Here is a 237922-nt window from a genome sequence, read left to right on the forward strand (position 1 = left end):
AAGAGGAGGCTGAACCGGGCGTTCAAACATAATTCTCGTTCCTTTCTTGTGGTGCGTGTGTGATTGATAAGTAAGAAGTTATTTATATGTGTGTGTGTGTGTGTGGCAGAAGGAGCGAGTGACCAGGGAGGGCATGAGAAGCTGGATGTGCCCCGCAGGAGAGAAAGCATCTGCTGGGAGCATGTGCATCTGTAAATATTTGACGACCTGCAATGACCAATTGTCACAAACTAAACAGCTTTGTGGTCTTTTAGAACATTTTTTTCATCAATATTATAATACCTTATAGTCCAGTATCACTAATACTTCATATTAGCAAGGAAACCCTCGCTACTGAACAGATGAAGAACAGAAAATATCTCTGCCCCAATGAGCTTACAATGTAAAGCACTGGACGAGCAGCAGCAGATGGCGGAGGACAGATGAATGAGTCCCTACTAGGAGACAGTGAGATAGTATCGGCCGACATAATAGGCAGTAGGCTCCGTCCAGCAGCGGAGGAGTGACTCACTGAGCGCCAGTGAGTCATTCCCAAGGCAGCTGGATGTGAATCATTCCCTCGGTGGCCAGTTGCCACTGCATGCACCCTTAACACAGCCTTATAGCTGGTAGGGAAACATGTTCTCCAGTGCTGTGGGTTCACTGGGTTTTATTAACTTGGTGTAAGTTGTTACTACCACAAAAAAAGGTCTTCCTTTCTCAACCATTTATTTCTGCCTGCGTTCTGCCTCCTCCTTTGTGCTACTACAAGCACTTTGTGGCTGTGTAGTGGACTGCATCGGGTTTAATGCTAACTACTTAGTTTTAATCATGGTTAATAGTTTTTAATCGTGATCAGCTTTAACTTGCATCGGTTTCCCAAGCCACTTCACATCCCAGCTACATAAATGCTCGTGTTAGTATAAATAAGAGGTTGTGCTTGGGCATGCACAAGAAATTATGGATAGAGAGTGTAGGACCACTTGTTTCAGTAGCCATGATGGGTTATATTGGCTTAAAGTGCTTATGAAAGTACAGCTGAGAGTTTGTGGTTTCTGCCTGGCCGTATTCCCTGGGGTTTTTTTAATACTAGCTCCTCCATCCTTGTTTCTGGATCTGTAATACCACTTCCTTGTCCTGTCTCCCATTAGTTTAACATTAGTCCCTGGTTTTCAGTCAGGTACTCAATCCTACTTTCTGTTTGCAAGTGATCTGCGTGACATTGCTGCAGCCAAACGTGTCTTTTCCTTGTCCTGGATCGTGTCTTGTACGGAGTCTCTGACTTCCCTGATCTTTGACGGTAGCGTGGTCTCACCCCGTATCTTGGACTGCGTGCACCAAATGCAGACGTTTCCTGAAGTCTGACTGTGCTCTTGTCTGCCCCCTTCAACTAGTGCTTTCTCTGCCTTTCACAATTCAGGACTTCGGTGTCTGCTCACCTGCTACCAGACACTACTCTGAGTAGGCCTAAAGCACGAGCTGTGACTGTTGTCTCTCTTGGTTTTAAGGAACACCAATCGTTCATAAGAATGTTTCTAAGACACTGCAGAGGAGGACAAAATTAAAAAAAAAAAGTAAATTCTTTTTTATTTCTAGGAGGCTTCCCAGTGTGAAGCATAACCTACGAAATGGTGTGAAGTACTTGTTTGAAAGTTTAACAAGGGACAATACAGCCCAGTGTCACCAGCTGACACGAGGAGGGAAATGATCTCAACGCTGAGTGAGATGAAACAGTGAAAGAATTTGAAAACAAAGACAAGTACTTTGTCTGAAGTGATAGAAGAGTAGCAGGGTGATGTAGTATATTTGAAGCCAGGTATGAACACCTAAAAAGAGGTTTATATTAATGCTCAAGGCTGCAGGCCTTCCTTCATGAGAGGCTGGATTGCTGAAAGATACACACAGCACAGGTGGAGGAGACAAAGGAGAGAAACACTGAAAGCTCTTTTTTGAACTTGACTGACAACTAGACATGAACAAAGTATTGTCTGAGAGACAGGCTGAGGTTTCAGGGAGGACAGAAGGAGATTGTTGTGGATTAGAGGGAGGTTCTGTGAGTCATCATTGGGAGATGGTTGCTGAATTCATGTTTACAACAGAGATTACCCAGAGGTAGGTTAAAAATGCCCATTCAAAGGGGTGGCACTAATTTAACAAGAGCAGTTCCTAAAATGATTTAATAGCATTAGTCAAACATTTGAATCTGGAGGAACGAAGGCTCGGGAAGAGGAGAAGGCTCAGATATCATTGTACGATTGTGAGACACAGGGCAAAAAATTGTTTATGGTCTGGTTCTTTTATAGTAATCTGCTGGTGCAACAGGCTGTAACTGGCCAGGTACTTTACCCTGTGCACAGGAGGAACTTGTATGTAGTAAAAAACTGTTCTAACTATATCAATCAACTCTGTTTTGCATTTTTTTATGTTAGGTGTGTAGCCAAGTCCAACAGCCAGAGTGGTTCAGAGTTCCTGCGCACCAAAACAGAGCTTCGGGGCAGCCAGAAACAGGGTGCAAGCCGCTGTGGTGCCGAAGCTGGTCCCCATTTTCGTTGCTAAACCAGCTGCAGAACACAGAGCTCACAGAGTTAGCGTGAAGCAATCTTTGCTCTTACCCATATTCTTGAATAGGGCAAGCTTAGTGTCAACAAATAATCAAGTCCAGAAAGAAGGATGAGGAAGTATGAATGTTTTATTGTACGGAAAGGACAATGATGAATTCTGTATTCTTATCCCATCTCTTTACACTTTCCCAGTAGCACAAAGGGGCTGTAGAGTTCTTGAAATTTCTCTCTCGGGAATACTTGTTGTGTAGAGGTTTCCTCACTTTGAACAGCTATTTTGAGCTGCTGGAATGATCCATAGGGGGCTGTGGCAGCAAAGTAATTTAGAGCTGCCAACTTACATGAGAGGCATTGCCAAGAAAAATGAAGATTCAAATATGGAATAAAGCCGCATTTACCAGCCCTCCACCCAACAGCCAGCAAAGAACCATGCTCACTCTTTGTGAAGAAGAACATTCGTTGTTAATATTTACGTAAAGGTTATGTTACGCTAATTCTATGCAACCTCGCTATGTGACTGTGAGAGCAAAAACTGTAGAGTGCTGTAAGGAGGAGCACTTTTGCTGTCTTCCTCAATTGTTTTGATGGTTGCTAAAAAAAACCAAACAGAAAAGCAAGTTGCTACAGAGCCCGTGTAGGCACAGAGAATGCATGACTTTCAAGGCATTTTTTTCCCTTCTTTTAAAAACAAAAGCACTCATCTCTAATATTGCCAACCTGGCCCTGCTCCTCCATTCCCATTCTGATTTACTTGCGCCACTTCTCAGATTTCTGCTTACGGAGAGGACAGCAACCACAGCCAACTTCACAGCTCAGAGAGTCAGAAGTCACGGAACAGAATTTCTCAGCAAATCTGGGCTGTTCTTCTACATGATAGAAATTCTAAATTGTGTCATTATAGTAACAAGCAGCAATGATCTTTCAGTAACTCAAGCTATTTTTAGCTCAAAATAGTGTTTGCAAGCACCTTGTATGGTTATTCCCTACTGAATAAATAAAACTTATTATGTGCAACCAGCAAATGTCCGTCTGAATTAAACGAGGAAAGTAAATACGAAGAATTGTCCTGTGAAATCCTTGTCAGGATGCCATTATGGTTTCCTCTGCAGTTAGTTCAGATTTGACTGATAGTTGTAAGTGTACTGCTGACAAAAAAAAAAAAAAGGAAGTTTTGACAATTAAATAAGTCTTGTAGAATTCTGTATACATTAAATCATAATAGTAGAAGTAGCAAACATTTAATACTTGGACGGTGTGTATTATGTCTTATTAAAAAGATGAAATTACTGAAGCTTCTCAACGTTTAGCTTACATATCTAGCGGCAAACATTTGGCAAATAGAATAATCACTCAATTACATTTGGAAAAGGTGAATGAAATAAAAAGGCTAGAAATTTCAATTTTGGCCTAAGCTACTAGTTCATGTGTGTTCTGCAGGCCTGGATATCATGGTGATGGGCTATAAAAACACCACTGCTGGAATTAACCACCTTTTTGGTGATTGGTGTGAAAATTTACTCTTCTCCATTCACCTGGCACTAGACCCATGAGCTCCCATGCTATTTCCTTTCAGGAACGGGGTGGAGAAGATGCGGTCTCTTGAACAGGCTGCATTCGTTTTCTTGAGTTCTGCTCTACCTTTGTTCCGAACGGTGCTTTTCCACACGCTCCTGCCGTTATCTAAACTGTCTTTGCTCCCATGATCAGTCATTGCACTCATTAAAAACTGAGGCAAAGTATTTGTTTCAGATCAATCGCAAAGTGCAATTTATCGTTTGCCAAGATTATCTTCTATCTCTCCCCATTTCATATTCCGTAACACTACAGTCCTTTCTTTATTGTCTTTTGTTTATGGGGATGAAGAATCTTTTTTTGTTGTTTGCTTTTCATATCTTTTTGGAAGTCTAACTCAGCTTGGCTTTTGGCAATTCTCACTTTGTCCTTCCTTTTCTTGATCCCTTAGATAACATTTCCTTTGTACTCAATCCTCTTTGCCGTTTTGTAAATGTTTTGGTTTTTGCTTGTGGTTATTTATTCAACTAGCTCTGAAGCTCTTCAGTAGAACTTTCCCTGCTTTCTTGACACAAAATCCACCAACTTTTATCCTTTTCACTTAAAATGATTGCATTATCGTCAATATTTGAATTCCTCAGCCCCTGACTTCACAAGTCAGTCCCCTTGTTTACCAAAGCTTGTCCTTTTCAAATTGAGAATATTGTTTACTTTTGGAGTAGAAGCTCTTACCATCTTTCCCCAAGTCCATTTTGACCTAAGCAAATTGTTTTATATCTGTCGTAGCCCTCTTCTGTCCTTAGTGTCAACTCCTCTTTGTTAGGCAATGGCTATCATGCCTATACACTTTTTTATATGCACTTGATTAATTAATATGATGCACTGGATGCAATAAAGAATGTAATTCATAATGTAAGGTTTACAACACAAATGTTTTGTCTTTATCTATGAAGATTACTTGTAAATACTTTTAGCTCAGTTGTAGTTAGCTTCTACTTCACTTTGTATTTGTACCTGATTTACTAAATATATATTACAAATATAATTTAAACTAGTTACAGGTGATCTTCAAAGAGGGACTGAAAAAAGAGAATTGGGTAATGCTGCTTTTTCCTTATTGATGTTATTTTTTCAGTGTTCTGAAAACTTGTGTCAGTCCTTACATGTGGATAATTAAAAAGTTCATGGAAACTGTTGCTTGAGATGTTTTGCAGTTGTGTTGCCAAAAAAGAAAAGACTCACTTAAGCTTCCCTCATTCTGCCCTGTGGCATCAGTTGTATCTTTGAAGCGATGCTGATTTGCAGTCACCACTACAAAGCAAGAAAATTACCATTTCCAATCCTAAAACCAGCCCAGATTGCCTTACTAAATGAGGCAAACCAACAGCTTTCCTTATGACCCCAGTCTTCCTCTGGCACTTGAAAACAAAGCTGTCGGTCAATAGCAATCTTATATATAAGCAAAATTTGCACTTTCTCCCCTTCCACCATCTCCAAATGCCCCTGGACATATTGGTCATTTTAGTCCAGCCTAAAGAAAGTCAATATGCAAACAAAGGCCTTGCTCCCGCAAACATTTACATGTTTAACTTTTAAACTAATTTGAAGTCAATAGAGGTACACAAATCTATGAAGCCATTCATGTGCAGAAGTATTAGCATGTGTAACAGAACGAGAATCCTAGCTCCTTCGAGAGAGAATTTACAGCATTATCTATTGTTATCTGTCATGGGGATACAGGATAATCAGAACTGACCTTCGGAGAGGGGTTCCAGGGAGGAAAATGGACTGCGTCTTTTGTTCTTATTTATGCCTTTTTTGTCAAAACAAAATTTTGTCCTGCTTATTTTTACAGTAGGAATTCAGGTTGCATCTGCTCTGCCCTCTCCCCTCTATCCACTCATGGTGAGAGAACAAGAGAAACATCAGAAAATATTAGATATTATAGTAAAATTATTTCATTGCATTGGCATGTACTGTAGTTAAATACTAAATGTGAGAGATCTTTATTAAAGTTGACTTGATTGAGGGAAGCCAGGCTGTCTTCTCTTTATATTGGTTGCTTCTGCAGAGACATCTGGTTGTGATTGATTTATAATCAACCTTACGCAGGGAAGATTTCATCACATTTATCACAGAAGTAATGAAAAAATATTTATACAGCTTGTAATTGCTTACGTTGTTTCTAATTGCTCATTTATATAAAGAAGGGATTTACATTGGTTATATTATTATCAATTTTAATAAGCCTAAGCATAAAAAAATCACCAGTTAGGTCTTAAACTAATGAGATTTGTTCAAAAATAATGAGATTTCAGGCATTAATAAATTAGGATTTGACCTCTGGGGTCTTTGTCAATGTGTACATTCAAAATTTTAAAACTCTGAAACTGAACCCAAAAGAAAACACAAGGCTATCACATGAATAGAAATAAAAATCTTAAAATAAGACACTGAGCGATACTGATATGATAAAAACAAAATGTCTCTTTATGTGGCTTTATGGACACTGCTGTATTTAATCCGTAGCTCGAAAAAGCTTTCTTATAACAAAGAGCAGTAGATACCAGATCTAATGCATAATTAGGTGGTTTACAATTGAAATCATTTATTCTACTCTACACGACAGCGTCATTTAAGTCTCTCTGTAGTAGCATTCCCTGTTGACAATACTACAACTAAGCTTGTGTCAGAATTTCAAAAATAAAACCTTTAATCAAAGGTCATGACTCATTTCTGAAAGTTGCTCTAGGATAAATCGTGACAGAGGGCATATTTTTGGATGATACCAAAAAGTAATCTAGCTGTTTTGGAGACTGGAAGGCAAAGCTTTTACATCGAGTTGTACATAAGTGGAGCTGGTAATAATGTCCAACAGGGTGCTGGCAAAAAATGCTAGTTTTTCATGACTGCACTCCTTTTTTGCCACGGATCAGTAGTTCTCGATTAAACCAGAGTGTACTTTGTGCCCTTACTTTTCATAAATATTTCTCTAAATTGCACAACTGTCTTTGATTGCAGCTTTGCATTTGTGCACCAGTTAGGCCAACTGTCGTAGAAGACGCACATTGAACTTTTGCACAGTTATTACTAACGGCAAGTGCAGGAGCCTTTTTTGTCATTTGATCAACAGAGGGTCTCTTACGAGTGATTTAATTCTATGTGCAATTATAGAATATTTGCTGCCTGGTTATGAAAAAGGCACATCTTAAGCAATACGGTCAGTTTAATCATAATAATTTGATTTTTTTTTTTTTTAACTTGGGCCTTGCAACGTATAACATAACTTGATTGTACATTTAAAAGAAATAAGAATCTCTTTTATTCTCCTACCTACCTACCATCTCTCTGGTCTCTTTAATTCATATTTCAGCAAGGCGCTCAAGGCTTTTAATCTGAAGAACTCTTCTGATCTGGATACTCTATAAGCAAACTTGCCCCCAATGAGAAAACTTGCTCCTTGTAGCAAGAGTGATACACATAAGCAATGGTAGGAGGCAGCGCAGATTTTCTTGACTCAGAGTCACGCGACATAGTTGGGGTACAAGAAGTTAATAACTTCAAATTAGTTCTTCAAGTTGTAAAGCACCATGTACAAACATTACTTTAGATTTCTTTTCTGTGATTTAGAGCAAGATGTTAATCCAATCTCTTCAATCTCTGGTTTTATAAGGGAAATGGCAAGATTTAGACAGGCAATCTAAGAATTTATTTATCTTTCTCTGTATCCGGGTCTGTTTATGTCAGGAAAATAATGTAATTCAACACGCTAACACTATGTCATTTGACATGACAGCTAGAGTGATGAAGTTTTACTATTTTCTCAGTTTAATTTTCTAGCCTAGAACAGGATATATTTCAGTTTGAGAAACTTTCCATATTGAATTTTACATAGAAAATTCAAAAATATTATTTATGTAGACCCTCAGTAAATTCTGTCCAGGTTCTACCCATTTTCTCTGCCTCAGATTATCTGCTCTAGGTCTCTGCACCTTTCCCTGTTGGTGTATTCTTCTCGGCGTCTGTGTGCATTTACTTTGAGGACACTTTTAAGACGTTAATCACTCTATGGCAAAAAAGGTTCGTGAAAAGGCTGATCAATACTTTTCTTTGGTCAAAGAACTTTCAAGTCCTTTCATGGCTTTCAAAAAACATGTATTTGAGCTCTTTGGAAGGTGTGGTTTTGCTATGAAATGTCTGAAGCAATTACAGACACCACCAGAGAATCTCATTTAACTTTTACATATGCAATGCAGATGTTGATAACTAAGAGGTACCACCCAGGGTTTCCCTTGGTGGTCAATGTAGAAGAACAGGTGGGTTTGGGGCGTGAATCACCTGACCTATTTTAGACAAGGATTCATTAAATTTTCCAGGTACACCAAAGGGTCTCTACTTGTTCTACTGGAAGAGTCGGCATAAGGGTGACAGTGAAACTGTATGGCCAGTCTGGGAAGAGTAAGCAGAGAACAGAGCTGGCTGTGAAGCAACAGCAACAGAGAATTGAACTGGCTGTGAAGCAGCAGCAACAGTTTTATTACACATTTGCAGGAACACTGCAAACTAAGTTATAATAAATCATAATTTATGGGATAATTTTATTAATATAGTTTATTTAAACTGCTAAGAATTTTGCATGAACGCTGCATGAAACGGCTCCATAAAAGCATGTGTTTCTGTTTCAGGGATCGAAAGATCGATGCATCTTTACTGGAGAGAAAATATGAATCAGTTTCTTAGAAAATCTTTGAAGAATGGCAACAAAGACCCCTGCTGAACATTGATCTGAGAGCATTTGTCTTCCGTCTTTACAGCATCAGCACTGGAATTCGTGTTGTCTGACTTTAGATAGACTATTTAGACTTTAGATCAGTCTGAAGCACTGATGTCTGCATCTGAGCTAGTTCCCTAGACCGAATCAAAGCGGAGTAACTGACAATCCCAAGGTTTAAAGGTATGACTACGCGAGAAAGTATGCTGTCAGCCTGCAACAGCTGACGCTGCAACATCAGAGTACATTTATACATAGCTGCTCAGCCTGACACAACCTGGCTTCACCAAGTGTGGCTGTGCTGGGTGGAGCCACACCAAAATGTGTGGAGGTCTCCCTGTGCTAACTTATACTGCACTCCTGTGCAGAATTTTTCTGGTGTCAAAATATTAGGATCAGTTTCCCACGATTCTCCATTGCACGTTCTAAAATACAGGGTTTTTTTTTCTTTTTCTTTTAAATCCATGCTTTGCAATTTTCTCTCTGCCATCAGCATGAGATCTGTGAAAGGTAATGTACCTTGCATTTCTGGTTTGCATATCTTTCATATATGGGGAACTTAAGCAACTCCTTCTAAAATGGTGATTGGTGATGGGACAAGAATGATGAAATTTTGGGGAGGAGATAAAAATAGCTTTGTACCATGGAATAATGTTTCTGGGCCTAAAAAAAACACGCCAGAAGGTGAAATTGTGTGTTGCAGACTTTGGGTGACTATCAGTGGATGAAGAAATTCAGAGGATGAAGGAGGCCACATAAAAGAAATTGTATGCTGAAGAGGTACTGGCCCAGGCCTTCATCAAAGAGACACCAGTGTGAGAGCCACTCTGATGACAGATAAGTAAATAGCATTCGTGCTCTAGAAGTTAGCAACGCTAGTCTGCTTACCAGATAGTGGGCAATCAATTGGGCTGGAAAGTCCACAGTGAAAACAGTTGTCGTGCAGGTCTGCAAGGTCATCAAGCATCTCCTACTTTCTTGAGATTATGAATCAGGGTGGTGCCTGGGGAAGAGAGGAATCTGAAGCGGGGGATGACGAAGTTGTGGTAGGGAAATAGTTTGGACGCATCCTGAGTCTGCATCCTCTGAATACAAATGGGCATATTTGTCCATGATGTAAACCTTGGCTGATGGAGGCAGATGCGCAGTACTGACAGGGAACATTTTTCTTTGACTGTTTTTTATTGAAGTGTGGGTAATGAAACTTAGCCTTTGCTTCCCAAACGCAGAAACCAAAAAGAAGACATTCAACATTTGTTTCAGCAAATGCAAAGTGACTTTGGATGACTGACTTAAAATTCACAAGTAACACACCCTTTTAAGCCTGAGTGAAATAAGGATGCTGTTGTAACTGTTGCGTACCTTTAATTTGGTTTTTGTAAGGCCTGCTTTAAGCAATAGGGAAAGCACGGCAGTAGATTGAGCAGGTTGAGTAGGCAAACATCAGGTTAGTCACTATGGCATTGTTTGGTTAAGGGAAACATTAGATCCCTTTAGAGTTGTGTTCTCAGGAAGGCTGATCGCTGATAGTCAGCTTTCCCATTATTTACCTTAGAAACACTAATCAGTTTCAAATTAACTATGTTCATTACTGAATTCTCCTCCACTTTAGGTCAGAGTCCAGAAGCTGAGGGAGGGTTTGGAAATATCCAGGGGCACAAGAACACACTTTGGAAGCAAAGAGAACATACAGCACTGATGCAGGGTGCTTCTGGAGGGTCCTCCTCTTGCCGCCGCACACACGATCACGATGCTGATCACAACGCACGCCTCTAGGAATGGAGCTGCACAACAGAAGATCTTCCAAACCAAAATACTAATGTGGATGCACTCTCTATATGGCCAGAACATTCTCCCTGAGGTTCCCTCCCCTTCTCTCCCCCCTCCCAGCAGTTTATCATTTCGGGCCCCGCTTTCCTGGCAAGAACTGCCAGGGGAGCACGGTGCCAGAGCGGCGAGTGGCAGGAACCACGTTGCCGCCAATAAGTCAGGAAGGACAAGTAAAGGGCAGGGCAGATTGGGCTGCCTGGAGTTAGAGAGGAGGTGCATGGGTAGCTGGGGCAGCCAGGAGTGAGGAGGGAGCTGGGAGCCAGAACTGAGGGCTCTAAGGCCTCCGGTGTTGTACAAGGACGTGTGCTCAAGCTTTAAATGCAAGTGTTTTTACAGAAACTTTTGCTGTTCAGTCACCATTGTCATTACAAAGCAAACCCATTCTTATGCTGAAGAAACTGCTGGGGTTTGATTGCTTTTAACATAAGTCTATGAGTACTCAGTGTAGTGGTAATGTACTCCGCAGTTTTCCATTCTCAGGGAGAAAAGCTGAATTGGTACTACAGACAACTTCACAGGAAGTTAATTTTGTCATTTAAATATGCTTATTGAAAACAAACAGACAAAAAAATGGTGATTGAGTATGTACGTGATCAGGAATTGATTAATGCTTTGATGGATTGTTGGATTAATGGGCTAAACCTGTTAATGTACTGCCAAGGCAACTGTGTCTTAGCTAGCCAGTATGGTTTCTGTACAGGTGGTCAAACTTTTGCTGGTTTCCCTGGCTGAGTTGTCAAGCTGCTAAAGAGGCTGGCAATAGGTGCTGTTCGCGGGGCAGACCAGGAATTACAGCTCTGCAGCCATGGACATTTGAGAAATTCCAAGGAGGAATTTGAGCCCGAGGGAAGGCTTGTTTCTTTTGCTCCTAACTCCCAAACTTCTTGTCTAAAGAGCTGATTGATAACAGATGCATCTATCTGCCTTTCTGTTTTTCTTGAAGCATGTTGTTTTTCGGCAACAGAATTTTTCCTGTGATCTCCCCAGGATGTTCTCCCTCTACTGTGTATGCTCCTGGTCAGCATTCTCTGTGAAATAAAGAGGCTTTGGAAGTGTATTATCCCTTGTTTAACCCATTTTCCTCCTTAATCTTCATCATTCCTTCAGCAATTACAGTGGCTGTGTTTTTCTAGGACTCTCTGCCAGAGATTGTTAGACTTGCTCAGTAACAGGAAGGAAAAGGAATTTGGAAATTCCTGAGACTTCTTTCCCTGCAGGAAGGTCTGTCTCCTACCAGACAACTTGCTCTGGGTAAAGGCATTGCTGCAGGGATGCTAAATTGCTGGGGATTGCCTGTGAGTTCTATGAAAGGGGGAACTGATATAGGGGATCTTAAAGTATGAGCGCTGGAACAGTGTGGTCAGTGTTAAACTTAGTACGGGAAGCAAAGTATGGCCACCGTAATGGCCCCAGCAGTGACAGATGCCCAGGTACACACAGTTGCAGGTTACCAGCCGTATGTACTGGGAAGATCCAAGGGCATATCTTCACGGGGTGAAGATAAGAAAAGCATGGGAAGCTAAGAAAATTATGTGGATGGATCAAAAAGGATCTAGGAGGATAAAAAGGCCATTTTTCTATGGGTGAAATGTATATTCTAAGGAAATCAGAATTTTTCCCTCCTCTGAAAGCCAAAGAAAAGCAAGCTACCGTTAAAAGCCTGTTCCTTTGTTATGCTAAGCCAGAGAAGAAAAGAAAAGGCTGTGCCTTTTAAGAGAAAAAAGTCAAGTGCAAGCATTGCCACAAAGGAAAAGTCATACCTTTTAAAGTAAAATGCAGTAGGACATCCTTGAGCTCCTGGCCCCTTTCCTTGCTGTACTCATCTTGACTCCTTGGGAATCAGTCTCTACTCCCACCCTGTTTCAAAGAACCCCTGGCTCTCGACATTGGACGCCTGCCCTGCCTTAACACTCTGCTCTCTGCTTGCTCTTCAGAGATGGGGTTTTTGTTCCACTTCAAGTGTGAGTTGTTTGGGGGAATTACATTATTCAGGCAACACAAAAGCTGAGTTGTCGCATCAGTGTGTCGGTGGAAATATGGATAAATATGACAAAAATTAGCACTTTAATTGTGGTGGAGCACAAACATTCTCATTATAGGTTCAAGAGAATAAATAAAAAGCAACTCGGTGCTATGGCATCACTATGGAGGTAAACCAGCAGAACATACTCTGCAATCTCCTCTCATATGCTCCTCATGATGACATATTGATTAAAAGCAAATATATTTTTGATTGATAGTCAGTCTGTCTGTATGTCATTGAAAAATAAATGGTAGGCCTTTCCGAGACCTGCTGTACCAGAGAAATGAGAGGTACAAAATATTCCTAAACTTGACCAGGGCCTTTGGCTTCTAGAATTACATCCAGCTTCAATAGAAACTGCAGCTATTAATGGGCTCTCATGCAATACAACAGAATTACTTGAGCAGGATTGTTTATTTCCAATCCTACCGAAAGCTCTGGGTGAGCCCAGTTTAGCCAGGTGTTAAATATGATTAACTGCAGCGGCTTTGGGTGGCTTAACATTTTGTTTCCAACACCTAGTTTCTTACAGTGCCACAACACATGAGGCAATCTGAAGATAATACAGCTATTGATTTTTTTAAAAATGAGACAAATGCATTTAATGGAAAACACCAGTATAAAAAACACCAAGAATATGCATGATTATTATTAGTATGTAAGACAATGTAATAAACATAATACAAAAGTAGCATTCTTAGTACAAGACTAAAGTGGTTAATTTTGCCATGTAATTGCAACTGACAATAGGCAGGCTATACAAAGGTTGAAACTGTTCTAAATACGTGTCTACAGACAGCTTACCTGCTACATTGGTTCAAAAACCAATACAGACAACAAATTCCTTATTCTCTGGATTTCATGCTAAAGTTCTGGAAGTCACAACTGGCTCTCATACAACACCTTAAATCTGTCAGTTAAGCAATAGACTACCTTCCTGTCAAACCCTACCTCCAACAGGATGTCTTTCAAGGAATGGGAAAGCTTGTGCGCAAATTTGGTACTCTGACCATTGGGTTTGTTTAGCTCTTCTGTGGCATGTCGCTCCCTGTGCTGATTTAACACAGCATGTGAGACTTTATGCAAACAGCTACAAGGTATTTACGTCTGTCAGGGACACACCTTGGGCCAGCTGCTGAGCGTTCCCGCATTTTCTGCATAAATGCAGTAGGAGATAGGCATCTCACTGAGATAATGGGAAGGCTCAGGGTCTGCGGTCTCTGGTACAGCACAGCCACACGTTGATCTGCTTGGACTCAGGGCAGTGAGAAATGCAGTCAAATGCTCTGTGCCAGGAGCTGAGATCATCTGTTTTGAAAAAAAAGGGATATACCACTCCCTTATTTTCTATCAACAAGGATGATGGTGCAAGGTGGCCCAGACTACGCAAGAGAGGGCAGCGACAATGGGATCTGCTGCAGCCGACCCACCCAGAGTACCAAGTGGTCCAGTTGTTTTTGAGCTGCTGGATGGTAGGGAGTCATGTTTTGTCAAACCTTTTCCGAGACAGGGTGTACGTCAAGTTTTCTTTGTGTCCTGGCTTCTGACAGGAAGCGCTAGTTTTTTTTGCTTCAGGGGTAGTTTGTCTTCAGGGTCCTTCTCATGAGCTTCTGATTCCTGAGCTGGGAAGACGCGTACATTTCCCATCAAACTCTCTCTGTTATGCAAGGTTATTCTAAAGGAAAAACAGGGAAGGGTAGCAGTAATCTCATTCATTCCAGCCGGATTAAATAACTGTTACAACTGTCAGTGTACAGTCCCAGAATTTGCCTCTCCTCTGGGATAGATACCCTTACACAATATACCATCATTATCCGGACATGAGGTCCTGCCACCTTTTTTTAGTACCTGTCTCTCAAAATGTTTTTATTCCAATAAACTGAACCTTGGCTAGAAAAAATAGATAGATTGGTGTCTTAATGTATGATCTTTCTTATGTCTCACCTAAGAATTTTCTAATGCTGTATCTAAATTATTTAAATCAAGAAATTAAGCTTCTTGCCCACATATGCTGGGCTTGCTATTTTTTATATTAGCAGGCTCTTTCTTTTTTTTTAATATTAATTACAGTGAAGCTTTCAGAATGACTTAAGCTTCAAATCCTCTGATTAAGGAAGATATCTGACTTTGCTATTTTCATGCAGAAATTGTCCCACAGGATAAAATGATTGGATTTGGATTTGTTATAAGATTACAAAGAAGGAACCTCCTACCAGGATCAGAGTGCTGCAAAAATATTTGCATTCCTAAGATATGTAGAGTGCCTAGGTGGAGCTTTTACCAAGTATTAAGCCACTTCTGAAGTCTCTAACTCTGACACTGCCTTTGGGAGGACACTCGTTCAGTTCTTGCTCTATTAGGGACTTGGGTGGCTGACAGCCACGGTATGGGATTACTTGCCCACCATGCGGCCAGAGGCACGTGGTGCTCAAATATGCATTACCTGCCTGCAAGTATTGTTTCTCCAGGTCTGTTGTGCATGTATATACCTTTACAACTCACTCTCCTCAGCAGGATGGTAAGTTCTGAGGACTTCATGATTCAGGCGAACGGAAAGGGAGGAGCAGACCCTTACGACTGTATACAAACTCAGAGAAGGCAGGGTGCTGCACCGCAGCTGAAGGTTACACTTCAGGCAAGAATTCACCAGTTGTAAAACTGATAACATGCGATACTGCTATAAAGCACACCCACAAAGTACAGATAGAAGTATCAAAGCAGGTAAGCAGCCTTACCCCTGTTAATGCAATCTTATGATTAGAAAAATATAATAATTGTATATGTTATGTATTTATGCATTCAATATACATTTGCATGTAGTAATGACTTCTGCGTAGGTTTCTCAAGGAAGATATTTTTAAAATAAGCAGGATTCCTTAGAAGTATATTGCATAATAAATACAATGTTTTAATATCAGAAGTTACCCTTTTATTCTGCTGTTTTAGTTGGTTTCGAGTTGTATCCTTTCAAGTGCCGCAAAAGGGCAATCAGGAGACCTGGCTATAGTTGGGGGCCATTAGCACCCCTCAGTGTGGCACACTGCATGCCACATAGCACGGGAACAACATAATAACTTATAGCCCCATGTAATTTACACTCCCAGCTATGTTGCAGCTTCATTTGGCCCTGCTCAGTAGGTTTTTTTTTTGGTGTTCCTTCTGCTGCATTAGGCTAATAAAAGCTTCCTAGAACAACTTAAAAATTGCACTATTTTACATTACAATATAATTAGACAAGATTAAATTAAAATGGTCTTGTGAGATGATAGATAAAGAAAAGATGTAGATAAAGAGAAGATACTCATCTTCCTTTGTGCATACCTATTGGCTCAGGATGCAACACAACTGCATGTTCCTGCTGTAGATAAAATAACTTACTGTATTAGAGATAAACTTATAGGAATATCACATCAGTAAAAAAAAACCCTGTAGAATGCTGTAAGTATGTTTGCACAAGGGGGTTACCAGGTTGGCAGTATTGATTTCCAAACCAATATAGCAAGTATAGCACCCAAGGCTGTGTGCAGTCAAAGGTTTTAGCAGATCAACATCTGGAACAGGCTGAGGTTGTGGAGTCTCTGTCTCTGGAGACATTCCAAACCCGCCTGGACGCATTCCTGTCGAGCCTGCTCTAGGTGACCCTGCCTTTGCAGGGGGGTTGGACTAGATGGTCTCCGAAGGTCCCTTCTGACCCCCACCATTCTGGGATTCTGTGATTTTTAGCATGGGTTAGATCTGTTTATACCGGTTCAGCCATCAGCAAGGCAGCAGACTGCCGTTCCCTTCCCAACATAACTTGAACAGGTGAAGATACAAAGTCTCGTTGCTTGTGGCCATCCAGCAGCAGGGTACTGCTCCCACATCTGTCAGTGGCGGGAATGGCGTGGGTGCTCCTCGGCTCGCCCCTTGGACCCTTCACTGGAGGTTGGTTGCCAGCCTGGCTGGCACCGACAGCCCCATTCTGGAACAGGCTGGCAGAGCTGCGGGTGGAAACGGCCTTTTGCTAAAGGTCAGTGATGGAGGGTTGGGGAGTAGTAACAGCTCTGAATCGAGCAACTGTTTGCAAACTTAATTTGTGCTTATGGTCAAAAGGTATAGTCATAAAACAAGCAGATAAAAATAGTTTTAAGTCAATATGAGAGAAACTGCACACAGAAATTGAACTTGTTCCATTAATGTCGCTGGAATTAAGTCCACAACACAACACTTACGTCTGCTTGTTATGCATGGACCAGATTGAGCTCGGAAATCAAATTCCCCATATTCTGGGGCTTTCCTTCATCTTTTATCTTTATTTTCAATGTTGTTTCTCATATAGATGTGCAGAACTTCTCTATTACCTCCTTTCTCTGTGAAAATGTATTATGTGCCCTGTTGCCTGACTAATACAAGCTAAAATCACTGCATATTGTTTGCTCATCAGTAATTTACCAAATTTACTTCTCTATTTTCAGTTAATCCCGAACTGGTATAACCACCAGGTTGCTTTCAGGCATTGAATTCTTCTTAAACATCTTCTTGACAGTAGATGGCTTTTTCTACCATTTCAGTGACCTGACATGCTTTCAATGAAATCTGAATTACTGACAGACAGAAATAAATTGATTTGTAATGCCACCGAGTTCAGCTCATGTCTTTTGTCTTCTTTCCATCAAAGTCACATCAAGGTAAATTTGATGTTTGGCTTTCTCCCAGTCCCCCCACTTCTAATGTGTTCTGGGAGGGATGAGGATGACATGTGGTATCAATACTTAAGTGATATAAAGGAAAAGAGATTACACACAAAAGAAAGCATGCAATTTTATCAGACTTTAGAACAGGTATCATATTGCCTGCACTGTGCCAAAACCAGCTCTTTTTGTATCTGAATTTAAGTTGGATACAGTCCCAACAGGATGTTGGGAAGGTGAAAAAAGAACGCAGTTAATTAAGGCAGAAAATACAGTCATACATACACAGCATATGATTCTCATCTGTTCAAGTAGGATGTTCAAGTAGAAGATCTTTCATATGCAGGAAGCTCTAAAGACAGTGAAAATCTTTCATTCAGTAGGGTTGTATAATATGGACCTATGAATACTTTTTTCTTTTTTTTTGTTTTTGTTTTTGTTTTTTTTTTAAATTTACAAATAAACCCCCCTAGGTTCTGACAACAAACTACAATTTTATGTTTGTGAAATGATGCTTAACTGCTGGAGCAGAGACATTTAACAGACTCATGTTCTGGTTCCTGAAATGTGATCCCGGGCTCTACTAATTTCTGTATTAATCCTGATAAATCAAAACAACTGTAGTTTTTCTGCCATGATGCACATAAATGGCTTTGGAGATTTCCCTTGAATGTTGTAAATGGTATGGAAACTCCTGAGACCAATATTTTGCATATTGCCTAGACCTTCTGTCCTCAAACCTTATTTATAAACTACTGGGAATTGTATTTATTGTATTGTCAAAGGGTATTTCTCTGTGACTGTAAGCCTCAGGAAACAGGACTTAGGTGATATACTGTTTGCCTACCCATCTTGTCAGGCCCCTTCTAATAACTTTTGAACCCATGAGCTCATTTCAGTTACATTTCATGCAGAAATAGAAAACTTCAGGCTATGAAATTCCTCCAAGTTTCGTGAAACCTAACAGCTCAGTAAAGGAAAGACCACTTCCTTCAAATTATTACCGTGACTGAAAGGCTGTTGCCCGAGCTCAAAGGTTATTTATTATGTTTAGTTTGCTGGCAGCCAGCACATGCCCAGCTCAAAAGCAGCCACATCCCCTTGGTTCTCACCCGGCTGGTAGCTGGGAGGCAGGAGGAAGGAGCTGCGGACACTGGGGGAAGGGAAGATTGATGATGGGCAGGGAGCCCGAGCTGCGGACACTGGGAAAGGACGAAGAATGGGACGCAGATCCAGAGAAGCCAGGGCTTCATTTCTGCCACTTCTTAACAGCACAACTTGACCTCTACCAGGGAATGGCTTGAGTCAAAAGCAACACATAAAAATTAAACGGACTGAAGTGGGCTCGGCACCCAAAATGGATTCTTAGTGTAACCAGCACAATGGTCACCAAACAAACAAGTTTTCTTTATATTACAGTAATAGTAGTATATAGTAATATATATAATAGTTGATCTTATTTTCCATAAGCATCCAGTTCACTACATACAGTGTTCAGGATTTCATTACTGAGAACAATTTGGTAATCTGATGCTGGTCTACTGCTATTGTTTCTGTTACCATTGATGTCACAATTATTTCTATTTCAAGCACGCTTGCTTCTAAAACAAGCATGCTAAAGTTACAGCTCCTTGTGTTTTGTCTTATACCGAAGAATCCATTGCAAGTGATGGACTCAATGGGTTATATGAAGAAAGTTTTGTTTGCACTGACAACTGTCATTTTGCAATATTAAAGTAATAACAATAATGTTTAATACTCAGAGTGTCCAAAGTTACCAATTAGATTTGAGATAGTCCTATTAAGGATGTCTAAATATTATTGTTCCTACTTTATAGACACAAGAACTGAAAGACATATAATGTATTTTTTCCAGTGGCAACAATGAGGTTTGGAACAGACTCTGGTGTAAACATGGCTCCATTAAGTTACTATTGAAGCTCCATTCAATTTAGACAGTGTATGAATTTTACTCCCTAAAGTCTCCTTACTCTGACATATGATATAACAAAAAAAAAAAATCCAAACCTGCATTAGAGGTTTGGAGACACAGCAGGTTTTTTTCAGTTGTTTCACACAACAGGAAATGTTATCAGTTCGTTAATCCTTTTGAGACCCATACTGCCTTCTTGCTGACACCAATAGATGGGAAAGAGAAAATGAACTGCGACTTCTTCCACCCAGTCCTACCAAAAGGGATTTGGTAGTTTCCACATACAGAGTAGAAGATGAGTGCCATGGTGAATCAATTAGCCTAGTAAGATGCATCCCACTTCCATCTCATTCTTTCCTCAGAGCTTTCCGGTGGGTGGTGGGCTGACCCTGGCCAGCAGCTAAACACCCACCCAGCTGCTCCCCCCGTAGTGGGATGGGGCAGAGAATCGAAAGGGCAAAAGTGAGAAAAACACATGGGTCAGGATAAAGACAGTTTCATAAGTCAAGGAAAGAAAAAAAAGAGAAAAAGAAACAAGTGATGGAAAGGCACTCACTCACCACCTCCCACCAGCAGACTGATGCCCAGCCAGTCTGCAAGCAATGGCAACTTTGAAAAAACTTCCCCCCCCCCCCCCCCCCCCCCCAGTTTTATCGCTGAGCATAATGTTACTCGGCATGTGATATCTCTTTGGTCAGCTCGTGTCAGCCTACACGCTGTGGGGGCAGAGTGAGAAACAGAGAAGGCCTTGATGCTGTGGAAGCCCTGCTCAGCAATAGCTAAAACACTGGTGTGTTATCAACACTGTTTTGGTCACAAATCTAAGACACACCACCATACGGGCTGCTATGAAGAAAATTAACCCCACCCCAACCAGACACATTACGCTATCGGAGGCTACAGGGAACCAAGGGCACTTTATCCTTCAAAGAAACATTAGTATGGCAGTTGAAAGTACTTTGGCTTAGGGGCATTAATGTAATACTTTTGAATGCCTTAATTTTGCTGAATGTCTATGTGTAAAATTGGAGTGGGGATAACACAGAAGCTAGCGATAAGAAGACTCACTTGTCAGCAAGGGCATTCATGTTCTACAGTAAGAGCAACTAGTGATTGTCTATGGATGCATCATCTCCATACTTTCCTTGCATCAACTCTTGTTTCTGCATCTTCTGTGAGGCCAAAGTCATAATCACCTCCTGTTTGATACTTTGTCCAGCCAGAAACACCTTAGGGGTTTGACAATAAAATTTTTGAGGTCTGGTGGCAAGGGTTTGAAAAGTATTTTTGCTTCAACAGGCAGTGCTTAGTCTTTTCTGTATAAGGCATTAACAATAAGTATTTTTCTTAGGATAATCTTTTTTTTGGGTTGTAGCGTCATGATCATAGACTGATGTCTAAAAAGACTTTAGTCTGTTGTTTTCAAGCTGACTGGAATTTGGCTGAGTGCAAATTCTTTACTGGTTGATGGACATAGCTAGTAAAGCTAATTGATAGGTTTAGTAATGCTTTAATCCAAAAATTTTCCTAAAGATGGGGAAATATTCTGCCTTGCATTACAGATAGAAAACCTGGTCCATAAAGAAATAAAACCATGCAGGGCAATGGAACTCTTGGTTCCTGCTCTCATTAGACCATCTGGCTCTCTTTTAAAATTCAGAGTTGCTCAACTTCTTCAGCATAGTGAGCCAGCAGCCAATGCTGTCATTTCCTATTTGGCTGTAAATACATTTCTGGAATCTAGATAATTTAGGATTTTGCCACTGAGGCATGGATGGAGTTAGGAAATAACAAAATTAGAGCGGAAATAAGAAAACCAGAACTTCAGTAACATATTGAGGCTCTCAGCATATGAGTTCTTCTCAGGTTTTTCTAAATCTAATTCCACCCTAGTTTCACAAAGCTCAAAATCATTCACAGGCAGGAGGGATCCAGCTCTTGTATCGCTCATTTCTTTTGTTACATCATCTCAGCTTCTAACAAACTGTGTTGTAGTGAATTCCTGAGCTGGAAGTTTCCTCTGGACCATGGCACATAATAGCCAAAACCAACACAGTATTAATAAAGTTTGTCTTTGGAATCAATTGATTTTTTATCATTTATCACCCCCTGATCATTTATTTTCCCAGCTAACAAGTCCAGATTTATTTAGCCTATCCTCATAGGATCATAAGAATGGCTGTAGGAGCCAGAGGCCCATCTAGCACACAATGAAAGGGTATAGGAAAAGGACAGGCAGGTAGCAATAATCTCTTCTGTATGCATTCCCAGCTTCCAGTAATCTCAGTCCTGCAGAGTTGCTAAGACAGAGGCAGTATTTGGTGTTTAATAGCTGCTAATGTATTTGTATCCCATCATTTTGCCATTTCATATTTCTGAGTTTTGGTTATCCAAGCCTGAATGTTACTGTAATCCTACTATATGGATTTTGAGATGGAGTAACTAGAACTGAAAGCAATAGACAAGTCGTGCACCACAGTTATATGCAGTACTATAAATGTCATTTATGTTGTGTTTTCTTATCCCTTTCCTAAAAAAGTTTACCTTTCTAGTCCTATTGACTATTTCTGAGCACTGAACTTCTGTTCAGAGAACTACTCATGGTGACTTCAAGACATTTCCCTGACTGATACTAGCTTTTAGAGTCCATCATCACGTCTGTACATTTTTCCCCCCATGTGCATTATGCTTAACTTTGGAACACTGCTTTTCCACTACTGCTACTCACACAGCGTCCTGGGAGCCTCCTGCAGTACTTTTCAATCAGCTTTAGATCTGAATTATTAGATATGTTCTTCAAATGTTGTCACATCATCACTCATTCCTTTTCCCAGTGAACAGTGAACTTATGAACTGTGAACAGCTCAGCTTTAAGTGCAAACCCTTGTGGGATAACCCTTCCGCCACGAAAACTCGTGGTTTACTTCTGCCTTTTGGGTTTTGTCTTTTAACTGCTTCTTCTTATGTCATATAGAATATCAGAGTCATAGAAAAGTAGGGCTGGAAAGAAAAACAATAAATTTCATTTCTGGCCCTCTCCTCCTCATGTTAATGATACCTTGCCTACAAAATTTGACAGAGATTTATCTAACCTTTTTTTAAAAATATATAGCAATTTTAATTTTAGTCTATTGATTACAGGGTGTCTCCAAACAATTTCAGTATGTAACTGTCTTTATCACTCAAAGGTTTTCCTTTATATAAATCTCACTTGGTACAACTCAAGTTTATTATTTCTTGTCCTATGTCTTCTATCCAAAAGTGATTTATTAAAGCTCTTCTGAACATTTGCTGTTAAAAACAGTTTTAATAGGCCATCATAATCTATTTGTCTAGGAGCAACACTAAAGTATAATAGTTCTATATATATAAATTATATATGTTCTATAGACTTGTCATGAAATACTGTTCTATAGCCATAGCTTGTCTTTAGGATGGATTCTGCCAGTGTACAATGGTATAAAACTTATTACATCCAATGGAAAAAGCTGAAAACATAACAGTAGAACTTGACATGGATCAGATTATCTGTTTAGCATTGTTCTGTTTCTTCTGGGGGAATGGATTTAACCTGAGACAGCTATCAAACAGTGCAGTTTTGCTGTACTGTCTTTTATTGTATACTTCAAGGATAATTAAAGAAACATCTTTCCTTTTTCATTACATGCTACTGTCTTTTCCACTGAATGGAAAAAGATCAGTGGATTCTGCGGCGAAGTTTAGAATTATTTTAACTTCTGAGAACTTGAATGACTGGCAAAGAAATACAGTAGGTGGAATACGGTGGTGCTGGAATGAGGATGCCAACAATGCAGGTAGACTGAAACCATGTATACCGATAAAGCCAAGGAAACTCAGTTACACCAACTATGCAGCTCCAAAGTATGAAATATTGGGCTGCTATATTCAGAATTAGAGTGTATGCTTTCTCCATAATTATGGGCAACTTCTATGTTTTTAGAATTCAAGGCTTTCTCCAAATCTCTGCTTTGGAGGTATTGGCTGGCCCTCTGAACCAGCTGACTCTCAAATGTGAACACAGTGGCATTAGTTAATAGTATCCTCTGGTGTTTTGGTGTTGTTTTTTCTGACAAACTGAAGCAAGCCCAAATGATGTACGCTCATGCATCTTGCTTCACAATTGACAGGAAGTAAGTGGATATGCTAAGAATATGTACATGCGGTTACACTAGTTGATCAGCGATAAGGTTGAGTTGTAGTTGCGCAATGATGGACTGTGGCATAACAGAATTATTTCACTTTTACTTTGCTGTCTCCCACTGTTTTTTGGTTGCTGAACGCTGGACTCCCTTGTTTTGTCAGGTAACTCTTCAATCTTGCCAGTTCGTAAAGAGAAGGTAGGGAATAGCTTTTGTGGTTTTGTGAGGATTTTCTTTTTCTCAGGGAAAAAACATGGTGAAACAAACATGGTACAGCCTATTTTGAGACAAGGTTCTTGGATTATACTCAAGAAAAGCAGCACAAGGTTTCTATTTCAGTACTATTTGGATTATGGTACTATAAAAGTTAATTAAAAAAAAAAAAACAGAGCTAGCCAAATAATTATATCATGAGAACAGAAGTCAGGACTCCCATCTTCCATTCCTAGGATACTCTCTAGGTTTACTGTAAAATCTTGATAGACCTCCTTAGTTACGCGCTTTATTTTTTAAACCTATAAAATAAGGTTAATACTTTTATTACGGGCGTTTAGAAGTTAATTGACATAAAAGATTCAAAAATTCAGAGTTTTATGGGGAATGATAACGTATAAACTTACAGCTGGTCAAAGACTTTCTAATCTATCCCTCCTAGAAATCCTCTGACATGCTGTCCCACACTTCACACTCCCATACTAATATGTTTAAAAATCCCAAGTATATTTCTACATTTATTTTTTTTAATACAAGTGTTATTTTTCTTTGCTTCTGCAGAGATGATAATACAGTTCATGTAAGACCTCTATTCCTTCTGAATTTTCTCTACTCATTCCTCAGATTTCTGAGATGTATCCTTCCACTCTTAAGTGAAACAACATCAGCTTCAATGTGACTGACAGAAGTAAATGCTGTTTGTGTATGTTTACTAATGCCCCACTCAAGATCTACTGGAAAAATGCTGTCTTGATCCCTAAGAAGCCAAAATTTCACACTGGATTAGCATGTAAAAGCTTACAAAGAGGGTAAATTAAGAAAAGGTGCAACTGCTTCCAGATGTGGCCTAGAAAAATTAAAAAAAACACCACATATTTTTTGGTCTCACTAATACACAAAGAGAAAATGGTAAGAGATTGCCTATGATAGAAATTACAATTTTCCAAGCCAAGGAATGATGTTAAGACAAGCTGGAAAGAAAATAAAATGGTGTATTTTATGTGCAAAGTAATTTGCAAAGAAGAAAAATGGTCTGTGTGTGTCACTTTCTTCATGTTGAAGTGCTAACGACCAAATTCTTCCTTTTTATATTAGATATTCATGTCTTATCTGTCTTGGAGAATTGGTGAGAATATTCAATTCCTCAACTTTCAGTCTTGCTTGAAACACCTTTCTAACAGATTGGGCGCTATTTAGCCTCAGTGACTTGAGATTTTTAAGAATCATCATAGAATCATAGGATCATAAAATGGTTCGGGTTGGAAGGGACCTTAAAGATCATCTAGTTCCAACCCCCCTGCCATGGGCAGGGACACCTCCCACTAGACCAGGTAGAAATGGTGATTCTAATGAGCAACAACCCAGCATCTTCAGTTAGGCTGGCAGGCTGAAAAAAATCATGCTTACAATCTGCAAGCTTGTCATTTTCTGTTTTCTTTGGTGGGGCTACTCAGACTTTCTGCATCAGCACAATTAACAAATGATAGGGCATTACATATTAAAAAGGTTACCGTCATTTCTCTTCTGACTAGAGGAGAATGATACAATTCATAAAACCCTTCTAAAAAAACGTGAATGCTATTAAATATGTATTACCAGTATCACAACTGTTCTACTAACATAGAAGAGCAATGGAAATGTCACAGTACTACTCTGCCCCTTTCTCTTGGCCCATTTGCCACTGCTCAAGATCCATCTCTGCCTTGTCAATGGCTGCCTCCGATGCTGCTCCTCCTCTGGGAGCCACCCAGGGAGGAGATGCCAGGCAGCTGTTCTCCAGCGGGTCTGACAGCAGGTGCCTACATAAACAATTTTCTCCATCTTGATGAACCTGAAGTGGAATCCTGCCATGCGCTCCAACCTCAAAAAGAGATGAGTGGGCCCATTTCCATCTTTTAACCATGCATCGATAAAACTTTTGCATCAAATGAGCAGGTAGACTCATTCTTACCTGCCTCTGAGCTGGCCTACACTTGGAGCTGCTTTAAATCTGTGCTTTAAATGGCTTTTATGTGGCCAGCGTAAGGATTCAGAAACTGGAAGCAGGGCTGTGTCACGAGAGAAGGAACCAGGGCACAGATCCCATTCTGCGTTTCCCATAACCAGCTTTGTACCAGTCCAGCTTCCACTGGGTGGGGGGGTCATGAGGGGGATGAGAAGTGCATGGCTTGTTTAGTCCAGCAAAATAAAGGCTGTGTGTGGATGAGATTGATGCCTATAAATACTTTTGGCAGGGGATACACACAGGAGAGTGGGAAAGGCTACTTCAGGACAGTATTTGCACTGGAAGAAAAGATGGATGTGAACTGGTCACAGGGAAATTTAGGTTTGAAATTTTAAAAAGGCTTCCAGCTGTCAGAGAGCTTTCTCTCAGACAGCCTCCCAGTAGCAGCAGTGAGGGCCAAAATGTTTACTGGCAAAGCATGGTCAGTTTACAGTTGAAAGGATAAAATGGCTGCATGCAACACTAGAGGGCTGGGAAGAGTAGAGGGCAGAAGGGAATTAAGCTGCCTTGGCTTACAAATGCCAGCCTAGCCAGGCTTCCATAATGGGGGTGCCATTAGCCCTCTCTCACCGGGGCTGCATACAATGAATTATAGTAAAAGACAGTCTTGTCATTACACGGTGGAATTGAAAGAGTAGAAAACAAAAGCCTTAGTGATGAAAATGGGCAGTAACAGCTATTTTTTTGGTCAAAGAGGGCGACTGTAACTACTTGTAGAGTTTATTATTACCACCTGCAAGGTAGTCCTTATTCCTGGTGACTTTGAGACTGGATGAATACACCTGGGTAGCATAACCTTCTACAGCTACATGCTTGCCTTTTTAAGCCTGTGTCCCTTTCTTCTCAGTGATGGTTTTGATTACTAGGCGACCAAAGATGTGAACGCTTTGCAAAATTTAAATGGTTAGGTCTAATTTCAGCAAAAGTCTTTAGTGTTAACGCTGGAAGATCAATGGTCCTCTCTCTCCTGTGTTTAGGAAATTTGCCAGCTCATGATCGGCCTTGCTTAGGAAGATCCATATCTGCAACTGCAGAGAAAAGCACTTGTAGTTCTCTGGAAAATATTACTTTGGTAAAGGGGTGATGGAATTTTCTGAGAATTTCGGTTGTTAGCTACCTGGCACAAGGGAAATACTGAATCACCAATATGCCTTCTGGAAGAAATAATCACGTCAAAACAGTTACACTCCTTCTGCCATTACTTGAGAAACAAACTCCTGGTTAGGACCTCATGACTTAGCTATGCACTAGTAATCACATATAGTACCTTACCGTATAGCGCCGTTGACCCCTCCCTTTGCTTTGTCAGCAACGACAGCTTCTCATCAGCTCGCCTACCCCTCCCATCCCGCGTGTGCCAGGCAGTGGAAAAACTTAACATAACTAATGCTGGCTGGGCAGGTGATGAACTGAGATGGTTTCTGTATATGGAAGGCCTCCGTTTTCACTCTTCCCATCTCCAATTTCATTCTGTTTCATTCACTTGCTGCTGACTGTTATAAACTAAGGATGAGTACTCAAGGCGGGGATTATTACTTGCTTGTATGACAGGATATAATCTTGCTATTTGGTTAGCTCTGTGTGGTGCTCCCATAATGCAAATATGCTTGCAAAGTGATGTTTTTCACAAAGAAAGCCCTGAATGAGACTAAGACATAATTTTAAAAGGTATAAATATTTCTATGACCTCAAAATAATAACGAAATCTGAAAGCTGAGAGTAGGTAGCCTCGTGTTTGTCTAAAAATCTCTGTGCTCTATTGAATCAGAAACTCTCAGCGATATGACCAGGTTAGTATTTGAATGCAAACACTGTAATCTGCCCCTGTGATCCTTAGTATGAAAAATGAGTTTATTTAGCACCGTCTGGCTACATCTAGCCACTTTCTGAGAATTTGTGTTTCCAAGACGGAACTGCAGCGATATCAAAAGCAGCGTGGCCAGCAGGTCGAGGGAGGTGATTCTGCCCCTCTACTCTGCTCTCGTGAGACCCCAGCTGGAGTACTGCATCCAGCTCTGGGGCCCCCAATGTAAGAGGGACATGGACCTGTTGGAACAGGTCCAGAGGAGGGCCACAAAGATGATCCGAGGGCTGGAGCACCTCTCCTATGAGGACAGGCTGAGAGAGTTGGGGTTGTTCAGCCTGGAGAAGAGGCGGCTTCGGGGAGACCTTATAGTGGCCTTTCAGTACCTAAAGGGGGCCTACAGGAGAGATGGGGGGGGACTCTCTACCAGGGAGTGTAGTGATAGCACAAGGGGTAACAGTTTTAAACTGGAAGGGGGAGATTTAGCTATTGGGAAGAAATTCTTTCCTGTGAGGGTGGTGAGGCACTGGAACAGGTTGCCCAGGGAGGCTGTGGATGCCCCATCCCTGGAAGTGTTCAAGGCCAGGCTGGATGGGGCTTTGAGCAGCCTGGTCTAGTGGGAGGTGTCCCTGCCCATGGCAGGGGGGTTGGAACTGGGTGATCTTTAAGGTCCCTTCCAACCCAAACCATTCTATGATTCCATGAAAGGTGACTCCGGGGCAGGTCCCTTCCACCAATTCTATCCTTCTGCTCCCCCACCTGCCCCCTGCTCGGACCCCAACAGGCGCGGCCCCGAGGCCTCCGCTCCGCTGAGGAGGAGCCGTTTGCTTTGGGCGGGCCAGGGCGCGAGCGGCGCCGGCACCGGCCCCAACGGCCGCTCCCGCGCGCCGCTTGTCACCGGGCCGACCGCCCCAGCAGCCGCTCCCCCGGCCGCGCCCCCGCCCTTCAAGCGAGCCGCAGCTCCTCCCCTACGCCGCAACCCCACCAGCCTCACGCCGCTGCCTCCTCGAAACAGCCGCCAGGCCGGGCCCGGCTCGCTCCGCCCCGCGGCCGCCGTTCGGGCGGGGCGGCTGCCAAGTCCCACCCGCGCCCGCAGCCGCCGGCAGGGACCCGCCACAGAGCTGCCGCGGGGGCGGGGCAAGACCGGCCAATCAGAGGGCAGCATCCAGCGGGGGGGCGGGACCCAGACCTTGAGTGGCAGCTGGCGAGATAAACAACTTGCCGCACTATTCGGCGCCCCGCAACTCGCTGCGCGGTGAGGCGGAGGGTGCCCGTCCTCCGTCCCTTCTTCCCTGCGAGCGAGCGGCGCCGAGCCCGGCCGCTTTTGCCGCTCCCGCCTCTTCCCCGCAATGTGAAGAGTCAGCAAGTTCCCAGCGGCCGCTGAAACGCTCGGTGCCTCCGAGGAGCGGAGTGCGCCGACGCCGCCTGGCCGGGGGCGTCCCGGGGCATGCCGGGAGTTGTAGTCCTGCCGCCACCACCGTCTCGCCCGCGGCGCCGGGGCCGGCGCCCACAGCCGGACTACGACTCCCGGCATCCCCCGCGCCGCGCGCCGAGGAGCCCAGTTGAAGCGGGTGGCGGCGGAGCGCACCCCCCTCCCCCCCGCCAAAAAGCCCCAAACCAAAACAAAAACAAACCGCCCCCCCATCCCACCTCCCCTCCCGCCCGCCCGCTCGTTCGCCGCCCCCCCGCCGAGCCCCGGAAATGGCGGCGCCGGGAGGGGGCTCCGCCAGCCGGGGGTGCTGAATCCGGCCGCCGCGTCCCCCCTGCCCGTCCCTCCCCCGCCCATGGGCGAGACATGGACTACGAGTTCAAGTCGAAGCTGGCGGCCGAGCGCGAGCGGGTAGAGGACCTGTTCGAGTACGAGGGTTGCAAAGTGGGCAGAGGCACCTACGGGCACGTCTACAAGGCCCGCCGCAAGGACGGGTAAGGGCCGCGCCGGGTTGCGCCGCCGGGCCGCGCCGCGCCGCCAACGGCCGCCGGCTCCCCCCCCCGCCCCTTCCTCACACTCCCCCTCCTTCCCTTCCCTCGCCGGTGTCCTCCCCTCCCCTCCCTTCCCAGGAAAGTTTCTGTCCGCCGAGCCCGCCCGGGGCAGCCCCCGCCCCGCCCCGGTAGCGGGCCCCGGTGCCCCGGCCCTGCCGGCGGGGGTGGCCCGCGGCCCTTCGACGGCGGGGTCGGTGGCCGGCTGCCCGGCGAGCCCTGCCTGGCGTCGAGGGAGGGGGAAAGCCATCCATCCCGCCCGCCGCCCTGCTGTCGCCGTCCCGGCGGCCGTGGGGACGCGGTGGCGGCCGAGGCCCCGGCGACGCGTCCCGCTCTGCCCCCGCAGCGGGGGGGGGTGGGGTGGGGTGGGGGGTGCGGTGTCAGCGGGCTGCGCCCCTGGGCTCGGCTGTGGTTTTCGTTACCAGGTTTCAACGTCATCGCTTTCTTTTTTTTTTTTTTTTTTTTTTTTTTTTTGGTGTGTGTGTGACGGCGGCGTTCGTGCTTTGACGTCCTGCGCCGGCAACTTGCAGGGAACCGGAGAAACGAGCGAAGTTTGACGCGAGGAGCACCGGGCTACCTACCGACCGCCCCCTCCCCGGCTTCTCCTGTCCCGGACGGTGCGCCCGGGAAAGCCCCGGGGAGGGTGTCGGTCCCCGGTCCGGCCCCAGCCCCCGGCTGAGCCCGGAGCCGGGCAGACTTGGCTTGGTGGCGTGTCTGGGAGGCTCCTCGCAGTCAGGGCTGGCAGCTTCTGTCAGCATCTAGGCACAGGTGTGTCCCCATCGTCCCCCCTTCCCCATGTGAGAGCGCCATACCTGTCCCTGTCCCCGCGTACCTGGCTGTGGCTAGATCCAGAGAGGTCACTTGGCCATTAAGCCCTCGTATGTTGGCTTAGCAGGGCTTCCTTCTTTTCCTTGGCGAAAAGACAGCTGGCACTGTGGCACAGGTGTCCCGTGGATGCCATTTTTGCCGTGCTGTGGTTAAGAGAGCAATGGAGAACTCGGATTGCGATGTGGGGTTGCTTGACTGGTGCGTGGCCATTGAAGAGGAGCAATCCTGTGGCCTGAGTAAGGCTCTTGTGCAGGTTCTGAATATAACCCTTTTCTTCCAGAAGAGCCATTAAGCGCTTTTTTCACTGTGGGGTGTGAGTAGTGCCCAAATACCGACTGCATTTATAGAAACGTTCTAAGCATACTGTAAAATTTGATTAAAATATGCTTGCAAATTGTTGGCGATACCATTCTAACAGAATAAAGGCAAAGAGCAATAGCCTTCCATTACAGGCAACTGAAACTTTGAAAAATAAAAGACTGAATATGGAAAAATGGCAATTTTTTAAAGTTCTGGAAGTGGTTAATGGAACGCTGCTGCTTTAGATTAATAGAGAAGTCCAGAGATTTTTCTGTAGGAATAAATTGCATTCATGTGTGTCTTGAAAACTTGAACTCTGAGTTAAGAGGATGTAATATCAAAGTGATTAATAACTGAAAGGTAAGCACACTAATTCAGGTGGAGGATTAAATGCTGGGAAATGAGCTCTGATTCTGACTAACTTGCTGTGCAACCTTAAGAGTACTAGAGCATAGCTAACTTGAAAAGGAAACGTTAAAGCTTTTCTGGGTATTACAGCTGCCACTGAGCTGCCACTATATTCTTTGAATATTTGTGGGCTTAGTAGTTGTGTGCTCTTTTTTAAGTATTAATTTATTTACATTATATATATATGAGAGGAAGCAGTAATAAAAACACCCAACATACTGGTTAAATGTTTTTTGATGTTCTTTGATATAATAATCCTAAAATTACTGCTTTTAAGAACCACATTAAAGAGGCAGAGCTTTGGGTTTAGTGTTTTATGAAAAAATGAAATTTCATGTCTATTTCTAATTTATCTGTTTCATTTCCATCATTGGCAATGGAAAGCCATTGCAAGAATTACATTGATCCTACAAAGCACCATAAAGGACACGTCTTCAAAGTCCCTACAATAATAATAGTATTGTAAATGCACATGGGTAGTAAAGTGAAAGTAAACATGATAAAAAGATAGCTAATGTGTCAGAGCTGGGAATAATCAAAGGGAGACCTTGAGCCGTAACAGAACTGACTGGTAAAAGGAAGTGCAAAGTTTCAGTAGGCAGTCAGATAGATTGAAATGCAATATAATATGGCGCAAAAGTAACTGTACTGTATACTCAGAGGTTTTACTTCATGAAGCTTGGAAAGTGGGTTATTCTCCCTTTTTTTTTTTTTGTGTGGTTTTCCTTTTTATGGCATTGGTGAGTTCACTCTCGGTTGCTTTTGTGTAACTGTTTGGGTGAAAGTAAGATGTGAACAAGTTAGGAAAAAAAAATAGAAAACAACCTAAATCATTAAGATAAGGTGATTCTGTATGAAAATATCTATCTAAAATCTCTGCAGAGTGGAGGATATTTAGCACTAGTTCTTATCTTTAAGGGGTGCTTAATGATGGAGAGAAACTTTTTCCCGTGCTGTCAACAGAAACCCAGCAGTGATGCATATTTATAGTGTGCTGATCACTGTGGGATTTTGAGCCTCATGTAAAGGAATTCTTCTTTGGCTGATCATAGAGCCTGTTTCAGTATTTCAAATTTGCAAGGGATTCCTGTATAAAAGAAAAAAGATTCTGGCTACTTGCTTCTTATGGACAATTTACAGTCTCGGGAGACTGAGGGCAATAAGAACCTTGTAGCTCTGCAGAAATTCCACTGAGAGCCTGTCACTTCATGTTTCAAAAACTTGGCATATAAACTTTATGAAATAGTAAAATGTGTTTATACGGAGCTTGGCAAGCTGTTCGATAAAATGCTTGTAAAAAAAAAAGTAGTTGCATTGCTTAGATCTCCATGAATGACGTGGGCATAAAAAACAGTTTTTCAACAAAGTAACAGCTTAGTTTGGCTTTTTCAGCCTAGAGTATCATTTGTGCATGTTTTTAGTGAGTTGATTGATTTCCATGAGAGTTAAAAGATACATATATATATATATATATATGTTTTTAAATAGGCAGTCAGATTTGAATAATGTTGGTGTGACATTTGCATGCACCACATAAGCATATTTTTAAAGATGTTGAGCACCTGCAGCTTCCATTTACTTCAGTAGTGTTTGTGTGCTCTGATGAGGTATTACCTGCATCGTGCATTTAGCTAAATCAGGCACCTGGGTTTACAAAACTTTCATTAATATCTTTGCAGTCCCGAAGGGCTAGAAAATAGGTCTTTATATAAGCTACCTAGTGGTTTATTTCAGTGTACACAAGAACCGGATCGGTGGCTTTGAGGGGGCGGAAATAGTGATATAAGCCTCATGATTGCAATTCAGTTGTCAATGTTAAGTTTTTGGCTCTTTATGCAGCTGGAAAATCTGTTACAATTTTTGTGTGTGTGTGTGTACTACCTTAAAACATCACGTTGACTTTCGCTAACATTTTTTTGGATGCTTGTTCACATTTGTCCATAAAACAAAGAATGCAATTTTTCCAGTCACAGTTAGGAAAGTGAGATTTAGTTTCATGCCTTACCTCTCCTCGTTAGTGTTCCATGCTGCTTCTTTGATCACAGTTTAAGGCACAATGTTGTGCCTAGTTGTTTCACTTCATGTACCTGCTTATCACACAGGAGGCAATTTTTAGGATGAAACGAGGGTTGGAAATTCTGTTTCTTTGTTGTATATGCCTGGGAAAGATCAGTCTATCAGTCCAGGCCACCACAAAGTATTTCTGTTCCTTCACTAGGGTGTCAGCTCACCTGCGGGAGGATGTTTGGGCGAGTCAGCAAGCTGAAAAGATGCCGCCGTTGGTTAGTTAAGAGTGTGCGAGGAATAATGGGATGCACGAGTCAAGTAGAAAATAGGCCACTCTGTTCTTCGTTCTGTAGCCCTGACAGCAGATGTAACGCTTGCAAAAGCTGAAATCTTCGTGTGAATAAAACCTTTCTAGTTATTGCTGCTCCTGCTTACCTTTAAACAAACAATTGAGCTGGCTGCTTTCTCTTATGCTATGTCTGTGTTATTTTTCTTTGACTTACCACCTGGGTTTGGGCAACAGAGGTTATTAAAATAAAATCACAGACCTTTTTTCTTTCTAAGTAACTATGTAGGTAATATTTTTAATCTGTGTGTTTCAAAACACCTTTTAAAAAGCAGGTATGTGCTTTTTGATCTTGATACGGAGGGAATGACAGAAATGCAGAGTGATCAGCTTCCAAGAGGATGGCAGCAGAAGGTCCAGGAGTTGGACCCTGAGCAGCTCCCAGGTTTGCCTGGGCAGGGCAACAGCCTCTGCAGGGCAGTTGCCTCTGCAGACAGAATCACAGAATGGTAGGGGTTGGAAGGGACCTCTGGAGATCATCTAGTCCAACCCTCCTGCCAGAGCAGGGTCACCTAGAGCAGGTTGCACAAGAACACATCCCGGCGGGTTTGGAATGTCTCCAGAGACGGAGACTCCACCACCTCTCCGGGCAGCCTGTGCCAGTGCTCTGCCACCCTCAAAGGAAAGAAGTTCCTCCTCATGTTTAGGTGGAACTTCCTCTGCTCAAGTTTGTGCCCGTTACCTCTTGTCCTGTCGCTGGGCACCACTGAAAAGAGCCTGGCCCCATCCTCCTGACACCCACCCTTTAAGTATTTATAAGTGTTGATAAGATGCCCCCTCGGTCATCTTTTTTCCAGGCTGAAGAGACCCGAATCCCTCAGCCTTTCTTCATAAGAGAGGTGTTCCAGTCCCCTAATCATCTTGGTAGCTCGCTGCTGTACCCTCTCCAGCAGTTCCCTGTCCTTGAACCGGGGAGCCCAGACCCTCCTGCCATGTTATCCTTTGGCAAATGTAAAAGGTTTGGCACTGCCCTGTACTGTTCAATGTTTCAGCTGAATGAAGCATGTAGATTTATATGCTAATATAGTAATATACTTTTTTTTTTTTAAATAAAGTCACTATTTGTAACTTGTCAGATTGCTTTGTTAATGTATCTGTAACTTTCAAACAAGAGAATTTGTATAAAACAGGCTTCACCTTAGCTGCCAAATACGGAATTCCCTTTTGGAAATTGGGCAACAGTGATGCAAGTCCAAAAACATCACTGTGAAGTACAGGCATAGGAAGGGGGAAACAAATGAAATCTTCTCCCCTCTCTCCCCTCCCATTTTTTGAGTACTGTGAGCTTGTAACTGAAGAGGAGAGTCTGTTTTCCACCTTGGACTGATACTGGTGTGCAGAAGCATTAATGTAAAGGTCTTAATGCAAATCTGAAGCGTTCACAGCATCCAAGTCCACACAAGAGTCAAGTGAAAGTCAGGGCACAGGAAGGGAAAGGGAGATAAAGTACATAGCCAAGGCAAGTGTATAATCTAATCTAGGAATGCTGGCTGTGGTCCTGGCCATGTAACCTGTTGTTTGTTTTAGTTGCTTTTTAATTTGATGAATTTTATTTGTTTGAAGCAGAAAAGTGGCAAAATATTAAGAGAGAAAAAATAGCATTCTGTGAGGCATGGCTCTATTGGAAAAATGGGCTTTCTCCTGGAGTGATTTGCTGTGGTTGGGGTTTCTGCTAGTATTGTTGTGTTGTCAAAGGTGTCATCAAAGGTCCCTTCCAACCACTAAGATTCTGTGATTCTGTGATTTGGTCACGCTTATGACTGAGATCACTGTGGTGATAGAAAACTTTTAAGTGTAGAAGAGGCAAAATCTGCTTATTCTCTTAAATCAGTGTTTGTATAGCAATAATTTGTGTACTGTTCTCTCATATGGTTATTCTGCAGAACTTAAGTTACTGAAGTCGTATAGCACAAGTGTGTTGGGAAATGAAACTTGCATCCAAGTTGACTAAATGCTAAAAATCAACAGTGTTAAAATCACAGGGGAATGGGTACATGTGTACTGCAGTTACGTTTGCTATCAAGAGAGAGGCAACTCATTGATGTGGCAAGGTTTATACTCTCTTGAATATGAAACTGGAGTGTTATGTACCCATGCAAGTTCACATTTGTAAGATTTGAGAGTTTATAATAATTTATGTATTTACATCTTCTTATTTCCTCTATTTGACATTGTCCTGAATGTAAGTAATCGGAGTTTTCAGCTGTACTTGTGGATTGCTAACGTAAACCCGTGACAGGCTGAAGCACAGAAATATTGACCCAAGAAAGCAGTGTATTTGATCCTGAACAATTACCTTTCTCTGTAGCAAAATCTCTACCAGTGATGGTATCTGGAAAGCTGTGTTTTGCTCCTCACTTTCTTTTTTTTTTTTTTTCTTGATCAACTTGTTATCTTGAGGAAGGTAGAATGGCTGAAGGTGTTCGTGCCTTGCTATAATCTCTCAATAGCTAAGTAAACCTAAATACTAGATTTACCTGTGAATCCTGAAAATACTTGTTAGCACTGATTGCTCTTAAAATGTATGAGAAAGAGCAGCAGAACTAAACCAAACCTGTCTAACTAGTTGCCTGCAATGCATTCTAATAAAAAACCCCAATCTAGGAAGAGATCGTTAGTATTTCACAACTGTGCTTTACCGAGAGCAAATGTACCGTGGCTTTGCTTCCTGCCCAAGAGGACAGTGCAAGCAGTGATGAGTAATTTTTAGTGCTTCCCGCAGGCTCTTGCATATGGTCTCTCCCATGGCTATTTTGTCCTTTTTTCTCTTACTCTTCCTGAAACCAAGTGCAGAAATGAGCTGTACAGCCCATAGCAAGCAAACAGCATTCAGCTGGTGTTTCGTTTGCTTCTCTGGCAAGCACAAAGGTGTGGTGGTGGTAGGAGCTTGAGGAAGAACGGAGGTGAGTGCAGGTGATGAGATGTAGAAGAGGTTGCATTTGAGAGAGAAACAGATGAAGAGTTTTTTTGTTTTTTTTTTTTTTTTTGGCCAAGGTTGCAGAGGAAGACTTGTGCATAAATTGGCCCATAGTAGGCTGTGAAGGGCAACCTCTCAAGATTTAGTGGTGGTTTCTTTTAAAGAGATTAAGAGGATAAGAAGATTCCTGTTACAGAGTGAGGGGGTTAAGAGTTTTCCAGTAGTGCTACACGAAAAGGAAATAAGAGCTTGAGAGGGAAGAAGAGATTCCTTTCTGCCCTGTACTTCGTAAGAGGGTGCAAAGCAAGGTAGAACAGGGGCTGGGTCAGGAACTAAATACTTCTCATGTGAACTACTTGACATAGAAATTGAATATGTTAGTGTATTTCTGGGTCACCCAATCTAATCTGTTGTATTGTAGCTAGAAGTGCTGTAAACTCTCTTCCATAAATTTACTTTTAAGATAAGTATTTTCGCATCATGCATAATTTAAAAACAAAACAAACCAAAAAAAGAAACCAACCAAAAAACCACAAGCCCCAGAAATTTCCATTATTCAGAAAGCTGCAGATGTGTTTGCACAAGTAACCAGAATTTCTGTGGAATGTTCTAACCAAATTTTACTAGAGATTTGTTAGTAACACTAGATTTTCCCATATCTTTTGAAAATACCTACTGAAAAGGCGTGTTTGCCTCTTCTGTGGCTCTAACCAAGCTCGTGATTTGCATAGATGCCTTCTGACCCAAGTCTTTCTCCTCTATTTTTAACTGCCAAGTTCTACATTGTAAAATAAGATTCTATTTGCATGTGCTCACTGTTGCTTAACGTACAGTTCAGGAGATGATACAGTCCACGTGTGTGGTGGAGCAAGGGATCATTAGAAGAAGTAATTGGCAGCTCTTACAGTCTGCTTCCAAAGTGTTGTTTCTTGAGCTGCTTTGCTGGTATTTGGGTACTGACACAGGCTGCAATTTTTTTTTTTTTTTTTTGTCTCTCCTACTGAAACAAAGTATTAGAATTTAAAAAAATTTATTTGTTTCAATAACAGCATGTTTGCCTGAAGGAATGCTGAAACTGGTCCAGGACAACTGCTTTTAGCATAAATTGGCTAACTTGGCATGTGACTTTAGGAAATGAACAACAATTTCTATTTGTATAGCAAATACAAAAACTTCACTGTTTTGACTTGACTTAAGAGTGTGATATATCTAAATAGTTTAGGTTTATAAAAGGCCTCCCAGCTCTGGGGACTTGGTTTACATGGATCACTTGACTATAACTTAGATGACCGACAGATAAAAATGCTACTTGTGATGATTTTAGAAATTATTATACCTCTTGTGAACTTCAGCTGTCTCAATGGATTCAGGAAGAAAAAAAGCACAGAAACATTTTAAATCAAAATGAGTTGTTATTAACAAAATCCTGTGATAGTCTTTAAATCAACTGATACTTAACTTCTATATTTGAATTTATTAATACGTTCTTAGACTTTTCTTTGGGAACACAATTCTTTGCTTTAGCAGCATTTTCTTTAGAATTTGTGAAATATTAGTGTATCTGATAAGACTGTCTGAAAGAAATGCAGAGATACTGTTAACTGACCTTTGCAAAATTGGTGTCTGTAAGTGTGGGTTGTTTTTTTGGGTGTGGATTTCTTTATTTTTTATTTTTATTGCAAAACGGAACTGACTTTTCTTATGAAAAAGACTGGAGGAACTAAGGTTACTGGAATAGTAGATCTCTGAAGGGCATTATTCGTGTTTGCTTCTGTCTTTTGGGGGATTAATGTTTTTTAAATAGTATTTTCAGATGAGGCTACTGCATAACTGCTTGTTTCTCCCTCAGTTGTCATCTGTCTTCTACAAAGTTCATGATCTTGAAAAATTTTAGGGTCATTCGTCTTGTAGATGAAACCACACTGAGGTCAGGCTTTCCAATAGGCAAAACAACAGCTATAGCTTCCTGTGCGTGCTGGGAGTGTCGGATCACTCAGGTAAAGGTAAGGGTTCTGGGCTAAGCAAGAGCACAGGTAGGAACTGAGTGCAGTCTCAGATGGTATGGCTTTAAACACATGTTCCTATAAACTGGGCCTCACGTGTGGTATGATTATTTTTTTTGTTCATCCCTGCTGACTGAAGTAGAAGACACTATTGATTTCTTTTTACAGTCAAGTGAAAATAAATGTTTTAGGCAATTGACTAGAGGCAGAAGCTAGATCTGCTGGAATGGAAACTACAGCCGGAGGTAAAGTAGGACAGTTTTGCTATTTTGAAGCAATGTACCTGTTTTCCTTGTGCATTAATTGCAGGGAAGAGTCAGTCTTTTTCTATGTGGCCAGAAGCTTTTCTGTCTCTTCTGTCCCTCCTTTCTTTTCCTGTCTTCGCTAGAGCACTTGGAAGCATTCACACAGGTAACGCTGGGACTCTGCTCTGACTGCGATTGTCCTTGACTCTCCCACTCTCTCTGTGGTATGTTGAGAGGTCAGAGCTTGAAGAGATATGATGATACAAAGGCCACTCATGCATGAACTTCTAGCAGCGTGAGATTATCCGTTTGACTCCTAGGGAGATTCTTTCGAGAGAGATGCTTCTTATCTTGTGGCTCTTGAATTCTGAAAATTCAAATGTGTTTAAAGAAAATTTGCACCCGTGTTGATACTTCCATGGATTACCACAGGTTCATGCTAAGATTTATCACCTTGCTTGTTCAAAAATACCATGTTTGTTGCTTTGATTCATTATTGTTATTGCGGCTGACAGTGGGTTTCAGCCTGTGTCTTTGAATGTGTCTGTTCCTGAAACAGAGTTCCTGTATGAGTTGTTCCCATGTTCTCAAGGGCGTTGTAGACTTCAAAGTTAGCTTTATGTTCATACCTTTGATTGAAACCATTCATTGTACAGGATAAGCAGTTGTTCCTTTCCCCAATTCTGTTGTGCTCCAAATGAGAAACAGAGGTAGACAAATTACCAAATTTAATTTGACCTTCAGTTCAGAACAACCAGAAGACCGTTACAAGTTGAATGCCGTTTATGTAGCATGAGTTCAGAGCTGGGAGAAAAAAATGTCAGTGTAAAACTTTGTCCAAATGATGCTGTTGAGCTACAGAAAGAGTGCGAGAGAAGCCTATTCTCACAATGGGACGTGCAGTTTTAAAGTTCTTGGGAATAGATATGATGGTGGCTGACTAAAGACCTTGGTCCTTTTTGGGAAGCAGCAACCACTCTCTTAGTGGTTGGAATAAAGACATCTGTAACTTTGTGAAATCCTAATTGCCTGACGTTGAAGTGAGGGGAAAGATGTAGATGCTCCATGAGCAATAATGTTTTTTTTCCATTTCAGACTGAATGAAATTGCACCCTGTGGTGACTTTGTAGAATTTTGTTCTGGTCCTTATACCTTCTTGTGAGGGTGTTTTTTCTCCTCAGTTATTTTCCAACTATAAAAAATGTGCTCTGTTGTGCAAAAGGTATTTCGGATAAATCTGTGCTTTGTATATGCTTGAGAGGAAACATTTGATTGTGTAATGAGCTAGAAAAGGAAAACTAAATAACTGCAGGTTTTAGGCCATTGTCCTTCTGATAGGTCTTACATTGAGTCAATATTTTTTTCTTCTGTAATAGGTGAACCTAATGCATTATAATGGTTTAGAAAAAAAGTCTGCATTTGGTGTTTCAGACTGAGGCTCTTGCTAAAGAGATCCAGAAGAAATACAGGCTTCCTAATATTTGATGTTTTAATAGTAATTTTCCACCTATTGAAGTTGTAGTATTCAGCTGTATTTAGCCATATTTAGCACTACAGAGAAAGAGTCATGATGCACGTTAAGCTGGACTGTGTAGTTACAGTATGTTTTTACACTATGGCTTAGGACCTATACTTACAAAACTACAAAAAGCCAGACAGCTAGCATTCTTGACATTTATAGTTGGTCACAAACATTCTTCTTATGAGTGGTTTGATGAAACAAAAGGCAAGATTCTCTTTTAGAAAGTCTAAAGGACCCTGTGTCTGTGTCTTGGTAAATAATTCACAGGTAAATGAAAGCTTATTTTCTCTTTATTTCAGGGTATTTTTCTCCTTGCTGCTGCTATTCCTTATTTTAAGGTAACAAATCCTCACATGCAGTATCCTTTCTGGAAGGGAGGTCTTTCCTAAATCTTCATTATTTGTAATCAAGCCTGTCTATAAAGAAATAAGATCAGGTACACCTTTGTCCCCTTCTTTAATACAGCAAATGCTGCAAGAAATTACCTAGAGCAGCAGAATAATTTTACAGCTTTCAAGGTTTAATGTGAACACATCAGTTTTTACCTTTATAAACAGGCTGTCAGGTCTGCTTATGCTGATCTGTTATAAAATATACCTGCTCATATGAAATTCACAGTTCTCAGTTGTTTAAGATATTTTGGAGCCAGTCTAATTTTAGCAATGGCGACAACCGTGTAGCTGGTGGAGGTCTCTGAATCTTCATCAGGTGATTTGGAGTGAGGGTGGCAGTGACCGAAGTTGTGCTGTCTTTCCTTACAAAGTTTTGTTATTACAGTGTAAAGGCTAAATTTTTATAAGATTAAGGTTAATAAGATTTCCAGTGGTCTGTTATTACTGAGATCTTAAAAATCTGTCTGTGGTTGTGACTGTGAAATAGTCTAAAACTGTTGTTAACAATTAGAAGTTATCTATGCTACGAAGATTTGCTTTTAAATTTCTGAATTAGAAACTACTGGAAAAAAGGAAGAGGATATAGTTAAGTTATGTGTAATGATGCTGGAATAGTTCTGATTTCCTCATGTTGATATTAAGAGACCTTTACTCCCCACTCCCAGTCTGATGAAATTACAGCTGGGTAAAGGAATTTTTTTTATTTTTAATAACATAAAAAAGTCTTATTAGTGCTCAGTTTCACTGTTTTGTCTTTTTAATTAGATGTCCTTGCATACATAAATAACACATCAACTATGGCAGGTGAAGATTGTTGTTGGTTTTTTGTTTTTAAAATAGATATTAAGCATCTTTTGTGAGACTCTGTGGAAGCACACAGTGTAGGGGCATTCTGTTTAATGGCAAGTAGCTTAGCATTAATTTAAGAACTTGCCTTGTTGTTTAGCATGCACATTTCCTCCTGAGTTCATAAACTGGTTTACAGAGGAATAAACAAACAGAAGGGTAGCCATGCCAACAGCTGTTTTTAGAGGTACACCTGGGGATATTCTATAGATAATAGAACAAAATCTGGGTATAATTTGATTTCTAATAGGGTACTGTGACAACACTGAGTGTCTGTTCATAAACTGATGCCAGTGGTGCTTTTAATATGATCTCTTTCATGTGGATGGAACATGCCAGATTTTCCAGCAGGCTAAGCTCTGTGTAACTTTTCTCCTGTGTGTATATAATGGAAGTCGGATATTTTTAAAAAAAGGCTAATTGTTGTAATCGGTTGTTCTATATTTGAAAGTCTCTGCCAATTTATAAACATTTACAGTACACTTAATTTCAGCATGCTAATTTCAACAAACAAAATAAAGTTCTCCCTTTTTTTGAAGTTTTTCTTTTTTTAAACCTACCAATCAAAAAAAAAAATCATTGTTTTAAAAAAATCACAGATTGTAGTATAAGTCCTGAGTTAGCCTCCTTCTGGGCATGCCTTTATGCAAGTACCTGACATTGGCAAGTCTATAAAGTTATCGGAAAATGGAGTAGGAAACTGTGCTTAGTGTTCATCAGTTTGGTGTTACTGCATTTTTGAAACGAGTAACATCTAAAATGACACCAACTTCTGCCTTTTATTTCTGCTGTGTTCATAAATTCCAGAAGGGCTTCATGTATGGCCTTCAAGTCTTGGAGGTGGCAGAATATAAAGAGAAGTGCTGCCTTCTGGTGTTATTGTATGTATATGCTGAGGTAGCTGGTGTCATCTGGGACGTTTGGAGGGAGACTTAGCAGAGTTTAGTGGGTATCGTCAGGCAGTGACACCAGTGGGCTGTGTAGCATTCAGGGCACTTCTTGAAAATTGAGATTATAAGGACTTTGTGAGACAAAAGATTCAGAAGTGCAGTTATGACATGCAGCATCTTGTTTCCATTCTGAAAGTGTTTCCTTGTATCCAGATCTGCCTTGGAGAGTCTCTTTTCACCCTAGCTCTTTTTATATGGCATAGTAAAGACTGTCCTGTTTGGTGTAGGTTTGTTGCCTTGCTCCCATTCCCCAAGTTTACTTTTAGGTGGTGTTCCAGACAAGAAGCAAGCTCAGCTTTTAAAGATAGCTTTTAAAGATTGTATAGTCGTTGCCTGCTGGAGAGGTTGGCTTCCCACCCTGCCACTAAGAGAAAAATCCACGCCCAGGTTTGAGCAGATGAGGTGACATACATGTCTGCTCTTTCTGTGTGAGAAGTCCTTTCTTGTGCCCAACACACATGTGCTCTTCTTTTTGAAACACTGAGAAGGTTGCCACCAAACCTCTGAGGGATGTATCTGCAGGCAGGCCAGCTACGCAGTCTGCAAACATTACTGAAATTGTAAACTTTTCACTGTAGCAGAATGAGATAAAAGTCTGCTGGTTCCACCCATTCTTTCCATGGCCAAAACCAGCCAAATGTAACTCAGGTATCCATGTCCTATTGAACTTGTCTGGGAGTGGGCTGTAGGAACAACTGGAAGCTGCTGTGAAGTTTCTTATCAGAGCAGCAGACAGCTATCCTTGAAGGTGAAGAAAGATGGACCTTTTAAAGGACTGGTGTGGTGATAGATTTCTTTTAAATTTCTGCTTACTATCCTTGCTGTTTCACATTTTGAGTTTCTTATGTAGCTCTTAGAATGAACTAATATATATGCATTGAAATTCAGCATGTATACTATTCTCTAGGAATAAATTAAGATCTACCTGTAGATTCCCAGCTTCTGTCATTTGTGGCTGGTTGATGCACGGATGAAAAGGAGCTGGCTGAGCTGCTGACTGGATAAGGCTTGATATGGTTTGAGGATAATCATAAAAGAAAATTACTTTCCTAGTCTGTTGAATAACATGTACCCTAGTGACACCACATGTGGATTTTTTTGATCTTGTAATTCTTTTGGGTTAGTGGCTATTTCTATATGCATAAAAAACACTAAAACATAAGAACTTGTAACTTTTGGGGAATTACTAGGTCCCTTTTTCCAGTCAATCATAGCCACTTTTACTGGTACTGTTACCTTTATAAAAGGCCATATGCTATGTATGCAGTTAAATCTGTCAGCAGCTTGCGTAAGGTAACCAGTGCTGAATGTGATTGACTTCGTGGTTTTGCTGCCATGTTCCAGATCCCACGGAGGGTCTTTCAGTTAACTTCTAGGTGCACTCCAGTGTCATGGTTTTACCTTATCTTAGTGTGGGGGGAAATTTTTGTAACTCTTGTTGGTGATCTTCTGCTGAGTGATTAACTTTGTGCTATATGGCAGCAATTAAACAAAGCGGTTAGAGCGTAACAGGATATCTGTATGACTGTTGTGTTCCAGGCAGTACTGTGTCTGAAGGACACCAAACTCTGTAGTGTTCCCAGGCTTTGTCCTACAAAGTCACAAATGTTTAAATTCCATTAAGTGTTGCTTACAAGGCTGAATTATTGTTGTTTTCTGTTAGGCTTTTCTGGATATGTCTTGGAATGTTTTTATGGTGCACTTCATTTGTTTAAGAAAATGTGTGCTTTAATTATTATTTGTTTATTTTTATTTATGATACTGTGCACTTAATTTAAGGAAGTTATTATTAGTATATACCGTAATGTTAATAAATGTGTTAACCGATCTGATAGTCACAGTAGTAGCTTCAGTGTGATTGTAGTCTTTCAAGCCAGTTCCTTGATGTGAATAATTAATTCTGAAGTTGGGATGTATGTTAAATTATCTGTGAATCCAAGAGGGGCCATCACTAAAACCTTAAAAACTTGAATAAAAGGGATAAGCCACTAGTTTGAACCATGCACTATTTTAAAATCCTCATGTTTTTCTTACAGTCTTGGGCATGTTGTTTCTAGTTTTCCATTTGCTTGTTTGTAAGGTAGTTTCTCATCTGATGGGAGTGCTCTGAAGTATGATTGCAATAGTTAAAACAGCTTAACTCATTTGAAATGTTTTAATTATTCTGAGTCTTCTGAACTGCACCCTTCTATAAAGTGAATTTGTTACTTTTTATTCTTTTCAAAGCCTTTGGAAAATGGAAACTGAAAGTGTTACCCAGAAGTCGTAACTGTATCTTCATTTTCTGCATTGAATACTGCAATTGGACGTAAGCCAGCTGAATAAATTTTTTGGGGGGCTAGAGGACAGAATTTTCCTTTGCACTGTACAAATTAAAATGTTACCATTAACCTAAAGGATTGCAGGATGAGTTATTTACTGGTGAGGGAGAGAAGCTTAATCTCAAAGTCCAAGTTACAGCCTTACACTGGTACAGATTTTTTAACAGAGAGATGTTCTCAATTATTGTTAGTAGGCATGAGGACCCTTGTATTTGGATGCTGCCTATGGCAATCTGAAATACAGAGCCAGGCAGTTTTTGGGATGGGGGTATCTGATATCAGCGGTTTCATTTTTGTAAAAAGTTAGTCCCTCTTAAAATAGCACGAATTGTAATGCTTCTGGAATGAGAAACAATGTTGATTTTAATCTTTACCACTAGTTTTGGATAAGGGAACTTGAAGTGTGGAGAAGCCTGGTTGTGGTGGGATATGGTATGTGCTTTATCAGGCAAATTCTTCTGCATTGATTTTTGGAAAGCTTTAATAAAAATTAAGTCACAGCCTTTTAAGGAATGGAGTTCTCTTTCAATTCTGTTTTGCTATGTTTTTCAGTGGACACATTGCCACCATTAGCTTGGGGTGGCTGTTTAATGGAACCTGCTTGATTAAACCTCGGTCTGTGCCACTTGCTCTCTGCCCTCAGACAAACCCCCACACAGCAGGACCTCAAGGTTAGTTGGCCTGCTCCCAAGCCAGTATTTCTGTGGACCAGATAAAAACTATTACGGACAAAGACTTTGCTTCTGCTTGGTTATCCCTAGCATGGGTACCTTCTGCCTCGTACCAGAGCTGTGTAGTTTGTTGTTGTTTGGGTTTGGTTTTTAAACTTCATCACACTTGCTTCACTCTTTAGTGAGAAAGGTACTGATACAGGATCTGTCAGAAAAGGATTTATGAAAACTTTCCTGCTGTATAATTCTGTACGAGTTCTTGAAATGTGTTCGAAGTTCACTAGAGTTTTTCTGTATATTCAACATGAAGTAGAAGTACTTCCCCTTGCCTCAAGTGTTTTGTAAGAGCATAGGTCTTTAGGGAGTTGAATAGTATACTTACTTATCACACACACCATTTGACATTATTTATTGAATTCTTACAAGTGGGGAACTAGCTAATAAAGTACCTATTTTTTTTTCCTTTGGCCATTTAATACCATTTTATTGAGTAACTAGAATTGTGTATTTCATCAGATTGCCTTGGCTGACTTGGTATTTAAGTTTTAAATATATTTCTTTCTTTCTCAAATTATCTTGAGATTACTATTAAACAGGAAATATTACTAGTTAAAATACCAGTTGGTGGAGATCTTTGTAAAGTGCTTGAAACAGCTGTTATGCTTGCATAATAAGAACAGTTAACTTTGGAAAAGTATTCATATAGACTTGCATTTCTGCCAAAGCAAGTAAATTATATTTATGTATTTAAAGGAGGCTATGTTTATGATTCTGAAGCTGTTGGTAAAAAAAAATATTTTGCGAGATCTAGAATATGGTGTCTTTGGAGTTCTTTATCCCTGATACCCATTTATTTTAGGTAAGTATTTAATTAGCCCCACTTTTGCTCAGTGTTCACAAACCCCAGTGTCCTAGAAGTATCTTGTTTGCCACCTTTTCCCGCATGCTAGAATACCTTAAGTCATTGGGATGTGTATTTTTTTTTTTTAAACATCTTTTGTAATTTCTCATTCGTATCTTAAAATCCTACGTAGAGTGGCTGGCTATTAAGTGATGACAGACTCATAGTGGCAGTGGTGTTAAGCAATGCTGTTGAAGGTGGTGTGTGCCAAACGCCATACCCTGTCTCTGCAGTGACCTTCAGTCTGTGGAGGTCTGAGTAAGCGAATGCAATGCTTGCAAACGCCATGCTTGCATCTGTAGAACTAGTTCAAGGGTAGCCCTACCAGTGGGGTGCTGTGCCCAGTTAAGCAGACGCGCCATAATAAAGGTATACTGCAGTGCTGTAGAGACTACGTTGTTTTGGGATTCAAGTTCATACGTCTGCATGGCCTTGTTTTCTACTGCATAGTTTAAACGTGACCATAGTTTAAAAGCTATGACCAATTTTAAATATCCAGAGTTGGTTTTAGTTCTGTGGACAATCTAATTTTGGCTTCCCAGTCTCAGTAAGCAATCTGAGTTAGGGAGTTACTACTTTGTAGTTTGCATAAATCTGCGTAGATAGCAGAACAATGTATGAGAGGGGGATGCGCATTTAGTATTTACTCTAAATTTGGACTAATTAATGAAATCAAAAGCAATTTCTGTGAGGTCAGGTATGAGCTCATTACCTGTAAAGTTATGCATTTCTTAGTTCTGCATCTTGAGCCAGGTTCTTTCAAATGACTAATTCATGAAAATAAAGGGCTGCTCAGTGGGGAGCAAAGAAGGCATCAGAATTATTGTGTCAGTAGATCCTGGTGAATCCTTCTGCTTAGGAAGCAGACGTATGTACTTCTGAAGTTACTCCTGAAAGTGTACTTGGTGAACAGCTCTTACGAGCTGTTAATGCAGTATTTGGCCTAATTTTAGTAATGGTAACTTCTTAGGCGTTATTCCCTCCCCTCCCCGCCCCCCCCAGTACAGAGCAAGTACAGAGTCTGAAGTTATATGTTTAAAATACTGTAATATGAGACTATTTCATTAGCATAGAGGAATAAAAGTTTGTTTTGGAAGAGAAGGGTCCAATCTGGCTGTGTTTTTTTTTTGTCATGTGTGTTGGCTGTTAAGATTTGCGTCTAAGTATATCTGAATGGGTGAATATTTTGGGGGTAGTTTTAAGGCATGGTGTAAGTTGCTGTCCTTCCCATTCTCCATAGAGAATCTGTGCAGAATGAGAATGTATTTCTCTCTTTGGCAGTTCCAGAATAATTTAAGTCACCTCAAAGTAACCCATTCCTTTAGTTTCAGCTCCAGAAGGATCTTCTGTTACTCCAAACCTATATGGAGAGGGGCCCTTCAAGCCTGTAGCCTAAATGCTTGCTCTTGCTTCCTTAGAGATCAATGTTGCACCAAATCCCAAACTCATTGAAACAAATGCTTGAAATAAAGCAGATTGTAATTCCATTACAACTGTATCTCTCTGTTTTTGTTTTGTTTTTTTTTTTTTTTTTTTAAGTTTGGAGGAAGTATCTTTTAAAAGTTTTCGTGTAAGTGGTTGTTTGAGAGAGAAATGACATCTATTTCTCAGTTAAGGTGCAGCATCGGCACTCAGGTTTCCCACTTGGAACAGCTGATGAGTGACTCCTACTTCAGAGGTGGAGTTACTTTCTGAAAAACTTGCAGCACCCTGAGTTTTCACGTGTAGTCGGAATATGTCTGGAATTTTTCTTGTTGTATTTTTACTTCAAAAAAGGCAGTGCCAAACAGAAGCCAAGCACAATGTTAACTATAGGTATGCATTGTGGGTTTAGCTGCTACTGAAAATTACTGAGAAAAACGATCACCTGTAGTTACCAATAGGAGTAGGCAGTTATAATTTCTGGTCAGTCTCATCCCCTCCCCACATTCCTCCACTCAGCCACTTCTCATCCCACGAACTTCAGAGATGGAGGGTCTGGAGGAGGGTGGGAAAGAGGCTGGAGCTGGGCAGGACATGGGCCTGGCGGAGTTAAAAGCCAGAGAGGCTGAAATGAGTTCCAGTTAATTTTTCAGCGTAGCAGAGCAAAATGATTCAGGACTGGAAGAAGAGGAAACCTAAGTCTACCAGAAATGCCGTAGGGAATTTGGATGGGGGCTTGTGGGTTCTTGAATTGTAACTGGTGAGCCTGCAGAAGTGCATCAGCACTGTGGGTATCAGTGCTGATCAATAGCTATCGATGACAGCCGAATCCTGCGAAACCTCACCGTAGGCAGTAAGCTGGTTATGTTGGACTGCAAGGGCTTTGAGATACTACTTCATTTTCTTGTTCTACTGGGCTTCCCTCTAAATCACTTCAAACTGTGGTTATTTCAAAGGATAATACCGTGTTTGGGCTGAGCACTTTCACATTCTCCGGCTTTGTACTTCAGAGCACACAGTGTCATATGCCACCCAGGGGTCTGTCAGTAGCCAGCACTTGTATAATAAGTATAATTAGTTTAAAATAATAGAATTTCATAAGTAAAAGTGGATTGACAGTGGCTGGTAAAATCAAGTAAGAATGCTGCAGCTCCTAGGTGTTTCTAGGAGAGTTTTCCAGGCATGGGCTACGACTGTGAGGCTTTTTCATGGTAGTACTCCAGTATCCCGGAATTTCAGGAAAAGTGTCCTCTGAATTCTCTGTAGACATATTTGCTGTTATCTGTATGGTTTCAGAGAGAAATGGATATAGGTTAACAGTTTCTTTATGTGGGAGTTTTTGTTTGGAATGTTTGAAGTCTGTGTTAAAAGGAAACTTGCTTTTAATATCTCAGTGTAATTTATGCATAAAAACAGATTAACTTTTAAGCTTCTTGATACAGACCAAATTAAAATAAATCTCGTGTACTTGTGTACTTGTATTGATTGATGTAATATAACTCGGAGCTAAAGATATTCCTCTTTTTCTTTTTTTTATGTGCAGAAAAGATGAAAAGGAGTATGCACTGAAGCAAATTGAAGGTACAGGGATATCCATGTCGGCCTGTAGAGAGATTGCAGTAAGTGTACATAAATGAAAGTATTTTTACTGACATTATTATTCAACAGATATTTTATTTTCTCTGAGTTAAGCAACATAAAGATTATCTGAATGTTTTCTTTATGCAAGAATGAAAGTTATTCAAACATGAACTTTTCTTAAAATGCTTTCAAAATAACACGTTTTTTTTTTTTTTTCTCTCTCAGTGGAAAGAGGTGTTTTTGCTAGGTAATAGTGATGCCTCTTCCTGGTATAATTTTGTTGAGAGGGAAATAATGTGAACCTTTTAATGAAGATTTATTTCAAAAAGGGATGTTTTGAAAATGACTTGAAGGAAAAAGGTTCTGAAAGATAACAGCTGCTTGCTAATAATGTATTTTATTTCAGACTAATGGTAGCTTATTCTTCTTTAATACCTGAGAACTGATTGTTCTCCTCATTCCTTATTTATTTTGCAAAGTACAGAGAAATTTCATAGCAAAATAAAAAAACAGCTTTAATTGTATTTTTATTACATGTGTATTAAGAGGAAAAAATGGATTCCGAAATTGCACACTCTTGAGCACAGTAGTGCCCATCATTCCTGCAAAGTTCGTAGAAATGAGGTGTTTGTATATGAAAGTAGAATTTGATCTTTAAATGTTTATTTTATGACTGAAAATGTGCATTAGTGTCAAAGTGCTGGCTAGCAAGTAAAATTTTGTAATGCAAGAATTCCTTCCATTGCAGAAGAAGTGTGCTTGCTTGATTGAATATTGAGCTTGTTTTAATGCTGTCACTATGCTGAGGGCTGTTGAAATGTATGTTAAGATTGTGCCTAAAGCTTTTTATAATCTATTAGTGATACATTGAAATACAGCAATCAGGTGTGCAATGTGATGTGAGGCATTAGAAACTCATGATGTTCATGAGCTGAACAAGCCACTGCACTGTGTTTAGTGCGGTGTCTGCACTAATTCTGTATGAAGAGAATTAGCAGATAAAATGACTATCCTTTTAAAGTGCTTGTCACTATAAGGTCAAGGTCACTCATGGATTTGAAAGGTGGCTGTATTGCTGTCAGTCACTTTACACAGAATCTACCCAGTGCCCTTTTTGCTAATATTTCTGTCTCTGGAGGAAATAAGAAAGCCTCTTTTAACATCAGTACTAGATTATATTCTTATTACTATAAAGTCAGTTTTGGCAGCATTGAGCGGTTTTCGTTTCTTTGATTCTTGTCCTTTGTCTGTTTTAAGTTGTACTACTATGGGGATGATGTGTGGAATAGTCTGAAGAAGACTTTACTGTTGTCATAATAGCACTGTGGAGTGAAGCTGGTTCTGTCATAGCTGGACACGACATCGTGAGGAAGTAGAGTGTCACATTATTTTTTTCCTCTAATGATACATTACCATTTCAGCCTTGATTTTTTTAAAAACTTTTTTTTTTAATTGATGAAGCTTTGTCCAAAGCTCAGTGCAGCCCGGGATATTTCACTACTGTGTAAGGTGTTTGAATCTTCTTAATGGTTCTTCCTGTAATTCTTCTTCAAATTATATTTTACTCTTCTTCAGACTTTATTGTGAAACTCTATAACCTGAGATGATGTTGCAAATCACTGTTCACCTCAGTGAAATTTCAGGTTGGTCAAATATTAGAAATGTGAAAAAGGTAAAGGTGAAATAGTTGAAAAAGAAATACAGACTTCTTGTCATACAGAAACAAGCAGAATGAAGTGCATTTTCTATAAAGAGAAGCAGACTTATAATTAATGCATTAATAGTTAATCTTGTATTGAAAGGCTTACGTAGGTAACAAATAAAGTAATGTTTACTAATTAAATAAAGATTATCAGCCTGGAAAAAGGACACATTAAAATGTCCTGAGTAGTTCTTTTGACATTTAACCCCCAAAAAATCCCCAAACAAAACCCCACCATATTCTGTGGAAGCTGAGGAACTGAAAGATGCACCAGTGTACGTGGTTCTCTGTGTGTGTTCAGAATATTTTAATAATTCTGTAACCTGAAGACACTTGACAATGTGCTCAAGAAATACATTGCTGAACTAAAAGACATTTGTTTTTTGCAGACCAAGACTATTTTGTGTGTAGTATTGCCTAGACATACGGAATAAGATCTACTGGCTAACTTTCCCTGAGAGAAAAAGGAGGCTACTCCTCTCTTCTGACATAACAAATCAAGTTCGTCTGTCTTTGCTTGGGACTTTGAAAAACATAAGGCCTTTTTTGCCACTATTGATATGAGCTCTTCGTGGAAGAAGGCTTGTATCAGTGAAAACGTCATATAGGCCATGGTTTCTGGGGCAAGTGATGATTACTTTCTTTCAACTGTAGGGTGATGCCTGCTGAATTGAACAGCCAATTCTGTTGTATTGAATATGAAAATACTAGAAGGGATTTTTATATGATGAAGAATTGGGGGGGGGGGGGGAACGGGGGAAGCTAATTTATTTCCTGTTAACTCAAATCTATTCTGAGGGTAACTGAAATGCCAGTTATTTCTGTGTTCTTGTTATGAGGCAGATTAATGCTGGATTTAAGCAACAGCATTTTTGAAGAGTAGAGCTGGAAAATGTGAATGAGAGTTATGAAATACAGAGTTCTTATTTTTACATGATTTAGTTAACGAATGTGATGCCTCTTTCAGCTCAAGACTTGTATTAGCTTATTTTGGAACCAGTGGTGGATGGAATGTTTTCCTTATTGCTTGAACATCAGGGTGGGATTTCTAATTCTTTTTGTAAAGCAGGCAAAAATTATTACTGAATTCCTAGAGCTATTTATAGCAAAATGGCTCTAGGAATGTGTTAATTCAGTTTGCATGGTGGAAGAGAAATAAAATACATTTTTAGACATTAAGGCCTGAAGAAAACTATTTCTTTCCATTCAGAGGTGGGACATCAGAGCATATTCATTGCAGGGTAGTTTAAAGATACATTGGAAGCCTGCACAACAAAAGAGCATGTGATTGTGCTGCTGGGTATTAGGGTGAGGATATAGATTTCTTCATGCAGAAGGAATGTTCCTGTATCTTTTGATTTCAAAGAAGGAAATTAATGAGTTGAACGTAATCAAGCGTGGAGATAGATAAGGATAATAAACTGGATTTATAAATAATCCAATGTGTGTTTTGGGAAAAGTTTTTCTTCATTATGCTGGAAAGGTTACTTAGCTATTTTATGGGGGAATGGAAGACCTTTGTTCATTTCTGCCTCTGTGTTTTATTCTTGCTCCTTACTTCGTCTAAGTAATTTTCTTAGAACGGCAGGTGGAGACAGAAGAAAGAGACCAGAGGGGCATTATTTGTTAGGGCTGGTTTTTTTCCTGAGAAGTATCTTGGCCGTCATCTGTTAAGTACCAATAGCTGTAACTTTAAAAGGCTGCAAACAGCTAACAGTAATGGAATTTTGTATTTGTTTATCAAAAAAGCACCAGGGTATTAGAGCTTTATCTGAGATTTCTTGTCCCAAAGGCTTTATTTCTGCAAAAGGATTGTGCTGGTTACTTCAAGTACTTTGCTTTCCACAGTGTAGAGACTATAAACTTCTAATTGTGGATTTTGGGGGAAAAACTAATTCAGAGAGAAGAAAAATGTAAGCCTGTTTTTAATCAGTGCCTTAATTCAATGGCTACTTTCAAAATATCTGGATATGTATGCTGTCCTTGAGTGTGGAAGAACTCTTTCGATCTATAAGGTTTGCTAACAGTGTGAGAAAAGTACAATCTCATTGTGGGTATTAATAAAAGGAGGGTAGGAGAAAGCAGTAAAATGTCTTTCCTTGGATTTCATTTTTTTTTTTTATTCAGAGAAAGAGATTAATTTGGTGACTGATTTGGACAGTAGATTTTAGGCTTATGGTGCTGGACCCTAGACTGTTCGCAACTATCTCCATTGGAACTTACTTTAGTGGCTAAGTCACTTCCAAAATTTGTGGTTCTCTGTTGCTCTTCACATGAGGAATTGCAGAAACCAAAGGCTGAATGGCAGTAGAGGTTAATCTGGAAATCCTCAGAAAATTTACAGGCTTGAGGAGCTACGATATGATTATTGCTATTGGCTTATTTGGCTGATATGGTGGAGTTTAGCATCCTAAGTGGAGGGAGCATGTCGAAAAGCAAGATCACTACCCTGGACTTTAGGAGAGCAGAGTTTAACCTCTTCAGATATCTGCCTGGAAGAATCCTATGAGATACACCCCTGGAGAGAAGAGGGATCCAGGACACCTAGTTGATATTCAAGGATCACCTTGTCCAAGCTCAAGAAAGTTCCATCCCAACAAGTAGGAAAGCAAACAAGGGCAGTAGGAGTCCTGTATGGATGAATGAGGAGCTCCTGTTGAACTCAAAAAGGAAGCATATGTGAGGTGGAAGCAGGGATTGGTAACACAGCAAGAGGAATATGGAGTTGCTGTCTGATCTTACACGGATAGGGGTTAGGAAAGCCAAGGCTGACCTGGAGTTAAGTTTGGCAAGAGACCTGAAGGGCAACAAGAAAGGATTTAAACAGCAGAAGGAAGACTAAGGAAAATGTGAGCCTGCTGCTGAATGGGAGCAAAGGATATGTAAAAAGCCGAGGTACTCAGTAAATTTTTGCCTCAGTCTTCACTGGTAAGGAATCCCATGCTCCTGAGACGTGAGAGAAAGTCAACCCAGGAAGACTTACCTTTGGTGGAAGACGACCAGGCTATGGAGCACTTAAACAAACTGGACACAACAGAGGTCCGTGGCCCCTGATGGGTTGCATGCACAAGTGCTGAGGGAGCTGCCTGATGTCATTATGTGGCCACTCTCAATTACCTTTGAAAGATCTTGGAGGCTGAGAGAGGTTTCTGAGGAATGGAAGAGAGCGAATTCACTTCTGTCTCCAAGAAGCACAAGAAAGAGGGTTAAGGGAACTTCAGGCTGGTCAGCCTCACCTCAGTTTCTGGGACAGTGATGGAGAAAATCCTCCTAGAATCCGTTTCTAAACACATGAAGGACAAGAAGGTGATTGGGAGTAGTAAGCATGGATTTACAAAGGTGAAATTGTCCTTAACCAACATGATAGCCTTCTACAATGAGAACTTCCCCGCTTCCAGGGATAAATTACCAACCCTAGCCATTTTCTCTCTAAATAGTGACCTTAATTCTAAACTTTGTTGGATTTTTCTGTATCAGGTTTTTTTTTTTTTTTTATAGCTTGGTAGCCTTTTTTTTTTTGGGCGGGGGGGGAGTGGGGGAATTATACTAGGCTGTTACATACGACTTAAATGGGAGAAGTAGAGCCACAGACCAGCAGCATTTCTGTCCTAGCCTTTCTTAAGCGTGTCCTAAACTGATGCAGCTTTGCTGTAGGTGAATGTTGGGTCTGGGACACATAACCATTTTGTTTGCCACATCCTGTGCCTGTGTGTGCTAGTTGTTAGTGAAGCTGCTAGAGGCTGCTCCTTCTGGGAGACCTTGAAATGTTGCCAGTACACTGTGGGACACTAGTGGGAGCATTTGTTGGCCTTTGTGTTCATACTTGCATTTATGGGTACAGGCTGAAATAATGTTAAATGAGTTACTGAAAGCTCATTTGAGCAATTTAGCGTGCACAAATTCTTCTCAGGCCTTTTGCCTATTGATGCAATGTATATTGCAAAGTGCCTAGAGGGTACAAATATTTTGGCATCCTCAGTTCCTGAGAGTGGTCAGAGTTTTAGAAGCCTTACAGGTTAAACAGTAGGTTTTTGTAACCTTTTTGTGTTTCTCAGTTCTCTTGAGGAAGGCTCTGTCTCACTGTATTTATGTTCTTTTTTTCTGCCTCCTTGCTGTCCGTGGCCTTCCTTTGCACGTCGGCAGCTCTTCTGGGGATGCATCTCCCTTCTCTTGGCTTTGGAGGTCTGTGGTGCTGAAGCTGAGTCTGGGAGGTTCAGCTAGACTTAACCGTCTCTGTCTTGAAGCACTTTATGCCTTTGCCGTGTGCTTCTCAGCAGCATGGCACAGAGATGCTCAAGGGGACACGTTGTGCCTTGCTGGTAGAGCTTGTAAAGCTTCTTTGCTTTTACCTCTGTCAGGTGCTGCATGTCACTTACAAGTTGCTCTCACCTCCATGGTTGGAAACCACTTAGTCAAATGAACTGAATGTGAAGCTACTTAATTTGAGACTGTGGACCAGGCTGGCCTTATAACCTGTCTGGCCTGTCTCTGCACCTCTTAGGAATGCAAAAAAGATCAGCAGTACACGAGTAATGGTGATAACTTTTCAGTATTATTCAGTATTATTAAAACACTTTGAAGATTTGTAATGCCATTGACTCTCTTCAAGTACAGTTACATAGAATTTCATAATAGGTACAGCTCCTCTGCTTGGCTATATTGACCTTTTCCTTGACCTTGACTATTGCAGCAGCTTGCAGTATTTGCTGTGATGTAGAAAAGTAGGTTTCTAACTTTGGTCTCTGGCTTTGGTTAAGGCAAGGTTAGGTAAAGCAAGGCTTTAAAAAGGTCTGTGTCCCTGAGTAGATTTGCAGTAGGAGATTCCTTTTGAATGTCAGAACTTCTTTTCCCTTGCCAAGATAATATAAATGTGTAGAATATCTGGCAATGTAAAATCTCCTCATAAATTCTGTACTACCTAATTAGAAGAGATTGTTAGATTTGTTTGGGGAAACTTGGAAACTCCGTTCCCTCTTTCAATAGCTGGAGGTAGTGAAATAAGTATGAGTTTAAAAAAAATTTTTTTGAAGGGTTTTTTATTAGAGAGTTAAGGCATGTGTTGGCTAGAAGTGTCTGTGCATTGTAATTTTTTAAGTATGAATCAGCTGGAAAGAGGTTTTTGGTTCAGCTACATGATAACTCATGTTTTGCATGCCATAGGAAGAATAAGAGCTCTCTGGGTTACATGGCCTAATCTTGTATAATCTGTGTAATTTAAATGCTTTTTTGTGTTAAGGAGTACTTAAATTTCTGCTTTGGTTATTCTTCAAAAGGGTTCTGTGGACATTTTTTGTCTCTTTTTATTTTATTGTATCTGAAAGAACAATTAACTTCATTAAATAAAAAAAAGTTGTAAAAGGTAGTAAATTTGTGGAATAAAAAGATTTTTGTTTTAATCAATTAAGTTGGCTTTTTTCTTATCAGCCCATAAATATGCTGTAATGTTTATGAAAATGTTTTGCAGCTTGAAGTATAATTTTTTTTGTCAAGTAATTATAGCAAAAGCAGAGCATCATCTGAAGCAGCTAGTCAGCTCCATTGTCTTAACTACAGCTGCATCCTTCAGCAATTTAACGACAACAAAAAAGAGCATGCAGAGGAGAAAGGAAAAGGGAAAGGCTGCGTTTAGTACACCATTGCTTTCAAACTACAAAATTTGAAACTTTTTTTTTCATAGAGAGTTTTGTTTTCTTGAACTTTTGTCTCTGCTCAAAGCAAGAGAGCAATAGCAACAAATCTATGGCAAGTATGTTAAAAAGAAGAAAAAGAAAGCTTTTACCCCATTCTAACACAGTGTGAGCCAAAGAAGCTCTCTACGAATTTGGTACTTGGCATTGGTTAGGATATAATCCAAATTCCCAGTGCAACTGACTAGGGAAAATGGGTGTTCGGTGCTGTTCAGGCTCAGTTGTTTTCACTTTAAATTTGCTGTTCCCTTCAGATCCTAAATATTCTCGGAACACACAAATGCAAAACCAACAGACAGTACCTTCAACAGAAATGAGCAAAAAAGCAAAACCAAGCCTCTGCAGGTTAAGCTGTAGGCAGCAATGCGCTGAAAGAAATAGCTGCTTTATCATTCAGGTAAAGCACAACAGAACTGCAGATAATGCAGGAAAAATTTTTAAATACTTATTTGCCAAACTTAAATACTCCCTGCAAGACTCTGTGTGTGTGTGTGCGTGCACATGACCATACATTTATAAGTTTTAAAGTTTTAGTTGGAATGTTTTGTAAATTTTGGGTTCTTTTCTGAATTTGTATCACAAACCTTTCTTTTTCTCTTCTGTTTTTCATTCTGTCTTTCTTATTACATGTTTTCCTTATGTTCTTCCATTTGTACTTTCCCTGTAGTCAAGTAAAATTAGTTCAAACATTTTCAGTTTATTCTGTGTGCAGTTGTAAAATCGTTTGAATGTTAATTGACTTTACATAACTCTAGAACTTGCCTTTCTCTAATTTAACATTACATGTGACACTTTTTGATGCCTTAGACTGAGAGGTGACGGCATGGGTTTTCAGATGATGGATTCTTTTTAAGTTGGGACTCCTGTCTGCAGATACTCTTAGTAAATTGCCCACTCGATTCAGCAACAGGCTTATGTTTTCTTGTTCAGCTTTTCACAGCTAATGTAATAGCAGAAGCTCATTTTGTTGTCCTCAACATTACTTGCAAGTGTCAACTCAAGGTGAGCTTTGGCTTTCCTGACACCATCCCTACATATCTGGGCAATGTTTCTAAACTCCTATGTAGCCTGTCCCTGTTTGCACCCCTCTCTATCTGCCCTTCTTGCATTGGAGCTCTGATAATCTGCTCAGCCAAGCTGGTCCCGATACTTGCATTTATGCGTAGACCTGCCCGCTTTCCTGAGCTCCTTTGCTCTTAAGAGCTGCTTCTGGTGGCCACCGACTAGTTCCTTCAGTAAGCTGAAGTCTGTTCTGAATCTCCAGGTCTGTGCTCTGCTACTTGCCTTCTTCCCTCCACTTGGGATCTTGAACTGTACTAGGTGATGGTTGCTACAGTCAAAGCTGCCTTTCATTGTCATATCTCTAACCAGTTCCTCATTGTTCAAGAACAGCTTTGTGCCACCATTGTTGGCCCAACTAGTATGTATATCAAGAAGTTGTCCCTGGTAAGTTCCAAAAACTACCTGGGTTGCCTGTGCCCTGCTGCGTTGCCCTTACAGTGGGTGTCAGGGAGGTTAAGGCCTCTCATAAGAACCAGGGTTTGTGGTTCAGAGACTTCTTTGAGTTGTAGAGAAGACTTAATCCGATTCCTCATCCTTATCAAGTGGTTCTGTAATGTGCTCCCAACACTATGTCAGCCTTACTGGTCTCCCTGCTGATCCTGACCTGCAAGCTGTCTGGAGCTTCTCTGCGCCCACTGAGTCTGTGAGGCAGAAATAAAATATTATTAGTAGTGCATAAACTGGATAAATTAATACAGAACAGAGACGGCTAGATCGAAAATGGGACATCATTGGAAAAATCTTTAGGCCTTGGTCAAATGTTAATTTAAAAGTTACTTTTTTCAGTACATTGTTTGGCATTGGTTTCAGCCCTGTATATGGCTAAGTGGATAGTGGTCTTAGTCAACAGTCATATTTTACTCTGCAGGTTCTTGTATGTAAGTTGTAGTCAGCTTTGTTATTGAAGGCAAAATGTCATATTACCTTCTACTAAAACTTTATTCATTGAATTTTACGATGTTAAAAGTTCCAGTGTGATGTTTGTTTTCTTGTGAACGTCTGTGTCTGTTTTTGTGGTAAGCTGAAAAATAGCTCTGTTTAAATACAGCTTCCATTGTATCTTACTGAGATTTTTCTTATCTTTATGATGACTTGATAAATTATTGTATGGGGATTTTGAGACACAGGGAGGCTTTCCTGTTTACAAACTGTAATTAACAGTACAATAGTCACTAAATGGACAGCCTGGCTGTCTTTAATTATGTGATGCCTCTTGTATGCAGGCTTACAGTGTGAGATTGTTATTATGTGGAGTTTGCTTAGTTTGCATTTTGATAAGAAAGGTGTGAGCATCATGGTTTTGTTCTCTGCTCCATTTATCATAGAATCATAGTATGGTTTGGGTTGGAAGGGACCTTAAAGATCACCTGGTTCCAACTCTCCTGCCATGGGCAGGGACACCTCCCACTAGACCAGGCTACTCAAGGACATTGTAGAGAGGTTGGTGCTGGTCTCTTCTCACAGGTAATTAGCAATAGAACAAGAGGGAATGGATTCAAGCTGCAGCAGGGTAGGTTTAGGCTGGACATTAGGAAAAAATTCTTCAGAGAAAGAGTGGTTAGACGCTGGAATAGACTGCCCAGGGAGGTGGTGGAGTCACTATCCCTGAATGTGTTTAAGACTCGTTTAGATGTGGTGTTAAGTGATATGGTGTAAGGGAGAACTTCGTAGAGTGGAGTTGATGGTCGGACTTGATGATCCCAAGGGTCTTTTCCAACCTAAATGATTCTATGATTCTACTCAAAGCCCCATCCAACCTGGTCCTGAACACTTCCAGGGATGGGGCATCCACAACCAGCCTTGGCAACCTGTTCCAGTGTCTCACCAAACTCACAGTAAAGAATTTCTTCCTCATATCTAATCTAAATCTCCCCTCTTTCAGTTCAAAACCACTAACCCGCATCCTATCACTCCACTCCCTGATAGAGAGTCCCTGCCTATCTTTTCTGTAGGCCTCCTTTAGGTACTGGAAGGCCGCTATAAGGTCTCCTTCGATCCTTCTCCTCTCCAGGCTGAACAACTTCAACTCTCTCAGCCTGTCCCCGTAGCACAGGTTCTCCAGCCCTCTGATCATCTTCGTGGCCCTCCGCTGGACCTGTTCCAACAGGTCCATGTCCTTCTTGTGCTGAGGATTCCAGAGCTGGATGCAGTACTCCAGGTGGGGTCTCACCAGAGTGGAGTAGAGGGGCAGAATCACCTCCCTTGACCTGCTGGCCATACTTCTTTTGATGCAGTCCAGGATGCGGTTGGCCATCTGACTGGCAAAATGCTCATGCCTTATAGAAAGAGCATCATACTCACCTTTCCTAGCTCATTAGCAGTGTCAGGATGCTTCCTTAAACCTGCTTGTTGCCTGTGTGTAGCACATGTACTAAATTGTGGGTACACATATATGCTCAGTATACTTGACCTTGAGCTTTTGCATATGCAGCCACCTGAGGATGCAGAAGTTAGGGTAGTCCTGACAGGCTGTACTATTGGAAAAAGTCATCAGTTTTTTGAATATGTGAGCAGCATATTGAAAGAAGCTATCAGTAGAATAATTTTGATTACAGACAGTTATGAAATATGAGATCTGCTGCCAGTTCTTGAAGACATTTGAGTAAGCCTCTGCCTTTTCTTTCTGTGCTAACAAACTTACCCCATCCCATGGCCCCTGCAGAGTTTGTTTCTCAGCTCTCATTGTTTTTCCTTATTTTCACTTGTTTATTAGATTACTCTAGCTTCTTTTTTACCTCAGTTGCCTTTTGTGCTATTTTCCTTGCTTTCTTCTCCCTTTATCTCCAGATGCCTTTAATATTTACAAGCAATACAGTGGTTTCCTGTCCCCTAGCTCTGTCTTGGATCCATTTTGGTTTGACTTCTCTAAGCTTCTACTCTAAAAAAGCTTCTTATTACTGTGATTAATGATCTCTCTCTGACCAAACTCCAAGGTTTGTTGTGTATCCTCATCTGCCTTAGTATCTTTGCTCTTCAGACTAATAATGGTTCCTTTTTTTTGACATGTTATTTTTGTTGTGTATTAGTGATTTTGTTCTTGCCTAGGTTTTATCTAGTCTGTTTTATTTTTCTGAGGATGGGTGATCCTTGCAGATTTACAGTCTATCTCTAAGTATTTATTATACTTGTTACGTAAAAAATATTTTACCACTACTAAATTTTCTTTTGTACCATTGCACATCTGAAATCCACTGAACTTGCTCGAAGCCTTGTAGTCTAAATAAGGAATTCTACTGTGATTTTAAGTTTTAATCCTTTTCAGCTATCTCCATTGTTCAGATTCACAGTCTGACGCCAGATGGATTATTTCATTTTTTCTTTCTTCTGGGCATCTCAAATCCAGAGCATTTTCAAGCTCTTATTTCTTTCTTTAGTACTTCCAGAACTCATGGGGATTTTTTTTCAACACAGATGGGCCTGAAAAACAGATCTATATTCCTATCCTACTGGGATTATTTTAAATGTTATCTTTCTCCTATGAAACACTGGTGTATAAGGTGCTGCTATAGAAACCTTCCTTTAAACTATTTCATTTCAGTCTTACCAAATTAAGTGTCCTTGAGGTCCCCTCTAAAAATGCAAAATCTGCAAAACAAATAAAAACCTAAGTTTGTCTTCTATGGTTAAACTTAATACTCCTGGTTACTCTAGTTAATGCTTAAAATGCCATCTACTTGCTTATCAGATATTCATATAATCATTTCTGTGTTGTCCTGCATACTAGTGGAAATACGTGGAAATATAACTTGTCAGAGCATTCCAATAAAAGTACCAGTCACGTGTGCATTAGTAAAGTCCTAAAGTGTTCAGTTCTCTTATGTGGTCTGTGGTGAGCTGGTTGCTTATATTTTGGTTTAATAGCCTTTTCTCCTTTTCTTGCTTTGCATTTTTCTGATGCTGTTGGCTTTTCCTGACTCACTAACTTGAAGCTTTAAGTACATACCCAGGGCATGATTGCTATTGCATGTGTAAAACCAAATGCATAAAAGCTGTAGTTCTCCTACAGAAGTTTCTCCCCCCTCAACAGGGACAGCTACAGCATATGCATTTGAGGATAGACAGTGTTGCTCTCTTGCAGCCAAGAAGAAGGGAAGAAAGTGAAGGAGGTGGGAAAGTGGTTGAGGCTGTTGTCAGAAGGAAGATGAAGTGAGGTGAATTTAGGGTGATAGTTGAGTGGTGGTGATTGTTTTGCAGCTTGTTCTGCCCCATTGAGTTCTCGTTTCCTTTATGAGTGCTTAATCCTTAGGTTTCACACATCATTTGAGCTTCCGTGTTCATTGGTCCTCCATCACATGCAGATGGGGAAAGAAAATAATCCATCCATCTAACTAAAGCACACAGAAGAGATTGTCATCTGGTGCGCTTCATTGTTGTTAATATGTCATCAGTACTTATAAAACTATGGTGAGTTTGCTAAGGCAACAAAAGACATCTTCCAAAGGTTAATCTGCTGCTACTCTTCTTAATTTGGCTGGAGGGCCCTAGTGAGTGCCAGTATGGGACGAGTCTCCGTAGCATGTGAATATCTCCAGTAATCCGGGGGCATGGCTGTGAAGGTGACTGCTTCTGGACCACATTCAAGGGGACGGAGCTGTGATTCTAGATTTGGTAGGACTTGCTCTCAGAGTACTCGTAAACTGCAGCATTTTCAGCTTGACAACTTGGCAGTCGTGATGATGGAAACTGGCCAGATACAAAGCCCCATAGTGACTGTTGCTTGGCCCAAAGACAGTAACACAGCTGTTGCTTTTAATGCATATGAAAGTGGGCCTAAGTTTATATCATCTGATAAATACAGGCTTAATGTTAAAAAGTCACGGCATACGGTTGCATTAATGGCGATAAGGGAGCGGTGGGGAGAACGAATATGAAGTGTGACTTAGGCTGATATTGCCCTTTATAGTGCGTGATGCTCAGAAGGATTCTGTTGTCTAGGTAACAGGGTCTGTACTTCATTTCTTAAGAAAGATGGAACAGATGTTCTTGCAAGAAGCAACCAATTATCACCAGTGAGAATACTGGCAGTATTTAAACTAATTGCTTGGTTGTTGCATGCAGTCCAATTCATATGCTATGAATAGTAAAGAAAATTTAAAGGAAGGAATCTTCTTTGCATGGCTTTTCCTGAATGAGGTTTTTGAAAAATATTTGCGGTTTATAAAATAGCACTCATCAGTGTGTATTTTCACACTTCTGTTTATCATTGTATTTTCTTCAGTATCATTCAGTCTTTTTATTTGGTATTTGTAATGTCTCTTTCATGATCGTTGAGTCCTATTGCTCCATCAAATCTGTGTCATATTGCATTAATTTATTTTGTTCATTTAAAATACCTAAAAATGGGAAGGCAGTGAGGTGAAAGGATGCTCACATTGGAATAAGAGACTGAGGAGCCTTTCTAAGTCGTGTAAATCTGTTCTGAGGATTTTTTTTTTTTTTTGGTGGCAAAATCCAGGCAGAGCTACTCAGTCAAGGACTGCACCATAAAAAGCTGGGGCAAAAGGGAAGCCATATAGACATGTGTATACCTGAAACCTCTCTATGTGCTGCCTGGGTGGGAACATAGCATGTGTGTGGTGGGATAGGCAGGTGATGACAGTGGCAAGAAAGAGAGGAGAGCTGAAAGGGGTCCACAGTGTGGAACAAGGAGTGCCCGAGCTCTCTCACTGCAGCACTTGTCAGCAGTGTGCCTTGTTTTTATGAAAGATTGTGCTAAAGTAACTTCATGTACAAACTGAAGTATTTATTGTGCGTATGGATATAGCTTTGTCTTCCTGGGAGATCATTGTAGTCTTTACAGCATGGGATATGCTCTTGTCTTTTATAAGAGATTTGGGGGTTAGGTGGGTATATGTAAATATGTTTTTATACCTTTGGGATAAAATGTGATGCTGGGTATTAAGAAGAGAGGGCATTGGGACTAGATTCTCAGGACACTGTTTGTGGGTCCTCAGCAAAGCTAAGCTGTACCATTATGCATTTTAACAAAACATTTGGCCCCTTGCCTGAACTTTTCCATGCTTCTTGCCAAATATAAAAGGTCTATTCTACGTTTTTTAGGAAGGGCATTGCAAAAACATGTTTTCTGTCTTGGCAATAATAGGATAAAGGAAGAATCCTTGACCTACTCTTTTATTTATCGCCTCTGATAAAGGACGTGCTGTTTTGACTTTTATCTAACTGTGGAAAATGTCATAATGAGTGGAAACAAAGTGCATGTTGCACTTCTTAGATTATTTGGCTGAGTTATCCTATTGTATAGCAGTGACATGTTGATTGGGACAAAATGTCTTATTACGTTCGGTTATTTCAATAACCGTTGTAAAACATTTGCGGTCTGAGTAGGAAAAAAATATTATTTGTAGGGTTTTTTAACCAGGCTAGTTGCATGTAACTTCTAATCTTTTGCTTGTCATCTTCCTTCTGACTCTCGCTCCTGACTCTCTTTCTGTGAACTCTTCTGTGTTCATCCTCTGGAATTTAATGCAGATGATGCATCTGGTTGCATAGACATATGTAGTAGTTTGCATTTGCCTCTTCAGACAGGGGCAACACTACTTAAAAGTTCATGTTCACTAGCAGAACTGCTTTTTTGTTGTCCTTGTCAAATGCTATTGTCTCTCAAATTCTTATTCTAAACCTTTTCTTTGACATATAGTTTCTTTTTTGTATAGTATCCTTCATATTCGCTTCATTATTCTGGTGTGTAAGTATTCATGACTTCTCTTATCCTTTTGTTCCTGCTTGCTTTTCTTCTATTGATACACTTCTTGATTCTCCTTGTGTTTCCCTATTCTGTCAGAGGATCTGTCAGCAGCAATATTTACTACTTTTGCTGCTTCTTTTGTACACTAGGGTGCTTATAATAAAATCTTACAATCAGCTTCTGCAGATTTTTCACCTGCTTTCATGAGCATTTTCTTTGTTTTTACAGTTTAATTGCATCACATATTGTCAGTCCAGGTTTTTTTTCACCACCCTTGACATACTCTGAGCCTTCTTTTTCTGCCTTCCTTTTTCATACACATCTGACTCACTTTATTCCTGAAGGCCATGCTGAAAGGAAAAAAGAATTTGGAAGGTACTATATATTTTTCCATTTTCTATCCTGAAAATACAAGCTACTTCCTTATGACCCTCTTCTCTGCAATCACTCGGTTCTCTTATGTCCCATTTTCTCTTCTTCTTTCCGACCTTCTGCTTATCACACAGACATTAGCCTGCTGTCTTAAGAAACCTCGCATTGAGGGGAACTAATGCTTAACAGAGAAGAGGAGGGCACGTTTGCCACAGGGTTGGTGAGACTCTGGACTTTGTGCCAAGGTTAGGAGGGGAGTTCACTGTGTTGGACACTTTTCTGCGCGTCTCTTCTCCTTTGGCATTTTCTGTATTTGCCCATTGCTTTCCCTTCCACTAGTCTTTTTGCCTCAGTCTTGTTTTTCCTACCTAGTTCATTCCTTTTTTTCTGCTCTTTGTCCTATTTCCCACTCCTTGCCTCACCAACGCTGTTTTTTGCCTCTTCAGCTTTGCTAGTGCCCTCTGCTTTTTTTTTTTTTTCCCTCTTCCCTTCTGTTTCCACAGCCAGTCACATTCCTCTTCACTGATACACTATTGTAGTCCATGTATCCTTCTCCGTTGGTCCAGCTCTTCTCTAGTGTCCTCCTCCAAGGTCTCGTGTGTCTCCTCACTGCTGATTCCAGCTCCGCTGTTCCTCCCGGTGTTGCTGAGCAGAGCAGCTGGTAAGCTGCCGCCTGTGTCCCTTTCCTTCTGGCTGCCATGCTGGTTTCCTTCTCCCTGGGGTGGTTCTCCTTCCTACCTCTCCTCTTTCTGAAGTCCCTTGTCTCTTCATGTCCCTTGCCCCAGAAGAAGTCGGCCTTCTCCTCAGGGACTGAATTACGCAGGAGAAAAGTGGGAGAAACTTTCTACTTTTGTTTTAGTGCCAGAGCTGTCTCTAACATGCATCATTTAACAGCTCTAAGGGTCTCATAAGTCCGTTTCTACAGAGTATGTGCAAATAACATTTTTTTCCCCCAAGGGAAAGTGAAGCATCAGATGGCAGTTTGATGACATGAAATTGCTTAGCCTTGTTTTGTTCTTTTGCTAACCTGTGCAGAAGTGCAAAACGTCTCACAATACTGAGTAGCTTGTGTGATAAAATTATGTTTGCGTCTATCAGCATTGAATTTTAATGTAGTGGAAATGGGAGAGAAACAACCCCAGGTATTTACAGACAGCGGTGTCTTCTTGAATGATTGTTATTCTGGCACAAGTTGAGGGTAGGAGGAGAATCTCTGAATCTTCATCCCTATTCTTCTGGAAACAGCTTCAAGTCCAGGAGCAGTCAAAAAGACAAATTCAGAGTCACTAGAATTACTTTAAAGTGAATTACCGAAGTCAAGACCTGATAACAAACCAGACTTGATCAATCTCATAAATCCCTGGTGCGTCCAGACTTTGAGTGTCTATGTGCCATCCTGATGCCTTTCCACCTCAGAAAGGATACAGTAGCACTAGGAAAGGTAAAGAGAAGGGAAGTCAAGAGAGTCAGTGATACAAAACTACTTCTGTATGAACAGAGACAAAATAGGCTAGGCATCTGTGAGTGGGAAGGCGGGGAAGCTGAAGGAAGATGCGGGAGGTCTAAAATCACAGACTAATATTGAAAAGTTAATTAGGGAATTGTTATTCAGTGTTTATTGGAACAGAGGAACTAGGGCAATTGAAGGAAAATAGCCAATCTCTTCCCAATACAACTTAATTTTGAAAAATAGCTCCTCACCTTGTAGAGACCAGACATAGGACTAAGTTGGGGAAGAGCAATGTGGCTGGGGGCTAATCGAGCAAATGCACAAAACTGGTGGAGGGCCTTGATTTAAACGGGTTCTTAAGTCCCTGATCTGGTGGCTTGTTGGAAGCAGACTGCGCATACCATGAAAGGCTTGTGCTGTCTGTGCTGCTTTATGTGTTCTTTTCCTTGGCGTTTGCCTCAGGTACATCAGGGACAGGGTAGTAACCAGTCGTAAAATGATTCTTGAGTCTGAATCGAGTACAGCAGCTCTTGCTTCTGGTTGTTCCCATAAACCATGTAGTCATTTACAAGAACACCACTGAGTACAAACCATGTAAGAGCTCCTGTATTTCTTTTTTTTCCCCAAGTAATGTGAAATTGTTATTCTAGAAGGAAGATGCACATAAATGAACTCTGTCATTTTGGTTAGGATTATAAAAATGTTATTTCCTACCGCTAAATGAGATACGCCAGGTCTGGAAGAGTTCTGTTTTAGGTCTTGAGAGTGACTTCCAATTCTCATTTCTGCATAATATCTGGGACAGGATCTGCACTCAGTTCTCAGGAACAAAGTCTAATGTGAGTGTTCGTGGTATGCTGTTTTCAGGGTGATGTGGTTTTTGATGACTTGGGCAAAAAGTCAGTCCAGCACCTACTTGCTTGCAGTAAAAGTTACTTTAAACAAAGATTATATTCAGTGCAAGTTAAATGCAGAATGCCACATGCCTAACCTCTTGTGGCCATTAATATTAACTGGTTTCTACTAGTTACTAGTTTCTTCATCTTATTACCTACTGTTGTTTCAAAACCTCTCTTACAAAACTAATGTTGTTCTGAGTCCTTATAGGTTGCCATAAGAGCATATTTGCTATACTTGTTTATGTTTGCGTCTCTTTGCGCACCAAATTTTGTGAATTATATTAAGCCACCTTTTGAGCCTTCCCAAACTGTATCAGTCTTTACTGGTGGAAATACTGATTTTGCTGCATTCATTGCCTCATTGAAGAACTTTTCATATTTAACTGAAGAATGAGGAAATAGTAGGCTTTAGATTACAAGCTGCCTTTTTTTTTTTCTTTTTTTCAATCCGGTTTCAGTCTGATCATGAGAGTATGAGAGGAATCTTGTGGTAGGCGTTTAATGACTTGGGAGACCGCCAATGAACATCTTGTTTTAGCTTGCTTCACACATTAGGTTTGTCTAATATGTGGCTAAAAAGATTGCAGAAAATTTGGGTAAAAAGTGAAAACCTGTGAGCAAAAGCAGAACAAATTTAATAAGTAGCTGTGTTAATAAATGCTAAGAACGTTCTAGCCTTGTGCTTCCAGAGTGAAATGCTGAATTTGTTGTAATTCGTAGAATCATAGAATATGAGGTTGGAAGGGACCTCAAGGATCATCTGGTCCAACCTTTCTTGTCAAAAGCATGGTGTAGACACCCTGACCCAGCACCTTGTCCAGCCAAATCTTAAAAACCCAACGTTGGGGAATCCATCACTGCTCTGGGGAGATTCTTCCAATGGCTGTTTTTTCTCATTGTGAAAATTTTTCCTGTTGTGTCCAGTTGGAATCTCCTTAGGATTAAGTTCTACCCATTACTCCTAATCTTTTCCCTGTGACTCCTGGTAAAAAGGGAGTCTCCATCTTCTTTGTAGCCCCCCGTTAAATACTGGAATAGGGTGATAAGGTCTCCCCTAAGCCTTCTTTTCTCAAGGCTGAAGACACCCAGTTCTCTCAGCCTTTCCTCATATGGTGGGCTTTCCAGTCCTTTAAACATCATTGTGGGCCCTTCTCTGGACCCTCTCCTGCCTGTCCACATCTTTTTTTTTTTTTTTTTTGTATAGCAGGGACCAAAACTGAACACAGTATTCCGGGTTTGGACTGACAAGTGCTGAGTGGAGTGGGATAATGACTTCTTTATCTCTGCTGGTGGTGCCCTTGTTGATGCAACACAGCATCTCGTTGTCTTGCTTTGCTGCAGCAGCACACTGCTCACTCATATTGAGGTGCTTGTTCCACCAGGACCCCCAGGTCCCTTTCCACAGAGCTACTCCCCAGCCAGGTAGATCCCAGCCTGTGCTGCACTCCTGGATTATGTCTTCCCAGGTGCAGGACCCTACGTTAAATAACTGTTAATAGACTAATTGCTTCTATAATTCTTGAGTAAAAGCTGTGAAAGTGTAATATGCTTAAATTAATCCTATCCTGAAACAGTCTACAAGAAACCTGATTGTAAAATGGATGTAAATCCAATTCTGCAAAACTTTTGCTATTTTAAATGGACCCAAGTTAATGAAATGAAGTTAACCAAAAAATACTCACATTCTCTCCTCCAGTCTGCAGGCATGTTTCTCACTTGAAGCGTGGTATTAGACTCAATTTATACTTGCAACTTTAGGTTTGTCTATTACCTTGTTTAACTAGAGGTAAGACATTAAAGCAGATCAGTTGAAGTACATCAAACTTTAATGGATGCTGTCATTCAGAACTAAAGCAGCTTTAACTTGATTCCCATAAGGAACAGAGGTTTAATGTGCTTAATAAGTTTTGAGTTCATACCTCTGATTTGATTTAATTTTCCATTTAAAGACGACTTGAACTATAAATTATATATCTAAACTCCTGCCTCCCAGTCTGGAGTAAGTAGAGTGAGTACATATGAAGAATAATCATTAGTTTTTCTTTTTTTCTTTTTTTTTTTCCCTCTTCTCTCTTTAGCTGTAAGAAGGTTACTTTTAATCCTGACAGATGAAAATACATACAATTTATGCCACATAGTACTGTCGCTGAAAACTTAGTTCTATGTACAAGATTATATTATTCATTCCTGAAAAATGTACTATTTCTGTGATTAAGCGTCATGGAGACAGGACCTAACAGAATTGTATCCTGACAGGATGTCGCTGTTGTGTTGGTGAATCAACCATCAGTGTTCGATCCATATTGGGGCATAGACACTTGGTTTAATTTCTTCTCGGTTTCTTAGAACATTGGCTTTATGCTGATTGCAGGTTAGCTGGTACCTGATCTATCACAAAACTAGTAGGTGCAAAGTTAAGCCATCATAAGTGTCTTTTCATACAGTTTTGAATCACAGGAGAGTGTTGCATTAATACTTTGTGTTATGAGACGAGTGCCTTTTTAATATGCTATTGGAAATTCTAAATTGTTGTTAGACTACTGCCTAATTATAACACTTAATTTATATACCTGTGCATTTTTGTGTCTGAGAAATAATTGTATGCAAGTTGAGGTCTTGAATGTGACTATACTAAGCAGCAGCATATTCTTCAACCTCAAATAATACACTGAGTCCTTTTCAAAGCAGGGGTAGACTTAAATTCCGGAGTAGGATTCGTAATGTTCAGCATGCACACTTGAGAAGCTGTGTAGGATTTGAGTTACATGATGTATGCAACATTTCTTGGCTCTCCCAGGGCTGAGATGTCATCCTTCAAGCTACAGGGAGTTACCTTTCTTTATTTGGAATATTGTCATGAAGTCTTAAGTGCTTGAGCTGTGTCCTTTCAGACACTGTGCCCCTTCCATCCAGCATGTCAGAGCAGTAGAGAGATGACTACAGCCAGGTTTGCCACTTGGTGGAGGTGCTTTGGTTATTGAGCTGTCAGATTAAGAGTATGTGCTGGCAGTCTCCCAGCCAATTTCTTACAGAGCCGAATCTGTTATCTGTCACCTGAGAGAACCCCTCATGGATTGAATTTTACAGGTGATTTTGGCAGAGATTTTGGCACTTGGGTGTAGGTGTGAGAGGGATGTTGATCAGCTCAACATTGTCACGCTTGATGTGCTCTGGGTCTATATAGAAGCAAAACCAGGAAACTTTCATATCATATGATAGTGAACTTCAGGATCAAAAGCAGAGCACGGAGCCGCCCTTTTCTCTGAGTCCAATAGATGTATTTACCAAGTTGGGAGTCTGGTCATTATCACCAGTAGGATACGAGAAGTTGTTGGATGGAAGTTTTTTCAAGGTCTAGATTTTATTTTCATCGTAACTGTCAAATAACTTGTATTATAATTTGTGTTGTGTAGTTTGTGATGTATAAACTGTGGATAATGGAAGAGTATCACAAAAATGAAAACTTGATTTAATAATAAAAACAATAACCAAAAAGTTGGGTAGCGGAGATAATAAGTAAACTTTAGGAATAAAGAGAAAAATAGGTTGTAAAAACATTTTCTGTGGGGATTCTTTTCAGCATAGCATTGCAGTCACCGCCCAATCCTTTGCATAGCTTAGAAATTTGTTACCTCTTGAGAGATGCATCACTATGGTGCCATAATTAATTATGTTGAGATTGGAAAAACATACTTTTTGGTCATTCTTTTGCTAAAACACTAGTCCTCTTACTCTGGTTCGTATAACATTTACCTTTCTGAAGTCTTTTTGAGGAGGAAAACCTACTTTGAGAAATGGATGATTGATCAGAATTGATGTCTAGTATTGTTATTTGTCCTTCTACAATGGTTTTGGAAAACCTCAGTTGCTGTCACTGTTTATTCTCTGTGAGATACAGTGAAAAAACAAAGTGGTAACCTGTTGCCAGGAAATCAGAAATATGCAGAAACGTTAGAATTAGCATTGCAAAGGGAAACTAGTTGCAGTTTAAAGTTTAAACACCTAGACTGCATGTGTAGGTTTGTGGAATCATGTGATGCTACTTCTGAATTTTAAAGATTTATTAGCGAAGTGGTGTGTCATGTGTGTCCCGCCCCATTGTGAAGACTATTCTAATATAGCTTTAGGTTTAAGAGTCTTTGTTTGTTTGATGGGAAATTTATTTATCTTCTCAGTAACAAAAGAAGCGTCTTTTCTAGTCAATCAAAAAGTTAATTCAGGGTATCTTAAAATCTTCAGAAATTATAGACATTCCACATTGCTTTTTAGCAGGTTAGTTTCTATAGATGTTTTCTATTTAGTTGTTGATGTTATCTGAGTGGATGTATGTTCTTTTATTTTCTTGTAGGTCAAATAAGAAGAAAAATCTCTGTGATAGAGCTTACACTTCTCTATACCTTTCAATTGGGAGGAAAATGGTTATTGTTAAATCTGTCAGAGTGACCAAGTTTGACTACAGAGATGCCTTTAAGAGAATCTGATCGTCCTAAAGGAAACGAGGTTTCCTTTGGGAAGATGCAGAAATTCAATAATAATTCAGATGTATTATAGAGAAAAGATATGAAAATAAATTAAATATTTAATATATGCACGAGAACTAAGCTGATACTGTATGATCTTAATGTCAGCATTTCCTTATATAGTTGTATTAAAAATTAACAATTTTCTTGTTTTGGAAGTAATTTTACAATGGTTCTTTCTTACTGTTTAAAAGTCCATGTCATGATATACCATACTGGTAACTATGAAATTGGAAGAATCACTATACTTCTATTTCTGCCTATGTTCTTCAAGAAAAATGCTAAAGTTACTTAATTTTCTTTTTCTGGGAACCTCAAGAATTAAAAATGCAGCTACTCCAGTTTCTACTCCTTTATTTTAGTTAAAATGTAATACTTTTGAAAAGACTTTTGCCAAGCTTTTGTTTCAGAATAATAATGTTATTTAGCAATGCCAGACCATTTTCAGCTCCCGAAATGAAAATATTTATAGAATAAATGCTTTCTTAATCCTTGTCATAGGAGGAGGGTAGGGCAGGGTTTTGTCCTCTTCCTGTCCTGATGTTTGGCAATTTACTGGCTAGATTCTGTTCAGCGTCTTTTTACTTACTTATTTTTTTAAAACTTATTTTATCATTCTCTTGTTGGAGTTTGGAGCCCTCACAGTTCAGGGTCAGCGTGCTTTAGAGAGATGGAAGTGTGAAGAAAGGAGAAGGTTGAAGAAAGTGTAGAGCAGATTTGGAGGGATGCTTCAATGTGAAGGACTGCTTGGGATAAAAATGATGAAAACTGGGTGCTTGTGTAGGAGAATCAGAGGGAAGAAGAGAGTCTGCTTAACCTCATGCTTTGAAATATTTTAGCTTTTTAATTTTCATTTGGAGCATGCCTTGTAAACTGAGGCAGCACTGCTAGCAGTTCATGTAAGTTAGGCTGGTTGTATTTTTTTTAGGCATTTCAGTCTGCCTCCCCACCTTGGTTTTGCGTGCCAAAGGCTGTCCAAGGACAGGGCTTGACCAGACCAGTATACAAAGAATATGTCCTCTGAAACAGAGCTTAAGCTGCCACTTAAACTATTAGCTTTCTTCCTAAGTTCTTTGGACAGTTGTTTATTTGCTTTTTGTGTGTGTGTCCGTATCCATCTTTATATGTTGCTTACCTCTTTTTATGAGACCTCTTATACATGTGCCTGCCACAGACAGCTTGGAGCTGGAAGGGATGGTAAATGAAGCAACCATACCTGTTTGAAGCTATTACTAAGTAAAGACTTTTTTAAAATTATTTTTTCTAATTTTTATTTTTACTTCAGTTATGTGGTAATTCTGTAAGTGGGATTTCTCCAGCTAAACAATTGGAAAATACCAAACTTGAGAATCAATTGGGTCACTAAACAAAGCTGAATTTTGAGTAGGTTTTTTAATGTAGTACAGAGTTTCCCTCTTTTTCTTCTCTAACTGTAGCACAGTTAACAAAGGACTGTTCCTGTAAGTTTAATAAAATTAATAGCAGCCTGGTTTTATTTTTTTATTTTGAGAGGCCCATATAAACATCCCTAAGGGAAAAGCTGCAGCATGAACTTGGTATGGTAATAGGCATCAGAGGGTCTATGTGGAAAGGATAATGTTAATAACACGGAGGAGAGAATGTAGTCTTGATTAATAACATCTAAATAAGCTGGAATTTTTAAAGAGCTTCTGAAGGAGTAAAATTATGATCTTTACGTTCCTTTGAAAACACCAGCTTCAATTTAAAACCAACTTCAGTGACCTTAGAGCCTTTGAATATATTCATCACACAAGAGATGTCTTTAAAATTCTACAGCGTACAACTGCTTTTATAAGTAATCAGGCTCATGCTTTGGTCTTTCCTATGACTTCTTGTGATCCACCTCTCTGCCAGTTAAAGGTTTTGGTTCTAACCTTGAAAATGGTTAAATGCATTACAAAGTGCATTTCCATCAATGAAACTACCAGGACTGTTGTCGTTCAGTTTAACTACATAGATCAAAAGACTGGGGTAATCTGCACGAAAGGTACAAAAGCTTCTGAAATGAGATTTGTCTCAGAATAAATTTCTGAAGATGATTATGGGTTTTGTCTTTGCTAACCCAGAAATACATGTTTACTGCAAGATTTACTAGTGTAAGTAGTGAGAGCAGTGTTTGTCTTCCTGTTTTCTCTGATTTTTCTTAGGTTTCCTTCACAGCAAGATGAAAGCATCTGTCCTCACCCTGCTTTTGTAGGTCATAGCTAGAAAGCATTATTCATCCTATGGTGAAAAAGTGTTTCTGTGCAAGAGTTGTTTCCTCGAGGAATGCACTGTCTATTTTTAAATGTGCTAAACACCTTCATAATTGATTGTGGTGTTTACCATTAGGAACAGCATAACTCTTCTGTCTCACAGAAGTTGTCTTTTTCTTTGGGAGGAAAAAGGCAGAACTTTCTATACCTCAAAAGAGCAAGAGACTTGCTAGGTGCTAGTCTATTTCACATAAAAGTTACTTGCATTATATGGTGACAGACAATTTGTAGGCTGAGTTTAAACCAAGTTACTGGAGGAGCTGGCTATCAGTCAGTACATGATCTTTTTCATCTGCTGGAAATGATCAATAAAACCTCACCAAACCCACCCTTCATGAAGGCTTCTATAAAAGCATATATTATATGGACATTACATCACTGGATCTAGTGGCTGACTCTTATATCAAGTTAACCAAGTAATTTTTTTTTTTCCAATGGTGATCAAGCTGCAAATGAGATAGGCTGTTTTCCCAGCTATTGAAAAGCTGTTCCTGAACCTTCTTGTTCACAAGATGCCATCTTGCAGGGTAAATTTATCTGTTACCAGTTTTGTCTGTTTGTTCTTGAACCGTCATTGCCATTTAGTGTAATTATGTCTTTCATCTTTAGTGCTCACGCCTTTGTATTTTAGTGGATATCAATCTTATTTCCTTTCAGTATTTGATTTATTACAGTAATTGAGCAAGCTTTTTCTTCCCTGTTGAGGGATAGATTGTTTGCTCCTTTGATCACCCTTTGCCTCTTTCAGGGTGAGTTAATCTCTGTGTTTGTGTGTGGAGGGGGAGGCGTTTGAGCATAGGTAAAGAAAACTATATATAGTCTTTAAAAAAATATATCATAGAAGCCTTTTATGTATTGATATCAATACATCTTTTTCTCTTCTGTAAATACCTCAACTAGTATATCTAATATCAAATTCGCCCTCTTAATTTTCTTTGTTTTATAGTAATCCACTTCTGCCTTTTTGTCACTTGCACCTGATGACTTCTCAGTCTGTCGTAAAAATTCTCGGTTATTTTCTGAGTGCATGAATTCAGACTTTGTGCTGTTAATTTCATCCCATTTCTGTTACCCTTTTCTATTCAGTCATAGAATAAAGTATCATAAAGGGTCAAAAAAAGATGATGTATTATCACACTCCTTTTCTTCATTGGGAATGCTACCTTTATTTAATCAGATGATTTCATTCACACTGATGATTTTGATGCTAAGATGGGTTGTATTAATAATCACAATACCTATTCTTTGGTAACTCTCCAAATAGTTAATATATAGAACTACTTTACCTTGAAATGTTTTCTGTCAGCAGCTACCTTTTTAAGTAGTTTCTTGCTCACCTCAAGCTTCTTCCAGTTGTCATCTTTCCCATCTGACAAAGTACTTAATGCTCTTATAAAGCTGAAATTTACAGACTTACAGATCTTCTGCCTGTTATCAGAGAAGAAAATCAGGATCATTTGTTTTTAACACATCTTTCTTTATATTCATTGTTTCAAACTTTTTTTTTTTTGCATGCTTTGAATTAACAGGTCTGCAAAGGCCTTGTCTCCCTTCCCTGTCCCATTTATAAATGTATGTGCTATATTTGCTAATTGTGTGACACCACCTCTGAGTTCTGCTTGTCTGATTTGTACTAACTTTCACTTATTAAAATGTGAGGCATTTCCATTATGTGTGTGTGTGTTCTCTCCATGGTCAATATTGTAGCTGTCATTAAAACCTGAGGTAAAATATTTTAGATATTTATTCTTGTCTTTAAACTATATGATATCCCACTTTTACTTTCTTATTCTTGTGCTTGCGCGCTCTCTTGTGCTCCTTCTCTGGCTAGACGATCTTTTCTGTTTATGTTGACTTTCCATGCAAAGTCTAACTCGGCTTGACTGCTGACACTTTACATTTCCAACGCTTTGAGCTTCTATACCAATTCTGTCGCCAGCTTAATTTTTTCTCAGGCATCAGAGACTTTCCCATTATGTTCCCCTCCCCTGCTGTAAGAGACATTCACTTGTGAGGGAAATGCTCAGTGTCCCTTGTGAGAAAACTTGCTCATCAGACAGCAGAAGAAATTACTAGCAATTCTCCATCTACTGTGTAGCTGCCTGGAATCCTACAAACTATTTCATGCTATTTAGGCTATCCAAATGCAGCATTTAAAAATTTGACACCGTAGCATCAACCAAGGGCTGTAACAAGCAAAGATGCTTATGAGATTCTCTTGACCAGAAGAATAATTAAAAAAAAAAAATTAAATGTAATATGTTTATAAGAAAGCTATTGTACAGGACAGTCAAAGTTGCACAGATACTGACAATTCAGAATGATGTCCTTCTCAATGGCTTTCTGCCTAACTTGTTTTGTATGCTGTTACCAAGAAAGAAATGTAATGTAGCTCACCTGAGAGACAGGTTTTTATTAGCATTTTACTGCAAGTTGGGTATGATGGAACTTACATTTTAGAGGATCAATAAGCTAAGGTACTATTAAAATATGATGCTGTGTTGACTTTGTAATAAATTCTAGCAGTTGCAAATCCTTTTTATGTTCAGGTTGTTATCTAGTAATAAAATGTTGTCAGGTACGCTGGATCTTTCAATTACTAGGACAGTATATTAATTTCTTCTTTCTAACATTAGACTTGAATTAACCCAGTCTCCAAATGGATTTACTTCTGCGTAAGACTTAAGAAAAATAGTGTTGGTGTTATGTTTCGTTCATCCATTTTAGTTTTCATTCATCTGTTTAAAGTTTATACGGCAATCTGTGGTGCAGAAAAGCTGCAGCCAATGATTTACCGTGTCTCTGTCCCTGGGATTCTAGATATGGCTAAAATGCACATTTGTGAAGTGTGTTTATGGTGATGAACGGACATACAACCATTTCAGAAAAAGGTGCATGAATTAACTGTTAGAAGTATGTGGCATGTGCCAGCTAATAAGGTGAGTAGTGAAAGGGGGAAACTGCAAGGTGAGCCATAAGACTAAGCTAAAGTCTTACCTAAATGTAGTCTTACGACTTGCTCTCTTTTTTCCTCTTCTGCCCTTTATCTCTCCTATTTGGACAATGTATTTAAAAATACATTCTGCTCCCTCATTCGGATAATTTGAAGGCAGGTTTGTTCTCAGCCTGCGCGAAGGCAATAGCAACCCTGAGCTCTTCATAGCAGAAGCTGTCAGAGAAGCAAAAGTGGCAAATCTAAGATTTGCCATCAGTGAGATGAGTTAGGTCTTTGTTTTCAAGATTAGGGTTACCTTTAAAGCAATACATGATTCTGAAGCCATTTAGACAAATATTAATGATAACACAGTTAGGTGGTTGGTGTAGAAGTTAAATATTGACAAAATTCTAGTCAAACATGAAAGTCGTTAGGGTAGGTGGTTGATAAACCATGATGCAAGTAGCTTTAAATACATCACCATGTTTTCACATTATTGGCGTCCACCTGTCTGCTTTAATGAAAATATTGTTTCCGAAGTCTCTGATTTCTTCTTAGCTAAATCTTAGATCGATACTTGTCTTTGAAACACTTGTCTCAAATTTGCTGTCTCTTGATTTCCATAGCTGTGTATTTGGTTCTGCCCTATATTCCTTTCCGACCACATCTTCCCAGTGTTTTTTGAATGACCCTGCTCATCTCTGCTCTTGTTGTACCTGTGAGTTAATATCAGTTTGGTCCCTGTGGTCCCCCTCTCTTCTGCTGTAGTCTGTCTCTAAAGGAGACTATTTTTAGACATAAATGTGACCAGTGTTTCTGTTCGTGACTCATGCTAGTCACTTGTACCCGAAGATATGGTTTCTGATCTAGTCTAGGTGGTGTCTAGCACTGTTGCAAGCCCAGCGTAGCTAGAGCAGAGCTCCTGTTTGTGACCCAGTGCGTTGGACTCTGCAGCCGATGTTTCCTTGGCCTAATAATTCCGGATGCTGCGACGCTGATAGTCTTAAGGACCAGAATGCCACAAAGCCTTTAAAACCGTTCTGGTCTGGATGTGTGCCACTTCTTTCCTCTTGAATCTTTTTATTTTATGTGAAATTTCTTATGGCCTCCTGTTATATTAAGGTTGTGGCTCAGTAGGAGAGGAAGGCGTAAAGGTCCGTTATTTGCTAAAACTACAAAAAGCAGTTTCAAAATGATCCCCTGGTAATTGCAGAGTACTCACTTAAAACACACAAATGAGAATTAACAGAAAAATTGAGTCATCTTCCTCCTTAACAAATTTGTTCATTTGTTGGAGCACAGAATAGATAACACAAAAGCTTATTTAAATGTTCTTAATAATAATTTATCAGTATTTTCTACTACAGACTATTAGGTGGAACGAGATAATTTGAAAAGTTTTCAGTCTAGATTTTGATATTGGTTGGTGTCTAATAAAACTACAGAATGATTTTAAGTCAGGGAATCAAGTCCTTAAATGTTCTGTGTAAATTATGAATGTCCTCTTAAATATAACTATTAGATGTGTTTAGTATTAATGTCTCTGAAATGTTTTGCTTGGTAACTGCTCCTCTTGAGAGAAAAACCCAAACATTGTTATTTATAAGGCTGCTGTAGCCCCTATGGTGGAAGGTATGCAGAACACCTCAGCATCTTCCAGATTGCAACTTTAAAAATAACCTTATTGCTTTTAACATGCTCATTTACAATATGGTTTAGAAAAACTGCTCGGTTTTCTGAGCAGAGCAGAGTTGAGAAGCAGGCGGGTAGAGAGTGGATCTGTAACCTGCGTAAACAGAGTGTGTTAGTTTGGTGGGAGCTCTTGCCATCGGTGGCTGCAGTGATAACTAGTCACCCAGCAGCTGGAAAATACAGTGTCAGAACTTTATTGCAGATACTGTTTGTTGGCCTTGCAGTGCTCTGGTCTTCAGCTACAGACATTCTTTGCTAGAAACTCAACGCATATAGTATAACACTAACATAATGACTTCTTCCTCATGTTCTCGTGTATTTTTACAAAAATCGGTGTTTAAGATTATACCAGTAACGGTTTGATTCCATCAGGTGAAAAATGCTGGGTTTGGGTAAGGATGCTTGTTGTGTCATCTAAGCTGAATCAAAAGACAAGAACAATGCATTAGAAATAACTTACTCATTGTAAATGAGTGTATGTCACTGTTTTGGATAAGTTCACCACTTTCCTTAATATGAAAGTGTCCTTTTTCGCAACTTGCATGAAAAGGAGAGGTTTCAGTTTTCACTTATTAATCAGGCCGTTCTGATCGATGGTGACAACTGCTACATACAGTTTCTCTGTGTGGACTGGTGTGAGCAGTGGTGTTTGAAAGCTGCAGAATGTAAACATTCCTGTCCTGTTTTCTTAGAGCACCTTTCAATTCAATGCACAACACTTCAGGCATCATTTCTGTTCTTATGCTCTACATAATACTTGTGTTGACTTGTTTATTGTATGCTAGCATTTGATATGGAACTATAAACTTTGGCTGTTGCTTATGTGAAGTTTTACTTATTTTGAGAGAACGCTTTATTTAATCTTTCTTTTTTTTATTAAAAAAACAAGTTGGAACGAATTTATATTGCTATTGCTGACGACAGTGTCTTTAAGAACGATCTAATAACAATTAAAAAAAAATGTGCCTACTATAATGTTTTTTTCTGCCCCTGGTTTAAAAATTATCCTAAAATGAAAAGAACTCTGCATTAAAAAAGAAAAGAAAAAAGTCAGAGTCGTCACGTTAAATCCCTACTAGAAAACGTTTTTTTTTTTTTAATATGACTAAAGACAAGGTATGCAGCAACATCTCTCAATGCATGTTGAAGAGCGCCAATTTTAATCTCTAGGGTTTTGTTAATTTATAATTCTGCAAGTTTTTACTTTTTGTTAAGTGTCAAAATGATTTTTGCTGTATTTCCTAAGTGATACCTGGGCATAACTATTGATTGGTCATTAGGGAGGAATTTCTTTCTTTTACAGCTAGAAATGCTTGTGTTAGGGAGAGGAAGAAACAGAAGGAAAACATTTATTGCATGGTAGAAAAAGCATTTAAATGACTTAATTTGCTGGAAAACTGGAATAGATTTAAGCAGTTGTAATATTCTTTAGAAGATTCCTTGTCTTGACAGGTATGTGTATAGCCGAAGGATAATATAATTTAAAATTAATCCTTTTCCTTATTTTCCACTCCCCCCACTCTAAAATAAACATCTTGAATCCCTTTCTGTAAGGTGAAAAAAGGGAAGGTTCATTTCTCTCAAATGTGCCTTCGAACCTGCTCCATTTACTGTTTCGCCATTATAAATTGATTCTTGGCAATTTATATACTAGTGCTGCAGATGCAAGCAATTTTCAGATAAAACAGAAACAATCAATCATTCTTGTGGCTGCAGTATGGAGGGGGGGGGGGGGGGGAAAAGTGATTCCATGGAAATGATATTTTTGGGAGTACTGCTTCCCAGCTCCTCCTGAGGACTGATTTCATCTGGTAGAAGGGTGATTTCAGCAGCGGTGCCTGTTTTAATGTCCTGTCTAATTAGTCATGAGAGCTAGTTTTTGGGTTTTTTTCTGGAAAGCAGAAAATAAGCTTGGGTTTATTATTAGGACAGTTGTTGAAATAACCATTAGAAAAAGGGTTTTGGTAAACTTTTCTCTGAAAGCACCCTTATCTTCTGAGAAGAACCACCCCACAGTCTTCCAGGCAAGCGAGGCAGGGATCTGATGCAAAATAAATTGGTAATACAGTAATTATGTGGTGATCAAGAACTGTACGTCCACACAAAGAATTGGACCAGCTGCATGAGCTTCATTCTGGCATCCTTAAATCCCAATGCTCACCTTTGATGAGAGAAGAGTTACGTTTGTGTGTAATGACATCCTCTAAGCTAGAAGCTGAGGGCGAGTGGGGTGAGTAGGTAGGATGGGCAGCTGGGTGCTGAGTGTGGGACAGAGGGAAAGGTAGCTAGCGATGGTCACCTGTGCTTGCAGAACAGCAACTCATGCTACACAAGCTGCATATATCCTGATTTTGACATTTTGAAAATAATGTGCTGAATCAGTGTCATCTTTTCTTCTAGGGTCTGTTTTAGGATGGCTTGTTTGCTATTTGTGCTAAGACCTGTTTTGTTTTTTTTTGTTGTTGTTGTGTTTGCTTTCCTTAACAAGCACAGAAGTAACAAGAGCTTCTCTGTTTCTCTGCAGCTTTTACGAGAGTTGAAGCACCCTAATGTGATTGCGTTGCAGAAGGTTTTCCTTTCTCACAGTGACAGAAAGGTTTGGCTGCTCTTTGATTATGCTGAACATGATTTGTGGGTAAGTACAGATCCCCCTGAATGTTTGAGGTAGTGTAATATGAGCTTGTTCATACTCAAGTGTGTGTGGCGTACCTTTGTACAGCACAGAGATGCATACATTTCTTGCTCTGTAATTAAGGATCTAACTGACATCCTGTTCTTCGTACACTTTAAAACCTGCAAAAGGCTATGTAGAATTTTTTATAGTCAGATTTCATTTTGAAGGTAGGAGAATTTTCCTACAAGCTTTAATTGGAGTGAAAGAAAGCTTTCTGAAATTGAGACCTTCTGAAATAGAGATTAGAAACGTATTTAATATTTTCTTTTTCCTGCAGTTTTACACACACACACACGAACCGAGGAGAGACTGCTTTATTGAATTCTCTCACTGAGATATAGTGGAAGTGACCAACATTCAATCATCTAATTATAAACAGTGAATTTATGACTGTATGGGTGGAAAGAAAATAAAGAAAAAAAAAAAAGTAAGCACTGCTAATTGGGCCTACTGATGGACTGTCGCTACGTGGAAGAGGAGAAGAGACTCAGATGTCTGTTTTTAAGTTTCCAGCAAAATATGATATGATTTGATTTAATCTAAGATAGAGGTGGACATCAATGACATCATGAGTTGATCTCAAGCACCACGCCTGTTGATATGATGTGAGTTGCTTGGACCTGGATTTGTGTTTAAACTTAAAAAATATCAAACACTTAATAAGAGTAATCAATAAGTTTTTATAATTCCTTTGAAAATACTGGCAAGGAGAGGAAGTGGTAATATTAATTCCAATACTACTTTTTAAGGCTTCAGTAATATAGAAGTTGCTATTACTAATGTTAGTGAAAAATTGTACAATTTTTTTTGTACTTAGCTTTCAAGACCTAATGAATATGTACTTGTAAATGATACAAAAATTGTTATCTGAAAGGAAAGTAAAATTAGACCATGCAAAAAGATACTGTTGTCTCGGAACAAATAAAGTCACGGTATTTCATTGCCCTTCATGTGCTTAAAAAATATTTAATTTTATTTCTTTTATGGGGTAGCAGCTTTGTATTTTAAAAGTTTTCTTCATTGAAGTTCAGTGTACACTGAGAGTTTGTGTATTTCTCACAACTGGTGACAGTGATGATGAGTAGGAATGCAGCAGCTAAAACCCTGTGTGGACAGAATTTATTTGTGCATCAATTGAGTTTACTCATTTTATAGAACAACCGTAACAAACACATTGTACAGCTATGTTGAATAGCATATTTAAAACACCCTTTTTCTAACCTTTTCCATTTGAATTTATTTTGGGCGTGTGGTTTTTACACTACGTGGTGATTTTTTCACAGGATTTAACAGCTTTAGATAAAGAATCACGGCAGTCTAATGTTCTTATCACTCCTCACATGGCTGGGTATTGGTCATAATGTCAGTGAAGTTAATTCTTCTCTATTGTTTGAGACTGAAATGTTTATTGCTCTAGTTATTTGATGTGAACTGATCTCCCACTTCCTAACTCTTACTTTTTTTTCTATGGGACATGCTACACAAATAATTTCTCCTTTCCTGTATAATTGCCCATGTTTCCTTGCTTCTTAAGCCTTTGCCAGGAATTCTTTTTCCTCCCTTGCATAAAGGTAGCCATGTTCCAGGCAGTCTTGGTTCTGGCTTAACCTTGGTCCTCATGTCTTTAACTGTCAGCACTTCCCAAGCATCGCTCTTAATTCCCCTTTTGTCTCTTTTGCTCACTCCCAACTTTGTGTCTTTTTCCACGCTGCCCTCCTACACATGGAACAGCCTCCCAATTAACGTACGTAAAGATCCTTCACTATCCTCCTTCAAAAAAACCTCCTGAAAATCCACTTATTTTGTAACGCATTTCAGTGATAACAATCACTTGTCATTCTGTCTGTGTTGTGTTGTGTTTTGCATTTCCTGTGCTTTACAGCTTGTGCCCTTTCAGCTCTTTCGGGGTAGAAATTGTAGTAGGGGACTTGCACATTTTGTTATTGCTTAGCACCATGTGCTTCCCCAGCACTACATAAAACCAAAATATGTCTATTCATTGTGCGTATCAGTTTAGAAGGATTTAAGTTTTGGAATTGTAGATGTGCTGTCACTAGAGAGATGTAGATTCCCAGAGGCCAACGGTTTCAAAAGTAAGTAGCTTAGAGTTACTTCCCAAAATTTGTCTGTGAGTATGGGAATCGTCCTTCTGTTCAAAGCCGCCCAGCTTTAGTAACTCCTGTTGCCTACAATGAGGAGGGTAAATGCTCATCACTTACAAACATCAGATTAATTAAAATCATTACATTTTCAGCTTCTGTACTGGAAATATTTGGCAAGAGATGAATAAACTATATTAGATGCTATCTTATTATGTTCATTTTGTAATACTGAAAAAAATTGTCCCGTTCCAATGAGGAAAAGTGGTGGTGCCAATTAAGCTTATTAAAAAGTTCTTTTATGATGAGCAAGAACTTCTTTTTTCACTTTGCATTTAATTCCCAAGGATCAGACTGCTCAAATCTGAAATTTGAGTATAGATAGCAGCATACTTTGTAATTTGCTATAACTTCTGGTGATATCGTTACCAAGGGATGAAGAAAGCCATGCTAATATGAACTACTTTTGACAGGTATCGGTAAAGACTTATTATGTTGTCCTTGCCTACAAACATATCCACTATTTAATAACTAAGCCTATCAAAGATTTTTTTCTTCATCGCTTCTCAAGTTACATTATACAAAACAATGCAAAGCCATTCATGAGATCACAATAAAGAATGTCTAAGAAAACAGGAATTCTTTTGACCAGTTGATTTATAACTCATTTGCTTTAATTACCAAAATTCCTAGTGTAGTCCACAAGTTATTTCCTTATGATTTTTCCTGGCTATTAGTCTCAGTCGACTGGTAAAGTTCTTAGGCTGTTGGATGTGCCACATATGTTAATTTACAGTATATTGTCTACACTGTCATCACTGCTTATGCTCATGCTATGAAGTAAATGCAAGATTCCTTAGCTTGTCCCTCAGTGTAAAAGAAGCATCTGATGCAAGGATAAAATTGTATTTGTCCACAGATGCCATTGAATGTCTCATACGTTATCGGCCACATCCTTTCTTAATTCCTGGTAACTTGCTTCAGTCTTACACCTTTACATTCCGATGGTCTGAGACTTTCGGCGTCAGATGTTCATAGCCACAAAACCAACTGTTTCCTCTTTCTTCTCTTGTGAGGGACATTCCTTTTTCAATGTCTACTCCTAAGGTCTCGGATACTTTTAATCCAAATTGTATTCAGTTTTTCTGCCTTGAGTGATTTATGTTGAGATAAAAAATAATGCAATTCCGTTAACACATAGCTGAGTTAATCTTAAGTCCATGAGTGGAACTGATACTGTTTTTAAGTTACCTTTTCCAGCACACAGTTAGAACTTCATAGTCTTACAAATTATGCAGGGGTGAAATCTTTCCAAGAAAGTGTAATTCCTTCAACTAATATGTGTCTTTTTCTGCTGGTTCATTACTGACCTTTTGAAAAAAATGGTTGTTTTAAATGCATGATTTCTTGATGTTTTATCACTAAGGAATAACTTACTTTCCTATTCAACTTTCATGTATGTTCTTATTTTGCTTTAGTCTTAAGTTGTATACTGCTGTCCAGAACTTCCTACGTAAAGCTCATACCTTTTAAAACATTGTTCAAATTTATATTAAATACATTAAATGCATAGTGATTACTCAATTGGAATTTTCTTAAAGTTTGATGCAAGTGAGGTCTGCTCGGGAAGTGAATTCTACTTGTTGTCAGTGTAGTTACTTTTAGCCACTGGAGAGGTTGCAGTGCTTAGAGTTTTTCTTTTGTTCCCAGCTAGTCTCCTATACTTCTACAGCATCAGCTTTCTAGTATTGGAAATATTTTCCAAAGCACACATTTTTGGTGTTAGTACTGCGGATAAGCAGTCTCTAATTCCACAGTCTCTATATTTTTAAATAGGATTTTTGATTCTAAGCAACGTTTTTGTAACCTTTTTTTATGTTCTGAATTGATAGGGTGTCTACTTTCCTAGCTGTGGTACAGAGTTAATTCTCAGAGTCATTTAATATGTGTGTGTAACTTAAAAGCTTAAGATCCACCTATTCTGGAGATCTATGTTGTAATTTAAATCAGAAGCTTCTTAAAAAAAAATTTTTATCTTACTCTGAAAAAGTGACGTTTTTATCACAGTAAAATGTGTTGAATGTGTTTTATAGCCATAAAAACATTGTTGGGTCTTAATAAGTGATTAAATAAATTATTGAATATGATTTTATAATATTGACTGGGATGGTATGTTCACTCTCTAAGACCTGCTAAACCATGATTTTTTTTTTTAGGTTTGGTTGAATGTTTCTCTCTTATGATTAGATTCAAGTGATCTCTAACAACTAACTCCTTAGCAGCAAATACCACTGAGAAACTTGGAGTAAAATTCATCTTGAAACTGTCTTTTATAATAATAAAAATGTATGGACAGACTGTCTCTGTATTATATGAAATACTTGTTATATATATATTTCTGCTTTTTAAAAATGTAGGATACAGATTATAAGCATAGTTGTGCGTACCTAAAAATAATCATCAAGTAATGGACAGGAGAAAATAATCTTCCTACATGTGAATTTCATAATACTAGCTGACTCTCTCAGTATACAAATATACTTAATTTCAGCTAACAGCATTTTGAGTAATGTTCAATGTTCTTATGCTAAATGAAATTGTGAGGGTGTTGCATACTGATTTGTGCAATAAACTTGCACATTTGTTTGATCACATAGATGTTTTCTAATAGGTCTGAGTTTTAAAGTCTTCTGCAAATTTGGTGTAATCATTTGTAATTCTTAGTTTTACTGGGCTTCAGTTTAGCTTCCAGTGGTGAGGATAACTCGGATGCTAGTTGATCACAAATTCTTATATACATGAAAATACCTTTCTCAGTGTATGAGGGTTTTTTCTCTTTTAGTTTTCTATGGTCGTGTATATTTTTGTTTTAATTCAGTCCTGCTCCATTAGGTGATTTTTCATGCAGCCTTGATGATTGATTTTTCATATGTTGTGCACATATTTACCAAAACAGGATTCTACTAGCTGGCAGAAATATTCAAATAAAAGATTTGTTAGGGTAGAAGGGAATGGGCTGGCATAATTTTTGATTACTTTAAAGTTACTATTTTTATCATTAGCCGTTGTTACAGAAAGTCTTTATGGCATGATTTATCACTTCCAAATATAATGGGTAGGATCTTTTTGACACTAAAGTGATGGCTGGATTTCTTGCAGAGAACAGTGCTATTCCTTGTCGGTAGCTGTCTGTCTGCGAATGTGTTTGTCATGTCACAAAACTTGCTTTTTCTGACAAGTTGTAGGGTTTTGAGGGTAGTTCGTAGGTTCATTTTCTGTACCATGAAGCGTGAGAATTGGAGGAGACAACGGGTAGGAACAGGCGTCAAAGACAGAGGCAACGGTGCAAAAGCACAAAGTATGTGAAGAATTAATGTGAATAGAGTGGCGTGAATACTGAGTGTTTCAGATACGTACTGAAAGGGTAGCTGAATTCTGATGGTTTTTATTATCATCGTATAGAGTTATTTTGATATATTTAGATCTGAAAGATCTAGAAGACCTAGAAAGACCCCGGCAAAACCTGGGAAAATTGTACTTAATCTGTTTGTCTGCTCTGTGCTTCAAAGCTTAGCTATTTAAAGCAAGTTGGCATTACCAAAAGTTAGTGTATTAAAGCTTGTCTCACTGTTACTTAAGATGTCGACCTCTTGTCACTTGGAAATGGATTTTTCATTAGGCAGTTTGGATAATGACATTCTAAAGAAGACACTTGATGATAGCGGCGTACTGACATCGTTTAGAGGGAGGCTCTTGAGGCATATTTTTTTTCTCCCCTCCTCTTTTGAAAGACTGTTGTGTATTGATTGCTGTAATGCTCCCAAAACTGGAAACTTAAGTGATCACTGTAGAAATACTTTTACCCACTTTTGTTTTGATTTTATTTTATTTCACTTGTGATATACTCTTGACAAAATTTTTTTAGTGTCTAAAACTTTCATCTCGGAAGTGAGTCCTAGGTGTAGGCTTATGAAGCTGTGATTTATTTTTGGAATAGTCAACAAATGTTACTCAGGTTAGTTGGGTCTGTCTTTGCTTCCTCTTTTTGAAAATTGTGTAAACAATGCGCATTTAGTTCTTGTGCTACCTTTAGATTTTCGTTTATTTTTTCTGTAGCCTTTGAAGTGCTTTACGTTTAGCACTCAGTATTTGTCACCTTTGTTTGAGTATTGATTGCTAAAGAGAGGAGGTGGAAATCATTTTATGTTTAAAATAAAACTTGAGGCCATGTAATTTGAATCCTCCTCTGGACTTTGGCACAGATTTAATGTGTGTCCAAGCTTCCGTTTCTTTAATATTAAAATGTAATTTTACTTTTTACTGGCGCATTGACATAATTCTGTTTTATTCTCAAAGGTAGGATTAGGGATTGGATAGAAAGAAGGTTTTTTTGCTAAAGTGTGGGAGCAAACAGACAATTTACTTAAGCAGGGAGAGGCATCTGTGTTGACATGATTGCATTTCAGTTTGATGGAGATGAATGTAATTTTGAAACAAGCATCGCCTTGAGCAGTAGAACTCAAGAAGTCAGATTTTCTAGGGGGCTGTGTCTTGAGGTCTGTGGATCATCTCATGTCTGTTGAGGTGAGATATCACACTGTAACTTCACTTAGTCAGACATGCATAAAATCTCTCTAGCTGTCTGCTGATTTCCATGAAAAATTTCCAGGTCTGACTCATTTGTTTGTTTTAACAACAAACAAATTAACTAATTAACAAATTTTAACAAATTATCAAACTTTGTCATACCGAACGACAATTCTTGGAATCAAGAATGTGATGACACAAACACAGAGAGAGTATGTTTGCATCAGCTTGACCTTCCTTGGAAGCAGGCTAAAGTTAGGATCTTCTTGAATGCTCATTTAACTGCTGGGTAAATACTAGGGGTTTTCATGGAAAAAACCTAAATGACTTTGCTCTACATGTTCACTTTGTTTATGGTAGAGGATTTAGAAAATGTACATAGTTCCTCATCAGCCTGTGTCCAAACCAATTTCAACACACTAGGTAACATAGAGAACTAGAGAAGCAGATGAACTACTAGACTGAATGCTGTTTCATGAATCACTGTGTTTTCTTTTAGAATGCTTAGCTCTCTTTCACTTCTTTCATATCATTTGTATGGTCTTGGCTTTGCTAAGCTAAAATGCTAAATGCTAAAGCTAAAATGATCTCGCTGAAGCCAGTTCATCCATGCTTCTCCTCAATTTTTACTACATTTTTTGAAGTCGAAAATTTGGAACGTGCAGTTCGTAAATAAAACCAATAGTTCCAGAGGTTGCAAACAGCAAATTATAGCAAATCTCTGGAAGCTTCATTACTTTTCTAAATGTTACTAAATTTATACTCTAATGTTGGTCAATGAAGTACTAATTTAATTTAGAATACAGAATTAAAGCCACTGCCACAAAGTTGATGTCTTGTTTAAATTTAAAACAAAACATGTAAAAGCAATAGAAATATTTTTGCATTATGTTTATTTTCAAAATACCTACTTGGTTCACATTGTTCATGGAATCCAATCAGTGGCAGCATGTTTTTAAGATTTAGGAATCTGAAAATACAGATGCATAGGAAGGGAAAGTGACTTGGCTCTTTTGCTGAATAGATTCAAATATTGCTTGGAGTTTCATTTACCTCATATGACATGCGTTATTCATTCATTTTGAGGCAATTTAGATATATCAGAAGGGGAGCTTGCATCTGCAGTGTTCTAATGAACTAATTAAAATGAAATTATGGCTGGATAACAGTTGTGGATGGGTTTCTGTTCTGTAGCATGCAACGGGTATAGTGTGCGCTGATGATTAAGACTTCCCCAAACTTCTGCTGAGTGTGTCTGTCTATTGTCCAGCTTTTGTGGCGAGGTGTTCTATCAGAATACAGGAATTAAGTAATCTTTAGGGAGTGACAGTGAAAAAAGACATGGAGAATGCTGAAGCTGTTTGACCCTCTGTCTGCTTGTTGTCTTGCTACAAACATGCCTTTCTGACTTAACTGGATTGTGGAAGTCCTCATGTTTTGTTCTTAGTGGTTATCCATTAGGGGTAAGATTCAGCAAAAAAATTGAACATTCCTAAAGGTTAGAAGATTGCAATATCCAAGCACACCTCCTGGTTTCCAGAAAGAGATGCTGAATGTCCTTCATACTTCTCAGGATTTAAATCAATACCCCCAGCTCTTGGGACAGTCTTGATGCTGTGCTATTCTGCAAAAAGATTTACTGAATGAGAGAAAAGAGGAGTGTGGTTTTGAAGCCTAGCGGTTGGGGCAGTCATCTGGGGAATGAGGAATGCGGGTTACAATTCCTAGAATTCCTGTAAATTATTCCATACCTTTATTAGATCTGAGGTTATGGCTGTTGTATGCTGTACTTGAGGCTGCGCCTTGGGACTATTGAGGAGGTGAAGCTAGTAGAGAATGCCTCATCATCTTGCATAATGCAGTTATGTATAAAGAACATCCTAGTTTTTGCTGGTACCTGCACCCACTTCTACACCTGAGGTCTTGGATTTAAACTATTAAATGTTTTGACATGGAAAGAGCACATCTCCCTGCCATAGCTGAAGTCAGCAGAAATGCTTAAGTTAAAAAATTCCATTAGCATACTTGTGTTGGTATGGCATCCGTTGCTTTGGATTTTACTGTACACCTGATCTGCCTGATCTCCAAAATTTTTGTCAAATTGTTATGACCATTCATTTACTTCTGTTCTCATGCTCTTTCTTTTTTTTTTTTTTTTTTAATTTGAGGAATATTTCCCCACAACAGTGGTAAGGCCATATATTTCTGAACTATATTTCTGAAAATATAAAGAAATATGAAAAAGCTTGTGTTTGCTGCCTCCAGGAGAAGAATTGCTGTTTAGTTGTGTGTTGATCTTTCTTCATGCGGCTAGTTGCATACAAGGTATTGGGTGACCTACTTTTTTTCCAAAACTCTTGAGAGCAGGACTTGGTGACAAGTGCTATGGATTAATTCCAATGGCGTGGGGCAAATTCAGCTTTTCAGTTCCCTGTACTGTTTGGCCCTGCGGTATGCTTTTAGTTTAATTTTTGTTCATTTCTCTAATCTAAACTGTGATGGGGTGAAGCTCGCAATTTGACAAATATAAAGTTCTGTAGAGTCAGTTGGCAACAGTAGTTTTTATTTGCTTTTGTAGGAAATGGAATTCTATCTAATGGCGATATTGCTTGCTTAAAGCAAAACTATCAGTTTTAATTAGTTTCTGCAATTCAGTAACTCCTTCAAGAACGGAGCTTGCTTTCTTAGCCTCTTTGACTGGGACAAGCAAGCATCAGAGCAAGATGGTTTAGGATATGTCTAAGTGGTATTTCAGAGGCAGATAAGAGCAAGCTCTGCCATCTTCTGGAGCGTGAGCCAGCTTTGGTAAGTGTGGTGGAGAGCCTCAGCTGGCAGCTCTGACTGGGTCACTTACCTTAGTGATGCACTGATTTAATTATGCTAGCTCTGGTTTAGAGGTAACTTGCATACTGAAAGCTCAGCATAAGGGCAGATTATCTGCCTCAAAAGTTCACCTAAGTGCTCCTGTGGAATGAGAGGAAGAAAGAAGGATCCTGTTGCTTTGAGTCGCTGCAGGAAACTTTCCCCTCCTCTATGCTTGTATAAGATTTGCTTTGCCAATCTAGATTAATAGCGTCTTGTTCATTGCTTTAAATGTCTGCTCCATCCTTTACTTTCTTGTGGGATAAAGCATTCAGCAGGGTTCCCAATGAACTGGGGAACCAGAGGGGAGGGCAGGAGCAGCAACCAGAGGGCATCAGCCTGGTGCCATCATGATCCCTTCCTCGAGAGATGCCAGAGGCAGAGTGTTCCTCCTCTACATATCTGTAGTTAATTGCATCCCATGAGACCCTTTTTTATTTTCTATGTGCCTTTAGTATAAGGAATAATGTTTTGTGTGGATACTAGTCAGTTTTTAAATGGGTATAGAAATCCCTTTTAGTGCTTATATAGTGCTCACACCTTGAAAAAGGGCTGGGCTGGGTTTATGGGTCTTTGTGTTGTGACCTTTGCCTGTTGGTGCTCCTGTGTGGTTTTTTTTTTTTTCATACCATGTATTAATAAAGATATTAATTTGGGGGTTTATGGTATCGTTACTGCTTTATGAATCATATTGTAATTACAGATGAAGGTCATTATCTGGTGAGCACTGTGTGGTACCGGAAGGTAGGGTCTCCCAGTTGAAGTTTTGACACAGTCTTCTTGTGCCAAGACAAGAAAAAGCTTTTCTAAGAAGATGATCCCTTAAAGCCTTCCATTATAGTTTTTTGAGTGATCGCACAGTTAAAAGATGGGGTACTAAGGGCTTGTTTTGTTTACTGATCCTCATTTGTGTATTAAAAACTGATAATCTTGTAGATTTCTTTTATAGTGGTTTGGGTTTTTTTTTTTTTGTTTTAATATACAGCCATTACTGTTGTACCTATTGGGTTTTTTTGCCTTTTTTTTAATTTTTCTTTAAACAATATTGCTTACACCTTTCCTAACCACAGTTTGACAGCAGCTAGAGTACTGGTGACAGCCGGAGGTAGCATTTACCATGAGGAAACATTAACCCATTACCATTTGCATTGGGAACAATAGTGACAAACTTGGCAGGGGGTGGTGGTGGTGGAGGGAGCAGAGGTCTAATGAAAGCACAGCCATTGGCTACCTCTTTAACCTGGGGAGGGGGATGATCTTGAACTAGACAAATCCTATTTAAAGAACTGGGTAATTAGTAGTCTTGTCACTCTACAGATTAGCATTTTGAATCGCTTTCAGTAAAAATGCAAACTGCCTTTATTATTTCTGTCTTTCAAAAAGCACATAATTGAAAACTACTTTGTTATTTGAGGTGCTTCTTTGAATTCCTTTCAAAAAGGAGATTTTTTTTTTTTTAAATCTGAATGAATGGATTTAGTTGTTTGTTGAATGGCAACATGTTAAGATTGGTTTTGTGCCTTGCATAGCCTCACCTTGTCTGAGGATTGAAAAGGTAGAAGGGCCTCACCCCACTTTATTTCTTGTATGGTGTAGCAAAACCAAACCTAACCCATCATCTCCACATTGATCTGACAATAAATATTAATTAGTTTATGAATATTTCATGATCTCTCAGCAATCTTTTCATGATCTTTTTTTCATTCCTTCAACTGACTAATGCTGGAATCCCTTTTTGCATTCCGTGTTTTCAATCGGTGTTTGTCCTCTAGTGGGTATTCTGTAATCCAAGAACCACGAGCTTGTCATCATCAATGAAGTATGCAGCCAAAATTTGGAAGCGAGAATACAACCATTTTTAGATATTTGCGCACGATCTCACCCTAATGTTGTGATGTGGGGTTTTTGGAGTTCCCCTGTCCACCCTTGCTTTAAATATTTATTTAAATATTCATTTAAGTATTTACTTAATCTCTCTCTACCTGGCATTCTAATTTAGAGGGGAGTAGTAAAGCAGTTGCAAGCACTCTGTCCTGGGTGTTTTTGGAGAGGAGGAGGGAAGGTGTGAAAGGATAGAGTGTGGTCCTCTTTCTGGTAGATACTGCTGGTTTAGAAGGTTCTGCTCGAGCAGCTGAGGATAAGAGGATCCCCAATGGGGAGGAGGGAGGGAGGAGAAGGTCTTAAGACACTTTGCTAAAGGTAAGTAGCCAGTCTTTAGATGTTAACAAAAGCTTGACAGCTGTTTTTTAAAGCAACTCGGAGAATAAAAACAATTTAAGACAATTGTGAGCACATCACTATTACTTTTAATTGCAAAGTTCAACAGATTTTGTATTTCATTCCATTATTTAGTGTTAATAGCTTAAAAAAACCAACACGACAGAAAACCTTTCTACTTATCTAACATACTTCGTGTTTCTACTTGTTTTATTTCTAGCACATTATCAAGTTTCACCGTGCCTCAAAAGCAAATAAAAAGCCCATGCAGTTGCCAAGATCTATGGTTAAATCCCTACTCTACCAGATCCTCGATGGAATCCATTACCTCCATGCAAACTGGGTGCTTCACAGAGATCTGGTAAGTGTTGCATGTATTACCTGGTTAAGAAAGTTTCACGTGCGTGTTGTTGGATAGGAGAAGAAAAGTCCCTCTTAGTAATCTTGCGTATCGATCCGTACAGCTCTTCCTGTTATTGTTGCAGGAGACCAATGGAGAAGTTAAACATGAAAACAAACTGTGTTTTCACATTGTTTTTATCTGAGTCATCTGAGCTCAGACAATGATGCTAGATCCGGTAAAAGGATTGCAGATACCAATATCCGAAAACAGTACATGAGCCAGCTGGATATACGTTGGTTGAACATTCTTATAAGTTTGTGCATGACTTTGAAAAGGCATTTAAGTAGGAAAGTGATTGATACCCTTGTACATTGTTTGGCTTACGTGCAAGTTACCATAAAAGCTAGTGAAAGAGTAGTTTTTTCACAGAGTATTTCATTTCCATGTGGTATTTTTTATGACCGTGGGAAGAGAACTTTGAAAGAGTTGTCATCTTGAAATTTCTCATGACCTGAGGTGGCTCTTTGATTGCAGATTACAAGGGCAGCCAGTTGCCTTGTCTTAGTTACTCTTTTCCCCTTAAACTTTCCCACCAGTTAAGTGAAGTGCTACCAAGGGTTGCAAAAAGAAGAATAATGATATGGGTATAGTGCTTGCTGCCACTTGCATTGTAACTAGAATTTTTGGCATGAGACGAGCAATGTGGTGGTTAATATCTGTTCTAATAGTTACGCTATTGTAACATCAGTAGTAGGTGTGGTAGAAAACGTAGTGTAATCTGTGTATAAAGCCACTGCTTTTATTTGGTTATTTTTTGTAGTTGCCCCAGTAGGTCAAAACAGGGATGCGTGTTCTGAAAATTCTAATCACTAATCAAGTTTTGTGAGATAAAGATTGTTCTTGCGTCTTTAATAGTAAATAGGGGCTTGGATTAGTTTTTGGATGTAGAACAAATCTTTTCTTAAAAGATGTGAATAAACCTAAGGCAGGCCTGGAATAGAAGTTACAGACATCTTCTGAAATAAACTTTATTTTATTTATTTTATTTTTGTCATAATACCTAATAACAGTGGCCAGAAGTGGACTTTCAGGTTTTGGTATGGATTTTTTTTTTTACCTTGTTCCTTGGTATTTATTGTCAGTTTTTCTGTTAAATTGCACATGTTAGTATGTTTGTGTGGGGACTTTTTTTTTTCCACCTTTGGAATAGCAACCATGAGCAAAAGTAAGAAGCAAATACAGCCCTGATTTTTATGCTACAATTACTACTTTCCTAAGGAGACAGCTGTTGCTTTGGCAGAGTGCTGAGAAGTAGATACAGCTTGAGAAGGAACACCTGAAAAGTCTATATTCAGCTATGTTTAAGGGAAGCATATATGTTCATGGAATTATTAAATATATATATATATACTCAGATGCCATACATGGACTTGATACCTTAACAGGAAATACAAGATGGTATCTATGATAATAATAACAAATACCTTGGAGAATTTTCTTGCCAGTGTTGCCATTTCCAGCCTGCAGCACCAGGTGTTTTGCGTGACTAGTGCTGCTGCTTTACAAGTCTTATCTGTTGATGTGTTGCAGCAAAGCTGGTGCCCAATGTCTCTGTCTTTTCTCTTGGAACTTGGGAGGTGATGGTTGCTGTTACGAAAAAGACAACTATTTTTTATGGCGCTGGAATGATAGTGCTTGATTGATGTTGGCATAATTGAGAAGGGAGAAGAACAGAAACTTGTGGAGTCTTAATGTGTTCTTGGTATGCGAATAAATTTAAGCTAATGGATTCTGGGATACCTCTGTGAGAGAAAGGAAACCATTTAAAAAATTGCTTTGGTACACTGGTGATTTAAAGGTGTATTCAAATCTTTTGCCTTTTTAAAAATCATTGTGGATTTCTGAAGAATTCAGGTATTTCAAATAGTCATTTTTATCTTGAACACATTAAGAAAAAAAACCAGTTGTTATTCTGGATGTGTCCTGTCTGCTCTTGAAACTAGGAGAGAATGTAATCAGTTAATAACCAATATAAATTCTTAGTTAACCAAAAATTTTATATATCTCTAATTTTTATTCATACGCTCATACTTGTGACTTTCACTTCTAAGAACAGTACCTGAGGAGTGATTTCACTGGGATAAATTTCTTGCACAATATATCAGTACTAAATCTTTAGTGTTGTCTTAAGATGAGGAGCAGTTTGTCTGGTGTTTTTCTCATAGCTGTTTTAGTTTACATCCGCTGGAAAAATATTTTTCTATTTTATGTAAGCCAATATTTTGCATCAAGACACCTTGTACTTTCCTGCTTTAATATAACTGTGTTCTTACTATTTTTAGCATGCATTTGGATGTAGACCAAAGATGGTTACATCCATAAAAGTCATGTTATGCTTATTTCATTGCCTTTTAAAAAAAAATAAAATTAGATTCTTAAAGAATATTTATCATAATACTGTTCAAATTCTCCTGAGCCATGGAAATGACCTTTGGAATTTACTTAACAAATGTTGCAATGAAAAAGCAGAAACATGGGAGGGTAGGTATTTGTGAGAGTACTTGCTTGGAAGTATTTGAAGAACATTGTTTAAACCTTAATTTGGTACTGTCTTAAATCAAAGAGGTTTTTATAGAAACTAGAATACCAAATGTGCTTTTCAAAAAAACCCTGGTTCTCAATGGATCTGTATTTTTAGACACCTTAAAAATATACTTGAGTAACAATTTTAAGAACAGCAATAACTAGCAAAAGCATGACACTGTAATAAAACTGTTGAACAATGTGAACTTGTAGACTTGCAATACGTGTCCTGACCTTGGGCTGACATAATGGATAGTTTCTACCACAAGGAGACAGTCTCTTTTCCCTCTTCGCTACTACTAGGCGTTGCCACCCATTTTAATGGCTGGGCAGGTGACACTCACCTGACTCATGGTGAGCTCATTCGGGGAGTTGAACCATATTCACTCTTCTCCTGCAGAGCTCGTTTTCTGCAGGATTAGCTCCCTGAAGGATCTCACTGGGAGATAACATGCATGCGGGAGCTGGTGCAGAAGTGTGAGGCTGGAGGTGGTGGCAGAAAGCTCAACAGGTTGTTCTAGCATCTGGCATTAGATCAGATTATTTTGTTAAAATGCACCTTTTTAATTCTTAGATGAAAGTGCCAGTGTTTTTAAAAGATTTAATTCAATTGTGGCTCTAAATCGGTGTTTACCTTGAATCTCTTCTAATGTAAGACTTAAGTCAGTTTAAGGTCTCCCAGCGCAAGTTCAGATTTAGGAAAGTGCCTGCTTCTAGAACTATGAAAATAATTTACTTTATCCTTTAATTTCTTGTAATTCTGGGGTTATTTTGTTTCTGGGCTTCTTATCCTGAAGGATATCCTAAAAGGTGCCAAGTGGCTTTTTAGGTATAGGTTTTTTGGCTAATTTAAAAAATATTCATCAGTAACTTTCTTTATGGCAAGATTCAAACCAGTACAGAATATGAAACAGGAGCATTAGAGTTTTGATTTCTCTGAATAGCATTGAGTCAGTTTATACACCTTAGAGCTGACATAAGTCTATAAAAATCCGTACATGTGTTCTCCTATCAAGCCGTTTGGAATTTGGAATGACACTTTGTTGTTGGGTTACACGTTGTTGGGCAACGACAGTTTTACCATTTCAACATAGCAGTACTCCTGAAAGCCTCACGCGAGAGGAGGGGGGGCTTTGCTGGCTGTGCTAGCTGCTGGGCATGCCATTATGAACAAGAGCTTAATATAGATAAATATTAGAGAAAGAACCTTTTGGTATGAAGCTTTTGTTGTTAAAGTGCTCTGTAAACACCGTGGGCTGGCCGCTTGAAGGAGATCTAAAATTGTGCTCTGTACCTTGAGTCAATAGCAAGGTAGAAGATGAACCACGGGGATTACAGTATTTCAGGTTATTATAACATCTTTGTCCCCTCCTCCCCCAAACATTAATTATTTAGATTCTACAGGAATGGTCAGCGAAGGCCTTACTTTGCAGAGAGGCCTGAAAATTGCTATCTTCCATACACTATTCACAGTGCATGTTCATGTTGGCAACAGAAAGGATTTTGGCAGTTTTTTCTTGTGTTAATAACTCTTCTGTAGTTGATGTTAGTTGCTTAAGGACAAAAGCAGGCAGGGACCATTTCCTTTAGAACTCGATAAAAGCAATTTCTATTTGTAATAGGATGTATTTTCCTGGAGGGAAGTATTATCTATGAGATGTTTTAAGTGTACAGAAACCACATTGAGGAATGCATTTAAGATTCCACTTATGTCCTTAAGCATTTCTTTAGAATTCTGCTTAATGTTATTAAAACTACTTGAAAAATGAATGTTGGAAATCAAACTCACCAGAGAAATTAAGATATATCTTATTTTTTCCCCCCTCTCCCTAGGATCGTGTTAAACGGTTGCTTTCGGCATTCTGCAATAGGAAACTTGCTCATTGCAATAGTTGTATAAACTAACTTCGTAAAATGAGACAAGTTCCTAAAGTGTTTTTATTATAATTTTAAATACTTGTTGACTACATGCTTCGCAGTTTCTCTGGTTTTGTCCCTCTAGAATGTCTAAATTGACTGCATATGTTGCCTTACAAATTAAAGAGACTAGCTTACAGCAAAAGCCGTAGATGGAACAGCAGTGATATAGGTGAAAAGACTCAACATTTGACATGCTTGTGGATTTCAATTTTGATTTATGTACAGAGGGCAGAGTTAACATGTTCTGATGGAACAAAAGGTATTCACGAGTCTTAACATTGCAGAGATTTCAGACAAATTCCTTTCCACTGTAATAATTGATTTGTATTATTCTGTTTAGAAAAAGATTTAGGTGTTTAAAGTATAAGTGAGACAGAGGGTAGATTCTAGAGGAGGTGGTTCCCTGAGCAGGCTTGGATGGATAACTTACTGTTGATGCGGAAGGAGGCCATGCTACCTCTACTCCTCACTGTTTTACTGTGTTCCTCCTCCTCCTCCAAGCTAGGGATTGGAAAACTAACATAGGTTAAAATTAGACTCATGAAGAAGAGGTTGATCTGTATGTGAGTTCATTCCCTGATCTGGTTCAGCAATGCAATTACACAAATCCTTATGTAAGGTGGATATATGGGCAAGATAGATGTATGTGTGGGAGCCAAGTGGACAAGGATGGGGACATAAGGGAAGGGGTAGACTTCCATTTTCAGTGGCATTGTCCTATTCTGCGGGCAGTGTTAAGTATAGGATCTGTACTCCTCCTCCTCCATAACCATTTTGGTACCTGTAAATTTGTTGGCGCCTAGCTTTTGGCAAATAAGAATACAATAAGCAGCTGAAATTTCTCAACATAAGAAATCAAATATTTTTGTGTTTTCAGTTGTGTTTTTTGAAGTGTCTAGTTACAGTTGCCAATGACAGAAAGCAGAATGACCTTGTATCTCAGGTCCTCCAGTTTACAGTCTATGATGTCAGCATAAATACACCTTCTTTGGCATTTAAAGCAAGTATGAACAGCGATTGCAAGGAAAGGGTACTTCTGCTCTTGCTGTTAATGTGACAGACTTCTGTGACCAAGTGGCTAAATCCTGAAGCAAATTCTGGGTGTAGGGTCCTTATATACTGCAGAACAGCTTAGGGTAGTATTGTTCAGTGAAGAAAGGTGGCTTTAGTGAAAGCTTAAGGATTGTTTTTGTTGCTTAGACAGCAAACGTTTTAGAATTTTGAAGCTGATCATTGCTGTCTCCACTCCATTGATACAGCTGGGTTTGTGGCTTATATTACTAAGAGATACTGGATAGGAGTAGAGAATGGGGAAGAAAAAACAGGCAAATGGAATCTCAGTGGGAAACTGAAGCAAGGATGGATTTCTCCCTTCTCCCTTCTCCCTTCTCCCTTCTCCCTTCTCCCTTCTCCCTTCTCCCTTCTCCCTTCTCCCTTCTCCCTTCTCCCTTCTCCCTTCTCCCTTCTCCCTTCTCCCTTCTCCCTTCTCCCTTCTCCCTTCTCCCTTCTCCCTTCTTTTTTCTTTTCAGAAGACACAGCTAACAGAGAGCAAGAAGGAGAGCCAACAAAAATCTTCCTTTTCCTGCCATTCTGTCTTTCAGCAATCTGTGTACAGTGCCCTGTGAGCTACAACACTGTGCATCGCTTTCCTCACTGATAGCAAAGACTCACTTTTCTTAGGATTTTTGTGATGTCCCACCCCATTGTAACAGTCAGGCCCAAATCTTACTTGAGCTTGCCTTTCCTTGTCACATCAGCTGCTGAGTGGGCTAAGCTGGTGACGTTTCCATGTCCACGTATGGTTTTCTCAGTGTAACCTTTTCTCTCCAAATCAACCTTCTTGCTCTAATTTCACTAAGAGGGGGAGGGAGGAGGAATCCAGCTGTTGTGAAGACTTTGCCACTGTTTTCCCATCTCCAACTTTTTTATTACCATCCCCTTGTCTCTTAACATGCGAAGAGATCGTGTATGCGTCCCATAGTTGGTTTCACTATGTCATCTGTACTAGCAGAAGCTATTTTCATTGCATGCTCAAGCTAATCAATTTGTGTTTCTTCCCAGAGTGGATTATGAAGTGTCCATGCACTTCTGCCACTTGCAGAATTTATGGAGTGCTAATCTGGGCATTTTGGGTGGAAGGACATAGCAGACAGCTGAGGTTTGATATAATTTTGACTCTGCATGTCTGTTTATATAGCAAATGTCTATAGACAGCCTTTAGGATGATTAGACATGTGAGCTCACAGATTCAGGCTTCTTAACAAGTCCCCTGAATATCCAGCCACTACAGTAACAGTAAACCCAGTACCTTTCCAAGGGTAAATCTTTAGTTAGAGCCACAAGACACCCTTGTGGTGATGGGTGCCAGCTCTGTCTGGCCGTGATTGCTCAAGGCAAACTGTCTTCTCCAGTGTTCCAGCTCCACATCTCTTGTGGAGCAGTGCATAGTGGACAATGCAGTAGTTGTTCACTCTCAGGGCTGTCTGGAAAACGTAGCTGTCTGGAGACTGTGGGTTTTTTCCTGTCAGAAGCAAAGGAGAAAGGGAGAGCCCAAACTGAAGGGGCTAGACAGATGAATTTCTGTGGGAACTGGCAACTTCTGTCTCCCTCAAAGGCACAGCTTATTCAGAAATTATTAAACTACCTAGTGTTTCATCCTCTAACTCTGGTGATTTGTGATTTTTTTTTTAAAAAAATAAATATTTATTACTAATTTATTCAGAACAGGTGTTTTAATTTTAATACACATGATGTGTGTATAGAATACCAACATTTTAGTAAATTTTTAGTAATTCAATTATATTAAATTCAATAACGCTCTAAGAGTTTTCAGATTTTTAGTTTAGGGATTAATTAAAAACCAGTCACTTTCTTAGAGTAATCCTCCTCTGTGTCTGTAAATCTGCAGTCTCTTACCATGGACCTATACCTGGACTCTGCTCTGGAACTTTGCTGCCACATTACACAACTCAATCTGTCTTTGCCTCTGTTTCCCAATCTGTTAGCTATTTGTGAGTCTAATTTGTAGTTTACTGCTTTATGTGCTATGAAATCTTTGAGTGAAAGCAGTATAATATGCATGGTTTTTGTTGTTAACTATTTTTTTTTGTTGCTTGATATTCTTCTTCTAATGAGCTGGAAGCATTAACAAAGACTAAGAATTAAAATAAATGGCATGTTGTATGAAGGCACCAGGAAATTGCTTAAAATTTTAAGTGGATACTGACTTTTTACTTCTGCTTTCATGTCAAAGCCTTTGAGAAATGAGAAAAGGCTCTCAGTTCTTAGTATTACTGGCTTATAGTATTTAACTACTCCCTCTTCTTCCTCCCTGCGCCCTCCCAAGAAGATTTTTCAGGCCAACAAATAATTAGGAAAGCTACCTAAAAAGCAGCAGAACTGAACTGATTTTTAAATGTCCCACTTGCATTTTGCCAAGAAAGCCAACTGTGGGTTTGAAAGAAAAAATGTAAAAATACGAGCATGGGAAACTCCCCTTTTGCCAGCAATTCTAAAAAAGGATTTTTATGTGCTGATATCAAAAGTAAATTTAGATGTAGGTTCGTGCATCCCTCTCTTGACAAGCAGCTGCTGTGTAGGAATGCAGAGCTGTTGGGTCCTGCCTTCTGTCAGTAATTTTGCACTGGCTTGAAAACCTTCTTGGCCCTGTTCACCCATTTGGGTGCGCACATGCCTCCTATAAATAAATAACGAGTCAACCTGTCTGCCGGTTTCTTTAAACTTTTTAAAAACACTGTAATCGTAATCCCCACTATTCTGTGCCTCTGTGTGTGTGTGTGCACGCATGAGAAGGGTACACCTGTGTGTACAGACATGTGCTCGCGACTAACCTTCGTCCCTAGTTGTGTATGAGCTCGGGCCTCAATCCTTTAGTATTCCATCCGCATGATCTCTTTGGGGTGAAGGGGACTTTCCACAGCATCAAAGAACCTTGTTAATGTTCATACTCAGCTTGCAGATTTCCCAAAAGAAAGGAAATGCAAGTTAAGCCTATGTATTTCAAGAGATTAGATTCCATGATGACTTTAGAAAGTGATTTGAATTTATTAGCTGAAAGGTTAACAGGTTTTTTCTCTTTTATATCTGGTTAGAGAGGGGATACACTTTTTTTATTTACTGCTGAGGAAAAACAGTATGTGGGTGCTTATATGTGTGTCTGTATGGATACATGCCTCTAGATAGATAAATGAACCAGAAATTTTACATGCTGTGTACCAATCTGAGTTTTATCAGCATGTACTTTTCTCCTTTTTTTTCTTTTTCTTTTTAGATGTTAGGCATATATTGAGGGGCACCTACTCCAAAATGGTGCATTTCTCATTACTCAGAACTTTGCTTTTCTCTTTCAGTTGTAAAAACTGATCTTCACATATTTTAGAAAGGTTTATGAAGACATGCACAGAGTACTACCTCTATTGAGTACATGGGAACTGCAGTTTTTCTGAGACTGACTAATGCATACCTTTTGGCTTGTGGCAAGGGTATTAAGAAGATGTTTGTAGATTAATTTTTACTAATAAAAATAATTACAGTTGAAGAAAAATGTTTTACCTCAGGTTCTGCAACAAGCTTATGCCCATAAAACCATGGCTGGATATAAATTCAGATGAGTCAGAAGAAACAAAGGGACTGATTTAATGTTCTTTTGGCTGCGTTTTGCTGCTAAAGTCAACAGATGACATATGGCTCCTGCGAGCTTCATATCTTTTTCCTGAGGTGGAAAAAGGGTGAGAAGGAAGCTAAAGTATTAAAGTAATTCTAGAATTTATTTGGGTTTTTTGGTTTTTTTCTTTTTTTTTCCTGATACAGAAAAAAACAGAAGGAAAATGTCATCTTTTCTAATAGCCCCAATTCAGATACCATCTGCTGTATGAAGGTTTCTAGTAAATACATGATGTATTTAGCTTACTGGTGCAGCTGACCATTTGGAGTGAGCAAACTGGGGTTTGTGTTCTAGATAAAAAAAAAAAAAGGCAGAGTTTAGAAGAAGCGTTTAAAAGCTTTTCTTTTATAAAAGACTTACCACTTTTTTTTTTTTTTTCCCTGGTGGAGAAAGTACCCTGGGGGTAATGGGATTTGCTACAAATGTGTCTATCGGATTATTTCTATTTGGACTCATTGCCCCTTCTGAATAAGGCTACAAAGGTTGCCACCACGTTGTTGGCATGTTTGTATTTATAGTAGCAGAAATTAATGAAGCTTAAAAGAAGTGTGTTAAAATCGGTGAAGACAACTAACGTAACAACATATAATCAGGAAAAAATGAAACCACTGCATTTGTTCTTCACTTTGCTTGCCGTCCTGTGCTTTCTCTTCACGTGCAAGCATACTGTAGTTATTGCTGCTCTACTAAGATGTTGCAATAACGTTGCAGATTGTCTTGCATTTAAATTAAGCATCTTTGATAAGCGATCCAGGAAGCTGCAGTGACTAACAAAGGATGTTAGTTTATTCCTCAGTTTCGTTATGTGTGAACATTGTCAAAGAAACTGGCTCTGCTGCAGAAAAGGACTGATCGGCTAGTGTTTCGTTGATGGCTTATCTCAGGGCCTCTTTGTCTTCAGCCTCCATCCTTTCTGCTTTCTGGCTAATGTTTCAGAAATCATCGGCCTTACTGTAGCTGTTAAGACCAAATACCACAGTTGTGTCAGTTAAAGAAAACCAAGGAAATCCTTTGTACAGTCTGTGAGGTGACTCTTTAGGTAGGAGTATGGTAGTCTTATACTTGTTTTTCTGAATTTCGTGTAAAAACATCTTGGAATTAAATTTGCAAGCCATTTTAATAAATACAGGAACAAACATTCAGCATGTCTGGACCGCTGGTAAAAGCATTTATAATATTCTTTCACCTATTAACAGTGAAGCAGTGAAGATTTTGAGACAAGAAAGGTTTGTCATAGTGCAAGTAGTCAGTTTTAAACACATACAGTTTTCTGTGTAGCAAACTTCTGTACTAACAGGATTTTTTTTTTAACTCTTCTTTCTCATCTCTGTTGTTTTCCTGCCCTCTGGAAGCTAAAGCCCATGTGAATATATGACAGACGTTTTGACAGACCCCCATTCCACCTCATCCAGCGCCTCAGTGGTGTTAGGGCATGACTCGCTGTGACCTTCTGGTTTCCTTTCAGTGGCTTTCCCCAGCAGTTCGGTAGACTTCCTGTGCTACTTTGTAAAGTAGTAAAAAAGTGTGGTAATTTCTTTTCTTCTATTTAAGTAAGCTGATGGCATCTGAAATATGGTTTTTATACTGGGATTATGGTTTTGCATTCTGAAACAACCCCTCCCTCCCACCCCTAAGATAGTCCCCCTTTGTGGTGCTTTAGTTCCTACTGGTATAATAAACTTTGAATATAATTTTTTGTTGTTTTTTTATTAGTTTACTTTGTATCTATTTAACCACTTCTGGGTTTGGGTTTTTTTTGTTGTTGTTGAAGAGTTTTACCTAAAACAAAAATAAAATAATCAAAATAGTAATAAAAATGAAGGAAGGTGGTACTAAGACTTCAAACTTGCTTATTCTGCTATCTTAAATATTGAGCCCAAATCCCAAAACTTAGCATGATAATGTTCTATGTAGCTGGTGTTCTCAAATATAACTCATGTCTAAGAAAATAGTTCCGTAGACAATATTTTGCATTCCTGAAATTCCCCTTGGAATGGGGGATTTCAGCTACTCAAGCCATTTTGTCTTATGCTGTAATTGTTGCCAAAGAGTAGGTTTTTCACAAATGTGTCTTGTTCTACATTTTTCTTTAATCCATGAAGCATGCTTGTACATTTTTACTTTGATTTGCCTTTCATATAGTTACTTTTGATGTAACAGTTGTGGATGATGATTGTTAGAAGTATGAATTAAGTGCAAACTCCAGTAGTTTACATTTTAATGAGCTGATATTGACTTCTAATGCTATGAAAATTATTTTTGTGGCTGTTGAGCTGCAAGTATGATTAGCTGTTTGTCAGCTCAGCTGAAACTAAGTCTCTTTAATGGGATGTTAAAGTTGTTTTTACTTCTTGAAATTCAGGATGTGAATTTCAGTCCCAGCCCTAAACCTGATTGCTTAGCAAGTAAATTTGGATTCTTGATAGTTACAACCAATTTGGATTCTTGATAGTTACAACCAAGAGAATTGCAGACCCATTAAGGTTTTGGGTGATGTGTGTGTGCTTGAAATTCTGGTTATCTGGTTAGTGTAACAATTTTGCAGTGGCTTCTTTCTAATTTAACTGTTGGTAAATACATATGGCTGACTGCTGCTGTTTGTAGGATGCAAGATTTACTTGGAAGCTTGTTTCTCTCTGCGTGTGTCCTTGCTCTGGTGGGCAGCTACTGTTCTTTGGTGCCAGCTTCTGTAGTGGGATGGGAAGGGCTTGCAGTAGCAGTGAACCTTTTAGGGGCCCTAAAAATCTTCTTTTCTATGCAACATAAAAATATCTGACTGTATATTGCAAGTGATGTGTTAAGTTTGAAAAAATGTTAAACAAACAGAGCTGTTTTCTATTTTTTCTCATTTGCAAGCTATTTCTCCTCCTGCGATGTGGAAGTTTTGATGCTTATTTTATCCCTCTGTACAGGGATATATATGCCTTTATAACCTGTAGTTTACCGAAGTGCTGATCCCCACAGTTATGCTCACTTATGACTTTTCTTTTTGCTTCACTGGAAAAATACTATATTCTAATCTCTCTCTCTGGGGTAGTGTACGTGGGAACACTCAGGAAAGTCTTCATTAACTGTTGAAATAGATTAAATAAATCGTGTTAGACTTCTTTGTGGCTATTCTGAGTGGTCTGAAAACTGACTCGTGCTCAATTCAGCTGTGCCAGTGCAAGGTGATGCTGTCTCAGACTGCTACACCCTCTGCTGCACCAGAGGCGATGCTGGGTACCACGCAGTCAGTGATGCGAGTGTGCTTCTCCACTACAGCTGTCCCAGCCCTCAGTCCCGGTACTAATTTTTGCCTTGACAAAGGTATATTTATTCCTGTTGAGGTGCTAAAGTGGGCTGGAGGGTCGTGGCGGAGGAGCCTGTTCACTGCAACCATCTGCTGTCTGGGTGATTATCTCCAGTGGAGAGGCAGCATGGACTGCTAAAGGCAGTAACGTTTGAAACTGTACAGCTGTTTTCCTCCTGTACACACGAGTTGGAACCTTTCTTCGGTATTTAGGTAGTTTAAATTAATTTAGTTGAAAAACTTAAACTGAATTGGAGGGTATGGCTACATGAACAAGTTACAGCAAGGCAGTCGAGGGTGTGGATTTACTCTGCATTAGTTGCTGTGTAGTAACTGCTCACCTGCGTGTTTTTATCCTGCAGAAAATGCATAGTCCTTTGATATCTCACTCCTTAATGAGACTGAGATAAAATTGCCTAACACACCATCATTAAAACTGGACAGCTACTGTGTTAATTTCCAAGTGCCTTACATTTTCTGAGGATGATTTCATTAAAATGCTGATAACTAAAATATCGATATAATAATGACTGTATGGTATTTTATTTTTTTTCTGACTAGTACGCATGTGTTGAGCTTGTAGAACAATTCAGCCTTTTGGGTACAGTGCAAGTCTTTAGTATGCTAGAACCACTTCAGTCTTACAAAAAATTGTGTTCAGAATTGGAGGTGTGCATCAGTATCCCTTTTTATCTTGTTAATATTGGATTTCAAGTTGTCAAATGAGTTGATAGCTTTTGGATTTTTAATAGTAGGGACATTACAGCCATTAAATCTGTATTAAAGTTGTTATTGCCTCTACTGAAGCTTCCCTAGACTTTCACCCTGGTCCTAAGTTTCTAACGTGACTGTTTTCAAAGAGGGTGTTGCAACTATAGAGAAGAATTACAGCTGGTGGGCGTAGCATATACAAAACATGGGACAGAGTAACAGAGAGTGGAAAGTACTCTGGTATGTTCTGAAAGTTAGGGGTTTTCTCAAAGGTATTTCCTTGCACAGAAGGCTTTTCAAAAGTCATAATCTGGCTTTGAGGAATAGGAGTTGAGCACCTAGCCTATTTATGCAGTTTGAAAAAAGAAAATAAAAATTCCCACAGGGAGTTTATTTGCATTTTAAGCACTTGATGTTTTGTGAGAATGTCCAAGGACTTGTTGGCAACATCAACGGTGAGGTAAATCATAAGCCTCAAGCACTGAAAACATAGATGTTTTTCTTAGTAAATTGGGGCAAATATGCTATAGCAAGGACAATCATGTCTTTCTTTGAAAGTGTATTATGTGTCTGGAGTTGTTCAATTTAAAAAAAAATACAAAAAAATTAGGACAGCTTGACCTGCCACACTTTAACATGCTCATGTTTTTGGCATGAATCACGGAATGTTTCTCAGAAATTGGCGGCATCTCACAGCCACTGCATGCCTATGCAGGTTGTTTTTCATTTTTAAAAAGGGCATAATTGTTGAATGGAAAAATATTATAATTAGTTCTGAACTATTTCAGATTTTGTTTTCGGCACGTAGAGCCATCTTTACAACTCTTCTTCTCTGTTTTCTTGCTTGATGCAAATCTTTCATTTGCTTCCAACTTCCTGCTCCTCTGCCCACGTTCCCATATCTGTTGATCTGCCTTTTGCCACCTCTTTAACATTACTCATATAACCTTGACTCAGCTTTGACTTTCCTGAAATACTCCTCTTTCTTCATCTTCACAACCTTAATTATTGCTCCTCCCTTTGGCCTTCACAACTTTGAGTTTTGCACTGCCTGGTACAGGTAGAACTATGTTTCATATCTTGACCGACACAGGGGCTCGCTCATTTTAGATGGAGTGACCCTCCTTTATTTTAGTGTCTTGTTAAAAGTACCATACGTTTAAAAAACTTCATAGACTCAGTAAAACTTAAGGGCCTATAGAGTCTGAAGTTGGCAACAGTCCCTGCTGTGGTGGTTCTGCCTCAGAAAAATGATTTTGAGACCGGCTTTCTTAAGGCTTTTGCCTCCCAAAATAGCCTTTCTGTGTACCACATCTTATAGAATCATAGAATGGTTTGAGTTAGAAGGGACCTTACAGATCATCTAGTTCTGACCTCCCTGCCATGGGCAGGGATCTTCTTTCCCTATGCCTTCTAGCTTTTAACTTTCATTAGTAATTTAAGAATGAATAGTGTGATCATGGTCGTGTATTTTTAAGCTATTACAGTCTATAGTTCTCACATGTCTTAGTTTATATATACTTATTGTAAAGCATTTGGAGACTATTGACAAAATCCTTTATGAAATAAAAAGAGGGGTTTTATCTATTTTGGGTTTGGCAGGCGCTTTTTTTTGTGGTTTGTTGTTTTGTTTTGTTTTTTTTAACAGCAGATAAGTTTTTGTCTTTACCCTTTAAAATAAAAAAAAAACAAACCAAAAAATTTAACTTTCTAGAAATGTTTATGTTATGTATATTATTGGAAGTATATGTATTACAGACTACGGGTTTTTTGGAGGTGTCAAGCTGATCCCATATCATGTTTAATTAACTTGCCATTATTTTGCAGGGCCAGTTTGTAAGTGTGTCTGAAAATCTTCACCCACAGACTTCAGTCCAGAATCTGCCTCGATTGGTGATTGATTGAAAAATCTTTTAATAGTTGGTGCTAAAAACTGTCTGCAAGGATTCCAGCTTAATAGCTAATTAGCTCTTCCACACGGTATTACAGCATGGTGGTACAGCAGTATCAGCTCAGTGTGTAAGAGGGATCTTGGTGCTTACTATAGAACTATTATAAAAGCAAATAATTGCAGAGACCTGAACAAGTAAATAAATAAATAAATAATTGATAATGTGTTAGGTTAAATTTTTCTAAGATGACTTAATGGGGTTTTTTTGGGGGTTGTGCTGCGTATGTCATTTGGAAAGCGCCTAATCTTCAAAAGTGGTTAACGATCAGACTCCCACACATTGTCTTAAGTTGGCTACCTAAAATATTTAAGCACCACCTGTTTATAACCTGCCAAGAACTGCTTTTTGGTTTGCATTAATGAGGATAAGTAATGCTAATACCTAGTGTATTTGTTCATGAAAGCGTCTGTTAACATAATTGTCTCTTGATGCATTTTTAGCAGGTAATAAAATAAAAATGAAGATACTAGTAATACAGTAAAGAAACAAACTTTTAGAATCTGAAATGCTATGTTTGTAGCAGTACCTTACACTAAATAAATATATTTAATATTTTAATTTTCAATTTTCCCTCCCAAATTCTTGTACACTTCTGAAGAAGGGAAATGAAGAAATTACTTGCTCCTTGTGTAAATTTTTTCTGGCCTGGTTGCCTTCATTGCTTGTTCCAACATATTTTTTTTCTTCTGTTTGCATTCACAAATAAAGACAGTTGTAGGACAGAAGATTAATGTTTTACTAGCTACTGTATTGCTTTTAACAAGGAATAATTTCTATGAACACTTCAAGTCACTATGTTGAATATGCTCAATACAAACACTCTTTATCTTACCTGGCTTATTTTAAATTTGAGGGCTGGAAAGCTGCCATAAATATTATGGAAGCCTTAATGGAATAATCATGAATTTGACATGTCATTGCCTTAATCTTATGTTGACTTTGTAAACACAGTAAGAAATTAGGGCAGGCGGATAAACTCATTATTAGTCTAGAGAGATTTCTGCTCTGCTACAGCTCAGTTATCATACACGTAGTCTCTAAACTGAGGAACCTCTTCATCTGAGACTTGCAGGTCAGAATATAAGCATGTTTTCTTTATGGAGATAACTTTATTGTGAGTGCAAGTGAGAATATGAACTCAGAACCCTTTAGCTGCTCTACGTGCCTGTGGGCACACTTTTACCAACGGTATCCTGCGGTAAATAAAAGATACCTTTATTCCTTCATGAAAAGGAGCAAGTTGCTTAGTGCTTACTACAAGATACCGCACGATAAGAGTGTGCCCATGGCAGTCACCCGCATGTTAGCAGAGGTGCTGACAACTCACACTTTTACTGAGCCTAATTAATTTGTTCATCTAGCTGCATGAATTTCTAAGGCTACTCCAAACGTGTTACTCTGCACGTGAAAATGCCTGTAGAAAATACTAAGAATGTAACCGTGACTATTTAACGGATGTATGTATAAAACACTTTTTAAGTGGGATCTCACACCTCATTTATGCTGTTGAGAAGCACTAAGCTGTTTGGTTATTCAAAGCAAATGTATGAGGGGTCCAGGCATTTCCCGCCAGCACCAAAGTGCTGTGTGAGCTCTTTGTGGCCAGGGTTTTTAGGTTCAAGAATGCCTAAGCTCTTGCGAAATTTCTATCCTCAAACACTGTTGCTAGTAAGAGATTCATAGATGGAAAGGAGGGAGCAGCATTCACAGCTCTAAAGTGATAGCGTTGTGGAGCTATGAATCTTCCTTAGTTGTGTCCGCCATACTATGTCTTGGTATCTGCAGAATCTTTATTTTGAAATTTTGGAGGTGCTGGTTTAAAATGAATGGCTGCAAAGTATTCTGCAGAAAGAAAGACTCTTCTGGATAAGGAAGTGATGTTTTTCTCCGTGAAAACCTGGAAAACCCTAGAAGCAGTTATGGGTAGGGAAAAATACTTCTCATGCCTAAGACAGCAGGGTACATTACAGTACTTACAGCCTTTCCTTCCAGCTTGTCTTGGGCTGTGACTGGTGATACTAAAACACAAATTACAAACGTCATTCTACAAAGTTAAACAGTTTTATGTAAAAAACAAACAAAAAAAAAACAAAACCAAAAAAAAAACAAAACCAAAAAAAACCAAAAAAGGTAATTATTGAAACTCAATATTTATCAAGTTGTGTAAATACTATGGTATCTGAGAAACGCATATATTTCTCTTTTCCAAGACAAGAAAACTTATCTTGGACTGTACATACAGCAGTTAAGTAACCGGGATAAATGCTTGAGACTCTTAAAAGATAATTTGTGGTCTCCATAACTTTTTAATTGGTGTATTAAATCTTAACTTTAAGTAGTTTTTCTTTTCTTGAACCAAGTTCAGGTTTTCAGTCTCTGTGTTCTGAGACATTTTTTGCTCTGTTGCTCATATCCCTTTCCCAGCCTCCACCAGCTATGCCTGTGGCTGCAGACAGTTTCCTTGGTCTCTGTCCCTTGCTCCTGGTGTTTTATAGGTCGGTCTTTTCTTGAAAGAACCCCTCTGGTTACTGTTCTCCGAGTTCTCTCCCTCCCTGACATCACCCCCCCCAAGCCCTGTCTGTGCAGTTGCTGTTTCTTCCCTACATGAAGTGCGCTGCTCTGCGTTCACTCCTCTGCCCTCTTGCTGTACTGCCCTCTCCAGATCTCCAAAGCACCAGCCGTTTGTTCAGTACTTTACCCATTCTGCCCTTTGTGCATGAGAAGGGTTGCATGAATTAACAATAAAATACTTGAATTGTGTTGTTGTGTAGGTAGTGGTCACTCGTGTTTGGAGTAGCAGTATTCTAGATCTATAACTTTCAGTTGTTTGTGGTTGTTAACGAAAGTATGTTCTGGATTGAAATGGTTTATGCTTGTTCCTACCTGGCCTGTTAGAAAATTATTTTAAATTGGTGGAAAATCAGCTTAAGAACATTTAATTTATCTGAAGAATTGTCTTGGTGAGAAGATTTCAAATTGTTTTGAGAAGCTGGTAATTCTGAATTACTGTTGATTTAAGCATTAGGCCTTCAATTCTTCAGTCAGATCTAGACCATGTAGACCTTTATTGTCAGACTGGGCTTGTGCTGTATTGAAAATTGGTGCTTGTCCTACAGAAGGAATACCATAAAAATTTGAATGCCAGCTGAACATTAGGCTCCTTTCCATAGCGTTTACTTATAAAATGAGCAGAAAGGGAATGCAGTATTCTTCTAAATTTTACAGAGACTATGTACATTAAAATTACTTTGTATTGAGAAACATTATAGTCATCATTAATGTAAACACACGCAGGGGTGCTGCTTAGTATCTCTTAGTCTCATTTGTGTGAGGGAGTATCCAAAACCAGCAGGTAATGAATAAATCTCTTTCAGGCTTCAGAAAGCAGGTAGAAATATTGTAACTTATGAATCTATCACTAAACATGTCCATTGTTACCTCTGCCTGACTTCTTAGGCTATTTTCATGTAGAGCAAAAAGGCTTAAGAGGATCATCATATCGTGTTGGTCTTTTGCAAACTTTATGATACTGAAGTCTGACGCTGAATATTGGTATGGCAGTGTATCAAACGATGTTTCGCTGTGTCTCCTGTTAGGTTCACGGCCTCATAAACATCTCATTACTGATTTTTGATGCAAAGGAATGGTTGGAGCCCTGGCCAGGACAGAGCAGCTTGAGCACAAGAGCGGGCTGTGGCAGAGCACACCGGCTACCCGGGAGCCCTGCTTTAAGGGGCACAGTTGTGCATCTTGAGATGGATGATATGGGCATTCTGCTCTCCAGGTTAATGTTGTGAAACAGTTGCGCTTCTGAATAACAGTGGAAATGGGATCCAGCATTTGTTACCACAGTTGTAACACGCCCCAGGCAGACCCACTTACTGGTTACTTTTAAAACTCCATAGCTGCTTGTTCAGATGGAGACACCTTGGAACAACCCCCAAGGGGAAACTAAGAGAATCAGTTTTCTCCAACTTTATGATACAAAACTGGGTTTGAAATACAACTGTTGCTAAAGAACCTGACCATTGGTGTTCAGCTTCTTAAAAATCAGAGCCTGAACGGACCTGAGGATCCCCCAAAAGTCTGGAAGCTGAGGAGTGAGGAAGTATCTTCAGCGTGAACTGACTGAGAGATGGAGAGAGATTTTTATCTGGGGCGTGGGGTGGACAGAGTAATAGTGATAAGCCAGGGAAAGAGTTTCTGTTAGGATGGATTTTAAAGGGTATGTTTTGCTTAACTTTCTTTGTAATGAAACTGTCAGCTGAGCACTGGTACTCTGTGCATCCACTCACTTTGCGGTCCATAGTTGCTTTTGCCCACTGCAAGCCATGTGAGGTTGTGCTGCCTCAACTGATACATCAGTAAGTCGTCTAGAACGTGGTGGCTGGATGGTGAGTCTGAGACCTTATGGTCCACTGGATGTTAAATCCCGATTAGTATTGGTGTAGGCGTCAAGGCTTGTATTAGGGTGATAAAATTTCCTCCTGAAGCCTCACCACTGGTCTGCTGGACAAATCATGGTGAGAACAGGACATGTAACTTATCCCTGCATATATTGGAAGCCAACAACTTGCTTCAAGAAGATGCTCTGAGAAGGATTATAGAAAGATTGGGGTTACGTTGTAAATTATTTCCACACAAAAGAGGAGTTGATGCTGTAGTATAACAGACACTTAAACTGGTCACATAAAGATTAGATTTTCTAGTCTTTAGGCTCAGCATGAAAGAAGCAGGGAGCAGAGATGGGTCCTCATATTTTTTTCCCTTGAGATTATAAGCATAGGAAAAGAGCATGTATATGAAAAGTGGATAAATAGTGTCGCTTAATGCTGCAAGATAATGTATGTGATAAACTGACAGGAGCTAATTAAACAATATGAAATGTTACTAGATGTAAACCTTTGATTGTTAAAATCCCATAAAGCTTAATGTATTTATTGCTTTTCTAAGTCGTACCAAAAGCTTCTACCCTAAAATAATAATGAAAGAAATGTATTGCATAGTTCTGAGTCCTTTAAGCTATATTCCCGTGCCCAGACCCCTATCCTCTGGGGTCAGACAAAAAGGGACTCTTAAGACCCACTCAACATGGAAGTAACCTCTGTAGGTAACCATGCTATTTTTTTCTTATTCTTTTCCTCCTTTGAAATTTCCATTAAAGGACTTTTATTATTTCAACCTAATTCAGTCAATCTAAGCTATCCAAGCAGAAGCTGGGTTTGTAATGAAAATGGGTTACACTTATAACTATTCATTTGGTACTATATTATTTATTGCAGTCAGAAAAGCTTTGTTAATTCTCTGACTCTAGCAGACTCTCTGGGGAATGGAGGTATTGGAGTTTTATTGCCAAAGATACTTTGTGAAAGGCAATTAACAAAATGTTTTATGGCAGTGTCAGCAGTCTCACTTTCAGTCGCTGGTCCTGTGATTGGATAGAGGCTTCATCCTCCTGCCTTAATAACCCTACTAAACTGGGAGGAGTAGTCAGAATATCGTATAAAACAAATGCAAGGATTTGGCGATGGTGAAATTTAGTGCTGCAACTGAAAGAATTACCAGATAGAGCAATTATGGTATCTAATTTTCATGCTGCTCTAACAGAAACAAAGTAATGCAAATAAGCAAAGAGTTCCAACAGCAGGAACACGTGAGAATCTCATCATCTCATTTCCCCCTCCTCTCGTAGCCTTTCTCATGTAAGTGTTCTGTCAGATGTGCTGTCTCTTAGCTTTTGCCTTTAAAAAGGTGAAGAAAGTGATAGTGTTTGTAATGTTTCACACGTGCAAATATCTTCTCAGTTTACTTGCCTTTGGGTAGTTATTCTGATTAAAGATCATGTGTGAAGAATATCTAATAAGGACTTGAAGGCAGAGATGCATAGATTTGGCTTGACTTGCAGTATCTTGGGGCATTCAGGATGTGTCTTGAAGCCCCAACAGAGGGAGAGTTTGACTGTGCTTTTATGGAGTGAAATTTATTTCTCCATTTCCTCTTTGTGATATATTAAAAAGTAGAAAAAACTTCCAAATTATTTCGGAGGTGAGTCTGTCTTCTGTTCCCATGCATGATGGGCTGCACATCTGCACCGCTCAAAAAAGGGGTAGCAGAGGTTGAGCAATCTGTCTTGTCCTGTGCTCTGCTTGGTGCTCCCAAAGAGCCCAGACGAGGTCTAAAGACAAGGCCCTAGATGATTGCTGAGTAGCTTCATGGAATTTTGCTGGAGTGTGCACTGTAATGTGTTGAAAATCCCAGGGACAATGCGAATTCAGTGTATTAGTTAAACATTTGTTTTGTGACATTTTATTTTGCACTGGTAATTTAAGATCATATTTTTCTCTTTGTTTCCATCTTCTCCCTTCTTTGTCCTTCTCAAGGTTGCATGTAACATTTTAAGTTCAAATATGCTATTGCAGCACTAGCACCAGCAGAATGCTTTGGATAATGTTGCATAGCAACACAAAATTTAATTTCTGTCAAACGTTTTGGCATTCTCCTAATGTGAGGATTTTTTCATTCTTTTCTTTTTCACTTGAACTGCATTGTCATTGATGGGGGTTGAAACCACTGGTACACTAGTACATTGTGAAGATTGTTATAATAGAAGCAATGCCCGACATCCAAAGTTGTCTGGAGTTTTCATTTTTGTCTTGCAGTAATTTAATGCTCTGTCAGCCATAAGAAACTGAAAGAAATGTTGTGTGAAAGAAAGATTGTTTCATTTCTGAACTTTTATATAGCCCAGAATTATATTCTCCTCTTGTGATTACTCTTATTTCATATTCCCCTTGTGTTTGCAGTCCATTTTCCAGTGACATAACTGCAACTATATTATCCATTGATTAACCAGGGAATAGAGTTCGGTGGGTAGTCTTTTCCTCTTTCAGGAATGATCAAACACCTTGAGTTTATAAATTAAATATCTTTTCTAGCAATTGCCTAAGAAGCCATTGTTTCAAATTGATTTTGAAGCAGAGCATTCTTACAAGGAGCATGGATGTTTGGCCATTTTGGGGGAGTGCCTGGGTAGGGCTGAGGGGAGTGAATTTAAAGAATTAATGTCAGTTGAGGTATACGCTTAATTACCTCTCAGGAGAAGAGCCAACCTGTGAAAAATGAAGTAAAACAGAGAAATGAATACTTTACCTGACCACTGATTTCATTATCATAAGGGTAGTTATATATGAGAGTAACTGAAGGCATGGCAACTTGAATTGACTGTACTGTTTAGTTTGTCTGTATGTGATTCTATGATTTGATTAAAATGAAGGGGGGGGTTGAGGAAGTTTGTTCTTTCCCATGGTAAAATACATTTGTAGTGAATGTATTCCAGAGTCTGGACTTCTAGTCTGACTCTGTCATCTCAAATATGTGTTTTCGGTGTTACATTGAGGTGTGTAACTGTTCAGCCAAAGGTGCAATAGGATTATAACAGGGTGACAGAGCGAGCTTTGCGTGCGTCAGCTTTACTGCCACCGCACTCAGCAGTGTGCAGCATTTTCAGCGTGGACTTTAACTGCCTAATGAGAGGTTGTAGAGAAGATGAAGACATTTTAAGAGGTATGCAGAGAAAGGGGCACAGGCACACATTTCCTCAAGAGGCGTTTTGATTAGGTGATGGGAAACAATTTTTTTGTCATGAGAGTTGTCAGACAGTGCAAGGCGTTGTCCACCAGAAAGGCTGAGGAACTGCCATCCTTGGAGAACCGCAGCTCCCAAAGTTACGGCACTCAGCAACCTGATGCAGCTTCAAAGTCAGTTCTGTTTTTGAAGTTGGCACTGTTTTGAGCAGGGTGGTGACCTCCCCGTTTTGAGCACCAGATGACCTCCAGAGGTCCCATTCAGCCCAAAGCATTGTATGATTTTTCCACTGATTCTCCAAAGAGTATCCAGAGTCATGGGCTGGTTTAAATCAGTTTGTAATGTAGCCTGCGTAGTCACATCTTTGCTGTTGTTGTAGGCTAGATAATCTTAAGTTTACTTCAGGGACTTTTTTTTTATCTTCTTTTTAATATGTGCAGATGTATGGTTGCACTGTAGGCATACTTCTAGTATTTCTGCTTTCTTTTGCTTTCTGTGCATAGAGGAGTTTTATAAGAATATAGAAACATGAAAAGATTTCTTTGATAACAAGCTTCGGTATGAAAACAGTACATTTCCCCTCTCAACATCTAATGGACACAGGCAAAGAATGTGTTTAACCAAAGTCTTTAAAAAGGCATTCCAAAGAAATATTTCAGATATCTTCTCTACAGTTTGTTCTTACTTCTAGCTACTTAACATCAGTTCCAGAGCTTAGAGGTAAATTCCATGCTTCTGGTTGCCATTAGAATTTCTGGTATCTGGAATTAATGATTCTTTTGACCATATGAGTTCATCAGCTATGAAATACATAAGTCTCTAACATAATCTGACACCATGGTTTATGATGGAATATCCACTTTCTATCTCTCAGAATTATACAAAAGATTTTTTGCCTCTCAGTCGCACATGCTTCCATGTCTTTATCAATTCTGTATATGTTTCATTTAAAAATTATTTTTAAAAGAAGCAGGAGTGGAGATAAAAATAATTGTTACCATGTGTGTATTATTATCATATTAATAAATATGTTTATATGCATTAAATTTAGTTTCCTACATGCTGTTAATACATTTGAAAATGTTTTTGTTGTCACCGATGTTCCTCTGATGATAATCAAGTACATTTTCAGTTTTAAAGATAACAATCTGGTGACACTTAGCTGTATAATTTTATGTGTCTGCATTTTTTTGTATTTTCATTTTTTATTGCAAAAGGTTTTGGACTGGTTATTTTTCTTAGATTTAGCTATAAAAGCCTTCTGTGGTACGCTTTACTTATTGTGTTGCCGTATATTTGCTTCATGTGTCTGCCTCTATTTGTGTTTTTTTTTCCTCCTTTCTAGATTTAAACAAGTTTTTATTTCGTTTGAATGACATACTATTTCAAAGCATTTTGCATTCCTTGTGATTTACCGCCTTTTAAGATTGTGGTCTGTAGTAATCAGCTTTGTTTTTGGCCTTGTTCAATTTGATAGTATCTGTAGAAACTTTATTGATTTGAATTAAATGATAAATACATTGATGAGATTTGTTAATGATATTGCTTTGCAACGTCAATCATTTTAACAGAGTAGAGAAATAGTAGAAGAAAATTGTATGGATTTACAAACCTAGGCAAAAAATATGAGATAGGTCTTTTTTGTAAAGCTAAGGATAACAGCTGAAAAATAAAACCAAGTTGAAAGTGATGCTGTGTAATCAGAGCAGTGGCTCTTATTAGAGTTCACAGTATGTAAGGCTTGTAAAAAGAAACAGATGTGAAGATATTTTACTCTATATGGTATACTTTTGTCTAGTGCTCAGTATCAGAAAAACAGTGACCAAACAGCTTTCTAAAAAAGGAGAGGGAAGTGATGATAACAAATTTTCTATGCAGTTTTCAATATATGGAGGTAATGTGAATGGAAGTGATAGTGATTTGGAGGTTTGCAGTGCATAATAAAATCTTTTTAGAACCATTTCTTTTTTAAATCCTGCTTTAATTAGATCAATGGTTATCAAAAGTGTTAGACCAATACACTGGCACGCTGGTACTGAAAACGATGTCTGGGTTTGAATAGCATTGACTTAAGGCAGGAAAGTGCCTACGTTTCCTTGTGGATGAGAAGAGCAAAAGCTTTGTTTGCAAATTTCTGTGAAGCATCTGCAGCTCCCTTGTAATCTTGAACTTAAAGGCTCAGTGATCTTTTGGGCAGTGCCCGCGGAGTGGAACACACTCATCTCATTTAGGACCTTTGTCTTTTGTTAAAGCAGTGTGCTAAAAGCTGAGATGAAATCACCGCTACTCTTGGTTTTGGCTTGTGAATTGAAAGCGCATCTATGTATCAACACTATGCTGTTTACAATTGCTTTTTTTTTTTTTTAAATAATTGAGGCTTGAAAAGACTTCGTTGCAAGCCAGTTTCTTTAATTGTGGAGAGAGCTTTTATCTGAAAGACTTGCAATATCTTTTACAATAGAAGCCTCTTAATTTCAGATTATTCTTTGTTCAGTGATACATTCCAAAAGGGAAACACATTTGTTTGGATATAAACAATAAAGAATGGTGTATGGAAAGTGGTATGTCCCTATGGACGTTTTCTCACAGGAATGTAATTCTGCACCAAATCTCTTAAGAATTGTGTCACCACTGTACTTGAGGAGATAACAACAATAACCATTAAAAATAAAGTATTGCCATCTATTGTTAGGCTGTTGTTCCTGTTTTGGCCTGTTATGCTCTTTCAAAAACGTAGATGTTTTATTTTCCTTCAACCTTTATTCTAATCTGCTGTCTAAATATTTAAGTAGGAAGCATATTGATTAAGATAACATGGATGTCCATATGAGTCTCGTTCATGATACTTCTATTATTTATGAAAACATACTTGTTAGCCTAGCAGGTTCATTTCTCTCCCACCAGGATCCCTTAATTGCTTTATTCCCACTCTCTCACTGATGTAGAAAAGTAAATACGTTATCCATGCTCATCTCTTGTAAAGAACCCATCAAATTATTGCCATCTACATCCCCTTTTGCAGATATTTCAGGTTTTTGCCCTAGTTGTTTGTTGCTGTTGACGTTGCTCTTTTTTTGTGAATATTCTTTAGACAGTCAAACCTCAACTACATTTCTCAACGGGGGTTTCTCTGTTCATTTTTATAGTTGATCTTAAATGTGAGACTCCTAACTCTTACTGTTTCTGTTGTTTCTATAGCAACCAGATAGGTGGAGATGAAGCAGCATCGCTTTGCTTCCCAGCTGGTGTTTTGTGTTCTCAGCAAGGGGAGAGTTTGAGGAAAATAGAGAGGGGATTAATTGGGGTGTAACTGGCTCAGAAGGGTAGTCCTTGTTAAGTTACTTTACCTTTTACCTAAGGAGTTAGTTAATAATTTTAAGCAGAGCTTCTCAAACTTTTGTGAATAAAATTCTGTCCTCTCAGGAAGAGACATGATTTACTCTAAGTATGTGTCAGGATTTGATCTCAGCTGCTTGGGCCTTCATGTTTTCTTCCACCTAAACCCCCTTTTTCTTCACCATGTGGGCAGCAGTAAGATTGTTTTCAGAAACTAGACTGGTGTTTAGAACTTGCACGTAGCCTGAACATACATGAGGGTACAGGGCTTTTTAATTTCTCCAATTCCCACTTTTTAATCTGAATTTTGCAGCTGTCCAGTAACTAGACAGTAACTGTCCAGTAACTAGCTGTCATACTAGACTGTAATTCTATAGTAGGCTATTAAGTGACTATCTCAGAGTAAAATGTTTTGATACTTAAATCCTACGTATCCAGAGATTAGATTAACATGTTCTCCCTTCTCCAGAAAGCAGAAGTTGTTTGCGTTCACTTTAGCAGTCCTCTCTCTTACCTCATGATGGAAATGCTCATTACCTACATTCCTGAGGATCTCCGATGCCATGTTAATAACTCTGAAATAACCCAAAGACTTTCCTCCATACCTGAGCACGTGAGGTTCTGTTACTCTGTCTTGGTGCTGTTTATTTAGCCAAGGCCCCGAGGAAGCCCCCCTGCTCCATAAGGGTTGGGTTGCTCTCAGCGTGGCTTGTGTATCATGAAGGCTCTGGGGAGGTGAGGAGTTTTACTTTACGGTGTTTAAGCCATTATTATACAAAACAACCACAAAACACATGACCTATGTTTTAAACTCCTCTGAAGCTTTTTATTTTTATTAAATAAACATTCATGGGCACAGGAGCTGGATATTATTTGTCTCATCTCAGAAAGATGGGTCCTATCAGGTTAGAATTACTCTTCAACTGGTTTAGTGTACATACAGTTGAAAATGCTTTCTGAGCCAGAACAGCTCTGATTAGCAAGAGGAACTAGGAAAGTTCTTATCTTTTTAGTAGCTGGTAACCAAGCAGTAATTTGCTCATGTGGGAAATAAGAAGCAAGTTCAGGTGTGTTCTCCTTCTGACTTAAGGAACAGGTTTGAGTGAAGACTTCTCACCCCACAGGAAGCTGCCGCAATGTGAGCTGTTCTTGAGGGAGTGGTCTGCAGGTCAGTAGGGATCCAGCAGGCATCAGGATGCCATCCGTGATATGCCTGTCATCTCCACATTGGCGGTGGTGCCTCAGGAGAAGCACTTGGTTTTTTGGAAATTAGGCTAAGTTTTTTCTTTTTTTTTTTTTTTTTCCACACTTTATTCCTTCTCTGTTTCTCCTCTCTCCCTGTAGTTGACCCTGCTTTGAGCAGGGGGGTTGTACTCCAGAGGTCCTTTCCAACCTGGACTATGCTGTGAATATTTTGGTTTATGTCAGCAGATAAAATTGTGCTTTTTTTCTATGAAAAAAATTGCTGCTGGAAGAATCTTGTAATACTAAAGGGTAAAATATGAATCTTATGAGATGTTTTGTTTGGAGAATCCTGTTGTATCTACTTCGATTTTAAATTTTATCGTAGTACATCTTCTGGTGTTATGCAGTTTATCTCTCACAACATAATTCTTCTACAGAAAAAACTAACCGAGAAATCGGTGTAGTGACGACACTTTTGTCAGCTCTGTTCATGTGACAAATAAATGCATTTTATAGTGCCTAAAATCCAATCCTGAATGTAAAGGTCTATTGAAGTGTTTTTGATTCAAACTCAACTCTCAATCAAGGTTGCGAGGCAGGATTTTAGGTTAGAATTCTGACAAGGAAACTGGAATTTTGCTGTCTTGGTTGGGACAATTTTAGCTATGTGATTTCTAACAGGGGTAAAGTGTAGTGCGAACTCGCATGCTTCCCTTTTTTGCCTGATTTCTGAATATGAAGAATGGGATTGATCTGTTCTCCAGAATATTCAACTGAGGGTAATACATTAATGTGAAACCAGAGTTTGATCAGTTGCCTTGAAGTGTTGATTTCATTATTATTAAATACTAGCTAAAAGCAAGCACCATCTTTATCTTTCCTGGATCTGCTGGTGAGTGTTTACTCAAGATCAATTAAAATAGCTATTGCATTCTCCAAGAAGGGAGTGCATATACCCTCTTGAAGGATTCAAAAAATACCTTGGGGAATAAGAAGTCAGGGATGTTGTTGAGAATTATCCTGAGGTTAGAAAAGGAGGAGTAAAAGTTGCAATGGCATCTGGAGCAGGGTTGGAAAGAGAGGCTATGGCTGGGGCTAGGGAAAAAGCAATGTCTAGCGATGGGAGTGAGGTGGGAAGGGAGGACAGCTTCTTGAGGGAAAGGAGAAAGAATAGGTGAAGTAATGACTTTTTCTTTGTTGTTGTTGGTTGTTTTTCAAAAGAGCTAAGGATTTCCAATTCCAAAATTCCAATTTTAAGCCAAATTAGTTATCTTAGTTTGAGCGTCTCATTTCAGGTAAATAGTGGCAAGTGTTAGGAACTGAGAAATTAAGTGAGATTCTGATGTTGGCTTTCTGGACATCTCTTTCAGATTTTTGATCAAATCCTGCTCGAGCAGACCTCTTCAGGCATTAGGGATTTTAAATGTAATTATTGTTTGGATGAGGCTTCCAAAACTTCTGCTTTGAAACTTTGTTATGCATCTCTTCATTCAAATCGCTTAATGTTTTCAATCTTGTTTACTTCTTTACAGCTGTTAACACAATAGGGGAAAAGCTTCCAAGGAATGACTATTGATGTCCGAGGGAACCTAGATCCTAATTGCAGAACAATTGCCATGATGTCATGTGCAGATTTTATATGGTGTTCACAAGCGGCTGGTTACGAACAACTGCAGATTGCATAAAATGCCTGTAAAGGTTTTGTTCTATGTGTAAAGCTGCTGTGACACTGTTGAAAGCTTGTGGATGTAGCTGTCTGTGTATACTGTTTTAAGCGAATTCTCGTCACATGAAATGAACTTACTTTGTGGAAAAAAAATGCTTTTGCCAATATGTTTTTCATTATTCATACACTAAAAGCAAGCACAACTATAAAATTGTAGTTATATATGATGATAACAAAAGCAACTCTCATCTATGCATTTGAATACCAGTATTTGGCATAATTTTCAAGAAGTTATACTAGCAAAAGTAGTTCTTGCCAGATTATTGATGTGTAGCGTAAATGTTCGCCTTGCCTTAAAATTTACCTGTAGGAGACAGTCTCGCGGATGAACGTGATCATTCTGGTAAAGATGGAAATGCAAATTTAATTAAAGATTGCATTTCTTACTGTGAAATGTCAAAGTACTTTGCTATCTTTCTGATCGTGAAATTGGTAACTAGGGATAAAACCTAAATGTCAGGAAAGCGTAAAGGTATGCTAATTCTATACTTCTAAGGGTAGTGTTATAGAAATGTTTTCATTATAAAATAAATGTACATATTTTTATTATTCTTGAAGATAATTATCAAGACTGGTCAACTAAATATTCTGCTTTTTGCTTTCCAGAAACCAGCAAACATTCTGGTAATGGGTGAAGGTCCTGAAAGAGGAAGAGTCAAAATAGGTAAATATTTTGAGACAAGTTCATTGCACAGCTAAGGAATTACTTAAAAAATTGCTTCTTCACTGTAAGATAGAAACAAATCTTCATTATTCTTTGAGTGCGTGTATGCACAACATCTAGTTCAATTTTAAATCTCATTCACTGAGTTTATAAGTTTAAGTGATTCCAACCATATTATTAGACATTTATAAAGCTTGCCAAAGATATTTTGTGAGATAAAAGCATCTGTAAGAAACAAGAAAGTAATAAGCACATAGAATAACGTCCATGGCCAAGGCTCTTTTGACTTCTACTATGAGTAGTTAGTATAACATTGTTACTTATAAACTGTATTTGTTCTTAGTTATTTTTATATACATAATATCAATGCATGTGTTTGTAGAGGTCCAAAGGTTTGCTATGCAAAAGGTTATTTGGCATCAAGGTGGGAAACACCTGTAACTGTGATGGTCTTTATCCCAAATCTAATTACCTGTGCAGATCATAAGCCTTAGTCATGTGGATATAAACTTTTTTTTAATAAAGCCATGTGGCATTCATCAGGAAAGAAGTAATATACAGGAACCTCTTTTCTATCCGTTGACTTTTGTTTTGTTTGAAAATGTTCAGCTAGCTGTTTTTGATTCATGTGCTTGTATTACTCTGGGTAACTGCAAGAAAATTATACTTGGTATTTCATAACTTTGGAAGCAGAAAGATTTAGGTGTGTTTGTGTAAAAGATAACTTTCAAACTTGGATTAAAATGTGTGGTTTTGAACATACACCCAAATTTTGTACTTTTCTATCTGGCATTTCTTAATTTTACGTACAAGGTTGTTTCTAGAGAGAGTTTTTGAGTTATACGAAATGAAGGCTTACATTTAAAATACACCTCTGCCGGAGTGCGCACTCCCTGATTTCAGTAATTCCCAGTTAAAAAGTCTTTCCTGATTCTGGAGTTCATTCCTCCAAATGAAGTAGGAAAAATACTTTTCATACTTGGAAAAACAATCTATACTGCAGTCGTTTTGGTTTTGCACTTTGGGTAAATATATAGCAGTCACAAAGGCTCACAGTTTTGTAAACATATTTAAAAATAAAAGAGAAAATGTACATTAGAGACCCACTACTATTGACTTTAGTTAACTAGGTTTCTGTTGCAGTTCTATTTAAATGAATAGGCATCTGTGTTATGTAAAGTTTTACAATACCATAATGAAAAGACTTATAAGTCAAACATCATCCTTCATAGTTTTATAAATGAAGTAAATGCAATTTAGCCTTAGATAAATTTGGCCCAGTATTGTTATGAGTAACTTGTTGCTTTCTTAGAAACTTTGATTTGTAAGTTTTAATGCTTTTGAGCTTTTGATATAATTGCTTTTTGGCAATACTATTAAATTCTCATTTGTTTTTATTAACATTTTAATGTTCTCTTTTTTTTTTTTCTTTTCTTTCTTCTCCTCCCCTAGCTGATATGGGTTTTGCAAGATTGTTCAACTCACCTTTGAAGCCATTGGCAGACTTGGATCCAGTTGTGGTGACATTCTGGTATAGAGCCCCAGAGCTGTTACTTGGAGCCAGACATTACACAAAGGCCATTGGTAAGTTCTGTGTAAGAAGGAGGTTTACCTCTAAGTGTTGTGAAGGAGGGTGGCGTTATAGTAGATATGATGATCAACTGACCAGCTACTTCTGGATTTTTTTCCTGAAGTAGCAGCAGAATGGTGTATGATCCAATCCATACAAGATTAATCCAACTTGAAACTTTGAGGGCTGTGCTTTTATTTTTCAGTATGAGTTAAGGTTAATGTTAGACATTTAAAATATGTTGTTTGTTTTGTTTTTAAAAGAAAAATATTCTTTGCATTGGTTTACATGGTTTTTTTGATATGGGCTCAGAAATCTTGTAATCTTGTAAACCTTTAAAAGGGAAAGAGCTATGATCGTTAAAAGTGGCGTTCTCCTAGGGTGCTTCATGTCTTGATAAGGAGGGGGCAGTCTCCTGCACTGTGTACAATCTGCAAATCATTCACTCCTGATGACTTAGGAAGTTCCATGTTCAGGAAATGGTGGCGGCCAGGGTCTTGTCTTCATTCCCCCTTAGTAAATTCCATAAGCACAATCAGCCTTGGTGCCTAGCTGTTTCAAATAAAAACACTGAGATGCACGGGAGGTATCCTGTCTGCGTGATTAGGTTATATATTGAAGAGAACTGCAAAGGAAATGGCATCCCTCTGTTAAAGGGGTTAAATTGTTCCTATGTGTATAGACGGAGCTTTCTTGGCAGTTGTAGGCATTTTCCTGTTATAGACGTTTTCGGAGATGCTATGTAGGCCTTCATTCAGAAAGTTACAAAGCGCTGTGTTATACTAGCATCTCAGCTGAATGTTCATTTAGGTGGACCAACACTTTTAATTAAGTCTCACAGTCTGGCTTTTTCAAATAACTCCTGTTTATCAAACTATCATATACAGCAAAAGGTTTAAAAAATGAATAAACTGTCACCTGGCTTCTTTGATGTGGATTTGCGCTTTACGTTTCTTTATTGGTCTTCTCTCCCATTTGGAATCCTCCATTGGAGGAGGACCTGAGTTGGGCAAAACGCTGCTTTGCTTATTGATCTTGCTTTGAATGTGCAGAAACTGTTAAGGCCAAAAAGACTTGTACATAGCTCTATGGAGGATACATACGTCCAGTCTTGCAGGAACATAACATGCATTTCTATCCTTGGACAAAGTTTGTCAGCATCAGAAAGCCAAAAAGTTGGTGTTTATATGCTAGTGTCCCTTTTCATCTGCTGAAATGGAAAAGCATAACTCTTCAGCTGGCGATGTCTACATTAGCAAGTAGTGTGGCACAACAGAACTGCATCTCTAAAGCAAAATGGTACTGAAAACCTAGCATCCACATTGTACGTGTTTTGGAGAAAGGGGAGTACTTCAGGCTTTCTCTGGCCTGGTCCAGTGCTCGTTAGTGGCTGATGCACACATTTTGATTTAATTTAATCCCAAAGGAACTCATTTTGTGTACTCTGAGAGAGCTCTGCAATGCAAGCTGAAGTGTCATAAGTATGGACAATCTGATCCGTTTCAAAAGCAAACTCCTTGTCCCAAGTAAAATACTAGTTGCAGATAGATTCGATCAGGTTGAAAGAGACCTCCTAAGGTCTCTTGTCCATCCTCCTGTTTAAAGCAGGGTCCTGGTCTGAATTCAGACCAGGCTGCTGAGGGATTTGTCCAGACAGGTCTGAAAACCACTTAGAACAAAGATTCCACACCCTCTCTGAATGACCTGTTCCAGTCCCAAATCATCCTCATAATGAAATTTTTTTTTCCTTATACCTAGTCAGAACTTCTTGTTTCAGTTTATGCCTGTAATCTGTCATTCTCCTGTTGTATACCCCTGTAAATAGCCTGGCTCCGTTATCTCTGTCACCTCTACATAGGTACTGGGGGTGGCTGCTCATAGGTTCTTCTTCAATCTGAACAAGCTCGTGTCCCTCAGCCTCCTCTCCTAGAGCAGGTTCTCCAGCCTCTGACTGTTCTGGTGACTCTCCACTGAACTTGCTCCAGGTTAGCAAAGTCTGTCTTGTATTCAGGTCCCCAGAGTGGCCCAAATGTGGTCCAACAAGTTCTAAGTAAAGGGGAGTAATCGCTTCTCTCAGTCTACTGGCTGTACTCCTGTTGATACAGGCAATGCGTCCTATTGATGCTATTAGCCTTCATGACTACCAGACTGGCTCATGTTTCACCTGATGTCCACTGGAAACCCCACAACCTTTTTTGCAGAGATATTCTCCAGCCAGTCAGTCCCCCACCTGAAGCATTTCAGGGGGTTAGTCTGTCATGGGTGCTGGAGTTTGTATTTGTCCTTGTTGAATTTCATGAATTTCCTGTGGCCCATTCCTCCTGCCCATCTAGTTCCCTCTGAATGTCAGCTCTACCCTCAAGCATATCAACCCTTTCCCCAGTTTTCCCTCATGCACAACCTGATGGGGGATGTTCCAGCTCCTCCTCCTTGGCATTGGTAAAAATACTAAGTTGGATAGGTCTCATAGGCCTCTGTAGTACTTCACTTGTAATCAGCCTTCAGGTTAAACTGTTAACCACCGTCCTCAGACCCTGATGATCCAGCTAGTTTTTCCTGAAGCCCACGGTTCTGCTACTAGCTGTCGCTACTCCATGGTTTCATGGTTGTTACAGATAAGACTGACATTGATTATCACATCCCCAACCAGTTCCTCCTTATTCCTGAGTTACAGCTCTGAAAGATGACACATGTAGTGTCTGTATGAAGAAATTTACCCCAACATCCTCCAGAAACCTTTGCAAGGTCCCTGAGGTGACCCTGTTCATGTCTTGTTTATTCTCCATGATGCTATGGAGTCTGTTCACCTCCTCCCACAGCTCCTTTTGCTGGTGTCACAGTACCTCAACCAGAATGTCTCCCGCTGCGAGGCCAGTGTCACCCTGCAGCCAGAGTCCTGGGTAGCAGCATCCTCCCTTGAAGCTCTGTCTCAGTTTGAGGCCTCTGATTTCCCAGGGTATCTTCTCCCATGGGTACTGGGGATGGAGCCTTGTAGTGTCCCCCCCATGGTTGTGGCACAATCCCATGTTGTCTGAAGCAGACTCATAGGGCTGGCTTTGCATCTGCGATTGCTGACTCCCAAAGTCTTTGTTTGCTGCACTCTGCAGCGGGTGGAAATAGTTACTAGAAGTGTTTAAAGAAAATGCCAACAGGATTATCTTAAACGGCTGTAAATTAGATGCTTAAACTGCCCTGACTATGTTGATATGTAAAACGTGGGTGTGAGCGGACCAGATCACTGAGTGACCTGCCTGCGTGGTACTGGGAAGTTGCCTTAACTTGACAGTTACCTGTTTTTGATAGATAGCACATTGTTTGCAGATTTATGTGAGTGATATGTACCATTATCTCAGGATATCTCTTTGAAGTACGAATTAGTATAATGCTGTTGTTTTTTTAATTATGTCATAAATTACTTGCCTCTTGCCCTGAGGGATCTGTAGTCTATGCTAAAACATAGACAGGGAGTCCCCATGGAAGTTTAGAGGATGATGCTGCTTCAGAGAGATCTGGTTTTGCTAGCAGTTTATTATTTTGAGGCTTTTATTTCTTGTATCAGACCCGCACCAGTGAATCCCCAGGAGGGGGTGTGAATGGGTCGTGCAGTACCTGGTGCGCAGTGTGAGTGCCGAGGGCACTTGAAAAGGTTTGGGCAGCAAAGTAAAAAATATGGAAATGAAAACAAGGAAAGTTGCAAGGTGAGATTTGTAGGCTGAGTGAAGGATTAGAGGAGCATGTGGCTGAAGAGAAGAGAAAAGAATAAAGGTGCCTGGAGGTGATCTGCGTGCAGCTTTAAGGAAGAAGTGGGTAACGAAAGGATATGGTGTAGGGGAGAACTTTGTAGAGTGGGGTTGATAGTTGGACTCGATGATCCCAAGGGTCTTTTCCAACCTAAATGATTCTGTGATTCTGTGAAATGACAGTGGTGATGTTCATGCAGTTCATGAGTCCAGTCTTGTGTTTTGCTTCTAGAATTATGTGCACTTAAAGGCAATCTTAATGCGCTAAGCACACTATGGAGAGTTTAAGTTGAATGCTAATGTTCTTGGCAAAGGACGCAACTCTTAAAGCTCTCTCTTAAATCTCTGTGCAAGAAATATAATTTTCACATCTCTTAATATTACATAATTCTCAGGAGCCTTAATGTATCACTTTTAGTAATAACTCATAAATTATATAAGATTCTCACTTAACTGCTCTTCAGTTGGAAATAATCATTTAGAAGAAAGGTGATTAGATATAGCAATTTATGAAAAAGGAAATGACAGGCTATTTGGTATAGCTGCTTATTTTCTGTAGCTATTTTCTTAAGCCTATTATATAATATATAATTTTGTATAATTGGTAAATGTCAATAAAGTCAGGCTAAAAGCAATGTCATGCCAGCTTTAGTCTATTCTCTTCCAATTTTGTCATTGTGAGAAATATTTGGGTTTGAATTTACTAGGAATGCATTGTCATCAGTTCTCTACTGCAACACGCTGAACATTGTCCAACAGTTGCTACATAATTCAGATGTTTGCTTAGCTTTTTACTGGCTTAGTCTTGCTTTTATTTTTTTTTAATAATATATTTTCTGTATTCTATATCTAATACTACTGTCCTTATCTTAGCTTCATATATAATGTTAATTATTTGCAGTGTATTCATAATATTTTGGACACTGTCTACTATAGTGTCCGAATTTTTTTTGTTCTTGTAACAAAGCAAGGTTACATTTTGTGGGTTTAACTTTGGGGGAAAACTGTACTAATTACAGTCTGTTTAGAAAGAACTATGTGTTACACAAAACAATACGTAGGCATATTTCATTATTTCAGAAATAGGTTTTTCAGTGATATTTCCCCCCTTATTTAATTTGTTCCTTCATAGTAATGAAATACTCTACTTTTCGTTTACTTGCAGAACAAATAGTTGTTCATCACATATATAACATCATGTTTTAAGGAAATACAGGAGTCAGGAAAATATTGTTGCTGAAAAACAGAAATAGCTTTTGCTTTCTGCATGTTAAAAGGATAGTGAAAAGCCCATGTTAGGGTTTCATGGGGAATAATATTTAGTTTATAATCTAAGCCCTACTTGTTAATAAAGTTTCCTATATAATCTGTTTACCATAGCTACATATGTTACATAGTTACAAGCAACTAACCTATGAGATGAATGCAAATTGGGAAAATGGTGGTGTAGAAGCCAAAGGTCACTTTCTGTTCTGTTACCGCAACAGAAATCTGTACTAAATTTATTGTAGCCTGTGGAAGTTGGTCTGCATTTCTACCACTGTAATTTAAAAGCAGAATCTGTTCCCTTGTGTTCATTGATCCTAATACTCCAGCAAAGAAGTAAAATATGTAAATAAAAGTAACTTGAACAAGCTTCAGGTAAACCCAAGTAACTGCAAACATGTAAAATGCTTGTGAGCATGGAAATGTTAATAAAATTGCTGAATTTATAGAAAGTCTCCAGCACAACAGAAAATACTCAGAATACTAAAGAAAAAAGATTGAAGTAAGTGGCAAGGTACAGTGCTCCTTTTGTTGATGGGCAAAGACTTCTGCACTATAATTTTAAGGAAAGTAAAGGAAATGACTGTGGCAAAATGAAGGAAAAGGTAAGCTGACTTTCAGCTTGAAAGGAGACATCAATCAGATTTTTTTTCACTCTGGGAACATCAAAATAGAAAACAATATTTTAATAAAGTAAGTAGTAAGAACTCTTTTTCATCATAGATTTTTAAGAAAGCATATGATTTATTCTTGGGCATCTGGTAGCATAATATCAAGAAAGTAGCATAATTAACAGAATCACAGAATGGTGAGGGTTGGAAGGGACCTCTGGAGATCATCTAGTCCAACCCCCCTGCCAGAGCAGGGTCACCCAGAGCAGGTTGCACAGGAACGCGTCCAGGCGGGTTTGGAATGCCTCCAGAGACGGAGACTCCACCACCTCTCTGGGCAGCCTGCTCCAGTGCTCTGCCACCCTCAAAGTAAAGAAGTTCCTCCTCATGTTTAGGTGGAAGTTCCTCTGCTCAAGTTTGTGCCCATTACCTATTGTCCTGCTGCTGGGCACCACTGAAAAGAGCCTGGCCCCATCCTCCTGACACCCACCCTTTAAGTATTTATAAGTGTTGATAAGGTCCCCCCTCAGTCATCTTTTTTCCAGACTGAAGAGACCCAAGTCCCTCAGCCTTTCTTCATAAGAGAGGTGTTCCAGTCCCCTAATCATCTTGGTAGCCCTTTGCTGCACCCTCTCCAGCAGTTCCCTGTCGTTGAACCAGGGAGCCCAGAACTGGGGCTTGTTTTTTAACAAGTCTTGTTAAGACTTGTTTTTAATCAAGTTGCAGCTTGTATAGCTATCAGTGCTATCAAATAAGAACGTGTTATCTTACCTCCATTTACCAGTTGCCTTAATTAAAGAAATAGTGTATTTGATAAACGGCATCAGACAGCTTATAGTATTTTAGATGGTTTGGATTTTGTTGGTAAAAGAGTTCTTTATATTAATCATTCAACCACCCCATAAGCAGGGCTAAAACACTGTCCTGCACTGAAAAAAGATGAGATTATTTATTGTAAAAAAAAATAAATCTGAGAACCTGAGAAATCTCTATTGCTTAGTTTCTTCACTTGTCTAGATTATAAATCAGCAGGAATGTCAGAAATGGCCATGTGGCAACCGCGTTTACCAACCCGAACAAGATTTAGGTATAGAGAAACTGTAATTTAAAGCTTGGGCAGTGCACTGTCACCTCATTCTATTTCCAGACTAGCATATGCTTATGGAAGCTGGAAACGTGTGAAAGGTATAAGGAGATATCAAAATGCCTTTGAAAGCAAATGTCACAGGAAAATATTAGGTGTATCAAAGGGAATGAATTTATAATGAATGCTGGGATCCATCAGAGTTTCAACAACTCCATTCGACTTTATGCAGGAAGAAAAGAGGGGGAAGTATCTGGGGTGTATTATGTAGGATTTAGGATGGAAATATGTGCATATGTGTTCCATATTGCCTATGCAGCGAGTCCCACACGTTCCGAGTGCATCAGATGTCCTTACTGTGCGCGCACAGATTGTTGGCACGTTGGCCGGGCTGTGGGGCCTCTGGAAATCTTGGACCGATGCCTAAAGCTCTTCTGGTCTCTTGTTCTGGGAGGGCTGGGGGGAAGGAGGAAAAATAAGACCTATCTGGAAAATCTGCTAAACCAGACTTTACAAATGGGGCCAACCAAAAGATTGAAAAGTCCTTGGGAAAGATGCACAGGGGGGTTCCCCACCTGCGGTCTGTGGAGCCATGGGAGTATGGAGACTGCTTTTAAATATCCGTGAGAGAGTTAAGAAAAGCAAATCTATAGTCAGTCAGCTTCTGTTTGCCGCATAGGGATCCACATTCCTGTTTGTTACAGATTTTGATTTGAGGGGAAGGGGCTGTGAAAAAACTAGAAAAGAAAAGTTAGAGGAGTTGGGAAAATATTCATTTATGCACTCTGAAAAGAAAAACTCAGGCTGCACCAGAAAGGGAGCCTTGTTCATGCCCTGGGCAATGTTATACGACATGGGAAGTAATTGGATTCAGATGATATTTTGTGGTAAACTTCTTTTGGCATGTGGTAAACTTTCTTCATGTTGATTATCACAGTTATTCTCCTGCTTTTTCTGAGAGGCAAAATATTTTAATACCAAAGATTAATTGTTGCTTTCTTATCTAGTTATTGCAGGTGCTGGATGATTTACTGCTGTTTTTTTCCTCTCACTTGACAGTCCTCTCTAAAATACTATACATGCACCTTTTTTGAGAGAAGAAACTTGCTGCACTTCACAAGCTTATCACTGCAATCACCTAAGAAATGTAAAGTTTTATAAAGGATTATTAGGTCGCTTAAATAGAACATTTTAAGACTACATTAATTAGTATTTTGGGAAACCTGAGATGCTGACAGCAACTCAAGGAATATCGTCCACAGCATTGTTATACACTTTAAGACATTAACTGTATTGAGATCTAGCATACTAGTTCCTGCCTTTTTCGAACTCCTGTGTCGTCCTTGCTTCTTAAATCTGTTGATGTCTGGAAATTAGCTAGTGACTGGTGGCCATTTTCAGCTCTGAAGAGTCTGAGGTGTGTTGGAGCGTGTACTAGCTTAATAGTCAGTGGAATGAGAACAGTGCAGCGGGTCAGACCTGTCTGTGCTGTTGTAAAACCATTGGAGGTACTCTAATGTGGGGCAGACAGTAAAGTTTTTACCTCTTAGAACAGTAAGCCGAGTCTCAGGAGATTTGGATTTAAATACTAATTCAGTCTGAAGTGCTGTATGTAGCTTACAGCACGTCATTTAATCCATCCTAGGTGTTGTTTCATTGTCTATAAAGTATTGTCCTGAAGATAAAATCAGTTAATGATAATAGGGAGCTTCAGTACAAGTGTGTTATGAATTATTTTTGTTAACTCAGTGAATGGATTAATTTGTCTGAGAACCTGGAATGTCACTTAGCATCTGCAGTTAGCTCAAGAAATACACACATTCTGGACATTAAAAAAGAAAAGGAGAACAAAACCACCGAATCACCAATCACAACTAGAATCTGCTAATTGTCCTGATTTAGACTGCTCTGTAAATTAACATATAAACTTCCATTCCTGGTCACCCAAAACTTTTTCATATGTTTGTGATTCTCTCCTCGTGCAAAACACATGAAGGGAAGAAGCGGGTGCTTTTGCCTCTTTATTCAGTATTTTGGCACATTTGCTATTGTGTGATGATGACTATGACTTAACTGTATATGGATTATTTTAGATCAGGAAAAAGAACATAAAACTACTCAGAAGGCAGAATATCCTCTATAGTAATACCTTTGTGATTAAAACCCACTTTGAACAAGAGGTGCCTTCAAAAATCTGTCTATGCTTAGCCCCATGTACATCAAAAATCATCAATGATTTGTGGGCTGAAAACCCCTCCCTGCTGGTAATGGTCTTAGTTCCATGTCTTTGTCCTTCTAATTATTTTTCCCTCAGAGTATCAGTTTTGTGTTCTTCCCAACTGTTAATAGCTATAGGGCCTCTTATATGAGAAAGCTTTTCCTTCCCTAGTATCTCGCTGACTTTGCCCTTTACCAGGCAGAAGAGCTTTGCAGCAGCAGGATTGATTCTCTAGCCTCCCTGAGCAACCTACACTGTGAACTCAGTTGAAAAAAAAAAAAAGATTTAGGGAAGTAAGGCAGGAGTTTTTCTTGTAGTGTCTGTTATAGCCCAGAGCAAATAATAGATCCTAATGTGGAAATGGAACAGGAATGATGACATGAGAAAGCAGAACTCGGCATTTGGAGAAGGTTAGGAGATGCATTTTGCCCACTTTCTCTTCATGCTCAATTCCATCCTGTACATGTCAGTTGGGATATATTGTGATTCTTTGCCATATACTACAAATAGGTTGTTCCTTTTATATATGAGCAAGTGAATGGTTTGGTGCGGACTTGAATTTGCATCTTAGAGATGTTTCATTTAGCTTTATTTTTAAGGCTTCCTTTACAAAGCAGTGAACTAAAGGCTGATTTCATTTTCTTAAATGGAACATGAGGTTGATATTTAAAGATCCAAAAGGTGATCTGTTATAAAACCTGCTTCTGTAAACACTTTACCCTAGCTAACTAGTGCAGTAATGAGGAATTTCAGTGTCCTCTATTTACGACCATATCTAAAAATGTTCACTCACAAAAGCTGGTTTTGGTTGAAAACAAAGTACCTACTATCATAATACAGTGCATGCTTCTGGTGCAGAGGAATTTTTTTAGCTAATCCATCAGTTTGATCTTCAGGCACAATTATTTCAGCATTACCAACTGAAGCATTCAACACTACAGCACTGATTCAGTAGAGTGGCTTGTTCTCAGGACAGGTGGGATTTCTTCACAAGTAGACATTGTGGCAATAGCTGTGACTGACAACAGAATTACATTTCACAGCAGTTTATTTTGTTGCCTATCCAATAGATTTCCTTATAGTTACGTAGGGTTTATTCTCAGTGCCTTATTAGAAATAGTTGTAAGGCTGAACCCCTTAGTAACAGAAACGTTAAGATATTGTAAAGCGCTCTGTTTAGGAGACTAATAAGCCTCTCAGTGCTTAAGACGCAGGATTTCTTCATGTGCATTCCTCTCAGACTGAAATAAGGTAGACATCAAAAGCTTTAACTTCCAGAAAAAGACTGTCATGGCTTGTGAGTTGGAACAGGCCAGGAAAGTACTCTTCACACATGTTCCTTGTTATAAGTTAATCTACCAGATCGCAGGCCTTTTGCTCACCTTATGTTAGCTCTGAAGGTGTTGACATGTTGGACCTAGTAAAAAGTTGTAATAGTTAATGACAGAAGCCAAGTGAGAGCACACAACAGATTATAAACTCGTTGTCTCTCTTCATTTAGCGTGGTTTTAACCTCCAAAGAGCTCCATTGTGTACAGAAAAGCTGTTTTGTTAAAATATTCTGCATTTAATTAGGAAAAAAAAATATTTTTCCCTTTCGGAGAATATATACTGCTCACTTCTCATTTGCTATGGTTCAGAAGAGCACAGAAAATGGCAACAATTCTCTAATATGCTGTGCTATTTGTACGATATAGATTGTATGATATTGGACACTTACCTGCACTGATGGAATAAGGAAAATGGAGGAGGAGGGGGAAATTAATGATAAAGCACCATAATTAGTAATCAGGAGTTCCTGGTCCTATGATCATAGGATAATGTCAATCATTTTTTTTTCATATGATAAAGTGAAAATGCAAAGCTGTAATGTTCCTTGAAAACTTTTGCAAATTTTAGCGAGCAGCTGCATACATATCTTGGCTTTTCTTAATTCTTTCATCATTACAGGAGGAAATGGTAGCAACTTCTGTATCAGACCTGCCTAATACTTAGCAGTATAAAAGAGTCTTGTGACCTTTGCGATGAGAAGCTTTCATACTTCCTTTACTTGCTGCAGTTGTTTTGATATTTGGTAGGGGGAAGCAGCCCTGAGGCTACAAAGCTGCCTTTTGTGTCACCCATTACATTCCTTGTGCTTTTGATGAGTTGTCACTGAAAGAACATTTTTCTTTTTACTTTTGTTTCCATGAAAAGCTTTGGCAGCCTGCCAGAGTACCTCTTGGACTTTCTGAGGTATAAGCACTGCTGTTGCTGGAACAAAAGTAGCAGTATGTTCTTTACTACATCTTGGAGATACTGGAGTTGGCATAAAAATACTAGCCCTCTGCCATCTCTGACGCATCTAAAGGCTTAGGATTAGGGAGAAAATGAGGCTGTAACACGCTTTCCTTGCCAGAACTCAGCTCTTGTCCCAGTGACCTAATTCCCTGCCCTGAAACAACATCACCTGAGGCTGGAGCCCACCCCGGTTTCTGGAAGAAGAGCTTAGAGAAGAAAGAAGATGGAACCATCGCTCTATTCTGCATTCATGCAGCCATCACTCTATTCTGTCTCTCAAGGGTGTTAGCCTGCTCTACTGCTAGCTAATGTAGTTAATCTGTAGTTTATACAGTCGTAGTCTCGGAGATACAACTGAAGAGTTGAAGAATTGCTGATGAAAATGTGGTATATAGGATTTGGGGAGGCGAGGGGGAGTGCTTGGGAAGACAGGCACTACAAATCCTTACAAAAGCAGTATAATGTTGGTAAAACTTTAATTCTCATGCTCTATGGTACAATTGTTAAGATTGTATTTGCCCTGCCTTGAGGATTCCTGTCGTCTTTAGTACATAGGCTGCACAAGAGAAATACAAGGTTGCATATAGAACCATAAACCTGGAATTTCCAAGTTCTGTAAATTAAAGATTTAAGTTCTTTAGCAGAGTTTCTTTGTTTACAATCATATTTTTTCTGCATGAGAAGGGCTACTTAGGGCCTCTGGTCCTATTGCCACTCCCTGTATTAAATCTATTCTACCTCTGTTTTCAGGCTTACTACAATAATTTAAGTGTAATATTGCAAGCTAGATAATGTGTCTAGTCCACAGCAGAAGTCTGAAATCATATGATTCAGGATCTTCATTTAATGCTGATATACTGAGGAATATAAATTTAAGTGGGAAAATAAATATTAGACAACCTAAAATAATTCTGTTTAGAGAGAATGAAGAAATCCTGGCCCACTGAAGCCCTGTAGAAAATTACATTTTATTTTGGTGAACTCAGAATTTCAGTCAAATTTCAAAATTTTTAAGGTGTAGTAAATGAAATTAATTAGATTCTTAGTACAAACATGAAAAAAGGGCAGCTTAGTTTAAAAGGCTAGGATGGAGGCATACAGGTAAAAAAAAGTGTGAGGATAATAGATGTCATGACTGATTTGAATTAATGTGGTTTTGCCTTTACAAGTTTTGACTTATCTTGACTCTGCATCATGGCACAGGAGATTACACGGTCTTGAAATAAAACATTGCTCTTAGATGCGCATTTGTCTGACACTGAGTGTTCTTCAGATTAGAGAGGTATTTTTTCTGTCTGCAGAACATTCATTTTGTGGCTCTACAGCATAAACTTCTGTTCTTCGGTCAAGTTCTGTTGCGATGCTGTTTGTTAAAGATCGGTAAACATTGTGTCACTTATCAATGAGTGATAGCAAATTTCTGACCCCTGGCCCACTGACACCACTTCTTGCTTCCCCTTGAAAAGTCTGTCACATGTAAATGTTTGACCCCATTCTCAGTTCTTCATAGAAAGTATCAAATTTAAAAGGCCAGTAACCACTTCTTCCTTGACCTCTGTCTTTCAATAAAAATTGAAACCTTAGTGTATGAAAGGGAAGACCTTTCCCTTGTGTCTGTGTGTGATAGCAACAGGTATGTTCTACTCGCCTTATTGGACCAAAGCAATGAGAAATTCCCCTTTAGAGGGGAATATTACTAATAATAGTAATTAAAATAATATACTTTAAATCTAACTTCTTGGTATTTAAATCTGGTGTAAAAATTATAAACTCTTTTTCTATGGCATCTCTGTGCTCCTAGGTCACTGTGTGTATAGAGATTCCAGATAAGTTTAGAATCTGCTGCTCTACACAGCATGAGACACGGGATTTTCTTATAAGGAGGTTATACCTTTTCATTAGGCCAATTGGTATTTATTTGAAAAAAAAAAAAAAAATTAGATGCATGTTTGCTTGCGCAGCCACCTTTTGGGTTTTGAGTATGTTGGTGTATTTTTTGTCCTTGCCTTGATTTGCACCAGGAGGGGTTTAGATTGGATATTAGGAAAAATTTCTTCACTGAAAGGGTTCTCAAGCATTGGGACAGGCTGCCCAGGGAAGTGGTTGAGTCACCATCCCTGGAGGTATTGAAAAGACGTGTAAATGTGGTACTTAAGGACATGGTTTAGTGGGACTTGGTAATGTTAGGTTTATGATTGGACTCGACGATCTTAAGGATCTTTTCCAGCCGAAATGATTCTATGATTTGAAAGGTGTGGTGAATCTTATATAAACATTGTAGCTCTTTATAGGTAACCTGGATTGCCTTGTTTGGGCTAAGGCCATGCCAACTGGCTTTTAGTTAATCTGGTTGTTGCATTAACCCTTGGTGGACATAGAAAAGCAGTATTCTGGTGTCCATCCACTGTTTGCTTCCTTTACCAGCATTCAGACATGTCCTAGAGTTTAGACTTTGTGTTTAAACCAAAGCAAAAAAAAAAAAAAAGCAGGTTGGTTGAAGCTGCTAGACCAGACCCAGTAATGATGAATTCCACAGATGGATTGCAGCTTTTCCCATTCTTAACTTGCTTTCTTTAACAGAATTTTATTAAAGAATTATATGAGGCTAAGAGCTTGTTTATATATTTCTTTTCTTGGATATAGTTAAGAAGCATAAAGTATTTTGTCTTGGACTATGTCCTGTCTTCAGTGAAGCGTTGTAGTTAATATGCATGGGAAAACATGTTTCATTTTGAGAATCAAGGCTATTGCTCAATAAATTGTCTTATTGTCTTAAACTGTCATAATATTCTTAAAGAATGTTTCCAAAATGTTGGAACAAATACAGAAATGAGATTATCGTGTCATAGAAAGGAAAGAATACATGAGCATTTGTCTGCTTAATCAGCCCTATCATTAAAACAGCTATGTCAGCATCCTTTTGTACTTGCTCCTTGGCTACAGCGCTAAAATAGAGCGGGACACACAGGATTTTCTGAGCTTTAGTAGCTGACCTATAAAGCTATTAGAGTCACAGGTTTTAAAACTGGGACATGGGCAGCCATACAAATATTCTAATAATCTGTGCACCCAGGCATATATATGGAAAGTCTGTTTACCAACCACAAGTAATCATCTTTAAAAGGTTATTTTTCCTTTCTATAAAATTATTATGTAGTATCTGAAAAGTATTGTTACAGTGGAAGGATATTTCACTGGTGAATAGGTTTGAATGGGACCTGAGCAAGCTGTTCGGTGGGGAATCTAGGGAAAGGTGTATGCTACAAGGACCTTCACTCCTACCCCCCTTCCCAGAGCCAGTGAGCAAAACTGGCTTGCATTCAGGTTCAGTGTAAACTTGGGGAAAGTGGGCAGTCTGGAAGTCTTGGAGGGCAAAGTGAAAAAAAAAAAAAAACAAAAACAAAAACAAAAAACCCCATACCACCACCACCAACAAAAAAACCCCAAAACCAAACAATAAAATCCTTTTACTTTGGATTGTTCCTGAAACCTAATGGTAATAGAGGAAACTGTAGGAAACAGAACCAGAACCATCTTTATAGGTAATACACATATACCTATGTAATACACACATCAGTGTGTATTACTCTGGTATATTCACTAGGATCCTCCTAGGACATCAGATGGGAAAACATTTAGTATCCAATGCAACCTTGGAGGACCTATATGGCCCTGTTGTCAGTGCTTCTGGGACATAACAAGTTAAAATGGATACTGTCTATAGGTTGTCTCTTATTTTTGGCTGTTACTTTTAAACAGAAATGTTATTTATAATGAAATTGTTATACAGCATTATAAGTTCCTCTTGTGCTAGTGCCAGATGTATACTAGATTAATAATGCACTGTAGTTGAAAAATAATGCTTATGTGTTTTAAGCTTTGCCTCTATAAATGCCCACTTCCGAGGGGTAGTACTTCATGGTACTATTTGGAATGGATGTATTAATGATTAATCTTTTTAGGGACCACAAACTGAAAACATATGAAATGGCACTGGATAGGGAAATTGCTAATTATTGACACATTTTTCCACAGTTAGAGCTGAAGTTTGTATTTGGTTGACTAATATGAACGTTGTAGGAGATAAATACCTATTAGGAGTGCTTGTATTGATGAAGGTTTTAAACTTGCCAGAATTTAATGAGGCATTCCTGCTAGAAAAATGCCACATGTGGTAAATAATTACTGTAAATTATGAGTGTTATTAAAAAAAAAAGGGACTAGCCAAACTTGGCAGAAAAACTTTAACTGTGAGAATGGTTTCAATATGTGCCAAGGATGTGTTCGAGATCAGGTTACATAAAAGTTAGATTCACGAAGGGAAGACCCTGACCTGCATGAACTGCATGGCTATAAGGCCTTTTCCAGCTGTTTAATCTTCACTTACGGAAATTAAAGCTTCAGGTTTTCTGTACTAAGTATTTTGGGTTACTTTTATATTAGTTCTTTGAAGCTGAAGAGTATCTGGCAAAAGACCTAAAGGGTTGAACCCCAGCACTATGAACTATAATGACTGCTCAGAGCTAAAGTATTCTCATGCTTGACTTGTCCAGTTATGCCAGCCCATAGAAAACACAACAGCAGCTTGGGAGTTACCAGTGTTTATTCAGATGTAACTTCCAGTTGGTACAATGTCTGTCTTTCTGAATTCTCAAAGGGTTTAAAATGTGCTCTCTGTATTAATCACAGAGTCAGGGAGTGGGAATGCGCTGCCGCGGTGCCTCTGCTCTCACGCAGTCCAGCTGATGAAGGAGAAACAGAGTTTTGAAGTTCGCTGTGTTACATCAGGGAGATTTCCCAGTTCAGCTTTGCTCCCAACAAGAATACTAGAGTTTGGGGTTTTTTTTCTTTAAAAGGAAAAGGTCAGTCTGGATAGAGCAGTAATGAATAGGATAATGAGCAGTGGCTCAGCCTCTCCCTCACTGTGTGATGGACAGTGAGTGCTGCAGAAAGCCATGAAAGCCAAGAGGGCTGCAACTCCTTTGGCCTCTAGGTAAACCATCTCCAAAAGGGTTTGCTATCTGGTATGAAAACGAGTGAATAAATACTATTAAGTGGAGATGCTATTCTTAAATAGTAAGTAATATCCATTGTGGAGTAGATAATTTATGCCTACTACCCAGGCAGGAATTGTGATTAATATGCTGCATTAGCTGCTTGAGCAGATAAAATCTCAAGAGCTAAAGATCTTGTTTTCATGCAGATAAGGCTAATAAGAAAATCAAAGGAAGATAAAACCCTGAGAAAGTGATGTAATGCACAGAGCAAGTTATACCCTGTCGAAACTGTAAAGTCTGAATGAAATGCTATCAGACTTTCCTGTAAAGAAAGTGGGGAGAAAGGCTTATAAATTGGGACGCCCTGAGCTCCACACCTATAACATGATTGAAATGGAACTGACCTGTTTCGGTAAACAGAGTGTGATGGCTCTTTTTTCATTCCCTACCTAAAGAGAGCAGTGCTTTTTTCTTTCTTCAGGAGGCCGTGTGTCTCACAGGCAGCACAGGACAAACACCACCACTGACGGCAGGTGGGGTTTTGAGTCTCGGATTAGTTGCAACAAATGAGAGGCTTCTCTTGGTGTTCTCTTTAGACTGACCCTAATAAACCAAACTCCAGTTAGGTAATTTTTAATCTCTTAGACCTATAAAATAGGGTTAAATTGTTTTCTGTATTTATGCTATTAAATTTGATAAAATCCAAAAAGTTTCCCAGGGTCATCTAGTTTAACCTCAGCTACTAAGCAAGTCTCCACACTCCTGTATTCCACAGTCTATACTCATTATTCAGCTGATCTTAACATGTTTTTCCAGAGTTATATCCCAGACACATACTTGTCAATGTCGCAAAGCCATTTCTTTTCTGCTAGTAACCTTCTTCTCACTGACAAATTCACACTTTCATGTTTAGGTGCAGAGTAAAGCATTCAGATCATACAGAACACTAAGATGGGTGGTGGTAGTAGTAACTAGAATGAATACATGTAATCTAGAAATTTCTTCTCCTGTAAATGAAACTAATGTTCACAATAGATTTAATTTTGAAAAACGTATTAATGGGAAATTTATGAAATAGAGGTTGTTATTTTCTTTCATTAAAACATAAGTATATCATGCTGTTGTTTTCTGTATGTACATGAGATGTAGGCGAGATGGTTCCAGTATTGTTCCAGTGGGAGTCAGTTGTCAAGTAGGATTTTTTTTTTCTTTTTTGAGTTTGGTAATCATCCTTCTACTCTGGATTCATATTAGGATCTGGTTTCTCCATTTTTAACTGGTTTGCACTATTTGTCTAAACATGTGAGTCATTAGTCTTTTCCTTCCTTCTAACCTTCTTTCCATTTGGTTAGCAATTATCTGTTTGGAATTGCTTTGAAATACATGATAGAACTTCTATTTCAATTTATCTTTATGGGGGATTTATGGTTTGGTTTTGATGATCAGTTGAATGCCCTTTAAACCATGTAATCAGCAAATATTGTGTAGGTTTCTGCCATAATTTGCCATATGTTAAGTGCTGGACTGCCACTGTACAACTTGAAACAGAATTTGGAGACTCTAATTTTGATTGAAAAGAATATATATATATGCAGATTTTACCCTCTTTTATGTGTTATATTAATGCATTATTTTTAAAGTACTGTAGGTAATTATACTGTGAGGCATTTTATATTACTGTGTTTATACAGGTTGTTAAGAAATTGTGCAGAAACAAAAAGCAGAGTGATGAAGTACAATAAATTTGCATGAATTATCCTCCTTCTTTCTTAGATATTTGGGCAATTGGCTGCATATTTGCTGAACTATTGACTTCGGAACCTATATTTCACTGTCGTCAGGAGGACATCAAAACAAGTAATCCTTTTCATCACGATCAGCTAGACCGCATTTTCAGTGTAATGGGATTCCCTGCAGGTAATTTATTTTCATTAAAGCATCAGATGTAATGCTACTGAGTTGATTTTTATTTTTTTTTACCCCTAAAGGAAATGACTAGTTGTTTGTATAGGTACGAAGAAGCTGTCCGTTTGATGGATTTGGAAATGCTGACAACAATGGAACAATAGCACTGGCCAACAAAGTCAAACAATTGCTGTAGTTATTTCTTGTGTGTTACTTAACCTACACTTTCAGAATTGTAAATGCTTCTCCTTTTTCCCCCCCACCAAAGATAAAGATTGGGAAGACATAAGGAAGATGCCAGAATATCCAACTCTTCAGAAAGATTTTAGGAGAACGACGTAAGTGATGATAACACAACAACAGTTCAATGAATGTAGCAGATAGGCAGAAATTGGCTCCTATCCTCCGGCTTTTTGGGCAGGGGATATTGAAGTGTTTGTGTTCTAATGCTGTGACAGCTGTCCTATTTGAATCAGCTGTTTTGCTTGAATGGTGTTCTCTCTCCCAGCTGCTTGTTAAAAGCACTGACTGAGTGGCCTCCTCATTTCTCTAGAAGGGGTCATCATAAGTGCCATTTAATCTATGGCAGGCACAGACAAATGAGCTTGCTTAAACCACTTGTATTAGCTGTTCAAGACAACTTCATTAATTTTGTGTGAGAAGGAGTAGGGAAGCACCTCCCTGGTCCTTTTGACCAGCAGATATGTGGAGACAGTAACGTAGCAGACAGAAATTTCTATGGAAGGTAACATGTTCAATAGATTGTGATGCAAAGCCTATCCGGGATGTGAGAATTTTCCACTTTTAGTGTTTCCTGGTGCTTTGGCTAAATTAGTCAAGTGGTGGTTATAGATCAGAGGGTGTAAGGAGCAACACAGACTCTGTTGTAAGGCAAAGGACCTGGATTCAGGAGTTTTGGATTCTGTTTCCAGCTCTGATGTGGATTCATTACGCTGGCTTTAGGTGAGATATGAAGCTTATCTGTGCACGAAGCTTCTTTCTTTTGAAAATGGCTATAGATAACCTCTGGATTTGTAGATTAAAGGCAAGGCACAGGTGATACTTATTTGGGGCATTTTTGAGCTTGCGAATTATAAGGACTGTATGGTTTGCAGGTTGGGACTGGGGAGACAGAGTGGTAAACTAACTGCTCTGCCAAATTGCAACTAGAAACAACTTAATAGCTTAGCTGTTGTGCTGTTACGAGCTGCTCTACACTTTCTGTGGCAGAGTTGCTTTAGAAAACCAGAGTATAAACTTCAGGATTAGTTTCTCTGTCATATACCCATGTCAACAGCTTATCCATATACTATAAAAGTTGCATGTTCTATGGAAATAATCTACATAGCTGATACTGCTGCTATTAGTGAAAAGCATGCTTAGTGTCGATTGCTAGATAAGTATTTGACAAGTTTTCTGACAGCAGTTCTTTTTACAGTTTACTTATTAAGGACTGGTAAATGTTTTTATGATTACTTGGTACAGTTCCATATTCTTGATGCTGTATAATTTCAGAAATGTCTTTGTTTAACTGTATTTTTCAGATATGCCAATAGTAGCCTCATAAAATACATGGAGAAACACAAAGTCAAGCCTGACAGCAAAGTTTTTCTTTTGGTAGGTACAACTTGAAAATCACTGTGATGATATGAATGAAAAGCATTTCTAATGGTAACACCTGCGTCTGTTCTTCTATCTCATTTTAATGAGCACCAACGTTAAAGAAAGCTATTTATCACTGACTAGCCATTTTTGAGATGTGTTTTCTTGATATACATTCACGCTGAGCATGTGCTTAAACTGCTGTTATTGAAGATCTGAATGTCTTATCTAATTAAGATCTGCAAGGCGGTCATATACCCAGTCTTACCCTTAGGTCTTCTGTGCAAATAGTATAGTGAGTATTATATATCCCTTGTTTCCATGTTGTTTCAGAGAGCTAAAGAACTCCCAAGAGTTAAATGGTTTTGTGAAGAAAGGGAAAAGGAAAGGAGAAATGTAATTATTTCTTGTAGTAATTTTCTTTTTTCTTTTTTTTTTTTCCTTCTTTTTCTTCCCTCTGATGATAGTCCATCTCCATTCTGTGGGTGATTCCAAACAATATCCCGAAACGTGTATTTGCTGGTTACCTCGTTGAGTCATTCATTGTAGGTGACTACAATGAATTCAACCCTGAGAAAGGGTTGCTCTGATACAGCATCATTTCTGGATGCCTCTGTGATGACTTAGTGCTGTCTAAATTTAGGAATGAAGTTCAAAGACACTTTGCTAGTGCTGTGAACAGGGAGTCTCTGTAATGAGGCTGTTAGTGCAGCATGAGTTCTAGTGGTCTGTTTTCATCATTAGTTACAGACTCAGCCTAGCAGCCTTCTCTCTTGGTCCTGGAAAAGATTTGCTCTTTGACTTGTTAGTAGCTACTGGGTGATGACACAAATAGCTGTAGAAACAGAATAGGTTGGTCCCAAGTGGGTGGAAGGGAAGCATTCACGTAAGTATGAGATTTCAAGAAAAAAATAATTGAAATTTCTTAAACTCAACTTACTAGGCACACATTGGAATGATCTGGAGGAAGAGTCTAAGTGCAAAGATGGCAATTGTAAGAGACATCGTTAGTTAGCACCTGAATTTCGCCGTTTTCCTACTAAAGGTGGAAGCTACCAGAAAGCCTAGTGGAAAGGCAAAGAAGCAAATGGGTTGCTGTCAGCTTATATGGCTAATTCATCAAGGCTATGAGCACTGAGAGTTGTCTTGGGTGGGTAGGCTACTTTTCCTGGGGGAAAAATTAATCAGATCTCTAAAGAACACACAACTAAATATAGGGTGGCAAAATATGTATACATATGCGTTAGGGTATGTATATGTATGTATACATATGTATATTATATGTGGTGTTATATATGTGTGTGTGTGTGTATACACACACACACACACACACACAAAGGAACTTTTCATGATGGAGTAGTAGTGAGACAAGGTTATTACAGGGTGACTGAACAAACAGATAGGTGTCTACCTATTTATTCCCCTATATAATTGTGAGAATAAGAACAGAGATTTGTAAAAGTCCAAGGGCTCTTTCTGAACATCATGAAGAAGGCAGTTCACTTAGCAAGGTATGAGGTTCTCTTAGTCAAATTTTTCTCACTGTTCATAATCTGGGATGAATAAGGGTGGTTTAGTGATCAGTCACAGAGACAGAGGCTGGTCTTGAACAGGTCGGCCTCTCAGAGCTGTGTATAAGAATGTTCAGGAACATGGACAATCTACTTGGCTGCCTGGCAGAAAAGGACCTGGGGGTGTTGGTAGACAGCTGGCTGAATATGAGCCAGCAGTGTGCCCAGGTGGCCAAGAAGGCCAACAGCATCCTGGCTTGTATCAGGAACAGTGTGGTGAGTAGGACTAGGGAAGTGATCGTCCCCCTGTACTCAGCACTGGTGAGGCCACACCTCAAATACTGTGTTCAGTTTTAGGCTTCTCACTACAAGAAAGGCATCGAGGTGCTGGAGTGAGTCCAGAGAAGGGCAACGAAGCTGGTGAGGGGTCTGGAGCACAAGTCATATGAGGAGCGGCTGAGGGAACTAGTGTCTTTTAGCCTGGAGAAAAGGAGGCTGAGGGGAGACCGTATCCTCTCTACAACTACCTGAAAGGAGGTTTTAGCAAGGTGGGGGTCAGTCTCTTTTCCCAAGTAACAACTGATAGGACGAGAGGAAATGGCCTCAAATTGCGCCAAGGGAGGATATTAAGAAAAATTTCTTCACTGAAAGTGTTATCAAGCATTGGAACAGGCTGACCAGGGAAGTGGTTGTCACCATCCCTGGAGGTATTTAAAAGATGTGTAGATGTGTTGCTGAGGGACATGGTTTAGTGGGACTTGGCGGTGTGGTTAATGGTGGGACTCTATGATCCTAAGGGTCTTTTCTGACGTAAATGATTCTATGATTCTTGATGCCTCATTGCTGCACTGAGAGGTCCATATACCTGCTGCAGCAAAGGGGCTCAGTACCTGCCTTATCTTGTGAAAGGTCCTAAAAACCAGCAGATTTTAAAGGAAAGGTATGCATTGCTCTCCCAAATCAAGAGATCAGAAATGTGTCTGCTAATGAACTTGGACGTCCATGTATTCTGAAACAGACTCCTTAAAACTCCTTGTTCATATCTGAAATAGATACGCTAGTTTTTTGAGGTAACCTCCATCTTGTTAGGTGACCTCTGAATACGTCTACTTTGTAACCTTCACTGGTCAAAACTTTGTCCTAATGAGTACAGCAAGTGTGGCGCATGGAGAAAACACGGCACCGAGTAGACCAGTGCGGGATAGCAAGTGACTCTTGACAAAGAGGAGGATATTGTGCCATTCTGATGATTGACATTGAATGTTAATATCTACATGAAGGGCAGAATGTTTTCCATCCAGGAAGAGGCATCTGTTCTTGCTGTCCTGGAAAGGTTACAAGCATAGTATTTATAGCTGTCCTGTCAGGGCAGTAGAGCCTGACAGCAGGCAATCTTGAGAGCTGCTGTGAGAAGTATGAGAGACTTGATGAAGTCCAGTCTCACAGGCTTTTTATATTGTGTTAGCAGCAGCTACCTTGAAAACAAATTGTGTCCAGACATTTTTTATTCACTTTTCTAGGAGCAACAGAAGTTACAGAAAACCATACTTTGTCAAAGAAAGTTGGTTCACAGTAGCATCACTGATAGGCAGGAGATCTCCATTCGAGTGGTGTTATGTGTGTTATCACCTGGAATGGGCAAAATGATTATATTCTCCGGGGTGGAGGGGCATTACTAAGGGAATGAGCAGATCATTCAAAGGTCCAAGATATCTTTAGATCTTCTGCTGTGGTACAATAGCTTTATCTTTGAATGACAAAGAATACAGGTCATGTTTGTGATCACAAACCTGTTCCAGGTTGCCCAGAGAGGTGGTGGAAGCCCGATCCCTGGAGGTGTTCAAGGCCAGGCTGGATGGGGCTCTGAGCAACCTGGTCTAGTGGGAGGTGTCCCTGCCCATGGCAGGGGGGTTGGAACTAGATGATCTTTAAGGTCCCTTCCAACCCTAACAATTCTATGATTCTGTCTTTCTTGATGAGGACGAGTGCTTTTACTGAGGCTGTTTACTGTACCATATATATAGAATACAGAATTGTGTGTCAGACTTCTAATTTATTAGAACAAAAAGCCCCAAATACGCATGCCAAAATGGCATTCTGTTGCTGAATATCCAGGGAATTTTTGTTGGAGGCCTGGAAGATAGAGTTTGAGCTAAGATGCCCTTTGCAGAAGGAGTTTTGTTTTCACTGTTGACTTGAATTAAGAGAGTATTGTGTGAGAGCAGGGTACTGGGTGATGTAATTTGAGCATCCAAATTTCCTACTGAGAGTTTTTCAGAATGTGGTAAATAAATAACTAGAAATGGTATGTTATCCCTGTAATTCCTGTTTTATACTACTAATATATTATAATCCTCTTTTATAGCCTGCTGCAGTCAACGGCATTCTAGCTAATAAATTTATTATTGCTTTCCTCGTAGCAAGGAAGAAAGGTTACTAGGGAAGGGTCTGCTCCTCCTCTTTCTCATTTCAATACCAATACCAATTAGTGTGGGATTGGGAGCTGCGTGAGTGACAGAGTGCTCTGACTGTGGAATGTTGCCAGTGCGAGAGATGAAGATTTATTGTTTCTGTCCCTAAAGCGATATGGCGAGTCCTGGTCATGTTCAGTCTCTTCTGACGCTTTTTTTCATGTTGTGTCAGCAATACAGAACAGTATAAAAGCTATACATGTGCCACAGCAAAACACCATTATTTAGAAACGATGCTTTGTGAATCTGTAATAGCTGAATTTAGTGTTGTTATAGCACAGTGGTTCAACTTTAGCAATTAATATTGCCTGTTACGCTTAACTCTATTTCTTACATGAGAAATGCTTCACAGCCATAGTGCTTTGATGGATATGCGTTCTAGTTCTTGGGAACTTTACTAAACAAGCAATGCAAATTTAGGCTCGTCTGGATAAGCCACAAATAATTTAAGAATCCACAATCCAAGATAAATAAATCATAGTTTGAATAATGACAGTTTGATAAGCTTTTTGCTATTTTTAATGTTATACTTTGCAGCTTCAGAAACTTCTTACTATGGACCCTACAAAGAGAATTACCTCAGAGCAGGCTTTGCAGGACCCCTACTTTCAAGAGGATCCTCTGCCTACATCAGAGTATGTATTCCCTCTTCTGTGCTCCTCAATGGTGTCTTCTTTCTGCTAAATGCTAATCCCTGAAATGAGATGACAGCTGAAAAATTCACAGATCTCTACCTATATCCACAAGAAGTAGTAGCTCAGGCATGCTCAGTAGAAACTCTTAGTGTAGTATTGAAGTGTCTGTATCTACTAGTGCCGGAACTGAGGGGTTGTGGACAATCATAACGCAGTACCGCACTAGTGTTGGAATTCTGAATGTACTACCGCAGCTAGTGTTACAATATTATTGCAGTATTTGGAGAATTAATCTGTGCCTTGTTCTGCCTTACACAGCCTCACAGAGCCCTGTTCTCTATCGCCTGGTTTCATTGTGCCTCTCCCTAGGACAATTCTCTGACCTGATGCCCTCTTGCACAGGGTACCAGTATGAGGAGAGAAAAATGAAGAGATCAATGACTACTTAAAATCCCACAGGTCCCTTGTTCAGAAGGCTTGAGAGTACAGATTTTATATCTTCATATATATTATTGTCATGAAAAATTCAAATGATGTATTCAGTTCCTACTGGCAGACTTTCCTCTTCCAGTTTCTCTTCCTGGTTTTTGTAAACGTGGTGGTTTGTAGCATTATGATCCGTAGGAGCTGGCTGCAGAGGGACTTCCACCTCTGCTTTCACTGCTTCCTCAGCTAGCAGGCAACACTGAAAGCAGGGTACAGCCACTGGACTGCCAAAGGAGTCTAGCTGAGACTAATTGAGATTTTTTTTTTTTTCCCTTTCTTCTTCTGTTTGGATAAGCCAAACACTCCATAGCAGCTCAATTGGGAACCGGTTACATACTTTAAAAAAAAATCACATCATGTTGCTTGTATTCTGAATGCTGTCACAGAAATCTAAAAAATTGATACTGGTCAAGATCTACCAGTAATTTTCTATTTAGTGTTTACCTGATACTATTCTGTGTAGAGCTGTAGCTCCCCATGGATTACAGGATAACATTATGATAAAGTCTCTGCCATAAATGTTAAGGAACATTCCAAATCCCATTAGCCATATGAATTTAAAAGGTTTTTTTTTTTTTTCTCTAAACAAGACCTGAGAAGCTAATTGAAAGTAACTCTGCAGTTGTGATTGACAAATACATTTAAGCCTGTTGTAAGCCAAAGCGGGCTTATAAGACATTAATACTCTTTGGATCAGGCCCTTTATTCAGTGAGCTGTGCATGTTCCAACTAGGTGTTGCGGAACCTCTGAGACTGTTATTTGTTCATTTTGCCACCTGGATCAACAAGTGGTTTCTGGCATTCAGGCATGCTCAACCATGCCATGATTTCTAAATGATGGCCTCATGCCAACAGCAAAGAGATCTGACTTCTGATCAGCATCTAGCTGCCAGTATCTGCTGCTATCTTGGGTGCTCACAGTGCCACTCACTTATGGAAACAGGACTCATGAAATACAAGAAATTAAATTGTGTTATATTCACTTGTTTTTAATATAGCATTAAGTGAATGTATGTCATATGTACATATTTGTGGAGTGTTTACTGTTTACTGTGTTTCAGTGTATTTGCTGGCTGCCAGATTCCATATCCTAAAAGAGAATTCCTCAATGAAGATGAACCTGAAGAGAAAGGGGATAAGGTATAATAAACTCTTTTTTTTTTTTTTTTTTTTTTCTTTTAAGTATGCAATAAGAAAGTCATAGTGGTACCAAATGAAAACTAATGAAACATGAAGAGTTAATCAAAAATATGTTTTCCAGGCAAGGCTCTCTTAAAACTGCTTCCCAGGCAGATTAAAAGTATCAGATGACTTTGGGGTGTCTCAGGTCGTATCACCGGCACAGTTTGCCCTGACCTGTGGGGAATGAGCTGGACGGGGTTATTCTGTCAGCGGTAGCTTGTTTTCAGCTGCCATCATTCCAAGAGGACCTTGCTGCCTCCTCCTGCATTGCATGATGAAAATACATTGTGATCACATGAAAAGAATGGCATTTCCATTGTATGACTGGCATACATCCAGCCATTTGAAAGTAGATGGCTGTCGGGGTCTCAAATAAATAGTGGCAGCCTGCTTCTGGCACTACATCAGAACATTTCATCCATCTGCACACAGTTTCCTGATCGTGTTTTAAGGGCCCTCAGACAAAGGAGTAATAAGGACTGCGAACTGTTCTGGTAGCGACAATCTGCTCTTAATACTCTGTTTCCCATAGCCCCATAGACATGGGCAAGAACTTGTTTGTGTACATAGTCAATTTTGGTGTGTTTGCAACATAATCTGACCTGCTTTGTGCATGTAGCTCAGCTGTGCTACGTGACTGCAGTGATTGTCCCATCATGCTGTGAAGGCTGGACGATTCTGCTATAGTGTATGAAACAGCTTGTTATTTTCCCTTAAAAGCATACAGTGAGACACCAACAATAATGTATAGCTAGCAAAATATGACGAAAACAGCCTTAAACTGTAATTATCTGAGGACTACATGAGAAGGACTGTTAATCTTTTGGAGAAACTATTTGACTGCATGCATCTTCTGTTTTCAGATTTTCTGCATAACACGAGAAACTAGCCAAGTTTAAAAGCATGCCCATCACAATACATTTCAGACAGTAGATTTTGGGTTTGGAACAGATATTGTAGATTCTCCTGTACTGAGAACGTACTTCTGTACTGGTAACATCCTGGATTTTTGTGTCCAGATAGTTTTTTCAAAAAGAGGAAATAGACACCTAAGCAAAAATACAAAGTCATTATACTGATTTGATTGTAATTTAGTTACTAGCTTCTCTTCGTCTCTCACAGCTTCAAAAACAAGAACAAACTTTATGAATTAAAATTACTCTGGCTTTTGTTAGGTCACTGTATTTAAGAATAAATATCTTTTTCCTGGGAGTGTTGGGGGGGGAAAACAATGGCATGTTTATATTCAAAACAGTGATTATAAAAATGGTCTTTGAGATTGTTGGCGACAGTCACGTATTTACGCACACTCCAAATTAAACTTTTTTTCAGACCATTTAGGTAATTTAAGTCACGCATTACCCATTGAATGTGTTCTCACAGTGTAGAAAATATGAAAGTAAAGGATATTTTGAAAGTTGGATCTGTGCCATGTTTTGTTTCTTTGTGATGTTGTTGCAAGTGAAAGGATTGTTATTTTTTTTAAAATAATAGTGTTAGTTGCTGGTTTGTTTTCAAAACCATAAATGTCCGTATAGTCTTTTGGAAACCTAGAGGAGTTCTCTGTGTTTGTTTATTTGGAACTTGCACCTGAACTGAATAACCTTTAACATAAGCATCTGTTCTTCGAAGTGGTTAATTGTTAGTCAGTGTGTTTGTAAAACAAAGTGAAAAGATTCTTTTCTCATTCAAATTCTATTAGGCAAGTTTGTGCTCGGTTCGTTTCTAGGCACGACTGGAATTTCATTTTGGTAATTTGTGCCTGAGAAGTGACAAGTGATAAGAAGTTGCCAGCTTCAGACATTTTATAAGTTTACACATTTAGGAGCCACCATGAACTAGACTGACCTGAGGACAATGATTTTGCTGGCATAAGCTGTTTTTGTGCGCTAAGGTGGTGCAGCAAGACCCCAGCCAGAGTCTGACAGAGCAGATCTCAGTCTCTACCCAGGCAGTAGCTGTAGTACCTGCACAGAAAAGCAAGCTCAGACTAGTTGTTTAAATTTTGTGCTAATATCCAAAGCACAAAACATGGGAGCTACGACAAACTGTTGTCTTTACTTGTGAGAGTTCCTGCTATGTTTATTTATAGGTACCAAAGTTGCAGTTTGTCAGCTCTCACAGTAGCAACCACCTCACTTGCGTCCAAACACCCCTATGAAAATACAAATTTCAGAATACCAGAACAAATACTGCATTAGTTGTTGGTGCTTGTTTGTTTAAGAGAAGCTCACCTGGAGTAGTACTGCATCCAGCTCTGGAGCCCCTACTACAAGAAAGATATGGACGTGCTGGAACATGTCCAGAGAAGGGCCACGAGGATGATCAGAGGGCTGGAGAACCTGTCCTATGAGGACAGACTGAAAGAGTTGGGGTTGTTCGGTCTGGAGAAAAGAAGGCTCCGAGGAGACATTATAGTGGCCTACCAGTATCTTAAGGGGGCCTACAGGAAAGCTGGTGAGGGACTTTTTAGGATGTTGGGTCATGGTAGGGCTAGAGGGAATGGATTAAAACTAGAGATGGGACGATTCAGACTGGACATTAGTAAGAAGTTCTTCACTATGAGGGTGGTGAGGCACTGGAACAGGTTGCCCAGAGAGGTGGTGGAAAACTTCCATCCCTGGAAGTGTTCAAGGCCAGGCTGGATGGGGCTTTGAGCAGCCTGGTCTAGTGGGAGGTGTCCCTGCCCATGGCAGGGGGGTTGGAATGAGATGATCTTTAAGGTTCCTTCCAACCCTAACAATTCTATGATTCTATGATTATTAAAAGGTAAATTGCTTCTTAACGGTTTGGGGTTTTTTACATGCTAGCTTGATTAACTTTTAACATTATTAAAGTTTAAATCTCCCAGGAAACAGAATCTGACTGAGATGGGATTTAAGGACTACGAGCAGGAGGATACATTATTGGTTTTGCTAAACGTGAAATGAAAATGCAATCCGCCTCTAAGTCCTTGAAGATGGAATGCTTCTTTGTAATCTTAAATGAATACATCACTGCAAATTTCATCTGAGTGTATCTTGGGAGACTTGTGATGAATGGCATAGGTACAGATTTTTATGTCATTTATCTGAGGTAACTAAATGCCTTTTGGTGATTGGGGGCATCAAGAATTTTCTGCTAGTGGCAACTGGTTGTCATGATTTCTGAGAAGCTAATGATGTGAGGTTTTTATAAAAGGCTGCCATACCAGAGCTTCAATAATTACATAAGCGGATATCCTAGGAAAAAAATACTATCCTGAAACATTCCATACAGTATATTGGAGGGAGGGTGGTAAAGCTTTTTAATTCAAGCCATGGCAATTGTAGGGTTTTTCCACGATGAACAAGTGACATCTCACATTTGGAGTGAAATTGCTTTTCTTTGCAATTCTATTACGTGCTTCAGTGCTCTGATGGAGCAGCCAGCCCTGGTGCTTGAAAGCAGGCAACCGGGTGGTCTTGCCTTGTGACTGTCTAACCACGGAGGGCAGAGTTGCACTCTGCTGCTTTTCCAACCTTCCCTCCAGTTCCTTAATACTTTTCTACAGTCTGTAGCCCTCTGAAGCCAGAGGAATACAATGTCTCTTGCTCTCATGTTCCCCATCTTAACTTTTTCCTCCCTTTTGTGGCACCTTTATCTTTGTCTCTCTTCCTGCCAGGTACTGTTGTCATTTTCATTGCCGGTCTTCTCTTCCTTTGCTAGTCCTCTCTTTCCCTTGCCAGATTCCTCCCTTGGTTGTTTCCTCCTCTTTTGTCTTCAGCTATTTGTCTCTGATCAATTTTCACTTTTTTGCTATTTCAGTAAGATTTTTCTGACCCTATATGTAGCACACCATGTATTCCCAGCATACCACCCTTTACAAGGTACTTGAAAGCACAGGAGAGCAAAACAGTAATGAAACCCATTTCTGGTTCTGCCACAGAACCTGATTCTTCCTCACAACCTGGAAGAAATTATATCATTTCTCTGGTCTCAATTTACTTACCTTTCTGGCAGTAATGCTGCCAACCTCCTTCGCATTACTGTAACATGTCATTTGTGAAAGTTTGAAAAGTGGTTTTGATCCTGAGTGAACAAGGCTGTTGAAGAGCTTAGAATAATTCACTGTGGTTCACCACATCTGCTGTTGAGCACTAGTGAAATCTGGGGGGGGGCTGATTCAGTTCATTACACCATTACTGCTTTATAAATGGTTCCTTTCCATCCTCCTCTCCGAGTGCTTGGCTAGCTGTAGGCGTAGCTAGACTGCTCTTTCAGTTTTAGTCTAGCTCGCTTTGTTAAAAAAACAAAACAAAACAACCACAAATAAAATAATTTTAAAATAATAATAAAAGTGAACCACAAATGGGATACCCCTATAGAGCGTGCAAGAGCCTAACGAGGACACCTTTCTCTGAACACGCAGCCTTGCTGTGATTTCCCATCGAGCAGATGCGTCCTGCCACCTTCTCCACAGGCACGGTGGCCACCGGGGTTGGTGACTCCCTAAAGCTCACAAACCGTTCAGAGCAAGCAATGACCATGTCGTCGTTGTCTCTCCTTCTCCTAGAATCAGCAGCAGCAGAACCAACATCAGCAGCAAACAGCACCTCAGCAGCAGCCGCAGGCAGCGCCGCAGCAGCCGCAGCCGCAGCAGCAGAACAGCAGCCAGACCAACGGGACGGCTGGGGGAGCCGGCGCAGGAGGAGGGGGCACGGGCGCCGGGCTCCAGCACAGCCAGGACTCCAGCCTCAACCAGGTGCCTCCCAACAAGAAACCACGCATAGGGCCTTCAGGCGCTAACTCAGGCGGGCCTGTCATGCCTTCAGATTATCAGGTACCTCTTGGATTTTTGATGCTTTGGATACTGTAGGGCCAAAATGTCGTTTTCCCCCCTTCCCCGCTGCAAGAACAGATCATGTTTTAATGAATTTCTCATGTAACCTGAGCTGGCATGCTCTGATGTATTAGATAAAAATGTGGGTTTAAAGGTTTAAAAAGGTTTTGTTCTGCTGTTAGTAATTTTCAATAGAATACCAGTATGAGTCGTACCTGCTGCACCCTGTGAAGTGTTGATGACTAGTCCGCTCCAAGAAAGTGCTTAAATTATCTGCTTAACTTTGAGATTATTCTTACTGAAGCCAGCGTAACTATTTCACACATGTAAATGCTGCATTAGATCAAGTTCAGGATACTCGACTCTTGGCAATATTAAATCCTGCGTGAGAAGCAGATCCTGAGAAGCAGAAGCAAAGTGAAAACTAGATGCTCTCATTTGATTATGGCTTCATTCTACCTCACATCATCACATGTATGGAGTGGTTCTGTAGTTTATTCTGGTGTCTTTCTAGTATCTTGCTAAGTCTACTTCTAATGTTAAAGAAAAAATGCATGTTAGCACAGAAATGGTGTTTTGGTTCATCAGTATGGTTCGTGCCGAAGCGGGGTACAAAGGCACGCATTGTTTCTAATGTGACCCAAGTTGAATAGATTTCACGTTTTCCAGGACAGTAGCATTCATAAGTAAAAGCAGTATCACTGAATTATTTTTGGATTTACATACTTGTCTTTGCTTACTAGAATTATATTTTTCACTGAAAAAGTGACTTACGCTAAATATAGAAAGCATTGAACTTACCAGGATCCTCAATACTTGTGAGTTTTTACTTGCTGGGACAGTAATGAGTTGAAAGCAGAATAAGAGAAAGGTAGATATTAAGGGTAGATTTTAAAATAGGTTAGGGATTCTGCCTGCTGCTAGCCTTTGAGAGGATCCCACCTTGGAGAAAGGTCTTTTCAAGTTGCTTCAAACTTAAAATAAAAAGCTTTTAAAAACCCCAGCTCTGGAATTGCCTTGTGTTAGCCCTCCAGACCTTCTCCAGAGACAATTGATTTCTCAGTGCCAGACATTTTTCTCCCATTTCTGTTTTACTCTTTTAATTACAAATTATCATGAAGGCATTGAGGGCAATTTAAGGGTAAAGACAACTAGGTTTCTTTTTTGAAAAGTTCCAGACAGGCTTGAGGTCTGGACGGATCACTCCAGCTGTCTGACTACACAGTATTTATGGCTGGCCTGTTTTGGTCTGTATTTTGAGGACTGGTGTGCTGCATTTGATGATATCCATTATAGAATCCTTATACAGCTCTCTGAATTGTTGGCAAACTTCCCCCCTACAAGTTGCTAGCAGTCTAAATCTTTTTTTTCAGATAGTTAGATTTATTTTTTTTACCCCCTATGGCTTCTTCCTTCTAAACTTTGACAGCACAGGCATCAAAATGACGATCTGTATGTTTCCTTTACGTCACTGGCTAAATTGTATGGTCTGATTATCCATTTTTACACTTGCGTTTGGCTATCTGCCCTTAAATTCTAGCTGACTGTCTTCTGTTCCAGAAAGGAATGTCTGCAATTTGTCCAAGTCTGACTTCGTTAAAAACAAATTCTCTTCTCTGGAACAAAAATAAGCATGGGCAAGTTAATGCATTCTTGTAGTCTTATGGCATTAATTTTACCCCATTATATCTTCTTCAGAAGTAGGAAGAAGAATCCCTTTGCTCTGATTTTCATTTAGCTTGTGATCTGAAGTCTGTGTTGAAATTTTTTTGTAGTTCACCAACCCTGATACATGTTGCTTCCACAAATGACAGTGCAAATTCCTTGTTGAATTTTACTTAGCATTCCTTAGGTGACCTTGAGTTTTTTGCTTGGCATGATAAACTGGTGCTTTTCATCCAGAATGAGTTCCTATAAAGTCATAGCAATTATCACAATTCTTTGTTGTTGAAGTTGCAAAAGCTTCCAGAATTTTGTGACACTCTATTAGCATATAACCATGCAGGCCAAGAATCATCTGCTTATTAACAGCGTACGTGTTGTTGGGAGACATCTCTTCCAAAGCCAGTCTCTGTTATTTCCCAAACTGACCCTTACAAACAAGTGAAGTTACTCTGCACAACTATTAGTTATATTATTATATTGAGACACAGGGATCTGCAAGATTGGACTGTTATCTCTCTCTCTAGCCTCACTGTGCTTCACCTTGAAAGCACCCTTCATATTCCTACATTGGACATAACGCAGAAAAAGTAATGTGATATTTTTAGGGTTTAGTATGTTTTGCAATTTGTGTAAAAATAAAGGTATAAGCAATGTACAGCAACTAAGGGCAGAAGTGTTTTACACTGCCTGACCTGTAGGTTCCTGCTGTTCATAATCCAGCTGAAAAGCTGTCAGGAGGCTTTCCCAACTCTCCTGGTTGGGATCTGATGGTTAGATGAGACCACCGATCAGCACGTTGCCTTCACTGAGCAGATGCTTGGTCTGTGGAGGATGTTGTTATTCTTACAGACCCACTGTCTCCGTGGGACTTCCATTCAGAACTCAGACTTCTCCAGGGGCTTTCCGTAACTCATAATCCTGTTATTTAATCAGAGTGTAGGTTCTTAACACTTTTCCTGTATGATTGCTGTTGATCACAGTCTTGCTGATGACCTTTGGACGTAGCCAGGTAGAACCATCCACTAGACAGTGAACAGAAAACTCTGTTGAATGGCTGCCTGACCCTGAACTTAACTTGGCTGGAAACAAACTGTTTGCTGACAGCAAATAGTTTGGGGATTTTGTGTAGATGCTCCTTTCTTGTGGATTGGGGTGGATTTTACCTTTCTGGAGAGTCTCCTATCTGTTGAGCAGTACTTTTCATGCAAAGTGATTTTGCAGCTTGCATGATTTTGCAGCTCATTATTAATTCTGGACAGGCGATGGATATGGTAACAAAAGGACGAATTCAGCAAATTCATGAATTTGGCTTGCTGCGATTGGGGTCCACTGAGGGAACATCCCAAACAGTGGAGGGGAAAAAAAACATTTTGGAAAATGAACGTTAAGTTATTGCACATATACGTGCACATCTTTAAGCAGTTGTCCTTGCTTCCAGTAGGTAAGGCAGCAGGTTCAAAGACTAACCTAAAATTGTATTATTTGATCCTACTGGACGTTTTTTCGTTTCGATACGTTGAATAACTCTTAGGTCATAGTTGTCTCTTTCCCAGGAACAGAATAGTTTCTCTGTAACCTTTACTGTTACCGATCTTGAAAAGGGCGTTTGTGGCTTAGCAGTTTGTTTTTGCATTACTAGTGCTTGCAATAATGATAGGCATAAGTTTAAGAAAAAGCTGAATTTTGAAATGAAGTCTGCTCTCTCTTGAGTCTTGTGTATTTTTCCTTCAAAAAAATGGGTGTGTACATGCTGTAATTCTAGGTGTCTGCTGGTGACCTTGTGTATTTTGTGTGCTGTCTTAAGGCTGACTGCAGATCACGTTGATTACTTGTTTTATGGGACCTTAAACAGTAACACCGTTTAGTCCCCTTCTCCGACAGTCATATTTTAATGAGCCTCTGAGAGGTTAGAATTTTCCTGAGCTGCGTAGTCCTAACAGCAGGCTTGTTTTCATTCCCCTGATCCCACTCTCTTTTCCTGCAGCACTCCAGCTCACGCCTGAGTTACCAAAGCAACATTCAGGGATCTTCTCAGTCCCAGAGTACAATGGGCTATTCCACGTCGTCTCAGCAGAGCTCCCAGTATCACCAATCTCATCAGTCTCACAGGTACTGAGAGCGCTAACGGACTGCACTCAGAAAGGAATGGACTAAAAGCCAGAAGACTCCAGCAATATGAAGTTCATAACGATGAGAAGAACCAAAAATACAAACTATGATGCAGAATTAAAATTCACCATGACAAAAGGAAAACTTCACTCACTGAAGACTTCCCTCCCCTCCCCGCCCCCCCGTCCCTTTATTGCCATAAAGGAGATTCTCGTGAAGTTTTCCTTCCTCCCTGCCCCTTGCATGTGCTCCATTGTGGTTACTCTAATGAACCCTTCTGATCTGAACCCAGCACTTAACTTCTTTAACCTTTGGAATTTTGAAGGATTCCTGGTGCACCTTCCTTATGCTGTAGTGATTGCCATAAATCTGTCTTTTCAATCTCTTTGATGGGATTTTAAAGTTTTAAAATCTTGAACTCCCAGGCTTTCAAGCTTGTATATAGTTAGTTTTATACTAGGCAAACCAGTTTAGCTATACAGGTATATTGCACCTTTTTAAAGCACTATGTTATTTTCACAGGATATTACTGTTTTGCTCATGGATGTCAAGAACAGCAAAATTTTACTGTTCCAGAGTATTTTACTATTCTGTTTTTATTAGTCTAGTTTTCAGGCGAGGTCTTAAAAATAAAAAAACTAAAAAAATAAAATAAAATAAAAAAAAGGAAAAGGAAAAAAGAAAAAAACCCACCCAAGCCTCTGCAGCGACAAATATGCTTCATGCTACCGGACTGAACGTCAAACAGAAGATTGCTGATATTTCTTAACTCATTCACATTGAATTCTTGAAATCACAGTGATCATGCTCTGACTAGTTTTAAATTAAGCATTATTTTAAATGAAACCAGGACAGTCACATAAAAAGGAGATGCTTTCAGGATCTGTTGGAACAGAAGAATGGAATGTCTTCCCAGGCTGGACACCAAAATAGTCAGGAAAATGTATTTACTGCCCTCAAGTCTCAGTAGGAATGTGGACGATGGGCTTGTTTTTCTGTTAAGCAGCTGATTAACGTATGTGAGAGTTCTGTAAATGTAGCTTTCTTTCACATTCCTGAGTCAATTTTCTAAACATAAAGGTGACAGAAATACTAAGACTTGCGAAAACAAATGCATTTAATCGTTTTATGTTAGAATTAATAACGAAGAGAAATTATTGTGCAGTTTGAAAAGCATGTTGAAAATCGTTCCTTTTTCATGTTTATAATGCATATTCTGTGTCCCTCACATTGCTGTGATTAACCCAGATTAGTTACACCAGATGCGCTTGATTGCACTGAAATGTTTCTTTTTCCCTAGAGCAAACATGTTTTGATTGTGCCTAAGGACTGTAAGTGGATGGGTAGCTGGCAGAGAATCCCCAGTAAATAAGCAAGAGTTCAGAAGCGTAATCAGAGGATCATTGTCCAACTTCTGCAACCACAGTTACTCGGAGAGACATAGCATGTAATTTGGGACAGCCTCGTTTTTCCTTCAGCCGTCAGAAGTAAGGCTGGGTCTTGTTGCAGGAAACCTGGAAAATGCATTTAGAAAGCTACCAGCAATGAAGCAGCTTCTACAACTGGTGTAGAGGAGGGGGTGAAGTGAGGAGAGTTCATACGTAAATGGTTAATGTTACAGGCTTCTATACCGCAGTGTGTTCTCTTCTGTCCTGCGTCCATACAAAAAAATTGTATATACCCGGCACATATTCACACTGAAGTTGTGAGCAGATCTAGCAAAGATGAGTAAATCCGTTTGCTCTGAGGAGAACACTTTTCATCGCAGCTAGGTGCATACATGTTTCTACTGGATTTGATCTCCCGGTCACCTTTAGTGTTCCCTTCCTCCTCAAACACGTGTTGGTTTTGTACCTTTTATGAGCAGTTGGCTTGCTTTGGCCATATCTACCATCATGTGGTTTTGACAACGCCCAGCTTCTCTGTAAAAGCAACTAAAACTTACGTTTGTCATCAAACGGGTAAGAAGGTGGTGAAAATTAAATGAAGCAATTTGAAGGAAGAAATTGTTTCTGGGGAAAAATAATCTCCCAAAGGATACTTGCAGTATGTAGCCCTTGAAATGCTACATATTATCTGTACCCTAGTAGCCTGTTTGAAAGAACAGATTTCAATTGTTCATTTATTTTATTGCAAAGAGTCTGGGGTTACGTTCTTTCCATAACTGGAATGTCTCGCCTCTTACTGATGTTAGGATGAGGTACCTTTGAATTGACGGATATTTGGCCGATGCCATAAAGTAACATTTATTTTATGTTTTTGTGACTTGAATGTCACATTTCTGGAAATTAACCTTTGGCGGAGTAATTTTTGTCCCCTCCTGTTCTTTTCACCCTTCTGTTCTGCCAAAATCCTTTTGTCTTTTCCACTCTAGTTATCTAACATTTCTTCTCCTTACTGTGACCTGCAGCTGATCATCAAAATTCACACAGCGTCAGGAGGTGGCGAGGAGACGTGTTACTGTACGGTTAATTAAGGTGGGCTCTTGTGCCAATAAGGCAAAATCATGGTGTAGATTAATCTGTATGTAGAGTGTGAAACTTCACAGCAATGTAAGGTGTTTTAATTGAGTGAGCTTCCAGCTTCTAGAGCGACTGCCGCGACCTCTCTCTGAGCTGAACTGGCCTTTCTGCCTTGGGTAGGTCCGATAGACGACCACACGCCGCTTCTCTCTAGCTTTCGTGTGCGCACCTGAAGCCGAGCTGACTCCCTCCATTGCCTTCAAACTCACAACTGGGAGGAGAGTGAATAAAAGCCAAAAGCGTTTGCTGCAAAATGTGCTGCAAAATGTAGGCTGTGCACGCTCATCTACTTCCTTCCTGGTGGTGAAATAATTCGCCTTTTCTTGGGAGCTTGACACGTGTTTCTGGGGTGGGTGGCAGTCACAGTGGAAGAAGCCTTGTTTTCCAGGGGTCATCCCCTCAGGTTGAAAACGCTCCGCTTTCAGAAGTGAATCGTGCAGTGTGTCGTGGGAAGCCAGGACCATGTCATTTTTATGTTATTTTTTGCCTGTGCAGTTTCAGTAGTTCTCATAGCTCTGTCTCTGCCTGTAACCTTTACGTCCCCACCAAAGTGTTTGACAGCGGTGCCGAGAGGCAGGTGACCCCAGCAGAGCTGTCTTCTCCATCCCGGTCGCCTGGTGGTGGTCGTGGCCCCCGCGTACGGCTTTTCCCATCCTGGCTCAGAGGAAACAAACGCGTGGGGAATGAACAGGATGAGCAGCCTGGTCCGCGTTGGTGAAGTTTATGTAGCACAAACTGCACAATGAAGGAAAAATATAGGGAAAGCTGCGAGTCCTGCACTGTATCTGTGACACTGTATCTGGGGAGGGGGAGGGAAGAGCATTCGTAGCGGGGAGGGGTGGTGGGAAGCTAGAAGTGTTCAAATATGTATAATATTTTATATAAACATAATAAGCTTAGTTCCCCTTCATAATCTTCAGGAATGGTACTTTAACACCATTAAGCAAAGAATTGTTTTAGGATTAAATAAATGTATTGTACATAAGGCCATACGTAATCTTCTAAAAATGTCGCCAGACAGGAGCGATGTCTATGACTATATGAAAAAAAAAAAGTCCTTAATGCACTGTTATCTCCTAAATATTTAGTAGTAAATTAATACTATTTAATTTTTTTAAAAATTTGTCTTGTGTAGACACTAAAAAGTATTACACAAAATCTGGACAGAACATGTCCTTTTTAACAGCAATTTAAAGAACTTTTTATATATGTAAGGTAGTACCTTTTCGAATTGTTCTAGTTGTATTTTCCCACGTTTACTATTTGTGGAAGTGTGCCTGTCTCTATTCAGTTATTTTTTTTTCTAATAATTTCATGCACGCATCTTTTCATTTTTGTAGTTTTCATTAGAAATTATTGTGTATGCGCCTCATGCTGCCACAAAACTTTTGCCGCTCTAGATCCGTGGTGGCCACATTCGGCAGTGCCCGTGCCAATGGGCTAGCAAAACCACAAAGCAAAATACTCGTTTCTCATTCTAGAGTTGAGAGTTTACTGCTTTTAAGTTGTCCCGATGTCACTCTTGAAATGACTGTTAAAACTAAACTATGAGTTCATTGCATTTATTTTATATTCTTGGTTGTAATGAAATGGAATTGACTTTGCTTCAGTGTGAATTTTTTTAATAAAATAATATACATTTGTAATAATAATAAAAAGTTCAAATCGAATAAGCGTGCTGAAAAGTTTTTGTAAACATTGGCTTTGGGCTACCAAGAGGGAAAATATAGCCCGCAAAATTGCAGTTGTAATTATATTCAGGATGTTTATGATATCATACACCACACAAACCAAAGCTTGCGAAACCTCAGAGCTGAAATTACAGCTTTTAAAAGGCCCACGAGGATATTCATGGGTATGTGTCTATCAAAATAGAATGAAGCCTTATGGAAAACGGAATCGATGGAATGATTCTCTTAGGTTTTGCCCTCTTCTCAAAAGCGTTCTGGCGTGCCACGCTGATGCCACTTGTTGAGATTCATTATTACTTGCGTGACAGTCCTATAGATGTGTCTTCTGAGGAAAAAAAAAAAAAAAAAAAGCTGGTTTTACTGCATTCTAAAGCTGAATGCCCTCTTGCTTCTTCCTCCTGCTGGACCTCGGGGGATTTTGAGTATTTCAGGTGACACCATGGAAAGCCCAAGTTAGTGCACATTGGTGGGTTTTCAAAGTGGGGTTTTGTGCACTTTGCTACTCTGTGTGTTTGTGTTCCATCTAACCGTTGTTTCACAGAGGGGTAGCTAACGTCTTCCAAAAATCCCACCTGTCTTCTCCATAACGGTTGCATGCATGAGAATGGTTGGGATTTACTTGCGCTACCAGTCGGGTTCAGAAAGGCTTGGGTTTCTGATGTGCCTTTTGCACGAGGGTGAGAATAGAAGTAAGTAGCCTTTTGCCAAGAAGCTTAGTCTGCATCTCTGACACCCCGTGGGTAAAGAGCTGTTGCTTCAGCCTCAACACAACTGAGCATCCCCAGCTCTGTAGCTCTTTTCTGCTTCTGCTGTCGTGTTTGTTGTCCTTAAGACCTCCTATGTTGGTTCTGTCCCGATCTTTGTTCTACAGCATCTCTCACTGTTTTCCTACCCGGTCATGCAATTTACAGTCAAATCCAGCCTCATCATATTGATCTGAATTATGGTGTCATCTCTTTTTCTGTCCTTGACAGCTAGACACTTAGATGTGTCCAGCCACATCCATTCAGAAAGTTGCAGAGTGAGTTGTTTATTAGTCTCTTGCTTTGACTTGTTGCTTCTTGCTTTGCGTTACTGCCCTGGCTCTGCCATCTCTGTTGCATTAGATGTAAAGCTGCTCTCCTCGCTTGCACATCACTGCCAAACCCTGCTGTTACCCAAATCCCTCTTACTCGAATTGAGACATTACCTAAGTTATCTCCTGGTCTGATCGTCCCACCAGGTCTACCTCTACACCCCCCATTTCAGATTTCCAAATAAGCATTTTTATGCTATGTTTCCAATTGCCCATTGTTCCTGAAGACCCGATGCGTGATTTTCTGAAAAATTCCCTCTTGGGTGTCTTCTGCATCCCACTTTAAAACCCTTTAGGTTGGATGTCTACAGAAGTTTTAATATTTTAAGCTACTGGTGTGCTATGAGTTGTACGTGTTGTGTTAATGTAAATTGTCCCAGCATTTTGTTACACCCTGCAGTCTATCTGTCACCTCCCTGTACACCCCTTGTAAGCTCCCTGAGACAGGAACAGTCGTTTTGTCCTGATAGAGTAGCTTCATGACTGCCGCTTACAGGTACTCTCTAAGGCAAATAATAATCACTGTAATATCATGGGGTTTTACTACTGGGCAATAGGCAATAGTAGTGTGAGGTGTAATTTCCATGTGCTGTTTGAACATAAAAAGCATCGTATTGGTGCCCAGTATCAATTTGATCTGGCTAAACATGGAACTTGAGCAAGCATTGTTCCAATAGCCAGCGAAGGTTAACAATGGTTTACCTGTAATGTTTTTTTAACAGGTAGGTACCGCTCTTTTTTTTTTATGTTCTGCAGAACTTCATGCCCTTGTTTAAGATCACAGAAAAAACCAGAAGCTTTGGTTTATTTTGGTATTTTTATAGCAATGTAGAAAAATATTATTGCATGATTACTACACTGATTTTTTTTTTTTTGTTTGCAGGAAATATTTATTAGAACAATAATTGTTTGAGGTAGATTAAAACCACCACCAAGGTTATGAAAGATGTGTGTACAGTCATAGCTGAGCTGCTGAAATTGCTGTGGGAGTACCGCAGCTGTTATGGAACAGATATCCAAGATAATCCAGAGTGGCTGTTTAGCAAAATAATGATTATTATTATTTGAAGCCTGAAAGCAATGCCAACCTACTTAATAATTTTTATATAACATGCTTGCCTTGGAACACTGCTGTAGGATCAGTTTTTCTAGCTTTGTATACCAGCGTACTGGTAAGTGTGTTGTATGGACTGTAACAGGCCACTTTTGTCATTATTTTGTATTTTGTTCTTCGAAGTATCTGGAAGAGGACAGAGAACTTGAGAGTATGTAACTTTTACGTGTACATTGCATGCGTTGAACACACGGCTGAACGAAATATTCAGCAATACATTCCTGTAGCTAAGATGCCTTTTGATGATGTTTAGTGAGAAGTTATGTGAAATCTCCAACTGGTGTTTGAAGTCATTGCAGAAAGGGTACCTTTGCCCCATTCCATTCTCAGGGTGGAGTTTTGCTTTGCTTATGTTATTGCTAAATGTCATAAATTACTAAATGAGAATCTGCATTATTTTTTTAAAAATTACTTTTAAAAATAAGGGACAAAAAAAAATCAGATATTTGTTACTGAGTCTTGGGTGTGACGTGGTAGCCAGCACTAATGCCTTTTATGCAGTCTTCATCCTACAAGAGTAATTGTGTGCCTTAAGTAATAAAAAACCCAATATGCAAAGCACTGAAGAAAGGAATTCTTCATACCTGTCATCCACAGGTGAAGCTTTAATTATGGCCCAGGTCCTGGTAAATGATGTATGGCTCAGACTTCTTTTCCACAGCCTGAATTTGAACCTACATTGGTAAGATTCTTCCCTACATCCACAAGCAGGGATTCCTTGGGATGTTACAGGGGAAAAAAGAAAAAAAACAAGGAGTAGAGGTGTGCAGCCTTTGTCTAAAGTTCTCCAGAAAATGATGACCTTTTAAATACATTTAAATGTGTGTTTTTAACATTTACGTTGTTAAAAATACTTTCTACCCTTATCTGGGCGCGGTGGCGCAGCCCTGCTCTGGAAAGATGACCTCTAACTCTGCACGCCTGACCTGCGCAGGGGCACGGTTGTCAATTCGGAGTCTTGCAGACAATTTATACAAGCGGACACTGAACTTTAACCTATAAGCTTAGGTCACGCAGGTCTGGGGAAAAGCAATCAGCTTTTGAAGAAAACGTAATTCCTTGGCTGAAAGGTGAGCCAGAGAACTGCAAAATTAAAGGCTTAAAGTCTCACCCCAAAAGGCTCCTGTAGTCCTCCAGTTTGACAGCTAGTGCTACGAGATGGTTGTAAATTGTCAGATCGTATTGTTATTGCTAGGCCGTACAGTTCAAAAGCGTCTGTTGCTGGTCTTGCCATTATCTAATATAATGTAGAATGAGTAGTTTGCGAAATTGTAATTCTGATTTTCTGTTTCCAACCTATTTTAGTTGTATGACTCGTTCTTGCAGTGGTACAGAAGAAAGAAGGACAGTTTCCAATAATGTGGGTTTGGCAGTAAAACTCAGAACATTAACTTGCTAATAAAGAGGAACCAAAGGACATCAGGCTCCTCCCTTGCTGGTGTCCTCCTTTCGCTGCAGCAGAGGAGATTCAAGCAGGCAGATCATATCGTGGCGTTGTGTAGTAACTGCGGCTCTTGGGAAACGTGTGAGTTTGAAAGAGAAACATTTATCTCGCAAGTATAGCATCGCAACTGTTGAAGGTATATCTGGCGAAGTTGACAGGAGTGAGTCACCGTCACAAAATTCCCTGCGCATAGCAAGCAGACTGACTCAATCATGTCAAGAAGTTTACAGACTTTGGTCTCACCCACCCATAAATGCATGAAAATGTGAATGGTTTATGGTTTCAGAATATTCCTCCTGGTAATAATGGAGCTTTTGTTTAAATGCTTAAAAGTTTCATGTAGCTTGCAGTATCCCACAAGCATAGAAATAAATCCCTACCCACTTAAGAAACAATGGGGACATCTACCAACATGCCCCGGTGGGTATGTCCCAATGGGGATTATCAAGAGTTGCTTCTACATCGTGCTGCTGCTGGATGAAAGTGGGAAGTCCCCTGTGACTTTGAGATGGTTGGTTCTGGGAAGCAGGAATGAAGTAACTTCTGTTATCATCCAGAGCGATATTAGAGCTGTTTAAGTGTATTTGAGTCATCTGAGATTGTGACGTGTCTCTCGTTTGCACAGTGGCTGTACGCTTTCATCTCCGAGAACTCAATCTTGCATGATAACATTTACATATATTGTCTGTGGAGAAATGCTCAACCGTGGCTTGTTAATGTAAATCTTATAAAATACTTGTCAGTGGATGGTGTGTGCTGGAGGACGTAAGAAACGACCTGCCAGCTAGATCAGAAGCAGGCGTGTTCTTTCCCACCTAACGTGCCAAACTCATACATCAGTCGTAGTGCGTCATGCTTTTATTAATACACAGTGGTTGTGCTATTCCAAGACTGCGTTATCGCTGCGCCTTCTCGTGTGTCAGAGCTGAGGTAATCCGTTTGTATTCCACCTAGCTCCTTCGTGATGTTTTGAGTGTGACTGTGGGGAGACCAGCAATTCACTTGTCTGTGACTCTGGGTAGTCTATATGCTGCTTTGAAAATGAAATCAAAAAGAGCACCGTAGTAGTAATCAGTCTTGCCCTCATATGGACAAAGACCGCGGTGCATGTGACATGGTATGTTGGGAGGGGGTGGGGGAAGGGAGTGGGAAGGATCCCTACTTCTGGGGGATCAGGGATGGTGTCTGGATGTGCTACATGTGGATGTCAAAACAAAACGCACTTTTGCATTTCAGGATCTTGCCAGACAGGTGAACTCCAGCAGTGTGCTCATTTAAACTATTAGGTTGTGTCCTAAGTTTGTTTAGGCCAGCATGGCTAATAAAACCACGTTGACATTGTCAGTCATCTGTCACCTCTTAAATTTAAAAAAAAAAAAAAAAAAAAAAAAAGACTAGGCAAGTTTCCTCTGCCTTGCTCCTCTCACGCACACATCCAAACGTGGAGCTGAGGATTCATTCATTTCCCAAAAATGCAGTGAGAAAACAGGATACCCTGTGTAGCCGGAATAGCTACGCATACTAAATATAACCGTGCTGAGCATTCATAGAGAAGGTTTCAGGTTTAAACCATGTACTGCAGCTTAGGATGCTCAGGGACAGACATCCCCACCACGTAACAGGATCGGGAACGCAGCTCTCCCACAGCTGCTGGTGGGGAACGCACTTCGCTGGCCCAGACCCACCTCCTCCCAGCCAGACCCATCCCTCCTGCCAGAGCAGGTGATGTGTGCCGTGGGCAGGTTTCTCAGCCCCTGCACGGGCCACGGCACCCGGCTGGTGTGGTGATTTGCTACTGTGGATGTTTGCAAACTATCGCGTGAGTTGGTCCCCTGGAAGTGGTGAGAGGAGAGGTCCCCTCTTGGGTGGCAGGTGCAGTGGTGGATGCAAGGTGCCATCACCAGGCAGCTCCAACTGTGAGACCCGCGTGTGGAGATGGGAAGGGAGATTATCCGTCCCCCAGGAGCAATGGGGCCACCTCACACAAGCTGTCAGCACACGTTGCAGGCAGTGGGCGTCTCGGAAAGGTGCCAGAAGTGCCTGGGGCGGGCAGGGAGAGGGTATCGCTGCTGCTGTGCTGCTCTCCTGTCTGGGACAGAGAGGCTCCGGTGGTGGGGGTCTGCTTTCTCGGACACTTTACAAAATCAGGCAAACTCTCTGGACCCCCTGGATCCCGATTGCAATTCCCACCCTTGAAAATTAGAGCACAAGCAGCTGAAAGTGTGAAAAAGCCTGGAGCCAGAAGTGAGGTGCCAGCCAGCGCAGCGACGGGCATGTTGCACGCCGCCTCTCCTCCCCACGCACGCCACTCCCGAGGGCCTCCGGGCAGGAGAGGCAGAGGTGGAAGGTGCCACGTGAGGACCCAGCTCGCTCCTGAGTGCGTAAAGATGATGCACTGAGTTGCCGCAGCTCCGTGGCCGCGTGCCTCTATGGAGTGGGTCTGTGGTACCCATCTTCCAACATGTTTTAGGCCCTGACATTTCTTGGAGGGTCTGACGAGTCCTGGGTGTGGGTGAGGGTAGGGCTTTTGGAAGTGTTTTGAAGCATGTCCTTCTGCTTCTCTGCAGTGCCTCAGATCCAGACCTCGCTTTGCTGTGTTTAAGGTCTGTCCTGCAGGAGGGTCACATGGTAACTGGCAGTTCAACGGCTTTGGGTGGATTTGAGGGAGGTCTGATCCTCTCCAATCTCTTCTTCCCCACTCTGTTCTCATCTGCTAGGGCTGCCGTAAGCTTTGGCTAAAATGCTCCTCTTCATATTGTGGCTCAGCTTTACCCAGTCCTACACAGACCCTCTCTTCTCCAGATGCCTGGCAGCCTGCACCTGAGGATACCATTTTATGGCTTATGGTAGATGCATTAAAAAATGTCTGACAGCTCTGCTGTTTGTCCAGCAGAACATCTGATGTTACAGCACATGTTTCAGAGCACGGCCTGAGCCCTCTTGGGATTGTTGTCTTCAAACTTTCTTACACGTTATACCGTTGTGGATGGAAGCACCATGCACCTTGTGGGAGATTACTGAGGAAGCTAGAAAGAAAAGAAAAATCCTACATGGGAGAGAGCCAGCCAGTTCAGCAGCATGGCAGGCATCATCTGCCACGAAGCTGGATCTTCTGCTTGGAGAACGCACATCTCATTGACCTGCAAGTCCAACAAAAAGGGCTGATGGAAACTCGGATTCCTTGACCGTGACAGGCGAAAGAAAATCTGCAAATGTCGTGCTTGTCCGGAGCTCCTGCTGGCCCCTCTGGATTAGATGAGGCATGGTTCATGCAAGCCCTCCACCAGCAGGAAGCTGCTGCCTCCGTAAATCATCTGCTGGGCCGGTAACCTCATCCTGCCGAGGGAGGGAGGGGAGGCAGCAGAGGCGCTGGAGCAAGAAGGGTGTCTCTGGCGACATGTTGCAGGGCTGCAGGATGACTTGCTGCCTTAGACAGAGGGATCTGGACAGGCTTGATCGAAGGGCCGAGGCCAATGATAGGAGGTTCAACAAGGCCAAGTGCCGGGTCCTGCATTTCGGTCACAGCAACCCCATGCAGCGCTACAGGCTTGGGGAAGAGTGGCGGGAGAGCTGCCCACCAGAAAAGGAACAGGGGGTGTTGGTCGATTGGGGACCTCTCTACAAGAGGGAGCTGGAGTTTTTTAGCCTGGAGAAAAGGGGGCTGAGGGGAGACCTTATTGCTCTCAACAACTATCCAAAAGGAGGTTGTAGTGAGGTGGGGGTCGGTCTCTTTTCCCAAGGAACAGGCGATAGGACAAGAGGAAATGGCCTCAAGTTGCACCAGGGGAGGTTTAGATTGGATATTAGAAAAAATTTCTTCACTGAAAGGGTTGTCAAGCATTGGAACAGGCTGCCCAGGGAAGTGGCTGAGTTGCCATCCCTGGAGGTATTTAAAAGGTGTGTAGATGTGGTTGCTGAGGGACATGGTTTAGTGGTAACTTAGTGTTAGGTTAATGGTTGGACTTGATGATCCTAAAGGTCTCTTCCAACCAAAACGATTCTGTGATTCTAAACAGCAAGGAGAGGCCTGGCTGCCCCCTGTGCTCTGCAGAGAGGGACCCTTAGCACCCTGCCAGCATCACCTTTTTTGCCTTCTCCCTCTGCACCCCCATCTGCCTGCCCCGAAGTCCCAGGTGGCAGCTGTTTTGGGGGAAGACTACCAGCAAAACACCTACACTGACTCGAATGACTTTCCCACTCCAGAAGAAGAGGGCAAGAGCTGGACCTTTCCGGGAAAGCCCTTGAAAATGAACACTTTTGCTTCCCTTTGCAGGTGCTGGCAGGGAACGAGCACGGGGTTATTTAGGGAGGGTGTGAACAAACCCTTCTAGAACCCATTAGAGGGACTGGCATCCTGGGAGGGGGAGAGAGGTGGGGGAGGCTGCCAGGCCTCAGGGGGTGCTCTTTTATATTTCATTTATGATCTGTTGATTTGCATCTGGCTGGGGTTTGAGCCCACATGATTCACGTTCACACGGGCAGGTGGGAGCGGCTCCATTATTTTCTTTTGAATCACCCCACATTTCTCTGTCACCAGAACGTGCTTTAACAGCCACGTGTGCGTGTGCATGTGTGTATGTGTGCGTGCGTGCGTGCGAGACCCAGCGAGCCTGGTGGGAACAGGCCAGGTTGACTTTGTCTCAGCTTGGTGGACTTGGCAGTGTTAGGTTTACAGTTGGACTCGATGATCTTAAAGGTCTTTTCCAACTTAAAGGATTCTGTGATTCTGTGATAGAACCATGAGCAAGTGCCATTCTGCGGGATTTTCTCACAGCTTCTTTTTTTTAACATGAGATTCTCTGGCGAGGAGCCAGGACCCCCTTTTTGACTCCTCTGCAGGTCTCTTGGAACGCCGGCATGCTTATTCTCCTTGCTGCGTAGCTGGGCAGCGTGAGCCTGCAGCAGTCACTGCTGTTGGACCTCAGCGGTGGTGGGGTCATCACAGACCCATGGTTCCCACCACTGTCCAGAGACATGTAGACTAAAATTTTCTTGCCTGTTGTATTATGAAGCATAAAGGGATAAGTCAGTTCTGACTTGTTTAATATAAAGAGTCTAACTAAATCCAGCTACGTGTGAGCAGGGCTGTGTCAGGCAGCAAACTCTTGGGAGGGAGGATTTGGAGTCAGAAGATGGGATTATCATCTCACGCTGCTGCGTTTAGGGGAGCACAACTCCGAGGCAGCAACCTCATTTGGGGGCATACCCAGGCCAAGAGAGATGTTTGTGGCGTGGCTCATAGCAGCAATATCCCTGTGTTCGCCAGAAGCTGCTCTGTGAAGCTGCTCATCGCCAAGTGCAAACCTCCCTCTCAGGAGGGTTGGTAAAAGCTCCAGAAGTAGCCAGAGGGCCTGGAATCTCTCTGAGCCACTGCTGGCCTGAAGGTGTAGGACCATCCGGTGGAGAGGAGGTGTAGGGCTGCCCAGGGCTGGGCTGCAGCGGGTTCAGGCATCGGGACAGTAGAGCTGTCACTGTCCCAAACCCCAGCTCTGCTGGGAGGAGGAGCACCCAGTGGGCTCCGCTGCAGGGGGGTGGCTGTCCTGGCTCAGAGGAGCCGGTGCAGCCCTTGGAGGAACATGTGTAGAAGATGAGAGGTGTGGGGTAGCATGCACCCTGTGGCCCTCAAGGGCTGTGCTGTAGCTCCCGTCATGCCTGGAGAGGAGAGCAGCCCTACACCTGTGCTGGGAGCACCCCAGCCTGCCTGTTGTGTGTGCGCGGACAGGGTGGAGGTGGCCAGGCTGGTGGATGCTGTGGTCAGCAGCTCTCGCTGCACGCCAGCCGGCTGCTGGCAGTGCCAATGGGAGTGCGAAACCCCACTGGTCACACTGATTACCACCCAAAACCTGGGAGAGATGTTTAACTCCTCTGAGCTGCTACGCGTGCATCTGCGAGGGGAGAGCCGCAGTGAGAAACACCGGGGGCTGTGAGCGCCCAAGGCCCTGCACATCCCAGGTGCCAGGGCATGAATAACATCCAGGCTACGCACGACGCCCTTTGGCAGCTGGTGAGAGTATGTGCGAGCTGGAGGAGGGGGAAGAGCCGAGCAGCCGTGTTGCCCAGCCCAACAGCCTGCAGAGCTGCAGCAGCTCAGCTGAGCCGAAACGGCCACGGAGACAGAGGTGTCCCACCCGCACCGGCCGTGGTGCCCCATGGGGCCGGGAGCACCGGGGTTTGCAGCCCTGCCAACAGAGGAGCTGCTCTTTAGGAAGCTGGTGCTGGTTATCAGTTAGGGGTTTTTTTTTGTGGGTTTCCCCACCTTAATAGACAGCTACATACAAACGTCGACATTCACATTTCTGGGCAGGAGTTTGTCTAAATGCTCTCTGTCACATAAACCGCAAACAATTTGAGCGCGGCTCTGAGACAATTCCTTTCCCAGAGCCTTTCGGAGAAGGCTTGTCACTGGTTTCACTGGGAGGCTTCAGCGCAAAGCTGTTGCAGTCCGACTTTGCTTTTGCAAACAGCTTCTTGAGGCTTGAAAATGAGATGTCTGTCCCTAGACGTTGCTGTTTTCTGCTTGGCAAGTCTCTGTGCCAGCAGCCTCCATGGTGTTATGATGGGGTTTGTAAATGTGGGGTTTTGTTTGCCTGTGTTCTGGGCAATGCCCAGCCAGGGTGAGTAGGTACAAGGGCCCCGAATCTGGAGTCTGCGGTACAGTATCTCTTTGCTCCTTGGTGTTGACACGGTGTCTTTGATAATGGGCCTCTTTTTCTCCTTATATAAAAAAAAAAAAAAAAATTCAATATCAAAGGTTGCTCTGAACAGATAATGCCGCATGGGGCCAGAGGCTTACTCTTTCTTTCTTCTAAATTTTAATGTAAAAGTGTTTCTCTGGGATAAATGTCTGTTAGGTAGCTGAGTGCGACTCTCTTCTCTGCACTGCTGGTATTGGAACCAAACACCTCCACGCAGCCTTAGCTGAACAACCGCTCTTCTTTGTCCACCTCCTTACAGGCTGCAAACCCCCGCAGAGTGTTACCGCAGCCGCCCGTCTGGGTGCTTTGGCTCAGTGCTGCATCTGGTGCAGGAACTCCAGTGGGGATGACCTGGGAAGGGGCAGGAGAGCTGGGAGGACACCTTTCTGCTGTTTGGATGGGACCGAGGAGCTCAATAGCCAAGCGCTGCTGGCCAGGACCTCTGTGGCTGGCGAAGACCTCTGCCAGGGGTTGCCTGCCATCTGCTGGCAAATCCCACGGGATGGATGGAGCCCAGGAGGGAGCTGGAAAAGGAAAGCTGTGGTGCTTTGGTGGTATCGCTCTGGCAAGAGACAATACTGCGTTTTTCTGGTAGGACTGGGGCTGGGGGCCTATCAGAGTGATGCTTCCATCTGGCGAGGCTGAAGGCTGCGTTACAATCCAACCTGTTTCCATAACCCCATCGCTCTGGTTGGGCTGCAGAGGGATGTGGCCCTGGCCAAGCAAAGCCCTGAAATGCCAGATCTGCTGTTGGCTGGCATCCACGTACATCCTGATGCCGACATCTCACCTCTGTGTCCAACATTTGCCCACGTCCAACAGGGCCCGCAGTGACCACCACTTGAGGGTCAGACTGTTCGCTGCAGACCTTTGTAGCCCTGACCTGTGCTGGCCCCAGGGCTATCTTGCCAAAGCAGGCGTCATCAGTGCCTTTCCTCTGGGGCGGGAAGAGGCTGAGATGAAGACAATCACACAGCAGAGCGCTGACTGTGGGGCCAACGGGGCAAGACCATGAAGGGAAGCAGCCCCTGGGATGAACCTCAGCTGGGACCATGCTGGGACCAACACCAGCGCCAAGGCTGATCTCCCGCAGGCTGGGAAGGAGCTGCTGAGCTGCCTGGCAGGAGCAGGGGGAGCAGTGAGGTCTGTCTGGGCGAGGGGAGAGCGGGCAGCCTGGCACTTCAGCAGTGCAGTGGGGCAGGCGTGAGTGAGCTCAGACTGGCCGGCTGGGAGTTTTGCTCCTCTGGGCAGCAGTGCCCAAGTCTGTCTACATACCAGAGTGCTCTTGTGGTCTGGGGCCCGGGCAACCAGGCAAAGAGGCTCAGTACGTGTTCCCAGTGCAGGAAGAACGAAGCTGTGATTTACAGCAAGTGCCTCCCTCCCCCTATCTCTGCCAGGGAGATAAGCACTGTTTTGCCTGAGTCTTGCTGCTTGCACAGAGAACCTGTTTCCCAGATTACTGCTCACGTATTTTGGCTTTTTCATGTCTGAGTTGTCAGATAACACTGGAGACTAAGTTAATGTGCAAGAGCAAAGGCACCCCAAGAGCCCAGCCTGCTGGGCCAAGCACCGTTAGCACCACCAATAGGCAGATGTGGACAGATTTGCCCACGTCCCACAGGACTGGTATAGTGTATGTATATATATATATATATATAGCTGGGATGCTCCGTGCTCCCCGCCAACAGCTGGGGCTTCCCTTCTTAGCTGCCACGCTCACCTCCTCCACTGCGGAGGCTCATCAGAGAAAGATGGCAACCAGGACACCGGGCAGCCCCAGGCAGCACAGCGGGGGGGTCTTCAGCAGGAGAGCAAGAACCAGCCCCTGCCCTAGAAAGTACTGCTGGTCGTGCTGTTGGCTCAGTCTTGCTTTTCTCTGCTCGCAGTTTCTTCCCCCTCTTTGAAAAGCTGGTCTGGAATAAACTGCTCGGCACTGCTCACTACGGCCATGGTTCTGATTTTTATATCTTGTTCCTTTCCTTTTTTTCCCCACTAAGACTAGGTTCGGCTGAGTTTTGTGGCCAGGCAGTCTGGAGTAGTGCCAGACCCTGGTCGCGAGCAGCGGCAGTTGTGCGAGACAGATTTTGGCGAGTTTTCCTGGAAGTTTGGGACATTCCAGCACATCCATCCATGCAAAACCAGGCAGTGTATCTGCTCTGGCCCTTCTGTAAATTTTGAACCATCTCTGAATTAAAGCTATGTGTGGGCAGGTCAGAAATGAATCGGGGAGTAGTTCTAGTACTGGGAGACAGGCGTCCTTGGATTTCAACTCTGGCTGCTGCAACAGTGACGTCTTTGGCCCTGAGAGTTACAGGAGCCAGTAACTGCAATGCTTTTTGCTACATCTTAACTTTGATTTTTTTTTTTATCCACACATTGTGCCAGTCTGACTCTCTTGTCTCGCTCAGGTGTGCTGGCTATGCCTCTTTTGCGATAAACTTTTGAACACTTGCAAACATGATTGCATCCCTAATCTGGGGAGGGGATTATTGCCAGACACGTGGAGTTCCCATGAGGCAGCAGCAAACCCCATGGCAATCGCTTCGTGCGATTGCACCTGGAGGCAGACACATGGCCTTAATGTAAGGCAGGTATTTGTAAGGGCGATTGGTACTGTGACTGTAAAAAGAAGGAAGACCCTGCTTAATGAGACGGCCTGTGCTATATGTATGTGTGTGACATTTGCTGTAAAGCTGTAAAAACTGTCCATCTTTCTCTCCCGGTGACTTTCTGGCTGTGTTTCTGTCTCCCCCGTGATTCGGAGCTGTTGAAATAGTTCTGAACACTAGGGGTATTTCACAACTTGAGATAACGCTACCAGTCTTGCTCAATGGCAGAGGGATAATAATGGCAGGCTCTTACAAAAAATACCTGCAGGGAGAGGTCCTGGTTTCATTTGCTTGTTTGTTTTAAGCTGAACTGCTGTATTTGCATTTGTTGGTGCCAAATTCTTTCGCTCCCTCTGCGATATAACCAAATGCTGGGTTTAGTTACCTTCAAATATAGCCTGAAACAATTCCTGTGCATCATCAACTGCTGGAAATCATGCGGCTAAGGAGAAGAGAATTCAAGTGTTTTCAGGAGATGCTTCAGGAGCGAAAAGGGAAGATGATGCTCAGGGGGTTGGCAGCTCACATGCAGCTCTCCAAGGAAACTCAGTGCAGGGGGGGAAAGGAGTAGCAGCACTGATTTGCTTCTCCTGCAGAGTTGGAGCCTTTTACTCTACTTTCCCTGAGCCTCCTCTCCGCCTACCTGTCATTAGCATTAAAAACCGTACCCTATTAACCGCAGTCATTAAAAATAGAGGGGTTTCTGTCCTGTGCTAACAGAGAGGGTGTCTCTGCCCGGGAGCAGAGCCCCTGAGCCCTTTGGCAGTGGCACGAGGGCTCCCGTCGACTCCGGCGTTTGCTGGATCCTAGCCCAGGACAGCCGTCGCTGCCAAGAGCCGTGCTGCCGCCTGCTCTCCAAGCGAGAACCTGATACCAGGGTAAAACCCGGGACAGCTGCAGCAGTCACACACCAGCGCGCCATTTGGAGACTTACACAGGGGCACAAAAATGAGCTGTGCCTTAATATAACTTATTACAGCCAGCTAAGCCACGCTTGGCAGAAGAAAATTACGTCCTCCACCATATACCCTGAAGCTGTCGCTGCATCCAGGTGTTCTGGAGGCACAATAAGATCTTACAAATGCATCAGACAAAATGAAATGGTTTCCTTATAGTGTCACAGTAATCCCTATTAGGGCTATAATGCACGAATGTGTGAGATACATGGTTTCTTAAACAGGGGCTGTTTATGCAAGCGTTTCCTTGCTGTGCCTGCTGGGAATACAGCCTCGACAGGAAAACGACATTTGCAAACAAATGAGCAGAGAGACACCAGCAAGTTCTCATCTCAGAGGGAAATTAGCATTTTAATATTCTGTGCGGGGCTTTGCTAGACAGCCAGGGCTCGTAGGTGCTGTGTAATAATGACACCGATAATTAATAATAAATCTGATGCTGAAATGCCACGGAGTCGGGGCTGTTGGCATCCCTGGCATGTGGTGAGGCTTCAGGGTGGGAGCTGCTCTCATGATAGATACCTCCCTGAGAGTATTTTACAAATGGAGCTAGGAGACTCTTGTCTAAAATTAAGGGATAAAAGGGGTGCCTGGTAAGAGAGCTGAGCAACATGGAAGTCATGAAAAAACTTTGGTGCTGAGAGAGGGGAAGACGAAGGTACTACAGGCCTGATGCTGCTCCTGATGTTGCACTGGGACGAAGCATCCTTGGCAGCGCTGGCACAGGCTTCCCAGACCTTGCAAACAGCTGGTCCCCCCCCAAGCAGAGACAGAGGGGACGTGGGGCTTGCGGGATGGGGACTGGGATGAGCGAGGATGGAGGCAGGGGTAATGGGGTCCCTGTGGTTCACTGATGAGGGACTCGGTGGGACAGGGGGAAGACAGAGGGGATGGAGCCTGACAGCTCTGAGGCTTCGCCCAACAGAAGCATGGGCTGAGCCCCCGCTGATGACAGGCTGGGGAGCAGCATGAAGGGAAGGTAGGAGCCACTGTCTGGCAGGGGGAACCCCCTTCTGCCTGCAGGGAAGTGGATGCAGCTGGTCTGTGTCCGAGCGCCTGGTCTGGGGACTCACATTTCTCTTCCACAGCCTTGCACTGAGCTGGGAGGAGATGCTGCCTCAGCTCCCAGCTGTCCCAGCCCTACCATCCATCACAGCATTGTGTGATGCACCTTGTAAAGAAGGGGTGGCAGAAATTATCAAAACCGTGTGGAGCAGTTTGCATGGGGAACATCTCCCACAAGCAGCTCCTCCTGTGCCTGGGTTGAGACCACTGATTTAAGATGACGAAGGTTTGAAGCCTCCTTGGCACAGGCAGCTGAACCCCCACCTGCCCCAGTCCCGTCCCGGGACTGTGGGATCCGGGCTAACTGGAAGCGTTTATCCTGCCAGACAGCTTGAGGGTTTTTATTCCCCAGCAAGATGCTTGGAGGGATGCACCGAGTGAAACTTTTTCACAGGCAAGGCACATCTCATAACGTTACGATAATGTCACATAGCCAGGGTGAGGCATTTCTGGCCGCATCTGATGCCGTGGCAATTAATTAACTGTGGGCACAGCAGGTGTCTCTTTAGCCCGAAGCTGCAATTTCACTGCAGGCATTTCCCCATAACCTGCTTCTGATGTGATTTTTCTGTCAAATGTATCTGTTGCTCTCACTCTTCTTTCTTTTTTTTTTTTTTTTAATTTTAATGACGGTTTTTACTGCTCTCACCAGAGCCGTTTGCCAGCTGCCGCAGCCAGCTATGCCCCACGCACGCAGGAGAGGCTCAAAGTGGGACTTCATTTCACAGAAGGTGAGAAACGCCCCGGCTGGGGCTGCCCGCTGGCACCGCTCTCGGAGCCCCGTCTGCTCTTTTCTCTCCCTCCTGGGCCTGGCCACCTTAATCTCAGCCTTACCGCTCTGGGCAAGAGTTCCTGAGGACTGTTTTCGGTGTTTTATCTCCTATTTCTGTATGTGCGTTTTGGAGGTCTTTCTCTGAGGTCTGCTTGGGTGGCTTTTGCCTCTTTTATGGGATTCTAAAATTACTGGCTGATGCTTATTCTCTTCGTTGGGTGAAATGCTTACAGCATTCTTGCTAAATCTGAACGGTTCCTCTCTAATTTGCGTTTCTGTCTTCTTCAAACCCTAAGGAGAGAGAGAGATATTTTGAGTCTAAATTAGTTGTCTGGAAATTGTACTTTGAGGGAAAAACCATGCTGCTAACTAACTGCTACTAACTGTGTGGTAGGTAAGGCTGAAACCCAACCGATAGCTGCGTCCTCTGGCTGGGGAGGTTTAACCGAGGCCGCTTCCTTCTCAGACGCCCATTTCACTGGGCTACGTGTGCTGTTTGTGTCAGAGGGAGAACCGATTTCAGATCCCTGTTTTCATAATTACTTTATGGGCTCATATTGGTAGCATCTTAATGCTCCGTGCAAACTACTGAATTGAGCCTGGCTTCTTGTGTTTTGAGTTGCGCCCTGTCCTCCCTACGGTAAGGCGTCCACAGGTTCGGTGTCTGCTGTTGCCCTTTGTCGGCCACCAGCTCTACAAACTCTAAGCTGTGAAACGCTTGTATGGGCTGGTGGCACCAAAGGCACAACCTGGCACATCTGTGGAGGTGGATCCAGGCAAAACAAGGATGAGTTGGTGAGGCTGTAAAGTGATTTCTCCGGGCAATGGAGATGGGAACGTCTAAGAAATGCACCTGCCAAAAATGGCTGCCAGGTGAATGGGTGAGAGCTTGTGTTCACAATGGTTTTTGGACAGAAAAAATGATCACGCATGTAACCCACAGAGCTTCTGGGAGAAGATCAGGCCTGTAATTGGAGCAATAACAGGGGAAAGATCTGCTGTGGTCCATGTTTTTTCAGTCATTCCTAGCACGCCTGCAAGGCGGCCGGCCATGTGGCTTAGCATTAGGCAGGGCTTTCTTATCCTGCCACCCTTTGCCTGTGCTTAGGACCACATCATTCACAACCACACCAGCCTTGCCCCAAAGCAAATGTTATATCAATAAATCAGGAATGAGAAAAATGTTACCACTGCAGTTTCAGGCAGAATTTAGCCAGGTCTGCCCTATGTTTTCTTATGATCGGGTTAGTTCTTGCACAGGCGCAGCTCTGAAGGCAATTCGTATGAGCTGGATGTGTGAGAGTATGTTTTCCACAGAGGACTGTGTAGATCAGCTATTTTACGCTGCTGAGCAGATCAGCGATTTACACAGTTTTTCACTTGCTGCAGGAAGAGAAGTCTGTAAAATAAAGGGAGCTTTTCAAGAGATCACCAAACACACCTCCAGGATTTTGCTTGGTTAGAGACAGCAGGGATTTTATTTGCATTCTCAGCAATAAATAAATTTTCTTCATCTCTTTGGTGCCCAGTCTGTGCAGCTTCCATGAAGAGCTGTGCCTTCAGGCCTCCTCTCGTGCTCTCACTCAAACACACACAAAGGATCACACCAGAAAGCAAGTAATATAGTCGAAGTTGCAGTTTTTGCAGCTCTGGAAGTCTATCCAGGATCCCTGAGTAAGGTTGGGGATGTTAGTTAGACCTTCAAAATCAGCATTTGCACAAGCAGGAGGTTGTCTGGAGCCTCGCTTTTAGAATGATACCTAATTTTTATTTTTCAATCCCTTCTCAAACAGACTGTCGTGCTGCCTCCCTGGCTCTCCAGTGTACCCATGCAGCTTGGATGGAAATAAAGTATCACCATCTACCGGCGGCTGAAAGGATAACGGCAGAAAATTTTAGAAGGTAATGAAATAAAAGAATTGGCTGTGCTTTTGCCGGGTAGCCGTGTGAGATGCTGCAGAGAGCCCTGATGCAAGGGAGGGGAAGGTGGCTCACAGGGCTGCTTTGCACCGCCTGGCCCTGCAGGTCCCCCCTCCTGAAGCCTCCTTGGCTGCATTAGAGCAGCTCCAGCCTGGCAGGGTATTTCTGACTCACCCTTGCTGTTGTTGCACCTGCCCTTTGGTCTTGTGTGCAGGAAAGGCTGATGCTCCTGGCACTGTTTGCTTATTGTCCGTGTGCTGCATTGGGTGATGCTCTCATGGGTTGGAGCAGTTGTGGCTTGGTTGCCTGGAAATGGGAAGCGAAGGCTGTGCCCGTGAGACACGCTACCCCAGGAAGCAGCCAGTCCTTCCCAGCAGGAGCTGGGCTCAGGTCTCTGGGCTGCGGCCAGCTGGGCAGCTTCCAGGCTGTCATAGCCAGGTATCAAGTGCAGAAAAGATCCTGTTTCTGTTGTGCCCTTTGCAGCAAAGTGACCAGTGAACCCAGAGCAGGGGTGTGTGAAGACAGGGAGATGCTATTTGCTGCTCTGATTCACACGTGTTGGTGTTGATGGGTTGTTGAGATCAGACAGACGTGACAAGCTGCGGTGACCTGGAGGACAGGGGAGAGGTGGGGTCATCTCCTGTTGACAAGGAGGCTGCTCCACAGGCCATGACTTTCCTGCTGTCCTTGCTTTAAGAGTGCGGGAAAGCACAGCCATGGCATGGCTTGTACTCTCCAGAAATCCCCCAGTGGAGGCGTGGGGTCCCACAGCCCACGCAGAGCCCTCAGCAGGTGAAGGCGTGGGTGAGCATGGCTACAGACAGTGATGGAGGTAACGGTGCTGGGGACGGGATGTCTTTGCTCAAGGGCCCCCATAGCTACCACGTCCCATCTGCTGAAGGCAGTGAGAGGCAAGAGTGTATAAGCAACATCGCTGATGTGGTCCTGTGGTGTGGGCACACTTTTGTTGCTCTGAGAGAGCAGAGCCCATGGAGCTGACCACCAGCAGTGGGCAATGGACCACCTGCACCCAGCTGGGATAACTTCCCCAAGGGGCTGCAGGCACGTCCTAGCCCATCCCTGACCAGTGGTCACCAGCACTTGCAAGGTCTGAGGGAGATGGAGTGGAGGAGTAAGGGAGATGATGGAAGTAAACAGAGTCGAGGGGGATCAGAAAGCAGCTGGGGAACTGACTGAGAGGAGAACAGTCAAGGACTTCATGGTGGTGGTGGAGGATCTCCTTCAGTAAAGTGGCTCTTGCCCTGTTTCCTCAAGGTACTTGTGTGACTTGGGCTTCTACTAAAACCTTGCCTTTGGTTTACGTGCAGAGCGTGTCAAGGTGGCAGCCACCCTGGAGATCACGGTACAATGTTAAGCACACAGCTTTATTCTCTACACAGTCATTTTCCCTGCTTGCTGGGTGGGTTTTGAAGCCTGGGATGAGCTTCGTGTTGCTGCAGCTGCCAGCATCCAGGTTCTAGTGAGGATGCAGTCTCTGCTGAGACAGCAGGATAGAAACAGGCTGCACCTACATTTGTGTCAGTAAGGGTGCACAGGAGATTTGTCTCTTCTTCCCAGGTTACTTGGACCTGTTGAATCGAATATTCTTAGGAGAGGTTCCTAGGAACCCCAGCACACACCAAATGTGTCATGTGGACTTCTAGGACAGACACCACTAGGCTTTACTAAATATTGACTTTGCTTTTGATTGCCAGTTAAAAGGCAATCAGAAGGAGGAGCGACTAAGAGGCAATCCATCTGTTAGGTGTTTTATGCTTTTTCTTACTGAGGACTTTATAACTTTTCTTTGTCTTGGGTTTGTTCCATCTGGCCACAAAACTCCAATATATCAGATTTTCTACGAAAGAGACTGCAACCTTGGCTCTGAGATTCTGGAAATTGTGGGACTGTGGGCTCCCGAGGAGTTGAAAATACAGCAACTTCTGTTGCTGGGTGCATGACCCCTTGTCAAGCAACCAGTGAATAATGCTGAGGGACTGTTTAGGACATGGATGGGCTCTGCTGGAACTTTGTCAAAGTCCCAACCTTTCCACAAAACCACAAAATGTTTAACATCACTGCATTGGCAAATTCTAATTAAAGAAATATTTCAGCTGATTTTTCTCTACCCTTCTCTTGTGAGTACCTGAAACAAAGAGAAGAGGGTGTTAAAATTCAAATAAAAATCTATTTTTAATGTTAAAAAGGCAACCCTTGTAAGCACATACTGTGCACGTGCATTATGATACAGCATTTAACTATATGATTGTGCCATACAATCATTTCCCAAGGCAAACATATAAAGGAGTCGGACTAAGGACGCAGGGGCAGCTATAAATCTAGTTTCTCATCACTTTCTGCCTCTTAGTTTTGAGAAAAAAAAAAAAAGAAAAAAAAGAGGTGGTGTCCTTTTTTAATTTAATGGTTTTACATGCCAGTATATACATAATAACACAAAAGCAGTGTGGCTTGGAGCCAGTGCAAGAGGACAGCAGTCCAGCATACGAAGCAATCATCTTTCTGGGACAGCAGAGAAGGAAATGTCGGGCAATGGGGCTGTCCCCCAGGCTGTAGAGTGCAGCAAAACAATTCCCAACCCCCAGCAAATCCAGCTGCAGCAGCCGCCTGCCGCTCCCAAGAAAGCAGAGGAGGACAGACGTTTGTTTTCCTAGGTCATTGCTCCTATAACCATTAAGACTTCTGTTGTTCTCAGATTATTTTGCTTTGACTTATTTTCATTGGAGGCAAATGAAGACATTGAGAACTGCAAATGAGTAATGTCTGATCTGGAGGCTTGAGCCAAATGTCTTTACTGTGTTTTTCCTGTACCACCATGAGACGTAAGGGAGAATTAAGTTCAGCTCTGCAGTCCTTATGTATTGAAAATGTCCATCAATATGCCAATAATTGCACAGGGAATACTTGTGTGACTTTTGAGATACATCCATGGATCATTTGCTTTGCTATTTTTTCCAATACTAGTGTTGTTGCAGTTTATTTCGACTATCTCTTTAAAGAAAAAAAGATAAATCTTTCAAGTGTATCAGCAAATTAGGCGTTATTTTGTGCACTGTGGTTATCCTATGCTTCTCTGAAGAGTTCTACCACATAAATAAACTTCTAAGAAGGGCATTATGAAAATGCCCCACAACTGAAAAAAAATGTGTTTTTAATATCAAAATTTGTGCCTCAGCCGTTTTTCACTGTTTTATTGGCAACCAGTGGTGTCGGATCAGAGGGAAAATATGTTCCAAAATATATTTTGCAGTGCCTATTTTGGATTCAATTGCCCATTTGATTGTGCCAAGCAGATCAACATTCAGAACACCTTATTAATAAAACTTTCTTCTGCTTGTTTGCAAAAGCAAAATACAAGACCTATTTATGGAGAGAGACATTTAAAAAAATATTCCATGCCCCTGAGTCACGTGCACTACAAACCCAGTTGTTTTGTTAATTCATTGACACCTTCAAGCAGACAATTCTGCTTTTTTTTTTTTTTTTTCATTCTTTTCAAAGAGTTACTTGCTGAAATTGGGGTGCCGGCAGCCCTGGATCTCCCCTGATATTCTTGGTTCTGTATTTTTGTTTCTGACACCTGTCGGAACAGAGTCCTCTGTGTCACTGGGGAGAAAGCTTGGGCTTTCCTTGGCAATAAATGCTGGATTTGCTGATGCAAGTGAAGGTGCTTTTTTATTATTACTTCCTGAGCAGGACATACGTTCCTCGCACCCTTTTTTGAGCTTCTGCAAATATCTATCGGAACTAACTTATCTAAGAGAGGCTGAGTTTCTTTGTGGCTTTGCATCCCAGTTGTCCCTTCTTTATTTCTTCTCCCTTCAGTGAGGACTGGACGTGGGGTGAATTTTTTCCAACATGTTTTTACAGTACATCCCTCATTCTACAGCAAATTAGAGACCCTTTGCTTGGTGACATTTGTGTCAATACACAGCGGCCTTGTTTTACTGCCTGTTGCCCGGTAAAGAGTACCATGGCATTGAATCAGGATCATTCACATGGGGACAGGTTGCAGGATCAAGCCCTTGATCTAGATTCCAATCCAAGGGAAAGCATTGATTTTACTGTGTAAACTCTGTGGGTTTTACATTGGCTGTGTAAAGGTCGTGCGCTTGCTTAGATCTAGAGCTGCCCAGCTCTACCAGGAGCTTTACCCTGCTTTACCAGCAGCGGTAAAGCACTTGGTGCTTTACATCCACCCCTGAGCAGGGGCTTTGAATGTCCCTGGGGTCCTTGGAACAAGCTGAGCCAAGAAACTCAAGATCCAACAGGTTTATCACAGAGGGCCTGTTCAACAGGACTTGGTTCCTGTTGCATCTTTACTGAACACAGGAATTCAAAAGGAATTTAGGGGTAGGGGAAGTATGGCAACAAAAAGATATAACATTATTTGAATTTCTCTGGTGAAGAAGAAACTAAAAGTGTAATACAGGATCATTTTGTCACATCTGGGTAACTTGGAAACGACCGACTGGAATTTTACCAGGTTTCTGAAAATGTTGTCTTTCAGGAAGCCAACTAAGGAGAGCTGCAGTCTAGAAATGATTTTGATATAAAGTTTGTAACAACTTAGTATCTACTTACCAGGGTAAGTGCCCTGCTGACTCTGCTCTGGAAAGACCAGAGAAAGGAGTTGATCAACACTTCCATGTTCGGCATGGCCACTTGGTTAAGATTTACTTTGAAAATCGGGTCCATTGCTTTTACCCAAAATCTCTCATAGTTTAATAGTGAAAACAACCTTGAAACAATATCATCTGCCTTGCAGGACTTGTTATTCCTAATTTGATCTGTTTGGGTTTTTTTTTTTTAAATTTCAAAATGCAGGGAGGAAGAATACTCTGGAAAGTGCTGTTGGGAGGTCCTTCTCCAGGGACAAGAGCACGTCTCATCTGAGATCCTAACACTGAGCTTGTCAACTCTGTGAGTGTCCTTCTGGCATGGGTTCGTCCATTGAGCTATGGCTGATGTTACTGTGACTTGTTATGTTTAATCAAAGTATTATTTTCACTGCGAAGCAATGTCCCCAACACAAGGATACTTGCAAGACCTGTGAAAGCTTTCAAGCCCTAAGAACATTTGGGGTGTTTTGGAGACGTGGAGCCACTCCACCCAGTGCATGTAAGGGAATCCAGGAAAAAGCCTCTTCTTTGGCAGCTCTGCAGTGAGGTAAGAGCCCAGGCTTACTATGACATACAAGTTTCATTAAATGTTGATGCAACATTGTTTCTCCAAACACTGAAGTGGATTTGGGAAAGCTGCCCTAGAATAGATTTCTGCCGAGTCAGTGGTTAAATCCATATTCAAACTGAAAATCACACTCTGGCAGAAGTATTTCAGGATTTCATCTGATACTTAAATAAATTTACATCTGTAAGAAAGTCTTCAGATGTGCTATAATCCTGCTACAGTAATCCTTAAATAAATATTTATCTACTTGAGACAGGAAAGCTGAAATAGCTGTAATATTATGACTGGAAATACATGTGAAAGCTTGCCCATTCAGTTAACAGCAGCACCAGGTTTTATGGCTAGTCTGGTGTCTATGACTACACTAGATATGAATAACCTCAATAAATATGAGGCTCTGATTTTTTTCTCAGCTGCACTATTATAAATCCAAACTATTTCCCTGATAGCAGAGGAAATATTCCATATTACTGTACTACTAAGATCCATAGAAGTAGCATTGATATCATTATATCAAGTACCTAGAATTAAAAATGAGCCTCCTACAGTTTAGGTTGTAATTTTGTACTTGATTTCTGAAGTGGGATCTAGTTCCATACAGTGTAATTAAGAAGAGTAAGAAGATCGGAGTTGTCTCACATAGTGTTTCCTTGCAGATTTTTTAGCTACTTGGTAGAAACAGCCTTCCTTTTACATGATTTACAGGGGTTTGCTCAAGAACTTGGAGACAGAGTTACTATCTTTCTTACAGAGAGGAAAAATGGTGTCACCCTGTTTTAGCAAGAAAATGCACTACTGAACTGTTTCAACACTCACAGCCTCTACAGTTACTTGTTATCATCTTCACCGGAGCTGGGAAAACTGGTCAGTTCAGCCATCAAATGGGTTTCCTATCAGATGTCCCCAGCATTTCCTATGAAGAGATTCCATCTGAAAAGACGGCTAAGAATTGTGTACAGGCACATTAACCCTTTCTTCGTAAGAGGTAAACCTTGTCATCAAATGCAAATATTGCGTCTGTTATTTTGACAGATCCTTCAAATGTGTAAACAAATTCTGAAGAGGATTTTATTTCAAGCCATGTATGAGAATGCTTTTCTTAGTGGCCTGTAAATCACTATAAACACTATAAATAACATGCAATTAATAATCCCGGTAGTGATTAAAATTGACTATACTTTCTTTTCAAACAGGTGTTTTTTTCTGGCCAGCTCATTTTCTACTGCTTCATTTAGGTGCTATGAAAGGTAAAGAAGAAAAGTCCCTTTCTAGACGCGTCTCCTGGGCTGGCCAGAGAAGTCACGCTCTGCAGAGGCTCTCATGCCTGTCTGACCCTACTTGAACACTTTGCTTTAATACCAACAGGGCACGTCTGAGTTCCTTTAATGATGTCTCTTTTCCACTTGAAGTGAAACAACCTTTTGCTTCTCATCCTATTTTAAACTTTTGCACACCTTTCTTGTGTGCACAAATTGAATGACACCATTCACCTATGCTGTAGTTTGAGAATCTGAGTCCTTCTGAGGATAATTGCAGAAACAGCGCAGTGCCTGCTCAGAGAAAAAGAAATCAAACAGGGAAAGAGTGCTGCCACGCAGGAAGAGAGGTACCATCCCCCTCAGACTCAAACCCTTTGGGTGCTTTGGTGCCTGCAGAGGCTAACAGCTGCCTTTACTTTACTCCTTTGGCCATCCTCAAGCTTGGCAGTGCTGCAGAGGCTGGTGTGGTTCTGCCAGCCTGGAGCACGTCTTTGTGGACACATCCTTGATGTGGTGCTGGGACCAAGGCCTTGGTCTCCCACATCCCTGTGGCTGTCATCAGCACCTGGTTACCCTCAGGTTGGTCGTTCTCCTCTTGGAGGCGCTGCATGCAGCATGGGTGTTCCTCAGATCAGAGACCGGGGTGCAGATCTGCTCTCTGTGCCCTCTTAACTGTGACAAAATCATTCACTCACTGATTTTTAGTCCAATATTTATCTAGAGTGGAGGTTATTAGACTCTTGGGTACTGTCTTTAAAACAGGGCCAGGTGGAGATTTGTGTTTGCAGCCATTGAGTCCCAAAGTGAGCAGGCAGCCACTAGGCAAGTAATTATTTCAGAGTTTATGTTTTTTAATAAGTATAAAAACATCAGGTCTGTGCACTTTAGAAGCAGTGCTGAAGGCTAAGAGTCCAAAATAGAGCTTGTTTCCCACTGGTTAAGCAGCTCTCATATCTGTTCCCTTCTCACATAGGCTGTTGTCTTTCTCTGCTGCTGAAATAGAAACCTTCACGCAGGCTCGTGGAGACTGTCCTACCCAAGCCTGGAAATTCCCTCCCACACCAGGGTGCAGAGTGCATCGTGTCCCCAGCCGTGCCTCCTTCTTACAGCACATGAGGGTCCGCGCCAGGGAGCAGACAGGCTTCAGTCCCAGGGGCACCACCAGCATCTGCCTCCAGTTGTCAGTTTCCTAACTTCCAAATGCCCCACGTCCCCCGGCTGCTGTCATAGCAGGCATTGTGCCAGGGGAGACCAGCCCTGTGCCTCCAAGGACTTCTCTAACCTTGGTGTGGGCGGGTACGGTGTGGCACCCATAGGCTCAAGGCAGCTCTCCTGCTGGGGGGAGAGCAACGAGGGCTGGCGCCATTTGTTCTTACTGTTATTTTCCTCCTACACGGTAAAGAGCAGAGGAATCCTCTGAACAGCAGAGCTCAGAGATGAAATGATTGGTTTGCTTTTGATATCAAAAAACTGGATAAATAAGCCCCTAAGGACGGCATTTTGATAAAATATTTAATTTCATTTCTTTTGAACCCATCTATATTTTCAGCTGCAACAGTGTTTCATTATAGCAATGTATTCTTATTTTAAAACTACAGTTTAATTATATGAATAAATATTTCCATAAATTTGTTTTCAAACCTGATAGTTTTACTCCATGTCCCTACTCATGTGTGATGAAAAACTGTGAGTAATTGTTGCCTGGCCATCTTCTCTGTGCCATTCCTGATTTTATGGGCCTCTGTCATATCGCATTTCTTGGCCTGTGATCCATCCAAGTATTAGTTTATGTAATTTCCCATTGCATGGAAATTACTTTCTCCTCCCTCTTGGCTTTCATTTTCCCTCTGGTTCTAGTACATCTATTTTGGGATGTGAGTACAAAACCTAAGCGTGTGCAAGACAGAAGTGCCTCATGGGTTGGCACGGGAGTAGGAAGGCTTTTTATTTTGTTCATTCCAAATGAATCACAAAGCCTCTGAGCGAGCACCTTGGCTCAGTTCAGCTCTGTGTGAAGGAAGAGACGAGGAAGTTGCTCAAAATGTATTGGGAAGGAGGAGCGTCTCTCTGAAAGTGGTGCTGTCATCTGGAAGCTTTGCCTTAGCCAGTTAGTTGCCATCTTTCCCGATGATTCGTGGGCAGCCTAAGTCTGTCTAAAAAATCTGATATGGTTGGTAGCTTAATCAGAAATTTTAGAATAATGAAACGTGGTATAACATGGGAAACCCATGGGGATTCTCACAGAAACATCAGCTGTGCAGCAAGAGTGTGTTGGACTGGAAAAGGGTGCAGGAAAAAGCTGGAACTTCACCTGCTTCCACCATGCAAGCTTTTGCTCACCCTCCTGCTCAAAAATTGGCATCCTCAACTCAGACTAGCAAACTCTCTCTTGTGCAATGACAGATGACACAAAAACCTCACGTACCAGTTCAGTCTTGTGTTTTGTCTCGATTTTCATTTTCAGATGAACCGTTTTTGCTGTGCATTTGCATAATCAGGAAATTATGTGGACACACAAAAGGGAAGGGAAGAAGAGGGCACTTCGCCAGGGAAGGGTCACGGCTTGCTGGAACAAGGACTTTGGTAGCACATCCAAAGCCACAAATTGGCTCTTTTTGTCCCTTCTGTCTTTTTCATGTGTGCTTGAAATAAATCATAGTTTGAGGTTTCTCAAATAAATGGAAGAAAATCCAGGACCTCATTATTTTATTTCTTTCATTTTGCAACACTCTTCTCATTTTCTCCATCTGAATTGAAGCAGTGACAGAGGATGGGGGACCTGATTTTGCCCTTTACCCAAGTTGATATCAGGAGTAACAGTTATGGGATGGTTTGTGTTTGTATGTTGGGAAATTTCAGAGAAGCATGAGATGTATAGTAAGTGCACAAAATCACTCCTTTAGTTTCCTGAGCTGTTGATATTACTGTTGTCAAAATACTGAATGGCGTGTTTTGGTTTGTTTTTTCAATCAAGTGCTTGTGTTAAGCCTTGCGTGTTTTAGTGATGTCCTTTGGAAAATTCAACTGCGTGTCCTGTGTTATTTGTTCTGAACAGGAACAATATTTAGTACCTTGAAATAATTGTTTTGAGAGGATTGGAAGTCCTTGAGCATGTGCAGACTTAGTTTGGTCCCTCTTGAGTCAGCCAAGCAAATTTAAAAGTAACAGGAGCAGCATTCTGAGTAATCACTGCTTTCTGCTTGAAATCTCACAGAGGCCAGCATGACAGGCTGTAGGAGGAATACTGAGTAAACTGTTAATCCCAAAGGCTTGGCAGGAACTCGCTGAGCATACCTGCCTCACTGTGGTCTTTTAGCATATAGCAGGCATCGGCACATCCAGTAAAAGATAAACTGGGTCAACTGGGAGAAAAGCAACTGCAAAAAGAAAAATTTGATTTAATCCAGGCCATTTCCACCACAAGATTTAAGAGCTAAGTGTATGAAAGGGAAGGCAAAACAGTAGAAATGCTGTAAGGATACCGGCTTTGCTAGCATGTCATCAAAGTTTGTGTTGTACTTCCACAGCAACTTTTGTCAGAAGAAGAACAGGACTCTACAAATCTTGAAGAATCACATGTACCATTTTCAGAAGTGAACAGGAGGGGCAGCTTCAGCTGGCACTGTGTTAATCTAGTGGTGGCTCTTGATAGCTTGCTTAAGTGAAGGGAAACACTGGAAATGTGTAGGTTTTTTCATGCAGGGTGTGTGCTATAGAGTGTGAAATGCCATCTGTTGTAGGACTCTCCACAGACATGGATATCCCTGTACAGGAAAGTAAAGGGTTAGAGTTAAGAGCACAATAGCCAAAATTGCTAGAAAAATTTGCCAAAATGTGTAATTTTTCTTGCCTCTGCTGTCTAGGAGTGGTGGTGTGCCTTCAAGGAGAGATAAGTCCGTTGCTTGGTAGGACTTCTCCTGGGAGGTCCTTGCTGTAGTGTTTGCCCAAGCGTGCTGCTTGGCTTTGGCATTATCTTCATCTACTCCTGCTTCCCTTGTTTTCCCTTGCTGTGTGGAAAAACCCATCTGGAGTATTGCTTAATGAGAGTGGCTGCTCCATACCTCTTAAGAAATGATGGATGTGGCAATAGGACTTGGTAAGAGGTTTTCTATGGGATTGTGCTTGGACTAGGTTGTAGAATTAGAGTTTGGATTTGCTTTCTAGCCATTTGTGCATTTCACCTGGCTCAGCTTTGCAGCAATCTTTAAAGCTTTAAAGTGTTTACGTAGCCAACGTCAGCCTGAGATTAGACTTTCCGAGTGAGGGATGCTTGAGTATGTCTTTGGAAACTCAGCTAAACAAGCCTCTTTTTTACAGAATCATAGAATGGTTTGGGTTGGAAGGGACCTTAAAGATCATCTAGTTCCAACCCCCCTGCCATGGGCAGGGACACCTCCCACTAGACCAGGCTGCTCAGAGCCCCATCCAGCCTGGCCTTAAAAACTTCCAGGGATGGGGCTTCCACCACCTCTCTGGGCAACCTGTACCAGTGTCTCACTACCCTCATGGTGAAGAACTTCTTACTAACGAACAGTCTGAATCGTCCCATCTCTGGTTTTAATCCATTCCCTCTAGTCCTACCATTACCCGACATCCTAAAAAGTCCCTCACCGGCTTTCTTGTAGGCCCCCTTAAGATATTGGTAGGCCACTATAAGGTCTCCTTGGAGCCTTCTTTTCTCCAGACTGAACAACCCCAACTCTCTCAGTCTGTCCTCATAGGAGAGGTGCTCCAGCCCTCTGATCATCCTCGTGGCCCTTCTCTGGACACGTTCCAGCACATCCATATCTTTCTTGTAGTAGGGGCTCCAGAATTGGACGCAGTGTTCCAGGTGGGGTCTCACGAGAGTGGAGTAGAGGGGGAGAATCACCTCCCTCAACCTGCTGGCCACGCTTCTCCTGATGCAGCCCAGGATACAATTGGCTTTCTGGGCTGCTAGTTCACACTGACAGCTCATGTTGAGCTTCTCATCCACCAGCAACCCCAAGTCCTTTTCTTCAGGGCTGCTCTCAAGCCAGTCACTGCCCAGCCTGCGGCAGTGCTTGGGATTGTCCCAACCCAGATGGAGGACCTTGCACTTGGTCTTGTTGAACTTCATGAGGTGGGCATGGGCCCACCTCTCCAGCCTGTCAAGATCCCTCTGGATGGCATCTCTTCCCTCTAGCGTGTCAGCTGCCCCACACAGCTTGGTGTCATCAGCAAACTTGCTGAGGGTGCACTCTATGCCACCGTCCATGTCGCTGACGAAGATGTTAAACAAAACTGGTCCCCCTTGAGGGACTCCACTTGTCACTGGCCTCCACTTGGACGTGGACCCATTGACAGCCATTCTTTGGGTGCGGCTGTCATAGCTCTTCGTAGCCTAAGTGCAATCAGTCCAGTGAGTGCAAACTCACCTGTGGCATTTTGTATCCCCAACTGGTACGCAGGATAGGAATGATTCTATAATTGTGTGTAGCAATAGCTTTTGAATCTGTTGGCAAAATGGCCTAAAATTTTTGCCTTCGAATTAGACTTTTTGATGAGAGTACCTGACGTTACTTGGCTGCATATCTGTGTATAGTCTCTGTCTGATTTTTGCCAAATACATAAAAAATCTGCCTCTCATTTTTAGTACATTTCTCACAAGAAGGAAGTATTTTTCTAAAAAATTCAGTTACATTTAATTGCTCTTCACCCTGTGTTAAAGTCAGCTTACATTAAGAAATAAGTAGCTCCTATTGACGTAGGCAGTATAATTTCTGCTTGTCTGCTTTATTAGCCAGGGTGTTATTTTGCAGTATACAGTACAAGCAGTATGTATTCCAGATCCCTGAGGCACTTGTGCCTGGCATCCTTCCTGCTATGAAATCTGTGCTGCCACTTCCTCGTTGCTGAGACCACCAACAGTGGGAGTCTGGGAGTCCAAAATGCAGTGGCTTAAGACACTACTGGCACTCAGGTCCAACCCACCTTTCTGCCAGCATAGACAGGGCCAAATAATATGAAATCTGTACCTCAGCCAGCCTGTTTCACAGACCATATATTTGCTGAGGCATCAAGCGGAGGGCCATGGAGCAGACAGCTGGTATTGGTATCATCTTCAGTTCACTTCGTCTAAATCTGTCAGATCTTCCTTGACTGTGTCCTTGGTTATTCATGCTAAATAGCTTAAACTAACATGATATGCTGCTGGTTTTTCTGTGCTGTTAAGAAGCCATAACGCTTATCTGTGGGGTCCCAGTGAAACTCCAGTTTTCAGAGACAGCTCCATATATCAGCATGGCAGCAGCAAAAGGAATTCAGTCATTGCCAGTGTGGTTTAACTGATCAGCTGCAACAAAAATTTCTTCTCATCAATTTTCTCTCTGAATACATTTATAATCTAGAAGGCACTACTTGCATGCCTGATCACTTGCAGAGCAAAGGATATAGACTGTCAACTTGTTTTATTACTAACTTATTAGATAAATATCTCTCCATATGAGAATATCTCTATATAAGAGAATATCTATCTGTCTGTCTGTCTGTCTATCTATAAAAGAGGAAAAACATCTAATTTGCTGATGTTTAGGAAATTTCAAGGGGTGAAGAATCCATCCGTTCCTTTAGTTGATGGTTCCCATAATTATCTGCACTTTCTGCTATGGACACGGACCTTGTTTCTCATTTCAATGAACCTGGCTTTAACTTTCAGCTTGTGGCTTATATTATCTCTGTCTCTGCTAGTGTATAGGATCATTTGGTTGTTGTATTTTTTCTTTCTTCAGGTTCTAATGCAGCATAAATTCTGGTAATTTTACTTCTAACAAGATTACAAAATTAAAATGTGAGCTCCCTTCCCCTCTTTGACATTTTGGGTTTGTTGGGGTTGTTTTATTTATTTACATGCTGTGGGTTTAGGAGGCTCTGGGGAGTGCACAAGACCATGCCGTCACTTTCCTAATCACATTAATGGTGAGGAAATTGTGCAGAAAAACTTGGAGCAGAGAGAGCTTGAGAGAATATTGCCCGAACTTTGCCACTGAGCCCTGTGTCCCCTGGCAGGCTTTCTAATGTTGTGTCCTGGCTCATATGTGATCATCGATCTTACAGAAAGGGAGGAAACACATTAAAAGAATAATAATTGAAACAAAACTAAAGGCTTGGGATTTTGAGCGTACCCATCTTATGTTTAATTAGAATGTTCTCTTTGGAATTTCTCTTTAGATTAAACTTTTGTTAAAAGGCATTTTTTAAGATGTCTATAGGATTTCTCTGACTTTCATAAGGCATCCCTGAAGAACTGTATTGTAAAGATATCATAGGGCTTAGCTTCTGCTTTCCCCAAAAGGCAAAGTCTACGTGTATATACCCTGTAGGTGTAGTCTAAAACTAAAACAGTATTCAGATAAGTCCTCATTGCCGTCTTCCTTATAGACTAATGGGCTTTTGTTACCCCAATGGAGTAATGACCTGTAAAGCTCTCATTGTTTTCCTGCGCATTCAACTTGCTTTTCTGAATTATGTTTAGATTATTCAAGAAGGTTGATTATTCATAATGGACCAGTAAAGAAAGTTTCCATGATGAAGTATTTTGTTCATATGCATTCATCATCTGTATGGCTGGAATAACTCCAGACAAAAGGATACTGTGGAGGAAGAGCTCTTGAAAATGTGAAACTGAAGTAGGCCACGCCGAACAAGGTTAGATGTATCCTTGCAGATATCCACAGTACAACTAGGAAACACTCATTAGGCTTCCTAAATCCTCTCTGGGCCTTTATTGGGCTGAATATTAAAACTGAGTGAGGTCTCTAGAGGAGTCTTTTGTGATTATTCCAGAGGTCCCATCCAGGAGAGAGTGGATTAAAAAATACAGTAAAAGCCATAGAGAATGACTTTTGGCTGCTACAACTGCCTCATGCCTGCCTGGCCTGCTGTTTGAGTAGCAGCAGGGGGGAAAAGAAGATATATTGAGCAGATGAAGATATATTGAACAGATGGGTCAGAAATTGTCTCAATTTAAGAAGTCATTGCCTGTGCCCACAGAAAGGTGTTGGCAACACCTACCATATCTGCTGTCCACACCACTTTGGTGTTTAGGGTTCAGCTGTAATTTGAAGCTCAGCGTGCATGTATGAATGTATTAGAACCACAGCACAGGCATGTTCCTCATATACCTCTCATATTTTGGTGACACTGTAATATGACCTAAAAAAGGGGAGACCAGGAACAGCCTGTACCAGTAGATGCCAGATTTTTCCTAGTGGGAATGACAAACTGAAGGAGATTATTTTGTAAGCCATCTCCTCTTCCATTACAAGTTGTTCAGATCACTTCTTCCTCAAGGACTGTGCAATATCGAGTGTCTCTGTTGAACAACTCACTTGTGAGTGCCAGAAATTAGGTTAAACCTGTAACTGAAGTTTCTTGTTATGAGCTGTTGCATATTCCCCTTGCAGGATTAAAAGACCAACACTTTAAACCTCTGGAATACCCTGGAGTGTTGCCTGTTGTAAACACCCTCAATCTTCCCATCCCAGTGGTTTCCAAAGACATTATAGGAAAGGGATGACAACCTCCCTTCAGTTCCTTCTGCTAATAAAAATCCCTAAAAATCTGAAGTAAGTGGAGCTTGGATGTGGATGGTTTCATCTTGACACATTTAGATCTTTAGATGAGTTTAGCACACAGCACAATCCTTTCAAAAGAGAGCCGTGTACTGTATGTGAACAGTACTGTGACTATTTTCAGGCGACTCTGGTGAAAAACAACTCAGTGAGGAATAACGGTGACTAAAAGCACAGTAACTACTTCATGTAGCCTTGGTGTAACAGGATAGGAGGAAGAGAGACTTCAAAGCATGCTATGCATCTTCTCAGGCTTGAAAGAAACAAGGCAAATCTGTGACCACCACATGTTTAAGAGAGCAGGCATTGCAGACATTACATTAATAACCCTTGGAGATGCAGACATGTGGGAGTTTGTTATTAACTTTAATGGGAGTGCAAATTTCCTTTCCTTATTCTGATACAGGCAGTAAAGGATATTATCAAAGAGGCAAGCGTAGAGAGAAATGTGTGCAAGAATGCCTGTGAGAGATTCAACAAAGAGAAAACTATGTATGGATCTTTTTAGGTTTAAAAAATGGTGCTGAAAGGGATTTATCTATTTCTTTCCTGGTTGACTTTTACACCAAAAATATTACCTATACCATAATGCTGCTAAATGATCAATTTACTTGTTGTAGGAGGCAAGACACTAAAAACAGGCACATAAGCAGCAATGCAATATTTAGCCAGAATGTTTACTATTCGTTGGTGTTTGGTTTTGCAAATAACTATTTAACTAGCATGGCTCTTTGGAGAAAGAAATGTTTTGTTAAAGTACCAGTGCTGCATTCAAGCACATTCCATTGCAAACCTGAAAAACATTCTCCAGAAAAAAACCCAGGACAATTAAATTTAATGCTGATATTTATAAGGTAAAACCCAAGCAATTCAAAAATTCTTACTAAAAGCAAACAAAACTGTCCTTACACTTACTAGTTTACATATCCTCAGAAAGTAACAGCAACCAACTCTAGACTCAGTGTTTAAAAAGTCCTTTGAAGATGCAGAGAGACACATGGGGAGCTTCGTCAAATGCAGCAATGCCTTCAAAACTGTTGGGTGAGGCGAGGGGCCTAACAACATTCTAGCTGTGAGGAGCTCCTCTGCTGAACTTATTATTCTGATTCCAAGTTGTGTAAGATGGTATTTGCTCATTTTGTTGGTCAGGTCAGGAGTCACTCGGAGCCAAGGAGCCTGACAAACATCTGCTTTTTCCAGGTCTATGTCAGGACAGATTGTCACCCCGAAGCCCCAACATCTGCTCTGCGCAGAGGAACAGTTGTGGCGTTTGCTTGGTGCCAGAACTTCTTAAAGGCACATTTCCCTGCAAAACGGTGGAGCCTGACGACCCGTGGGGAAGCAGAAGTGTTTGGGTCAGGTTTTGGAAAGGGAAGGTTGATTTAAACAGGGTTTTCTTCTCAGCTTTTTCTGTGCTTCCTGAAAAATGAAGTATGCATATAGCAAGATTGAATTGATTTGGCTCCCCCCACCCCTCCCTGCCCCCACCTTGTGTTTTTCAATAGAGCAGCCCAGAAAGACCTCATGCAATCTGCTGGAAATGTGTCTTTCATCATAGAATCATAAAATAATTTAGGTTGGAAGGATACTTTGGAGGGCAGCTGGTCCATCTCCTCACTCAGAGTAGGGAGAGCTTTGAACTTTGATCTACCAGAGAAGGGAAATCAAGTGTTCTGGGGAGGAAAAACCTTAAACATACACATACTGCAACAGTTTTTTCTGTATCTTGCCTAATTCTCGGAGCCCAGATCGACTGGGCTGCTGGGGCATAGCTGTTTAAACGAAACCCACTGCTAAGTTAATTACAAAGGTCTCCTGTTGTAACTCGCTTTGCTAATCCTCAAACAATTTCAAATTGATTATCTTGGCCTACCCTGGGTAAGACAGAAAAATAAGTCCAAATATAACTGAGGCTTCATTACAAGTTGGAGTACTAATGACAGCCATGCAGATATGGGGCACATTACATATTTTACCACTACTAAATGATAATTCTACTTTACATTGTGTGCTAAAACTTTGTAAAAAAACCCGTGTAATATATCCAAATGACAGAGGAGATAATAAGGCTACTAAAAATGATTGCCATTCAGATGTTCCTGGGAAAAAAAAATTGTTTATGCCCTCCTCTAATTGAAACCATCCATATGAAATACACTAGAGACTAAACATATTAGATTATAAACGATTGTCACAGGAGGATGTAAGCATATAATTGCCTCCTTTAATTTAATTATTTTAATGTGGAAAAAAAACCGAACCCGCCGCAGATGCTGCCCGGCGGGATGAGGCAGAGACACCCATCTTTCAGAGGAGCGTGTCGGGGTCGCTCCGCCTGTGCGAGAGGCCGAACCCCTCCCTCGGGAACGAGCGCAGGAATTCCCAGCCCCTCTCCCCCGATGCCGCCGGGGTAAAGCCCGCCCAGCTCCCCCCCGCCTCCACCCCCGGCTCGGCAGGCGGCGTTCCCGCTGCCCTGAGGCAAACCGGGCCGCCGGGGATGAAGCTCCCGCCTGCCCCGCCGGGGAGGGCCGTTGGCGGCGACCGTTGGGCCGGCGGCCCGGCCCGCGCGCGGAGGGGCCGCGCGCCCCGTCCTTGCCGCGGGGCGGGGCGGGCAGGGGCGGGGCGCTGTGCCCGCCGGGGGCCGGGCGGGGGGATGGGACGGGACCGGGACGGGACGGGACGGTGCCTCTCCTCGGCACCGGCGGGACAGCGACAGCGAGGCTCCCGGCTGGCTGCCGCCCCGCCATGGCTCCCAGCTCAGAGAGGCTCTTCGACTCCCTGGGACACTTCGGCAGGTACCGGGGCAGCCCCGTCCCGTCCCGTCCCCGTGGGGCTGCGCGGGCACGGGCGGACAGAGGGGACTGTCGCACTGGCACATCCCCGCGCAGGGGCTGGCACCGGGAGACATCACTGTGCACCGCCGGTGCGCAGCGGCGTTGCGTGTGCTGCGGGGGGATTGACACACACACACACACACACTCACACTCACACACACTCACACACGCACTGACTGACAGACACACACACACACACGCACTGACTGACAGACACACACACACACACGCACTGACTGACAGACAAACAACACACACTGACTGACAGACACACACAGACGCGCTGACTGACACAGACAGACAGACAGACACACACACACGCTGCACCCCAGTGTATAAACTGACGCTCTACAGACAGGCACTGACGCCTGTACTCGCAGCAGGGGGCACACCCCCGTATATATGTCTTCCATACACATGCCTATATGCTCGCACACACCACGCGCGCACATGCATATATGGGCCACATTCACGTATGCGCCCACACGCTACCCATCCACACACCTGTATATACACCACGCATGCAGTCACACACACACGTGCACGCACACACATGCGCACAGAGCCCCAGGCCCTGGAACAGCCTGTGCACTTCGAGGGGTGACAGGAGGGTGAAAGCACATAGGAGCATATAGGAGCATATAGGAGCATATAGGAGTGTTGCGTGACACACAGACGGGCTGTTTCTGCACAGGGGCACAGGCTTGTGGTGTGCGATAGATGGTGTGTTTGTATTGAGGCTGGGCTTGTCGCGTGGGATAGATACCTGGATGTGGCGTATATCTACATGTGTTTATTGGCAAGGGATTATCTGTATGGTAAATGGTGTGGTGCATTGTGGCAAGTTTTCTTCGATGTGGTTTGTGGCTGTGATGCGAGTGTACACAGGCCTGGGTTTGTTAGATGGGATACGGGGGTGGGGGTGTGTGTCTGTTTATGCTTCTATAGCTGTGGGTGCAGGGCTGGTATATGAGACTCTGCTTACGGCAGCTAACGGAGAAGAAACATTTGGCAAGGAAATGAAATTTTAGAGGATAAGAATTTTAAGACTAAGAGGCGCACATCCTTACTGTAGGTTCTGTCCTGTACTTTCACGGTGTGCTGTTCAGCGTGGATTTTGCAGGCACGTACTCCTCGGAGCAGATGTCTGGAATAGGCCCATGTGTCATAATTTGGCTACAAGTTCAAGCTGTTGAATTGCGGTGTTGTGCTCTCTAGCTGGGTCACCAGTGGTCTAGCCTAACCCACAGTGTTGATCTCCTCTCTATCAGGGGCAGGCAGGAGTGGCATTTTGAACAAAGCCTGAGAGCTCCTTTTAATGGTAGAATTACATACCTGCACTCCACAGCAGAATAAACTCTTAATATTATGTGTATGCAGAAGTGGTGGGTATCAATAGCCTCTGCAGATGATCAGGATGGAAAGACTTTTTCTTTGCTTAACTGGGACCTATGCTTAAATTACATGTTTGGCTAAGTTGTGACTTACATGTATATCTATCTGAACAATATCTCAGTCATTATCAGTTCTGGGTCAGCAACAAAAATACCTTGTTCTGGTGTGAACCGGAGAGAAATCCTAGCAGTCAGTTTCTTTTGCTGTTGCTGTTCTCTCGAGTGCTTTTTGTGGAAAGCAGGCACTTGACATTGGTTAGTGAAATAGCACAAAAGCAGTTATTCCTAACTGCTGAAGTAGTTTTCCTATTTGAGAACATTTATCAATACTTTAGATAAAGCTTTCACAACTACTTCTTGCAATTAAAGGGAGAACAATTCTACAGTGATAACCTCACATCTAGGGGCCAGATTATTTGAGATGCAGTTCAATAGGGGTTGCTTTAGGTTTAGGACCTTCGAGATGAAGTGCAGACTAACAAAATTTGCATAGTCGTGTTAGACTCATGGCTGTTCGGTATTTCAAAGACCACATGCTAAAAGTAAGTATAGTAGTAGCTTATATTAGATGCACAGATTTTAAAAATATTGTAAAAACCTCTTTTTAATCCCTTGACACTGCTAGGTAAATTATCATAGTTTGTATAAAAAGTTGTTCTTAACTGTAACTATGAAGTTCTGATTATTTTGTGTTTATGTGTCATCATGACACCGACAGATAATTGATCATTTCTCCAGTTGAAGCAATTCTTATAAGGCCCATATAACCTATGCACAACATATAGATTATGTAGATTTGCCACAGTCAGATTCTGAGCAATCCAAGCATGACTATTAGTATTTTGGGACCATTTTGATTTTCTTAAACTCTGACAGATGCAGTAAAGAATGGCCAGCTGTTTATGTGTACATAAATATATACATGGAGAGAGTATGTATGTAATATAATATATATAGCTATAAAAATTATTAATATACAGATAATACATAAACTTTTCACTTTGATTAAGATGGTCAATTTTGCAGAATTGGCATTCACATGGGTGCTGACAACATTTTGCTTTCCATTTGGACTCTCCTTCAGAAGTCTTAGTGATGTTATACTTCCTACTGGGTCTCGGGACATGCATGAACAACCATAAAAACACAATGGCTTCTGTCTCCATCATTAAAGGAGTACTTTATGCCTGTCTTTGAGTTTGGGCATGGGTAGCATCTGTGGCCTATAAATTCAAGACAGTTGTTTTAAACATTGTTCTTGAGTCTGTCTCTGGAGCATTAGATCACTGCTCGCTATTGCAGAAGTGAATGAGAAAAAATAGTCCTGTCTGCCTCAAATGGCCTCACCTCTAATGAGCTGCCAGGCCTTAAAGCTCCCAATTTACCTGCATTGAACTGCACGCTTCTCCCATGCCAGGCAGTTCCCTGGCAGTTCCCTCTCTGCCCTCTGCCCCTTCCCCAGCCCCTTGCTGCCCAGCCATTCCAACTGCAGAAACCGCCCAGGGGCCCATCAGGTAAAGAGGATATGGTCAGCCACTTGCCCCCACTGGCAGCCCCCTGTACTGGGAAAGGGGAGACATGATCGATGGGTGTAAGGTTGGTAGCACAGCGCGCGCATACATCCTGGTGGGGAGGCATGCCTTAAGGACCCGGCTGGCTGGCTCGCACTGCCCACACACCTAGTTCCCAGGTAAACTGAAGGGCTTTTAATGACTTTAGTGACTTGAATCTACCGGCAGGACACAGGACTTACTTATCTAGTTGCTGGTGAGAAGCAGGCTCTGTATTTTGCAGCTCTGATCTACACCATGACAGAATGCTGAACAGAGACATGATCTAATCGGGAATAGCTGTCTAGAGAGAAATCTGGTAAGGTACCTCTTGCTGTTAAGTGTGGATGAGAGTAAGGCTTGATTTCCCAGCTGGAACGTCTGGTAGCTATGAGATGCAGTTTACATGGTATGTAGAGTTTTCCCTGTGATTTACAGTTTTCAAATCTTGGCTTATACTTTAGCTAAAAGCAGGTGGTGAAAATTGTCAGGGAGAGAGGGGAAGATTGAGTGTCACTGACACTCTTTCCAGGTTTTGTAATGAAGTATTTCCAGAATCTTTTAATAGATTGTCTTTTAAAATATCCTGTTTCTTACAAAGTTAAATTATCCAGATTTTCAAATGTTGGTTTTATAAATAATGTATTCTACTAGCAGTTACACTATTTAACAAATTAACAATAACGGCTCTTTACTGAAATGCTTATGTATTTATTCAGTTTTTAACATCTTTACATTGTTGCCTTATATGAACCTGTTGCCCAGTCAGTGGAGTTGCTACAATTTGGACTTTAGAGACAGTCAATGTAAGGATTAGGAATGGCTGCTACGAGGAGCAGAGAAGCAGAATGGGCTGCCTGTTCGATAGGATGCTCACCTGTTGCAGCCAAACATGGAGTTTAGTAGAAATTACTACTCTCATCAACAGTTTCAGCATTTTCTGTTAATTTCATTGGAACTTTTCTAGTGTTCATAAATAGATCAGAGACTATGCTTGGCTCGTAAAAAACCTGGCTTGATTTATGTAGAGATTCTTTCAATGGATTTCTACAATGCAGACCCTGCTGGTCACTGCCAGGATAGCGATATTTGAACACTCAGTGCTAACGCTATTTCTCCCTACTTTGTAGGGCTCTTGGTTCACTTCTAAATTCCTACACCGAACCATCTATCTTCTTTTCACATCTCAGAACTTTTCCAGGCTCCTATTTTCATGCTGATGCCCTTATCCTCTCTCTTGTTTCATAGCTCACAGCTCTTGTTGGGATCACATTACGTCTTCTGCAAATTGTGCTGTGTACATGATACTTCCAGGAATTCTTGGGTTTGTATCAAATAACAAAGAGTCCAAAGTATCTTAAAGAACATGCCCACCATTTCTTTTCACAAAAAGAAAATAAGAATACTTTCAAGCAATGATTTTTTAAACTCAAATGTTTTACAGACGTCTTGCAAGGTTCTTCCCCAAGAAAAAATACATTTTTCAAATGGAGAGGTGTACTTGCTGGACATGCAAAGAAACTGGTTTTCCTTTTCCAAGTTATTGTGGAGAAACAGGCAATCATATTCACATTTGAACAGATTGTTAGAAAATGGAAATATTACAAGCTTTTTTAGTACATCCTATACAAAATCAATATTTGTAATATTAATAATGTGAATTTCTGCTTAAGCTTTGAGTAGCTTCCTGAAGATGAACAAAATACTGTGGGTTAGAGATTTTTTTTAAAAAAACCCCTTTTTTCTCCCCATATACTGGCTACTTTTATACAGTGGAAAAGTTTATCGCAACATGTGTGTCATTCAGTTTTCAAAATGTATCAGTGGACAGCTGTTTGTGTTTACTGGAATGTGCCAGACAGAAGAATCTCAAATCTAAGCCCTCCTTTGGCTCCTAGTCAGGGGTGGTGTTTGACAGAAGTGCTTGATAAATGTTCTTCAGCTTTATAACTGTACTATATTATAACATCTGAATCAGCCTGTGCTCATCTCAGATGTTCATAGGATAAAACAAGTGGACTTGGCTGCATTTAATTTTTTCCCCTTCTTTTCTGCGGGGAGGGAGGGAGGTGTCCGGATATTTTGCAAAGAGTACTTGATCCCATTGATTGAATAGCATTATAATGGCCTTGGAGAAGTGAGACAAGCCATGTGTTTTCACAGAGCAGACTCTAACAGCTTAAACAAAGATCTTATTATCTATGCCTGACTAGGCAAAATTAGAAATACTCTCAAGACTCAGAACCAAAGTTGGATGCTGGCAAGTGCTCCTGGATAGTAGGGACAAAAGATTAGCAGTGTGGTCAGCAAGAGGTACTGACAGCATTTTGGTGGGATCCAGGTCATACTGGAGGCAGTCTAGCACAGGATCTGCATAGACAAAACTGTACTGCATCAGAATGTACTGGCAATCTCACTCTGCCTGTTTGTCAATTGAAAAAGCAGATTATAATAATACAAGTATATTTAAAAGTAGATCACAGTAATAGAAAAATAACTAAATAAAAGCAGGATGAAATTGTACTTCTACTATCCATCACTTCTCTGAGGCTAAAACCTGCAATACAAGCAACACTCAAACTTGAAGCTAGTAAATCAATTACGATTTGTAAACCAGCTGCTGAGGTTCAGACTTCACCTCTGAAATGTTGGCAACCCCCCCAGTGTGGCTTCTAGACAGAGTTATAGCATGGACATAGTTATGGCAGCATAAAGCAATTATCACACGCATCAAAAGCTGATGATCTGCTGTTTCATCCCAAAACATTATGCTTTGAATGAAAATGAAACGTATAAGGCACTGCACAGCGTGTTCCCTGTAATACAATGCCTGGGACTGGGATAGCACTCCTATAAAAGATCTGTCAATAATTTTCTCATAATAGTCATGATTTGCAGTAGTACTAAGATATCTCAAAGTTGGAAGGAAATGTTTTATAAAGGGCTCCAGGACCCTTCAGCACATGCTGTGAAAAATTCTGTGACACTGTGTTGCTATATGCAACTAGAACGGAGATGAGATATGTACATATCTGATGATTTATTTGAGGTAGCTTGAGGTATGAAGCTATAGTAGCTGAGCAAGAACACGAGATTCTCAGCTTCTCAGAAATACACAAAAAACAGCAAGATGGAGAAAATATCAACTGAGTTAGCTATGTCTCAGTTGCAAGGCCAAGACTGGAAAAAGCGTGATGACAAACTGTACAAGACTGAGATTTACAATTACCAGTAATGATGGCTGATCCGTCAGATTGCCCATATACTTGGAGACAAATCTCTGCTGTCTTTGAAAAATACTGAAATTACCTAGAGAGCTAACGTATGCCTTAATATCATATATTGACAACCAAACTATAATGCTCACCTCACTCAGAGCAGATGTTCTCTGAAAATCACATGCAATGAAAATGTGTTTTGAGAAATCTAGAAGCACCATCCGTTGGATCACAGATTGAACCCTTTCCTCCAGAAAATGTTTCCATTAAGAGGTGAAGTTGGATTTCCTCTTCCTATTATTTGGAGGCATTACTATTAAGTAGCAGCATCAAAGGTGCAGCCTCAGCAGTGGTGCTGAGGCAGGAATACAGGACAAGCCCTGGAGAATAGATGGAAAGGCTGATAAGGCAGCAGGAAGTAGAAAAGAAGTGCCAAAAGGGTGCTTAAAAAAACTGGATATAATTTGCTGCTCTATAAAGAGCAATCAGCACCACACTTTGGGTGGAGCCCAGTGCCATTGAAATGTATTGTATCCATGATGGCCTGGACTTTTCCAGCCATATTGCGACTTCCTTCTCCTCTCGAAGTTGTGAAAGAGATGTGGAAGAATCTAAGCTCCTACCTGATACATCTGTATAAATCTGTGCTAGCTGTGTGGGGAAATCAGCTGTCCAAATCAAGGCACTAGCAAGCCCACCTCACTAACTTTACAGGCCTATAGTAAAAACTTCAGACATCTGCATTAATCCCCTTGTCAAGGGGGAGAATTAGACCCTTTAAGGGCATGATCCGTCTGTCTTACTCTAATGACTGGTTTCAGACCAGATAAATGGTGGACCTAGATTTGTCTGTGGTTTGTCATTGAGTGAAAAGTGGATCTAGAGAAGTAGTATAGATGTACATTGCATCCTGTAGACAACATCCAAGTGTATAGTATACATCCAGATTCTTTACTTTCAACCTAAATTAAGCATTTAAGGCTTAACTAGGAGGTTGAGGTGTGTGAAATGCTTCTGGCAGGACACTTTCTGTGTCACAGCATTAGCCAGCATCTTTCTCTCAAGACAACACAAAGCAGATACTAAGAGCCTTGCTTTGCTCTGCGTATGTCAGGCATCAGAAAAACTGTCACGTATGCAACAATACTACTGCTGCAATGCTTGCTACGTTGTTGGCTTTCCATCCGCAATCAATCAGTTCCTTGGATACGGGTAATTCCAGGAAAGATTGATTTGGGCCAACTATTTAATTGAGAGCATTAAGATCAGAGAAATAAGAGATCAAGCCTGTGCTGAAAACACAGAAATTCCAATGGGATGGAAAGTGAGGGAATAAAACCTGCAACTGACTTTCTGAGAAGGAAAAAGGAAGATTAATGCAGTCATTTAGAACTTACAATGTAGGCAAAAATACATTTTTGTAGCCTTTAAATTATATGCACAGATCTTTCTGTCCTTGATGAAAAATTAGAAAATATTACTAATAATATTAATTTAGCCCTTGTTCTATAAATAAATATTATCATATCTATGATGTAATATTTCATTTGAAAGCCTGTCTAGTGCTAGAGAGAAAGTCAAATACAAAAGGTGAAAAATAAGCAATAATAGATAAGCAACATCCAAAAGCATTTTCTGACACAAAGCTACTGGATATATGGTGAAATTATACTGACGACACTACATTTCATTTAAATAATTTATATTCATGGCTCATATTCCAGAAGAAATTATCAGCTGGATTTTTTTTCTGCATCTTTGGAACTAGTTTAGGTCAGCAGATCTGGGAAATACCATAAACTTGTTACAGCTCCACCCTTCTTTGGGAGATAATTCCTGTTAGTCCCAGGGTCAGAGCAACTGGTACCTCATCTCAGTTACGCTTGTATTTTAGGCTTTTTGGAGAAGTGTCATCCTTTGTAGATCAGTGTAGCCAAGCTCAGTTCTGTCTCACTTATCCATTGAGAAAAAAGGGTGCAGTTGGTACAAAAATAATATTCATGCAGAAGAATCTTGGTAGGGCTGAGCAGAATCCAGCTTCTTTATTGGATTCTTGTGGAGAATGGAACCTGTATATTGCTTGTAAGTATTTATGTAAGATTAGAAAACAGCATTATTCCAGATCATTCCCTTGTATGAGCTCCAATAAGAGAAAGACTCAAGGAAAGATCCTGACACTACTGTCGAAGCATAACCAGGTAAAAGAGCAGTACATAACGTATTTAATAAGAGGTAAAAGTGCATTCTTATCCTTGGAAACAGTCAAATCTGTAATTTGCATTTATTTGTTTTTAATTAAATTACTTCCAATTTTAACAGTTTAAAGGGAAAGGTAGTAGAATCATCTTCCTTGACAGGAAGTGAAAAGGTTGCCTGCTTTCCATTAAGAAATCAAGAATAACTCAGTCTGTTGGTCATGGAAGAGATAAATGACCAATAAAACTAATGAAAATATATTTTCTTTGGAAAGATCAATAAAGCTGTTAAGATTTTGACTTGTCTTCTTTAGAAGACAGGTTGTAGAAAAACTCTTTGTCTAATTAAAATCAAAGGCAGTGTGTCAAATATCCAAGATCTATTAAATCAACTTTCAGTATTTCATACTATTTTATATACTCTACAATGTGTAAATCTCTCCGAGGAGAGAAAACAGAAATATTTTTCTTGTCCTGTGAAGACACAGGCTAGCCAAACCAATATCCAGCATTGCACTGGAAGGGGATACGAGTAAATAAAAATCGGACAGAAGTTCATGACCAAGCTGCTAATATAAACAAAACAAAATGAAAAGCTCTCCAGTGAGAATTAATTATTTAATAAGGTCTTACTATAAGGCAGATTTCCATGACCATTTGAAGAGAAGAGGCTGATGCCTTCTGTAGAGGCAAAGAGTGAGCTGCACATTTACAGTGAAGTGGGGCATTTTGGAGGGAAGGTGAGCTCCAAATCTGCAAAAGAAGCTGAAAGCCCTCTTGCACTTAGTAACCTTCTTTTATGTGGGTTTAGAGATAACCTGCCTTGCCTCGGAGAAGATAGCCTGTCGGGGATACTAACCTGGCTGAGCAGGAACGTGGGTGGGACAGACTGGCTGACCTTGCAAGAGCCTCTGGACAGCCCTTGCAAGAGCTGATGAACTATTGGTGGATCATCAGTGTAGACTCCCGAAAAGAGAGGAAGAAGGGAGCTATGTCTTACTCCTCTTTTGTGTCCTAACTGAGCTTTAACAAAGGCTGTAGAAGATACAAGCTACTCTAATACACAAAGAGAGAAAAGCTGTTGGTGTGGAGGCTATTTTCCTTTTGAATGTAGAACATAGCTGCTAAACATGGATGTTCCTAAACAATTCATACATAAGCAAAACCATGTTTCATAGAATACCAGACTGTGCATTAAATTGACTTTCTTCGAGTTGTAGAACTGTAGAATTACAAGTCTAGAATTCTATACAGGTAGAATTGCAACTTGCTGTATTCTCTTTGGCAGCAAAGAATCCCTGGCTGAAATTGAGTTGCCTTGATTTATATGTTGACTTTGTCTCAAATTTTAGAAGACGCGGTATTATCTGACACTCAATTACCTACATGTAACATCTTGTTAAGTGATTTTTTTTTTAGTGAAATATTCCTAAAAATCTAAGAAGATAAAGGTTTAGCTCTTCTGTTTTGCTCTTGATGAAGAGTCATTGTGGTCCAAGTCAGAATTAACAAAGTAACATTGTAAGAGTTGCAGAAGGAGTCAGAGAAAGTAAAATGACACATTATGCAGGTGCTATAGTGCTATGTAGCCCACAGAAATAGACCAAATCATCTGAATCATATTCTGTTTTGCAAAACTGTCTTTGAAAAATAGATTGCTAGTTGCTTCATAATCGACAGTTTTCACTACTGTGAAGTAGTAGGTATTCAATCCATGTAATTGTACCTTCAGCTATCCCAGGTTCAGTTTAGCAATAGAAATATGTAAATAGAATAACAAATAAGTAAGAACATAATTTCTATGAAAACCAGTGAGTTTTATTTCAGGATTATAGACAGAAAAAGCTCAAGTAAAAGAAATGTAAACTTTCATAGTTTGAACAAAGATAGTGAAATGCGTCATCAAGGTTAACAGCAGAAAATATCTGATTTCCTAAGCGATGAGAGAAGAACAAAATATAACAGTTTATATGTGCAGTACTGCCTATGTCTATAATTAGATGGAAGCCCAATAAAAAAATTTAAATTCTATTACATACTTTACAGATTAGGGTGTGAAATGATTTGCTTACAGAAGCTGAGGGAAGTGCTACAGCATGGAAGAGAATTAAATACCTAATTTGGATTTGTCCCCAAAAAAGAGGCTGACCAAAAGAGAACAGTGTTACCAAAGATACTGGGGTTGAGTTTCCCCTGTAAGAAGTAATGCTAGTAATATATCATGCAGACAGAGTACACGCTGATGTTCTAAATGGTAGATGTTTATAAAAATGCTGTTCCTGGAATGGAAACATCCCCAAGTATAAAGCCTGAAGTGTTACTACTGTTCAAGCATAACCACTCTGCTGTGTTTATCACTTACCCAAATAATTCCAAAACAAACATAAACAATTAAAAAGTGCATGGTCATGTTCTTTTTTAATTAAATTACCTGGTACATACCCTTGACACACGTAAAGCAGAAAGGACAATTGGATAACTGGAATGAAATAGACTGACTGCAGCTCTGCCATTGGAAGGTGTTGGAATTGCCGTTGCAACTGCAGTCCATTCCTGCTTGCCAGCCCTGTTGCCATCGTGATTGCTGCTCCACTGGTAACTGCTGTAGCCCCACTTGGAGCCGTGACCTCAAGTTTGAGGTCTGATGGACTGGTACCTGTATGGCTGCAAACATACCAGAATTATAAAAAATTATTTCATGCTAATTTTGATAATCAAAAAGAAGGCTGACCTGAAAAACGTTAAAAATTAATGTGCACCATTTAATGTTTGGCCATTGTTTTCAGTGTCAGTTTTAAATTTCCACTTTTTCTCCCTTTTATTGCTTTATTTCTACTAGTTATAAGGTAGATACTATAAATATGTGAAGGAGAAAAACAGTTGCTCCTCACAGCAAGTAAGCGAGATGTTTGATTGGAATTTGTTACATAGGTAGGTCTTATAGATATCTCTCTTCAGCAGATAATCCATCTGTAGATGGTTCTCTCCATGGCAGGTTACATAGCATTTATCATGCTTTCAAATAAGGAGCCTAGAGTACGGTGCAAGAGCTGTGCTTACCTCAAATGTTGCCAAACTGTTCGAAGTCCATTGTTGACTACTTCAGAATCCCTTGTAGTTTACGCATGCAGGAAAGCTAGTGGATCTAGCCCCAGAAATTAAAAAGTTCCCACTCCCAGTGATGCGCTTCCCCTCAACCAGAAGTTGCTTTCACAGTAAAGTCAAGGGTGGGCCATGTGCACATCGCTTGGGTGCTTGAGTGCAAAACTAGAGCCTTTAGTCTTGTTCCACTGTCAGTTGAACCAGAAGGCTGGGTATTGCGCTGAGGTGTGAACATACTGTCCTTCAAGGATTAAAAGGATAGCCCTAAATTCTGTAGCACTAATTCTAGATTTTTACATTGATGTGACTTTCTTCATCTATGTTTAAACTGGATATCCAACATAGCATCTTCTTCCTCTGAAAACAAATTCTGGAAATAACCAACTTGCTGATGTGGGCTGAGACCAAGTCTTAGCACAGTCTAAACCACCCTTAGCAGGGAAGGAAGTTTACTCTTGACACTCTAAGTCAAATAAGACCATGTCTGTTAGATATTTAAGGCTGCTTCCAAATTGGCATCTCTGCACCATAGCAAAAATAGTGCTCCTGAGTCTCATTCAACTCCTTTCCTCTCAAAAAATAAATGTGTAAGTGCATCAGAGCTTTTTTGGTTTAGAGTGGAAATAATGCTTGAATGGCTTTTCTCACATTAAAATAAATCAGGATGGAATACGGAGGTGAAAGTGGTTACTGAAGACAAATTCTTTCAGAAATAGTAAATATCTGGAAATTTCTTTCCACTGAAACCATCCCGTTGAGTGTACACTGCACAACAAAAACATACTGTGTTTTCTGACTAAGCAATTTGCTAAGAAGGCGGTTGAAAAGAGAGACAGTAAAAATAGTTCTCGTAAAACCTGTGGAATAGTACAAATCTTTTGCTAATCACAGAACAGCCTTGTGACTCTATCCTACACTGAAAGGATTTTTAGAGTTTTATATTAGCTTTTGAGGAGTATCTAATAGTTCACCCTCTCCTCTCTTTGGTGGACAGACAAGGAAACAAATTTTATCAGAAACGTATTTTATTTAAGAGAAAATTAGTGTCTAACAAGAAGTTTTGTTCCAGCTATACACTCTAATAACTGACAATGGTAGAAGTACTCTGAGGCTGGGGATTTATTCTCTAACATATATACAGCAATGCCCACTTTAGATATTTTTGCATGCCACATGTACCACCTTTCAAATAGATTGGTGCAGACTGTTTGCATGGATGCAATATAAATTGGATCAAGCAACTGTTCTGACTTGTTTGGCTTTTCAATCATCATCTATTTTGACTTTTTTTTTTTTCAAGTTACATCAGCTTCCCAGATAAAATCCACAGTCGTTCCATAAAAAGTACCACTGCAACTAAGGGTATAGTGCACTACGTCTCAGGGGATGAATAAACAGTGGGAAAGGAGAAGGAAGTATTTTACAGTGCTAGTGCCACGGAGTATGTGTCATGAGACTACAGCCGGCGTGACAGTGGTCTGAAATCTAGTTCATTATCTTTATGGAAGAATATTTCTTCAATTCAGTTACTGACATTATGATATTGCCAGTTGCTTTTCTTACTGGTGCGATCTTAAAACTTGTGTGGAGGAGTCAGAAAATGTAAATCTTTTTTACTATAAGCTGTAAACTGTAAAAAGAATGACTGGGGAGAAATTTCACAGAAATATTCTAAGAAAGACAGGAACATTTTCATGTTGTGTCTTGCTCAAGCTTTTGTGAAGACAGTTTTTATGCTCATTTGACTTCTGGCATTCATTAAGCACCTCTATACTGGAGCAGTAACCTACAAAGTCTTCTTGACTTCTATATTTGACACTCCTGGCAAGAGTGACAAAATGTACTTGCCAAATAATTATCTCCCATGGCAAGTCACTGAAGAGATGGAAAAACACTGCAAGAGATTATCATACCTTTTAGGACAGTCATCATGTTCACAGATCTTAAAAACTGCAAAAAGTGTGCTTTTTTAAAAAGAAAAATATGCGTAAAAGAGGTATTGAAAATTACTACTGGCAACAATATGCATTACATAATCTGATGTGTGTATGTAAAGATAATTGGCATATAAAATACCCTTGCCAAGAACTGCCTTTTTTGAGATCAGTCCAGGAAAATAGATCACAGACTTTGCTGAAAGAAGCCTCGTTTTCTTTTGGTGAATTTCAATGGTGTTTATTGCTACAGCAATGTTTTTATCTTAACATTTTGTTGCATGAGCAGCAGTATCTCTTTATTCTGGGAAATTTAACTTTTAAAATGGAGTTGGGTGAGTTTACTAAAAAGATTAAATTACATGTTTGCCTGCAACAGAGAGATTGAAGCTAGCAATAGAGGAGTTTCTTATCAGTCCGGTGTTTTTAAATTAAGAATTCAGGAAAAAAGTTAATAATTTACAGTAGGTAGCAAGGACAGCATAAACTTTAACCTGTGCCTCAGGGTCAGTGAAATGTATGACCTGTATAGGTTCTGCTGTGACCTGCTGCGCAGCACAGCCTGCCGCAGGGGCTGCTCCAGGATCCCCGGCTGGGACCAGCCGTGCTCCCCTGGCACCGAGTCCTCCCGCAAAGAGGAGAAGCTGCTCAGCCCTCGCGTGAGCGTGGGCCAAGAAGCAGCCCCGGGGTTTTAAGATTGGGGAAGAGCATTGAGACGGCCACAGCAAGAGGGCTGAGATAAAACTCACGCCCCCAGTGGCCCAAAGGGAGTGATCCCAGGCTAGCAATAGAACAGGCAGCGGCTTTATGTGCCTCCTTGCTCAGGACTGTCTGCTGCCCCAACCTCTGTTCTAGCACATGTGTCTACCATGTGGCTGGGCCTCTGTCTTTCTCTGCCCCTTTTCAATCTTCACCTGTTCTGGCAAGCAAAGTTCAATGCATCTATAGTCTCCTCCCATCCCATATATCATCCCCCTCTACATACTTCTCATCCGTTCTATATCTTGCACTAATGACCTAATTAAACTCCTTTTGGTAACTATGCAAGTTAATGAATTTCCTGACCTCTACGCAATTGGTCTTTCTGGAAGCAAAGCCCTTCCTACCCACAGGAGATTCTCAGCAGCTCATAAGGTTGGGCTTTTCAATCTAGTATCCATGAAGATCACATTACCCCACCACTGTAGTCAGAATTGAATTTTGCCTTCACAGCAAAAGAGGTTTTCAGGTTGTTTTTTTCTGCGTGTGTGTTTAATATAAATATATCTATATATAGAGAGAGGCTTAGGCAGCCAGTTGTGGAATTTTACTGGACAGAGCAGTAGGTAGTTTTTACAGGCAGGGGAGCGGCCCACTGGTGTGGTGGCAGGGCTGTGCGATTCCTTCAGCCACTGGTACTGCCAAACACTTTTCTAGCTTCACATCAGGCCTTATTCTTCCCTATTTCTGCTTCCTCTGCCCGATCCTTGGCTTTTTTTTATTGAGCAGTTAGAGGTTAAAATCTGCAGTGCAATCCATCCTGCAGGATTTTGCAACAACATGGCCATTTTGCTGTAAAAATACATTTTCCTGTTCTTAAATTAAGTCATAGACAGCATAAATTATGTCTATTAATGTATATCTGGCATACTGTTTGACTTTTTGTGTTTGCTTAGCATGGATGCTGCAAATTAGGTAAGAAAAATAATGATACTATAGAGTAGATTTCTTCATTGGAACTGAATTAGATTTTCGTAACACTGAAAATGGAAGAACGTTTTTCCAAGAATCAGTTAAACCCCTGAAAGATGGGTGAAATATGGCATGACACAGATATTTCTTTAAAATTAATCTTTTATTGATTTTTATAGAGGTGGAAACTATTCTATAGAACACAACGGAAAAATGATGAAAGGGTAAGGGACTGTAATTTATATGGTTTTAGAAAGTAATTAGAGAGGAGATAACTGATAATGCTGTCCAACAAAGTGATAAAAGACAAGGAAAATTTATTCAAGGTTGCACAAGGATGTTTTATAAGCTACTAATAGTCTTACACTGAAAAAGGGGACATCGAGATTAGATTTAATGAGAAACTTTCCAACAGAAAGACTTGACAGCAGAGCAGTCTGTCAAAATGGTTATTGAAGTACGATCACAAGAAGTGTTCAGGAAGAGATAAGATAAACTCTCAAGGGAGCAGTTAGTGCAGAGATTAGCTAGACCTGATCAAAATCGTAGCCCTCGTGATGCTCTTGGGATTTGGGTTTTTAAAAATAATGTAATGCATTGGTTTGTGCCATCTTCTCAGTCTGTATCCTTACAAGTTGTCATCTTCTTTCAAGCATCTCCAACAAGAAATGGCATAAATATATTTTTCCTGCTCACTGTTACTGAGTAGAAGAGAAATGATGAACATGGTATTTCTTGTACTGTGAGAGCTAATTAGGAAACTCAAGATGAATGTATGGGAGTTTGAAATTATTTAATTTTTCTTCTGTCTGGGAAATACCAACTGGGCTATCTGACTCTGCAGTTTCCTGATACATAATGACAGATACTGCAAATACCAGGGATCCTGGTTCCAGGTATGCTACTTTTCTTTAGCTAGTAGAAGATGGAACTGCACAGCTTCTAGGGATTAAATTTGGTAATTTGCTAGACGTCTTCTAGTCCTGATTTCAGTCATTCTTCATACTGTAACAATAGCCCAAGGTGTTGAATTTGGTCTTGCCCTGCTATTTTTAAAGCGGGTTTGTGTCTTTTGAAGGGAACAGTTAAAGTGAAACTAGAGAAGGGAAACTAAAAAGTGTTGCTGACCGTATTTGTCTGCATTAATAGGGGAACAGAATATTCAGAATAATCTTTGATTTTTTGTGGTCCGAGATAGTCAGAAAGCTTTTCAGAGCAGATTTAGCCTTGCTTTGATTTATGGCTAGCTACTCAGTCCTCAAGAAGCTGTTCTCTTGAGAGGGGATTGATAGGCCTAAGGGATGCTGTGGTGTATGTTCAGTTTCTCTTGACCATACCTCTTACAAGCTTTGCTGGGAAAGAGCAGCAGAGCACCTGTGTGAGGATTGCCTTGCAGCATCTTCAAGAGGGAAGTGGAGCCAGCTTTTGAGCCGCCACGGTGGTTTTAGCAATTAAGGCCTTTCCTCAGAGTGGTGTGGAAAAGTCAATAGAGCTGTTGCCAGGGGAAAAGGGTTTAAAAAGTGCTCCATCTGTACAGCAGCAATGCCCTTGGAAAGACAGGAGAGGCAACTGGGTTTACATTTACCAAGGAAGGAAATGAGAATCACAAGATAAAAGGCAGAGGAGAATGAGGATGGTGAATGGAGTTAGGTTATACAAGAGAACTGTTTAATTGGACATTAAGAAAATGTATCCATCAAATTCTGTTTAAATAATTTGCTTATAGATAGTTTAGAAATTAATTAGAAGTTGTGATGATAGATGATTTAAAAGTGCTGCACTATGTACTGTTGCAACCTTTTTTACCAGAATTCAAGCCTAGATTAGACGTATTTTGGAGAGGAGTGGCCTAGAGGTCACATTTGTTATGGGGATTGGAATTGTTCTGACTTTTCACACAACACATTTCAAGGCAATTGTTTTTGGGGCATCATTTCCTATAACTTCAGCAGAGATAGCCTCTGATATATATAAACCCTGTTTTTTGTTTCATGCTACCAAGGCCCAGCAAATACTGCACTAAGGATATGTATATAGAAGCTCACTGAATCCTTCTTCAAATTAGTGCAATTGATGGGTATTCAGGAAATAAAAAGTGGAGGAGAAACAAAGCTATGTTGTTTTTTTCTGAACAGATGTTGTGCTAATCCTGTGCATAAATTTAACATTTAATTGAGGAAGACTCCTTATGCTTAGATTATCAGAAACCATCTAGAATTTGCAGTCAGTGATGCTAAAGTTCATTGCAAGTCTTTTGACATTCAGAATGCATGTACATTTTATATACAAGGATTTTTCTTGCATCTCAAGCATATTTTAAAAGCTGTTAAAATGCCAAAACTCAGGCTATGCATAAAACATTCTTTTACCATGTTTGCTTTATGATACAATCTTTAATGCATAACTGCACACACTGTTTAAGCCAAAACCCAACCCAGTTTACAGGTACGTTTTGGTACAAAACATTTCATACTGTTCAGATTCTATCTTCTTCTACATGTGTCTACGTGTATTCTTTGTCTTTCAGAGGCAATAGAGACGGAAGACAGATGCAATACAGGTATATAGGTACAATTAGGTGAAACGAAGGGCGTAATGTGTTTGGTTTGTTTTATTTGATGCGCATATTGCTGTCCCTCAGAACCTGAGGTTGCAACATTTTGGTTTTTTGAACCATTCCAGGAACCTAAGGCCTTATTTGAGGGAATGTACTATACAGAATTGGAGGGTAGAAGGTTGCTTCAAACTAAGTGCTTAAGTTCAGATTTGCTTCTTTTAAATGGTCTCTCTTGTGTACGGCTAAACACATGACTAAGAGCAGCATTTATTTCCTGACAGTAGATTACTTCTGCTGTGAGTCTTTCCTCATCTTTGGTCTCTCGCAGGGCTTAGCCGATATCGTAGCAGCAATATATAACAAACCACTAGACACTTTAATGATGTCTGCATTTACTGATCCTAACAAAATAATTATGTTGATTTTTTTTTCATGCATAAAAGGCTTTTCTTCAGTAAACTTTTTTTTTCCCTTTACAGATTTCAAGCATTTCTTTATTTTTCATCTGTCTTTCAAGCTATGTCATGTGGTATCCATTACTTAGCGTCTGTGTTCATGGCTGTTACTCCTAACTTTGTGTGTGGGATCCCTGGAAATGTGAGTAGTGTTCTCTTCTACAACTCCTCTGAATCAAGTCTTGAGGACATCTGGACACTATGGACATCAACAGAAAATTACATTGTAGTCCAGCTGGAAAATGGAGAAATTTGGGAACTTAATCAATGCAGCAGGTCCAAACGAGAAATGAGTTTGGATCTGGCATATGAATATAAAGGCAACAAGTCCGTATTTTCTTGTTCTGATGGATTTCTCTATGATGATACAAAATGGAAGAGCACTGTTGTTACACAGTGGGATCTGGTCTGTGACCGAGAATGGCTTGCAAAATTAATCCAGCCTACATTCATGCTTGGAGTCTTGATTGGAGCAGTGATTTTTGGTGACATTGCTGACAGGTAAAGTGCCATCCTCTGAAAATGTAGCTTCAGACTGCAGTAACTCCACCCGTATCTACCTGTTTTGTTGTTTTCATTCATTGTGTATTCATAATTATGTATTCACCATTCAGGGGGTTTGGATATTGTTTTATTCACAGATGTTTAACTCAATTTCTTTTTCTGATACCAAGTACTAATATTAAAATGCATTTGCAAATCATTTGCTTTTACATTTTTTTCCCTACTTTATATCATCTGTTGTTCTAGGCCTCGATCTCTCGAATTGCCCTGTGCAGGTAGTATTTGCCCTTAGATTAATTAATTATTTTTTTTTTAAACAGGAATAGCAATAGTTAGTAGTAACAGCAATAGTAAAACTTGGGAGTAGATTTTCACCTCATTTTCCATGAGAAGAGATTCCTCATGGAAACACAGATTTTTATTTGCGGATATGATAACTGCTGAAGGGCTACTGGAAGGTTAAAAATCATGTATTTCAGAATCACAAATTTCCTAACATCTGTCATGAATACAGCTCTGTGGGGCTGATGCAAAGGCTTTGAGATTTTGATCAGGCCCCATGTTCTTAAAATAAACACCCATACACTATTTTTCCTTGCTGTCCAATTATAGTTTTCCCCTGAATGGTTAGCTTAAACTTCAGTCTCTTGAAGGTTAGCCCAGATGGGATGAAAAATGGTTGTCAGTGAGCTATGCTGTAGTTTCACTTATTTACTAGCATGTACAAAGTTCTTTTTGACCATGAGGAGAGTCTGTTCGTGGAGGAGCTCAACCCGAGCAGTGCCCTGCTCATGGTGCCAAGGCTGTCCTTCAGCCGCTCCCCTTTGACGCTTCCTCCCTGGATGTTATCTCAGATTATGCACCTAGATCCACCATCAGAGCTGGACTCAGAAGCAGTAGTGAGATCCAGGATGTATGTCTATATCCTGCTGCTTCTCTTGGTTTTCTCTCTCAACACAAACACACATATTCCTACCTCAGAAGAATGCCTAGCCATGCCCCTCTATCCATATCAGAGTCCAACACCTAAGCTATGTTGTACTTGGTTTTGTCTTGGGCAGTTTACGTACCGGTATTTTGAGCTGAAGGCTGGTTTAGTGTTGCTTCTCTCTTTCTTTAAAGGAGCTTGTTGACTGACAGCTCTTTTAGGTGGAAGGTGACGTTTTATCCCACAGCTAACAGTATAAGCAGAAAAAGGAGACCAGGCATGTAATTTTCTGATTTTCCTTCATTAGTACAATGCTATGGTGTGACAGTTACAACATGAGAATACAAAAGTAAAGATGACCTTTTTTTAATTTGGCTTTTAGAACACATGGAATCAATCCTGCCTCCTGAACCAAGGCTTTGTAAAACCGTATTTAATACAAAACCAGAATATAATGCCAACATTTCTTCTGCATCCCTTTAAATCATTCATAGCTTTATTAATTAATACTCAGACATGATTTATAAGGTTATGATCATATTGTTCTCATTTACATTAATTCAAGCCATGGACAGACAGTTAAGATAATATACACATTCTGAGCTGCAGATTTGCAGCTGTAGATTTTACAGCTGAAAGTTATTATTTTCTGACACATCCTGGCTGATGGGAAATAAGTTTGTGGGTTTCCTCCCATTCCCAATTAACGGATTTCCCAACAGAAGAGCTCCGACAGCAAGGGCTCACTGGGATCTCTTCTGGCAGGGATTAGACACCAAGATTAGAGACCAAATGTGCATGACTCCAGGTAAAGGTTGGAGAAAAACAGGAGGGCACTGGAAAGAACTATGTGGAGTGGCTGTTTGGATTACACCTCCTATTTACAGCATCACCTTCCAGGGTTGTTTTAATGTAGTACGAAATACAGAATAAAAACAACAAATGAGCCCACACCCCTGAAAGTCCTAAAACTCTCTGGCTAAATGTAATATCCACATCTGTGAAAAGCTGTTTGCAGTAGTAGGTAATAAGACGCCAAGACAATATTATCAGGGAAGAAAAATGATTCCGCGCTTTTTGTATCACAGAACATTTGTAGACAGAATATAATGAATCTTCTAGAGTGTTGTATACCTACTGCAGATTTCTAGGTTTTTGCCTCAGATGAGCTTCTTGTTCTTAGCATGTGCTAACTTGTTTAGGGACAATTGACTCTGTTTGGTATGCTTTCTCCCTGAGATATAGGAAGAACATAAACAAATAGAAGTTCCTTTTTACTAAATGCTCTTCTTCTAGACTGGAAATCGCTATGTTGGTGATGGGCAGCTCGTATTTGACATGATTTTTTTTTCCTGTTAGTATACTAGCTTCCTGGATTTCTGTGTTTGCGCATGTGTACGTGTGTGCTGTGATGCAATCAGAAAATTCAGGGGAACTATGTAATTACAATTTATTAGATAATTCAACTTTAAACAACTGGATAAAGATAAGTTACAGAAGCCTTTCATTACTATCCAAATTGGTTGTTACTTTGGCAAGAGGTAGCATATGTTACCACACCTAACTTTTTTTTAGAAATTATTAACTAGACATTACTTAATATAAAATATCTGAAAAAACAAGTCTTACTTGTTGTCCTCATAAATAAGACAGAGTAAATTTGCAGATTAGTTATGTAGAAGTTGAATTTGAAACTGGAGATGGGCGTGCTTCTTCCAGCCAAGAATTGTGTAATGGAAGTTCTGTCCATAGGAGCTTCCTTTTTCTTGCATTTAGTTGGAGTTATTGAAAAATTAATACAGGTAACTAAACCAGAGTTTCTGTGGTGTGAGAGCATTAAGTACAGTATTTTCAGACGCAATTCCATATAAGCTCTCTGGAGTTGCAGGTGTATTATAATAGAATGTTTGTGGTTATTCATAATTTTATCACTGCTGTGATTTGCAGACTGGGAAGACAGCGTGTCATATGGTTCACAAGTGCCGGTCAGTTTGTATTTGGCATCGCAGTGGCCTTCACATTTGACTACTACAGTTTTGTGATTGTGCGCTTTCTCCTTGCTATGGTAAGAAAGGATGTTCAGCCTGGCTTTTTTTATGGGCCATTTCCTACCCCTTCTCAGGAAAAACTCCCTTTTGTTATTCTTTCCTCCCCTACTTCATGATTCTAAAGCCCCCTCTGTTGCACTTATTTCAGCAGAGCAGGGAGAGTCTGAATGTTCTTGGACCACAGCACTTTTCCTCTTTGAATTAATAGAAAGCATCTGTATGAAGCAGTGTTTGGTACTTCCTCCATCCCAACCTCTGCTGGACTGGTAATTAAATACCAAGTGTGAGCAGCAAACTCTGGTTTCTGCATTGCAGCTGCCATTGCATTTCTCCTCATTGTTAGAAATGGAGTATAATTTTCTTAAAATAACAAATAAGTATGATTTTTATCTCTACCCTTTTGAGTGATGGAGGAGAGATGCGCATTTTCTCTTCCATGCATCTCTTTGGACTTTTAAACTACATCTGAAATACTAAATACATAGGTAGATATGTTTTAACACCTGGATGTTTGTATGTACTTAAGGGTATTCCAGTATATGTATTTATGCATATCTATATGCATACTTTTGTATATCTGTATGATATATATCTAATATCTATTCAGGTTTTATATATATAGTAGCCAATTTTAAATTACAATTTTACATCCAAAATTACAATGTTTGTAGTCTTTCACTATATCATGCGTAAAGAAATCAGAAAGCTATCACAAGAAAAATTATATAAGTTATTTAAAGGAGGTTAGGAATTTGAAAATAATCACATCATTTATTTTATTCCTGCTGGCAGTGCATTAGTCGAGACAGGCCCTTGCACCTGGAGCTCCCTTCGCCTGATTAGAGCTCAGAAGGATTTCCTAGCAGGAAAAACTGCATGGGCGTTTCAGCCTTGAACAGTGAGATCAACAGGAGTCCCTCTACTGACTCCCTTGGCTGTTGATGCTAGGGGCTGTGGTAGTTTGGAAAAGCAAAAAGCTCTGACCAGAATGATGCTGTAGGTTTTAACTGCCCACTGGGACTGATCTGTGAGATGGAGGTCTAAAGCTCTAGCCCCATGACACTGAGGTCAGCGCAGCTTTGCTGTCAGTTTCAGTAAGTTCAGCATAAGAGTTTATTAACTGGAATATTTTTAACCAGAAATTTGATTACTCAAAAAAATATACTGGAATATTTTCTACTCTAGAGTTTCTAGCTGTGTTTTGAAATGTTTTGAGATACCAAGAGTTTGACTGTTACTAGAAAAATTGAAATATTTATGTATATTCAATAATATATATATATATATTCAATGAAGAAATACTATAATACAGAACATGCCAGTAACTGCATTCTGTTACTATGGCTAGATAATGTATGAGAAGCTATAAATGAGATTCTTTTCCAACATTGTAAAAATTTGATTTTATGAGATAATTTGCAAGGGTGTGGAAGGTAATTCTCAGTAAATTTGCAGTTCCCTGACATGCAGATTATTAATAGTTTACTTAAAAGCCAAGGTCAAGATTTTCAGAAGTGGCAATTACTTCAAGGGACCTAATTTTCCGAATTGTCCAGTATGCTATATCATTAAGGGACATGATTTTTGGAGGTGAACGGCTTAGTGACATCAGCAAATTAGTCTCTTCTTCACATGTCTCTTGCTGGCTCTCCCCCACTGCAGAGAAGCATCCAAAATCACTTCACATTTTCAAATACAGTGTCCGGGTAGTCTGAAGGTTTGAGTAAGCTTTTTCTCCAGTTGATTTGTTTTCAGAGACGCCTTTTTTCTGTCAGTGTGGGACATGCCAGTGCAGTGACAATTAAGCGTACACAAATGTGGAACACTTAGCTGTTTGCTTTTACTGCTGTTGCACAAGGAGAGTAGATAAAAATCTCACTCTTTTTTTTTTCTCTCTCCCACCCCCTCAGGTTTCAAGTGGCTATCTGGTTGTGGCTTTTGTTTATGTGACTGAATTCGTTGGCATTAAAGCACGAACCTGGGCTTCTATGCATGTCCATGCTTTTTTTGCTGTGGGAGTTATGATTGTGGCACTTGTGGGATTTTTGGTTCGGACCTGGTGGGTCTATCAGATATGTCTGTCCATAGCGACTCTTCCCTTTGTCTTGTGCTGCTGGATGCTCCCAGAAACACCTTTTTGGCTCCTGTCAGAGGAAAGATACGAAGATGCACAAAAAGTAATTAATATAATGGCAAGATGGAATAAAGTGAGCACTCCCTGCAAAGTTTCTGAACTGTGCTCAGTCCAACAAGATGATCTAGTTGGTGGCAGAATGGGTGACAATGACACGTCCTCAACAAAGAAGCACAACATCTTAGATCTGTTTTGTAATTGGCACATCGCAAGAAGGACCATCACAGTCTGGCTGATTTGGTTCACTGGGAGTTTGGGGTACTACGTCTTCTCCCTCAGTTCCGTCAGTCTAGGAGGCAATGAATATTTAAATCTCTTTCTCATAGGTAAATACTTTTGCGCTTTATTCTGTTTATGACACAGCTAGAACATAAAAATTAGAAATGACTAGAGATTTGACAGCCAACTTCTAAACTTCGTTCATTCAATTATGAACCTTGTTCAAAAAGTTTATTGCTAATGGTTCGTAAAGTTGACTAACATGGGGGGAGTACCATTCACTCCAAATATCACTGTTTCTGGGAAAAAAAAAAAAGAATTTAAAATTTGTTGGTGTACAAAATTCTTCTCCGACTGTCTTTGTGATTGTAAAACCGCACTCTACTTGTTTCCTCTTTGCCCTGCAAGCATATAGCAGTTCCACAAACACCAAGGGAAACAGACCAGCAACACAAAATTCACAGGGCTCTGTTAAAAGTACAAACTAGGAAAATGAAAGAAGAAAATTACTGCCCTAATCACTTACAGTCATGATATACCAAGTCAGTTTGTGTAGAAAATAGATTCATAATGCTCATAAGCAAGAGTAATTTTAGTTTTCTCCAAAGTATATATTTAATTTAGTTGTAGTATTCTTTTAATTTTGTCGGTGTGACTGTAAATCTTCCTCTGGTACATAGGTTGTTTATAAAGGTGGCTGAGTGCATTCAAGGCCTGGTCCAAAGTTTGTTAAGATCAGTGAAAATATTCCATTACAGAAGACTCTAGATCAGGCATGCAGCTCTGAGCCAGCAAAGAATTAAATCATGCGCTTTGCTTTACGCGACTGAGTGCTCTCAGTAAAGTGAATGTGACTGTTCATGTACATAAGCACACAGAAGGACTGGGGCGCTCATAAATTCAGTTTGTGTTGTCACCTATTTTAGCGTATTCGTAGACGGACATGTTGAAGAGTGGATGCTAGTTTTGCACAGAAACAAAAATGTTATGATGTGATGGAGAACAGTGCATAAACTATTGCATCCACTTCCTTCAAAAATATTTTAGCAGACTAATACACACTGAATAATTGCAGCCTGCTTTTACCAGCAGAGGCCCAAAAGATTGTTTCCTGGTATTATAAGTGTATTGCCATACTGTACATGCTTAGTAAAGGAATGCAGCATATTTGTTCAGAGCTGTATCTTATGTTCTTCCTCAATTTGACATTGGACATCGTAGCATTCTTCATGAGCAAGTTGGTTTAAAAACTGTCCAAACTGGCTTAGGCTCAGTATAATTTGTCTAGGGGCAACTCATGTTTGCACAGGGTTTGTGAACAGTCCTAGCCAAACACCAGTTACTTTAGTGCTGCAGAAGTTTTTCTCTGGAAAGAGACATGAGGAAGAGATGGTCTGAGTAAGAGTGGGATATTGTAAGCAGCTGCACTCTTCTTAGTGGAGAAGAGAGAAAGCTGGAACCTCACTCTCTGTATTTGTGGAGCTGACTCAGAAAACTGGATCTGGAGAGATTTTGCTTGCCTTTTACATTGGGGTAATTTGGGGCTGAAGCTGGGGGAGGCGCCTGTGGCTTCGGTTCTGCGTCCAGGCAGAAGCTGGCAAACCCTGAGAGGTGTGTCGGTGTGACACCAGCAATATTCCTTGTGGGCACGCTTAAGCTGTTGATGTGAAAATACCTGAAGCAGAAGAGCAGGAAATGGTGAGCTTTCAGTCACAAGTGCCATAAAAGCAGGACCGTGGCATTGCTGTTTTCTGTAATTTTCCACCCCAAAGGGAACTGAAGCTGCTGTGTGCTGTGAAACCCCTTTCCCTTGTCCTTCTCCATCTCCCACTACCTTATTTTAGGCCATGTTTTCTGCCTTCTGTTGCCATTTCTGTTACCAAATGGACTATCCCAACACACTGGTTATCTCTAGATTTTACTTACTTATTACCCCCTAGATTAAATGAATCCCCATAAAGGGGAAGTTAAGAGTTATAACATGAATATATGTAATCATGACTTAAAACAAAATAATTTCATACTGACAGGTGCTGTGGAGTTGCCTTGCTATATCATTGCTTGCATTGGGATGGACAAACTGGGAAGGAGAAACACACTCATTCCGTTCCTTATTTTAAGTGCACTGATCTGTGTTTTAATTATGTTCATACCTCAGGTTAGTCACGTACCATTGAAAGTGTTCCTATAGTAGAAATTGATTTTAAAGGCTCTTAAGTCTGTAGATGCAGCTGCTCATTCTAAATCATATAGTTGATTAAAGGCTGTTTTCAAAATGCAGCTGCCAGTCTACGATAGATTTCTGTATTTTCAGTACAGGTTTCACAGTTTCATTGCTGGAGTCACATGTAAAATGTTCCCAGGGCTTCAGTGAACCAGGACTGGTAAAAAGTTATATGGGCGCTAGTTACTTATTGAGACCAATTTAAAAAAAGCAAGCAATATGTATTACTTATTATTTATAGAAGGGTCACAAATTTGAAGGATTTAAATTAAGTTTGGAACAGTGTTATTTTCTGGGATTTATTTATTTGTGCTTTCTTTCAACAGGATTTCAATATATTAATTATCTTAGCAAATATGGCTGGAAAATTTTCAATAGGTGTGGCATTTGGCCTTATATATCTCTACACAGCAGAACTGTACCCAACAATTGTAAGGTAAGAACTTTCACCAGTCATATATTTTTCACTATTTTGCTGTTATTTCCTTTTCTTTGTTATGCTCCTGGGTCAGATCCAGTAGCTCTGGACATTAGTGGTGGTGGTCCAAAAGTCTTGGGATGAGATGAGTTCCTCTGCTGCTTCAGAGTTGTCTAGTATCTAGCTATATAATAATTTTTTCTTTATTTTTCATTTCCATGTGCATTCTTTGGTTTCATTGAAGAACTAGAAGAATGCTCAATGCTTTTTAAACAGGAACTTAAAACTCCTGGTTGTTCGTCCTGTGGTCTCTGCTGAATTATTTTTGCATTTTTAATCTTAATTGTAGAAGCAGCTGCATTTCATTACAAAATAAATTTACACTGATGTAGCAATAGCTTTCTAGTACCATTGCATAAAGATATGTATCATCCTACCGATGTTTTGAGTGTCTGTGCATTTCTAATTGTTTGCTTTATCTGCCAGAATTCTTATCAGAGTCTTTGTTTTATGTGCAGGTCACTTGCTGTTGGAAGTGGAAGCATGATGTGCCGTGTAGGTAGTGTGGTTGCTCCTTTCTGTGTATATCTGAGAAGTATTTGGATTTTCATGCCAATTGTAAGTATTTATTTCAGTGGTGAATGTTTCCGGTTTTGAAAAGGCGTAATGTCACCTGTTTTCTCAGGAACGAAATGCTGAACTTCTATTTTGAAAAGGAAATTGAATGAACCACTCTTGTTCTAAATTTTAAGTCTCAAAGTAACTTCCTGTTGTTAAGAATATGCAGCTAAAGCAAAAGGGAGAGTTTGAGTCACTGAAATCTTCTGGAAAGTTTTTACGATGGAAGATACAAACATACATATGCACTGAATCCTAGTATAAAATTGATAAAAATATTTTCCATAAAAATATACTTTATCTACCATGTAACATTTAGGAAGTGTTTTAATTCATACTTCTTTAGTCTGCAGGCCTAGCAGTTCTTGACCACGCTCATGATTTACTCTTACCTTTTTTCAAAGGCATAGTTCTTCCATTCTTAGAATTCACCATTACTGTTTTGTAATATTATTCCTTAGTCTTTTCCATTGCATCTTTACAATAGCCTTCAAAGGATCAAGAATGTCGTATGCTTACTATACGTACTTCACATCTCTCCCAAAGCTCCTTTTTTTTTTTCTTTTACAAGAACTGATCAAAACAACTAATGAGATAGAAAAAGAGAAGCAAATGGTATATTGATGAGGTTCACAGTGACTTTAACAAGCAACAGGACCTTGGATACCTTAAGCGCATCCTACTTGTAGGTGACTCCAGGTCATGCTACCATTAGATTATGTCTTCTACCTCCAGTTGCTCCAAGAAAACAGAGGTGGGACCATTCCTTCGTGGACTTTGGGCATTTTGTCTGCATTATTTACCTTCAAATCCATTTTGGACAAATATATTTTATATTTTTCCTGTTCGTAAACGAATCATATTTCTTCATCACATTTATGTTATGAGGCATTTGCTGCTAAGAAATCCTGCAGCTACTCAATCCCTTTTTATTCTTGAAGATAATTTATGCCCATATATGTAAAAACAGAAGGAATTACTGAGTTTATATTAAATTTTTAAGTAGAGGAGAGTTAATTAATGATTTAAAGTTAGTCTGAGTTCTTTCAAAAACCCTTAGAATTCACTGTGACTAGCACACCAATGTTATATGTAGATTACGCACGTCAGAAGGTGAAAATGTAACGGGATGTGCCTTTTACCTAGATTCTTACTCTGACTTTGTCTACCGCATTGGAATTTCCTGAAAAAGTGGCATTGTGTCCTTTTGATTTTGCAACTATAAATTCTTCAACTATAGATGCTGGAGGTTGGTTTCAGAGAATTCTTGGGAACTTGTTTCATTATTTAAATTAATTACTTTCAGCTGTTTTGGATGAAAGTTAAGAGGATGAAGCAGACCACAAATTAATTTGTTCCCTCAAGCTACTAAAAGATGTTTTCTTTCTTAATAATGGCCCCATACAAACGAAGATATCATCCCAGAAAAGATGAAGAAACATTTGCACAACAGAGTGGTCGTGGGAGAACATTCTTTTTCTCTTGTCAGTGTTTTGCCTTTACTGGCTGAGATAAGCTTTATCTGTGCAGAAGTGCTGCAGTTAAACCACAGATGGGGAATGCTCAAACATGCTGGAGAGCCGTGCAAATGGCAGTATAAACAGAGGAATTATTTCAGCTATGAGCAGCTCTCAGTGTACAAAAGGTATCCAGAGTTATTTGTAGAGTTGTGTAGTAGTTCACAGTGAATATATTTTCATTATTAGCTCCTATTATAAAATATTTGTCAGTTTATTAAATAGGCTTGCCTCGTGTTGGAGCATAGCATGCCAAGTCTCAGGTAACGTAAGTGTTTTGGAATGGAAATGAAATGAAACGGATTACATTTGTAAGTAAAGTGATATACATCATGTTGATCTATTGTATACACCACACATTGTCAAGCAGTTACTACTGCTAGTTGTTTGACAGTCTGCCTCATGTAGCTATGCCACCTGTGAGTAATGCAGCTCATTTGAATGCCTATAAATCTTGAATAACTTGCCAAGTATGTTTTTCATGTGACGACTTTCTAGAAAACTTACAGTAAAGCAACTACTCCATGTTTAACCTATTTCTCTTTCTCAGCTGTTAAGAATTATGTCACAGGAGCCCTTTAACAGACTTGATTTTTCTCTGAGATAAACTATAAATTATATATTAAAAAAAACCCTCCACTGAGGTTGGTAAAGTTAAATGAATGCAAATCCTGTGTCTAATACTAGTGGATTTTCAGGGCAAAATTTAACCTTTTTCTGTTGAAGTAGGAAATAAGATCACATTTTAAATCGGTTCAGAGCCATCAGATGTAGATATAAATAGCAGACTAGAATAATCATTTGTTCTCAGAAATAAAAGTATTATTTTGTATGGATATTTAATTCAAATTATCTTTTGTTCTAGACTAAATGTATTAAGTCCTGGTCTTAGACCACTGTGAAATTAAAATTCTTGCTCCAGGTAGGGAGGAAGACATGAAAATTGATGGTAAATCTTTTTTTGAAGTTATTTATGGTAGCTGTTAGAAGCTGCTGTCTGTACTGAAGTGCTGGGAATACTTTGAGAGTTTGACTAAGCAGAAAGTCAGAGTTCAAATTAAGACCCTGAAAAAGCAATTAATTTAAGCAGGTACTCCTGTCAAATTAACTTCAATGTAGCTTACACATACTTAAATAGTTTATACAATAGTACACTTTAATCCATAAGCATTTAACTCATTGACTATATCAGAAGAACATTTTGTGATGCTGAAATATATGTAAAATAGTACATACAGACAAAATGTACACATTTGTTATGAGCAAGAAAAGCTTGCTCTTCATAAGCTTCTTCATAAATTATGAAGAAATATGCCAAGGTAAGACTGCAAAAGACTTGCTTTGCTAAGTGTGGTTACTGCCCCTGAAAAGGTAGATGACATTTAAAAAGTCCTTTTGTTAATATACTGTGACTTAATTGTTTCATATTCCCTCTTTCATAGGAAATATTGGAAATTGCTTTGTAGGGCTAGGGAGAAGGGAAACACTCTGAGTTAGTTGGCATGCAGCAGCTTTCACATTGGAAAAAAGAACGCTAAGATGTGGTGGAATAGAGTTAAGAGAGCTGAGATGAAAAGGCAGGAAAGATGGTGGTGTGTACGCTTACAGAATAGTGAGAGTCCGCAGGCAAATAAGAGGTAGGTTTATGAGGAAGGGAAACTTGAGAAGAATGCAAAGTGTCTAAAAGACTAACCGAAAAGGAAGAGACAAACATACTCAAAGCACAGAGTGTTGCTTTAACCTTCTGTTCTGATGGGCATCAGCAGTAACCCTGTTCTCATAAACTCCAAATGTACGGGTAGCCGTAAGCTTCAATGTCCTTAGGAGCCCTCAGTATCCTCAAACTTACGACAGCCTAAAGGATAAGCATGAGACAGGTTACTGTGGTATAGCTGCCATGTGTCTTACTATGGCAGAAAATCATGTTTTAATAGTGGAGAAGAGTTTTGACACTCAGAGGTGAGACTTTAATATTTTGGAATATATTTTTAAATATAAGTCCTGCCACATATATATGTCCACAAGCGTTTCCCTCAGTTTGCTGCTCAGTGCCATTTCCTCTGGTCCTGTTACTGCTAGAATGTTTTTTTAATTTTTTATGATAAGAGCATGACTATTTTATTTTCACTGTACTTTGCAGTATTCAATGGTATTTTGCTTAATTTTTTATTTGTCAGCCTCTATATTTAATGAAAGTGCAAAAAGAGGAGTGTATGCAGTGTGCATTCAGCTTCTCAAAAGAGTGTTTCAGACAAGCTGTCCTTTTCTTTTGGAGGGGGGGGCAAAAGCAGCATTGCACATGTGCATGAAAATAGCACTATTCAAGGTATACAATGGAGAATTCCAATTTTAAAGCACCTTTCTGACTTAAGGAGAAAGCCTGGTTGAGCTGCAGATGGTAGCTGGCCAGTTCTTGTCTCAAGCTCTGTGGGAGAGACATAGGCACAGTAATTCCAAATGCTCTCTCTCACACTTGGAAAGAAAGCATTAAACAAACAGGACAGACCTGAGAATCAGCACAGGGCAAGATAAGGATAATACAGAATCAAAGTGCACAGTCATAAAATGGAAAAATACTGAGTCCAAGCATGATGCACTCTGTGGAATTATTTCTATCAAGAGATATTTGAGTCATTTATAACCTGGCTCTGGAAGAATGTCAGCGTTCTAATGCACTTTTGTACTTCAAAGGAGGAAAGTGTGAATTGTTCTCATTGAGCAAGGCACAGAAATGAAAGGAAGGAAAAGATACTCCTGGAGCATGTGTGTGCTTCTGCATCTACCACACACGATCCTGATGCTTGCAACACTTATCATTTCAGAACTGTGCACACCACAGACAAAACCGAGATGTGATCCCAGTGCAAACGTCAGTAGATGCCTACACCTCTAACAGATCTTTGAAACTGCAGTTTAGCAAAGTATTCCTGTTGAGAGCCAGATTCATTATCTGCTGAGGAGCAATCCTGAGCAGGGATATGCTCTTCTGCAGCTCCAGGCCAACAACGATCCTTACTGAGACATTCTCATCTGGCTATGTGCAGGAGGAACAAGCGCACAGGAATAGGTTCAGGAGCTAGAGTTCAAACTGAGATCACAGGTAGCTCTATGAACATGCATGTAAAAATGTATGCAACCCTAGAATCAGTTCTTAAATATATACCTGATAGTAGAAATACCAAATGAAGATAGATATAGATATATATATATATGTTTTCTCAAACAGAATTATTCCTGCTTGCACTGCATTGATCCCTTGTGGAACAAAACACTTCACTTGCTCTTCATTAGTTCCTCTGCATAATCTTTCATTTATACAACAAAAAAAGTCAGATCTTTTATACAGTCAACATTTAAAACTTACCATTTTTGCTTTATGTTATAGTTCCTAGTGCTTTATTTTAAATGTACTTTCAAGTAAGATCAAAGATATGCATAACTTGAAAGACATTTCTACCTTTACAGCTATTGTTTGTTTCTTCTAGTTGCTTGTTGGAATCATGGCTCTTCTGAGTGGAATATTAACAATAATGCTTCCAGAAACACTGGGAAAACCACTGACTAATACTTTGGTGGAAGCTACAGAAATGGGAAGAAGCAAGAAAAGCAGTTCAGGAAAGACGCCACCAGCACACAGTGGTGTGGCATCAGAAAAGATAGAGATGTTTGGTCAAGAAACAGTCAGCACTGAGAAATAAAGCAACAGCATAAGTGGCTGTTCCCAATTTTAATCATGATATAATTTATAAGATATTTTTATTCAAGAAATGTGACTGTTCTATAGTATCTGTGCCTTTTAATTTTTATCCAGTCTTGCCTTTTCAACAGAGCAGGTATATAAAACCTTTTCCACGTGACTGGGGTACTGCAGAAAATTTGACAGGATTTCTAGATCCTTTAGAAACCCTGTCTTGCTTGCTGTGACCAGTTGGAATGACTATTCTAAATGTTGGAACCTGCCTGATTGCACATGTGTAAAACATATGCCAATTCTTTGCCTCACATTTTCTGCAGTTAGATTGTAAACCCAGCACAAAGTGCTTTGTCTGCTCTCATCCTGTTGCAGCTGACAGTTCCAGGCTTGAGACTTCAAAACATGGTAAACTCAAACAGGTATAATGCAAGAGAGAAGCCCTAACATTGAATCAAGTCATATCAATAATTTCAAAGCCCAACTAATTTATTCTCTTTTTATTTTCCGATTTTCTACTAGAAAAGGTGCCATTGCTAACAAAGGAAAGTATTCTGTGGAACCGCTTCTGATTGAAAAAATAATACTAAGTTTGCAAAATGTGCAAATAGTTTGTGTACTCTTCATTCTGTTGAATGGCAAATGTATTTTATTAGTGGTTTAGAAAAAATTGTTCACTGGATCTACTGCTGCCTTAGTAGGTTCTTTTTAGTTTAGGTAAAACTAAAATGCCTTTGAAAGTCACATTCATTCCAGACCATTATTTCAGTGTTCCCCTCTCACTTATTTCAGCTCAGATCGAGCATCAGATTCTTCATCATTTGCAAGAACTACACCAGCAACTTTGCCAAATGCCTCCACCTCAGGCCTCAGTGGAGCAGAATAACTGACAAATGGGTCTTATTCAGGCTCTCTGCACAAGGTGGAATTCATTATAAATGAATGATTAGTAAACATGGTTTCTACACACCATTTTTCTCATAGATCAGCTGTCTGTAGCTCTTTTCCTTATACCACACAAAATCAATTAGAAAAATATAATTTGAAAAATATAATTTGAAAAATATAATTTAAAAAATGGTAGCTGGAGGACACTGATCAATAGAAGAGTTACCAGTTACTCTAGTAGTTTTAGTCAAAGTGTCTGTAAGTGTCCTACTATTGTTACACCTCATGTGTGCATCAACAGTTCCTTGCTGGTGCAGTGATCGTGCCCTATGACTGTGGACCACAGAAAACTGATAGATAGGAATGCAGCATACTGGCTATTTTTATGGCTTTCTGTCCCACTCTGCCTTTTTCAGTCTACCTCCAGACCTGGGGGGTTTCTTCCTTGCCTGAGGATCTGTATCTTCTTCTCTCGACCACCCTTGGTTTGAGAGGGGTGATACGTGAACTTTGTGTGTGTTGGGGTTCAGACAACCCTCTTTTGCTTGGGCTGCATAAACCCTGTCAGCCCTGGTTTGAAGTCAGAGTTCTTCTCATCTTAGGCACCTATTGCCATGCTAGCCGATTTAATCTCATCAAAACAAGTCTTTCCTTGTTTACTTCTTTGACATATACCTCAAAATAAGACATCTATATTACTGTCGATAAGTATTCTATATACTGTAGAGTTTAATGGTCACATTTTTCACAGTCATATTAGAAACCAGAATAATGGTTTATATCCCCTTATAAAAGATTTTTTTCTTCACTGTGCTGTCCCAGAGTGTCAAGTAGAATTTTGGTCCTGGTATTAGGACAAAATCATATCCTATACGAGGACTAACATGCTTCAAAGCCAAGGAAAAATCAGTAAGTTTAGGTTCAGGGAGTTTCTGTGTGGTAATTACACAGAAAGCTGAAAGGGATCGTTATGCTCCCTTCAGCTCTGTGGGTGTTCCAGGATTTGCAGAGAAAACCTCCCAAAAGAACTGCGTAGAATACTATGGCTTCTGTCCAGATATATTAGTTCAGCAAAAGCATGTGCTTAACCTTACCCGCGTGAGTAATCCCATCATTATTCAGAGAACGACTTGAATACATACTTTGATGACTGAAGATAGGATGACTCACAAGCTGTGGCTTTTTATTTTGCTGAAGGTCAGACCTGGTATTCTTCCACTGCTTTCAGATCCCCCTCCGCTTCCCAGAGCAGAACAACTCTCCTTATCTGCAAGATCTGTCACCAAACCCCGCATGCTCTGCCCTAAACAGGGGTTTAACCATGCTAAAAAAGAAAATGTCATGCAATAGACACAAAAAGGAATTAAACTGGTACTGTCTGGTATTGCAACCACCTCCCTCCCCTAGAGATCCAAGTAGTCACGTTATTTTGGGTTTCTTTCGCACTGATATTCCCTCTTTTATTAGTACAACGTCCTGTCTTAAACTCCTTAGTCTTGAGTGCTGGGGGCAGTACAGTCTATTTCTAAGAAGATACTAGAGAACAATTAAAATTAATTTTTTTACTTCCTTACCTGCCAAACCCCCCTGAGCTGGGGATTACCCTGCTAAGAACAGTCAATACGTGTTATGTGTTCCTTTGACTTGAGGGATTCAGGACCTAGTCATCTGTAATTGGTATACATAAGGTAAAGAAAAAAGAGAAAAAAGCAAAAACTTAAATGCACAATGATAGTGAGCAATCCTTACAGGCTAAAACTTAATGATGATTCTAAAACACAATGTAGCTCGATGGCTTTTAATCCCGAAGGCCAGTTCCTTCTGTCACTGAAGTCAGTTGGTATTTCGTCTTTGATTCAAGTGAGACCTGAATTTCCCTGAACAAATGATGTTACCTTTTTCCCTGGAAATAAAAAGGTTTCTGATCCACATGTACATCTTTTGTGATTTTATGCATTAATACCTTAGAGGATTCCTTGAGGTATCCTGTTCTTTAATGTGAGCATGCATGTTACTGTAAAAAAGGAAATAGCACGTCTCTATGTATCTAGCATTTCTGTTTGTTTTTTCCATGTGGACAAAAATATGTCATACATTATAAACATAGCATAGACAGGGTGAGTTGATTTCTTTCTCTTAAATATTCATAGATTTTCTATTGAGAACAAATGCTTCTGTTCCTGTGGGGCATATTTTCCTCTCGTTGCTTATAAAAAGAATTCCTTTTCATAGTTCCTTATGCGAGTCCTTAAGCTCTTTTATGTGTCTATTCGTCATCTCTCTCTTAGTGCAAATTTATTGAGCTGATCAATGTCTCTGGAGTTACCTAATGTTTTGTTGAGATACTGCATTAGAATTCTTATCTGTCTTAACTGCTGGTCACTATTGCACAATGACAGATGTTTTTGTCCTAAATGCGATATCGTATTTCATTAGACGGTCTTGCAGTTTGTTAAGGACATACTTTCTAGGTTAAATATAGGAATGAGAGCAATTGTCATTAGTTTAATGATAACTAAGAAAAAATAGTAAGTAAATGCGTTTGATGTTTTGAATCTGTATTTTAAAACTATGTGAAAAGATGTGTTTTCTACTTTAAGAGCTCAATTCAATTTCTTTGTGCAAATTTCTATAGTTTAAACAACGATGTAGAAAAACAATAGCTATGCAAATCATGTGCAGTCCGTCAAATGCTTTGGGTGGTACCCTGAATGTCTGAACAAGGCAGTGGATCCTGCCTGAAGGCCGAGGGATTTTTGTGTAACAGCTCTGTGGAAACAGAAGATGGTCTGACATCGCAGCTCTGTGATGGAGTGGAGGACTCATTGGCATTCTCCTGTATCTTTCACAGCTTATTTTTACCAACTCCTTAGGTGCAGTCACTTAGGAAGCCTCCGCAGCATTGGGCTCAGCAACACGCAAGGCCTGTCAGTGCCTCTCACAAGGTATAAAAAGGTGAGGTCACTTGCGTCACAGAGGCATGATGCCAGAAAGGCATTTGTGGCTGCAAAAAGCAGGGTCTGAGTTCATCCTATGCCCTTTACAAACCTCTTAAAGATGCTTGTCTGAATCCCAGAACAGATTCATAGGGATTAATAGGGATTCAACAGATGAAATTCAAAGATTAATAAAAATCAGCTCTGGAGTCCTCAGCACAAGAAGGACATGGACCTGTTGGAGCGGGTCCAGCGGAGGGCCACAAAGATGATCAGAGGGCTGGAGAACCTCTGCTGTGAGAGTTGGGGCTCTTCAGCCCAGAGAAGAGAAGGCTCTGGGGGGACCTTATAGCAGCCTTCCAGTACCTGAAGGGGGCCTACAGGAAAGATGGGGAGGGACTCTTTATCAGGGAGTGTAATGATAGGACACGGGGTAATGGCCTCAAGTTGAGAGAGGGTAGATTTAGTTTGGATATCAGGAAAAAATTCTTTACTGTGAAGGTGGTGAGACACTGGAACAGGTTGCCCAGGGAGGCTGTGGATGCCCCATCCCTGGAAGTGTTCAAGGCCAGGCTGGATGGGGCTTTGAGCAGCCTGGTCTAGTGGGAGGTGTCCCTGCCCATGGCAGGGGGGCTGGAACTGGGTGATCTTTAAGGTCCCTTCCAACCCAAACCATTCTGTGATTCTGTGAAAAATATGAGTGTTGACAAAAGAACAAGATTATTCTATCAGGAAAAAAAATCTAGTAAATGCAGCCAAGCAGTATCCGCATTGTTACACCTCTCCTGAAGAAAGATTAAAGCACATCTATGTACTGGCAAGCTAATAATTTTGTCCAAGATTCTGTACCAGGTGAAGTGTGTGTTTGGTAACATGGGGGAAGGAGGTGCTCATAGGAAGGAGTTTGTTTGCTCAGAATATGTGGTTTTAATACAATATATGTTAATGGCTTTTTAAATGAGTATTTATTATCTGCAATTAGGTGCAAGAATAAAATCAAATACATGTTATTTTATCTTTACACCTTTACGAAATTTAATGAACTCCAATCACCAACTCTCAGTTTTGTACCTGCTCCTTTGTAGGAAGGAGCTGGGCTGGTGCTTCGGCATTCCATTGAGATCCCATGGTTTAGGCTGGCAAGTATCATGTGTGTGTTTTTTCCCTGTTTGTGTTTGCAGGTGTAAACCAAGGTTGGGGTAATGCGTTAGGTGGTGACTATGATAAAATGTGCATTAAAAATGTGCCATGTTTTGCATTTCAGATGCAGGAAGAATATGATTCCTTTTTGCCTTTATTTGTAAAAGCTGGCTGGGGCAGCAGTCCCTCAGACACATTCAGTAGTGACAAAAATAGCTGCAGGTACTGTAGAATGGGCATGAGTTGGTCAGAAAAGAGAGTAGGTTGACTATAGGAGTGACAAAACAACATAACTTGTAACCTCTTGGTGTTCAGTCAATGTGAAAACCAACTGTAACTTCCTCCTGCAGGAATTAGAGTGGGCAGACAGCGCAAGGAAAATGAGAATTGCAGCAATTTATAGCCCTATTCTTTGTGATTTGTCCCCTTAGTCTTTCTGATGAACCCATTTATTTTCCACTTCCCTTAATCTCTAATTAGTGCAAATTACTCAAATTTCCATGCATATTTTATTAATTTTAGTGTTTTCTGATCAAGTTACACCCATCATTCATGTTTTAAAGGCTTTGTATGTCCTTGCCAGGTGATTTGGGTTCCTCCCTGAAAGTAACCATAGTGAATGGTTCAAATATTTGTTTGCTAAAGTTGAGAAATTTGAATCGTCCCTGATATACCGATTTCAAGAGCACTGAGTTCAATCAAGCTGATAAAAATCAAGCCTAAAAAGTATATACCTCAAATGGGGAAATATCCCTTTTTTTTTAATATGACTAATGTATAAAAATGATTGCAGAGGTTTGTACACAAAACCAGCTCTTTCAAAGAAATTACTAACCTAGCTTTATGAACAATCAGAAATAATGGAGAATATCTCATTGTCGTGGTTCTGGCCGGATTGGCCAAGCAGAACAACAGATGGCCGTCCCCCACCTCTCTCCTCAGAGAGGACAGGAAGAGATAAGGAGATTTACGAGTTTAGAAAAAAGAACTAGACTACTTTAATGAAAATAATAATAAACAAGGAAATAAGAAATAATAATAAAATAAAATAAAAAGTATACAATATATACAAAACCACATCCAGCTCCCAGGATGATGATCGCGTCACCAGCAGACACAGGGAAAGTCCCAGACTGGAGTCAGCGATGGACAGGAGCTGAATTCCGGAACTAGAGTCAGGAATGCTCGGATCAGTATCAAAGGCAGACGAACAGACAGGGTCCTCCTCAGACGTCGGCCATTGAAGAAAAAACGGGCCAGAGCAGCCTTGCCCCTTTGATCCCTCAGCTTTTATACTGAGTGTGATGCAGATGGGATGGAATACCCTGTTGGTCAGTTTTGGGTCACCTGTCCCGTCTGCTCCTCCCTGCAGGTGGGACCCCTCTACGCTTCTCCGCTTCCGACCCTCGAACGGGGCAAACAGCGAAGCGAGCTGACCTTGGTTGTTATAGCAATAAGTATGAGCAAGAGCCTCTGTGCATACCATTCCTTGGTACAATCAGGTCTTATCACTCTGGGAGTGAACAGTTTCTGAACAATACGCTGTTAATTTCAGACTTTGGTCAGTTAGAAGAGGCCCAGCTAAAAAGTAAAATTACAGATCAGAAAATTGGTTCTGTTTTACCTCAAACCAGGACACTCACTTAGTAACAAACGAACTGTTCTCTCTCTGCATTCCTGTCTAATACACAGGCTTGGATACTGCTCGGGTGTTTGTTGCAGGTAAGTAGGATACAGCCATGGAGTGCTCACAGGCATCTGGTTATTACTGTTGCCTCATAATGTTCCCTGTGGAGATGAGCTGACTTGTACAGGAGTAAGAAAAAAACAGCACCAAGGGGTGATTCTTGTGAAGAGTCTTCCACAGACTCATTG

The 237922-nt window shown here is 40.4% G+C and overlaps 2 protein-coding genes across 3 annotated transcripts; both read left to right on the top strand.

Moving 5' to 3' along the window:
* The first annotated feature begins 29012 nt into the window (after positions 1–29012).
* On the top strand, positions 29013–163146 carry CDK19 (cyclin dependent kinase 19). 2 transcript variants are annotated; one of them, XM_074580950.1, is made up of 14 exons: positions 29244–29384; positions 29969–30206; positions 49061–49136; positions 80924–81034; positions 93059–93199; positions 122761–122818; positions 124271–124402; positions 142358–142501; positions 142758–142827; positions 144034–144106; positions 148611–148708; positions 150256–150334; positions 154911–155177; positions 158827–163146. In XM_074580950.1, the coding sequence occupies exons 3-14, from the start codon at positions 49113–49115 to the stop codon at positions 158956–158958; spliced, it is 1329 nt and encodes a 442-aa protein (XP_074437051.1). In that variant the 5' UTR covers positions 29244–29384; positions 29969–30206; positions 49061–49112; the 3' UTR covers positions 158959–163146. The 2 variants fall into 2 exon arrangements, with proteins under 2 accessions (XP_074437049.1, XP_074437051.1); XM_074580948.1 differs by lacking the exon at positions 29969–30206 and having other exon boundaries at positions 29013–29384.
* Positions 163147–198515: 35369 nt separating this feature from the next.
* On the top strand, positions 198516–231827 carry SLC22A16 (solute carrier family 22 member 16). The gene is made up of 8 exons (XM_074580951.1): positions 198516–198667; positions 216807–217283; positions 220162–220279; positions 222173–222722; positions 224646–224773; positions 225166–225275; positions 225776–225875; positions 230878–231827. Exons 1-8 carry the CDS (start codon positions 198618–198620, stop codon positions 231088–231090), a joined length of 1746 nt encoding a protein of 581 aa, XP_074437052.1. The 5' UTR covers positions 198516–198617; the 3' UTR covers positions 231091–231827.
* Positions 231828–237922: the final 6095 nt, after the last annotated feature.

The sequence above is a fragment of the Larus michahellis genome, chromosome 3, assembly GCF_964199755.1.
Source record: "Larus michahellis chromosome 3, bLarMic1.1, whole genome shotgun sequence".
Lineage (NCBI taxonomy): Eukaryota > Metazoa > Chordata > Aves > Charadriiformes > Laridae > Larus > Larus michahellis.

Bases quoted from the DNA above. Each gene is read 5' to 3' on its own strand.
- CDK19 (XM_074580948.1), top strand. From the start codon at position 29,257: ATGGACTACGAGTTCAAGTCGAAGCTGGCGGCCGAGCGCGAGCGGGTA. The intron at 124,403-142,357 runs GTAAGTTCTGTG...CTTCTTTCTTAG, and splicing joins ACATTACACAAAGGCCATTG to ATATTTGGGCAATTGGCTGC. The intron at 150,335-154,910 runs GTATAATAAACT...TCCTTCTCCTAG, and splicing joins CTGAAGAGAAAGGGGATAAG to AATCAGCAGCAGCAGAACCA.
- SLC22A16 (XM_074580951.1), top strand. From the start codon at position 198,618: ATGGCTCCCAGCTCAGAGAGGCTCTTCGACTCCCTGGGACACTTCGGC. The intron at 220,280-222,172 runs GTAAGAAAGGAT...CCACCCCCTCAG, and splicing joins TGCGCTTTCTCCTTGCTATG to GTTTCAAGTGGCTATCTGGT. The intron at 225,876-230,877 runs GTAAGTATTTAT...TGTTTCTTCTAG, and splicing joins TTTGGATTTTCATGCCAATT to TTGCTTGTTGGAATCATGGC.